General features: G+C 43.3%; 4 protein-coding genes across 8 annotated transcripts; 1 reads left to right on the forward strand and 3 right to left on the reverse strand.

Moving 5' to 3' along the window:
- Nucleotides 1–53,703: 53,703 nt before the first annotated feature.
- Nucleotides 53,704–82,836, reverse strand: HAT1 (histone acetyltransferase 1). 2 transcript variants are annotated; one of them, XM_048486239.1, is made up of 11 exons: nucleotides 82,705–82,836; nucleotides 79,726–79,797; nucleotides 78,784–78,859; nucleotides 76,936–77,056; nucleotides 65,660–65,839; nucleotides 65,341–65,462; nucleotides 64,729–64,833; nucleotides 64,285–64,391; nucleotides 58,191–58,342; nucleotides 56,334–56,450; nucleotides 53,704–54,101 (listed from the first exon to the last, which is right to left on the reverse strand). In XM_048486239.1, the coding sequence occupies exons 1-11, from the start codon at nucleotides 82,709–82,711 to the stop codon at nucleotides 53,934–53,936; spliced, it is 1,227 nt and encodes a 408-aa protein (XP_048342196.1). In that variant the 5' UTR covers nucleotides 82,712–82,836; the 3' UTR covers nucleotides 53,704–53,933. The 2 variants fall into 2 exon arrangements, with proteins under 2 accessions (XP_048342196.1, XP_048342197.1); XM_048486240.1 differs by lacking the exon at nucleotides 56,334–56,450.
- Nucleotides 82,837–91,598: 8,762 nt separating this feature from the next.
- SLC25A12 (solute carrier family 25 member 12) lies at nucleotides 91,599–169,436 on the forward strand. The gene is made up of 19 exons (XM_048485961.1): nucleotides 91,599–91,896; nucleotides 94,421–94,474; nucleotides 112,618–112,760; nucleotides 117,603–117,718; nucleotides 123,235–123,374; nucleotides 127,619–127,765; nucleotides 129,406–129,542; nucleotides 132,914–133,009; nucleotides 133,765–133,853; nucleotides 137,863–137,873; nucleotides 140,169–140,253; nucleotides 141,810–141,968; nucleotides 144,592–144,644; nucleotides 144,879–144,959; nucleotides 162,995–163,135; nucleotides 165,858–165,996; nucleotides 166,802–166,960; nucleotides 167,140–167,230; nucleotides 168,806–169,436. Exons 1-19 carry the CDS (start codon nucleotides 91,885–91,887, stop codon nucleotides 168,999–169,001), a joined length of 2,049 nt encoding a protein of 682 aa, XP_048341918.1. The 5' UTR covers nucleotides 91,599–91,884; the 3' UTR covers nucleotides 169,002–169,436.
- Nucleotides 169,437–175,718: 6,282 nt separating this feature from the next.
- Nucleotides 175,719–227,313, reverse strand: DYNC1I2 (dynein cytoplasmic 1 intermediate chain 2). 4 transcript variants are annotated; one of them, XM_048484415.1, is made up of 17 exons: nucleotides 227,113–227,313; nucleotides 223,735–223,852; nucleotides 208,841–208,955; nucleotides 202,276–202,420; nucleotides 195,735–195,794; nucleotides 193,570–193,685; nucleotides 187,142–187,231; nucleotides 186,658–186,820; nucleotides 186,461–186,560; nucleotides 185,362–185,487; nucleotides 184,414–184,560; nucleotides 183,411–183,524; nucleotides 182,110–182,243; nucleotides 180,632–180,776; nucleotides 178,975–179,115; nucleotides 177,743–177,868; nucleotides 175,719–176,474 (listed from the first exon to the last, which is right to left on the reverse strand). In XM_048484415.1, the coding sequence occupies exons 2-17, from the start codon at nucleotides 223,840–223,842 to the stop codon at nucleotides 176,361–176,363; spliced, it is 1,944 nt and encodes a 647-aa protein (XP_048340372.1). In that variant the 5' UTR covers nucleotides 223,843–223,852; nucleotides 227,113–227,313; the 3' UTR covers nucleotides 175,719–176,360. The 4 variants fall into 4 exon arrangements, with proteins under 4 accessions (XP_048340372.1, XP_048340373.1, XP_048340374.1 ...); XM_048484416.1 differs by having other exon boundaries at nucleotides 202,276–202,366; nucleotides 227,113–227,310; XM_048484417.1 differs by lacking the exon at nucleotides 195,735–195,794 and having other exon boundaries at nucleotides 227,113–227,311.
- Nucleotides 227,314–260,890: 33,577 nt separating this feature from the next.
- On the reverse strand, nucleotides 260,891–278,023 carry LOC125426800 (plasma membrane ascorbate-dependent reductase CYBRD1). Its single transcript, XM_048485540.1, has 4 exons — nucleotides 277,779–278,023; nucleotides 265,556–265,764; nucleotides 261,715–261,869; nucleotides 260,891–261,626 (listed from the first exon to the last, which is right to left on the reverse strand). The coding sequence occupies exons 1-4, from the start codon at nucleotides 277,963–277,965 to the stop codon at nucleotides 261,329–261,331; spliced, it is 849 nt and encodes a 282-aa protein (XP_048341497.1). The 5' UTR covers nucleotides 277,966–278,023; the 3' UTR covers nucleotides 260,891–261,328.
- Between the last annotated feature and the right edge of the window lie 10,335 nt (nucleotides 278,024–288,358).

The raw sequence follows: 288,358 nt of genomic DNA on the forward strand, positions 1-288,358 counted from the left end.
CAGTCAATGTGCCATAAACAAGGATTTGGATGACTTAAGACTCTTTATTTAGGATTAAGGTGCCCCCAAGTCTTAATTTGCTAGAAGGAGATGTCATGAAAAGATACACTCTTTTCATATCATGTGCTTTCAGAAGTACCGACTCCATTTGTGGGTGCCATGGCTCCTACCAACATCTTTCCTGATGCCTAAAAAGACTTTTAAAGAATGTAGATAGGTCCCAGGGCCAGAGGGAGGTGTAACGGTGCCCGGGGCATGCCTGAGCCCTTGCCACACCCATACACCGGCGCTTGCCCGGGGCATCACTCCCCCGGCTCCATTGGCGCTACGCCACTGGCAGACCCTGATAGGGCTCCTCCCTAGTATGGCTTCTGATTGGTCACTGGAGATCTGATTGGCTCTGCAGATTAAAATAGTATCATTTGGGCAGCCATTTTGTAGTTATGCCCATCAAGGCGTGACATAAGTCCAAAGCTGCCCTCAGACTCACAACGGTGGAGGACCCTGATTCTAGATTAATTAAAATTCTGTTGATTCCCTTTGCATCTTTATCATAAGCTGAGAATAATAATGCCACATTCAATAAATGAAAATAATATTTTCTTGTTATTTAATTTGTTCAGTCCATTTTTGTGCCAATCTTCCTTCAACAAGCCCGGAGAGGCAAATCTTGCTCTGTGCATCTCTATTTTATTCTCACACCCCGACTCTCTGAGGTAGGCTACTTTACTTTTACCACATTTACAGCCTGCCCTACCCAAGCCAAAGGCCCGGCTCAGGGCTGCTTACACATAACCAACATATAACACATACAATCAACATATAATACTCAGAGAAAGCGAGTGACTGATCCAAAGCCGCTCAAGAACCTTTGTGACAGAGTGGGGATTTAAACCTGGGTCTCCCAGATCCTATTCTAACATTCTATCCCTTGCAGTACAATGGTTTTTATTTCTGCTTGCAATACCTATAACATCTTAATTTCTTCCATTGTGTGCCTGTAGTTTCACCCATGGCAGCTGATGCAGATCAAAACACTCACATCGTCTACCCTGGAATGCAAGAAGTATCACTCAGTCAATGAGCTTTTAAGCAGTTCCAGAGAATTTCCTCTAAAAGTGCAGGCCCACACTCTCACCCACAAGGTATTGTGGAACCAGGTGCCCCAGGAATTTTGATTCCCTATGTGACGGCTTAGTTTACCATGGCTCCCAGGTAGGGCACCTACCTACTTTCCATGCAGAAAGTCCCAGCTTCAATCTCTGGCATTTCCAGTTAAAAGGAACAGATGATGTGGAAGTCCTCCATCTGAGACCCTAAAAAGCAGCTGCTGCTTACTGACCTTGACTCTGTACAGGGCAAATTCACGTGTCTGTGCAGCCTATCTTTCTACGTACATTTCTTCAAAAAGGTTATATGACCTCTAGAGGAGACAAGATAATGGGTTAGTCAAGGGGCGGGCAATCTTCTCAGCAAGTGGTAGTGCCAGCCTAATACATGCTACAATATCCAGGCACAAAATATTTTCTAGAGGCCTGCAACCTAACCTTTCAAAACTAAAGAGACAAACCATGTCAAAATTTGAACAAGAGATCAATGAACAACCACAATAAGAAAGCTGATTTGCACAACTGAAAGTGTGCAACTTAACGTTACGGATAATTGACATGTTAATTAATAATCCATATCACTTTTGCAGCCCAAACACTGCCTGTTGTGAGTTCTTTATTAGGATGAGGCCCTCCATGAGATCTCATAACAAGTAACAAATACAAACAGGAGGACCCTGTGTGATTGTTCTAGGACACTGACCTAAACCTTAAACAAACCAGTCCCACTGGACACAGTGTGTAACAGACTTCCCTCTGTGATACACCTCTGAAGATGCCACAGATGAAGGCGAAACATTAGGAACAAGATCCACCAGACCACGGCCACACAGTTGGAAAACCCACCACAACCAGTCCCATACAAATCTTAGCTTCCCATTCTCTTTGCATACTCGTTTTTCTAGCAGCCCCCTGCCCCTCTGACATCTTAACTCACAGATTTGATTTTCATTTTTAAAGAACCACATTCAATTCTATATTGAATCACATTTGGCTCCAGAGCCATAGGGTGCGGAGTCCTACTCTGAACTGTGGAGTGAGTGGCTCTGACGCTATCACACTGCCCAAGAAGCTGAAAGCAGAGCAGAGAACAGGTGGGCTTGCTGCTGTCTAGAAGAAACACAAATCCTTGCTGCCTGTACCACTGACCACCCATGGAGCAGGATGGAACCACTGAGCTCAGTCAACAGGAATAGTCTCATGGACCACACAAGAAGATGCAGCTATCAGGGAAGGTTTAATATCAGAAATTATCAGGACTAGTGGACAAGCGTAAATTCCACAGGGCACTTGTTAGAGAATACAAAGTTCCGCTAGCGGCTCCAGTAGCAACTGGGCTAGGTGTTATCTTAACAGTAATATGAGGATTTTAAAAAGTTATTGCGACTAGGCAAACAGCAATATTAAATTCAGCTGCCGTTTTCACTAGTACCAACACAGCTAATGTTAATTTCTCAACTGGATATCCAAAGTACACACAGAGATCACACCATCTTTGTAATAAGGTCACTCTTGTGACTCAGAAAGCCAAACACGCTACTTTTATAGACAGACAGGAAGATATAGATAGATATATTTAGATATACATCTTCTGCCCGAGAAGAAGGTAAGCTGGAAAACAGAACTTCTACTCTGTACAGGAAGGATGACAGCCTAAGGGTACTCTAGTCCAATAATAACAACATTCAAGTAATAGTCCCTGGGTCATGACAAACCGTGACCCTTCCCCAGAGCATTTTCAGGAAGTAGCTTGGAGCCACCTTTTATCAATAGCAATTGATATTGTGAAACTTTAACAAGCACAGAGAAAGATGGAAAAGGTCTCATTTTACACCCTTAAAAATAAATCCCAAAATCTTCCACTGATGACTGCCGCAGCAGCGGCTGCATCAGAAAAAGAGAGAGGGAGAGATCAGTTAATTCAGTGCTCCACCGAGCAAAATGTTAGAACAGTTGAGGAGTACATATGAGATATAACCATAGAAAAATATTCTATGCCTATTCCATTCATTCATCCATCAAAGGGATTTCATTGTCTATTAATAAAAGTGTGACTAGATCTAATGTGCTTCTATTTTTAAAGGATTCTTAACATTTTTTAAACCATCAGAGGCATTGCTTTGATGAAATATTTTTGTCTTTACATTCATTATAGCAAAAAAAAAAGCATTACTAAGAAAGCAAAAATTCAGTGTTGGTATCTCAGTGTCCATTTTGGTAACATTTCCTACTGCCAATGTCAAGTCGTGAAAGAGAAAGCATTATTAGTTAAGTATGGTGTAGAACAGTTAGTTGGCTTAATGAAACATATCAGACTTAAATGCTGGACAGAACAATTAAAAAAAATCACACATGGTTAACACCACGGGATTGCTGGCTCAAAATAGCCTATAACATCTGGCAAATTTCAACTTTTAAAAAGAAACATTCCTATTAACTTGCTTACACTCCTGTTAAGGGGAGAGGCATCGTTTTAAAATATCTAAAACTATAACCAGAACTTGCAGCTTTGCTCAAAGCTTTTATGAATTAACAGAGCTTACTCTAATTTGAAGGAAAAGCTAAAAACCACTTGATTTGGACAGGAAACTGATCAACTGATTTAGTATTTAAGTTTTAACCGATTTAGTATTTAAGCGCACACATCACACACACACACCCCACACACACCCTACACACAAACCTTACCTACTAGCGAACTGGCATAAAGATAAGAAATTGCACAAATCCTGGTCACAATTTAAATTTAAACACAAGCTTATGCAACTCTAGCTAATGTCAATGGGGCCTGCATAGGTGAGCCTCCTCATGCCATGTTCCTATGATGCGCAATGTACGATCCTACAAAATAACTTGTAACAGGAAAGGAACTGCGACTGCCTTGCAAACAGAGTTGTATAATGTAACAAAATTTTAAATCCATAAAATCTGTATTCTCCCAAAATGCTTTTGAAAGAAGACATTCTTGCCTTTCCAGGAAACCCTACAAAGAGTGTGCATAAATTGAGATCATGGGTAATTTTGCCCAGAAATGGAACTGAACTGTCATAGTACGTGTGTGAAAATTGTTCAGTATCCAAGTTACTGTTAGCAACTCAAAGAATATACCATCTGCCACAGTAATTTTTCACAATCCTAATTTCAGTTTCACATTTCTAATGTCGTCCCTCTCAGGAGCTGCAACAGCCACTCGTGTCATAAGCCAGCTTTATTTTAACAAGGAAGTAAATCATAAATTATGTTAGCAATTTATTCCAAGAGAAATCTTTTAATAAAATACATCTTGTTGGAAAATGACACGAACACTGAGTGTTTCCTCCTCTGTGTCAGGTTTGGTTAATTACCTGCATTATCTTGTTTTATAAGCAGCAGTAGCAGGTATCTGAAAACACAATTTTATATATTATGAGAGTTAGCCTCCTATTGAGAGAGAATTTACAAATGTAGGTTATAGATTTAAAGTCCTCAGCATGCCCGTGAAAAGGATACTTTAAAAGGAATCTTTCATTCCACAACAAAATCTAATATTAATTTGCTAAGAAGGAAGGAAGGAGGAAGGAAGGAAGGAAGGAAGGAAGGAAGGAAGGAAGGAAGGAAGGAAGGAAGGAAGGAAGGAAGGAAGGAAGGAATTGCTTGCAGTTACATTGGCAACAGAAAAGCTGAATGGTTCCTATTTATGCAACATTTATTCAAACAATCACAAAAGCAGATAAAACATTGTCTGGCTTTGATAAGACATTGATGTAGGTTTGGAAAAATATTTTATATATTAGAAACCCCATACTGTGTAATAAAGATGCGCTCGAAAAAAAAGCCCAATTGCCAAGTTTGGTGGATTTATCAGTTGTGTTTGTTTTCATGCCAGAAAGCTGTATCCCTGCATAGCTCGCATATTCAGCCACAAGCGTGTGGCACTTGATTTGATGAATAAATTTAACTGAAAGGGATTGCAGAATCTGCTTGAAGGGAGTTCCAAGTTAAAAGAGTGGTCTCCCTTGTTTAAAATACATACATTCTCCTCTTTAGCATAAGAGCACCCTATTCATCAAAATAGTAATACAAGGAAAATGTTTTTATTTTCAACACAATCAACATACATCGTTCTACAGTTGTTGTTGTTTTAAAAAACCTCTCTAAGAAATGCTCAATCACTGTCAAGTCCACACACTAAAATACACATAAAGCCAAATGTGTAACCTAGCTGTATTAGGCAGAAGTTTACTAGCATAACAAACAAAACCCCCACAAATAATTATAAATCACTCATAGACCTATTTACACATCATGCAAAACTGTTGGAAGATGGGTAACCATAGAAACCCTGTAGACTAACTTCAGTGTCTTAAAGTTTGCATTTATTCTAAAATGCTGCAAATTACGTTTCTATTTGGGAAATGTTTAGGTTTCTTTAAAAAAAAATTAAAGCCCAGATTGTTTCTTTTGTTTCCTAGCCGCTGCTCAAAATAATTTTTCCATCTCAATTACCAATCATTTGCCTTTTATTCAAGTAAAAAAAAAAGATAGTGGGATATGAAAACATATCAATACAGTTTACCCTTTAAATTAATACTGCTAACTTAAGATGAAGAACAAAGCAATACAACAAAACAATACTCAAGATTTATTATGTTGCGTTTTGACAGACTTTTCCTACAGTGCAGGCTTGCAAAAAAACAATAACAGAAAAAAGCAGACTAGGCAAAGTAATTGTTACAGCTGAATCACCAACAATGCTTTCCCATTGACGGTTCCCTTTAAAAATTACAATTTAGGCAACTTAACATTTAATATGATGATTAGATTTAAATGTCCTAAATTTCACATCATAATTTAAACAAGCCAAATATTAGTCGTTCACAGCCTCCTTCCCTTAAAGGTATAATATTCGGTGTGTATTTCATTATGCATATGAGCGATAGATGTCGTCCAACATAATTTCAGTGGGTCAACAGTATTTTCCTATTCACATTAATCATTCAGACAGCTAAAAGAAAAAAAGATGTCTTAGAAAACTGAACTAGAAGATCTTTAAAACCAGTGACACCAAGCTCTGGCTGTTCTTTGCATCTCTGAAGATGCAGCCGAGAACTGAGCAAACAAAATTTAGAATTACGGTAGAAAGAAGACAATCGTGTTATACTGGGGGGGGATCTCCACCTTTATGACAAGTTGACTGCTGGCATGAAAGTCCACAGAGCATTCAAAGGGTACTTGTATCAGTGGAAAATCTGGCAGAGGGGAAAAATGAATGGAGGAGTTTATTTGGTTAAGAATTCAGATTGTCGGGCAGAACTATCAAAGCAAATGGGAATAGGTTCAAAGCTATTTATTACCAGTTGTTCACAGAACGTGTCAAGATCAGCAGGATCCGTTCTCAAATGAAGCAGCCGTTCCATGCGAGGGCCACTTTTAAATTGTCAGGCACATGGTAATTTGTAAATGAAGAAGTATTGCTGTGTGAAAGGGGAAGCTTTTTCAGCTATGTGCTAGGGGAGTACAATCAGATGCAAAACAAACTAAGAAGAGCCGAAGGAGAAACATCCAGCACTTGTAAACACATTCCATTTCACAATATTATTGACTGCAGATATCTTCTGCTCTTCCTCAAGTTTGCTCAGGATAACTTGCAGCTCCTAGACAGTTTCCCATGCAGGCAAACCTACAGGGCCAGATCTGTTTAGCTTCAGCTGGAGAGCCAGCGCAGTGTAGTGGTTACAGTGATGGACTAGGATCTAGGACAGGGGTAGGGAACCTGCGGCTCTCCAGATGCCAATTGGCCATGCTGGTAGGGGCTGATGGGAATTGTAGTTCCTGAACATCTGGAGAGCCGCAGGTTCCCTACCCCTGATCTAGGAGATTCAGGGTTGATACAGCATTCTGCCACAGAGATTCTTTGGGTAAGCTGAAGTCAGTCATTCTCCGTCAGAATGGTTTTTGTGAGAACAAAATAAAAGGTGGTGAAAATAATATTGTAAGCTGTTTTGGGTCCACAATGGGAAGAAAAGTGAGGTTTAAGTACATAAATAAATTCATGTTCCCAATAAGTCACATTCATAATGTCACACATGTGCAAACTTGCATTTATTTCTATGTGTGTGCAGTAGCTTTTAAACGTGTGAATGCAATAAAATAAAGACTTGGGTTTTATTTTCATACCAGGTCACACCATTTTTGCCAACTTGGGGGTTGGGCTTGCACACCGTCTCCTGCAAAGTGCCACGTGAGCATTTGATGAAGAGTGTGAAGGCTGGATAGATTATCTAACTCAGGATGATTTTCCTACACCGAAGAAACACTGAAATGCCACAGAAGAGTCATAAAAAAATAAATTGTATCAAATCACTGGGTGCAGTGGTCTGGAATGATCACATTTGATCACAACCCCTGCTAGGTTAAACTGGTGATGAACTAGCTGTTAAACGACAGTTTGCTTGGCTAAAAATGAGACAGAATAGAAGGCCAGGAACAACCACTGATGGTTGATTTTTAACACTGCAACTGAAATAGTGAAGTCGCCATGAGAGGGAGCAGGAAGGCGACTGGCAACTTTTCACTTTGCTCTATGTTTATTATGTGCTGAATTCAGCCTGAACCCTGCCAAGAGCACTACTCCCTCGAGGAACTTCGCTGCATCTGTAAACATGGCAAACTGTTCACCTGAATCTATAGATGTGGATCAGTTTTTGTGGAACAAAAAAGGAGGTATGTCTGCAGTAGGATGACGAACTCGATTAACTTTGGTGGTGGAAAGTGCCGTTAGGTTGCAGCCAACTTCTGGCAACCCTGCAGGGTTTTCAAGGTAAAACACATTCAGAGGTGGTTTGCCATTGCCTGCCTCTGCATAACAACCTGGTCTTTCTTGGTGGTCTCTCATCCAAGTATTAATCAGGCCTGACTCCAAGAACTGAAACCTAGGGAAACAGGGCTAATATTTGCCTCTTCAATATTTTCCTTGGAGAGCACTGAAGCAAAATAGGAATAGCCACACAATCAGAACTGAGGTGCAGTTTTGACAATGTATGTTTTAGTAATAACAGTCTAATAACTGCCCGATGCAAATAACACTTAATTTTAGGTAACCAGATGCTACCCCTCTGCCCAGATATGCAATAAACACAATAAAGTCCTTAAATAAACCTTCCCAGAAAGGAAGATGGCACCTCTACAGTCTGGAGGCTGCAATAATACATAGCATTTCACAGCAAAAAGCCACCAGTCTCAATCTGTTTCACAATCTAAAGCCAGAAGAGAATGTGGAAGACAAAAGCTCTCTCTTGATGCTGTTTCTGTGGTTCTACTATTCAACAGTGAGGCCCTTGCCCATCCTAGTTTTCTTGGGGGAACTGTGAAGCATGCAGAGAAGGAGCAGAGCAGGCAGTAGCCAAATAATGCCTACGGCCTGAATTTCCTTCTTGTAAACTGGATGCCACAGATTCAAAAAGACTCATTATTACTAGGACAAGAACTTGTTGTGCTTTTCAACACAGAAAGCTGTAAGCTTTCCTGACACATGCAATCAGTGGGGATAGATGGTGAAAGCATCTGTAACGGAACTGGAGAGCCAGTGTGGGGTAGTGTTATGTCAGGATGCTCTTGTTGGGAGGGGGGAGATGTCTGGGAGTGCTTTTGCTTTTGCAGGTGCAATGCTATCAACAGTGCTGGCCTTGGAGTTCCGCGGCTGGGATGGGCCTCCAGGCTGGACACTTCTGACTCTTTCTGTTTCCATGTGGGGGTTATGCTATCCATATTATCAACGGCTTGGCGCCTTTTCGCCAGAACTGTCTTCTTCTGTCTCTCATATGTCCTCAATGAAATCCTTGAAAACCTACAAGCGTTTTATTGTCTGAGCAGGGGACTGACAGGTTAAGAGCAGTGGACTCTAATCTGGAGAATCAGGTTCATTTCCTCACTCCTCCACATGAAGTCTGTTGGGTGACCCTGGGTCAGTCACAGTTGCCTCAGAGCTCTTTCAGCCTGTACAGAGGCAGGCAATGGCAAACCACCTCTGAGCGTCTCTTTCCTTGCAAACCCTACAGTTGCGATAAGTGAGCTTTGACTAGTCAACCCCCCCCCCCCCACACACACACACACACAACAGAGTCATGGGATGGTGAAAGGACAGGCACCCACTGCTTGGGCCCCTTCCGCACACGCAAAATAATGTGTTTTCAAACCACTTTCACAACTGTTTGCAAGTGGATTTTGCTATTCTGCACAGCTTCAAAGAGCACTGAAAGCAGTTTGAAAGTGCATTATTCTGCATGTGCGGAATGAGCCTTGGACTGACTTGTTTAAAGTGGGCATTTTTTGATACATTGAGGCAGTGATGGAAACTGTCTTGGAGATATTCGGCAGCACAGATCTTTTTAAGCAGCAGATGGGCTCTTGGAGCCCTGTTCTGTGATCCTTTTCTGTTCCAAACATATGAAAAATAGGGGGGAAACACTTCAGCTGCCATATCATCAACACGTATTTTGCATGCAGTACAGCATTCCCTTCCTCCCTCTTCATAGAGGAAGCCCCCTTTTTTGCCGGGAAGAGGCTGAGGTTGCATATTAGAGAATTCATTACCACTCCATCCAAACAGCACAGAACTAATTTTGGTACATCAGAAGACGCAACCGGGAAACATTCTGGCTACCAAACGTGCTTTGTCAGTCTGGCTACGAGTCAGTTTGTTGTTTCTGCTTTAATTTGCTGCTGCTCGCAAAGTCTCTCAATACATCTGCACCTGCCATTTGGCACATAATTTGCACTTGAATGTACTGTGCATCGTTTGTGCGACTTCTGATTGGTCTCATGGCTTGTTTTCGGGACACTCCACTTTTAGTTACTAACCCAGAATTACACAGATTCACAAGGGAAAAGCCAGTCACTACAAGCTGTGATAGCTAAGTGAAACCTTCATGTATGGACCCAGTATACCTCTGAATAATATACATCTGGGGACAAAGAAAATGGAAGATAGGTGGGATATAGATGTAATAAATGAACTTCAGCAACAACAGTTTTCACCTGCAATATCTGTACAAATCTATACTAAATAAGAGATAGTTTCTTTTGCGTGTACATACCAAGCACATACAGAGTGTGCCAAAAATTGCTTTATTTGCACATTGGTACAAAGCAGAGGTGGGATCCAGCAGGTTCTCACAGGTTCCCGAGAGTAGGTTACTAATTATTTGTGTGTGCCGAGAGAGGGTTACTAATTGGTGACTTTGCCACGTGATTTTTGCCTTAGTTACGCCCCTCCTCTCAGCAGTAGAGTGCAGAACTTGAAGAAGTCTAGCAGGAGGTGCACCGGCATGCGTGGCAGCCTGCGCCTGCATACATTCGTTTCCCACCCAAGGACCGGTGCAGCGGCTGCGTACTAGCCACAGCCCCCGGAATAACTGGCCACACCCCCATCGTGCCCCGCCCAGCCCCATTGGCGCTACGCCACAGTTTGAATCGCACCACCATGGGAACCTGTTACTAAAATTTTTGGATCCCACCACTGGTACAAAGGTAAAACAAAATAAAAGAATTTATTTAAGACCTCATCTAGAATCTCCCGTACTGAACACTTATATTTAAATGTATAGTGAACAGTGCATCTTTCAAACACATATACTTCTATTTCTTGCCTTAAAGAAGTAATCGGTCACTTTTCTTCAAGGCAGCGGTAAAGAAGAAAGAGGTGACCATTTTCAGATTTCACAAAGAATCTCCTCCCTTCCCCTCAACCTCCCTTTTCCAACTGTCAAAAGAAAGAGAAGAGAGCAAAACTGAAGAAGGAATCCTTGAAGTCCACACTGCACAATGCAATTATCCTTCAGACCTATGAAGAAAGTCTTCAAATAGTGGTCAGTGTGATAAACTAGGATCTGAGAGACCCAGTTTTAGATCCCCGCTCTGCCATGGAAGTTCAGTGGGTGACCTTAAGCCAGCCACTTTCTCTCTGACTAACCTACCTCACAGACTTGTTGTGAGGATAAAAACATAAGGAAAGGAGAATGATGTTGTAAGCCACTTTGGGTTTCCATTGGGAAGAAATGGAGGACATAAAATATCCAAGTAAACATAATTAGTCTCCTGACAGGGGGCAAAAGTTGGTGTTCTAGTCAAATTTATGACCCACACATCAAACTAAAACATGGGTTGGTATTATATGAGTAAATCTTGCACTGACACACTTTGCACCTCTCTCTTCTTCAGCTCTGACTCCTTCCCACCCCTCCTGCTTCGCTTCTAGCCTTAGTTCATTACTACATCCAAACTGGATAAATTTAATGGTTTTTTTGCAAGCTAAATTATGCTTGGAAAACAGAACTGGCAACCAGCGTTTGCGCATATCCTTATTGACAAAGATCAGGAGGTCTTTCAAAATTCAGAAGAGATATCACAATTATCTAGCAACAGGTAATTAAAATCAGTAAATTATTGGCTCAGTCAGTAGCCCAGAAGGACTGAATAAACCCTTGCAATTTGAGATAAAAATTGGTTTGGGAATAAACCCCACTGACAAAAATTCACAATACTGACACACTGCTTGAATGGTATGCAAGTGTGTATGGAAGGAGTACAGAAAGAATACAATGATGTCATCTGGATAAGTCGCCATCTGTAAATTGTAAATTGTTTAAATTCTATTAATTTAAAATTGTTATAGATTGTTTTATATTTGTATTATGATGTTGATGTACACCGCCCTGAGCCCTTCGGGGGAGGGCGGTTTAAAAATGAAATAAATAAATAAATAAATAAATAAATAAATAAATAAATAAATAAATAAATAAATAAATAAATAAGAACATAAGAACAAGCCGGCTGGATCAGATCAGAGTCCATCTAGTCCAGCACTCTGCTACTTGCAGTGGCCTACCAGATACCTTTGGGAGTTCACATGTAGGATGTGAAAGCAATGGCCTTCTGCTGCTGCTGCTGCTCCCGAACACCTGGTCTGCTAAGGCATTTGCAATTTCAGATCAATGAGGAGCAAGATTGGTAGCCATAGATCGACTTCTCCTCCATAAATCTGTCCAAGCCCCCTTTAAAGCTATCCAGGTTAGCATCCATCACCACCTCCTGTGGCAGCATATTCCAAACACCAATCACACGTTGCGTGAAGAAATGTTTCCCTTTATTAGTCCTAATTCTTTCCCCCAGCATTTTCAATGGATGCCCCCTGGTTTTAGTATTGTGAGAACATTTTCTACCCCATGCATAATTTTATAGACTTCAATCATATCCCCCCTCAGACGTCTCCTCTCCAAACTAAAGCGTTCCAAACGCTGCAGCCTCTCCTCATAAGGAAGCCTGTCTCTATGATTTCTTAAAACGGCAATGCTCCAAAGATTGCTTAAGCATTGCCCTCTAAGTCATAGAGACAGGCTGCCCAAGCAGCAGCTTTCCTGAAGCCGAACCTCAGAGCCTTCAGGGAAAGTAAAGAGTGAGTGAGGGGGCCGGCCGGCCAGCGGGCAGTGGCAGCAGCAGCAGCAGCGGTGGTGGTGGGGAGGGGGGCAGGAGTCTGTTGGGCGCCCCACAGGCATGCGCCCGGCAACATGGGTGGCCCCATGTCTCCATAGGCGGTACGCCTCTGATGTACAGAAACAAGTTATTCTGTCTTAACTGTGTTTTTCTTCTTTTACAGCACCTTTGCATATACACGGCCCTTCAAGAATAGAACAAAAACCATGTCCAACTGATGTGTAAATCAGCAACCCAGGACTTGGAGGCTTAATGCAGTTTGTATTGAGCTCCAACCACATCACAGCAATATGGTAGACATGGTTTGACGGTGCTAGAAGATAATCTATGAACTCAATTCAATTTCCCCACAAGAGTACACATTCAAGGATTGAGTCAGTAGTTGAAGTGAACTGAAAACATATTAGCAATCCCTCATGAGAGTCAACTAGTTCTAACCATGAAGAAAACTCAACTGGAAAACCATCACAGATGGTCCTCTTGTTAGTGGAACTCAGAATTCCATACTGACTTTGTGTTTACAGACCTGTAAAGTCTGTAATGGCATGAGTGGAACACCCACCAGTTCTCTCAGGATAACTATCCCAATATAGTATCTTCCCCCAAGCATTTCTGTTCTGCCCTAATCAAGCTGATTACAGTGTGCCTGGCACCTTTGCATTCTGAGTTTCTTCCTTGCAATACCCCACCCACATTCCGACTAGGATATTGGGACCCAGGAATCTCCACTCCAACTTCGATCTGGAAAGGGAGCTTTGACTTTTGAAAGCTTATGCCCCAAAATCATGTCGGTCTCTAGGGTGCTACTGGGCTTGAATCTAACTATCCCAATATGTATGCGTGTGTAAAGTGCTGTCAAGTTAAGTTGCAGCTGACTTATGATGCAGCTGACTTAGCCTGACCTCACCAGATCAGTAGGGTTTTCAAGGCAAGAGACAGAAAATGGTTTGCTTTTAGTGGTCTCCCATCCAAGTACTAGCTAGAGCAGACCCTGCTTGGCTTCTGAGATTTGACAACATCAGATTAGCCTGGGGCATCTCAATATCTTTATCTTGATGGCATAAGCAGTTTCCATAAACTCCCATAACGGAGTTGTTGTGCACTGAGTTACCCAGATATTTCCCAGGAGAAGCTGGGCCCAAAGCGGCTTATGAAATACAATTTCAATAAGGAAATGGAACCAAACAAACATGCTCCGGATCTTGGGCAGATCCACTGGTTCAATTCACCACAAAGCCTGAGGTTGAGTGCCACAGGCTAAACGTCAAGGTGAAAGAGTCCCCTGGTCTTTACCATTTGGCTCATGCCTCTGATGATGCCCAGGTTAAATACCTGCAAGCAGAGAAGAAACAAATTCAACCCAGACACTATTCAGCTGATACCAGCAAGATGCTCCTCTGTCCTGCCCCCTGAATGGCTGGCGCGCCATTCCCAGAAGCTGATTCACCCTGCCCCCTTTGGATGAGGCTCCTACTCTCCCAGGGGCATCAACTCACATTCTGTCCAATTAACTGACTATCCAGACCAGGGGTTTGCAACCTGCGGCTCTCCAGATGTTCATGGACTACAAATCCCATCAGCCCCTGATCCAGACAATTTTCTCCTAACAGGTATACTTGGCAGTTTTAGTATAGTGTCAAGCATCATGTCTGTTTGTTTTACCAGCTCAGATATGCAAGTGTGACACTGGTTCTTTTATTTAAATACATTATTTTATCTGGTGGTTTGCTTGATCTTATGTTTGTTTCATATGTAAAGCGACACCTTCTGATGACAGGACTGCAAAGCACAAGGAGATGCTATGACAATCCAGAAAGACAAGATTTTTTTAACTCCAGAAACTCAAAAAAATCTGCAGATTTTAGGGGCTCATAGAACATTTTCTGATTTACTAAGGATATAGCTCAATGGGAATTAAGACTGTGTCAAACTGATGTCTCTGTGGAAGATGTCCACTTATATCAGTCCTTAAATCATCCTTAAGGAGTTATTGGCGATTCCTGTTCAGAGAATGTGCATCCTTGTACTATGGAAGTAGGTACAGATCACAGACAAAACCTTCATTTGTGCAGACTGCATCAGACATGAGGGCAGTAAGTCACAGACAGCATTATTAATATTATTAAGAATTCACTAGAACAGGTGAGAAGCTGAAAGAGATACATCTTGCCTCTTCAGCAAATTAAACTGATTGAATTCACAGGAACTTGGGTGAAAAATTTCTCAGTTACCTAGTGCCAGAGATACTAGACAAGCAGACATTAACTTCAATGCAAATCTCTCAGAATTTTAGTTGGAGCACATGGCCACAGTGCCCTAACCCAGATGGCCCTCACTAGCATGACCTCACCAGATCTCAATTGCTAAGTAGGGTCAGTCCTGGTTAGATTTGGATGGGAGACCACCAAGAAACTTCAGGTCACTATGTTGGGGCAGGCAATGGCAAACCACCTGTTCTGTCTCTCCTCACAAAAAGATGACCAAGGTAGGCAGGTTTTATTCAAACACTTAATTTAGAAACTTTATAAGCTATTATAACATTTATAACTTTATAACAGAACCCAAATAAATGCAACAAAAACACAAGAGAAACAACAAATGAAGGGTGTTCTTCACTAACCCTACTATCCTAAAACCCCTAACCTTTTCCCAGTCCACCAAATTTCTCCTCAGACAGAGCACCTGCCTCAGCTAGAACTCACTGATGCTAGCCTCCCCCTGATTGGTGGAGAGCCATCAGTGGAAGAATTCTAATTGGATGCTGTAAATTCATCACTGGATAAAAGGTAGGGTAAACAGGACCCATAGACAGACAATTACTGACTGCCTCCCTAAATCTGACCATCTGCACAAATTTTCTTGGCACAAAACGCTACGCATTTGGATGAGTTCAATCACTACTTCATGACAGGATGGAAATATTGGATTTCATGGCTCCTTTTAAATAATACAAGTTTGAACTATTTCCCCTTGCTCATTAATAAGAACTCTAAGAACATAAGAACATAAGAACAAGCCAGCTGGATCAGACCAAAGTCCATCTAGTCCAGCTCTCTGCTACTCGCAGTGGCCCACCAGGTGCCTTTGGGAGCTCACATGTAGGATGTGAACGCAATGGCCTTCTGCGGCTGTTGCTCCCAATCACCTGGTCTGCTAAGGCATTTGCAATCTCAGATCAAGGAGGATCAAGATTGGTAGCCATAAATCGACTTCTCCTCCATAAATCTGCCCAAGCCCCTTTTAAAGCTATCCAGGTTAGTGGCCATCACCACCTCCTGTGGCAGCATATTCCAAACACCAATCACACGTTGCGTGAAGAAGTGTTTCCTTTTATTAGTCCTAATTCTTCCCCCCAGCATTTTCAATGAATGCCCCTTGGTTCTAGTATTGTGAGAAAGAGAGAACAATTTCTCTCTGTCCACATTTTCTACCCCATGCATAATTTTGTAGACTTCAATCATATCCCCCCTCAGCCGCCTCCTCTCCAAACTAAAGAGTCCCAAACGCTGCAGCCTCTCCTCATAGGGAAGGTGCTCCAGTCCCTCAATCATCCTTGTTGCCCTTCTCTGCACTTTTTCGATCTCCTCAATATCCTTTTTGAGATGCGGCGACCAGAACTGGACACAGTACTCCAAGTGCGGTCGCACCACTGCTTTATATAAGGGCATGACAATCTTTGCAGTTTTATTCTCAATTCCTTTTCTAATGATCCCCAGCATAGAGTTTGCCTTTTTTACAGCTGCCATGCATTGAGTTGACATTCCCATGGAACTATCAACTAAGATGCCTAAATCCCTTTCCTGGTCTGTGACTGATAGCACTGACCCCTGTAGCGTGTATGTGAAGTTTGGATTTTTTTGCCCCTATGTGCATCACTTTACATTTTGCTACATTGAACTGCATTTGCCATTTCTGAGCCCACTCACCTAATTTATCAAGGTCCGCTTGGAGCTCTTCGCAATCCTTTGTGGTTCTCACCACCCTACATAATTTGGTATCATCTGCAAACTTGGCCACCACGCTACCCACCCCTGCTTCCAGGTCATTTATGAATAGGTTAAAGAGCACTGGTCCCAAAACGGATCCTTGGGGGACACCACTCCCGACATCTCTCCATTGTGAGAACTTCCCATTTACACCCACTCTTCGTTTCCTGTCTCTCCAACCAGTTTTTTTAATCCATGGGAGGACTTCCCCTCTTATTCCTTCATTGCTGAGTTTCCTCAACAGTCTCTGGTGAGGAACTTTGTCAAAAGCCTTTTGGAAATCCAAGTAAACAATGTCCACTGGTTCCCCCTTATCCACATGCCTGTTTACACCCTCAAACAACTCTAGTAAGTTTGTAAGACAGGATTTGCCTCTGCAAAAGCCATGCTGACTCTTTCTCAGCAGGTCTTGCTTTCTACATGTTTTATAATTTTATCTTTAATGATAGATTCTACTAATTTACCAGATGTCAAACTGACTGGCCTGTAATTTCCTGGGTCCCCCCTAGATCCTTTCTTAAAGATTGGTGTGACATTGGCCATCTTCCAGTCTTCAGGGATGGAGGCCAATTTCAGGGATAAGTTGCATATTAAAGTGAGAAGATCAGCAATTTCATACTTGAGCTCTTTAAGAACCCTTCGGTGAATACAATCTGGGCCAGGGGATTTGGTAACATTTAGTTTATCAATGGCTGCCAGGACTTCTTCCTTGTCTACCACTATCTTTGCTAGTTCCTCGGATTCGCCTCCTAAGAAGCTTGGTTCAGGTGCAGGAATGTTCCTCACCTCCTCTTGGGTGAAGACAGATGCAAAGAATTCATTCAGCTTCTCTGCAATCTCCCTGCCATCTTTTAGCACACCCTTTGTTCCTTTGTCATCCAACGGGCCTACAGCTTCCCTAGCTGGCTTCCTGCTTTTGATGTACTTGTTTGTTGCTAGTCTTGATGTTCGCAGCCATGCGTTCCTCATAATCCTTTTTTGCCTCCCTTACAGCTAACTTGCTTCTCTTTTGCCACCATTTGTGTTCCCTCTCATATTCTTCATCAGCCAAACTGGACTTCCATTTTCTAAAAGACATTTTCTTTTTTCTGATAATTTCCTCAACCTCTCTTGTTAACCATGGTGGCTTTCTTTTGGACTGGGTGCTGCCTTTTCTAACCTGTGGAACACATTCCAGCTGAGCTTTTATTACTGTGTTTTTAAATAACCTCCAAGCATCCTGGACAGTTTTGACTCTCTTGATTTTCCCTTTCAGCTTCCTGCGCACTATCCCCCTCATATTTGAGAAATTTCCCTTTCTGAAGGCAAATGTAACTACATTAGTAGTTGCCACTTGTTCGCATGCTGAGATACTGAATCTGACAGCATTGTGGTCGCTGTTCCCTATCGGCTCAACAACACTGACTTCCTGCACCAGGTCCTGGGTCCCACATAGAATTAGATCTAGGATCACCTCTCCCCTGGTTGGTTCCACAACCATCTGCTCTAAGCCACAGTCATTTAGCATATCCAGGAATGCTCTCTCCTTACTATGACCTGAACATGCATTTTCCAGGTTATATGAGGATAGTTAAAATCACCATTACCACTACATTTTTGTTTTTGTTGGCCTCTCTAATTTCTTTTTCCATCTCAGAATCCTCTTGTGCACTTTGGTCAGGGGGACGATAATATATTCCTAATATTAAACTGTCCTTCACACCTGGTATTGATATCCACAGTGATTCTGTAGGGCAGGGGTAGGGAACCTGCGGCTCTCCAGATGTTCAGGAACTACAATTCCCATCAGCCCCTACCAGCATGGCCAATTGGCCATGCTGACAGAGGCTGATGGGAATTGTAGTTCCTAATTTATCTGAAAGCTCCTACCTGCTATATCAGGGGAACAACTCAGCTCCCTTGCATTGTCTATTTTATGTGATACTATGCTCTCTTTGATGTAAAGGGCAACTCCACCCCACAATGCCCCCTGTCCTATCCTTCCTATAGAGCCTGTAGCCTGGTATAACAGCATCCCACTGGTTCTCCTCATTCCACCATGTCTCTGCAATGCCCACTATATCAAAGTCCTCCTTCAAAACTCTGTACTCTAGCTCCCCCATTTTAGGTCGAATGCTTCTACTATTAGCACAGAGACACCTGTATACCCTGTCTCTGTCCTTAACCTGGGATTTATGTGCTTTACCCTCAAGTCTTTTGTAGACACTATCCCTTGTCACATGCACATTGCTATGTTCCTCGCTTGTATGTGGTTGATTTAGAAAAACCTCCCTCTCTGTCTGCATCCCCATAGATACTGTATTCCGAACCGAAGTCACCTCAGCTCCTGTCGGCTTCCCCCACCGATCAGTTTAAAAGCTGTTCTGCCACCTTTTTAATGTTGAGCGCCAGCAGCCTGGTTCCTCTTTGGTTAAGATGAAGCCCGTCCCGTTTGTACAGGCCTGCCTTGTCCCAAAAGGTTCCCCAGTTCCTGACAAATCTGAAACCCTCTGCCTTACACCACCTTCTCATTCACGCATTGAGACCCTGTATCTCCGCTTGCCTAGCTCGCCCTGCGCGTGGAACGGGTAGCATTTCTGAGAATGCCACCTTGGAGGTCCTGGACTTCAACCTGTTCCCTAGCAGCCTAAATTTAGCTTCCAGAACCTCCCGGCTACATATCCCAATGTCGTTGGTGCCAATGTGGACCACAACTGCTGACTCCACCCCAGCACTGTCTAAAAGCCTATCTAGACGAAGCGTGACATCCGCAACCTTCGCACCAGGCAGGCAAGTCACCATGCGGTCATCACGCCTCTCACAAACCCAACTCTCTACATTTCTAATGATCGAATCACCCACTACAAGGAGCTCCCCACCTCCCCGAGGGGTATCCTCAGTGCGAGAGGATAGCTGATCACCAGTTAAGGAAGGGATCCCATCTAAGGGAGCATCTTCCACCACCTCAGACTGGCACCCTCCGTCCCCAAGACCTTCATTCTCCATGACATCTGAAGAGATGTCACCTTGGGAGTGGGACCCGGCTGTTAGGTCCCTGAAAGCCTCGTCTGTCACCCTCTCTGCCTCTTTCAGCTTCTCCAGGTCTGCCACCTTGGCTTCAAGAGAACGCACACGTTCCTTGAGTGCCAGGAGCTCACTGCAGCGAGGGCACACCCACGACTTCTGTCCTAGTGGCAGATAGTCATACATGTGACACTCAGTGCAAAACACTGGAAAGCCCCCATCCCCCTGCTGGCTTTCTGCCTTCATATCTGATTTGTTTAGATATTTAAACATTAAGCTTTTAGTCAGTGCCCCCCTGGAGCTATCTGCACGTACTATCTGTCAAATATGTCCTTATTAATTTAAAAAACAAAAAAAATTAAAAAATTAAATTAAAATTGCTGGTTCCAGAGACTGAACTAAAGCCCCACCTCTCAGGACAAAAGCCCCACCTCTCAGGACAAAGAGGAACAAGAGATGAACTCTGTTAACCCCTGTTAAGCCCCACCTTCCAGATTCAGTAGCCTTAGCTCACAGGAGCCTTACAAGGAGAAAAAGATATAACCCCTGTTAAAATACACTGTTTTAAAAGCTGTGGCTTTGAGAAAAGCCCTCCAAAATGAACACCAGCAGGTCACTCTGCTCTTCCTGGCCAAGTCTTCTTCTGCTGCTACTCCTCTCTGCTGGTTCCAGAGACTCTCTCCATTGTGAGACTCTCTTCATTGGAGACTCTCTCCAATGAAGGAATAAGAGGGGAAGTCCTCCTATGGATTAAAAACTGGTTGAGAAACAGGAAACAAAGAGTGGGTGTAAATGGGAAGTTCTCACAATGGAGAGAGTCTCTGGATGGTTTCTGTTATGTTTTGTCTCAGTTGCTAATTACAGTTCAAATCTCAGTCTTATCCCCAAAGCTATGTGCAACCCACAATTTTAAAAAAAGAAGAGCCATGCTGGATTGGCAACCAAAGTTGAGAGCAGACTTAAAAGAACAAGTGTGCAGAGCACATGAAAAAAATTGTTCTAGGAAGCCAGAAACATTGGAGAGCTTTGCCTTGTCCAAACTGGGCAGCTGAGAATGAGGCCCTGAAGCCTTCTCAAGTGCTTCCAGAGATGATGTGAAAATCTAATCTAAATGCTAGTTACTACAGCTCATCGCAAGCGCAGCTTTCCCCATGTTCACCAACACACAGGAAAAAAATGAGCATACAGAATGTCCCTCTGTAGGGGTGAGCCCGCGAACCCAGCAGAACCGTAGAAAGAGCGCCTGGCATGCCAGTGCCGGCTACGGCCTTCTGGGCGCACAAGCTCCCCCACCCCCCAGTCCCCCGTGAGTCACAGGTCATGAGATGCCTGACTCACGGTCACCAGATGTCCCAGACAAAGGGACAAAGGGGCTCTTGCCCTCCAGGTGTGGATTAGACCCAGACGTGGATGCTTCCTCCTGCACATAGCAGCCCTATGAGATCATGCATCACATGATGATCTCCCGCTCTCCCGCTCTTCTGCCTCCCGGTCCGCCCACATTGCCCCCCCTCTTGTAAACCCTAATAAAAGGAGCCCGAGCCTAGCACAAGGCAGAGTTGCCAGGATCACGGGATCCCGCGCTTCCTGCTACTGGCTCTCTCCACCAGATGGAATCTCCGCGTGTCGTCTCTTCCTTGGGGCCTCGTGGGCAAGACTACACCCTCATTTACCAGGGTAAAAAACAAAACATGCATTTAATTTGTTGCTGTGTTTTTATCCTATTTTCTTATTTGGTATGACTTGGAAATACAGAACTGTGAGCAGAAAAAAGGGATTTTGGACCTTCCCCCCCAAAGCATCCCCATCTCTCTAAAAAGCTGTTCCTGGCGGTTAAGAAGACCCTTGGGAATGATGCTGGACCCAAGCAGAGTGCAGCTGCAGGTGAACCTGTCAACACCTGTAATCCTGGAATTACAGCTGCTCAACAGACTACAAAGATTAATCCCTCTGGGGAAAAAAATGAGTTTCAGAAGGTAGATTCTACAGCATCTCATCCCTGCTAGGCTCCGCCCTATTCACAAACTCCACCCTCCCCAGGCTCCTCCCCCAAATTGCCAGGAATTTTCCAGCTCAGCATTGGCAACCCTAGCAGCAAGAGAAATATTAATCATTCTTGCAGGATCTTTTGTTTTGTCCACATGCAAGAGTAGAGGGTAATTTCCACTGAGTCAAGGATTGCTAACTCCAGATGGTGGCTGGAGATCTCTTAGGATTACAGGTGATAGAGATCAGTTCATCTGGAGTCAATGGCCTCTTTGGAAAGTGAACTCTATGGCATTACATCCCATTGAGGTCCCTCCACTCCCCAAACCCTGACAAACCCTCCCCAAACCCAGGCTCTGCCGCAAAATCTCCTGGTATTTCTCAAGATGGAGCTATCAAACTTCCCCTGCTACAGCTCCATGTGCCATACCCAATGCCATGCCAAAGTGTCCCCCAACCCTCCACAGTTTTTGATGCTGGCCAGGGGGCTACAGAGGGAAGGGCAGGGGGTTGTGTTAGCTCAGGCAGAGCTCCAGGGTCAGGTTTCAGTGCTTGGAGTTGAGCCCAGGAAGTAGCTGCACACAGGCAGAGCACTGCAGACAGAAAGCCTGTTCCAGTCCATTCATCAGGAGGCCAGGGACTCCAAGACCGGTCGTCACTCAGTCAATGGCAAGCCGAGTAGCAAGGTCTCGCAGGTCCAGGGGCCAAGGGTCAGGATTTCAGGAAGAGCACTCCGAGAAGTGTCAGCATGACAGCAAGGAATTCACACTGTTGCACCCACAATTTGCTTGCTGAACCTGCATCTCTTTTGTAGCTGACTGGGCAGACTAGCTCTCATCCTGCGATGACGAATTGTTCTCAAGAAAGTGTTGTTTCTGCAACAGCCTAGCACTACATCTTTTAATTTGTGATCAACTCCTCAGGTGCTGCCAGCATCTTTATGCAGGTGAGTCCGGGAACTAAAGGCCTGAGTTCCCTCAGCTGGTGCCTAACTGTGAGGCAGGGATGGCCTGAAAGGCTGAAGAGCTTCTGTCACACTTCCTGTCACTCCTTGCTGGGTTTCTGGTATAACTGCTGCCTTCTTAATTGGCTCTTCCTCAGATGCATCCCCCTTGTCCTCAGACTGACTCATGACAGGGCAGAGATTTCTAGGAACATCGCTTCTAACAAAGCAAGAATAAATATTTTCAGATTGGAGCCTAAACTTTGTTTTCCGCCAGCATAAGACGCTGTTGCCAGTGGAAGGGTGGGTGGAAGGGTGGGTGGGCAATTTTGCCAGTTCTTCACCCACTACCAATCCCCACTTTGTCTTACACTCTTCCTGAGCCATCCCCCCCCACCCATCCCAAGGATGTTGTGTTGAGACAGAAACAGAAAGAGGGAAGGGGGTAAGGTAAGCTCTTGTAAGCCAAGCTCTCATGACAGCACCGTGAATCCGATCCCTCATTTTTATCAAGGTTTTATTCAGCTACCTTTTAAATAATTTTATAGGTCATGCTTTATACTTGTAAACGCATAATGCAATTAAAGGAGTTGTTAGTGAAAGCTCTACTGCATTTGGTATTATGAACTGCATTTAGTATTATGCGCCAAAAATACAAGTGTACTTTTAATATAAAAGATGCACCACTGCTATACAGTCCGTACAGCTGAGATTTCAAACAATCCCAGATGAGTTGCGACAGAACAAATGAATGGAATGTGGCAACGACAGCTGATGGACTATGCCCTAAATTCACAAATGCACCAAATTCACAACTGATTTTCTTAATGGAAGAAAAATGACTGCAAATACTGGAACTAGATTCAATCCATTAATATAAATAATGGCATTCTGTGATTTATTTGGGGGGGGGGGAATCGGTGAGGGAACACTATAAATAAGCTTTCTTTTCTTTAGTCTCTGTTGTGAGACCATCGACAAGCAGCAATCAAGACATGAGAAAGAAACATCACAATGCACCTTTAATGGCCTGTATCCCTTCAACTTAAAGAGGGTCTTTTCTACCTTACTTATCAATAGGACCGAAAAAAAGATTGCTCGGAGAGCGATTTGCTCATAAGACCGTGTGCTGCAAAAGCACAAAGAGAATGATTAAGGGGGGGGGGGGGGGTTGCACAAGAGCCAAGCCTCAAACACAGTTTTCTTTCAAGTCCCTTGGGAATCCCTGTACTATACATTGGATTCTTTAGCACAAGGGATCACGTTCTCTGCTTACGAAGGCACATCTGGGCCTATGTCCAGGTAGACTATTTGTCTAACGTTGATGAAATATCGGCGCCACCAGGTAACAGTAGTGGGGAGAAAGCCTGCCAGAAGCTTGTAACTGAAGACTAAAAATGAAATTAAACACACTGCTTTAGCCAAGGGGCTTCTTTCTGCAGCATGCAATAAATGTAAGATATAGACCGTGTAAATCCAAAGGCAAATCGTTCTACAGGTTTCCATACAGTAATGCAATTGTCAAATACAAAAAAAGGATATTACATTAATATGCAGAAATTCTTCCACGCCAGTTACGGAAAATTCCATTCTTTGATCCCGTGAGGTAGAAACAATCAAGAGAAAAGAAAAATTCAGAACATATCTAGTCTTCCTTGAGGTTTTGTGAAACACTGTATATTTATGTTATATATGGTGATGTCAGATGGTGAATATCTTTGTCTAATTTGCAGCTAACTTGTGCCCTCAACAAATTCAAATGCAAGGGATAGAAAGACACCAAAACACAAACAATATAACTCATATTTGTTCAAAAGTGAATAAAACATTAACACGGACTTATTAAAAGGTCATAGTGTCTCTGTAAAGTCACCATCTTCAGGATATAAAGGAACACCCTTCCCTCTAAAACAAACTTCACCTTTGATTGGGCTGCTGGAATACCTAATCAGGAGTGTTGGGAGATAAGTAGTCTTTTAAAAAGACTGGTGAAAAGTAACTCTTTGGGATGAAGGAGGAAGAGGGAAGGTTACGGAAAAGCTATAGCAGCAGAAACTCATTGGTAGAAGTCTGTTTCCATGTAGAAGGTCTAAGATTCAAGTTACCCCCAGCATCTCCATTTGGAAAGGAACAGGCAGTAGACGATGTGAAATACCTCCATCCAAAACCCTGGAGAGGACAGCTACCAGTCAAATTAGATAATACTGGCCGCAATACACCAGTGGTCTTATTCAGTGTAGTGCTTTGGTTTTTTTTACAAAGTGTGTTCACAAAGTATGTGTTCACATGGAAAAAATAGCAGTGACTAGTGGCTGAAAAAAGGAATGGATAGAAAAGGGAAGATGCAAAAGATTGAGAGCAGCAGCAGAGGCAAGCAGAGAAGGTGCTGTGGTCATAAGAAACTACTATTAAAAAGAAAAGATCTTGCCATGTTTAGATATTTGAAGGGATGTCATGTTGGTGAGGGAGCAAGCTTGTTTTCTGCTGCTCCAGAGACTAGGACCAGGAGTAATGGGTTCAAGGTGAAGGAAAAGAGATTTCATCTAAACATTAGGAAAAACTTCCTGACAGTAAGGGATGTTTGACAGTGGAATGCACTACCTCGGAGTCTGGTGGAGTCTCCTCCTACATGATCTCTAATTTTTGTTATTAGCAACAGGAGTGTTACTCCAATGCAATTATCATTAACACTTAAGAATAGTTCATATGCATAATTAGAACATTTATAATCTATTACAATAGTATAATCAATTGAGTCAATGTAGAAAGATCATGTCAGTGGTTAGGCGGACAACAACTGCATTGCTTTTTAAAGTTCTACTCAAGTCTTACTATTCTTTTAAGAGGGGAATAAAACCAGCAAATATCTTATCTATCCTGGGTTCAAAACTGCCTCTAAAACATTCAGAGAAAGCTAGTTATGCTAAAACCTGTTGACATCACAAGAACAAAGTCATCTGCAACTAATTTAAATCTCATTGGCTTCAACGGCATCTAAGGGGGTTCAATGCTGTATGGAATGGGACACAGAGTTTCTAATATGCCAGAAAAATAGATCCAAAAATATAAGAAGTGGCACTGATTTTCAGTGGTGTGTGCAGAAAACAGCATTTAATTAAAACTTAATGGATTGCATCTAATCTAATTAGTTAAATCTAGTTACATCTAATTACAACTGGATTGCAGATCAAGCAAGGTAAAGTAAATTTTCCCCTTCAGTTGTGTCCAACCCTGGGGTACCACTGCAAGCAGTGATTTCATAGGCAAGCCATTTTTGTGGGGTAGTTTGCCATTGCTTTCCCCAGAAATTCTTTACCCCCTAGCTATGTGCTAGGTACTCATTTACTGACCAAGGAATGGATGGATGGTTGAGTTGACCATGAGCCAGCTGCCAGGATATCTGACCCACAGGAGGCTCGAACTCCTGACCGTGTGAATGGCAGTGCAAGCACTTAACCACTATGCCACGCGGCTCTCTTCTGAACAGCGATGATTCTTTCACTCTGGAGAAGATTGCTCAGTTTTTGTTACAGGTCCTGGCCTTATGAGATTTATGTGTCTATCGTATGATCAATATATGCCAATAAAGGTTTTGTTTGTTGTTATTAACTAAAACACACAACACCACAAGGAGGGCCAGTAAATGTTACTAGGGGTATGCTAGAGGAAACAAAAAAAATGCTGGCAAAATACACCTATAAAGGGAGAGAGTTGCAAAGTTTTGGTGCCATGACCAAGAAGGTCCTTTCTCAGGTTGCCACTCATCTTGATACAGATAGTGGGAGCAACTGCAGCAGGTCCTCCAAAGAAGACATGAGTGTAATGGTATATGGGCCATCCTTAAACTGTGCTGTCCCCCAGCTGCTGTGTTACTGATAAGTGCTGTCAAGTCACAGCTGATTTATGGTGACTCTGCAAGCTATTCAAAGCAAGGGATGTTTGAAGGTTTGCCATTGCCTGTCTCTGAATGGGCTGAGAGAATTCTGAGAGAACTATGTCTGGCCCAGGCAGGCTTCACATGGAGGATTGGAGAATCAAACCCAGTTCTTCAGATTATAATCTGCTGTTCTTAATCTTAATCATTACACCATACACCATGCAGGTGTAAAGGATTCAATGGTGTTGATGGTGAAGTAACCTTGAGTGCATTCCACAGCCCGGGCGATGGGCCAGATGCATCGGCGGAGACTTTATCTTTGCGCGGGAGATGAAGACTCCGTTCCCATGGGAAGCAGGAAGGGGGGGGATGGGGTGAATGGTGTTATAACCTGTGCTCCTGGCGGGAAGTGCCATTTCCACTGCCACTCGTGTACTTGAGCTTTCTAAGATGTCCATAATAAATGGACTTTTTTACTCCCCAAAAAGCCTTTATTTCTGCTTCTATGGAATTCCTTACATTGTGGCAGGAATCCTAATTCATCTATATTCCTGTGTAGTGGACCTCTTGTCTTGCGATGGAGAGGTTGAATGTTACTGCGGAAGGTGGTAGCCCCCCAAAGGGGCTCCGACCTTTCCCTTCTGGATCTGGAGAACCCGGCAGGAAGCGGGCCTGCAGCTGGTGGCTCTTTCCGTACCGTATCAGCATGAGTCTTCCTTTACTCGTTGGGTGCCGAGGGGCGTGGCGGCGACCATGGGGACTTCCATGAGTCGTTTGGAAGCTGTCTATGGATCGGCGCCTATGGATGGATCTCTACCGTTTTCGTGTGGATTACAAACCTCAGATGCAACCTGTCATGGAGGAGGCGGGCTTGACCACCTTTCATCGCGGCAGCAGGAATCCATTGAGCGATTCCTGGACTTCGTATTTTTGGTGATGCTCCCAAGGAACCCACCGTGGCACAGCACTGGGGCCGATCCAGGACACGGGGACTAAACACCTGGAATTGGGAGGGTATCCGTGCAGCTTCCCAATCGGACCCTAATCCCATTGCTTGACCGCACCAGAGGTGCCTTTCGAGGAGCCACCGGTGGCCTCTGATTGTCTCCGATGTCACCGGCTTCCAGGCGGCGAAGAGTCGAAGAAAGCCTGCATTCCCAGCAGGACGGTTCCCTCTCCCATCGGCGAGAGGTTGGGATGAGGAAGTGGGGCGACTACGAGATGCCAGCGGCATGGAACCGTGAAGCGCCAGCTATGGGAGGAGGAGCAGGCACAGTTTTTTTAACAAGGCGAAACCTGCAGAGGGACGGGAACAGCAGCGCCAAAAGTCAACGAGTTGGTTGCGTGCCAAAGATCGCTCCAGCGACAATATGCCCAGAATCCTGTCAGTCCATGATAAAGTCCTGGAACATTCCAGACTGGATTTGTAACCTTGTGGCGTTCAGGCTCTCGCCGCATAGCGAGCTCACTGAAGCCTTAAGCGGGATGAGCTGGCTGGTGGAGCGAAAAGCTGCTTTGCATGCGCGCCGGATGCGATGACTGCGCCAGGAGAGGGGAGCTGGCTGCGTTAGAGAGGGAACTAAGGAGGCAGCAGACCAGGAAGCCCAAGAAAAATTGGAATCTATGCTGTTACTGATCAGGCGGTGCCAGGGGCCGCGTGCCTAGGTCCTGCCACCCAAAGCGCCAGCCCGCCAGCGCCCGATTCCGCCCCGTTACAGCAGCTGCCTGCCCAACCTACCTGCTCAGCAGCGCAACCACCTCCCCAGCGAAGCCAAGAGCGTCGAGCAGGGGCTACTACGGCCCCGATACCAGCCGTTTTGATGGGACGCTTCCAAACTTCCCTACTTCATCTTGCAACTCAATGCCTACTTGGGGAGACTATGATGATTTACTTACGGTCTGGCTAGCGAAAAAATCACGGAGTTGCTCAGCTCCAGTCCTGGATGGGAACAGCAACCCGACTGATTCGTGACTCTTTTGGATTTGCAGGATGAGACTCTTTCGCACAGTGCCCGCCATTCCTCAAGCCTTAGGCGCTTTCAAGATCGAAACGAGAATGAAGCTATCCGCACCATCAAAACCATCCAGCAGGCAACCGCCGGTTTGCAGAATTTGCCGTGAATTTCGTCTTGTGACTGCTTCGACTTCCCTGGTGGCCTGAGCGCTGAAATCTGAATGCTACCGGATGCTGTGGGGCGGCAAGCTGAAAGCGGTGTTTTTAATTGGGGTTCCTCATTACTGTGCAGATTGGATCAGTTGGGGTCTGGGAAGTGGCGTCGTTTGGAATCGCGGCGCTTCGTCAAGGAGGCGCCCGCCCCAAAACCACTACTGTGTCCACCAAAGTCAAGCCCAGCCGCCCTACGGTACCTCTGAGCATGCGTCGCCCGACTAGGATTGTGTCTTTACTGGGAGGGCCAGATCATCTAGCCAACTGTCCCAGAAACAAAACCAACGCTCCAGCTCCGGCCTCCGTCTGCCAAACCACGCGGGTCAGGACCGCCTCCCACTGAAAGCTCGTCTAGCGGTTACCCGGCGACAGAGGAGGGGGGAAGCAACTGTTGCCTTTCTTCAGCCCCATGGACATGGGCCCGACTCCTGGCGGTGAGTGAGAGGCAGTGCTCATTACTGTTCAAGCATTTCTGGCCAACCCAGCTAAACACACTTTCGCATTATAGCCCGGCCCTTGTGGATTCCGACCACTGCTTAATCTCTTTAGGTGGCAGAGGAGCTAGGTCTGGATCGAATTCCCCTGGCTAAGCCCGTACCATTCACCCAAATGGGCGGCAACCCTGGGAGCGAAGGACGGCCCAGTACAAAGCACAGCCGGTTCTCCTCCGTTCGCCGACCATTGGGGAAAATTAGTTTTATTTTGCAGAAGCCAGTGGCTGAGCTTACTCCATAGTTTTGGGCATGCGCCCGAAGTTATTGTTACATGAATTAAAGTTCATTTTGGAAAGAAAGGATCCTAGGTACGGCCCTCCCTGCGGTGAACATGAATTGGGAAGAAAACCCAGCGATCTCCTGACTTTTACACCCCTCCACAGCTTACTCAGTGATTGCTCGATTCTATTGGCATCCACCTGCATATCATGATCTAGCCAGAGTTTTTTCAAGGAGCAGGAATGCGATCAGTTGCCACCCACAGAGACACTGACTGTAAAATTGTCATACAACCAGGCACAACTACCCAAGGGTAGAATCTACGCATGAGTCAATGAGGAGAAAGGAACTCCGTGCCTTAGACAAGAACCTTGCTTTCAGCGGAGTTCATGCAGTGACTACCAAACACACACCGCTGCTCAGTTTGTTTGTCAAAAGAAGATGGGTCTTCTGACTTTGCACAGATTATCGAGGGTCTCAATCACGGTCTCTGTCAATAAATATCCTTTGCCTTTGATCAAGGACCTTTTAGTTTTCGGCAAGGGCGCGTACTAAATTGGACTTGAGAGAAGCTTACTACAGAGTCAAGAATTGCTGAAGGATATGAACACCTGACTGCGTTTAACACAAAGTTTGGACAGTTTGAATATTTAATAATGCCATTCGGGTTAAGTGGGGCCCCGGGCTTTCGCTGGCCCTTATCAGCGAAGTTCTCCATGATTTACTGTACAAGGGAGTTGTTGTATACTTAGATGGCCCGTTTTAATTTACTCACAAACTATAGAAAGGCATGAAATATTGGATTCGAGAGGTATTGAAGCGGCTTGCTTGACAACTCTCTTTGCCAAACTCTCCAAATGCTGTTTTCATCAGACCTCCATTGACTATTTGGGTTACGGATCTCGCCGAGGGCTTAAAATGGATCCTGCTACGGAAATTAGTAGCAGTCCTCAATGGCATACCCCACCAACCCGCCAAGAACTCCAATTCGTTTCTTGGTTTTGCTAATTTCTGCTCGTGATTTTTATACCCCAATTTGCTGAACTGACTCTCCCTCTCACAGACCTCTCTTACACTAAGGGTAAAGATCCACTGTCCGCCAAGCCGGGGCCCCAGCACCCTGGTCTGAGGAATGTCAAACAGCCACTCAACTGTAAAATCTGCGTTTACCACCGAACTATCCTAAAGCACCTAACCCAGATCTCCCGTTTGTGGTTCCGCGTGGGCCTTTCGGACAAAGCACTTTGGGGCAGCCTGTTGCAGAAAAAATAAAAGGTAGTAGACTGGTTCCGTGTGCTTATTTGTCCTAAAAAAATTCTCTGGTGCAGTCAACTGGACTGTAGGAGACAAAGAGACTAGGCATCAAAGTAGCCTCTCCACTTGGCCACTGGCTGGAGGGCTAAAGCACCTTTCAAGATTTTAGTGGGATCATAAAAACCACAGCAGCTCTTTCCACCCCTCAAGATGTCCGCCAAAACAACCGTTGGGCGATTTCTTTCGTTTCTCTTTACAGTCCATTTTCAGGAAAACCAACAAACTGGCTGTGGCGGCTCACCGGCGCCTACCGAGGGTGGGGCTGCCTTCTGAGACATTACGCACTGTTCTTTCCCCTCCAGTTGGGGTTGGCTGTCACCCGATCTCAAGCGTCCACTTCTCCTCCACCCCGTTCCCGATCTGATCTCTCCTTTCCCTGCGGGAACTGGAGGAAGCCCGAGGGCTGCACCACGAGCCTCAGCTGACGAGACTCCCAATTGCGTTTGGAGAATGGAGTTTGGCGGAGGAATGTTGAGTAGTGCCTCCCCTCCGCCAAGCAGGTTCTTGAAACTTGCCCACGATACCCGTTCGGCTGAACATTTTGGCTTTTTTGAAAACTCTACTGCATTTTAGCCGCGGCAGTTCTGGTGGCGCAATGTATAAAGGCTGATGAGCGCTCGTTAAAGGCTGCTTCGGTTTGTGCAGAAGCCAAAACCATCGGAAAGCCCATGGACTATTGAAACCTCTCCCGGTAGCTTCTCCATGCCCAGGAAGTCATCTCCATGGATTTTATTACAGATTTGCCCGAAAGTCCTTGGCAACGGTTTTATGGGTGGTGGTAGACTTATTCTCTAAACACGCCCGTTTTATTCCATGTGCTTCCATCCCCTCGGCTCCTAAGTTAGCGCGGCTGTTTTATTCAACATGTTTACGTCTCCATTCGCCCGTTAAGGTGATCTCCGACCCTTTGACCCCAATTCATCTCAAAGTTCTGGAAGCGTTTTGGGGTTGTTGGGGGGCAGCCCTCGCCGCCCTACGTTCAGAAGTGGCGAGGCGGGAAGAGCGAACAGAACCCTAGAGCGAGTCTTTACGTAGTTACACCAACTACCACCAAGACAACTAGTGCGAGCTTATTCCGTTCGCGAATGCGCCTACAATAATCGCAGTTCATAGTAGTACAAAGCCCCTTTGGGGGAGTTGTGTCTGAATTCGCTCCCTTCCGCCCGTTGCCACAACTACCGCGGCAACTTTGGACCCCAGAATTTCAACAATAGTTTCATCCTAGCCGAGGGATGGAAGTCGGTCCAGACATGCCCCACAGCAAACAAGGACTCCCAAAAAAAACTGCAAAGCCCGGATAAACACCTTCCGGATTTTCCTCGCGTGTGGGCTCCTGGGTGTATTTATCTACAAAACCTCAGAGGCGTGCATAAATATTCCAAACTTGGCAAGAGATTTGTGGGACCTTTTCAGATTACTAAAGTGATTAATGATGTCTGCGGCAGATTTTGCTAACTCTCTTGGTAACATCCATCCTGTCTTCCATTCCAGCTTGCTCAGGAGGCTCCCGCTTCCGATGCCTGGCGACCAGCCGGAGAGGCCCCACCGACTATTGATAGCACTTTCACGGAAATTGGCTATCCTGGACTCTGGCTTTGTCGCAAAGCGCTTGCAATATTTAGTCTCTTGGGTGGGATATTCCTCTGGGTATAATCAATGGGTTTATTCCGAAAATATTGAAGCCCCCACCCTTATTTCTGCTTTCCACAGCACTCGCGCGCGCATAAACCTGGGGAAAGGTCTTCTTCGAGGGAGGCAGAGTGTAAAGGATTCAATGGTGTTGATGGTGAAGTAACCTTGAGTGCATTCCACAGCCGGGCGATGGGCAGATGCATCGGCGGAGACTTCTATCTTTTCGCCCGGAGTAGAACTCGTTCCAGGAAGCAGAGGAAGGGGATGGGGTGAATGGTGTTATAACCTGTGCTCCTGGCGGGAAGTGCCATTCCTGCCACTGCGTGTACTTGAGCTTTCTAAGATGTCTTAATAAATGGACTTTTACTCCCAAAAGCCTTTTATTTCTGCTTCTATGGAATTCCTTACATTGTACAAGAACAAGAGTTGGCAAGAACAAAAGTCCAGCACTATCACTTCCTCGGTGTAATATAATACAAGGGGAGCCATAGATAATTTAACATACATAAGCCTTTATTGGCATAGTCAGAAACAAATACATAAATCAGGAGCAAATGCATGAATACATGATAGATAAAAAGGCCCCACGGGGAGCACAACAAGTACGTTCTACTGAGAACTCTCAACTATCTCCACAATGAAATTGGCGACCTCTTCACAAAGACCAGGGTTCGAGTTGTTTAACAATAGAGATAACCAAGTCAGATCAGGCAGCCCAGATTGGAAGAAAAAATGTAAGTTGGTATATTTGGATCTGATGTTATCAAATCTGGTGCAGTGCAAGAGTTGGTGAGTCAGGGTTTCAACCACATTAAGTTTGCAACTGCATAGCCTTGCAGATTTTTCTAAATTGCTGAACCTACCCTTTAATAGGGCAGAGGGCATAATGTTAAATCGCACAATGGTAAGGGCTCTCCTTGCGCATGGGTTTGTTAAAGTATGGAGGTAGTAGGCCATACGTCTCTGCTCAAATGGAATTAAGAGTTGTGTTGGAAAGCAGGTTCGTTTGGATGCTAGATGTAAATTTGCAAATTCTAGAGCCATAGATAATTGTTGGCCTTCAATTGGTCTAGTTTAGTTGAGCCACATGAAAACTGCCTGGGTTCACAGTCTGTCACTTCTCCTTAGAAATCAAAATACATACCAAGAGCCATCTGCTTCAAGAATCAAGTGGCAGTGATTGGACAAAAATTTATATTAAACTCATTAAAAAGTATCTGCTCTGACTCTGATAGAAGTATCACTCTGTAGGCTCTGACTCTGACAGAAATATCACTCTGACAGAAGTATCACTCTACAGATATCCATCATATTTGATGCTGTAATGTTTTGATTAAGAAATTTTAATTAGAGAAACTAGCCTTAACTCTTTGAGACAAAACTGTAAGTGTGGATGAGTAGTCAGTGTGTTGGATCTGGGAGACCAAGGTTTGAATCTCCTACTGCAGAGGTGGTGAACCTATGGCAAGGATGCCAGAGGTGGCACTCAGAGCCCTCTCTGTGGGCACGCATGCACAGAGTTCATCATGTGGGAGGGAATCGTCCCCCCATCTAGGCTGGCCTGGGCCGCTGGACTTGATGTGCGTGCACCTCAAGGAACAGGGAGGACTCGGCTGGCAGGCCTGGTGCCTGTGCTCCAGATGGCTGCTGCCCGGGGGGTGGGGGCAGAGGAGGCAGAGATAATAGAGAGGCGCAGAGCGACACATGTGGGACTTGCTGGAGGCTACAGCAGGCTGGCCCCTGCTCGAGGGGGTTACTCAGGTTAAACTGCTGCATTGGCAATTTGCGATAAATCAGTGAGTTTTGGGTTGCAATTTGGGCACTCAATCTCGAAAAGGTTCGCCATCACTGTCCTACTGTCATACACTCTCAGCTTAACCTACTTCACAGGATTGTTGTGAAGAAAAATGGAGAGGACAACATAAGTCACTTCGGGTCATCACTGGGGAGAAAGCTGGGTTATAAATGAAGAAAACAAAATCAAAGTGAAATAAAGTGAAAAAAGCAAAGTATTTTAAAAAACTAATTATCAACATCGCATATGTCCAGTACCGAATTAGGAGAGAGGAGAAGGGAATAAAAACTATAGCCACACACTGTGACAGTCAATACAGCAAGTTTCCTATATCCAAGACTTTGCGCACCTATTCACTCCCACAAAGATGTGCGTTTTGTGTGTGACAGTGACAAACACAGTTCGCCTTCATCTCAACCCTCCTCGCTAATTAATCTGTGAGTTTCCCACGTTCCTCACGTTCAAAATCACTCCTAGAGCAGCACAGAAAATTTCCTCACCTCTGAATAGCATGCCAATAACACTCCTGGGCGCCGCCATCTTGGACAGCCGTGTTGGGTCACGTGGGCGCGACGACTCCGTCCTCTTCGTAAGGGCTAGGGAGGAGACGCGGGCGGGAGGTTGGTAACGGCGAATTGTGGTGAATTATCCCCAGTGCTCTGCCTTTGCCTGAGCTGCAGATGAGCACCCCTAAGCAGGACAGGCGATTCAAATCATGCCCCGTTTAAAAGAGAAACGTCTTAAGCTTGCTGCAAACCCGGAACGGTTTCAAGTATGTTGCAAAACCTGACGTTTGTTCCCTTCTCAACGCCGAAGCCGTAAAAAATAAAATAAGCCGAAATAGGAGCCAGCACCGCAGGATGCTGAGCCTTAGGCAGCAGAAGGGAAGGATATGTTAAGAGTAACGACCAGCATCTCTTACGTGCTTCAGTAAAAGCGGTAGAATCATTCAGCTGGGCAGTGTGGTCCTCCCCCCCCCCGCCCACCTTGAAAGAAATGCTTATATTTTGGGGTTTTTAATTTTTTTGGCTTGTTTTTAGAATTAGCAGAATGAAAACTCAGGGAATTGAAGCAGGATCTGCTGAACGAGGAGAGATTCACTTGCTTTTCGCAAAGAAAATGGTTTGGTAGGTCAAGACTGAGTATTTCACATGCCAAGTCCAACTGCTTGGTGGGAGTGGATTTTCACAATCCTGATGCAGCTGTCCAGATCCAAATACAGGTTAGCTGCCTCTGGCAAACAGTCTTTCCCCGGGGATCCCTATGACCCCCTCTCCTCAGTTGAAGCCCTGCATGATCTGGGACCTTTGTACTTACAGGACTGTTTCTCCCCCATACCCACCAAAGAGCATGATGCTCTGTAGGTAATAATCTGCTGGTGGCCCTTGACCCTAGAAATATGCATCTGTCCTCACAAAGCCACAGCTTTTTCGGTCCTGGCCCTGCCTGGTGGAACGCTCTGCCCCCTTCCACACATGCAGAATAATTCACTTTCAATCCACTTTCAGTGCACTCTGCAGCTGGATTTTACTGTGGGAAACAGCAAAATCCACTTGCTAACCATTGTGAAAGTGGATTGAAAGAGCATTGTTCTGCATGTGCAGAAGGTCTGTCGAACCGGACCTGGGACTTGTGGGACTTGGTCCAGTTCTTCAGGACCTGCAAGACAGAGATGTTGCGCCAGGCATATGGCTCAGGAAGCGCTGGTTCTATCATACTGGTCTCCCTGCCCTGATTTTGGTTGCTGTTTTCAGTTATTTGTTAATTATTCTGGTTAAATGTTTCCTTGAGTTCTTTTTCTACTTTCCCTCCTTCTCTGGCTATTTCCTGTTAGAGTTTTGATTTTATTAAGAGCGCCGCCGCCAGGGAGATTCAAAGTTAGAATTTTAATGATAGTTTAAATCATTACTGATTCACTTGTACTGTTTTAACCATGATGCGACTCACTTAAGCTTGACTGTAGTTGGGAAAGGATGGGCTGTAAATCTAAAAAAATCTTTTAAAAATCATAATTCCAAACAGTTTGAATGTGGTTTTCTCGTCGGTTGTGGAGAAGTTCCCTCATTTGTGTCACGACTTTGGCCTGTCGGTGCAGGCTAAGTGTTTAACTGTGGTTGGTTAGTCTCTAACCCTGGTACTTAAACCATGCTTTGATATAGGGTTTCTAACTTCCTGGAGGAAAAAAATACTCTGCCCTTTTAATTACCTCAGTGCCTTGAAAAGCTTCCTCTGCCCTTTCTACACATTATGTCTCTACTAAAGAAACAGGACATTTTGTTTCCAGCTCTGTTGCTAGCCTTCTTTGCCCAAAGACTGCTGCGTAAAACCATGGTTTTAACTGGAGATGTATTAACCAAATAAAATGCAGATATTGAAGTTGTTCCACGTCTCTCTGCTTGCAATGTTTTATTACTGAAGTCGCTATCCCTGCCTCCAGGGGTAGCATTAAGCTCAACTATTTAAGCTGTTCTGTCGCTGTAAATTTGGGATATTACCTGCAGTTATTTCTGCAACCCATGTTGAGTACTAACTATGATTAAATATTATGGGCACACTTTGGGGCACATCAAGACATTAGACTTGCCTAATATGATGGTGATAAGTCTGCTCTGACATTTGTTGAAAATTAATAAATGGTTATAAATCTTACAATGTCAGCTTAATAATTATTTGTCACAGACTATGCTAAGCTCCTGCGCTTCATTGTTAGGGTTATGATATAGTGACCATTCATCCCGCTTTTGGCGGGACCGTCCCGATTTCTACCACTTTCTCCCGCGTCCCGCGGCATTTTAAAAAAGTCCCGATTGTTGCCCAATCTCCCCCTCCTCCCTTGCCCTGCCAGGGAGTCCGAGACAGGGCGTCCGAGAACTCCTCTGCCGTCTGGGACGTTCTCCTTCTAGCCGCTGCCACCACCAATGCTGAGAGCCGAGAAAGAACGAACAGGGGTGAGGAAAAGCAACAGGGGAACCGCCCAGAAGGCAGTGCAGCGGCAGAAGCGGAGGCTGTACCGCAGCCCTGCGGCTAAAGGCGTTCCGCCTGTACTCTTCAACCAAGGCAGGGCAGCCCCTCCACGACTAACTTGCACTAGAAGCAGGGGCATAGGGCCAATGAGGACATCTGGGGACAAATGTCCCGGGCGGGACCCCATCATGGCATGTGAGGGGCGGAAAATCGCCCCTCGCCCCCCTCTTCTAGCCTGTGTTGGTCTCGGTGAAAGCGCCGTGCATGTCTGAGGGGTGTGTCCAGGCTGCTGCCCGAGTGACGGGGAGGCAGAGGGGGCGGGCGTTCAGCAGATGCAGCCCAGCCCAGGAGAAGAGCAGTTGAAGACTGAAACCGAGAGAGCCTCTGACCTGTAACGACTGAGAGACAGAGCAAAGCCTGCAGCCAGGGAGGAAGGAAGCTGGTAAGCAGGCTGGCCGCGCAGGCAGGTGGGCAGTGGTGGCAGACTTGGTTTCCCCTCCTGTGGCTGCTCTCAGCATTTGAACCGGCTCAGACGGTCCAGGCTGTTAAGCAGCTTTTGTGCTTTCTCTTCTCCTCCTCCGGCTGGTGGATAGGGGCAGAAATCAGCTGGATCCTAAAACTGCCAAGTTGGAAGGGAATCCCCCTTGCATTCAGATTTACTCCCAAGTATTTGCGCCAGAAACGATGGCAGCTGCTGGGAGGGGGGGTGGGTGGGTGGAATTGAGAGAGGATGCAGAGGGAAGCCCCAGGGGCTTGCATTGTGTTGATTGATTTGACTAAAGACTTCCCCCTTCCCCGTCTTGCCTTGCTGGGCATTGTTTTTTTTTATTGCATGTATGCTACTTGCAAAATGCCCATTTTTGTGCCTTCAACTTCCAAAACATCAAGTTACATTGGGTATACGCGTGCAAAAAATTCCAGGGTTGCACCATGTTGCATGGTGGGGGCCCCTCCCTCCTTGCAGATTTACATTATGTTTTTGCATTTTGTTGCAGTTTGCAGAAAGGTTCCCGGTTTACATTACTGCGGTGCACATTCGAGAAAAGACCAGCTTTTTTTGCCTGGGAAAAAAACAGGGAAGGATGAGTGCAATGGACTTCTTGCATGTGGTGATGCAAAATGAAGCAAAGACTAATTTGGAACCACGGTTGTTACCCTTGGCTCTCCTCCTTCGCTTTTTTGCAATAAGTTATCCTTTTCTCAGCTGCCTGCCCTCCAGCTCCTCCCCTCCCCTCTGGTGCCTCTGCGATAGCTTGGATCCTTTTTTGGGCAGAGACTGGAACTCAAAAAGCATGAAACTCGGGGCAAAAAAGCAAAGGCTAGGTGAGGGGCAAAGGGCTTCAAAAGGCACACCACTTTCTCATTGGAGGCATGTGTGCGTAAGGTTTTGGCACGTTAACTCATTTGAATGCTTAACTCAAAGAAGGGGCTCTGTGCGCGAGAAGCTGCCAGAGTTCTACCAGATCTGGAGTAACGCTTTCGGGGCAGGAAGCCTCCCAAAGCTGACCCACAGCATGCCAGCAAAGCGGTTTCCAGGTGGAGGACTGGAAACAGCCCGGAGCCTGCCAACAGCCGTCACTGGAGCAGCGGATGGAACTCTCATTTTTTCTCCAACAGGCAAGAATCTAGTCCAACGCTGCATTGGGAGGGCGAGCAGGGGAAAACCTCTGTGTGCATCTGCCCAGCCTCGCCTTACTCGCGAGTAATCTCGCTACCTGGCAAAAGTGCCTCCCGTGCTGATCTTGTGGAGCTGCTTGGGGAAGGTGATGAGGGACGAGATTCAAAACTACCACCATTTGGGCATGGGGTGTTCAGCTGCCCATCCCCCCCAGATCTTGATGTAAAATCCTCCCCAGGCTTTCCAGAGATCGTACAGGGATCCCTTATGTCTCTCCCTGAGGAGGAGGGCAGCTGCAGTGAGGGGAGAGAGAGATCCAAGACCTCACTCAGCAACCGGCAGAGCTTTTATGGAGGGTAAGCAGTTGGTCCCACATCCCCCCTCCCTTTATTCTTTCACTCTATTCATCTGGCAAAAAGTTGATCAAGGATACTGGTCTCCATTGCGGATTGCTATTTCTTCTGCAAAGAGTGTAAGGGGGGGGGGGGAGTTGCATTAGCCCACCCACCAGAATATTCCATAGTGTGCCTGGGGCAGAAATAACGCTGTCCTCGCTGTGCATCTTTTGAGTGTGTGGTGTGTGCGCATGCCTCCTCCCTCTTTTCCCTACTGTGGGCAGCAGTAGTGTCCTGCCTTCCTCCTCCTCATCCTTGCACACACAGCCAGAACCAGTAAAATGGCCTTTGAAAGCCTGTTCTCCAAGCCTCCAAACCCAATTCTTGAACAAATCATGCCTGACTCTGACATGAGGGGATGAAAGGTTGAGTAACGTTAAGAACATAAGAAAGAGCCTTGCTGGATCAGACCAGAGTCCATCTAGTCCAGCACTCTGCTACTTGCAGTGGCCCACCAGGTGCCTTTGGGAGCTCACATGCAAGATGTGAAAGCAATGGCCTTCTGCTGCTGCTGCTGCTCCCGAGCACCTGGTCTGCTAAGGCATTTGCGATCTCAGCAGACGTCTCCTCTCCAAACCAAAGAGTCCCAAACGCTGCAGCGCCTCATATTCTCATGCTGTCTCTCTCTGTCTCTCTTTTCTCTGTGCTACTCAATGATGACGATTATCCGTGATAACTAAGAATGATGTAATGTGGGATGATGGGAGTGATAATGATGTGTGTGTAAAAATGATGCCCTAGTTTGGTTTTAAAAAAAGAAAATGGAAAAATATTTCTGTAGCATTGTATGGGTAAGTCACCTTCAGGCTTATGATGGGAAAGCATTTTTAGCTATTTTGGGAGGGTGATCTTTTAGAGGTGCATTTTGCATTTTAGTTTTGTGAACCTCTTTTATTGTTCTTATTTAAATATTAACTTTATGAAATAATAAACTACTGCACTTCGGTACATGTCATTTTTTAATATTTAAAATGGTCATTTAGGGCAGCGAACCAGTTGTTATATTATTTGAATCCGACCACCAGAACTGGTTGTTACCAATTATTTGAATCCCACCACTGCTGCCGGTCTCTGTGTCTGGCAGCTGGGGCTAGGAGAGTGGCTCTCCTCTCAGAAGACCAGAGAAGCAGGAAGCAGAGGCAGAGGGGGTGGCAGGCTAGGCTTCCTTGTTGCCCCAGCTGCTCTGTTTGTTTTTTCTCTCTGCTGCACCCGTCCTGGCAGTGGATCCTGCCAGCAGAGTCCCCATCCTGACTTGCCTCTCAGCCCAGTAGGATGGGGGGGGGGGAGATCCCCTCCTCCCTGCTGTTTCCAGTCTGTAACTCATCAAGAGATGGAGGAGGAGTTTTCCCCTGAGCTCCAGCTGTATCACTGGCAAACTCTTTTAAAAAACACTTCATGTAGGAAAACCTATTTTCAGCAAGACTGGGAAGGAAAGCACACTGTACATGTTCAATAGTTCCCTCTCTGATACTTCACCCCCCCTTCCCACCATCCCCCACCGCAAGCCACCCTTCTCATCTCCCCACACTTCCTACCTATCCCTTGCCACCTTCTCCCAGCATCCCTACCAACCCTTGCCTCCCTCTCCCCACCCTAGGTGAGCTATGGCATCGTTAACATGCCAGGGGTGAGGTGATTTTTCAGGTGACAGTGCAAAAATCATGAGGGATTCATATTTTCCAACGCAGGTTTTTGTGCCACTGTGGGTCGCCACAGAACATGGAATGCAGGATTATTGTGTTCAAACATGTGGCTAGGAGTTTCAGCTGTGCCGAATGTACTAGTGATTTTTGGGGGGGTGACCAAGAGTGCAAAATAATCATCAGGATCCCATAAGGATCCATATCTTTTCAAAGCAAAGGTTTTGTGTTTGAATGCAGATAGATATTGTAATATATTTTTTTTAACAATTTCAACATAATTACCAATTTACAAATGATATAATACATTAAGAATATGTAATAAGTATTATTTTATTCTTTTGGCATATTTCTCATTTGAGTGAATTTTTTTGGTAGTAGATTTTCATGTCGATTCGTTTAAAAGGTCATGAAATTTTTCACAAGAATTTGTTAAATTATATTTCACACATAAAATGGCTTTCAAAGTCTCAACACTTAATTGTGATTTTTCTGATGTCCCACCATTTATTTCCTGCATTACATAATCCACTTTACTGAGCTTCAACTATTTTTTTGCATTTCTATTAAAATTTTTGTTGCTCCATATAGACCAAATTTTTTTGAGAAAATCCAAAGACCCCTTCGGTCAATGAAGATTGTCCCTCTTTACCAATGTTAAAATCTGGTCACCTTAGGTTATGAAGATGATTTTTAATAATAACCAGAGGTGGGATCCAGCAGGTTCTCACCAGTTCCCGAGAGTGGGTTACTAATTATTTGTGTGTGCCGAGAGGGGGTTACTAATTGGGTCTGCTTTTCCGTTAGAAATTCCATTAAGGATCCAGAAATGCACAAAAAAAGGAATCCTGTTGTTGTTTCCTATATGTGGCTGGTTAAGCGAAGGTAGAAAAGCCGGGATAATTCTCCCTGTTAGAGAGAAGCTGTTTTAAAAAACATGTTTAGAAATATATGGTAAGAGTTCTTTGTTTTATCAGGAAAGTAGCCTTCTTTTTGATTTCTAGAAACAAAATTAAGTATTGTGAAAGTATTAAAGTATTTGACAGGCAATCAATTAGAGGAGAAGTAGTTGTTTCTGTTGGCAGTAGACGATAGGACTTGCAATAATGAGTTTAAATTATGGACAGAAAGATACCAGCTGGAAATTAGGAACTTTTTTTTTACAGTAAGAGTTTTTTACAGTAACAGAGAAATTATTAATGCCCTGCCCCTGGAATGCCCAGCCACGCCCCCGTCGTGCCCCGCCCAGCCGCATTGGCGCTACGCCACTGTTTGAATCCCACCACCATGGGAACCTGTTACTAAAATTTTTGGATCCCACCACTGATAATAACCCCTCAGAAACGTATTGCTATAGAATATGTTGGTGTTTACCAACACACTGCTGTGAAGTTTTTAAAAAATTATTTATTAAAACAGAAGTCCAGTGGCATCTTAAAAGATAACGATTATCCCAGCAGAAGCTTTGGTGAGCCAGCCTCACTTCATTCTGATACAATGAAGTTTCTGATGGAATAAATATTAAATCTTTAAAAGCCACTAGGGTGTCATCATGCGTAGAGTGCCAGACTAGGATCTGGGAGATCCAAGCCGGAATCTTCTTGCTACGGAAGCTTGAAGTGTGATTTTGGGCAAATCACCCATTTGCCTCACAGGGCTGTTGTAAAGATGAAATGGAGGGACAAAGTAAATTACTTTGGGTTCCTGCTGGGGAGAAAAAATGGCACAAATACCTAAGTAATCTTTTATTTTACTAACATAGCTAGCTGTCTGGAATTATTTATAGTTATACATACATTATGTATGTTTAAATTCTATTCTAGATCTTTTTACAACCCATCTTCCGATTGTTCTTGTTTTTCACTTGTCTCTGATTTCTCCAAGTGAAATATGAGGATTAATATATTTGAAAACATGCAGGAAACCAAGGGAAAATGTACCCATGGAAGTTGTTCTAATTCATACAGATTATCCATTTTTTAAGTTTCCAAAGCTCAAAATCAGAAGCTATCAGGGTCTTTCAGACCAGGCACCAATGAAGAAAAAATAAACATGAATTATGCTTATATTTTAAAGGCTACATCAGTGTGATGAAGCACAGTATAGTTGAGCAGATAAAAATTATTTTAGGATAGCAACATTTATCTCCTGTTTGTATATTGTCAGTCTGAACCTATATTTATTTACTTCGAAGTAAGGCCCACTAGGCTTAATGGGAATAATAGTACAATGTCAAAGATTTCAGTGCTGCTATAAAGTTTAACTGAATGTGCAAACACCTATTTGATTAACTTCTCTAAAAATGTGAGTTTTTTCTGTTTCTACACAACATAACATTAAGGCCTATGTTATGCCAAGAATCTAAGAAGCTATTCTGGGCATATTCAGTTGCACCTCCCCCTCCCCTTTTTAACCATAGATTTCCGTGCTGCACCACAAAATAATTTTAAATTGATTCCCTTCATTTAAAAATGTGGGGAGGGGATATTGCTGTTTGAGCAGAGACTTGTGGTTGTGGCCTACTTTGCTATATGGAACAATTCAGGCGTTTCTTTGGATCTTTGGGAATTCCTTCCTGGGCCCAGATACTAAAACTTTCCCTTAGTTTACTATGATGTTATGCTTTCCACTTTGTAATTAATTTCTATTTTGCCAGCTGAAAATAAGAGAGTATATCTAGGCTCCTTAGAGACAAACTAGAGAGAGGTTGTTACCGCCAGGAAAATAGGAAAAATATTTTCCTGAGCCTATCGCTGAACTACACTGGCTAAGGATCAGAGCAAAGAGACTAGTATTGTCCGAAAGCCTCCATAAGGCCTGGAAAGGACGTGTATATGTGATTGAGCCAATGTTTGACATGGTTTCCCTCTTGCTTTATCCCTTTCAGGATTTAAATGTAAGCCCCTCAGTGTTAGATTTATTATTTGCCCAATGTTTAAGCTTATACCTTAGCTAGGTTCTCCAGTTGACTTAAGGTTTATTACTGTTAATTTAGGATACCCCTGCTTATATATGTGCTTGTACTGTATTGGAAGTTCTTTAAGATTGCCTCTAATGTTTAAGTTTAGATATGTTATTTTAGATATCTGTATCTGTTGGTAAAAGCAAGAGCTTGTAGCAGCTGATATTAAGAGCCAAGGAAGCTAGCCTTGGAATTCAGTTTGGGCCAACACCTGGTAGATCTCTTTAGCAAAAACAAAGACCCCTTTGGAATTCTACAAATTGAATCTGATAGGCGGCACTCCAGAGTGTTCCCAGCCGTTGAAGGAAATATTGCCAAGATCACCAGCTTTGGACCATTTGAACTTTTCTTTTGTTAGCGGGACTTCGGGGTGGTGGGAGCCTTCAGGAAGGAAACTCAAGGAAACAGCCCATCTGATAACCAGATACTTGGGTGCTTTAACAGCCTCACCCAGCTTTATGAATGGACACTCTCCGCTCTCCGTTTCAGCACTATCGTAAAGTCTTGCAGGAAGATGCCTGACAGCGAGATCTCATGGTCCCCATTCACAAGAGTTGTAATTGTACCTTTTCTTTTATGTGTTGATGTTTCCTTATTGTTGCAAGGTAAGGGACCTGCCCCCTTGCCCTTTTTGATATTATTGTGTGCCATAAAAGTTCTTAGCGGCAGCTCTGGCTACACAATGCTTTGATTCCCCTATACCTGAGCTGTAGCCACCACTTTCGAATAAAATACTTTGCTTTTGAAGAACACCGGCTTCCTGTGCCTCACTACGTTGCCTGAGCTGAAATTGCTTAATGTTACCCGAGCAGCAGCGGTAACAAGGTGAAAGTAGGAGTAGTGAAGCATATATACCAGGGCCCGCAATGTGGAGACCATGGTGTCAGCCAGCACTTTTTCTGGTGCCAAATGTTTTTTAGAACGTGGGTGGGGCTCTTGCCCAGCAAAGTTGCTGACTGGTTGTGCAGGGGTTTTTTTAGCATTGTTCTAGCTGTATGGCTGACACCATAGGGCAAGGATTCTTACTCTGTGCTTGAATGTAAGCTGTGTGGCAGTTATTTTGTGGTTTGCGCCGTCTCTCTTGGCAGCCATTTTATGGTTGCACCTGTCAGAATTCCAAAGGTCATTGCAGTCTCTAAAAGTTGGAAAGCCCTGATATATACAGTGGGTTGATCCAATCCTTCAACAGATTGCATTGACAGAAGAGGTTTTTGCCACATTCCCCTTCCCACGACGACTTCCGTGGACTCCCTTAAAAATCGCTCATGAGGATCCCCTCTGACTTCATCCACACACACATGGAAAGACTGGATCTAACCCAACATGTGTCAGATTATTAAAAGCGGTAACAAATTTAGAACTGGTGTTGCATATTTTTCATTTTTCCACTGAATTTCTCCTTCCTGCTGTGGTGAACAATACTGGCTTATTCTTTCCATATCTTCAGTCTCTCCCTCCCCCACCCCCAAGTCAGGTTGAATTGCCAGGATAAAAACTGAAGTAGATAAAACTTCTTACAAGTAATTTCCATAAACCCAATTCAGCCAATGGCTGTGGGAAACTGCATGCTCTCTGTTTACTGCGGTGTTATTTCTCTGTTCTCTTGCACAGTGTCTAAATCAAATTCTCAAAAGGCCCAGAGAGCCTTCCCTAAATCAAGAAATAAAATTGTTTCAATTTCCCCAGAGTGTAACAAAGATGCTCCAGCTGATTGTGAGCTTCTTTGCACAGCAGCACAGATATAAACTGATCGCAGGTGGAATGCTTTTTAACCAGGTGGCACAAAAACAATTGCAATTTAAATTGTCTCTCTCCAGGATGATTTTGTAACCCCCCTGGTTGCAAATATTCACATTCTAGCGCCTCCTAGTTCCTACTTCTGCCATCTTTTTAGACCCGGAGAGGCCATGCTGTCAGGGAGAGGATTTATGGGGCTCTTTTTTTTCTGGAAAGCACTAATGATCTTGTTAAAGACTACATCCATTCATAAGAAAGAAAAAGAGTGAATTATGATGGTAAATTAACCTTCCAGCTAGGTCCTCAATCAATGTAGAACCAGTCCCTTTCAGATAATAAGATGACAGCAACAGATATATGGCCCGTATCCTGCAAAGCTGCTTCGATTTCCTGCATTCGTCCCTTGCAATCCCTTTTGACTCCTGGGAAGATTCTTCCCCCAAGGGTTACAGGAAAGTCATGTGAGTTGGCTGCAGTGAGGACAGGAAAGGAAGTAAAATCTTCTACCTTTTTTTCCTGCTTCCTTTGCAGAGGCCAGAGCAGCTCACGTGGATTCTTCCTTCTTCCAGTTTGTCCTTTGGCTGAGATAGAATGAATGGCCCAAGGTCACACTTACAGTGGTGTTTGGAAACTTCTATGACACTATAACCTCTATTCCACACTGTCTGCTTTGGCCCTTAAGTATCAATTCTATACAGGTGTTGAGATAGGCTACAGCACTAAGCACAAGGGAGAAAGCAGCACCAGTGACTTACTCCCATAAACATGCGTACAACTGGGCATTCTTCTTACATCCTGAGTCACTTCTGTCTCATCTGACAATTCAGTTGAATAGGTATACTTATATAATATTGTATATCCAGCCTCCAAGGAAGTCATCCATATGGTTCCTCCTTGCATCTTCATACACACACATCATAAACTAAGTTTATGATACTATTTTCTTACTGTACAGGAATCTATTCTGTTTGCTAGTTTGGTCTTGTCTGCTAAGCATTCTGGTGTAGGAAACATTGTCAAAAATAAGAGCTAACAATTGGTTTCCCCTTCACTGTTCATGGCAGCTAAGCCTTGTTTTCAAGGGAGCTATCTGGCAGGGCTACCATGAATAAAGGGTCTTCCCTTATGTTGATTCTGACAGGAGGCATAAGAAGAGTCCTGAAGGTCCAGGGGTCTGCAATCTGCAGCCAATTGGCCATGCTGGCAGGGGCTGATGGGAATTGTAGTCCATGAACATCTGGAGAACTGCAGGTTGCAGACCCGATTCTACTCCATTATCTCATTTCCCAGAGTGGCCAACCAGATGTTCTGAGGAAACCCACCAGCAGAACCAGAAAGCAACATTCTCCCTTTCTATTACTCTCCAAATACTCCAAAATACTCCCTTTCTATTACTCTCCAAATAGTAATTGTTTTAATTCAGAGATGGGATCCAAGCGGCGGTTCTTACAGGGTCCCGAGAGTGGGTTACTAATTATTTGTGTGTGCCGAGAGGGGGTTACTAATTGGGTCTGCTCAGAGGCAGTGGCATATTTGCCTAGGGACAAGGGGTACCCCAGGTCCCCGGGCGCATCCATTGCAGTCACGTGGGGGTGCCAAAATGTCCCCCCCCCCCAACTGCTTTTGCAAGCCCCAGCAAGCCCGGAATTGAGGAAGCCGGCTGCTGCAAGAATTAAGGAAACCTGACATAGCCCCGCCCACTCTCTACGGTGGCCCTGAGTGTCCAGAGGGCAAGGGAGAAATACCACTGTGCTCCCAGGATGAGGACTGGGGAGCTCCGCCTCCCCTCCCTCTCACCCAGAGTGCAGTGCCTTATTCTCCATTAAGTCGTTGCCACTGCTCTCAGTCTCAAGCCTTCTCCCCAGCAGACAGGCGCCGGCCAGCACAGGAGAAGTCCATAGGCCGGCTAGGGAGGCAATCTCTGCCCCACCTGCAAGGTGTTTATAGTGGGGAGAGGAAAAGGGGGGGCGTTTGTTAGCTGTTTGGAGACTCCTTAAAGCAAACTGCACCTGGTGTGCACGTGCCCTGCATCCTTGCCACAGCCCCGCCCCATAATCCCCCGCCCCATCATGCCCCCCCCAGTCCCATTGGGGCTACGCCACTGTTTGAATCCCACCACCATGGGAACCTGTTACTAAAATTTTTGAATCCCACCACTGATAAAAAGGATTGGCCAGGAAAGGATCAACAACCAGCTATAAACAAAACGGGGGGCGGGGGGGGGATTGAGCGGGCAAACATGGGCTTCCCTAATTGCCTTGTGTTTTATTAAAAAAAAAACCCTAAGGCATAATCACAAATAAGGACAAATACTGGATTTGTGTCTCTGTCTCTTCCACCCCCAATGCCAGAGGGACTCCCTGCAGGTTTGGCTAATGTGGTTCACCCCCATGATGTGGCAGGAGGGCTTGAGGCTGGAGTCTTTTCTGCTAATATCCATTTGAGGACTTTCCTACCTGCCATGATGAGCTCAAATGAACAGTAAGACCAGTCCTAACCAGACCATATGGCCAGTGAGGATGACCCAACAGAATATTGTGATTGTTCACTGTCATCGTTATGGTAACTGTCATCGTTATGGCCTAGACTTGGATAGCCTCAGGTTAGCTTGATACCCCCCCAATCACATCCAGCCATCTCTGAAGCCAAGCAGGGCCGGTCCTGGCTAGTACTTGGATGAAAGGCTTTCAAAGAATACCAGGGCAGTGTCAGAGAGGCAGGCAATGGCAAACCACCTCCAAATGTCTCTTACCTTGAAAACTCAACCAGGGTTTGCCATAAGTCAAATGTAATTGACAGCAAAAGTTGCGAGGGGGAATGGGTGCAAGCCTCCCAAGCCAGCTGACAGTTTTTTGTGCCACCCTAGATTGTTTGGAGGAGGGATTAGGCCAGTGGTTCTCAACCTTCCTAATGCCGCGACCCTTTAATACAGTTCCTCATGTTGTGGTGACCGCCCACCCTAACATTTATCCATTTTACAGATGGAGAACACTGATGCAGAGAGTCTTAGGCGACCCCTGTGAAAGGGTCGTTCGACCCCCAAAGGGGTCCCAACCCACAGGTTGAGAACCACTGGGTTAGGCCCTCTTCCTGGGGTGGTCTTGAAAGTCCTGTCTGTAAGATGCGCTTCATCTATAAAGGGAAAAGAAAATGGATTGGTGGGACATTGAAGTGGTAAACCTTCAAAGGACCCTCAGCAACACTCGGCTGACAGATAAATACCAAGCCGCCTTAATCTCTTGAAGCTGGGAGGGCTCTCACTCTTGACCTCCACACTTCACACAACAGTAGATTTGGCTAATGTGGTTCACCCCCCCCCCCAAATGATGTGGCAGGAGGGCCTGAGGCTGGAGCCTCAGGGAGGAATACTGGATTTCTGTCTCTGGCTTCCACCCCCAACGGCAGAGGGACTGTCTGCATGAAGGGCAGAGAAGTCTATGAACTTCTCCTTGGAGGACTTTCCTACCTGCCATAATGAGCTCAAATGAACAGTATGGAAAGTCCTAACCAGACCAAATGGCCAGTGAGGATGACCCAACAGAGGTGTTGTGATGCAAGATTGTTTACTGCCATCGCTATGGGACAGACTTCAGTAGCCCCGGGCTAGCCTGATCTCCTCTGGAGCTAAGCAGGGCCAGTCCTGGCAAGTACTTGGATGGACAATGTCAAGTGTGCTAAAGGTGTGAAGTTGCGAGGGGGAATGGGTGCAAGCCTCCCAAGCCAGCTGACAGCTTTTTGCGCCACCCTAGATAGGCTGGAGGAGGGGTTAGGCCTTCTTCCTGATATGGTCTTGAAAGTCCTGTCTGTAAGATGCACCTCATCTATAAAGAGAAAAGAAAATGGATGGATGGGACATTGAGGTGGTTAACCTTCAAAGGACCCTAAGCAACACTCAGCTGACAAATAAAGACCAAGCCGCCTGAATCCCTTGCAGCTGGGAGGGCTCTCACTCTTGACCTCCACACTTCACACAACAGCAGATTTGGCTAATGTGGTGCCCCCCCTCCCCCCGATGTGGCAGGAGGGCCTGAGGCTGGAGTCTTTGCTGCTGATATCCATTTGAGGACTTTCCTACCTCTCATGGTGAGCTCAAATGAACAGTAAGAACAGACCAAATGGCCAGTGAGGATGACCCAACAGAAGTATTATGATGCAAGATTATTTACTGTCATCACCATGGTAACACCTAGACTTGGATAGCCTCAGGCTAGCCTGATTACCCCCCCGCCCCCACCACCCCTAGTCATCTCTGAAGCCAAGCAAGGCCAGTCCTGGCTATTACATGGATAAAAGGCCTTCAAGGAATACCAGTGTCGTGCTGGAGAGGCAGGCGATGGCAAACCACCTCCGAATGTCTCTTACCTTGAAAACTGGACCAGGGTTGGCATAAGTCAAATGTGATTTGGCAGCAAAAGAAACATTTTTAAAACTATGAAGAAAACATAACTATGCCATTTGCCACAAGCATGTGGAATTTTTTGCACTAAACTAGAAGAGCGAAGTCAGGTAGATCTAATGCTCTAGGGGCACATAGTGGTATGACAAACTAATTTACAGAAGACCAGAAGCCACTGGGAAATACCAGCCCACAACAAGGTCCCACCGTAGAGGGGAGGAGGCATCTGAGATAGCACCAGCTTCCAAAAGGAGGCTCAGATTCCAAAGGGGCACCCTAAGAAAAATGCAGCACTTAGAGTACTGGAATGATGCACATTCGCTCTGTCTCAGGAAGAAATAAAAACTAATCCGGACACCCCCAAAGGGTGACATGGACACCTAAAATGAAATTCTCTTATGGTGTCACCTATACGCATGTAAAATACCAGAAATGGCAACCGTGGAAGCCAAAAAAGCTAACAGTTTTGAGAAATAAGGACTCACTCAAGAAGGCCAAGGAAAACTCCATCCAGTATAAAAAGGGTCGGCCTGGAAGCAGAGGAAAACAACAGAGCAGGTAAACATGGGCCTCTTTAATCGCTTTGCATTCTGTAAGAAAGCCAAGGCATAATCCCATACAAGGAGGAATACTGGATTTCTGTCTCTGACTTCCACCCCCAATGGCAGAGGGACTCTCTGAGGGAGGGCAGAGAAGTCCATGAACCTTTCCTTGGAGGACTTTCCTACCTGCCAAGATGAGCTCAAATGAACAGTATGGAAAGTCCTATCCAGACCAAATGGCCAGTGAGGATGACCCAACAGAGGTGTTGTGATGCAAGATTGTTTACTGCCATCGCTATGGAAACGCCCAGACTTCAGTAGCCCCGGGCTAGCCTGATTTCCTCTGTTCTCTGGAGCCAAGCAGGGCCAGTACTGACAAGTACTTGGATGGAGAATGTCAAGTGTGCTAAAGGTGTGAAGTTGCGAGGGGGAATGGGTGCAAGCCTCCCAAGCCAGCTGACAGTTTTTTGCGCCACCCTGGATAGGTTGGAGGAGGGGTTAGGCCCTCTTCCTGGGGTGGTCTTGAAAGTCCTGTCTGTAAGATGCACTTTATCTATAAAGGGAAAAGAAAATGGATGGGTGGGACATTGATGTGGTGAACCTCCAAAGGACCCTGAGCAACACTCAGCTGACAAATAAAGACCAAGCCGCCTGAATCCCTTGCAGCTGGGAGGGCTCTCACCCTTGACCTCCACACTTCACACAACAGCAGATTTGTCTAATGTGGTTTACCGCCCCATGATGTGGCAAGAGCAGAGGTGGGATCCAGCCGGTTCTCACAGGTTCCCAAGAGTGGGTTACTAATTATTTGTGTGTGCCGAGAGGGGGTTACTAATTGGGTCCGCTCAGAGGCAGTGGCATATTTGCCTAGGGACAAGGGGTACCCCATGTCCCCAGGCGCATCCATTGCAGTCACGTGGAGGGGGCACCAAAATGTCTTCCCACACAGACAGTTTTTGCAAGCCCGGAATTGAGGAAGCTGGCTGCTGCAAGAATTAAGGAAGCCTGACATAGCCCCGCCCACTCTCTACGGTGGCCCTGAATGTCCAGAGGGCAAGGGAGAAATACCACTGTGCTCCCAGGATGAGGACTGGGGAGCTCCCTCTCACCCAGAGTGCAGTGCCTTATTCTCCATTAAGTCGTAGCCATTGCTCTCAGTCTCAAGCCTTCTCCCCAGCAGACAGGCACAGGCCAGCACAGGAGAAGTCCATAGGCCGGCTAGGGAGGCAATCTCTGCCCCACCTGCAAGGTGTTTGTTGTGGGGAGAGGAAAAGGGGGTGCGCGTTCGTTAGCTATTTGGAGACTCCTTAAAGATAATGTGCAAATCCAAACTGCACTTCTTTCCCTAAAATCTTGTTTGCAATTGTGAACGGCCTTAATGGGGGGCGGGGGGATGGAGCACCTGACTTCTTAACTTTTGCTGTGGGGCTGGGCTGTAATCTGGAGAGCTGAGTTTGATTCTCCACTTTCTCTGCCCCACCTGCTGCCCCACATGTTTTTTGTTGTGGGGAGAGAAAAGGGGGGCGGTGGCGTTTGTTAGCCGTTTGGAGACTCCTTAAAGCGAACTGCACCTGGGGTGCATGTGCCCTGCGTCCTTGCCACAGCCCCGCCCAGGAATGCCCCGCCCCATTATGCCCGGCCACGTCCCCGTCATGCCCCGCCCAGTCCCATTGGGGCTACGCCACTGTTTGAATCCCACCACCATGGGAACCTGTTACTAAAATTTTTTGATCCCACCACTGTTTTAATTGCTGTTCTTTTCTGACCCTGTGATACTTTTGTTGGCAATAACAGAGACCAAAACTGTACACAACATTCCCAAGAATGGCTATGTCATGCTATAAGGCATTACGATGCTGCCAGTTTTATCTTCAAATCCCTTCAAATTAAATTGGCACTTTTCCCAACCACTGTGCACCGAGTCAGTGTTTTAACAAAGCTATTAGTCACTATGACTTCAGACTATCAACATACACATGAAAGCAGACTGTTGGGATCCCCAAAAGTATTTTAGTTACATTGAACCTCATTTGCTGTTCCTGCTAGTTGCCTTCTGGACGAGCTTGAAGAGATCATTTTGGAGTTATTTAATGTAGTATTAACTGCAAACTTGGCCACCTCACCTCTGACTCCAAATTACTAATGACTACATTAAATAGCACCATTCTTAATGAGCCTTAGCAGACTACTTTACTTACTTCCCTCTATTGCAAGAGCTCCTCTTTTTCTTCTTTAAAGCCATCTTCTTTAAAATGGATTTGAAAGGGAATTAGATAAATTCATACAGGATAGGTCAATCAGTGGCTAGTAGCCATGGTAACTAGAGGCAATGGACTACTGAATACCAGTGCTAGAGCCATTGACTTCTATGCTGTTGCTGGCCTTCCAGAATAACTGCAATACAGACCACTGATCTGATCTGATCCAGCAAGATTCTTCTTATGTTCTTTGCTTTCCCTTATGTTAGGTCAGTGATCTAGAAAGGCAGGGGTGAAAAATATCTTACCAATACACTGTTGGGAAATCTCAAAGCAGAAGATTTGTGATACTGGCTTTTACAGCATTCTTACTGATACTGTGTAGTAGTTTGCACCAGCTTACTTTCACCCCTGCTGGGAGACCCCAGCAAGCAAGAGGGAAGGAAATGCTTCTTTATTAAAGCAATGGAGATGTCACCATCACCAACAAAAGGGCAGCTGAGGACAGCGGAGGAAACTGGTAATTCCAATGACAGCTGCAGCACAAGTAAGTGATCATACTCCACGTCTCTACCTAACTCCGCTCTGTCTCTTAGCCATGTTGCAGCCCGACCAAGAGATGCTCATACATAAACACGTTATACACAAAGATAAATACATAAAGATAAAAAGAACACAACAGCAGTTTCTTCACTGCTCTGGTAACAACTGACTGAATTTGTTGCAGCAACATGCTGTTTTCTCAAAACGAATTGCAAGCTGCCAGAAGATGGCAACACTGCATGCCATCAGGATAGTAACTGTGTGCTAAAATAGCATCACATAAATGTCATAATTTTCTGAAACAAGTTCAGGTTAGTAAATCGGCCCAGGATCTCTCCTACATTATTTACTGATCCATCTCAAAGACTCTGATGGAATACACTATCTGACAACCACCTCACTCTTCTCTCAACATGAGATGGCAACAATATAATGGGCTAAGTTTCAGCGACTCAGAATCCCGAAACTGATCTGCAGGTGTGCATTAAAACTACACTTATTGCTGTCTTAGCTAGAAAACTAAACATGTCAAGAACTCTACAAAATGCCAGATCTTTTTATGTAAGATGCTAGGTTATGTACTGCGGTTTTAATAGTTTTAATTTATGTTAGTCTATATGTTGTTGTGTGTCAATTTGAGTCCTGCTAGACAGGAAGATGGGATATACATATAAGCAAATAATAATAATATAAAAAACTCAGATAATATTACTGTGAAGTGCATCTCAGTCTACTTTTATTTCAGCAGAGTGCCCCGGAATCTAAGCAATTTTTAAATCTACAACACAAAAATAGAAAATATTCAGAACGCACAGAAAACCAGTCAACTTGAAAGTGATCAAAAATGTCACGTGAAATTCTGCAGTAAAAGCTGTGATCATGGATGTATTTCACAACACTATGTGGAGAAATCTGCAAGTTTGCTTGTAGGGGAGGCAGAATCCTCAGACTTGAGCGAGCCGTTCTAGGACTCTTCGATAATCTGAAACAAGCTGCTGGAAAGTCTCGTCTAGTTGTTTGTGCTGCAGATTTAGATCTATTTGGTTCAACTGGTTGGTTAACTCTTCTGGTCTCAAGCATCTTCTCATCTTCGCAATCTCTCTCTGCTTTTTCTAAGACAAAACACAAAATTTAAACAGATGAAGCATGTTTCACTGTTAAGACTGAATTGCTATTTTTATATATTTATATTAAGCTCAGAAATCCAGAAAGCCCAAGAATGGATCTTTGTCATTTCTTTTTACACACAATTGGCACCCTATAACCAAAGACAGCCACAATTAAATCCTACTGTGCTGTGTTCAATTAAAGTAATTGGTCCAGGAGGATTTACAATGTATTGATTCAATACCTTACTTTAATAGAAAAAAACACAATGCACAAAGATTAGAATCTATGGCAGCCAAGCCAAAATGCTTGGAAGAAACAGATGATGGCATAGACATGCCCACTCTTTGTCAGTTGCTGTTGGCACTCCTTTGATATTATATTTAAGTGAGTGCCTTCCATTTTACTGGAGTCCCCAGTCCCAATTGGTTGTGGTGGGTTTTCCGGGCTGTGTGGCCATGGTCTGGTGGATCTTGTTCCTAATGTTTCGCCTGCAACTGTGGCTGGCATCTTCAATGTGATACACCAATGTGATACACGATCCCCAGGCGTGAAAGCCTTCGACAATACATTCCCCAGTCCCAGTTTCTTCAATCAAGGACATTATTTGATTGCCTTCCACCACACTCTGGACCTTTCAAGGTGCCCTCCACTTATACCATTAAGTATGAGGTACTTTAACAACTATCAAACTTTACGTTGTTCCTCTCTGGTATAAAAGTACAATCCGGCAATAAGAAATCTCTCTATTTCCCTCTCCATTATCAAGCAACAGTTTGAGAATGAAGGCCACTGTTGACAATTTACAGGTACTTCGAGGTCTCCTGCCATTTTTGAACAGAAAAGCTGCAGCAGAGGTTGCAATTGGGAATCAAACAGAAAGGAAGCAGATGCTTAATCCTTTCCCTCATTGCAGTTTTTCTGTTTGTTTTTAAACTACTACTACCATGCTGTTTTTCCACCTGTACGCCAAAAAACCCCTCTACTTCTTTCCACCCCCCAAAAAACAGCTTAAGAGCAGTAATGGTAAAGAGAGGATGAAAGGATTAAGATGCTCCCTTTCTCCCCACCGCTAGGACCACTTGTCTGCTTAAATCAGCAGGTCATAATGGCCCCTTTTCAGTTTAAAAAATATATAAGGCACACAATATGAGTCACTCCCTTATTTTGAAACTGTCTAGTGTTTTTGGGACAGCCAGGAGCACAATTGATTTCTTCCTGTAAGGAAGGAAATGTACTTGCTTCAAACATCAGTGGCAGCTACCAAGTACTGCAAAACATTCAGTGTAATGACTGCTCCAGCTCCAGGCTTAATCCTAATAAACTGTGGAGCTCTCCTCTACACCTTTTGGCCCTTCCTCCTTTTTACTCTGGCCCCTTGCCCCTTCTCTGCTGCTAATCAACAGCTTTTGAGTGTCATTTTCTAGGACAAATCTGCTTTTGAACTCAGTTACTGGTTGGGAACCAAAGTACTGCATAGAATATCCCGTATATGCATTGGGATTGTGAGCGTCCCTTTTCCAACAACAGCTCCCCATCCCCTGGCCTAAACTCCACAGAAGTGCCTGGTGAGGCACTTGAGCCAGACAGGGAAAATGGTAGTCTCTTTCATGACCCCGCTGTGGGAGTACATATGCCTCTCTGCATCATGGCTACTGAATACTTTTTCCTCTGAATAAATGCAATACACTCCATGGCAAGATAAATTTCCCTGCTAAAAAGCAGTCCTTCCATCCTTTTACAGAGCTTTCAACATGAGCTCTGCTAGAAGGATGGTGTCTTTCTAAATGCTCACTCTGTATCACACTGCTGTTAATACTCAGATTTTAGTGCCACAAGGAGCAGAAGACCAGAAACTGGGCCATGATTCTATGCAGACCAAGTGCTCATGCTTTAGACCTCCAGTTTGTCATAAAGGTCAGAACATCGGTTGGCTGGTATTTCAACCCAAACTCAAAAACAGAACAATGGGCTAGTTCCAGACTGAAGTTCCCATAAGAACAACTGAACTTTCTTGTCTTGCCTTTCCTGCTGATCTCCACAAAACGTTGCCAGGAGACCCTGCAGCAGGAAAAGGGAATTGGAGGAAATTAATAATTTAGTCTGGATCCAACCGAACAAATGTAAAGGTAATAAATATGAACCTGAAATATAAATAGAGGTGTAGCAAAACAAACTGCACAAAATATTGAACATCTTAAGAAACTTTTTAAAAGTACACCAGAGTAAAAAGACACCTTGTAAGGACCCATTAGTCTTCTTTTTATATCCAGTCTGTAACTTCTAGACTGCTCTGCATTAGCCATGTCTGTTGCACGTAACCGGAGAATTTCATAAACTCGTCTTGTATGTTGCTAGCAAACAAGAGAAACACATTATCCAAAGGCTTACAATTATTTTCCACTCTTTACATATTAAGAAAACTCCCTCTCAACTCTACCTTGTAACTCCAGCATATATTTCTCTTATGCTAATATTATTTCATAGTTGCATGAGCACTAGCATGCTATGGTAGTTAAGAGTGGGAGACATTAATCTGGAGGTTTGTTTCCCCACTCCTACACATGAAGCCTTGGGCTCATCACAGTTCTCTCAGAACTCTCTCAGCCTCACCAAACTCACAAGGTGACTTTTGTGGGGAGAGGAAGAGAAGGAGTTTGTAAGCTGCCTTGAGCCTCCTCAAGGGAAGTGATATATAAATCCAAACTCTTCTTCTCTTTTTAAAAACTGTTTTCTCAATATTGATCCCATTGGCCCTTATTCAAAAATTCCCAAACACTAAAAAAATTAGCTGATCTGTTTTCATGTCTGGGGGCAAAAGAGACTTGGTGGTGAAAGAACACATTTCCCAGTGTGGCGAAAACTGACCAAAGGAGATTCAGTTCCTCTTGCAAACTAGGTTTTCCACCCCCAATGGTACAATGTTCTGTGGAGATTTGGTAGCACATTTTAGCCAACAGAGCCAGTGGGCCAAACAGAGAGGAAGAACACATGCCATTTTGTTGATCTAACTTATGGATTCTGAGAGTCACTGTGCAAAAGTCCTTCAAAGCACCAAAATGTCACTCAGTTCCACAGCAGATATCCTTCAGCTGCTGTGACAGGTACAGAAGCCTATTGCCAAACATGAAACATTTTTTCCTATGAACAAAAGTACTACACTACTAAGAAGCAACAAAAAATTTTTTATACTCAAACAGTAGTTCCTAGATGAGGACAGCTGTAATTCCCTTTTACTGTTTACTTTCACACTTTAAACCTCAGTACTCATTATGAACAAATGCACTCTGAACACAGCAGCTTCAATCTCTTTAAGAACATACATTTGTCCTTCGTTTCCCTTTTTAGGAATGCAATGCATTTACAGGTTTCTCACTGACTGGCGGTTCTGGTCTCATCTCTTTCCAGTTCTATATCCTACTTTTGACGCACAACTGGAAAAAAAAAAAACCCACTAACCATAACCTCACACTGCAAAGCTACATGCTTCACTTTCTGAAATCCACTGTCAGTTCTTTGCGTTGATTCAATGCAATATTCAGACCCCTTTCTTGTTTTCTTACACATCACCCAGATATCCTCTTTAATGTTTTCAAAACATTCTAACCAAGTTATCCGTGAGACAGTCAAAGGGCAACACCTCAATATACTGCCATAATGTAAAAGGTGACCCTTTCCCCCGTCCTTCCTATAATGTTTTTGCTGTCCACATATTCTCGAATAATCTTGACAATTATTTTTCTAGAAAACTGATGCCCTAGATTCTAAAATGCTTTACTGAATTAATCACCCATCAGTGGCGTCTTGACACAGTGGATTATGAATACAACGCAGTGGATTATGTGTACTACCTACACTCAGCCCTTCTAGACAACTGACATCAAAGCTCAAAGACAGGCTGAACTTGTCTAGTCGTGGATCAAGATATGGTGGTGGGCATGTACTAAAACCAAGTGGTGTCTTCTAGGAACACTGTCTGGAATCCAAAGAAATAGTGACGGTCTTTTGGGATTCTGCCCACCTAGAATAAATGTGTTGTTTATGGGTACTTTTAAATGCTTATTCCTTAAACAGAAAATGTGCATTTCATGTACCTTATTCACTTTCAACTTCTGCTGAGCCTCGGTCACCATCTCTTGGCTGAAACCTTGCTTCAGCTTCTCTGGGGAAAAGCAAGGCAGGTCTTGGCAAAGCTTCACTAGGACAAAGTCTCGTAGTTTCACGTAATTTTCAGATGGGTCTTCCGCTAGAAGAAAAAAAGTGTTCGCATCTTGAAGACTGATCCTTTTTCCCTTTACAAACAGTGTGAGGCTCCAGAAGTCTCTTAAAATGCCAGTGTTTCATTGTGGATAACCCAGTAAATATTTTTAAAAGTTCAGACAAGAACAGAATGTGCTTTAAGACAATATAATGTAGTTACTCAAATCTAAACCCATCGAAATCTACATAGGGTTTGCCAAGTATGTTGCTGGGAGACTGGTTTACCCCTTGGCTGTTTAGCCATCGGGCCTCTAGAAGCTAACTTCGGTGAGGCTGTTTTTCATTTTCTAGCTGCAGCATTCACATTGATAGTGCCTTCTGCCTTCCCAAGTTTTGCTCATTCTGACCCCATACAACACAAACCTGAACATTAATTTCCACAGTGAGATTTAAGCATTCTTCCCTGTTCCTTTCAGTCCAACATAAAGAAGTCAAACTAAAGAGCCGTTTGCTATAGTAAAACCAGAGGCTTTCCACTGACTCAATAGGCTTTAAGCATTGCAGCCTTTAACAACCATACTTCAGCTCAGAAAGTGGGAGTCTTCTGCAGGTTGCATACTAATGAACGATCCCTGCCAACGTTTATAGTCTGCAGCGTTCTTGTTTCCATTTCCCTCTGACACTTGGAAACACAAAAACTTCTTTTAATAAAATGAGATAGTTTTAAAACACACGAATAAACATTCAATCACAGGTTACAGGACTGGGATTTCAGCATAAGCTTAACTTAAAAAAAAATTCAAGTAAGCCATTACTAGAAAAATTATTCCAGACGCTGATTCTACATCTATATATGTAGTCACCTCATACTGAGTCAGGCCACTGGTATTGTCTACTCTGACTGGCAGCAGCTCCCTGAAGCTTAAGGAAGAGGTCTTTTTCATCACCTGATACCTGATCCTTTTTTTTCCACTGGAGATGCCAGGGAGTGGACCTGGGACTGTCTGCATGCCAAACAGATACTCGGCTACAGAGCCCACCCCCCCTCTCTCTTATCTGTCTAGCTTTGTTATCTGGCAATCATGGGGAAAGAATTGCAGGGTAATACAGCATGATGCTGGCAGGGGATGATGGGAACTGTAGTCCACAACATCTGGAGGGCCACGAGTCTGACACCTATGCCTAGCTTATTGCTCAGACCTGCCTCCACCCAGAAGAATCCACAGCAACCAAGACCTACTTCATTGAGAACACCATGCAGACAGTTCTCACATCTGGCAGGACCTTTCACTGAAATCATCCTATGCAGCAGGCAGGTGAGAGAGCCCAGGACCCTGCCAGCACAGCTGAGGAGAAATGAGGCACCTGAGGATGACATTAGCTGGCAGCACCAGTTGTCAGAAGCTCAGCAATGGGCAGAGACATCAAGCTGGCCAGCACGGAGGTGGAAGTGGGTTGTACATGTGCCCCACGATACATGAGCATGGCAACAGAGGGGGAGAAGCTTGCCTTCTTGGCAATGCCAGTTAACTGAGTATTCTGGATAATCAGGCTTTTACTGTACCACTTTGTAGACAAGAAGTTCACAATGTGGCTCCTACTGAGGACAAGGCTTACAAAGACATAAGAGAAGGGATAGTTTTAGAAGATAGCCATGTTGGCCTGCAGTGCAATGGTTAAAGAGCAGCAGTGGCATAATGGTTAAGAGCGAGTGCACTCTAATCTGGAGAACCGGGTTTGATTCCCTGCTCTGCCACTTGAGCTGCGGAGGCTTATCTGGGGAAATAGATTAGCCTGATCACTCAAACACACGCCAGCTGGGTGACCTTGGGCCAGTCAAAGATCTTCGGAGCTCTCTCAGCCACACCCACCTCACAGGGTGTTTGTTGTGGGGGGGGGGGGCGGAGGGAGGGAAAGGAGATTGTAAGCCTCTCTGAGTCTCCTTACAGGAGAAAAATGAGGGATATAAATCCAAACTCTTCTTTTTCTAAGTGCAGTAGCACCTTGAGACCAATAAGAAAGGGGAAGTAAAGTGGATAAAAGGTAAATCAAGATTATAATCCCGCTTATTTAATAGCTGTTTACGAACCCAAATAAAAGTTCCATAGCTATATTTGCATGAAAGTTTCCACACAGTAGCTATTTTAATAAATGACAGCAACGTTTAATGCAGTAACGTGAAGAGATCTGTTCATAAAGTTTTAAACATTGTTTGGTGCTTGCCCTCCTACAGTTGAGGGGGTGCTTCTATTTTTCCTAATCACAAGTGTACACTGGGGATTGAGGTAACCCTCAAATTGCTGACTGAACATACTGCATTATCGTATTGTGTAATAACAACTATGAACATATCAGTAATCAGACTATGTCCCCTTACAGAATGTTCTTCACTGGCAGAGCTAAGTCAGTACAACCGGTAACCATTACCAAAACTAGTTTTTTTACAACAGCCCCTTCTTTACTTTGCAGTAGCCCAAGCACATTACTCTGAATGAGGGCTTATCAGTTCTGAAGCTATGAACGTGTTGAATTGCTTACACAGATGCAGCAAACTTGCTTGTTATGACAGGGACTGAGCATCTCCCATGGCAAACATGCCATTATCTGGAGCAGGAAACAAGGAGACACCATAGTAAACCTGAAGACCCACCTGAGTAGCGAAGGAACAGGCATGCTAGGGGAAATTTTCTCTGCACACTCACTGGATTCCTTTCCACTAAGCTAGATCACATAACTCTCTTCCTCTAACTCTTCTTTCAACAAGAGAAAGACATCTTTCACTAAAAAATGACCTTTTCTGATGGAGAAAAAGGGCTGGAAAGGAGTCATAGGATCCAACCATACATAGTTATTCTTTCTTATGTATGGTTGGATCCTATGACTCCTTTCCACAGATCTGAACACGGCCACAAAAAGAATAAATATGTATGGTTGGATCTTGTGACTCCTTTCCACAGATCTTTCCACGGATCTGAACACGGCCAATAGTTAAATGCATTTTATCTCACTTATTCAGAAGGAAGCGTGTCTGGAGCAGTTTACAGGAAGTGCCTCCAGTTGGAATCAGTGGGTTGAACCCAACTGTTCATGAATTGTTGTTCCACATGTTTTCCGCAGCAAGGATAGTGATTGCACAACAATGGAAGTCCGTGAAGATACCGAACTTAGAGGACTGGAGAAATAAAGTCCAGCAATTATATATCATGGACAGAATTTCTTTTAACCTAAAAGACCGGCCAGCGGAGGAGTATTACAGAATCTGGCAGCCATGGATTAATTACGTAGCAATAGTTAATAAAATATCGACTAAAGTGTTAAGGTTTAAACAATTTTTTTTCAGATGAATCCAATCTGTATTCTTACATATTTTATTATTACAATGTTTACTATATAATGGTAGAGGGGAAGTCAGTAGGGGATATAAGTTGGGTGTGGGGAGGATGGGGTGGTGGTAAGGGAAAATGAATACATATTAAACTGAGAAGCAATGTCTAGATAATGAGTATTATAACTTTATTATGTAATCTGTTATTTTTGAATGGACAAACTTGCTCTCATTTGTAAATGAACGAATTAACGATTTTTTCCTTACAATTGTGGAAAATGCAATAAATATACTTATTAAAATAAAAATGAATTGAATGAATGAATGTATAAAACACGCTTTGCCACCTTTCCGTTCCCGACATAGCCGTCTGCATCCTCCACAAAGCTGTTCTGGAACCCTCAGGAATGGAGTGAGAAATCAGCAATAATAGCCTTGTGCCAGAGTTCAGGGTGTGAAGGCAGAGTTACTGCCAACGCAGGGACAACTTTTTGGGGAATGCAGAGGAAAGAAAAATCCACCCCTTTGTTGAAAGAGTAATAGAAATGTATGTGAATCAGAATTGCAAATTAGTAGTAAGTTTCCCTTTCGTGAAAAGAGACAGGATTGGTCCCGTTCACAACCGTCACCGAGATTAACCACTTCGGGCTAACTCTAAACCAACAACTATTTTATAAATCCAATTATCTTGCAGCTCTGACTCAGTTTGATGCACCGTTTACGTAGCTAACGTCACTTTCAATGCCATCTCACTCTCATAATTTCCTATCTCCCTTGTATCTGCCCAGCACAATTTCCCCTAACAGCAGCAATGAGAAATGGATGAAAGAGGAATTCATCTCTTCTTACCCTGCCTTTCAAGCTCCCTGTTGAAAACAGCATGTTCCCTGGCAGATTATTCTACAGGGCAATTTAAAATCTGTTTTAGAGTACTTCTGCTGAAACACACACGCGCACACCACACTCTGCACACTGATGCAGAGAGGCCTGCTGTCCATCACTGTATGGCCTAGCTCCATTTCAATGTGCTATAAAGGGGGAGATGATGTAATGCGTGCCCTTGCTGTAAAATGCAGACAGAATATTCTGCTTACAGAGTTGTATGTTTAAACAGACTTTTGTCCTTAGTCACTATGGCCCCTTCCACACATGCAGAATAATGCACTTTCAATCCACTTTCAAGCTGGATTTTACTGTGCAGAATAGCAAAATCCACTTGCAAACAGTTGTGAAAGTGGATTGAATGTGCATTATTCTGCATGTGCGGAAGGGGCCTATTTCTCATCAAAATGCTTACATTACTTGTTCTGCAGATGCTGGAAACAGTCTGGAAATTCCATGGGACTTTGCTGGACTCAGCCTTGAGTAGCAGATGCAGTAGTATCGAGCTTGCAAAAGATGTATAAACAAGCTGTGTTACTTTGCAGCAAAACCGGGGCTTTATGTACCCACACAACTCCAAACTGCAAGCAGTGTTTGCAAGTCAGAGGATTGCTTCAGACAGTTTGAGAGACAATGGGAAGTGCTGTTGCTAAAAGAAAACTACTCCTGGCCACACATACAGACCTTGTTGGTTGCACAACGGAGCTCAGTAGATTGTGGTGATTAAGTTTTTATTGGTAATGAAACTTATTGTATGTATCCTTGTAGCACATTTAGCATCTTATTGTTCCCACTAGTTCAGACTGCCTTTCTCTGAAATGCAGCCTCTTTCCCATGGTTTCTTAATAAGAAATGAAATGGATTTCCCACACCCACTGTTCAAAATTTTGCTGGAATAGACCTACATACTGTAATTCCAGAACGCCTCAAAACACACAGCTAGTTCCATGTACTTAAAGAGCTGCCAGAGACAGTTTGTACTGCGCAGGGATAGCGTTCAATGAAATGTTTCAGTAGGTGGGAAAGCTGACATCAGAGACGCCTAACTCAAGCCTGTGACTCATTTCCAACTTGATAGAATATCGCAGTGGTGGCGAACCTATGCCACTCCAGATGCTCATGGACTACAACTCCCATCAGCCCCAAATTGGCCATGCTGGCAGGGCTGATGGGAATTGTAGTCCATGAATATCTGGAGTGCCATAGGTTCACCCCCACTGGTATACCTCCTCTCCTTCAACTGCCCACACTGTATTGTTCTAGAGTAGCCTTCTACCATCTCAGTGCTGATTCTGATAATTGTTTCTAAACAGACTTGCCAGTGCTATGTGGAGTTTCATACATTTCATTCGTCGAGTCAAGAATGCTGCATACAGTCCTGGTGTTTATAAAAAAAACTATCTCCCCCCCTCCCCACATATTCAGTATGTGTTCTGATTTAGTGCTTTGTAGAAGCAAAGAATTTCAGAAACCTAATCTCTTGTCAAGTCAGCTGCGCAAGAAAAAAAATGGGCTAATTAACTGGTAATCCTTTCACGCCAGAGATTGAATTTCCATAGCGTCCTGTTCTCAGTAAGGAAAGGATTTGAAGAATTACATGATACACAGTCCTGCTATAAAGAAGGATAGTATTTAACCTTGCCCTCTTCTTAAGTCAGTCTTTGAAAGATCATTTAATTCTGACAGATGAATTCAGAAAGTTATGGCACCAGCAGCCAGCAAAAGAACAAAGTTTCACATACACGAATTCCCGTCTCCCAACAAAAGCCTCATTCCCGTACCTGTTATATCAAGCACTGTAGGGGACAACATATAGTATCTATGAACTGTTTCTAAAAGCTGAGCTCCATGACCTTCTCCTTGGAATGGAGGCAATATCAACATTTGGCTGCGGAAAGAACAAGGGGGTGGGGAGAAGAGAAATGTTTACCGAAAAAGGACTACAGCCACTTTGAAAGCAAAGCTTTTTACTAATACTTATTTACAACGGCTTACAAGTTGCAGCAATATATTACAAACCACAAAAAAGCCAATATATTCCAGTCTGGGTTTGAGCTCTTTTCCGTGTTTTTTTTTAATGCAAACAAACAAATAAATTCAAAGTCAAACAAGAGACTTTTGCATTTTTTTTTAAAAAAACAAACATTATCAAACAAGGATTGGGAACTTCCAACAGTTCTCTCGCCCGAAATAAAAGGCAAGGCACATGTTACGTTGTCAATTACCTTACACGTGGCCGGGTTTTGTCTGGGTACACATAGTAATTATAGACTGTCATATAGCCTACGGTCGCAAAGAGCGTCGCTCCATCCTTATTATACTTCTCAAATCTGCAGATAAAACAGAAAGCCAAGCAGGTCAATTACAGTCGCGCTCCCATGCAGTGTCCATTTTCTTTTCCATTCTCTGACTGAATTTTCAGTGTCAGCAAGCTACTCTGTGAGGGCCCAATGGGTACACCTGCTATGTTCTGAATGTACAATTCACTTAATTGGTGTGCAGCAACTTGGATAAATCAGACCTCTTTACAGCACTTCAGCGCACTTGCCTATTATAAAGATGAATAGGTGGCAAGTAAAAGAAAACACAGGCAAAGCTCATTTTACTGTTTAAGCCCCACATTCAGGGATCCATTGGACAACAGTATTTAATTTGGCTCTATTCTCAAAGGCCTCAAAAAGCATAATGGGTGCAAACTCCAGCCTGATAAACAATAGTTTTCCTTTTCCTGGGAAAAAATATCGTTATACTGTCCCAAATAATTGGCCAGCCACAATTAAAAATGCAGCCCTTTGTAGAGGTAATAAGGTCCGCTGCCGCTTTAGGACTGTACTTACACTAGAAAGTAGTTCCATCGCTCGTCGTCCACGTCAATAAAGCTAGCAGTTTCAATAAACCACATCAAGAAGGTCTGAAGCCTTTCATGATACTCTCGAAAGCCTGGGCATGTCATGTCAGCCTAGGGAAAAAGTCAGGTGAAACCCTTCACAGAAAGGAAGGCAGTGGAACATCATGTTTCTGTAGGGAAGGACTTAAAAGTTAAGCGACTTTTGCAAACATAAACATTTTTCAAATATTGCAAGAAAACTGCATAAAAGCCACGAAAACTGAAGTACAACAACTATATCATTTGGTGTCAATGAGCCTTTTTTTTACCTTGTATATCTGATAAGTGATATCTTCACCAGCTTCTCTGTTGTGCACAGAATATGTATGCAATAATATTCCAAATGGCTTGAAGTTCACATCCTTTTCCAGCAGACACGCAAAGTCATCTATACTTCTGTTAAAACCTGGTGGAATAATTTCTCTGATTTTATTCTCTATGTCATCTGCCTGGAAGTCAAGAGGAGAAAATCACAGTGATTTTTTTTAACAAGTCCACAGAAAATGTATATATACACCTTCATTCCTCTGGGATAACAAGAGGATCTTTATTCACATATGACATAGTTAAACCTTTGGTTTGTTGACTCTAGGTGATCTTAACTTCCCATAGTTCTGCAGAAAAAGTTGCTGTGTAGATCCAGAAACAAAAAGCTGTAGACCTTACAGACATGAGTCTCAGTGCTAGATGCTCCACTGTGGTCCTCACCAGAGTTCAGAGCACAGCCCGCCCTTCAAAGCCATCCACCAGAAACACAAATGGTACGAAGGCATTCTAGTTTCCCCAATTTTCAACGTTGTGCTGAAGGAAGCTATTTGCCTCATTCCCAACGGAGGGGGGTGGAAACAAGGAAGTGCCTGACCATTCAAATAATCACAGTTACTTAGGAGGACCACACATATATGAACTACAGCTGTTAGCTGTTCCTTAGCTGGCTTCCACAAATAACATACTGTATATACTCATGTATAAGTCGACCCGCATATAAGTCGAGGCACCTAATTTTACCACAAAAAACTGGGAAAACTTATTGACTCGCGTATAAGTTGAGGGTGGGAAATGCAGCAGCTACTGGTAAATTTCAAAAATAAAAATAGATACCAATAAAATTACATTAATTGAGGCATCAGTAGGTTAAATGTTTTTAAATATTTATTTCAAAGAAAAATAGTAAATTAGCTCTGTAAGTGGAAAAGGGAGTCAACAAAAACAATATGGTCTCAACAATAACTTTAAAAGTACAAAAACCTTAGCTCAACCAGCAACCAAGCTAAAACACAAGAGTTAAAATCCTTCAAAACTAAGTTTTTTGTCAGGGGGCAATGTTTTATAAGAGGCATAGTGCACTCAACATTTCAGACTATCTTTAGGAGACTCTCCTGATGATACCAGCCAGGTTTGGTGAAGTTTGGTTCAGGGGGTCCAAAGTTATGGACCCCCTAAACCAAACATCACCAAACCTGGCTGGTATCAGCAACGGATTATCCTGATGATACCAACCAGGTTTGGTGAAGTTTGGTTCAAGGGGTCCAAAGTTATGGACCCTCAAAATGTAGCCCCATCTACTGTTAGCTCCCATTGGAAACAATAGGGGATGATGCACCCTCTTTGGGGGTCCATAACTTTGGACCCCCTGAACCAATCTTTACCAAACTTGGGTGGGATCATCAGGAGTGTCACCTGATGATATCCTGAAATTTTGGTGCTGCTAGACCAGGGGTAGGGAGCCTGCGGCTCTCCAGATGTTCAGGTACTACAATTCCCATCAGCCCCTACCAGCATGGCCAATTGGCCATGCTGACAGAGGCTGATGGGAATTGTAGTTCCCGAACATCTGGAGAGCCGCAGGTTCCCTACCCCTGTGCTAGACTAATAACTGCACTCCCTGGCGGCCAACAAAGTAAAAACCCAAAAATATTTTTTAAAATACAACTGACTCGTGTATAAGTCAAGGGGGGCTTTTTCAGCACAAAAAATGTGCTGAAAAACTCGACTTATACACGAGTATACACGGTACATGGCCAGGCAGAAAATATTAGTTCAATGAGTTAAATGTAATGCGATTAGGGAGATGCTAAATTTTCTGATTCACTAATGCCGCTTTCCCTTTAACTGAAGATTCCCGTTCACACTTATTCAAAAATGGTATTTTATCAGAAATCAACTAATCACCTCCCATCAATTAAGAGAAAAATTCAAGACAATGGTTGGATCATAAACATGTGTTTTGGAAGCTGTGGTGTGGGATCATGGAACCCCCTTCTCATTTCACCAATCCCAACACTGTTCCTGAGAATCCTCAACCCTCAAAGCCAAGACTTCATGGGATGAAGGTGACAGAAGAGTGGGAACGTTTCCTTTTATGATCCAAACTCCACTCATGCTAGAAGGGATCCAACCCAATCTCCCCCCAAACCTGCCCTCTCCTACCAACAGTGCCCAATGTCTCTATGGTGACAAACCACGGGGGGGGGGGGGGGGGGATGGGGATACCAATTCAATTCTTCCATCTCAAAGGCTCATTTGTAGCCTTTCCTTGATGCCAATATGACCTGGTCAGATACCTCACCATCCTTACTAAATGCAACTTTGACTCACATACCATTCTGCTAGGAGGGTGCAAAGAGTCTTGAAAGCTAGGAGCATTTTAACCACACTTCATACCTATCACTCAATATGGAGTTCTGTAGTGAATAAACTTCTTGCTTTTTCTGAGCATGCTGGACACAATCTCACATTCTGAGCCAAGCAACAGCACCCTCTCAAAACGAGGGCACTTAGGTAACTAATTGGCAGTGCCAGAATAAAGACCAACTCTTTTCCCACCTGTACGTGCAAGCCAGAATACAAGAATCCAAACATGCAAGTGCCAAGGAAACACAGAACAAGGATTCTGAGCCAAAAATACTCTTAACCATTAAGGAGGAAAAAAAACCCCACATTAAGATGCAAGAAAAAAGGCCCACACGACTGATTGTTCAATCTTAATTTAACCAAAGGGTCGAGAAATGAAACACGTGCATGTCCCCACCAAAACTGAATCAAGATTAAAATTAGACTTGTTAAAGAGCTGAAGTGAACATTACAGACTATCAGCTGAGCAGACAGCATAATCCTTTTCAGGCCCCCGAAAAAACCACTTGATTGAATACATTTACTACTTCTCCTTAACCATGAATATTTGATGAAGTTTCACAATAACGTATTGCTGCTTCTCACCAGGCAATAAAACTTAATGAATTGGTCTCAACTTAACAAAACCCCTAAAACCCCCTTAAAAAGCCTGACATTACATTCAACAAAATGAGCTTACGTCCTATTCAAGCCTCGGGCTTAACAAAGAGCCCAGGTTTGCACTTAATGGAGTTTGCCGTGAGTTCAGCTGTAATGTTTGTATTGTATCTATTTCCATAAGGACTGACACAAGAACACTTTGTGTTAACTTGCTAAGCAGCTCTTTCACACCGTTTACATGCATGAGTAGTATTAATTCTAAACAAGACCCTTGCTACTTAGCATTCAAAACAGGGAAATTAAGACGCTTAGGACAAAATACACTACAAAAGGCTAATGCAACATACTACCAATTCTGTCCTTTCAACTGTTCTCCCTCCCCCTCCCCCACCCAGTAGAAGCAATGCACCTGCAAATGAATAATACTTTACCATTAGCTATATTTTGGGGATGTAGAATATGGATGGCATTCAGCCCAAGCGCACTTCATCCTTAAATGCTTTGCAGCTACCCATGTTCATATTTAATCAGCTTTATTTTCCTAGAGACATTACGTAGTTTTGGGATATGCCTCTACAATGCTTGTTTTAGAGCCCGTTTTCAAGAACTTTAAATTCTCAAGGAAGTGCATTTGGAATGTTTTCTCTTTTTCCCCAATACATTTAGCACACACACTTTGGCACTCTACTATTGAGTAAGCTGATTTGAACAATAATTGATATATTTTCTTAAACTAGAAGCATCCTGATTAAAAGTGTAATAAATATGTGCCTGCAGCCATATCACACTGCCAAGCTTAACTTATAAATCATCTCCAGTTGGGGATCCCCAGGTGGTTTTGCACAGTTAAGAACAATAAAAAGACACTTAGCTACAATAAAAATTCAACTAAAAACAAAGTCTATAAAATACAACAGAAATCAATATTTACTCATTTAAATTTATAGGTTGTCCTTCCTTTTATGGGCTCAATACAATACAATAAGAATGTAAGAACGAGTCTGCTGGATCAGACCAGAGTCCATCTAGTCCAGCACTCTGCTACTCGCTGGTCCACCAGATACCTTTGGGAGCTCACATGCAGGATGTGAAAGCAATGGCTTTCTGCTGCTATTGCTCCTGAGCACCTGGTCTGCTAAGGCATTTGCAATTTCAGATCAAAGAGGATCAACATTGGTAGCCATACATCAACTTCTCCTCCATAAATCTGTCCAAACCCCTTTTAAAGCTATCCAGGTTAGTGGCCATCACCACCTCCAAACACCAATCACGCGTTGCGTGAAGAAATGTTTCCTTTTATTAGTCTAATTCTTCCCCCCAGGATTTTCAATGGATGCCCCCTGGTTCTAGTATTGTGAGAAAGAGAGAAAAAATTCTCTCTGTAAACATTTTCTATCCCATGCATAATTTTATAGACTTCAATCATATCCCCCCTCAGACGTCTCCTCTTCAAAGTAAAGAGTCCCAAATGCTGCAGCCTCTCCTCATAAGGAAGGTGCTCCAATCCCTCAATCATCCTCATTGCCCTTCTCTGCACTTTTTCTATCTCTTCGATATCCTTTTTACTCCATCACTGCCACCACTCTTGATGTACCATATCTTGCAGTTCTAATTCAGAGGCCCTTTGGAAAAGGCAGACCTTCAAACCAACCTGGAAGGCCTTTAGGGAATCAGCTGCTCTCAACTCCAAAGGTAGAGAATTCAAGAGACAGAGGAAACAGTCAAAAAAATTCATCCACCAAGTTCCCAAGCCTCTATGGTTGGTTTCTTACAAAGAGTAACAATTTGTAAGTTTACACAGGAATACTGGAAAATAACAACTGTGAGCAGAAACTGGAAAGAAGTCAGTCATATTTTTTTTGTTTATTGTATTTCCTCTGTATTACATATCCCAATATGTAGTAGGCTGAAGTAAGCCAGAGCAATTAAAGGAGCTTCATGCTGTCAAGAGGCAGTTAATTAAGATGTGTGCTCTGACTTGGATGGCCCTGGCTACCCCAATCTTGTCAAATGGACCATGGTTAGTACTTGGATGGGAGACCACCATGGAAGTCCATGGCTACAACACAGAGGCTACCTACACTATCTGTGAACGTCTCCTGCTCTGACAACCCTATGGAATGGCCACAAGTTTGCTGTGACTTGGCAGAACATTCTACCACCGACAACTGAGATGTCGTTATTTGTCCTTGTGGTGAACGACCACTGCCTATTGCAATAATCATAAAGAGGGCTTTTAGGTGCTTATAGGAGATGGTAGAGATCTACTCTATGGATGGGTAAATATAATTTTTGCAAAGTTTTGAAGAGTCAACAAGATTATTTAAGAGCTAGACTGGAGAGCAGAACCCACAGAGACCCAAGTGTGCTAGTGGCAATCCTATTTTCATCAGTGTATTCTGGTCTGTCTCCACTTCACTCCTTTAAGTAGTTCTCATTTGAACCGTGGCACAGTTTACATGGAAACTATAAACTCTGGATTAGGAGACTTTCCTCTAATAAGTTTCTGCTGGACACAATTCACAATAGTCACAGAAAGACATTCTGCTTCATGCTCAGTCACTCATTACCAGGGCCAAGCCCTGGCACATAAAAGAGGTTCTCAAGAAGTGCTCAAGGTTCAACTCATTAAATCCAGTTACCAGAACTGGGCGTGAAGGGAATAAAATAAGGAAATCTTCTCTGAGATAGCTGAAAAATAATGGGACAGGGAAGTAAATATGGACTGAAATAGAAAAGAGGAGAACCAAGTGTTTGGATCTAAAATAGGCATAAAGCAGGAGTCACTGGGGGGGAGGGAAGGGAGAACTGTGAATTTCCTGCATTGTGCAGGGGGATGGACTAGATGACATTTGGGATCCCTTCAAGCCGTATGTTTCTATGATATATGAAGAGAACAAAAACAGAGAAAAACAGGAATGGCAATGTAGGGATGGAAGAGACAACAATGGAAAAGGTTGGGTTGGGGTGGAAGAATGGAGAGGAACGCATGGGAAGAAGAACAAGAATAAATGGCACACCATCATCACCTGATCTCCAACAGAGGCAGCTAATTACATCCAGACTAAGAGGGAAAGGAGGCCATTAATTCTAGTGCAGTTCAATCAGTGGTGTAGCGCCAATGGAGCAAGGGGCGCTGCGGCAGGGCGCACACGTGCCCCGGGTGCAGGTCCCCCTTGCTCCGCCCCTGAGTTCAATGCTCAACTGCACGAACAGGACAATGCAGATGAGAGAGCTACTTGAGCCAGTAAGGAACGAAGCCAGAATCAATGAAGTGAGAGGATCCCAACAATTAGGTCCTGCGAACAATAGCATACAGAAAAGAAGCCCATTTCCTGGGGTCTGTAGCAATTCACAAGCTAACTGGTGGAAATAACCTTTTAAAGCTGATGGACGCCTGACATTTCAGATCCTGGGCTTCACATTTTTTCTTCTTTATAAACAAGTTACCAAACTTATTGCAAAGAAGCTACATAAAACACTTTCACACATAAGTAGCTTAAGTCTTTGGAACAAAGCCTCTTTGAAAACAGAACTAACAGCAGCTAGTGAGGCTGGCTTCAAAGTCTGACTCCTACTCTGGAGTTCATTTAAGAGAACCCAACTCTACCACCATGTAACATGTTTTGACAGTTATGCCAGCTGCTCCTTTGCTGGACTCATACCTATTTTGTCAATTCCTTCTTTTGCATCCTTATGACTTATCAGCCCAAGAATAATCATTTATACTATTTAAGAAGATAACCAGAACCGTATCACTGGACATATGACATTTCTGAAATGAGAGCAAGCAATTTAGAATTGCATGGAGTGTTTTCACAAAAGTTTATGGAACAGCTAAGCACCACCAGATACACCATACTGGTTTACTTGACCATTTATTCAGCTTCAAGAAAATTGGAAGATGTCTGTGCAATGTGGCACTGCTCTTGTAACATGTACTTCTAAAACAATACCAGGGTGGGGAAAAAAATCAATGATTTTTTTAAAAATCAATTTTTAATTTTTTGAATAAATACTTTTGGTGGGGGGAAAAATCTGTCTAAATATACTGGTTGTGGTGGGTTTTCCAGGCTGTGTGGCCATGGTCTGGTAGATCTTGTTCCTAACATTTCGCCTGGATGTGTGGCTGGCATCTTCAGAGGTGTATCACTGTGATACACCTCTGAAGATGCCAGCCACAGAAGCAGGCGAAACGTGAGGAACAAGATCTACCAGACCACGGCCACACAGCCCAGAAAACCCATCACAACCAATTGAATCTGGCCGTGAAAGCCTTCGACAATATCTAAATATAGTTTAAATGGTTTTCTATATAAGATACGTTATAGTCCAAAGGTTATTTATTATATGATTAGGATTAGTATTTAATTATGTAACATGAGTCTGTATGTTTGTGCAATGTTTACATTGGGGGGGGGGGGGTAAATGAAACCCATTAATCCATTCACAATGTCATGCTCTTCCAGAGGTTTTTGAATTACTGTTTTGGGCAGTTTTTCTATTTATAAGTTATTATCAGAGATACTTGGTTTTGCAGTTCTCAAAACTGTCAACTTGCAGAGATAGCATGCCTTTTTTTCATAGTAAAAATGTTATAAAATACATATGCAGAGTTGAGAAAAATACTTCAATCCCATTGTTCCTTTCCAGATCACTCCCTTACCTAAAGCGCCAAGTTTCAAGAAGCTGAATGAACAGAAGCTTGTTTGGGGTGGATCTGAACAAGCAGATGGGTGTAAGGAGGGAGGAGCAAGCAGTACAAATGAAAGTGAAACCTCTTGAACAGAATACAAGTATTGGCATCTAGGTTTATATAGAATGGGGTTTTTCTCTTTAAGAGAGAATCTATTGTAGTATACTCTTTCTCACCAAAAGATGACAGGAGATTTAATCCAGTGAATTAATCCACTAGGTAAGCACTAGGACCCAAGCAGAGCATTCTAGAACAAAGAAGGTCCAGGAAATGGTGGATTAATTCACAAATCTCCTGTCATCTTTCGGTGAGAAAGAGTATGGCAGGCTGTAAAAGAGTCCCAGTTTGGGAATATTTGAATGAAGTTCCTCTACCTATGGGAAAGGAAAACAGGCATGCAAAAGGCAAACATTGCAACAAAGAAATGCAAGGCCTTGTGGCCCGAATAAAACCAAAGATAGTCGTCTACACCAACGTGGTTAACATCTATTTAATGAAGAACACTTACTTAAAGAAACTTATTTGGGCATTAATTATAATGGCACCACCCATTTACAAAACATTCATACATACAGAAGAAAAGTGATGGTGCTGCTTTATGTCTAGACACAAAAAGACAAATACAAGCCCAAAGTGTACCTGCAGCAAATAATCTGATGCAGGAAGCCAGCACTGCAATCTTCGGCAAAGCTACTCTAATCTGAGCCCAAGAATGTTTGGTTCTATATGAACTGTTAAACTTGCAGGTGATCCCATCTGTGTATTTAGCAGTAGACTGTATTCAAATGCATCTTTGCTGGCCTTCCGCCCCCAAACCCATGCCTTTTCTCAATTGTTGTGCCCTGCTATCCTATAAATACAATTGAACCAGTGAAGGCAGAAGCAATAGATGACGGGAGGATACCGTCTGTATCACATGGATAAAAATGAAAGCTTAACACCCCTTTTCCTCTCCCCACTTGAAAAGTACAAGTATTCATTCGGCTGAACAAGCAGCCTCACATTCAGGCAGACACTTGAGATGTTTCAGGGGGCTAGTCTTAATTTTGAATGGGACAGTAGAATGGTTAATTCAGGACACAGCTGTAAGCAAAGGAATTTGACCACAAAACACAAGACACAAATAAGAGCACTGTGTTATGCAAACGCAAATGTACAACCTTTGCATCTGTATCACATAAGCAAAGCTTCCTTCATGATGGAGTTCACCCTGTATAAAGGGCACCAATGACTAATATACGCAGCACTTTAAAGACAGTCTTAAATATATACATGAACATTTGTACTGAGAAAACACTTTTCCGATTCAAGTCTAGAGCTGTATGTTAATTCATAGATACTTAAGAGAAACAAGGAGGGAAGGATGTGGTGACTCAGCCGTCTCAACCTACCCCACCAAATGTAAATGTGTTTCTAAAAAATCATGTAGCATGAATGGAAGGTTCACTCGGCACTTCTGGGTAACATATTATTTCCAGGTGTCCCCTTTCACACATGGAAGCTGCTTGGGAATCCATTTATAAAACATAAAAATTTCCTTGAATCACGAGGAAAGGTGGATTATCAATATTTCAATAATGTTCTTTTCCATTCTCCATAACAAAATACTGCTTTAATTGTTTTTATGTCTTTGTATGTATTTTAGGTCTGGTTTTAATTGTTTTAATATTGTGCTTGTTTTAAAATATTTATTACATATGTTTTTATTTGATTGGCTACTTTGGTAACCCTTGTGAGGGCAGAAAGGTGGAATATAAATTTTGTAAAGTAAAATAATAAAGGTATTATAGTCACAACAGCAACATCTAAGATTTCCAAGGGTTGCCAAAAACAGAGAGCTGTACCCAACACCTATGAATAATCCATTTGCTCAGGGCAAGCAAATCTGAACTACCTGCTCAGATGAACGGCTAACGTTGTTTACATTGCAGTTTCTACACACATCATACAGCATTAAGTTAGAGTGAAACATTTGTTTAAACTTCTATTGTCTCTGCTCATTACATACTGAAACTGGGTTTTACTCTGTGCATGGGGAGGAAGAGAACCACACTTTTGCTCAATCTTTACATATGATTAATTCCAAGTAGCAATTTTTGAAAAAGTTTGATCTATTTAAGGTAGGGGTGGGACTCTGGAGCTGCACTGGAAGTGGCTGAAGAGTTGCTCTGGCATCTGTGCCACCAGTGTGTGCAAACTGGCATGGACACTGGTGCTGAGGTACTTGCCACAGTGCCCAAACCTGGAAGTTGGTCCCTGCGGTGGCTAGCTGCTGCTGCAAACATCCACGTCGATCTGAAGGGGGTGTTCGAGGGGCAGACCAACTTTAGTCAGCTCTCAAAGGTCTTTTGGCCCAGGAACATCCTCCTTCAGAGGTGTAAATTTATGCCACCAAAGAAAGGTGGCATAAGTATTTTTCACTATGGCTTTCCTAGGGGGAAAAGGAGTTTCTCATTCTCCTCCAACATCTGTGTCACCAATTGCCTCTTTGGAAGCAGCACGGCAGCACCCTCACCCCCAGATTGGGCTGCCTGTGTTTTCTAGGTGAAAGTTGTTCTGAATGTCTTGAGATGTCTCACATAACAGAACAGCAATACAGGTTCTTTCCTGGTACCCTTTTGGGAGAAGGAATTTAAAGGGGAAGAGTACATGCAGTAAAATTCAGAAGAGGCTTTACCAAATGCTTTCGAAGCACTAGACAAGGCACCTTGATTGTAAGAACAGTTGAAGGTGATGGGAAGAGAGAGGGGACCAGAATCACTCTCTCTCAACCTAACCTATTTCACAAAGTTGTTGTGAAGATAAAACAAGAGAAGGAAGAATGGTGTTGTGAGTCGCTTTGGGTATCATTAAGGAGAAAGCAGAGGAACAGCAGAGGAACAGATGTAAATATATCTGAATGGAGCAGGTTCAATCATTTATTTGTTTAAAATAGTAATACCCAACACTTTGCATAAAGGTATCTTCAAGGCAACTAGAACATCAGTGTTAAATGCTGAACACTAAACCTGATGTCAGTTTTGATTAACACAATCGTGCAACTTTGTGGAGAGGTGGTCTGTCACCTCTAGCCTTGCAATAAGAAGAAATCACACCATTAACTATTTTCATTCACAGAATTTGCATCCTGCCTTTCTTCCCGCACAAGGGCCACTCACACAGCTAAACATTTAAAATGAACATGACAAAATAAAATTTAAAATCCATTAAAACCAAATCCCCTAAACAAACATCATTAAAACAATTTAAAATAGGGTTACAAAACATAAAAAACATAAAAAACATTGACTAGGAAGCAGAGATTATTATTATATCCCCACAACTGCTCATTGGGAGCCAATAACTGGGGTTCAACAGTGGAATACACAAGACCTTCCCTGAATATGCAGTTTTATTTGTACAAAAATAACAGAACTTTCCAACCTAGAAATCTGAGTGTAGCAAAGTGGAAGGGCCATCAAATGTCATTTGGTTTCAAGAAGTAATTAATCAGTTCTTATCTAAGCTGTAAATTGTAGTAAGAGTAGCGAGAACAAACACGAACTTATCAAAAGAAATAGGGAAGAGTTCATATAAGGTCACAAACTAAGATGACATCTGAGCCTTTGACTTTACCTCCACGCAGTCGAAGTTCTCATTAACTTTAGATGAGTAATCAATGCGAAACAATGTTGACAGGTTACCAGCAATATAGTACAAGAGGATCTTCAGTCCCTTGTAACCAAATGCAACCTCACTACAAAAGAAAAGGAGATTAAAGACACACTTTTATATTTTAATTACTAAATCAGTTTCACTAAAACAACGGTGTTGACACAAAAAGAGCAAAGATATTACTCCTCTCAGATATATGAAGCTTTTACCATGTATGCCTAAAGATACAGTTTCCTATTTGTTAGAAATTCTGTCAAAACACAGAATTTACCTAATTATATATTTTGCTTCAACAGTGTCACATGAGATAAAAAAGGATGATCCTACACACTTAGCAAAGGCAGACAGCATATATAATTTGTATTGTTACACAGGTATTATAAAACTGTGGAAATCTAACACAGCGAAGTAAACATTTTTATATCATTCTACAACAAGTCTTACACGGTTATTTTGGGCATTTTAATCCCATTAAAACCATCCTTTAAATACCCAACTGCATAGAAAACTGCAACAAACTATAACCAGGAGTACTGCTTGCAACACTTCTGGAAACTGCACACATTACATAACTTGTCGCAAACTGTATCTGTACACTTCTAATTCGAATGATACCTTCACTACATATACAATCCTTATTTGGAAAAAAGTCAGCAGCAAAATTCTCTACCATGGTAAAAATGGTAAATACATATGTAAGCCAAGATGTACTACAAGTTAAATCCTGTCTGTAACCCGCGGCTCCGGAGCCACATGCGGCACTTTCAGCCTTATACTGCGGCTCCACACGGCCTGGAGGTTGGAGGGTAGCATGGGCGTGTCCCTCCAGCCCTCCAGAGCAGTGCTGGAAGGAGAGGTGAGCGGAGGGGCCAAACCAGAGGTGGCTCCATGTGGAGCCGCCTCTCCGGATCAGTAGATCTTTGGGGCTGTGGAAAAAGGGTCCAAAAGGCTCTTTGGGTGGTAAAGGTTGCCGACCCCTGGGTTAGACAAAGGGGACCAAGAATACTGGCAAACTACTGGAACACGATATGTGAATATATACTCAAACAGACATGTCTTTCTGTGCTGAGCACCCCCTCTCAAAGACATTCAACTTTATTGCAAATGAATTCCTGTTCTCCAATAGGTCGTTATTTAAGTATACCAACCCTGAAGTCAGACAGCTGTGCACGCACGTAGCCAAGGAATTTTACAATTCTTGATTTTAACATCTATTTCTCTCTTATGTTTGGGGAATCTTGATTGGCAATACCAGACGCTGATGAGTATTGGTAGCAAATTATGTACACAAGATATGAACCCAGAGCCCTTCGGGGATAGAGTGAGATATAAATCCAACAGAAATAAATAAAAACTGATGTGCAACTACATTCTGTCTTAATAGTAGAGCTAATTTTAAGTTCAGTAACAATGCTGTCAAAGGAACGAAAACGAAGAATAGGATGGGAGTTTTTTGCTAGCTTGGTTCTTGGGTTATGGACTGAGATGCCAGATAAGCTCATAGTGGCACAGAAAATCCTGACATCCCCTGGCAACAACAACAGGCCACATTTAAGCCTAGTAGTCTACTGACATCTTTATCACTAATATCAGAATAATTGTATTAAAGCCCTGTTAGTTTTAAACAAACATTGCGTACCACTAAAAGTTATGCAAGTAATGGATACAGATATTTTATAAGGCCAAACTTATGCATGCCTTTCCATAAGTGTTTATTTTGTTTTTATACAGAAATTTTTAAAAGACACCAGTATAAAATCCAACCTCTAAAAATTCAGCTTATTTTTTACATTTTCTTGCATCACTTACTCATCTCCAAAAACCTGATGACTGAACTCTGGATGAAACGTCATGCTGTCATCTTCCAAATCCTCTTGAAAACGGACTGATGATAAAACAGCTGAGTGTAAGTCAACAGCTACCATTAATTTACAAACATATTAGCTCACTGGCAGCCGGGGCAGAGAGAGGGGGAACGGCGCCTGGGGCAAGCGTGCACCCCATGCCCCTGCCACATCTACACTCTGGCGCATGTCCAGGGTGTCCCACCCCCCCCACTTCCCGTTGGTGCTATGCCACTGCTGGAAGTCCAAAACAGCCAATGCATTCTTACACTTTTAATCTACAGCGAGTCCTGCTTTTAAAACAATTAGTCTGTTGTTGCCCAACTCAGGAAACAAACCACAATTCAGATACTTGCCAAACAGACCTGCAGCTTACCTCATTTCAGAATTTTAAAAGAAAATTCTGACTACTTTATGCACTATGTGATCGTAACACTTATTTCCTGATTTCTCATTAAATTTTCCAAGACATTTCCTGTACTTTTATGAAGGAAATGCATCTTGGATAAGGCAGTAATTAGCACAAGATAAAATACTTTAGGATAATTACTTTCTCAAAACCTGCAAACTGAACACTGAACAGAGATCTGCCCAAGAGACTCCTTATGCTAGTTTAGTCATTATAAGAGCCATGATATTTACTTAGATAACACTGCAAAGCACTCAGCAACAAATTGGGATGCTGAAGGGTGTACACTGTTCTGTGCGCAGTCCCTGTTCTCATTCATGTCTGCTCCATTGCAAGGAACTAAGCTGCAGGAGCAGTTATATACTGATGTGTTCAGGTTATAAATTGCATAGGAACCAAAAGAAACAACACAGTTTAACAGTGCTGTACTAACTTCAGTACTCCAAAACAAGAACTCAAAACACTATTAAGTCTCAAAGCCACATTACAAAATCTTACCTAATTTTAAGTGAATTGCTTCATTTGTATTACATTTGTACTCAGCCAGTTTCTTCTCCATAGCAGAGAGACCTAGGGAAATAAGTTAGGGAATAAAGTTCTCCAGCTACAATTCAAAACACATCTAAGTGAAAGGTCCTGCTGGCTTATCTGACATGCACTAATTTACTTCTCTCCAAATGACTCAGTAGTTTTCAAACCAAGCCACATAGATGCAGAATGAGGAAACAGTGCCTTGCATCATGGTCTGATTTAAGAATGTATACAAATACAGCAGGATCTCGCAGTAGAGCCAAAAAATTTACATAAGGCGACAGCCACTCAAAGGGAAGAGAAACTGTTTCCATGTGACCAAGCAGAGAAGATTTATGCAAGATGGGGGTTTTTGGTCACAAATTACTAACATGAGTTAAAGCTAGTAACTGTCATAGACCAGATAACAAAGCTAATATAAGTACAACTGATCTCTTCTGCCAGACACTAAGATCTGACCCCTTGACCTAAGAATTCAATCAATAAAAGCATCAGTGATGGTTTCTCTTGCATGGTTCATGCCCAGACCTTTGCAGAAGGATGCCAGGGATAGTCAGAACAGCAGTGCGATTTTAAGCAGAATTACGCCCTTGTAAGCCACTGACTTCAGTGGACTCAGAATAATGCAATTCTGAGTAAGCTCACGCTGTAAATTGACTCTCTGTAGTTTCACTGTTTGGTGGTGGGTTGTTTTTTTTACAAATACACATGAAGGAACATTAGTCAACTTCAGCGGGAAATAAGACTGTTGCTAAAGGAATTTCTGAGAACCCACCCTATTTTGGCAACATGACAACTCAAATTACTTTAACACAGATAAAAGACAGCAAGTTATAAATGTTCAGCTAACAGGTAAATTAAGAATTGACAACACTAAATCAAGCTACAAGACATTTGATGACCTCAAAGGGAAATAGTAGCTATTGCATTTCTCTCTCTCTTTTTTAATCAGTGACCTCCTGAGTCATCCTCTTTCACTTTCCATCTAGGAGAAATAATCTGCAATTGCATCTTGGAGTCATAATGAAAAGCGAACCTGGACCAGCAGACTTTAATGGCTGCTACTATGCACTCCACTGTTATTACTCCTCCCTGTCAGATGTGGAATACTGTAGTTGATTGTTTCTTCTACAGCTTATATTATTTCATTATCATCCTCTCCTGTACACAGTATACCAAAGTAGAATAACACACACTGCTTCTGAGAATGCTAGTTATGGCACTTCTATGTGGATCACATATTATTTTGGCCTTGTCAAAACTGTCTAGTGTCCAATAGGTTTCTGGAATCATGCAGTGATTTCAATTTATTTACTTAATGGTTATTTTATTTGCTGCCTAAATTGTTTGATTTCTTGTTTATTGTAGTTCTAGTGCCTCGTCCTGTAGTGGCATGGGGACATTTGATGCTGTATCAGGAAAGAGGATCAAAAGATAATCATGCTCCACAGATGGGAATTCCTTTCCATCTCCAAAGCTCCTCCACAGAACCCATCCCAATAAGCCTTAAGTGGTCACCAAATCTCAATATTTTAGTACTAACAGTCCTCATGTTTAGAGCTAGTGAACTTTTCAACAAGTCTGAAGTATGAAAATGTACTTCTCCAAGATATACTGCAACGCAGTATGCATATCCAAGAATCACAGGAAGGAAGTTCTGATTTCACCTCTCAGCCCATCCTGTGAGATCCTGCCTGTATGTGCCAGGTATGCCTGAACTCACACTCTACAAGCTGGCCATCTACCTTTTAAAGCATCTCACCTGCAAGATGCACTATTAACTTCTGGCATATTAACCTGTACAGTCAAGCCAATTCCATGGGTAGGACTAAAGCATAAATAAGTTAATTTTTCCAAGCCAACTCACTCAAGAAAGTGTTACATGTTCTCAAATGTAAAAAATTCAAGAAGGTACAGATTTTATCAGGATTCACAAAGTGTTAGCAGGTAGAATTGTCACATATAATGACTATACTCTGCTAAATAATTGAACAAAAGACAAATACACCTTGGAAGACCTCATGGATTAGTATATGTTGACAGGAAACTCCCCAACTCAACAGCCACAAAACCCATGAAAATTCCACTAAGATACTACTCTACAATTTTTAAACAACAAATTTATCTCAGTTTAGTTGAGAGCCAGCATGGTGTAGTGGTTAAGAGCAGGTACACTCTAATCTGGAGAACCGGGTTTGATTCCCTGCTCTGCAACCTGAGTGGCAGAGGCTTATCTGGTGAACCAGATGTGTTTCTGCACTCCTACATTCCAGCTGGGTGGCCTTGGGCTAGTCACAGTTCTTTGGAGGTCTCTCAGCCCCACCCTCCTCACAGGGTGTTTGTTCTGAGGGGGGAAGGGAAAGAAGTTTGTAAGCCCCTTTGAGTCTCCTTACAGGAGAGAAAGGGGGATATAAATCCAACTCTTCTTCTTCTAACTATCCTTAAAGTGTGAACTTGTCTCCCCGGTTTGTTGCCATGGGATTAAAAAAGATAACCATCAGACCAAGCTCACATTATTCTGCTACATGGCATCCCCCCCACCCACATGACATTCAAAGGGTCGGGTCACATGTCATAGGTAACTTGCCTAATAATGAAGAAGAATTCTCTATGAATGCAAGAGAAGCCTCTTTGGTAGGGCTTTTACCAGCCTTCTCTGGCAGAGTTAAGGGAGCCTCTTCCCCTTTTCCCCCTCCCCCAACTCCAACATAAACCAAACCCAAGAAGTCTGACAAGCAAAACCCACTTTCCTGGAATAGAGGCAAAAGTGTGAGGCCGGGGAGGAGGTCGCCACCTGGGCTGCTTCTGAACCGGCAACCCCCCAGAGCCAGCTAGCCTATCACCTACACACAACCTAGGCCAGAGAAAAGACGAAGGAAATGGAAAAGAGCCGGCCAAGCTGGACACGACAGCGCCACTTTCCCACCGTCACCCCGAACCGCTTACCCGCCATTTCTGAGCAGCGGCGGCCTCGGCGCCAAAGACGCCCGCCGAGTCAGAGCGAATCAAGCCCCGCGCGCACACGCCGGAAATGACGAAGGGCTGCTCTCCCGGACGCACTTCCGTCCGCTCTAGGATTTATGAGTGGGGAAGCGAGAGAAACGTTAGGCGACTTTAAAGCCACGCACGCACGCGCACTGGTCTCCAAAAGTTTGCTCTTCCTTTTCCGCGTTCAAACGCAACGCCAATTCCTGCTGATAAATTTGCATAACCCCGCCCACCCCTTTCCCTTCCTGCCTCCTCTATGAGGTCGCAAGACCCAAACACAGCAACGGATTCAGCAAAGACTCGAGGATTGTACTATGGAAACTAACAAGGGAATTTTATTCTAGCAGAAACCTTCTTAAATTTGGGCGAGCCTAAAATGTTCATGGTCTTTAGACTGTATGAACAGTTCCTGTTACATATTTTTATTAGGGAAAACAGTCCCATTCAATAAAGTGGGATTTCTGAGTCAACATTCTGTGAGGTTGCGACTCTTAAGGTTGCAGTACGCTTACTAAAGGGAGTTCCTAAGCTGGTCCACTCAGTGGCAAGAGTAAGGACTTCCAGGTAGACTTTGCTCCCTATATATCTTAGCTCAGGCATTCAAGCTTCAGGCTTCTTAAAGACTTAATGAGCTCCATTGTTCATTTACTCTTCGGGGGTAGGGCGTTCTACTAAATAATAATAATAATAATAATAATAATAATAATAATAATAATAATAATACTTCCATGCAAGTGGCTTGCAACATTCTCCCTTTGTCCATTTTATTCTCAGCTGGGCTCACAGTGTATGACTGTCCCAAAGTCACCCAGTCAGCTTACGTGGCAAAGTGGGGGAATCAAACTTTGGTTGCCCAGATGTTAGTTTGACCCTAAGAACTGCACAATGCTGGCTGTTCTTCTGTGTAAATATGTTTAAGATTGCCTTGAGAAGAGCAAGTATTGGTTAGGTCAGAGTAGGATTTGTGAAACCTAAGTTAAATGCCTCTGCCTGCCAAAAAAATCTCAAGCTATATCACAGGGTTGTGAGGTAAGAGTGATTCAGGTACAATGTCTTGAGTTCCTTCGAGGTAGGGAAGGATAGAATATACTACTTATATATAAAATATAAACGTACTTGAAAGTTCCTACTTGAAGGAAAGTTTTTCCTTCCCAATGCATCAAGGGCTGAGGAGAATGGTGTCCAGGTGCATGGCTATAACAAAGTCCTAAAGCAGCCCCCTGCCTTTTTGAACTCTGTATTTATTCTTCCTTTATGGCTCAGTTTTAATGAGACAAACTTCATGACAGGTATTTTACAGATTTCCCACACACGGACACACGAAGCTGCTTTATACTGAATCAGGACATCATTCCCTCAAGCTCAATACTGTCTACTCTGATTGGCAATAGCTAACCAGGGTGCCTCAGGATAAAGTGTTTCACATCACCTGTTTCCTGGTCCTTTCTACGGAAGATCTGGCATCTTTTACAAGCCAAGCAAATGTGTGATTCTGCCATCAAATCACAGCTGATTTATAGTGATCCCATACAGTTTTTAAGATAAGAGATATCCTGTAGTAGTTTGCCATTGCCTGGCTCTGTGCAGGTTGGGAGTTCTGAGAAAACTGTGACTGGCCCAAGATCACTCAGCAGGCTTCATGTGGAGGAGTAAGGAATCGAACCCAATTCTCCAGATTGAAGTCCTATGCTTTTAATCAATACCCCTCCCTGACTCACAAGCAGATACTCTGCCACAGCTCATTCCCAAATGTGCTTTAGCACCAAAGCAATCATTTGAACTTAATGTTAATCCGATGAATTTTTACAGGGACTTACTTGGATCACAGAACACATGCTTAAAATACCACTTGAAAAAACCCTCAGCCACTAGATGTGCCCCTTTAATAGAAGTTTTATGGGATGTTATTTACCAGTTGCTGTTATTTCCTATATGTCATAAAAAGCTTCAGCTCCTAGCTTGACATATTAATCCTATATTAAAGGGGCAGGACATTTTTCTCTAGGCCAGGTGGCAACTTTAGCCTGTGCCTTTAGGTGCCAGGGGAGGTGGTGTTGTTCTCTGAACCTTATAATGGGTTGCCACTTCTATTTTGCCAGTTACTTGCTGTTTTCATTATTCTTTATTTTTAATGGGGTTTATATTTTAATATTTTAGTGTCCTAGATCAGACCTGGAAAAACGAGTTACCTGACATCCAAAACTCAATAAATTTAGCAGCAAGCAAATATTCATAGGGTTGCCATTGCAGAAACACGGTGCCATAGTACAAAAGACCCTGTCACATGAGCCATGTGGACAACTTCCTGGTCTCAAGTAAAGGAGACACACACAGAGCAAGCTCCTGAAGACGAACTCAGATGACAGCAGATTGATAAGAAGAGAAGGTGGTTGGAATATCATTCTATTGGACATATTGGGGCAGGATGAAGCTTAATCATACCATTGATTAGTTACATACCGTATATTAAACAGCGTTGTCAACAATCCTGAAGAAAAATGTCCCTTCCCTTTAATATTTATTTATTTATTTATTATTTGATTTAATATACCGCCCTATCCCCAAAGGGCTCAGGGCGGTGAACAATATAAAAGCATATATAAACATAAGCATATAAAAGTTTAAAATTTTCATTCTAAAACAGTATCCCACGAACCCATATGCAACCCTCCCAAGAAGAATGATGGGTCCCGATGATGTTAGGGACCCTATACAGCAGGGGGGGAGGATGAAAGCAGGGCACCCTCAGCGGCTGGTCTCTCCGAAGGCCCGGTGGAACAATTCGGTCTTGCAGGCCCTACGGAACTCTCCAAGGTCCCGCAGGGCCCGGACAGCTGGTGGTAGAGTGTTCCACCAGGCAGGGGCCAGAGCCATAAAGGCCCTGGCCCGAGTGGAGGCCAGCCGCATCATTGAGGGGCCAGGGATCTCCAGTAAATTGGCCTCTGCTGAGCGCAGAGGTCGACTCGGGACATATAGGGTAATGCGGTCCCGAAGGTACGAGGGTCCCAGGCCGCGTAAGGCCTTAAAGGTCAACACCAACACCTTGAAGATGATTCGGAACTCCACTGGGAGCCAATGCAGCTGGTGCAACACAGGCTGGATATGATCCCAGATGGCACTGCCTGTGAGCAGACGTGCAGCTGCATTTTGGACCAGTTTTAGCTTCCGAATCGTTTTTCCAGGTCTATCCCACACCTGGTTTTGTATAAATATTGTTAATCTGGACCTTCACTTATTGTCCTTTTGTTATTTTAATACTATTCAATAATATCTGAGGATTATCCCAACTGAATTTATGGGCAATTTTGAATACTGCTTGTTTGTTACTCCTTTTAGTGCATAATGAGTCTTACTTATCTACTTTAAATGGGTATATATTGTCTTTATAAAATGGCATTTGTTGTACCCTTCAAGTACATTCTGACAACTTTGCTCATGTCAGCAGCAGCTTCTGCAGGTGCCAACCTGCATATGGGCAAAAACAATGTTCTTATATGCACTTCCTGTACTGTGGCTCTTGCATTGTGGAATGGCCTTCTTTTAAAAAAAAAAAGGTCAAGAAAGCTCCTATTCTCTTGGCCTTCCACAAACTTTTCAAAAGTGAACTATTCAAGAGGGCTTTTCTGGTCAGATAATATGGTTGCTCTGTATAAACTGGTTCACAAACTTACCTGCATAAATGATTGGAATTGTGGTCTATACTCCTGCATACAGTGTATTGTATGTAAGATACTATTATGTAATGCCTGTACCACATACAGCCCAATCCACAGCCTTGGGGAGGCCAGGGCAAGAACTGCTGTGGCGGTGCCCTCCCACCTCCAGATGGCTTTTCGGTGGCACAGGGAGGCAAAACAAAAAAACCCCCTCTCCGCTGCCGAATACCTCTCCATTGGGCTCAAAGGGTGGCATAAGTCCAAGTCCTGGGTACCAACATCCCAGGAAGCAAAGCCAGGGGTGAGGCCGACTGATATTGGGTCCACCCTTGGTGAGGCCTCTGGAATGCCCCTGCTACACTAGCAGAGCAAGTGGCGGTGCAAGAGTGCTCTATGCTGTGTCTGGCTATCATGGAGAGGAGGGTAAATCCACCAATGTAGGGCCCTGCTGCCTCCACAACTCCCTTTGTGCCCTCCCACCCGCCCTGGATTGGGCTAATGTGTCATGTTAATATTTGTACTAACCTTCAGTTCTTTCTGGTGGTTCTAGAATCCTAAAGCATTTGTTACTGAATATCTCATTTTGTACTGACTTAACTATGAGTAATCCATTTTGAGTCCCTATGAGAAAGGAGGGCTATAAATAACAAATAAATACTGTGCTTTTGTGAATTAACTAGGGAATCTATGAAACAGAAGTAGGGGACAACATCAGAAAATAATAAAATTAAACAAGAAACATATGTGGAAAATTGAATGTGGCCTATTTCAACAGCAAGTTAATGTGGAATAAATGGCTTTTTAAAAAAGTATGTGAATAATATTTACTAAACTGGAAAATGGAGTATAAAATGTTTTTTATATTTCTTAGTTGCATAAACTCTCAATGAAACATGTCCTGCGTGGTCCTAAAGACTCGAACAGTGAGATTCTTTTTCTTTTTTTAAAGTACGGTATGACTCAAGTCAGTGCTTTTACTTGGAATTGTATATTACTTGGAGGAAAATCCATATTCTCAAATTACGATTTCACTCCCACAGAAACAGGTTTTGTTCCCTTGTAGGTATATCTGGGATTGTATGCTAGGAGAATGTCTCTACATTCAGTCTACAATCCTTATTTGACAGTAAGTTTCATTTAGTTCTGTGAGACCTCCTTCTGAGTAAACATATATAATGGTCTGTCAATCTTTCCTCTGATCCTGTAACAAACTGATGGTTGTTAAACCCTACTTGCGAAATAGGGAGTTAAACCACTTGGCAAATGTTACATGATTGAAATGATTCAGCTTGTTCAGGTCAAGAAGCCCACCATAGGTGCTTAGTGTCCTGCAGTGCAATCCTAAACTGAGTTAATACTATCCTAACTCCACTGAAGTTAATGGTATTAGAAAGGTATAACGCTGCTCAGGACTGCATTGCAAGGTTCATTGCTTCATAAGAACGGCCCTGTGAATAGAATTCTCAGCAGTCTCGTCCAAAGAAGGATGCACACACCGTTACCGTACTGGGGGGAAAAAACCATTTGAAAAGAACATCAGCCATAATCACAAACTTATTTACCACATATGGATATATATTTTCCCCAAATGTATTTGATTCTCCATCTAGCCAATAAAGAGAATGCTAAAAGTATGTGTTTGTTTTAAAGCTGTGAGAAATAGCTTGGAAGTGGCAAAGAAGGGCTGATCTCGTTTTACAGTTCAGAAGTTTCCATTCATTAGCTACTCACTCTAGCCAGTGATCTGGCAAACTTAATGAACTGTGATAACAAAAGGAGACAGCTTTGGCGAGTTGAGTTTTTGCCAAATACAAGGGAAAGCTTGGGCAGTAGAAACATTTATAAGGCGGGAAACATTAATGGTATGTATATGGTAAATAGACACCATACACACTTAAAATTAGTATTCCTGTACTGAGTTCAGACTTGAAAACTTCACTTTCAGTCTTCAGCAGGCAGTTGAAGATAGTTTTATTTAGGACTGCCCAGGGTTCCTGATGAAGCCTGGAGAGCTCCCGGAATTACAACAGATCTCCAGACAACAGTGATCAGTTCCCCCCCCCCCCCCCCCCCCCGAGAAAATGATGGCTTTCAAGCTTGGATTTTCAGGCATTAGATCCCGTTGAGATCCCAGTCTCCCCATATCCCACCTACCCCAAGCGCCAATCCCAAATTCTCTAGGAATTTCCCACCCTGGAGTTCGCAACTCTACCGATTCAGTTTTTATTTATTAGCCCAGGGTGGTGTTATTAATAGATAATGTTATTTATCTCCATGCTGCAACCCTACTAACTTAGTTTTGATTTATTAGCAGTCCTAATTGATATTTTAAATTGTGTTTTAGGTGTTTTTCTTAATAATCATTTTATTTACATTGTACGCTGCTGTGAGCTCCACAAGGTAGAAAGGCAGCTAATAAATGTTTTAAATAAAACGAACAATGCTCTGGGATGATTAAATCCATTTCCATGTTATGGAATACACAAGTTGTATTTGAGATCCTCACTCTGCATTAGATGTGGCAGTCTCAGACATGAATTGTGGGTTCTTTCCGTTTCCCTGCAATAAGTGCCTAATTCAAAATAATGAATGTGGTGCATGTAGAGAACTGTACAAGCTTCATCAGAGTTCAGGGATCAGAGTTCCTATTTGTTGACTCTCTCAATAGCAACTGAGTTGCATTTCAGCCTTCCTTCTTCCCTGGGGTACCTGTTTCCCAAAATGCAATGGTCCCAGTAGTGCACTATTTGGTCTGTTGGCAATATCCACGTCTATCCTAGGGAATTAGATGATTCCCTTAAATAGTTCCTCTTGGAAATGTTTCAGGCTGTGAAAATTACTCACAGGAAGGCTGAAGACCTTTCTTCATCTGTGCCATGATCATGATTTGAATCGGCACCACACGTGCAAATTAGGAAGAATCCACAACTAATGTCATATCTGGCATAGGGTGAAGACCCCAGTTCATTTCAGTAATGTTTGAATCAGCCTAAAGCAGTGGTTCTCCAAGCAATGGTTGTCCAGGATTTAAGCCAAAATTCTCCAATTCTTGTGAGATTTTAAAAAAATAAATTGCTCCATTTATTTATTTAGTGCATTTTTATTCTGCCCTTCCTCAATGGAGCTCAAAAAAGGCATTCACAATTATCTCCCTTTTATTTTCCCCTCACAACCATCTTGAGCGGTAGTCTAGGTCGAAAGAAAATTATTCACCTAAGAATACCCAGCATGTTCCATGACGAGTGGGGATTTGAGCCTGGGTCTCTGGAGGCGTTACCCTGACCTTGATGTCCCAGGCTAGCCTGATCTTCTTCTTGGTAAATATTTGGATGGGAGACCACCAAGAAAATCCAGTGTTGCCACACAGAGTCTGGCAATGGCAAACCACCTCTGAATGTCTCTTGCCTTGAAAACCCTACGGCAGTGGTGTATTCTTATATCTCCAGAGGCTATATGGACTTCATATTTCATTAGCCCCTGCCAACATGGCCAATTGGCCATGCTGGCAGGGGCTGATGGGGATTGTAGTCCAAAACATCTGGAGTGCCAAAGGTTCGCCACCACGGCCCTACGGGGTCACGGCAAGTCAGCTGCAACTTGATAGCACTTCTGGAGGCATACTTTAACCAGTACATCAAACTGGTTCAGTCACCCATTATATACTAGCCAAGTATGGCCCCTTCATGTGTTCCTATCTCTCTCTCTAACTAAACTCTGTTTCCAGCAGTGTGGCCAGTCTGGGAAGCTTATAAGAAGGTGGCCACAGTCTTTCACTGTAGATTGACTGCAGCATCTAATGATGTGGAAAGAGCAAGGCTGCCTTTAAGCCAATTGGACCAATTGCTCCTAATTGGGCTCTGCACCCAAGGGGGTCCCACACTAGGGTCTTGTCAAGTATACAACACATTGCAACATATGCCTAACACCACATGGCAGGTTGGCTTTTATAGAGAACAGCAACTATTATAATTTATTTTGAATTCTTAAAAAAAATCAAAAGTGTTTGTTTATACTGTTTATATTTTCAATTTTTTTCTGCACTTGAATTAAATAATATGTTGATCACAAAGGGACAGCTACTTTCACATGTAAAATGGTCAGCCGGGTCTGGTCCCAAGTAACCTTTATATATTTAATGTATTTTTGCATCTGCTCATTTCATAAACATAGTGTTACATTTAAGATGTTTTAAAACTGCATTTGGAGGAACACGTGATATAGAAATGAAATTCACCCAGTCCTTAAAGTAGATGTACATTTGTTTGGTCCATGTTTGGTCACATGCACTTTTAAGCACACATTTTGACTGCTTTCCATTCTATCATAGATATATAAAGTTTTAAATGTACTTTATTCATATCTCTATGATTCTACAGACCTTGGCTGTGAACCTAGGGCCCCACCAAAAAAATTCCCAATTGGACCCCGCAGCAACTAAGGCCAGCCCTAATAAAAAGGATGACAATTGGGATGCACCGGTTCCTTCTGAGTGACAGGTGGACATAACTGAAGCAAAAGGGACAGTATGGTGATTCCCCCCCCCCCCCAAATGTTAGATCTTGATGAAAAATTTGAAGGATTATGCATATGTACAACTCTGTCATTCTTAGAGGATTTAAACATTACAATAAATAAATACATGCATTCAACACATTTATTCTGATTTAATCACCGTGCATGGGTAACAAGCTCAGTTTGCTTAAATATTTTCCTGCAAGTCCTTAATCAATGTACCAGAATATTTAATGTCATCATCCCCCATTACGCGGTTGGATAGTGGATCAGAAAATGGTTTGCTTTTATTTACATATTTACTTCCTTTTTAACCGGCTTTTCTCTCCCATGTGGACCCAAAGTGGCTTCTCTCACCTTCGTTTTACACTCACAACAACCCTGTGAGGTAGGTTAGACCGAAAGTGCATGAGTGGTCCAAAGTCCCCTAGCAAGCTTCCATGACAGCGTGGGGGTTCAAACCTGGATCTCCTCATTCCTAAACCCACACTCTTACACACTGGTTCAGTTTCAGCTGCTCCCAGGAGGGCGGAGCTGGGTGGCCAAATCTAAGGGAAGGTGGGCTGAGAGGGGCTTGGCAGGGGACTTCTGTAGCACCCCTAATTGAGGGTCAGGCCCTTCCCCACCCTGATGGGAGTCTTCTACCTTCATATTTGTTTGCGGTGTGAAGTTTCCAATTTCTCTACGCGGTGGAGGAAGGGCGCTGGCGCTTTTTTACGCGCTGCGCTTGGGGGAAAGGCCTGCTCTGCACCGCGCCTGTGGATCCTCAACCTGGGGAACGACCTTCCGGCGGGTCACGGCGGGACAAGCGGCGAACTTGGCAGGGGCTGTGCATTCCCCTAAGGGCCGGGCAAGCGTCGCGGCGGAGGCGCGGCTGGCTGGCCGGCTGGCTGGCTAGCGGGCATCGGTTCTAACGCGGCGAGGCTCCTCCTCCTCCTCCGCCTCCTCCATCCACTTCCCCGAAGTCAGCATGGCGGTCAAGGTGACTCTCCTCCTCCTCTGCTATACGCTTGTTGCATAAGAAGCCGGGCGGTTGGACGGGTGGCTCTTGGCAGCGGCCGGGCAAAAGCGCTGCTCCAGGAGCCGGGCGGCTGCGCGCAATGTGGGGCAGGGCGCACGAGGGCAGCTGCGCGCAGTGTGGGGCGCACGAGGGCTGCTGCAGCTGTTACTACCGCGCCCGGGCAGGCTTCGTCCCCGCTGGCGGCCCAGAGGGGGCAACGGGGAGGGCGAGAGCTCGGAGGTTGCCAACCTCCTGGAAGCAACAAAATGTTGTGTTCCTTGACTAGAGAGAGGTTCAGGGCGTTGTAATGTTGTCTGTCCCCATACTCTTGAGAAGCTTCAGCTGCCTGTTTCCAGACATGAAGCGTGCCTTAAAAGGACGGGACGGTTTTTTTTCTCCAGGCCTCTTAGCAACCTTAGGGAGGCAGTTAACAATACTAGACGCCTCAGAGTGTAAAGGTGCCCCTCGTGGGCGGCGCACTTAATAAGGTTGCTAACCTCCAGATGATTGTTGGAGATCTCGTGGGAAAAATGGCCACATTGAAAGATGGGCTGGATGGCATTATACTTCTCTGAAGTCCCTGCCCTTCCTCCGACTCCATCTCTAAAAATCTCCAGGAATTTCCCAACCTGGAGCTGGCAACCCTACATAAAGTAAATAAAGCTAGGAAAGGAGGGTTTGGTAGAGAGTGAGTCTATGCACAACTCTGGGCTCCCTTCATTTGGATTACCATTTGCCTTGATCTGCCTGGTTGTGTTTATGCTCGGGGTGAAACATGGGTTGCAGTCTGCATGCTAATAATTGTAGCTGTGTGTGCGCCTGTTGTAGCAGAACATAAGCAAGAGTCTTGTGGCACCTTAAAGCCTTAACTCAGTTTGCGTCTTGTTAGTTATTCCAGACTGGTTAAAGTGAAGTACCTAGTATTGTGTGGGATCGGTAAGAGAAAAGCCAGTAGGCCTAGATCGGCTGGTGAATTCACTGAAAGTAAGACCAGACATTTCCACTCTGAATAAATTTAGCTGAGAGCTCATACTTGGCATAAATTAATGAATTATTTCCAAAGACTCTTTAATTCACCTGTCATACTGGCAGAGATGGTTGAGGGGAGGGGGAGACTCATATTTTTGGTAGGGATTATGAATGGAGCATGAGTTCGAATCTACATTAGAGATTTATGAAGTGATAAGGCTGCCTAGATGTACTCCCAAGGCAAACACTCGAAGTTTAAGATGGGAGGGGGGCAAGGTGAATAGGAAAAATTCTTGCTTATGTTCTGCTTATAAGCCTGGGTGTTTTCAAACGATCATTAAAAATGGGAATTGATTAGTTGTCTCAACATTTAATTGCTTCCTGTGTTGCATTTCCTGAGACTTGTGGAACAGGAAAGGTAACCATTTATATTCCAGCTTAATGCAGACCTATAGAAAACTTAGAAGAAAGGACGTTCAGAGTTTGAAAGATCCTTGGCTGGGTGCTGCCTGCTGTGTTTCTTGTGGAGGATGCCTTCAGTTTTGAGGATTCTATACAGAGATGAGCAAAGCAGTCACTTAAGCAAAGATGCACCTAATTGGATTTCTTTGTGAAGGAAATATACTTGCAGAGGAGCTCCTGGGTGTGCCATTGCTAGGTTATGAAATTCTTGGAGATTTATTTATGTATTTATTTATAACCTTTAATAGCATAGGTAGAAAAAAGAACAAAAGAAATTGAATAAATTCCTGGAGAATTGAAGGTGGGATCTGGGCAGGGAAGGGATTGCAGCAGGATCTGATGCCATACAGTCTACCATCCAAAACAGTGATTTTTCCTCTGGAGAACTGATCTCTGCTGTCTGGAGATCAGTTGCAATTCCAGGAGACTGGCAGACTTCACCTGGAGGCTGACAAACCTGGCTCCTTCCCACACGTCGTCATTTGGATAATAGGCAGCACAACAGACAGTTGTGTGAGATAAGAGGCCCTTTTGTGGGTTTGCAGAGTTGTAATTCATCTGGGAAAAATAAACTTGTACAGTAATATACAGTAGTTGTACCGTGCATATAAAACTGCAGTCACCACCTGATCTTGTTTGCACAGAGAGGAGGAGGGAGATAGTTTATTTGTAGATGCCTACTTGAACTTATTGGCATCCACAATATGTCCTTACCCTTGTTTGTAGCTTGCGGTGACTTCTGGGGACACGGACGGAAGTGTCTTCTGGAACACTTTGACTTCTACTGCTTTACCCTTGGCATAATGCCATGTTTCTCTTCTACCAGCAATGGGTTTAGTAGTAGTATCTGTACTGTTTTAAAGTTAAGCAACACAAACATGCTTCTAGTAGAATTTATTTTATCAGTTAGATAAGAGGTTTGATGCTTATTACCCTTATCAGTGCTGATGTTTATTACTCTTATCAGCATAGATTGCCTTCTCAGATTTCCCTGCTTGGTAGGTAGATGAGTAACTCAGTGAATTAAACACCAACTCTTTCTCTCTTGCTCTCTTTTTCCCTCCTGGCTTTATAGGTTCAGACAACCAAAAGAGCTGATCCAATCGAACTACGTAACATTTTTTTGCAGGTAAGAAAGCTGTGCTTATGGTTGTTGTGAGAGTTCAATATTTTTAACAATTTTGTCACTTCCTGTCATCTGGTGTCATGCTGGAGAAACAGGCCGTTTGTTTCTGCAAACTAATGACTCAGAAAGTGCTCTAATTGTATTGAGTTAAACTGGGGTGCTGTTTTGTGCAGTAGTTACTTACCACGGTAGTGTTATTAAGGTTTCTCAATGTTGGGAGAAACAACACCTCGTGTGTGTTTTCCCTTTTGCACATCGAGCAGAGCGCACAGAGGCTAAACACAGCGGAGCTTACCTGGGCAACCTCGTGGGTGAGCTTGGGAAAGAGAGAGAGCTTAGGCACAAAAGAAAGTCGGAGTCGTTTGTAGTTTCTAATCTATTAAAAAGAGTATTTATTAGTGAACTCCATTCTGGATAGAAAGGTGGAGAGATAGGTTCACTAACTATCCTATTCTAGCTGGATAAAGACAGATGCGCAGGAGACACATCCTCTCCCTAGGCATGGTGAAAGTAAGATGGAGAGTTCTGAGAAGGAGGCGGAAGCAAGGGAGGAAGTCCCTAAGAGTATCAGTCTACATCAAAGGATAGGACCAGCATGATAGAATAAAGGTGACAAATTCCTAGGTCCCTTTCTACTCACTGGCTATCTAGTTTTAAAAAAACCCTCTATAGGTTGAGGCAGGAAACAGCGTAAAATCCCTTTCTTCCAACACTCAATAGATGTATGCCAATCAACTATAATAATATTTGACTGAAGAAATACCAGTGGTTCAAGATCCATGTGAAATTTCCATGTGTGCTAGGGTCCTTGCAGACACATGAAAAAAACACACCCTCATGCTGGTTCCTGGAGCCAAGTTAAGCATGGGGATTTTTGAGTCATTTGTCTACATACACTAGACATTGTGCAGGTAATTTCTGGGTGCAATAAGATATAAAGGGGAAAGCTCTGGTTGTTTCAGGAAACCTTGCACAAGCAGAAAAATGCCAAGTCTGTATTTGTTTTTTCATTCTTGTTTTGCTGGATTTGGTCCATGGATTGGTAGATCACATGAGTGGAGCCATGCTACTGTTACTGCCTTAGTTCATGGAATTGGCAGCGCTGATAGGGTTGCTTCGTACATAATCTACTTGTCTCATGTGACTAATTCATCAGGCACTACTGGTATAATATGATATCTAACCACAGAGAGGCAGATGCCTTTCTACCAGAGTTACTTATCATATAGGCCTAAAGTTTCATAATTTGTGCTGTTATGTCTTAAGACTCTTGTGGATTGTGGTACCACAGGTCAAGTTGATTGCCATGATTCCAATCCTACAGCTTATGGTTTAGAACGGGGTGTCAAGAATGTGGGCCAGGGGCCGAATCTGGCCCCTTGAGAGTGCTTATGAGACCCACGAGTCAGTTGAGGCAACTCGAGCAGGCCACATTGGGAGTAAGTGTGGGCCTCAGCAGACACACACCTGATAAGCCCTCTCAGGGGGTTCTGATCTGAGCTGGTGAGCTTGCTGTGAGGTTTCTAGCTGAAGTAGTCACCCCACCTCCCAGTACTGATCTGGTTTGGTGAGCCTGCTGAGGTAGACACACCCTCTGAGCCTGGCCTGTCCAAGTCACAATTATGTCATATCAAGCCCTTGTAACAAATCCTCATTTAGAGCAGTGATGGCGAACCTTTTCGAGACCGAGTGCCCAAATTGCAACCCAAAACCCACTTATTTATCGCAAAGTGCCAACATGGCAATTTAACCTGAATACTGAGATTTCGTTTAGAAAAAACGGTTGGCTCTGAGACACATGTTACTCGGGAGTAAGCTTGGTGAAGCAACCGTGCAATGCTTCGAATGGGTGAATCATGACCCTAGGAGGGTTTACTCAGAAGCAAGCCTCATTGCCAGCAATCGAGCTTACTCCTAGGTAAAGGATCGTGCCCAGGTTAGCCTAGATATGCGTGTGTGTGGGGGTGATTTTCCGCCCCCCCCCCCACATGATGAACTCTGTGCACGTGTGCCCACAGAAAGGGCTCTGAGTGCCACCTCTGGCACCCATGCCATAGGTTCGCCACTGCTGATTTAGAGGATTGGAACCATGTTTGACCTATCCCATTTCTGATTTCACCTCTGTTTTCCTTGTCCCTTTCAACACACATTCCAAACATATATTTAAATCTGCTGTATTCCTAGGGTTTGAAAATAGGTTACAGTGTTACAAAAAATAAGCATAAAATAAAAAATAAATAGTGTAACTCTGGCTGTTAAAAAAAGTCAACGCAAACAGAAAGGACATGCTGCATTTTTCAAGAAGAGAATGGATTTATTTGCCATCACCCTGCATTATTTCTGTTCTTTTTCTATTGAACTCAATAGTGACAGAACACGAAGCAGTCATACTCCCGAGCAATTCGCAGTTCACACATGTTGAAAATTCCCAGGGCAGGTAGACCATGCAGTCTGGATTTTGCTGGCTGGGGAATCAGTCGCCAGTTTTAAACATGCCTCTGAATTCAGGGAGAGGAGAAGCAATATTTTACAACTGCTTATAGGCCATCTGCTTATAGGCCAAAAAATCTTCCACAAAGAGGAAAGAATGTTTGGGAATTCCTCCAGAAATAGTCCGGGAGAGCATTGTAATCAGCCTGCGGGCCTGTCGTGCTTGCTTTCTCCTATGTTTCTGCTGACTGCCCATCTTCCTACTCTAAGTCTACCTCTCAAATATTTATTTACTAAATTTATATCTCCTCACAAAGGCCAAAAAGACGGCTGACAAATTAAAACATGCATAGCAAAAGTCACATGCCAATCTGCAATCTGCAGAGGCAAATTTGTTGGTGGTCCCCAGCCCCTCAATGATGCGGCTGGTCTCTAGCCAGGCCAGGGCCTTTACAGCCCTGGCCCCCGCCTGGTGGAACACTCTCTGTCAGGGCTCTGTGGGACATTGGACAGTTCCGCAGGTCCTGTAAAACGGAGTTATTCCACCAGGCCTTTGGGGAGGCCGGCCTCGGATTGCCATCCACCCAGCCATCCGCTTGCCCACGTATACCATCTCTGCGGGCTGCAATTTATCGTGCCTGGTCCTTTCCCAGAGTGTCTTTTATGGGTTTGCTGTCCAACATTAGATTTTGAATTGTATTGCCTCTGTTTTTTACATCATGCTGTTTTAAGTGTTTTTATATTTTGTTAAAGTGTTCTATTGTACATCGCCCAGAGCCCTTCGGGGGTGGGCGGTATAAAAAATTAAATAAATAAATAATAGTGCTAAACCCCTTAAAAGTACCGTTAAAACAATTACAAGCAGAACTAAAATATTCACAAAGACATTAAAAAGTTAAAACATTTTGTGAGGAAGGGAGGGATCATTGAGGGAATGCCAAACCGAACAAAAACGTTTTCGCTCGTTGGTGGAACACGGCAACAAAAAGGGCTGACAAATCTGCCTGGAGAGAGAATTCCAGAGGGAGCTGGCGCCTCACTCATCTAATCTCAGAGGGAAGGGGCACCCAAAGCCAGTCCTCCAAAGAGGACCGTAGCAGTCAGTCTTTCAGATATGCTGGTCCCAAGCCATGCAGGGCTTTAAAGGTCAAACACCGGCACCTTGAATTAGATTGGAAGCCTGTGTAGATGGGTCAAGAAGACTAGAGCGATACTATCCCTATGACTCACTCCAGTCAATATCCTGGCTGCAACCTTCCACACCAGTTGAATTTTCCAAGCAGTTTTCAAGGGCAGCCCCACATATTGCAGTAGTCTAATCTAGATGTAACTAGGGCATGTATCACAGTGGCCAGAACTTCCCTGCCTAGGAAAAACTGCAGCTGGCTAACCTGTCGTAGTTCGTAAAAGGTACTCTTGGTCACAGCTGCCAGCTTCTTATCCAGCAGTAAATCCAGATTTACAGTGCACTCCTAAGCAGAGTGAATCCTGCTGACTTCCATGGATCTAGAACAGTGTAACTTTATCCAGAGTTGGGGTGTTGTGTGGTTTCCGGGCTGTATGGCCGTGTTCTAGTATGGCCGTGTCCTAGTAGCCATGCAGCCTGGAAACCACACAACACCCCAGTGATTCCGGCCATGAAAGCCTTTGACAACACATTTATCCAGAGTTGCTCTGCTAAGCACATGTTTAGTTCTCCATTTGAACATGAGAGGACTTAAAGTTGATGGTTGCCCTGATATATTTGTGTTTTGTTCATAGAATTTAATTCATCACTGGGTATAGTGGGCACAATAGCAGTCTCTTGTAAATTTCTTTAAGTTAAAATACATAGCACCTTGGACTGAAATGCTGTTACTGTAGCAGCAGGTTTAACGGGTCAGGTGTCTTATGCTTTTTTAATTAGGCAAAGCTGTGATGCATAAAGGGTGCACATTCCTGCCTAAAGTTGGCTACCCTTGGAAATGGAGACCAGGGAAGGTGAAGATCATTGAGCGAAATAGGACTCAGTGCTACCTTCTCCTTGCGGAACCAAGATGGCTATGTCCTTTCCTCTCTTTCTGTGATGTGTTGTACAGTTTATGATACTTTTTGTCTGTGTGTGCCTGGTTAGATTATACATTGCAATCTTGATAAGGAGCGCATGCATTTTGGGATGGAAATTCCTACAAAAAGAACAGAGAAATGACAAAGGAAAAAGTGATATTATTAAAAGTGTTTATTTATTTATTTATATTTATAATCATTTTTATATACCGCCCCTTCCCCAAAGGGCTCTGGGCGGTGAACGACACAATAATAGCAATTCAGCAATTCACATTAAAACCCCAGTTAAAACAGCGGATTAAAGAAATTTATTGGCATCCAGCATAAAACTTCATAAAACTTCATAGGCCCACCCTGAAAAGAACAAACCCAGAGAGTTGGGCCCATTTCTTGACTGGACTGCATAAATTAAAGTCAGTGGGATTGTGCCTCCATGACTGAGGATTTTGTTTATAAACTGCTGAAACAAATACCCTTTTCTGGGCATTCATGTAGTTGTTAGATAGATGTAGGTTCCGTTGAGTCTACACTGCAGGGGGGAGAATTTTACCACTGATGGAGTGAATTCCACTTATAATGCTTCTCTGTAGTTCCTTTATCAAGTTATTTCTGGTTGACCTTAGCAGCCATGGTAGAACATTGGGATAGAAGCAGTCCATGAGGGTCATTTTCTTGTGCTGCCATGAGAGTCATTTTCTTGTGCAAATTAAGACCAATTTTGTTGTTGTAGATTTTGCCAACTCTTCCAGGGAAGATAACATTGTTGTCCAATTAGAGGGAAGCCCAAAGACCTCATAATGTTTCATTTTTTAATTACACTAACCCTCAGGATTTTTTTTTCTTACCTCTACATTAAATCCCCCAAGACCTATTCTAAACAAATTATTTGTAGATTTAAATAATTTTGAAGAATCTCTCTTGAAGTACTTATACTTCTGTGACATTGTATTCATTCTACTGATGTGAGTATGCATAGTAGAGCCAGTGTGGATGAAGTGGTTAACAATGTCCGATTAGTATCTGGGAGACACAGGTTTGAATCCCCGCTTGTGCCATGGCAGCTCACTGTGTGACCTTGGTCCAGTCTCTCACCCTAACCTACCTTACAGGGTTGTTGTGATGATAAAATGGAGGAGAGGAGAATGATGTCAGCTTTTTGGGTCCCCATGGGGGAGAAAGGATGGGTTTAAATGAATTAAATAAATAAATAGTACTGTTTAACTTTAAGCAAACTTTACATTAATTTGTATGTTAAGTTTTTTTACCTGTGTTTGTTAATAAGGTGTTCTATATGTCATAGTGAGACTTTTGCTATAATTGTGTAATCCTTCTGTATGAAATATTGAAGTGAAATAAATAATTTCTTCTAAGCAGTTCAGACTGGGGGCTTGCATCACAGAAGGTATGCAGTGGAATTCATCTGCTTGTTGCTTTGTCATATCTTCATTGCCATTAAATCAACATCTGGCGTTTGCTTGCATAGTTCCATACATTTTTAAGACTGTCATGTTCAGTAAATTAGATCTTTTAGACAGGTAGGTTTCTAATAAACCAGTTTAGAAAGTTGCATTCTTCTCTGTCCTCCAGAGGGTTCTGGGTGACATACACAGCTCTCCCTTCCCAATTCTATCCTGACAGCAATACCATAGAACCCTCAGAGGGCTTAACTGGCCCAGAGTATCCCAGCTAACTTTATGTCAGGGTGGAAATTTGAACCTGGATTTCCCTATTCTCAACCAGCACTCTGTCCATCCCACTTTCCTGGTAATTCTGTCATATCCTGATTATATTAAACGTTTTCATTGTATTTTGAAGAATTATTTTTATGTAACTTGTTAATGAGATGATTTAAAGGCTGACTGAGTTGAAATCTGTGCAAAGCGTGTCACGGACAAAAGGCTTAAGTATTTTCTTAAGCTCTGGTCATTTGTCTTGCTGCCAATACTACTCTAAATATCATGACCTTCTTAACTGTTTTGTTGCTTAACGGTTCAAAGTTTTGTTGGGGCAAACAGAAAAGGACTTGCTTTTCAGCGAGGACTCTGCAAATGCCCCTGCAGGCCTGGTTAAGTATCCTTAGAACTGCTGCCATCCAGACTTCCCAGTAGTAAGAATGTCTGTCTCTTTCTGCTTGAGCAGACTTGAGCAGACTTAAGAGCCTGGCCTGCCATCAGAATCTTTCAGTAAAGCCTTTCATTAAACAGATTCCAGTGCTCTTTTCTTCAGTCAAAGTGGCTCATGGAAACTTGGAATGTAAAATCAAAGGTTTCCGACTGTTCCAAAGCTTCCTGGGATGCAACTTGAGACTTGCTGTGATATCAGAGCAGCTGAGCCAATATTGGACATTGGACTTCTCAAATTTTAAGCAAGATACTTTCCTTTAAGGGAAACCATTACTCTTGGCCCAGGAGCTGTTTACATCTTCCGGACATGAAATGTGAAATTTATCGTGGAAGCGGTGTGGTTTGTCAAGCCACCCATAGCAATTACTTTAATTACTTATTGGTATTTACAGTTCCAATCTTGTCCTGATTTGGATAGCCCAGACTAGCTTGATCTTCTCAGAATTCCGAAGCAGGGTCAGCTCTGGTCAGTATTTGTATGGGAGACACCCAAGAAATTCCAGAGTTGCTACACAGAGGCAGGCAATGGAAAAACACCTCTGTTCATCTCTTACCTTGAAACCCTATGCAGTGGTGGCGAACCTATGGCACTCCAGATGTTCATGATGGGAATTGTAGTCCATGAACATCTGGAGTGCCATAGGTTCGCCACCACAGCCCTATGGGGTTGCCATAGATTGGCTGCATTTTGATGGTTGTTCCCAACACTACCATATGTTTAAAATTCACCACATTTCTGAATGGCCGTTGGTAAGACCTTGTCAGATCTCAGAAGCTAAGCAGAGTTGACCCTGGTTAGCACTTGGATGGGAGAGTGCCATGGAAATCCAGTCCTGTTGTGCAGAGGGAGAAAATGGCAAACCACCTATGAATGCCACTTATTCTGAAACCCCTATGGTGGTGGTGTCATACAGCCCAGGGATCAAATTCGCCCCCTTGAGAGGGCTTATCAGGCCTGTAAGCCAGTTGAGGCAATACTCCTCCTCCCCCTTTGCTCCTGATATGGCCTGATAATGCCGGGCAGCCACCCAGCTGCTCCCAATCTGGCCTGGTGAGCCCACTGTGGGCTGGCCAGTCCAGGCACCCATCCCATCCCCAATCAGTCCTCTTGAGCCCCCCCCCCCCCCATGCCAATCTGGGCCATCAAGCCTGCTGCAGGTTTGCCAGCCAAGGTAGTTTCCCAACCCTCCCCCACCTGACCAAGGCTCATTTATATCATATCTCGATGTACGATCAAGTCTTGATTCACCCTTTTTTACTGGCAAGGAAAATACAGCTCTACTTATGCTGTACATTTTCTTTTACAGGGCCATTCTTTTGATGTTACTTGTGCAGTTGCTTCCTTCCTGGCCATTATTTTAAAACGATAGCTATTGTCTTTATTTGACTGTTGCTGCTGATCTATATCTAACCAGTCATTTAAACTATTTATATATGTTGTTGTTATACTATGCTAATAAAAGGCATTGAATTGAATATCATATCTGACCCTCTTAACAAATGAGCTACTGTGTCCAGTTCTGGTCGCCACATCTCAAAAAGGATATTGAAGAGATAGAAAAAGTGCAGAGAAGGGCAACGAGGGTGATTGAGGGACTGCAGCACCTTCCCTATGAGGAAAGGCTGCAACGTTTGGGACTCTTTAGTTTGGAGAGGAGGCGGCTGAGGGGGGATATGATTGAAGTCTATAAAATTATGCATGGGGTAGAAAATGTTGACAGAGAGAAATTTTTCTCTCTTTCTCACAATACTATAGAACCAGGGGGCATTCATTGAAAATGCTGGGGGGAAGAATTAGAACTAATAAAAGGAAACACTTCTTCACGCAACGTGTGATTGGTGTTTGGAATATGCTGCCACAGGAGGTGGTGATGGCCACTAACCTGGATAGCTTTAAAAGGGGCTTGGACAGATTTATGGAGGAGAAGTCGATTTATGGCTACCAATCTTGATCCTCCTTGATCTGAGATTGCAAATGCCTTAACAGACCAGGTGCTCAGGAGCAACAGCCGCAGAAGGCCATTGCGTTCACATCCTACATGTGAACTCCCAAAGGCACCTGGTGGGCCACTGCGAGTAGCAGAGAGCTGGACTAGATGGACTCTGGTCTGATCCAGCTGTCTTGTTCTTATGTTCTTATGTTCTTATGAGCTTGACACCCCTGCCCTACAGGGTCACTGTAAGTCAGCTAACACTTGGTGGCATATTACACAAACACACACATAAACTCCCAGGGTTCCAATTGCTGGCATCTCCAGTTCAAACTGAATCTTTGTGCAGACTATTTGGCCACAGGGTTGAAGGTTCTTCTTAGAAGCTGTGGGTATGATCACTTCATTCACTATATGTGAGAGCTTCCTGTGGATTTCCCTACTTAGGAGGCCTAGTACACAGGGGGAGATGATGGTAATGCAGGAAGGATATTTAGGGGCAAGGTTTTCCTACTTCCAAACTAGTGTTCTAGCTACTATAGGTAGAATAAACAGAGGGGACTTGCTTTTACAAGACTCAGGCTTGGAGATTTACTGCCTATTTTGTATCTGTAACTGCTTGCCAGCTGCTGAAATCCCGTATGTTGAAAAGACAGAATTGCCTGCCACAGATTTTGAAAAGAAATGAATCATTCTCCAGGCATGAAGGCTGTTTCTAAACGTCTGCATTAATTTAATGTTTAAATTGGTTGTTTAGTCAACATACCACAAGTTACTGAGAGGCAGCAGCTCTATCTGTATCTAAACCTATAGAGTTGCTTATGCAAGCAACCCTAAACGGTTGTATTGACATTTTAAAGAGTGGTGCTGATCAACTTAAGACAGAATGGTACCAGTGGAGTAATATCTGCCATAATGCATTAAATGCAAACATGGATGAAAATGAGATCTTATAATATAAATGGAAAGAAGGCTGCACCATGGCAGCTGGTTTAGCAACTTTTAGGGATTGGATGTGTGTGTGGGTTTTTATTTTTAAATGGGCTGCTATCATGGAATCATAGAGCTGGTAGGGACCACATAGGCCATCTAGTCCAACCCCCTGCTCAATATAGGATCAGCTCAGAGCATCCCAGACAAGTGTTTGTCCAGCTGCTGCTTAAAGTGCCATCGAAGGGTAGCTCACCCCCCCAGCATCTGATTCCACTGTTGCACAACTCTTACTGTAATTTTTCCCCTAATATTCAATCAGAACCATTCTCCCCATAATTTATACTCATTATTGTAAGTCCTATCCTCTGCTGCCAACAGGAACAGCTCCCTGCCCTCCTCTAAGTGACAGCCTTTCAAATTCTTAAAGAGAGCAATCATGTCCCCCCTCACCAGACTAAACATTCCCAAATCTTGCAACCTCTCCTCATATGGTTTGGTCTCCAGGCCCCAGCAGTGGTGTAGCGCCCAAGGGGAAGGGTGAGCGACATCCTGGATGGAGCTGCGTCAGAGGTGTGGCCGTGGCAAGGGCGGGGCGTTCCAGGGGCAGGCAGTGTTGCAGCAGGGGCGTAGGGTGCATGTGCGCCCAAGGCGCAGTTTCCCCTCGCTTCGCCTCTGGGCCCCAGTCATCCTCGTCGTTCTCCTCTGCACCCACTCCGTTGTGCCCATATCCTTTTTGAAGTGAGGACTGACTGGCCTATGGTTTCTTGGGTCATTCCAGCTTTGGGATCCAGTCTTCAATATCTTTAATTTTTGCCCCTGGCAAGCAACTCTTGGACCAGGGAGTCAATCCTAGACACATGACGTTTCCTACTCCTCAGCAGGGAGTCACCCATGACAAACACTTTTCTATTCCTCTCAGAGACATTTCCTCTCTGTATTTCTTGAATTTGTGATTCTTCTACCTATATTTAAGCTGCACTGTAAGTCTGTCACAGTTGGCATCACATGCTTTGAGTGGAAGCCCCTCTCCAGATACTCAGGTGAAACAGGTGATGTCTTTCACATCCCCTGCTATCTGTATCCTTTAACTGGAGATGTCAGAGATTGAACCTGGGACCTTCTGCATGCTACGCTAATACTGTACTATCGAGCCATCGCCCCCCTCATCTTGCACTTTTATTTCCTTATCTTACTAACCATTGTGGTGTCGTGGTTAAGAGCAGGTGAATTCTAATCTGGAGAACCGGGTTTGATTCCCCACTCCTCCACATGAGTGGCAGAGGCTTATCTGGAGAACCAGATGTGTTTCCACACTCCTACATTCCTGCTGGGTGACCTTGGGCTAGTCACAGTTCTTTGGAACTCTCTCAGCCCCCCCTACCTTACAAGGTGTCTGTTGTGGGGAGAGGAAGGGAAAGGAGGTTGTACGCCACCTTGAGTCTCCTTACAGGAGAGAAAGGTAGGGTATAAATCCAAACTCCTCCTCCTCCTCCTCCTCTATCCTGTACTGGAGTATCTAAATGGGAATTGTTATCACAATGGTATATGCAGAGACTGAAATTCATGTTCTGAAAAGGCTCTCATCTTGCATGGCATCTTCTGTATGGCGTTTTGATGGGGAAAGCCACACCTGTTGATCTTTTGACTTTTGTGCAGCTGTTAAAAGGCTTGGAAGTTGTGATGGATTGAAGTAATTTTCATAGTCATGCGAGTGAAATGCAAGCAAATTAGTGCCTGCAAAGGCACTTTGATGGCAGGAGAAGTATTCAGGAAGGGAGGATGAAAGCCAAAGGTTGGTAAGAATGGCGTATGCAAGCTTCCTGCGCAAAGACTAAATAGAAGTTATTTGCTGTGCTGTTTTAAGAAAAGTAACACTTTCCTAAATCCACTGACTGGGCTAACTGGATCTCATGAGATCTTGAAAAGCTGAGCAGCGTCTGCCCTGGTTAGTGCTTGGATGGGAGATTTCCAAGGAAGTCCAGGTTTGCTACTTAGAAGCATATGATGGCAAACTGAGCATCTGTTGTCTTGAAAACCCTATGGAGTTGCCATAAATCAGCTGTGACTTAATGACAGAAAAAATATTCATTGAAGTGGGCTTAGAAGGGGTCAGACTATACAGATTTATAGTGTTTTATTAATTAGAACATTTATATCCCACCTTTCTTGTGGCTGAAGGCAGCACACAACCCACAATTTAAAACAGACAAAATAAAGCCCCAAATAACTCCCTTTCCCTCCAAAAGATGCCTGTAGTTTAGATAGCATGAAAAGCCCTGACGAACAGAAAGGCCTAGCAGCACACACTGGCAGTTTCTAGAGATGGTGCCTCCCTTATCTTGTAAGGATGCCCATCCCACCAAGTGGGAACTGTAATAAAAAAGGCACCAGCTCTAGTTGATGGCAGGTGGGCCACTTACAGCGGGGGACCAGCCAGTAGGAGGCAGTCTGAGGGCCATAGTTTGTGCATGGAAGACGTATGAGGAGAGATAGTCCTTTAGATACGCAAGTGCTGGTGGAATTCCTGACAGTGGGAGATGCTGAAAATCACCTCAGAAACGTGAGTGCTGTCGGTGCTTCCTAGCGCTGTGACATCCTACTGATAGAAGCTCTCTCTTTAGGCCTGAGAAACCTATGACCAAACTACACATTGTAGGGTGTGTGTGTGTGTGTGTGGGGTGTGTGATAAGTTGATAAGCAGCAGCAGAAGTGTGATCAGCAGCAGAAGACCATTGCTTTCACATCCTGCATGTGAGCTCCCAAAGGTATCTGGTGGGCCACTGCGAGTAGCAGAGTCCTGGAATAGATGGACTCTGGTCTGATCCAGCAGGCTCTTTCTTATGTTCTTAAGTTCGATCCAGATTCCCCTGCCTTGGCTCACTCTCCCTGCAGTCACATGGCAGCTGCCGGGAAAGGCATTTTTAAAGTCCCTAGGAACCTGACTGGGCTCAGTGCAGGGAGGAGGGCTTGCATGACTGAAAGCTCCTCTGTACAAAAAACAAAACAACCGCTCCTAGCAACAATTCTCCATGTAGAATGGTAGAAGTATTTTTCTGTAAGGATAGTCAGGTGAGCCCACACCAGCAGGTCTGAAGCAAGGTACCTGGTCATGGGTTTGCTATCTCAGTGGAGCCTAAGTGTTATACATTTTTTTTCCACTTTCACCTTTGCATAAGGTACAATTTTAATGTCAGGTAATCCAAAGCAACTTTGAAGAAGCTGTCTTAAAACCTGCATTTCTACTTTGTTCCTTCACAGTATATGTATCTACATACTGATTGTGGATTAGACAATCGGAGCTAATTAGTGGAAGGAACCTGCAAGATTACTGTGGCCTCCTCCAGTTCCTTCTGACCCCAGGAAAGGTGATTGTCAAAGATGTGAACAAATGGCCATAAAGTTCTAGGGGCTGCAGTGGAGAGCGGAGGTGAAATTGCTCCCTTTCCTCTCCTGCAAGCACAGTTCGAATGACTGAAGAGCAGAGGCGTAGCTGGGCCAAATTGTGCCCTCGGTGTGCAAGCAGGAGTGTTTTTCTCCTTACTTCCATGACGCCCTCCCACAGCTTCAATCTCATTCTTTTCTCCCTAATATCTTGCATTTCATGTTCCTTTTCTATTTTCTAGTATGAGGGTTGAAAAGCAGCTTTTCACATTAGGGCTCAGGGGAAAACTGCCTGATGAACTATAGCTTCCCAGGAGACCTTTGTAGGGAGCCCTCCCAAGGTCTCCTGGGAATCCTCGTAGTTCTTCAGGCAGTTTTTAGCCTGAACTGTAAATAGGCCGCTTTTTTCAGCCTCAAAAAAGCAAGTAAAAACTCAAAAAAAGAAAAAGGAATCTAGGGTAAGTGTGGGAAGGAGAGGCGTGGTGTGTGCTTGCCATCGGGCGCTACCAGTGGCGGGTGTGGGGAAAAGGGGGAGGGGCCGGGGCGATTTTCACTTCTGTCTGCAGTGCTTCGTGCCTCGGTGCAATCTACACACCCTTCTGTCCCTCTTTGGCACTCCGCCACTGCTGAAGAGGCAGTAGGGTGGATGAGCAACCAACAAAGGTACTTATCAGTAATGCCTCTCACTTCCAATGTATCAGTTGTCGGTTGCCTCCAGGAAGAAAGGTATCAAGATAGAGATGACTGCACAGCCTGATTCCTGTGCATGGAAGTGGGTAGGGGTTTTTCTCACTCATTAATATTTTTTAATTTTTTTTACTTAATCTCAGGGTTAGAAGGGTCCCATAGTATAACTTTGAGCTGGCTACCTGCAGTCAACCCAAACAGAGCTTTGACTGCAGTACTGCAGTTTACCACTCTGCACCACAGAACTCTAACACAGGGACTACAACTATAATATTAGCTGGCAGAGATAAAAATCACTTAACAATATTGTCTCTTACGAAAAATAAGTGACTTCTCAGGTTTGGAGCCAGATGAGCAGTTTTCCTGCTGAACTGCTGATACGGTGTAGCAGTGAAAGTTCTGTACTAGAATTTTGGAGTCAGAGGTTCAAATCCCCACTTTGCTATGGAAACTTGCTTGGGAGTCTCACAAGTATTGTACTGTTTATATGTGTCTTGAGGATAGAATGATAGCACCCTGAATTCCAGGAAGGAACACACATAAAGCTTCTTTATCCTGACACAGACCTTTGGTCCATCAGTTGTCTACTCTGACTGGCAGTGGCTCTCAAGGGTTTCAAAGACAGGTTTTTCCATCACCTACCACCTGATCTTTTTAGTTGGAAATGCTGGAGTGGAAACTGGAACTTTCTTCATTCCGAGCCGATGGCCACTGAGCTGTGGCCGCCTTTCGTACTCCGCCTTTTTCTACAGGATTCTCAAGGCGGCTTACAAATTCCTTTCCCTTCCTCTCCTCACAACAGCACCTTGTGAGGTAGATGGCGCTGAGAGAGTTCTGAGAGAACTGTGACTCACCCAAGGTCACCCAGCAGGCATGTAGGAGCGGGGAAACAAATCTGGTTCACCAGATAAAAGTCCGCTGCTCATGTGGAGGAATGGGAAATCAAACCTGGTTCTCCAGATTAGAGTCCACCTTCTCTTAACCACTACACCATGTTAAATAAATAGAAGTCTAGTACAATTGCATAATGATACTAGTTGTTTAAAGTTATATGGTCAAGAAGTTTCACATCTAGCCTTGAAGTTCCCCAGACTCACACTTTTGTGTTGAGGCAAAATTCCATTGATTGTTGCCTGCTTCCACCAAATACCCCGGAGGATTTTTATTTAATTTACTTGGCTGGGTTGTGTTGACCTGGGGTTTGCGATAAGAGAAGTGCATGTGCTGAGAACACATAAAATAATGGGACTGGTACACTATAAATAGTAAATCCCCAGATCTTTAACAGCCAGAGGTTTGGCAGCACAATAAAAAGTGTAACATATACTTACTGTGCTGTGTAACCTGATTTTTTTCCCCTGAATGTATGGTCTGGATGTTATTGATGCACTGTTTAGATTACTTTTGTTCAGAGTATTAATACCCTGAGTACATTACAATTTTCTCAAAGCATTCCAGAGCTCATATATTATTATCTGCTTGCAGGGAATCTTCAGCTTGTTTGGGTGTAATTATCTTCAAACTGTCAAAAGACAGGTTTGTCAGAGCCTCTAAGAAAATGTGAAAAAAATGCCATGGTCTATCTAGAGCAACATTTACATATAAGCACTATGCACTCTTAATAGCTGGAAATGCATTTAAATGGATTGAATAATGCTGTCTCCCCTTGGGGAGGGGGCCATCGCTTTGTGGTACAGCATATGGTTTGCATACAGAGACGTCCTAAATCAAATCCTTGACATCTCCTGTTAAGAGAATCTCTGGAAGTCCGACTGGGAAAGCCAAGACCTCTGAATTCACAGAGCTGTTGCCGGTCGGACCAGAAATAGCGAACTACATAGTCCCTGATAGCCTAAAGCCTGCTGGGCTGCCCTGAGTCCTTCGGGAGATTGGCGGGGTAAAAATGCTATAAATAAGCTAAATAAATAAATAAGCCAAACAAACAAACAAATAGATAAATAAATAAATAAAGCAGGTACATATGTGAAAGACACTTGCAGTGGCCCTGATCCAAGTCAATTCAGACTTCATTGTGCACAACCCCTGTGGCAAGATTGAGGTGAACGTCCCTGCAGATGTGTAGCAAGGTGGAAAAGCGCCCAGTGCACCAGTGCGTCCTCCGCCCCTGTCCTGCCCTCGGAACGCCCCTGGAACACCCTCACCACACCCCCACAGGGGTGCGCACCCAGTGCATCGCACCCCCCGTCCCCTTGGAACTATGCCTCTACATCCCTGTCGGTATCACATACATCTGTTATGATAGACAGGAGTTGGGTGAGCATGTGTGGCTTTGCCTCGGCTATTAGGGCTTATATATAAATGATTGAGAATCAGTTCTAGAATCAGTCAGCAAAGCAATATTTCTGCAGGCTGCAAGAACATCTCTTTCTAAATGTAGTAATTATTCAAATGTTCAACTGCCGTAACCTGAAATTTTTCATTGTGTCACCTAGTTATGTGCACTAAAAGACACAAAATAGAATACCTGTTTGTTGTTGAGTTACTCTTGATTATTTATTAGATGTTTTCAGTTACTTCAAGTCAGGGTCCATACATTTTGGCTCTGCAGTTTGCCAACTATTGTTTGTGGCTGCCATCAGACTCAATGTAATTTCTCTCCCTCAAGATGAGTCTTTGCAGGAGGGACCAGCAGGGCCTCATTGTTGGTGGCCACATCTTGTAAAATCCCAGCAGGAAGAGCATTTTGTGCTGGTTGCGAGAGATGAGTTATCAGTGTGCTTGCTTGGATGGCCAAGCAAGTGGGTTTATGGAATCTAGCCATGAGTAGATCATAATCTCATAAAATGTAATAGAATTTGGCTCAGAATCACTTGATTGAATAGTCAGAAGTGACTAGATCAAGGCAAGATCCATGGGCACATTTCTGTGGATGGAAAAATGTTCACCCCAGAGAATGACACAATGTCCTTCACGCTGTAGTCCAAAAGTGCACCTGAAATACTGACTCTGGGGGACAAGGGAGCCTTTAAGACCAACGTTTAGTGGGGTATTTTTGGCTACAGAAGATGATGCTCTGATGTAACCCCCCCCCTCGCCCCCCAAAAAGCATTATGCTCAGCTGGGAACAACTTGCCAGTGGTCCCTGGCCCTGGAAGCATACAGCTGACCTCAACCAGAGCCAGATATTTTTTAGCTTTGGCACCAGCCTGATGAAACACTCTATTGATGGAGACACAGCTGCAGAATCTTGCTCAGTTCTTCAGGGCCTGTATGACAGAGGGGTTCCACCAGGCCTGTGGTTGAGTCATGATGGTTACTTTGCTGCTGGCCCCCATCCCTATTTCTGTGTTATCCTTATTGTATTATATTTATATCGGTTTAGACATGGATTGGATTTGGTTGATGTTTTGTATTAGGTTCTTCCTTCCTTAGTTAGTCACCACTTGGTGAATGAGGTGTTTCTAAAGTGCCCGGTGATATTGTTATATTGTAGTTTTAATGGGAGAGCCAGCGTGGCATAGTGGTTAAGAACAGGTGCACTCTAATCTGGAGAACTGGGTTGATTCCCCACTCTGCCACTGGAGCTGTGGAGGCTTATCTGGTGAACCAGATTAGCTTGTGCACTCCAACACATGCCAGCTGGGGGACCTTGGGCTAGTCACCGTTCTTTGGAACTCTCTCAGCCCCACCTACCTCATAGGGTGTTTGTTGTGGGGTGGGGGGAAGGGAAAGGAGATTGTAAGCCCCTTTAAGTCTCCTTACAGGAGAGGAAGGGGGGAAATAATTTAAACTCCTCCTCCTCCTCCTCCTCCTCCTCCTCCTCCTCCTCCTCCTCCTTCTTCTTCTTCTTCATATGAACTTTGATTGTTTTAATATTTTAAGTTGTTAGCCATCTTGAGCTAACACCATTCAGGAAAAGGTGGAATAGAAGTCTAACAAATAATAATAAATAAATAATGTTCTGCAGGTGGAAATCCTTTCACCTTTGGAAATTTTTCAAGGGATCCAAGCCGGAGGCTGTCAGGTTTTAGTTTAAACGAGAATTAACTGTGTGCATAACTGTGTGCAGTCCTGTAGCCAGTTCTGGAGAAACATGGCCTCTGAAAGGTGATGTCCTGAGAATATGAAGGGCAAATAAAACATCTATATTTTAAACACACAATCAAAACATTTGCTGAAAAGGTGTTAGGCTATATGTGTAAAGTGTGGTGTCCTTTTAAACAATACACATGTCATGTCTTGTAGTGTTTTCACTAGAGAATGTCAACTTGTATTGTCTTTTTCCAACATTTTTTCCCTCCATATAAAAACAGTGCCATGAGACAGTAGATATTATAATGTTATATCTCTAATAATAAATTGTTTTGACGTATCTAAACTTTACAGAAGTCCATAGGGCAGGATCCATTGGGCTGTGCATTGAAATCCATGAGTGTTAAGCTGACATTATGGTCCTCCAGCTCTCTGCACCCTCTGAAACAGTGTCCTTATGGGTTGGGAGGTCCTCTGGACTGTCTTGTCACTGCTACTGGAAAAGAAAGTTGGTATACACATAACGTATAACCCTGTATGCGTGTGGAAGCACTTTGTGTGCATCCCAGCCTTGTTGCATTAACTCATGCATAATATGTAATTTTTTAAATCTTTCCTCTAGTATGCCAGTGTTGAACACGAAGGCGAACGTTACATGACACCAGGAGATTTTGTGCAGCGATATCTGGGACTGTACACGGACCCTCATTATAACCCTAAGACTGTGCAGCTGTTGGCAGGAGTAGCTGATCAGACAAAGGATGGGTAAGGACTTTGCCTGCTTGTGGCCTTTGGTTGGGAATGATGACTTTCTTCCTATAGCATTGAGATATTTTGTAACATAAACCTTAAAGGCAGCTAAAGAGGCTAGCCGCCATTGGATTTGAAAAAAGTGGCTTGTGTCTTCAGCTAACAGAACTACTACAACCAAAAATTATAAACTTGAGAGCTCCTTGGGTGTGCAGTTCACACCCACGGACCTGAAACTTCAGACTGTTGCCTCAGTTTTCATTCCAACGTGTCTGTTTTTATTAATACATTACTTCGAGACCAGGGAAAATATAAGTTTGTCAGAAGCATTTTGTACTGGCCTTTAAGATGACGTTGAGGGTTTGATTTGTTGCACTTACAGGAAGCTGAATTGCAAGTAAGTAATGGATATATTTTTAGTTGTAATATGTTTACCTGTTCCTTTACTATCGCTGAGAAGAAATCCTATTCTCTGTGTGTGCAAAGTGAAAGACTCTGGGGGTTTTGGTGCCGGTGGTCAAATGCACCTTTTTAAGCAATGGAGAAAAGACATGTGACCTTTGTGGCGTGAGGTCTATCTAAGTCTCCCGTATGACACCACCTAGAGCCCCTCAAAAATTCAATCTATTAGATGCTAATGGCTATTTGTGGCAAGCGCACTGTTTGCCTAATCAACATAAGGTCATAATATGCAGAGCTTTTAAAACATATGAACAATAAATATTCTTTTTGTGAAATCGCTTTCTGAAACTAATTTACACAATGTCCAGTTGCCTCAAATGTAGCCTTTTAACCCACTCTGTGAGCCGCTGCAAGTGCCTACTCTTGTCTTCTCTTTATGTAGGTCTCCCAATTTATTAGGAGGGGGAGTTCAGATGCTGTTGGACAGTAGCCAAGAAGTTGACATTATATTGGGGCAGAGGTTAAAGATGCCATCAGAGAACAGTGATAAAGAGGTGGTGAAAGGTGACAGTTAAAATACAAAGCAATATTTTGGGGGAAAAGCCATTTTTGGGCAAATGTCTTCATTCATTTCAAATTAAAAAGCCCTTAAATCCTCAAGGGTCATTATGTGTGCAGATATGACCTTTGATATTCTAAATGCTTTTATTTTCCCTGTCACGCTACTTTAGTTTTTTTTTTTTCCATTTGGTGTACTTTCTAAATGAAATTCCAGTTAGTGTTACGGCAACAAGAGCCAGCATGGTGTAGTAGTTAAGAGTGGTGGACTGTAATCTGAAGAGCCAGGTCCAATTCCCTACTCCTACACATGAATCCTGCTGGGTCACCTTGGGCCAGTCACAGTTCTCTCAGAACTCGCTCAGCCCATGTGGCGGCAGGCAATGGCAAACCACCTCAGAAAGTCTCTTGCCCTGAAAACCCTGTGGGGTCACAGCAGAGGTGGGATCCAACCAGTTCTCACCACTTCTCTAGAAGTGGTTACTAATTTTTTCTGAGTGCCAAGAAGGGGTTACTAAAGCAACCTCCCTGCCCAGTAGGGACTGGAGGTGCGTGTGTGCAGCGGCCCCACTGTTTGAATCCCACCACCATCGGAACCTGTTATTAAAATTTTTGGATCCCACCACTGGGTCACAGTGAGGCACTTTCTACCCCCATAACAGCAAATTACATTCTTACTTCTCATAACTAGTCACACTGCTTTCCCAGAGACTCTATCAGAAAAACCAATAATTATTTCTGAAGGCATAAAAATACGTGCCGAAATCAGGAGATGAAGTGAAACAGTATGCAGCCAGAACTAACAAGAAAACCCCATGCAGAAAAGCCCAAGGATGGGAACAAAATCAGTCCTGGTGGTGCCCAGCATATGTTGCCCATACCCTAGCAGCCCCACTGGACACCAGCCACCCATGCAACCAAGCATTACAAATTTCAGACTTTGCTTGGTATTGTATATGTTCAAGGCCCTATGTTGCCTGCTTCCTCACTCTCTGCTCTTTTGGAGAACAGTGATTGGTTGATTTGTGGCATCAGAGAAAATATGAAATAGACACTGTTCATCTCTAGTTAAAGTCATCAGTGTTAGGCAGCTAATGTTTGAATGGACCTGTTTGTCTGCAGATAAGTACACTTCAAAACTAACGTATTAATTAAGTTAAAAGAACAGTTGTAAAATATGGCCATACCTGATGTAGCTTAATTTAGTATTTTTAAAAAAATAGTACACTGAATACTTACATATTGATTGTGGATTCAGATCTCATTACTAAAATAAACATTATGTTGTTATTCTTGTTATGTATTTAACTTTTTACCCAAAATAACTATTATGGAATTGTAAAGGGGCACAATTTTTTAATTCTTGCATCAGGCGCAAAGTTAAGTAGTTACAGCTCTGCAATTGCTTTCCAAATCAGTGGGGTGTTGTTGTTGTGAGAATGGCTTGGTTTATAGAGTGAGAGACAGACAGACGGAAACTCTTCTAATTCTTCTGTCTCCTAGCATGGGGTGCTGTTGTACCAGAGGCCTTTTCCTTGCCTAGGTTAAGGGTTCTTTCTAATAAATGTAGGTGGTCAAAAAAAGCTCAACACAAATATACTTTAACTGCAGACAAGAAAACAAACCACAATATACATAGAAGAGGTTTCTCACATCGCCTTAGTTGCAGCGGGCTTCTTACAGCAATAATGGTTTTCAGCAGATTCAGGTTTGCAAGCTGGCTTTCAACTATTGACTCTTCTTCTTTATATCCAGCTTAGGTGCAGCCTCCTAGCATGGATATCACCTGGCATTCCCTTATTAAAAAGGGAACTGATTCTGCTGCCACTTGATAGTGTACTGAAAGCTCAGATAAGGTTCCCTGTCAACACTATTTCCTACTCCTCCTTAAGGGGTTCTTCTGTAATGGTTCTATAGGTGCAAAAATCAAGGATGAACTTGGTTTTCTTCACCAGTTGCCTTTCTGCCCTTCTTTTGCTGGTTCTGAGAAAGATTTTGCTGCTTTATTCAGAAGCAATCCTTGCCAACAGCCAGAATAGGCAGTGCAGCGACTAATTTTTTAAAAATCTGCATTCACTGATTAGGAGAAGGATGTATAAATTGGCTTATTGTGAAATTTTTGCACACAGCTCTGATTACTCATCGTAGTTGTTCCTTTGGCTTCTGGTGATTTGTTAAAAAACCTATCCATGTTCTTTACAAGTATATTTTTATGTAAAGAAGGAATTACTGCATTTATTCCTTGCAAACTTGATAGAATCAGAATTATTGGTTTCCTGGGCCATCAGACTGTGCGTAGATAAAAACTGCACGTCCCTCATGTATTTCTGTCTTATCCCCTCCACCCATGTTAACTGGGGAAGAAAGACTCTTTGCTTATACCTACTTTCTTCCCGTTCTATGTAGGAACTAAACATGAGGGAATGGAAGGAATTAAAAAAGCTTCTTTAGTATTGTCAATGGCCAAAAAAAACCCCCCTACCTGGACTGCAGGTTTGGAAAAATCCAATTGATTGATTAAATTCGTAGATTTGATTTTGGCACATGGGAATTTTAAATTTTTGCATGGTGTTGTACAGAACCCAATACATTTACTAATTTATTTCCTTTAGACTATTGTATTGTATATTTAATTTATGTACTGCCCTTCCCTGAAAGGCACAGGGCGGTGCACAACAATATAATAACAACACCAGTAATCGTAACATCATATAACAAACACCAATAAGCATAGCATCAATAAAAATACAATCATAAGCATCACAAGCATAACATCAGAAACATAGCATCATAAACATAACATTGTAAGCAACAATAACATAGCATTATAAAACAATATCATTGTTGCATTATGAGCCACAATAAACATAACATTATAAACAACAAACGTCAGTAGCAACATATAAGTAAAAAACAATACAGCAATGAATAAGCAATCAAACATATGAAATCAGCTAGACATTGCATCTCAGATGGCAGCTACACACAAACTTCTAAACATTATTAAATTTCTAGACATATTAAACCTAATGGTAACCTTAGCAATAATAGCAGCAATTAACTGACACTAAGGCCCCTTCCTCACACGCAAAATAATGCGTTTTCACAACTGTTTGCAAGTGGATTTTGCCATTCCGCACAGCTTCAAAGAGCACTGAAAGCAGTTTGAAAGTGCATTATTCTGCATGTGTGGAATGAGCCTAAGAAACTTTACTAATTTAATAACAGCTGCTATCCTAAACAGTATACCCCAACAATATACAAATCCCCAACAATATACACAAAAGGAGTTAACTAACTTAACCCTCCTTCTACATTCCTAATACCTATCTACCTGTTCCTGATGCTGATCACAGGGCAACAGATCTTCTGGGGCAGTCTGCTTTCCTTTGGTCTCCCTCTCTGGGACTGATCACCAGCACCCCTTGCAGTGGCCCAGGCTATCATTTTCCAGTAGTCCCAGCTTAACGACAGCTCGCACCTCTATCTCGGCTTGCACCTCTATCTCTATCTATGCTAATGATTGGATTTCCACAGCTTGGAAGTAAATTGAGTTTGGATGCAAACATCTAAAGTCTTGTTTTTGTGTGTGTCTGTGTGTATCTGTGTGCGCGCGCATGCCTGTGCACGTGTTAGTGGAACCTTCCTAACAAACCTAGTAATCTCTTACACATCTTGATTTTTAAAAATTCATTGCATCATCTCTTTTCTCTTACTGTTTTTTTCAGTGACACATAATTTCCAATTCCTTTTGCTGATGGGCACTTAGAAGGACTGTGTCAACACATGGCAGAATTTTCTTTCACTGCTGTGCGTGCAAGCACATGACAAACAGTTTCTTATATTTTGCTTCGTGTGCCTGAAACTTGTCTTTTTGTCTTTTTGTTTTATTTGTAGATTGATCTCCTATCAAGAGTTTCTGGCATTTGAGTCAGTTTTATGCACACCGGATGCGATGTTCATTGTTGCTTTTCAATTGTTTGACAAGAGCGGCAATGGAGAAGTGACCTTTGGTAAGAACGGTGCTAGTGTTGTGGTAAAGATATCTCACCAATGAAGAAAAGGCAGGGAGAACAGTTCCAGTCTATTTCAGAACTCTCCTTTAAAATGCGGGTAATGTGTCAAAGTGTGAGTTCTTCATAGATACTAGTCATTTACCTTGAAAACTGCTTTGCTTTTTCTTCAGGAAGTTGGCCATTGCATGCATGCCCGCACATAAAGATGTGTGTAGTCAAACAGTTTGGTTACTGTAGCTTAGATAAAATTTGTGGTTCCAATAGGGTTGCAGTGCCTGCAAACACTGTTTTCTAGGGGGTTGAAATAGCATTTCTTAGAGCCGGGAAAGGATCAGCGTGTTTTGCTTCTTTGATGTCATTTTGTATCTTCTTATCTTCAGGAAATGATCCCAGCAGTCAGGGGGCCATGTGGGCCAATCCAAGCTGGTTAAGGGGCCTTCATGCAAATATAGCTGGCATTAACGCAAGGTCATTGGTTGTTAGGGTGGAGTTCTGTTGCTATATTTAATTATTTTTTAAATCCACACAGTAACAAGATAGATTAGGTTGAGAAATGGTAACTTCTGTGAGACCACCCAGGGGAGACATGAGGGCCATGTAGGGATTTTAAACCAAGCGTCTGAGTTCCAAGGCCAACATTTGATTCTGCTACATGACATTTGTTTAGTGTACATCGTGCTGAACCCTGTGCGTGGGTGCAATGTGCCTTTGCAGAAGTCTCAGCCGTTTTCTCTGCATTTCATTAGGCTACAAGGAGCTTAGGGGCGGGAAATGGCAAGGCTGAGACATCAGGTTTCCAAAAGCAGGGTTGTTCTCCGACTACTCTGGCAACAGTCCCCTGCAATATTCCCTGTAGGCCACCCAACCACTGTGTTGTTGCTGCACAGGTTGGGCAGCCACCCAGCAGGGAAAGCTCTCGCTGGTGGCTTAGTTTCGCTCAGTGAGAGCGAACTTCTGCACAGTGGCAAGGAAGCCTTAGGCCCCTTCCGTACATGCCAAATAATGCACTTTCAATCCACTTTTAGCACTTTGCAGCAGGATTTTACTGTCTGGAATAGCAAAATCCACTTGCAAACAATTGTGAAAGTGATTGGAAGTGCATTATTCTGCGTGGGTTGAAGAGGCCTTAGATGGACTATCTGTTTCATTTTTAATCCCCCCCCCCAAAAAAAGATTGCCCTAGGGTAATTTGTAGGGTAGATCATTTGTAGGGTAGAGCAGGCTCTCTTTGCCGAAAACTATTGCCTGAGTTTATACTGAGATAAATAGCTTCTTATTAGCTATTAGCTAAGTGTTTTTACTCCCACAACCAATAAGTTAACTTCTGAGAACACTTTGTGCCAATAGTTAGAGGAAGGCCTTGAAATGCAAAATTAAACTGTTTCGACTATAAAAAAAGTACATCAGAAAACATAATCTCATCTCACTGTACAACACCCACACATGGAAGATTCTCATACAGCTTTATTGAACCCTATTTCCTTTGTCTGGATAACACACCAAGATGCTGTAACAATCAGAAAGTGTGCGAGAAAAGGAAGTGTGTGAGAACTTCCTATCTGCTCCCAGCCCTCCCTGTGAAATTTTAGTTATGTCAGTCAAGGAAAAATATTACATCACAGTTCTGACATTGAACACACTGACTTGACTGCATTCACCCTTTTTTCAATTAAGTTGCCTGGAGAAAAATACTCAACTTATTACTTGATATACTTTTTGAAAGTTTTCTTCACGTCACACATTCTGATTTCCTTGGCTGATCATCTGGTGCTGAATTACTTCCCCTATGACTGGCTAAAGTCTTTTGCCTGAGACACATAAAAGTCCCCATTATGTGTAAAATTTAGAATTCATAGTGGAACTATCTTTATTCTTTTCAGGGGGTGCACATTGTTGTAATAAAAGCCAGTATAAGAATGTAATTTGTCTTTATACATTGGAACTTCTCACAAAGTCCAAGTACTCCCTAAATCCATATTGCACTGTGAAATTCTGCATTTCTGCAGGTCTTGGTAACACATTGAAAAGCAATATACTTCCTTCCTTAAATTACTACATCATTTGCCTTGATGGAAGGCACCTTCTACCCTGCTGCAATATAGAGGCAATGAATATCTGGAAGTATTAACTGCTATCAAAATAGGAAAGGTACCTTTGCAAGAAACATTTTATGTATGCTAGCAAGTAATATGGTAGAATTTTTTTCATTATGCAAAAAAAAGCGTAGCTTTGTTTCACAAATCCATTGGAATTACAGCAGCATTACTATGAATGCAATGGACTATTGGGCGAAGGCTATAGACCAGGGGTCTGCAACCCGCGGCTCCGGAGCCACAATGCGGCTCTTTTGTTCTTGTACTGCGGCTCCGCATGGCTTGGGTCCTCTCAGCCTCCTTCGGAGAGTCGTCCTAAGGGTTAATGGGAAAGAGTCCCCGTTCCTAGAGAGGCACAGCCCGAGACTCCCACACTCCCAAGAGACTCCCAAGCCACTTCCAGCTTTCATGTCCCAGCTGCCTGGTTGGCTGATGATGGCGATGTAGCACTTCATGGATTTCATAACACACTATAATTGTTTATACAAAGCGTAAAGGTAAAAAAACGATATATACAGTGTTATCTCCTTTTTAAATGTCAAAAAGTATTTGCGGCTCCAAGTGTTTTCTTTTCCGTAGAAAACGGGTCCAAATGGCTCTTTGGGTGTTAAAGGTTGCTAACCCCTGCTATAGACCTAAGCATATTTACTTGGGAGTAAGTCCTAGCTAATTCACCTGATAAACATGCATTGGGTAAGCTTGTTATTTTGGGGAGGAGATCCAGAGAAGTGAGGATACAGAGCAAGATTTGTCAGTACCCAAATGAGGAATTCCAAAATATTGTTCATCTGTATGCAGTTTTCAGGTCTCTTGGATTATTTGTAAGCTAATAGGAATCTCTGGAGACCATGTATACCTCTACCAGTGTAAGAACTTTAAGAAGGGAGGGGCAGGCAGTAAAAATGAAAGTGAAAAATTTGGAACAAAATACTGCACGAGTCTTGGGATCTTCTTGTGTATAGCCTGAGGTTTATCATATTATTCTCTTGTTGGAGGAGAAACCCCATAATGGCAGCAGGCTGTAAAAGAGACCAAGTTTGGGACTATTTAATGAAGTTCCTTAACCTATGGGTAAGGCTGGCATGTATGCAAAATGCATGTGTACAAAATGGCCCAAATTATATTTGGGTTATATTACAGGGCAGTTATATTAATTTTTGTCCAAAAAATGCATTAGGGCTTATTTTCAGGGGATGTCTTATTTTTTCCATGATTTTGCACCACTCATGTGACCAGATCAGCTGCGCTGGGGAATCTGTAACTAGGACTTATTTTTGGAGTAGGGCTTATATTTCAAGCATCCTCCAAAAATCATGAAAAATCATGCTAGGGCTTATTTTCGGGATAGGTCTTATTTTCGGGGAAAGGCAGAGGTGGGATGCAGCCTATTCGCACCTATTCAGTAGAACTGGTTACAAAAATTTTCCTAAGTTCGGAGAACCGGTTATTAATGATTAACTCCACTAGGGACAAGGAGGTAATCTCTGTCCCTGGGTACAACAAATCTCGTCAAGTGGGGGATGCAAAATCGCCCCCCAGGGCCCCCTGCAGCCCCCCTACCCCCCATGGCACCCTTCCACATGTGTATGAACTGTATGAAATAATACAATATATAGTAATTCTGTTTTTTTTGTTCATTGGTATAAAGGTTGGGAAAGTATTATAGGTAAAGATTTTTCATTTTCTTTTTTTCCCTTGAAATTTATATTGGAAAGAGAGGACTTTAACTACTCTTTTAGATTAAGGATTTTGGATCTGTTAGTTTTATTTCAAGTGGAATAGATAAAGTAGTTATAGGAATCTGAAGGAGAAGTAAAAAGTAGGAAGGGAGGGAAATATGGGAAGGAGGGAGGCAATATAGGATGTTTTAGTTTGGAGGTTGAGAGAGATAGACAATTAGATATGTTTGTAATACGTTAACAATTGTGAACAGTTTTTGGTTTCTCTCCTTACTTATGTTATTATTTAAAATCAATCAATATAATTATATAAAAAAGAAATAATACACTACCTTCGGTATATTGCTTTTTTAATACTTTAAACAGTCATTATTTGAATCTAGAGGCGGGGCGAAGGGGAAATGCGGCACCTTGGGCGACGCCTCTGCGCCCTGCCACAGCCCTCACTTCCAGGAATGCCCGCCACCAGGAATGCTCTCGGCCATCGCCTGTCGTCCTCACTTCAGCCTACCATTGGTGCTACTCCACTGTTTGAATCCCATCACCATTGGAACCTGTTACTAAAATTTTTGAATCCACTGGAAATAGGGGTATGTGGTACAGCTTGGAATAGATGCTATTATATATGTACAAACACTCTCCTATTTAAAAGAAACGGTTTAAGTGCCCCTGAAGCAGCCATCTTGATTAAACTAAGAAGTACTGGGTCTGGTTACTATCTAGATGAGGGACCATGTGGTATCTCTTGGTAGACCAGCTTAAGTTCACCAGAAGACAGTACCTTGAACTGTATGTACTACAATTATGTTACAAGTATATTTTTAACCAAAGCAGCAAATGATGGAGTATACACAATTAAAGAATAACTGAATGTAGCCTACCAACTAGAACTTCCAGCAGTGTGAAAGAAAGGCATTGTTAACAATGGGGTTCTACAAATGAGCCTTGTTATGACATGACAATCATGTCCCCATTTTCATTTGTGAAATGCTGTAGGGTATATGTTGTTTCCCCCCACTCTTGGTAGGCAGCAGATAAAAGAAATGCACTCTTAGCACACTTACCAGGTCACTGTTATCTATTGTCTGAATATGCCCAAAACGGCATCCTTGACATTATTTTAAACATTACTATAATTGGACACTTTACGTGGTTAAAATGTTCTCCATGAGGGTCATGTTTTTGGTCATGATCTTGAAATAGTTAATGTATTTTTCTGTGATGATAATGACACTGCTTGGATGGTATGTCGTATACCTGCCTTTAATAGTTGCATTCAGACCAGAGTGAATGTAATAATCAAGTCTCAATCACACTGTGCGTAGTCTGAGGAATATTGTGTTATACTGAAATGTAGGCATTCATTGCCTTTCAATAAGGCCTTAATTTGAAATGTTGTAGAATCAAGAAACACACCACTGATTTTATATCAGCATGCAAAGTATCAGGTATTTGTAATGAAAGAAAGAAATTGCTTCTTAATTAAAACTGAATAAGGCAAAATCATGGATCCTGAAGACCTACATAGTATTAATACAAAAGTAGAATTAAAATCTATTCTATATAGAGTGCGTGTGTGTGGGGAAGGGGGGTTGCGAAACGAACGGGACTCTAACGTAAAGGTTTATCTGTTGGATGGGCTTTTCTTCAAGTATATGTTTTCCTGTTAGAAGAATTTGAAGCAGGACAAAAATATTTTCATTTTCTAATAAACTTTAATTTTTTTTGTTTCATTCCAAAGAAAATGTAAAAGAAATATTTGGGCAGACCATTATTCATCATCACATACCTTTTAATTGGGACTGTGAGTTTATCCGCTTGCACTTTGGACATAACAGAAAGAAACACCTGACATATTCAGAATTCACTCAGTTTTTGCAGGTCAGTTATTCATATTTTTTGTTATGATAATGATTCTCTTTCTTGTTCTGCCTTAATGCTGTTGAACCCGTTATAAATCGATTTATGTTTAGCTAAGGAACTTGCTGAACTGATGATTGGCCAATTAAAATACAGCTGCAGTTGCTTTCCCTGTGTGTCTTCAAACCACACATTGTATAGCTTAATGTATGTATTTATGAAGAGTTATTGTGTGGATAATGTGGTCTATTCCGCAAGGCCGTGGCCGGGATTGCTTTCTGACACCCTAACCCTAAAAATAAAGATTTGCATGCCTGAATCTATGTCAGAAGATCAGGTTTGTTCTTGTGGTGACCAGCTTTACAAGATTTGCTTGCCGGGTACTTTTACAGCGTATTCAAGAACAAGAGGCCACATGAAAGAAAAAGAATTGCCCAAAGCCATTTTCCGTTCCTCGCTGACTGGGTAAACGCGTTCAGTTCATGCAAGATAAATGACCTGGAAGTAGGGGTAGGTAGCGTGGTGGCCAAGTTTGCAGATGATACCAAATTATGTAGGATGGTGAGAACCACAAAGGATTGCGAAGAGCTCCAAGCGGACCTTGATAAATTAGGTGAGTGGGCTCAGAAATGGCAAATGCAGTTCAATGTAGCAAAATGTAAAGTGATGCACATAGGGGCAAAAAATCCAAACTTCACATACACGCTACAGGGGTCAGTGCTATCAGTCACAGACCAGGAAAGGGATTTGGGCGTCTTAGTTGATAGTTCCATGGGAATGTCCACTCAATGCATGGCAGCTGTGAAAAAGGCAAACTCTATGCTGGGGATAATTAGGAAAGGAGTTGATAATAAAACTGCAAGGATTGTCATGCCCTTAGCCATAAAGCGGCGATCATCAATTTGAGTACTTTCGTGTTCATAGTTCTGGTCAGCCACATCCTCAAAAAAGGATATTGAAGAGAGATAGAAAAAGTACAGAGAAGGGCAACGAGGGAGGTGATTGAGGGGCTGGAGCACCTTCCTTATGAGGAGAGGCTGCATGCGCTGGGGACTCCTTTAGCTCTGGGATGAGAAGACGTCTGAGGGGGGATATGATTGGAAGTCTATAAAATTATGCATGGGGTAGAAAATGTAAGCTGACAGAGAGAAATTTTTCTTTCTCACAATACCAGAACCAGAGGGCAGTGATTGATTATGCTGGGGGGAAGGATTAGGACTAATAAAAAAGGAAAACACCCTTTTTTTCACGCAACGCAGATTGGTGTTTGGAATATGCTGCCACAGGAGGTGGTGATGGCCACTAACCTGGATAGCTTTAAAAGGGGCTTGGACAGATTTATGGAGGAGAAGTCGATCTATGGCTACCAATCTTGATTCGCCTTGATCTGAGATTGCAAATGCCTTAGCAGACCAGGTGCTCGGGAGCAGCAGCAGCAGAAGGCCATTGCTTTCACCTCCTGCATGTGAGCTCCCAAAGGCACCTGGTGGGCCACTGCGAGTAGCAGAGTGCTGGACTAGATGGACTCTGGTCTGATCCAGCAGGCTAGTTCTTAAGAGAAACAAAATTCTCATCTGCTGCAAATGATTATGCCTGTGAGCATTTGGTCGTAATGCCAGTAGAGGAGAGAGGATTCTTAACTTGAACTTGGTCTTGGTGTGAGATTTATATGTTGTTATTCCAACTGGGAACAGTGATCTCATGCTATTGGGTTTGGCATTTATGTATATGGAGTTCTGTGTCCAGTTCTGGTCGCCGCATCTCAAAAAGGATATCGAAGAGATAGAAAAAGTGCAGAGAAGGGCAACGAGGATGATTGAAGGATTGGAGCACCTTCCCTATGAGGAGAGGCTGCAGCGTTTGGGACTCTTTAGTTTAGGCCAATTATTTACAGTGGATCACCAACCCTAAATTAAGAAGAGCTTTAACACTGGCCAGATTCAATCTAATGCCTTCTATGCTGCTCTATGGCAGATATCAACAAATTGATAAACAGAGGAGGCTATGTCCATGCAATATGGGTCAGGTGGAGACACTCGATCATACCCTCTTTCATTGTGTAAGGTTTGCAAAAATCAGAATGTCACAATCTGCACTTATCCCATTTCTGTATAACAATCTAACTGATGCTCTTAAGATACCTATGCTTTTGAACAACATGGACCCCACAGTGTGTGAGAATGTAGCAAAATTTCTGCTAACAATAATAGATCTAGTGAAAGCCCAGATCAGAATTGTGTTTTCCTTAGATGTTCAGGATCTTGTTCTATTTAGTTTTTCTTATTAGCATGGCCACAAATGGCTACATGCTGAGTAGGGGCTGATGGGAATTGTAGTTCCTGAACATCTGGAGAGCCAGAGGTTCCCCTACCCCTGGTCTAGATGAATACTCAACCAATGTCTATGCATTAATGACCACATACATAGCCAGCAGTAATTTCCGGCTAGCTTCGTCAAGTATCCCATGATCGCTTAAGTGAGTTAACTTATTTTCGAAGGAATGTCCTATAGTTACAGAAGGACCATGTATATATTTTTCTTAGTGCATTTAGTATTTTAGTACCAGTGTCTATAATTGTGAGCAATAATGGGCAAAATTTGTAGGCTGATTTTGTATGTTTTATTTTATGCCAATAAAGGCTTGCTTAGACTGACTGACTCTTTAGTTTGGAGAGGAGACGCCTGAGGGGGGGGATATGATTGAAGTCTATAAAATTATGCATGGGGTAGAAAATGTTGACAGAGAGACATTTTTCTCTCTTTCTCACAATACTAGAACCAGGGGGCATTCGTTGAAAATGCTGGGGGGAAGAATTAAGACTAATAAAAGGAAACACTTCTTCACGCAACGTGTGATTGGTGCTCTTTCTAGGAATATGCTGCCACAGGAGGTGGTGATGGCCACTAACCTGGATAGCTTTAAAAAGGGCTTGGACAGATTTATGGAGGAGAAGTCGATCTATGGCTACCAATCTCGATCCTCCTTGATCTGAGATTGCAAATGCCTTAGCAGACCAGGTGCTCAGGAGCAGCAGCAGCAGCAGGCCATTGCTTTCACCTCCTGCATGTGAGCTCCCAAAGGCACCTGGTGGGCCACTGCGAGTAGCAGAGTGCTGGACTAGATGGACTCTGGTCTGATCCAGCAGGCTAGTTCTTATGTCCTTATGTTCTTATGAAAAGCAGCCCCAAAATTCCAGCACAACCATACTTGGTTTCCAAAGATACCTTTTCAGACATGAGGATATTAGTCAAAAGGAAGCTGATAAGGCGGGTAAAGCTATTTGTCTCTTTTCAGGATGGTTGGAAATGTTTTAAATCTACTCTAATTGACACTCAGATAAATTATAAGACTCAGATAGGGAGTATGCTATTGAATTTAAGAGGATGCCAGCAAGGTTAACTATAACAGTCAAGAAATCCATAGAAGGCAAGAAGGCTTTCTTTTAAAAGGAGAAGAAAGAGGACCGTTTCTGGCAAATCCAATGTAAGATGACAAGAAGACAGGCAAAAGTAGAATGTAAGTAGCGTATTGCTAAAAAAAAGTTAAGCAATAATAACAGAAACAAGAAACTGCCTGGACAGTAGTTGAAGTTGAAATGCTTTGATGACCAGAAGCGTAGCTGGAGAAGGATTGTTGTCTGACAAAGGGCACTTTGACTCTTGAAGGTTTATAGCTCCAAAATCTTGTTGTGCTCTGAAGTACTACTGGCCCTATATCTAGCTCTTCTACTCCAGACAAATATGGCTATCCTCTGAAAATAGGGGACAGTTGCCCATGTCAGAGAAGCTGTTTTCAAGAACATTGAAGAACTAAAACAAATACAGGTACTGAGAGCTGAAGTTCTAAGGTTCCAAGTTGCTGGATCTGGAAGGCATATACTTGATGGTTCTTAAGGAACTCGAATGCAAATATATACAATTTGTTGCTAATGTCAACCTGCCTTTCAGAAGAGTGGAAGGTGGTGAATATAATGTTGATTTAAAAAAAAAAGATCCAGAGGAGATTCAGGAAATTACAGGGCAGTTAGTGTAATGGCTACCAGGTAAATTGGAAACATTAAAGACAGAATGATTAACCCCATGGAGGAACTATCAGTACTGAGGAAGAATCACCATTGTTTCTTTACAGGATAGTACTGACTAACCAGCCGTTGGACTTCTTTGAAGGGGTTAACAAGCATGTGGACAAGAGTTATCTGGAAGAAGTTTATACACCTGGACTTTGGAAAACAAAAACATTTTAACCAAGTCCTTTCCCCCCACAGGAGCTGCAGTTAGAGCACGCACGGCAAGCATTTGCACTGAAAGATAAAAACAAAACCGGCATGATTACCGGTTTGGATTTCAGCGACATCATGGTCACTATTCGCTCTCACATGCTCACTCCTTTTGTGGAAGAAAACCTAGTCTCAGTAAGTGACAAGAAACATGTCTCAAGTTGCCTATGGCTGTTGTTCAATTGGAAATGTACGTCCTCCAATTTTGGGAGTTTAGGATTGTCTGTTGTATGGGGATGATTTTGCTGTACTTCTAGGAATTTCCCAAGGGGACCCATGTAAATTATTAACAATTATAAGCCAACAGGGAGAAGCAAGGTTATTTTCCCATATTTAGTGAGAACTTTACTTTCAGTAATTTTATCCGTTCATTAAAACTGCACTTAACCAAAGTTTCAATTCTGTTTTGTCCACTACAGAATGAAATAAGATCTGTTGCTTGCTCTCTTCTGAGTATAATGATGCCCCAGTTCAGGGATGCTTTAAGGCCCTTGAAAAATGTTGAAAAAGTCCAGTATTGCTGGACATATTTACGATGACAAATGTTTTATACATGTACACTCTTTAAGAGATGCAGATATATCCTCTGCTACTAAGGAAAAAAATGTGAGCAATTGGAGTCTCACTGGATTTTTTTAGACAGTATTCCAGAGCAGAATATTTGAGGGTCTCTTCCAACCTCAGAAAACTTGTCCCCTTTTTTGAAATCCTTTGTGAGAAGCAGATCAATTAAAGCGCGTGTGAAATTATTTGAGTGTGTGAAATTATTTGAGACTGACTGTACCTGATATGCACTAATTCAGAGTTGAGGAACCCAGTTGATTCCTCATTATCCTAGATCAGTGGTGGCGAACCTTTGGCACTCCAGATATTATGGACTACAATTCCCACCAACCCCTGCCAGCATGGCCAATTAGCCATGCTGGCAGGGGTTGATGGGAATTGTAGTCCATAACATCTGGAGTGCCAAAGGTTCGCCACCATGGTCCTAGATGCTTAGTTATTCAATAATTCTGGTCATCTCCTGTCACTGCTATTCTGTATGCATCTCCTGTCTGTGATACTTGCCTTTAATCCCAACCTGTGCTGAAAAAATCTGCCCTACCTGGTCATCTGTTTCTGGGCACAATCTGAAGTGGTGATTCTTACCTTTCAGACTCTTAGTGTCTTGGGGATTAGAGTACATAAACAACCACCTCTCTAATGCTGTCCAGCCCACCAGCTAAGGTCTTCCTCAGAAGCCCCTCCTCTCTGTGCCCCACCTTCTGGGATGTGTTAGGTAGTAACCAGAGAGAGGCTTTTTTAGACTTAATGCCTGTATGGAATGCCCTCCCCTTGAGACCTGCCTGATATCCTTTCTACTCTCCTTTAGGAACCGGGTCAAACTTTGTCTTTTCACTCAGGCTTGATCTTTTAACATTTTTATTGTTTGATTCTTGCCTGAGGACTATTTCTTGAGCTCTGGCTGAGTTTTAGCAGTGAACAACTTTTGGGTTTGTTTTTTAATTGTATTTTGCTTTTTAATATATGCTACATATGGATTTTCTAAATGAGTAAATACATCCCTTGTCTAAATGTCTTGATGCTCTGCTGGCCAGTCAAATAAAGGAACCAGGGTAGAACAGAGCAGGTTGTCTTTATTGTACTGCTAACTATACTTTTCTTCTTGTAGTGGAACTGAGTGAACCTTATAACAAATTCTAACTCTGTAATGAAGCCTGTATAAAAGCTCTTCCTATTTCCGTTTTGTTTTTCTCCTCCTCCCCAGGCTGCAGAGTATGATCTATTTCACGCCACCCAATGTCAGCTTTTCCTATTTCAATGCTTTTAATGCCTTGTTGAACAACATGGAGCTTGTTCAAAAGATATACAGCCTTATAGGAGGTGCTAGGAAAGATGTAGAAGTTACAAAAGCAAAGTGAAAAGTAGTGCGCCTTATTTACTTTGTGATCACTAAAGTTGATGATAGTGGAGTGGGTTCAACCTTTTTGTATGTTCTGTATGCCAATAAAGTCTTATTGAAATTGAAATTGGATTCAACCTTTCTCCCAGAGACCTGCCTCCCATCTAGGGTTACCGACTCCAGGTTGGGAAATACCTGAAGATTTTGGGGATGGAGCCCTAGAAGGGCAAGGCTTGGGGAGGGAAGGGAAGGGACTTCAATCAGTGCAATGCCATAGAGTCCACCTCCTCCAGCAAGCAATAGCCATGTCCCTCCAGGGAAAGAAGTGCTATATGTTCTCCAGATCTCTGATCTGATCTCTTTCACCTGGAGATCAGTTGAAGTAGTGAGAGATCTCTAGCCACCACCTGGAGGTCGGCCACCCTGCTCCCACCTGAGTGGTTTTTCCTCTAATGCCAACTTAAGTGGTTCTTCCTATAATTTCTTCTCCCCCAGGGGTCCTTTGGAGCTATTAGGGGTTCGGCCCTCATGGTTCTCCAGATACCATAGACTACAGATTCCTGCATAGAACTCTACCACACTTAGGCCATGCTGGCAGGAGGCTACCGATGGGGAATTGTAGTCCATGAACATCTGGAGGGCCATAGTTTGAAGACCCCTGTTCTCCCCAATGGAGCTACCTGTTCACTCTGGTCATCTTTTTTGAGGCTCTGCTTTGGGTGTCCCTGCCATCGGAGGTTAGACAGGTGGTTCTTGGTCATCGCACCAAAAATATGAAGTTTGTTCATCAGGGAGATTCACTTGCCTCTCCCTATACGTGTCTTCTGCCAGCAGACGTTTTTGTTTTGTTTGGCATACCCTCAGTAAGAGCTGTTAGCCCTTCTCCCTGGTTCTTGTGTTTGCTTACATGTTTTCATTGAATTATTTTATAATTTAATTTTAAATGTTTTTAATTTTTCAAAAGTTTTACTGTTTTTATAGGTGCTGCCTTGGAGACGCTGATCAGGTGATAGGCAGCATAAACATGTTTTAAATGAATTAAAAGTTGGAGAAAAGTTTCAAACTTTGCTCAGTGGAGTAGGATAGGGGATGGATGAGATTTGGACTTATTGTCAAGCCAAAAGCACTGGTGTGAGCAGTTTTCCCATTCACTTTCATGGTAGAGGCAACCCTTCACACATGTTCCCATGATATGCTGACTATAGCAGTAGTTGTGGAAAACTTACAGACAGAAGATATGTGCACGATAATTTCCACATAGTCCAAGGCTGAAGACTGACCTTCCACAATTCAGATTTCAGAAACATTTAATAGGCATTAGAAAAACCCCCAAAACAGTTAAAACTAAATAAAGTTACAGTTAAAAGAACATTATTACAAGGCATGGAAAACACTTATTAAGAATGTGGCTACAGCTTCGGATCCTTCCACAATTCAGAAAGGCCATTGATGTAAAAACAAACAAGGGGTTATCTTCTTGCTGTAGTCATTTTACTTCCTATTTAAAATAGCAGCACCCACTGCCTGGTTGGAACCTGGCTGATTGCCATATACAGACCTCTATTGGATCATGCCTGTGACATTGCTGAGAACAATTGACAGAGTGCCTTCTCCTACCCATCACTAGATGTTCTGGTTGTATAGTGACCTCACCACTACCGGTAGTACTTAACTGTTAAAAGTTGCAACTCTTGTAACAGACTCCAATTTCGGCTATTGCTATCTTAGGAGAAGTAAGGGAAAATACCCCTTGCCAGTGAACATTTTAAGAGTGTAATGTGTCACTCTTTTTGTTATTGTACAATATACATTCTGTACATGATCACAAAAATAACAATTCAGTTTAACTGTAGTTGTACCAGCTTGTTTTGGTTTGTTAATATAACTATAGGTACTCTCCATAGGAGTTCAAATATTACACAAATTACGATGTTTTAATTTATGTAGGGCTGTATAACAGGAGCTGCCTTTGAAATAAGAGATGTACGAATCTAATCTTTTTTAAAAGGTACTGAAAATTAATATTGTGGGCCAATAACCCTAGCTAATCAAGCTTGATATGTATTTTAAAAACTGTTCCATTCATCTTTACATTTTTTTCTACTAGGCTTAGTTTGAATCTGTGTTCAGTCTCTTTTTTTCTGAGGAGAGGGTTCAGTTCTGAATCTTTTGGATTACAAGTGCCTCTGACCATGTGTAGAAGGCTTTTGCTCATTGCTGAAGAGCTGCAGTCACCTTCTGTCCACCCAGGGGGATGTAATTGAAGATCCAAAGTCCTCCTTTTTAGAGCATAGTTATTCTGGCTCTTTTAGTAAACAGTGGACTAAATACATTTGGAGCTTTTTATTTATTTATTCAAACACTAGCAGAATACCCGTGCTTCGCTATGCATACTTCATCACAGCCACTCTATGAATTTCAGGGTGACATTCAGCATACCTTCTTTTACAGCCTGTTTTGTGGAACTTCTTTGGGGTGACATGCAGCATATTTCCTCACAGCCTGTCTGTGGACTGATGGGTTGGTTTTCGATATTTTGCAAGCTAACCTTCCTGTAGCTGTCTTTTTCTAATGCAATTTCTAATGCTAAATTCCTCTTCTCCTTTAGTGAATGTTTCAGCAGAAGGAACAGGTTCATATGCGTTGAGGAGGGTTGTGTTAGAATGCAGTTGGTGCACCATTGGATCAATCATGCTTGTTGTTTGGTGGGCATTAGCAGAACTTGTCGATGCAACAAATGGAGTTAGATCTTCAAAGTGCCCTCTTCATTAAAATGAAGTTCCTGTGAAACGGGTTTTCATATATAAACGCCGAAATACACTCTCACTGAATGAATGAATGAATGACTTAACAAAAAGAACTCAAAACCATCTAAAATACCATATGCTGGAAGGACACATGAAATTCGGTGTGTGTAACTGTCACCCTAGAATGTCTATGCAGATGGCCAGAGTTGAACAGTAATTATCTAATAAGTCGAAAGGGAAGGAATATTTTGAAAAATCCTTTCTTGAAGCGAAAGCACCTGAAGCACATAACGGTAACCAGTGTGCCAAATTCCTCAACTTTAGTAGTTTCGTGGTTTTGAGCTCTTTGATAGAGTCAGTCAGTCAGTCAGTCAGTCAGTCAGTCGTATTTCGCGTTTATAGATATAGATTTGTATCCTGCTTTCCCTCTTGGTTCAAGGCAGCTTTGATGATAGTTGTTCATTGCTTAGCTAAAAACCAAAGATAAAACTTTCTTCTCCCGAAGCATACCTTGTTCTTTTCACCTCTAAGGGTCTGACTTTTGCTTCCTTAATGCTTTACCTATGATGAATTGTGTATTAAAAATGTACAAATCTTTATGCGAAGTCCTTTTCTATCCTTTTCATTAAAAACAGAGGAATTCTCCCAATCTGCTATCAAATTTGGGCAAATTACACCTTTGGAAATTGATATCCTCTATCAGCTGGCTGATTTATACAATGCTACCGGGTAAGGATAACCTCCCTTTTATATTAATATTGCTCAGTTATTCTTCCTATATGGATTTTTTTTAAAAAATGCTGACAACTCTGAGACTGGAAATGTGAATATGTGACTCCAGGAGTTTATATATATTCCTAAAGCGCTGGGTCTACTGGAGCATTTCCCTGTGGTGGCAGTATCTTCCCTTCCATAGGACCGTGGACTTTCGCGGAACTCCTTCCCTCTAGTGGCATCCCAAAAATGCCTCCAGCCAAATCCCCATCACTTCTGAGGAAATAAATTGCTCGGAAATGTGGGATTTGTGGGAGCATTTTGGGATGTGGCAGGAAGAACCGTGGAAGTCTTTGTGCCTGTGGAAAAGCTATGCGGGGGTCCAGCCCTGGCAACCAGCATAAGGCTGTTGAAATGGGGACCGGATGAAACAGCGTTGTGCAGTGCCACAACTTGACTTTCAACTGTGTAACGGAAGTGATATAACCATGTCACCTGCAGCTCTAAGGTTTCCCACAACAGTGGTAACACATTAGAGATTGTAAATTTCCCAGAGTGTCACTCTGATGTCCCCCCCTGTTGCTCGCTAACTGAATACTTGGTGCGGAATGGCTGGTGAAAGTACAGCCATAAGTATTCTGGATCCTAGCAGGCATTTGGCAACCTTGAATCCCACCCTATATGTCTGTACTTGTTCATCAGCTTTGCGCAATCATTTGCCCTGCGTATTACATCTAACAAAGCTTTCTTTTCCGTGATCTTGCATACAGACGCTTAACGCTGGCTGACATTGAGAGAATAGCACCCTTGGCTAAGGGGTACGTTGCTTACACCTTAGCAGAGAACTTTCCAGAGGCAGGTAGGTCTTTTCAGCAAAAATTAAAAACAACTCGAGCAGTTCTAATCTAGAAAAGGTGCAATAGATGCTGAAAATCAGGTCTCCTGAAATAAGAAAAATTGCAATTTTCCGCAGAATGCACATTTATAGTTGTTTTGATCCACAGATAGGATTGCCAGCACCTGGAGATTTTGTGGGTGGAGTCTGGGAAGGTAAAGTTTGGGAAGGGAAGATCTTTGCAAGCGGTCCAGTGTCAGAGATTCTGCCTCTAAAGTTGCAGCCTTTTCTCCCAGGAACTGATGTTCCAGATCATCGGAAATCGGTCGTACTTTGGGAGACTTTGGTGTCTTCCTGGAGGGAGGTAATTCCCTATTCACTGGCCTGTACGGCTCGTGCTTTGCTATGCAAACTTCCTTTCAAAAAAATCTGCTGCCTTCAAACCTCTTAAATTTTATTTTCTCGCTGGCTTCAAATAACAAAAATTGGTGTTTTTTGGCTTCTTGAGAGTTGGTGAAAGGAAACTAAGTTTGTTTTTATAGAACCATACAGCTGGAAGAGACCACAAGGGTCATTTCAAGTCCAACCCCCCTGCAATGTAGGAACACACAATCAATAAAGCATCTCCTGACAGATGGCAATATGCAGCCTCTGCTTAAAGCTCTCCAAAGAAGGAGACTCCACCACACTTCTAAGGTAGTGCATCTCCACTGGTTACAACACCCCTTACTCGTCAGGAAGCTTTTTCCTGGATAAGCTTAGGTGGGAATCTCTTTTTCCTCTCATTACTCCTGGTTCCACTCTGGTGAGCTATAAGCAGAACACAAGCTTGCTCTCTCACCAACATGACATTCCTTCAAATATCCAAACACATGGCTATCATGTCACCTCTTAACCTTCTCACCAAACTAAACATGTACCTGTTAACTCCTAAGTCTCTCCTTGTAGGGTATGGATTCCAGACCTTTTACCATTTTGGTTGCCCCTTTCTGGATCCGTTCCAGCTTATCCTTCTTGAATTGTGGTACCCAGAACTGAACAGAATATTCCAGGTGAGGTCTAACCAATGCAGAATAAAGAGGTACAATTACATCCCTCGATCTAGACACTATACTCCTATTGATACAGCCCAGAATCATTTACATACATTCCTACCCCCTGCCATGACCAAAAGTCTTTAAGATAGAAGACTGTAAAAAAAGGTGTTTCAAGGATTTGGTAGGAACAGCTGCCTAAAGGGAAGATCAGAAGACATTTTGGTGCACATCTGGATGATGGAGAGCAGGTCTCTCGGACTGCAGCCGGAGCAGTCAAAAGGTCACTCCTGATCATCAGAAAAAGAGTTCGGTCACTCCCCGACATTAAAAATGGCTGTGCTTGTTTGCATTGCTGGTGCTATAATCAACAACAGTTTTAAAGAGTTTCCATTAGAATCCTGCGCGCCCAGATAAATTATTCATATTTCATCAAAGCCTTCAGCATGGCCAATTGGCCATGCTGAAAGGGGCTGATGGGAATTGTAGTTTCTGAACATCTGGAGAGCCGCAGGTTCCCTACCCCTGGTCTACCTGAAGCAAATCTAGGCATCTGCAGCATTTAAATCAACCTGCCAGAGATTGATGGTTGTGGAAGAAAAAACGCAGCCTTCTGTCAAATTATTTTATGCGTCTGTGTATTCAGATGTCAGTATTTTGCAAATGATGACATTATCTGGATCGTTTTGTATTGAAGCTCCTCTTCAGAATTAGCTTGTCTGGGATTTCAATATGTCCTTTCTGTTGCCTGATAACAGTCTTTCTTTGTTACTTTTTTTTTTTTTTAAACAATCAGCACATGAAAGATTTGTTAAGACTAATTATTGTTCATGGAGATTGACCAGGACGGTTTGGCTAGACTGATTATTGAATTTTGCCTCTTTTGTTCGATTGTTGGTAGGCCTTGTTTCCATGGTAGCCGGAGGGTGATAACCCCGTCCCCACCCCCATTTTGATGTTGGCTGTTGGAAAATATTGCATTAAAGTAGTCCTGTTAAAGCAAATGGAACTTCTGTGGCAAATTCGTTTTCAGGGAGTAGTACCCGCCCCCACCCCCCGCCCAACAATTGTAAATTGCTGTCTACTGAGAAGCTCTTCCTGGAAACTCTTGTTCTTTGAGGAATGATTAAACATTTAACATGACTTGGGCCTGACTCAGCTTTCCCACATAGGATGATGTCAGTCACATGGAATAGGAAAAGACATGTCCAGCAAACATTTAAATTAGAAACTCAGCAGAAGCTCAAGGAAAGAGGTCCTTCCTTTGATGCTACATTAACAAAGGGGGGGAGGGGAGGATTTGTTTTCTGCAACCTATAATGACCTAAAGATATTCTCCGCTAAAAGATGTGGAGACGGCTATTTGTTTGTGTGTGTGTGTGTGGGTCTGTACACACACCTACATATATTAGAGAGAGAGTGTGTATCTCTAACTATATCTATATTATTATTATTATTATTATTATTATTATTATTATTATTATTATTATTATTATTATTATTATTATTATTATTATTATTATTATTTATTTACGCACGCACGCACGCACGCACGCACGCACATGTTAGTTTGGAGTTGGTTTGTCATTTCATGGCTTCATGGTCACAAGCCTGGTATTCCTGAGAGCCAGTGTGGTGTAGTGGTTAAAAGCAGGTGGATTCTAATCTGAAGAACTGGATCTGATTCCCCACTCCTTCACCTGAGTGGCAGAGGCTTATCTCCCCTCCCTTGCATGCCACCCCTCCCCCTCCCTCCCTTCCCTCTGCTAGGGTGGGTGGGCCATGTCCAGATGTCGGGCTTCCTCCCCTCCCCTCCCCTCCCTTTCATGCCACCCCTTCCTCCCTCCCCCTCCCTCCACTCCCCCTCCCTCTCCCTCCACTATGGTGGGTGTTCCCACACTGTGTTCCCACACTGCTACATTCCTGCTGGGTGAACTCTCTCAGCCCCACCTACCTCAGAAGGTGTCTGTTGTGGGGAGAGGAAGGGAAAGAAGTTTGTAGGCCACCTTGAGTCTCCTTACAGGAGAGAAAGGTGGGATATAAATCCAAACTCTTCTTCTCTTCTTCTTTCTGGGAGGTCCCCCATTCAAATACTACTCAAGGTCAGGGTTGAGAGTGTGTGGCTGCCCAAAGTCACCCAGCAAGCTTTCTCGGGGCGAGTGCAGATTTCAACCTGGATTTCCCAGGTCCTAGTCTGATACTTTAACCACTAAATCTCTCTCTCTCTCTCTCTCTCTCTCTCTCTCTCTCTCTCTCTCTCTCTCACACACACACACACACACACACACACACACACACACACACACACACACACACACAAACAATACTCCCCGGTCTACTCGTAAGATCCTGCTGTTCACATCGCATTGGAAGCCCTGTAAACAGACACTTTTGCAGCATCGTTTGAAGATCTCCAATAAGGGGGCGATATTAGTTGGGAAGGGGAATCTGAGGTGGTTGCCCCCCCCCCCCCCCCACTTTGCAGGCCTGCTGTGCTGCTGAGCAGGAGGAAACGGAAGCCTCTAGGAATTCCTGTGCCAATGTGAGGAAGCAACTAATTGCTACCATGGTCTGTGCCATCAGAGGGTGCTCAGCCCCTTGGAACAGAAGAGCAGGCCGTCCGCCTGATGGAAGGCGGGGGTCTCTGCCTGATGGAAAGTGGACATACATTAATTTTTAACTTTTTATTAGCACCTTACTTTTGACCGTTTTAGCATTAAAAAAAAAGCCAGCCTTTCAATCACATTTGCTGCTGGTATTTAACACAGGAAGATTTCCTTTGTCTGGTACCCAAATGTCTGTGTTCATTGGCTTCATGGAGAGATGCCAGTGACAGTAATTTTCTATTTATAAATATTCATGCTCTGAAAGCCATAGCATTAATTATGCTAATTTACATATCCGAACTCAACACAGGCATGCTACCAGCTGTAGGAGGCACCTTCGTAAATAGGCTGAAAGTTATATTTCCATTACTGGGAAAGAGAAAACAGACATAGAGCGACAAACTGTTGGGACATACAGCAGCATGCAGTTTGGGACTGGGATTACTTGAGGATTATAAAGAACTGAACAAACATAGAAGGATTAAGGGAAGAAGGCATATGGAATGCAGTAAAAACTTTAATGGAGAAAAACTTTGACTTTCTTCCATTTCTTTATTCTGTATATTTTTTATTGAGCCACAAAACTCAACAATAGTTTTAAATACTGGGGTTACTTTTGGACACAGCTGGAATGTTCCCCAGGAAATAAATGAAAGGCCACACAGACAGAATGCCTGGAAGATTATGGTATAGGTTTGTCACATCAATCAGTAAAATAAAATAAACTGTAGAACAGTGATTCCCAACCAAGGTTCTGTGGTACCCTGAGGTACCATGAGCATGTCTCAGGGGTACCATGACAATGCTACCGCCTGCCCCCCCCCCCCACACACCAGAATCAAATGTTTAAATGTTTAAACAACATTGAAAAACGGCATTGTTTTATTTGCCTAAATTTGGTGTGGATTGGGGAGGGTAGATTTAAAGGGAGCTCTCCCTTTAAATCCCCCCAATCCATGCCGAATTTAGGCAAACAAACAACACGGCTGTCAACGCTGCTTTCCCTCCCCTTTCCTTCTTGCCACTCCCCCCACCTACAAGCCAAAAACGGGAAAAAACCTTAAAAATGCAAAAATCAAATGAACCTCAAGGGTACACTGCGATATGAAGAGCGAGGTCAAGGGTACTGCAACGTTGAAAAGGTTGGGAAACACTGCTGTAGAAGTATGTCCCAGTGCAGGAATTTGCTGTGAGTGTGGGATTGTGGATGAACACACAGAACTCTTCCACATGAAAGCACCACCCCGTTTGCTTTTTTTGAATACATGACACAGCTTAGTATGCACATTTTTGGTGCAGGTGGTTGAAGTGAATGGGGTAGGAACTTTGAGTGTGCATCAGAACATACCTGGAGCAGAAGACTGAGGTAGTGCTGTTGGTCTGGTCATGAACTTCCAAGCATCCTTTCTGAGGCCCCTTCCGCACATGCAGAATAATGCACTTTCAGTGCACTTTGAAGCTGGATTTTGCTGTGCAGAATAGCAAAATCCACTTACAAACAGTTGTGAAAGTGTATTGAAAGTGTATTATTCTGCATGTGCGGAAGGGGCCTGAGGAGCAGCAAGACACTTATGTTGTAACTTTTTTCAGACGTTACATCCATGCGTACCGTGCGGGAACCTCTTAACCAAACGTAGACCTCCATGGATCAGAGTTTCACATAGCATGTACCAAAGATATATGTGCATACAAAATTAATCTGTTACCCTCTTCACACAAAATAGGAACTGTGAATATCAGGATTACCTCAGAGAGCACATACACCTATTGGGTGAGAATGCTTTGCACCAGGTATAGGTAAATGTAACATCTGAGAAAATGCTTATGTGTAATGTAAAAGTAGGTTGAGTGGTCAGTACCTGCTAGGAAAAAAATACACTGTACATGTATTAAAAAACCAACCAACCACAAAGTCAAGGTTTTCCCTGTGTACCTTGACAAAATAATTTGTTTTTCATTCATAATGTCTTCAAAATATCGGAGATCTAAATTTTCACTTTAAACATCAAACATATTATTATTATTATTATTATTAATCAATTAATCAATCAATCAATCAATCAATTAATTAATTAACTGTTTAAACAATGACAGTAGCCATCTGTATGAAATATGATACATTATACATCAGAGATACTTTTAAAAAATACCAAGCAAGTACAAAAGCAAACAGATACCCATGGAAATACCCTAAATACATGTGTACAGCTGCTGTCATGTGGTACAAAATGGATTTTCCTGATCCCAATAGTTAATAAAATGTAATCAACAATTTCTGCATTGATGATAATATCTGTGTCCACATTGTAATATTATTCATAATCATTATAAACCAAACATTATTCAGATACTGCCTCAACACTGGAATCTTTTGCTGCTCCTACATTTGAGCCAGTCATTCTGGTTGCAGTAATTAAACGCTTGAGGAAAGCACTGTGCTGTTTTCCCATTCCATGCAGTACCTGACCCATTAGAGGTGTTATTGGGGACAAATCCAAAGAATGTCCCAGAATCGTCACGATTTCCAAATGAACCATATTCCGAGATTTCTATGCCAGTATATTGTCTGATGTATTTTTATTTTCAGTTTTACAAAAGCACAGCTGCGTTCAGTTCTTGTACAGCTTTTTTCCACATTTGTGTGTGTCTGTGTGTGTGTCTGATTCTTTCTCTTTTCTTCCCTTCGTCTTGGCTCACAGCAATCTTACAGCAATCTGGGCAGACCCATCTGGCTCCAGGCAGCTGAGTCTGCTTACAGGTTCACTCTGGGCTCAATTGCTGGAGGTGAGTGACATGTCTGTATGCCGTTTTCAAGCTTGGGCTGAGGTAACATTATCTTGCTGTGCTGGCGCAGATCAGCCTAAGATGCTGTTCATTGTTCCCCAAGGTAAGGATGTGAGGGGGTCTGAAGAGAGCTCTGTATTGTTAAGGGTTTCCCCCCCTCTTCCTTCAACCCTTGATCAGAAGTCCTGACAGAATACAGCCCTGGCGCTGCTGGCTCCAGACGGGCTTCAGAGCAAAACTTGCAGAATGATATAGACAGTCTTCTCGGATACAGTAGTTGACTCCCTTTTAATTATATTCGACAGGACTGATACCAAGAACAAAACAGAAGTGAAAGAAGGGATGGGGGGAAAACATGAGATCTCTGCCTTCTAAAATCACAGTTATTAGTGATCGTTCAATTACTAACTTGCTCCTTAAACAGGAGGTAGTAACACATCCGCTCATGCTACAATCTCTCTTCCTTTTCTACTGGAGCTTAATGTGAGCCGTTGACTTTGGAGGTGAATCGTTCTTATTCTGGCTGTTTGGGCTGAAGGTGAATAGGGAATTCAGTTTTGTTCTGACCCAGCTCACATCCAGTTAAAGGGACTTTGGTGAAAGCCAGAAGGCCAGAATCCATCTGTTTCCTGATCTTTTGAGACATTAAGAATGATGTGATCCAGGCACCCTTCTATCTTCAGCAAGAAAAAAAGTAATCAAGTGGTGTTTCCAGAAAACAGAGCACCTGCTTTGGCATGCAGAAAGCCTTCCATTCAGTCTCCAGCACCTCCACTTAAATGGATTGGGCAGTAGGTTGTATGAAAGGGAACCTGGCGATCCACTGCCACTAAGGCCCCTTCCACACATCCAGAATAATCCACTTTCAGGCCACTTTCACAACTGTTTGCAAGTGGATTTGGCTGTTCTGCACAGCTGCAAAGTGGATTGAAAGTGCATTATTCTGCATGTGTGGAAGGGGCCTTAGTATTGACCAGCCCCGCCCCCCACCTTTTTAGACAATCGATCCCTTCATGGAATCCTTGATCCCTCATTGACCCCCAGGCATGTGAAATAGATAAATAAATAACATCAATAATAAATTGTAACTTAAATGTATTGTGTCATTGTACGTATTTTTAGTCCTTATACAAATGTCAGCCTTTGACTTCAAGAAGTTCATAGTTGACCCCGGTGTTGATGGACCCCCTTTTGACCTTTAGGCATTTACTGGCCCCTTGGATAGTCCCAGAGACCCCCAGGGATCAATATCAACTACTGGTATAGACAATACTGGCCTTGATAGACCAGGGTCTGATTAGGTAGAAGGAAGTTTTACTTGTCCGCACTTTTGGGATTTGAGGTAAGAATGTCCTGGGCTTGTCTTGTATCTTTTTGTATTTCTTTTGCCCAAGGTAATAAGGTTCACTTCCCCCTCCTGGTCTCCATTGGACCTCTTGTGTATGCAGCACTTGGTGCTGCGTCTGCAGGAAGAGTCAGCATTATCCACAGTGACATATTTTCATGTGCGTCCCTAACAAACTGGAGTTTAAGATTTGATGCCATTTCTTTTACAGCTGTTGGGGCTACTGCTGTGTACCCCATTGATCTGGTGAAGACCCGTATGCAGAACCAACGCACCTCTGGGTCAGTCGTCGGAGAGCTGATGTACAAAAACAGCTTCGATTGTTTTAAGAAAGTGTTGCGCTATGAAGGCTTTTTTGGACTTTACAGAGGTAAGTGAACTTAAGTCACATGTCAATTAAATTCAATATTACCGTATATATTCGAGTATAAGCCGACTTTTTCATCACATTTTTAATGCTAAAAAGGCCCCCCCCCCCCGGCTTATACTCGAGTATATACGGTAATTCCAAGATGGCAGCCGGAGCTGGGTCTGCTGTGGGAATCTGGTAAGCATGTTGCTGCTTTTTTTCTCACTCACCAGAGAGCTGTAAAAACAAGCTGTAAGGAGAGCCTGCATAGCATTACAACTAGGGTGTGTGTGTGTGTGTGTGTGTGTGTGTGTGTGTGTGTGAGAGAGAGAGAGAGAGAGAGAGAGAGAGAGAGAGAGAGAGAGAGAGAAAAGAAACTGAGGCATTTCTCTCCTAAGGGTTTGGGAAGCCTTTTCTTCTAAAGGCCGACTATCTGCCATGCCTTTAAAGAATTAATAGGGACTGCTGAGGAAAGCAGAATACAGGAAAAGATCTGTTCCAATCTTGTTCTTGTGGTCAATCATGAATGGCCTAACTTAGCCTGAGCTCATGAGAACTTGGAAGTTAAGCAGGGTTGCACCAAGGATGTCCAGGGTTGCTGTGTGGAAGAAGGCAATGATGAACCAACTCTGCTCATCTCGTGCCTGGAACGCTCTGTGGATGGGGTCACCATGAACTGGTTGTGACTCAACTGCACTTCCTTTTCCTTCTCTTCCTTTTCTTCTTCCTCTTCCTCTTCCACTTCCTCCTCTTCTTCCTCTTCCTCTTTTTCCTGGTTTCCTTTGTTGCTTTGGCATATTGAAATGCCAATTTTAAGATTGCATGAAGTTCAGGCTTACTGTCTGCGTGCACGCATGCGCAGAGTATTTAACTGCGTTAATGGCTGTGGGAAGTGGGCCTCCAGGTGTGTTTGTCTATTAGTTCTTTTAACTTGCAGGCACTACTGTGCATAAATGTTCTCCTCGCAGTAGATCAGGGGCTCGGGCTGGGTGAGCAGCATCTCTCTTTGTTGTTGTCAGCCACCCTTTGTGTTTTAATCACTACCTTTCCCCAGCATAATAAGTCTGTTAAGCCTCCGACAAAAAAAAAAGAGAGACTATGCTGAAAGAAACTAATCAATGGCGTGCATTAGCTGCTGATTTGTGCGTGCGTGCGTGTGTAGATGCATGCCTGGTTTGGGTTTGATAAGAGGGTGGAACGGAGTATGGAAAGCCAATCCTGCCTTTCTTTTAAGAATGACTGAAAATGGTATGCTGTCTTTTCACAGAGTGGCAATGGCTCTGTCGCGTAAGACCTGGTCTCCTTCTGGCAGTCGGCTAATAGACCGGTTGACAGATTAACTTCATCGCCATTAAAATCACAGGGCGGGCGGGGGCGGGGGGAGGGGTGGAGGAGAAAATATTCATGGGAATGAATCAGCACTTTATAACAGTTCTGTAAGCTTTTGTGGAAGTTGGAGGGCTTGGGGAAGAAAGAGGCAACCCCTGAACATAATGTGCCGTGGTGGAAAGAGTGGGATCAAAAGTGGCCGTGTCTTGTGTTAGAAAAAGCAAGCAAGTTAAGGCTGCCCTCTGCTGATCTGTTTGCTGAAATCAGTCTGCTGCTAGGAAGGTGTCTCTAAATTACTGTATGGCTAGAAGAGAGCTTGCAGGTTATTAATTCCAGACTGCTGCTAGAGGCAGGAGTCTTATCTAGAGCAGAGGTCTAAAACTGGGTATTAAGCTGGAATAGGTGGTCCTCTGGTCAGTCCTCCTTCCAGGAAAGTTGATGCCTTTTGCCTAATATAGACCAACTGGTTGCAATTCATCTGCCTGCGCTGTTGATTCGTATGACTTCAAAGATAAAAAACAGGAACAGCTTCCGGCTTTCAGTGATGCAGGAGAAGAAGGATCAGTTTCTTCTGTTTCTTGGCTCCTCCAGAACACCTGACATGGAAAACCTCTGCTCTCCTTCATCGTGAAATCTGCAAGCTGGTGGTGGAAATGCACACCTTGTTAGAGAGAGTATGAGGTTCCAGGCTGTTGCTCTTATTGTTCCTGTTGCATCGCTGAAAGCCACAAGCGATTCTGTTAAATGGAGGCAAGGACAAGGAAATGGGGAAACAGGATTCTACAAGAGGAGCAGCAGAGGCATAGTGGTTAAGAGCAGGTGTAATCTAATCTGGAGGAACCGGGTTTGGTTCCCCGCTCTGCTGCCTGAGCTGTGGAGGCTTATCTGGGGTATTCAGATTAGCCTGTGCACTCCAACACACACCAGCTGGGTGACCTTGGGCTAGTCACAGTACTTCTGAGCTCTCTCAGCCCCACCACTTACCTCAGACCCACCTACCTCACAGGGTGTTTGTTGTGAGGGGGGAAGGGAAAGGAGTAAGCCCCTTTGAGTCTCCTATAGGAGAGAAAGGGGGGATATAAATCCAAACACTTCTTTTTCTTCCTGTGTCCTCTTCCTGTCACATGATTCTGATGTCACTGGATTTCCTGTCACAACGGTCAGTGGATTCCATGTTTATTGGATCCTGGGTCTAGAAAGTTGAAGATTAGTGTATTTTAAGACCAAACTATAGCTTGTATTTATTTTCTTTTAGGTAAATATCTTCTGGTTTTTTTTTAATGGTGGTAAATCTACTTTGTTTTTTTAAACACAGGGTTACTTCCACAACTTATTGGCGTTGCTCCCGAAAAAGCTATTAAGCTTACAGTAAGTTTACCATTTTAAAACAATAATTGAAATAACTTGTCACCTTTCATTCCTTTCTATTGAAAATTTTACATTAGCGAAATGCGTGTTTCTCAAGTAATCTGTATACTTTAAAAACTGCCAAGCTCTGTTTTTTTGTTTTTTGCCTTCAGATGTTTTAAACATGTTGCCAGAAGTGCGTGTGAGGAGAAAATGGAAAGTACCTGGAGGGTATTAATTATGTTTTTATATTAGGTTAACGACTTTGTCAGAGACAAATTCACACAGAAAGATGGTTCCATTCCCCTGTTTTCAGAGGTCCTGGCCGGTGGCTGCGTAAGTACTGCCCTTGTGGAAAGCAAAGAGCACTTCAGTGCATATCGGTGTTGGAGCGACAGGCCAAGTATAGCAATTTACAGCTGTGTCGTGGGAAGGTCTGCCTCAATTTGAAGACGAGGTTGCCAGTCATCCCTTTCTGTTTACACACTGGAGGGGTGGAAGGGTTGAAGTTGGCTGCTGCTCAGATGTGTCTACAGCAAAGCAGATCATACCTTTGTGTTACCAATGTCTGTTGTTAGAAACACCAGCCGTTCTGATTATAAATACTGGCTGACCAATACCTGGGGGGAGAAATAAACCTTTCCTGCTTACTTTCCAAGACCCCGGACCACTTAGCGCTTTAAAGCGCTTTAGAATCAGAACTTCGAACCTGACTCAGTGCTCCACTGGTAGCCAATGCAGTCAGCTGTGTCAGCTACCTAACAAAAGAGCAGAATGGCCTCAGTGGGTGGTGGTGCCCTCCCCTTTCTCCAAGATTAGTTTGTTGTCCTCCAAGAGCCCTGGCTTTCCTCATGCTCTCGTCTGAGCTGCTATGCCCCATGCTGAGGAGAGAACTAGAAGGCTGAGTGGGAAGTCCTCCTCCTCCCTCTGGATGCGTAAGGGTTGGTTGAGGTTCACCAGTGGTGTGGAACGGCAACCCTACATCCTCAGAGGTACTCTGGCAATCGAAAAGGTTACACTTATATATTTAATGACTTTATGTTATATTATTTTTTTGTCTGTGTGATTGAATGGAGTTCAGGGCACAGAATATTCAGCAGGATCTTTTGGTTCATGACCGTTGTGAATGTGCCCTGACTTGAAGGCCCAGCTAGCTGGATCTCACCAAATATTTCAAGCTAAGTCCTGGTTGGTACTTGAATGGGAGACCCTCAGGATGTCCAAGGTTGCTGCACTTAGGCCCCTTCTGCGCATACAGAATGATGCACTTCCAATCCACTTTCAGTGCACTTTGCAGCTGAGTGGAATAGCCAAATCCACTTGCAAACAATTGTGGAAGTGGATTGAAAGTGCGTTATTCTGCATGTGCAGAAGGGGCCAGCGGCAGGCAATGGCAAACCGCCTGTTTATCTCTTGCCTAGATTACCTTGCAGGGTTCCCATAAGTTGGCTGTAACATGACAATGCTTTCCACCATCACCAGTTTTGAATGTGGCTCTCTGCAAGCTGCAGAGTGAATGCCACGGCTCTAGGGCCCCTTTCGCACGTGCAGAATAATCCACTTTCAATCCACTTCCACAATAACTTGCAAGTGGATTTTGCTATTCTGCACAGTAAAATCCAGCTGCCAAGTGCATTGAAAGTGGTTTGAAAGTGCATTATTCTGCATGTGCGGAAGGGGCTAGGGGAAAGAAAACAGCAGAGGGTAAAAGCAGCTAATGTGGCTTTTTCCACTGCAAAACCAGCAACAGAGGAAGGGATTTAAGTCCCCACTTCCCAATAATATTCTCCTCCTTGACCAAATAGTACTGGAGTCAGAGGTGGGATCCAGCAGGTTCTCACAGGTTCCCGAGAGTAGGTTACTAATTATTTGTGTGTGCCGAGAGGGGGTTACTAATTGGTGATTTTGCCACTTGATTTTTGCCTTAGTTACGCCCTCCTCTCAGCAGTAGCGCTCAGAACTTGAAGCAGTCTAGCAGGAGGTGCACTGGCGTGCGTGGCAGCCTTCATTCGTCAAGTGCAGCATTCAAGTCGTTCCCACCAAGGACTGGTGCAGCAGCTGCGTCCTTACCGCAGCTTCGCCCAGGAATGCCCTGCCCCCAGAATGCCCGGCCACGCCCCTGTCGTGCCCTGCCCAGCCCCATTGGCGCTACACCACAGTTTGAATCCCACCATCATGGGAACCTGTTACTAAAATTTTTGGATCCCACCACTGACTGGAGTCTATATTTGCTGAAGGAAGATGTTATTTAAAATAGACATGAGGGGGAGGGGGGACATGTATTTGAGCCTCCAGTAAATAGCATCGTAATACTCCTGCATCCAGATCCTGGGAGAGTTTCTTTATCTGTAAGACTTTGATCAAAGAGGCTGTTGGATATGTTTTCTCACATCATGGCAACCAAGTGACGGGCCAGATTATGCCTGGCAGCATCTCCCTCCAGAGCCCCTCACTGGGGGGCAGGGCCCAGGAGCCTCCATTGCTTTCCATTGAGAAGGGCTGGACTCCAATTTCTTTAGCCTTATCACAAAACCTTGGGCCGGAAGGCTGTTGACCTCTTCAGTTTCTGCGAATGGAGAGGCAGCTCCGGAGCAATCTACTTTCAGCTTTGTCTGATTAAGAGTGGCAGGGTGGCAGAAGCTAGAGTTCACTCCTGTCAGAGGAAGGGTTTACATCTGGGAAGACAGTAAGTTGGGTATTGAACAAGTAAGCAAGTTCTGTTCCCAACTCAAAGAAAACCTAATCTTGTTCTTCAAGGTCTATTAGAAACAGCTTCAGATATATCTGAGAAACCCTTCAGTGCTGGGAATGAATGCAGCTTAAAGGTTTGACACTTCGGGTCACTTTTTTCCCTGCCTTCTAAAGACTTCTGGGATCTGTTGTGGCTTTATGGGGAATTCAGTGCAGCCTGGAACAGTATAATTCTTTATGAAAATATATGCACATTTCAATTAGACTGGGTACCCTTTAAAATTGCTTGAGGATGTTTTCAGGTATGCATTCATTAGGATATTTCCCCCCCTGCTGTGACATTTGTTCAGGCAGGAATGTTTGTAATTTCTGTTTGGTAATGAAATCTAAATAATCAATGTTTCAATATAGTTTTGTACCAAAATATATTTCATGAGCTGCAAAGCCAGTGTTAAATACTACCTCCTTTTTTTTTCCAAGTTGCTGGAGACCCAAATGTTGCAATTGCTACACTGAGCATTTTTGGGTTACAGTCTAAGCCAGCGGTGGCGAACCTATGGCACGGGTGCCAGAGGTGGCACTCAGAGCCCTTTCTGTGGGCACACATGCACAGAGTTCGTCATGTGGGGGGGGGGCAGAAAATCACCCCCCCACACACACACACATCTAGGCTGGCCTGGGCACGATCCTTTACCTGGGAGTAAGCTCAGTTGCTGGCAATGGGGCTTGCTTCTGAGTAAACCCTTCTAGGGTCATGATTCACCCATTTGAAGCAGTGCACGGTTGCTTCACAAAGCTTACTCCTGAGTAATGTGTGCCTCTGAGCCAACCGTTTTTTCTAAACTAAAACCTCAGCATTCAGGTTAAATGGCCGTGTTGGTACTTTGCGATAAATAAGTGGGTTTTGGGTTGCAGTTTGGGCACTCGGTCTTGAAAAGGTTCGCCATCACTGGTCTAAGCCTTTCCTCATGGGGACTCCTGCTCTCCCCCCACCTTCCTTGAGCATACAGGACTGAGGCCCCTTCTGCACATGCAAAATAACACACTTTCAGTCCACTTTCACAATTTTTTGCAAGTGGATTTTGCTTTTCCACGCAGTAAAATCCTGCTGCAAAGTAGATTGAAAGTGCATTATTCTGCAGGTGTGGAAGGGGCTTCATGGAATGTAGAGGCCACAAAAAGCCTTCCTCAATAACTGGGCCAGACAATTGCCTGTATAGTGAGTAAAGGGAATTCTGGCCAGGAAGGATCCCACGCTACCTGTTCTATGCTATCTGCTTTGTTCACAGTTGCAATAGGGAAAGGGAGATTAGGAAAGTTTCTGGCTAATATCTGTTTTATTAAGTAGAAACACCTAGCCATGAATTCGACTCTTGTTATTTACATCTAAATGTTCCAAGTGGCCAGCATTGTGGCTTTGATTAAAATCCTTCATAGCTTTAAATATGGTTTCATTTTATAGCTTTTTGACGCAGGCACCTGAAAGTTGAATGACTTTAATATATAATTGTGTGAGAAAAATTCCCAAAGCTAATGTGTGTAGTGACTTAAAAAAAAAAAACTAGGGCCAACCTAGTTTTTTGAATTAGGGCCAAAATATGATCAAATGGCAAACAGGTTTTTGAGTCTCCAGAACTCTTCACCAGGCAGAGCTGTTCAACACAACCCCCACCCACTCAAATTTCAGGTCATTATGGAGTAAGCTCCTTTGCTCTGCAGTTGTTTGAGCTTTCCAATGGGATGCAGGATATGTGGAGTTGTTTTTTGTGATGTTGGGAGCAGAACAGGGTTTAAGATGCATCAGAAGGTATTTGGGTGCAGAGGCAAAAAAGCCTGGCTTGTGTTTTCTCGCTCTGGGAAGCGTCTTCAACACATCTTGGGTACTTCCCAGTCTGCAGACTGGGAGCTCCTTAATCACATCCCTGAAATAGCTTTCTCTCTCCTTTCCCTACTATCCTTATGTTCGTGTTTTGAACATCCAGCCTGATAAATTCTGAGAAACTAGAATGCTGAATGGGCTTTGTGTGTGTGTGTAAGATCTGTCTGTCTCTCTCTGTCTCTCTCTCTGTCTCTGTCTCTCTCTGTCTCTGTCTCTGTCTCTTTCTCTCTCTCTCTCTCTCTCTCTCTCTCTCTCTCTCTATCTATCTCTCTATCTATCTATCTATCTATCTATCTATCTATCTATCTATCTATCTATCTATCTATCTATCTATCTATCTATCTATCTTATCTATCTTACCTATCGTCTCAGACACACATATGTGTCTCACACATATATATACACATACACACACACATATACATAGATAGAGAGATAGAGATAGAGATTAATAGATATAGATATTTTGGTTGCCCCCAATAGAAAAGAGTTTATATTACTGTCATGTTCTGAATTTTTTTTTCAATGAATCAGGAATTTTTTCCCATTGAATTGCAATATGCTGAGGAAGTATAAATGCAGGTACGATGAAAGTCATTTTGTTTCTTATTCTTTTCTTTTAAAAAGTGATGTTTTTTTATCTTTTTAAAAGTGAAGTGTTTTTCTTGCAGTCACATGTGTGTAAGCAAGAAGTTTTGGTTCAGGACGTCTCTGTTCCAAGCAAGTGAAAGCAGAACAGGGGCTGGCAGTTGGTGCCCCCTCCCCCCCTCCCCCAAACCGGTGGCCTCTGCCTCACGGGTGGAATTGGAAAGGGCAAGAGGTTTCCTGTTGTGGGGTCACTGGTGCATTTCCTCCTGCCTCTGGCGTGTCAAGAGGTGTTTGCTGTGGGATCTCCAACCGCATCTCTTCTCTCATAACCTTTGCTGTCAGCTTCAGGTTTTTTTAATATTTGTTCCTCGTGGAGACTTTATTTTACATGACGTTAAGGTTAAACAGGAGCTCAAATAGTTCATACTCCTGAACTTGTATGAATAACCTCCATTCAGATTCAAATTTGTCTGTGTTGCTGTAAAGATGTCCGTTACAATTTAGGAACGTGTTTTGCCATGTATGACAAATAGCTGAGGGTTTTTTTTTTAAAGGATGCATTGTTGTGCAGGTAGTTGTGTATTTATATGGCAGCAGCTGCTGTTTCCCCCCCCACCACCACCACCACCAAAAAACCTAATATTTTTGTTCTCCTCTTTGACAACAACTAAAATCCCTTCTCCCTTTTCCTCTCTTAAATATTTTTCAATCCCTAATGTTGTGCTGCTGTTGCTCACCTCTGCAGTGTGGGCATTCATGAGGTGCCACTGTTGTGTTGGTATGCTGTGGAACCCAAGAGCTTCATGGGAAATCCCCAGAAGCTTATAATGACACCTTAACAAAAATATGTTTGATAGTCGAGCTTGAAATAATGTTAAACAACCAAGCCTTCAGGAAATATTTGGTCCAACTGATTTTGTGATCACCTTTTAGGGGGAGTAGGATAAATCTATACCCTCCTTGATAAATTGACTGGTATTTTCAGAGTAGATAGCAGTTCCCCATGTTAGACGGTCCTGCTAGCGCAGATCCTCACAGCATGCTGCTATATGCAAGACATATTTAGAGATGTATATATACAAGTGCATTGGAAGTTTTCCGAAGGGAGTCTGCAGAGTTCCTGCCAGTCATAGCAGTCTGCAATGATCTCAATAGACTAATAGTCTGACTCGGTATAGGTCAACCTGCTGTGTTTCCCCTGATTAAATAAGCAAGCAATTTTTTCCATTCAACAGGCTGACTTAATTGAGTGACTTACTGTAGTAAATAAACTTTCAAAGTCTGCCCAGACTCGCATTGACTTCCCTTTGCCTATGCATGTAGCTGGAGCTGTATGTGCATCTTTATTTCATTTCTACCTCACCCTTCTTCCAAGGAACTCGACCAGCATACACAATTCCCGTCTCTTTTATCCTCATTCGACTCTGTGAAATAGATTCCGCTCAGAGGGGGAGGGAGAGACTGGCACTGGCCCAGGGCCCCTCAGAGAGCTTCAGAGATGAATTTGAGCTTTGGTTGTTGTATAATGATTGTACAAGATGTCTGGTATAAAATATGAGCTACATTAAGACCTCCTTGAGATGGCATGAAATGAAGACGTGCACAGACCTGGAAACGAACCACAACCTTTTGGGAACTCAGTTTCCAAGTGCATGGAACCCAGTTCCATTTGAGTCCACAGTTCATATGGGGATGGGACTTAAACCCTCCTTCAGTGCCATTTCCTGACCTGAAACACTCCTGTTGGGAAAACACACTCCATCAATAAATACAGAGCCCTCTGCCGGCCAGTTCTCTGTCTATAGAGGGAGTCTGCAGCTAACCCAGCCTTCCGCTAGTCATCAGTTTGTACCTGGGCTGATCAGTCCCAACACAGCTGGGGTAAGGGAACCTATTCCTTCTCTTGCAGAACAGATAGAAATCTCATTCCAGTCTTGGAGGCTAACAAGATTTATTGCCCACAAAGTCTATTGTCAAGACAGTGACTGTGTCACAGCTTGTCACAGAGAACTCCTGTTGTGGCTTTCACGCTTTTCCCAGAGGACACACAACCCAAAGGGCCCACTCACCCTCCTGAGATTTTACATCAGGATTCTATTCATGCTGACACCAAACACACACAAAACATAGAAATCTCACCCATATGTCAGCTGGTTTGTGAGGGGATCACGCAGGCGCGAGAGCTTCCCTTTTTGGGCCCTGTGCCAGGTTATATATTGCCAATTATAGTTTTCTACACCTTCCTGGTCATCAGTTGAAGTTGTTTAGGAGAGGGCTGTTCTACCCTTTAAGGCAGGGGTGTCCAACTCTGTTGCTTCAAATGTTCATGGACTACAGTTCCCATCAGCCCCTGTTGGCATGGCCAATTGGCCATACCAGCAGGGGCTGATGGGAATTGTAGTCCACGAACATCTGAAGCGACAGAGTTGGACACCCCTGCTTTAAGGCATTTCTCAGGAGTGGTCTGCTCCCAGAATTTCCCCCTGATGTCTACTGTAGCTCCATCTTATAGGACAAACTGCCTTGTTGCTTCCGTCTTCCCCCCTGGTACTGACTGACCACAAGGAAAGAGGGCTCATCAAAACTATGTGTAGCTGCATCTTCTCCCTATGTCCCTATGTGTAGCTGAGGGCACTGTGTCTTTTAACATTGAAACAAGCCTAACACAGAGAGAAAACAGAACAAGTAAATCAAAGGATCGAAAATGGCTGTGAACCAAAGATGGTTTGTTGATCTAACTCAGTTCACAAAACCCAAGTCGGGGCTGTTGCTAACACCAGTCCCAGTCTGAATTGGCGTCTCATTCGCTTGGGAAACTTGCAGGGTATATCTGGTAGAAGTCCTTGCGGTGGACCTGGATATAGACATGAAGACTGTGTAATGTGTAGTTAGGCCTTTGAATTCACATTTATTTATCATCTTGAAACATTTGAGGTACATTCCCTCTGCCAGAGCTACATTTCCCCACTATTCTGTTCCTTTTAAAGAGCTTACTATTGATGGAGTACAAAACATACAAAAACATTTCAACCACTTCTCCACAAAGAAATGGGGAAATTAAGTGGACCGAAATTGGCTTCTGTTTAGAAAATAAATATATGTTTATGAATTAGTCTACTTGATTTTCCATACTGTGTTATTTTTGCCAGCCCCACAGGAATTCTAATTTCTAAATGATTAAAAATAAAACCTAAACAAATCATACGATCAAAGCAAAATTTCCCTGGATATGTAAGCACAACAGTCATCTTGTCTTGGAGAACTGAATTTCTCTCCCTGTTAAGGATTTTTTTTTCCAAGCAATTATTGAAAGAAAGTAATGGCAAGGTCTATGCACGCCTAATCAATTTCGTTTTCAAATAGGATGGGAAGAAAAATCACTGACTACTATTTTTCTAAAACTTGCAGTGACAATACATTATCTGACTCTAATTGAACCCCTGACAATCATTTACCTCCCCCATTTTTGCAGAGTAATAGAAGTTTCAGAGGGGGAGGGGGCTTAGGGTCGGATCCAAACCATCTGCCACTGATGGAAGGCACTTCATTCAAGAGCAGAGGTGTGTGAAGTCTCTGCTGACTCCCCCCTCCCACATTGTCCCCCAGTGTTCCTGAGGGCCCCCTGTCCCCACAGAAGCTGTAGTTCAATATTCTGGTACTTGCCTAGGAAACTATTCCTCCAAGGGCTCAAATTCTTTCACATGTTCAGCCCTTCCTCTTGATGACTCATGCTTGATTAGGAACTGTTACCAGGTGTTATCTGCTCTGTTGCTTGCTAATGGAGACTGTTCCACTTTGGGCCAAGATCTTTACCTGCTCAGCCCCCTACCCTTTGACTGCTTGGGACTGAAATGAAGCTGCTACCTGTTGCTATCTGTCGTGCTCCTTGCCAAGGGAGACCGGTCCACCATGGGAGGCCATTTAACCAAGGGTTATGTTCTTCCATCTTCTCCACCCCTCTGTTGGTTGTTGTTTCTGTTTTATTAGTCTACTGGGGGGTGGGGGTGGGGGGGTTGTAAGCTGCTTTGAGTCCTGCTTTGCAGGAGAAAAGCTGAAGAAAAGTATTTAAATAGATAAATAAAATGTGTCACTGGTGGAGACAGGATTACTACCAGTACTGTGGATCCAGCCCATTATTTATTAGACTACGACTTTGTCATGTTACACTGCATTAACGTTCCATTGGGTATGGGTGTGTCCCTTACATTTTTATCCTGTCTTCCAAAAAGCCGAGGGCAGCATCCATGACTCTCCCCTCCCCTCCTGTATCTTCATAGCAATCCTGTGAGATGGACCAACCACGTTATTTCAACCTAATCTAAGGTCACCCAGCAAGTTTCTGTGGCAGAATCGAGATCTGAGCATTGCTGATCCTAGTCCAACACTATATCTCAGGGGCGTACCGCCCAGGGGACATATGGGGTCAAATGTCCCCGGGTTGCAGCCATTTAGTCACGTGGGGGGGGCGGAAAATCACCCCACCCCCCTCTTCCTTCCCCTCGGGTCCATACACTGACTTCAAGACCTGGTGCAAAAAAATTGTAGTTTGGTCATGGTGGGGGAGGGGGGCTGCCCGTATGGGGGTGCCCCTCAGATTTTGCACCGGGCTACATTTTCCCTAGCTACGCCTCTGCTATAACCACCCTGGTTCCAAGTACAAGTCTCTCACTCTTTTAAGAGTTTTGCAGCCGTTCCCCAACTGTAGGTTTTCCCTACTGCTGTCTCTTCTCTGATAGTCAGACCTGCACAGATTGAATGTTCCTTTTCCATGAAGTGTGGCTCAGTGGAAGAAACTTCGCCTGGCATGCAGAAGGCCCCAGGTTCAACCCTCAGCATCTCTAGTCAAAATGACCAGGTAACAGGTGATGTGAAAGACTTGACCGCCTGCGACCCTAAGGAACTGCTGCCAGTCTGAATAGGCAATATCGATTTTGATGGACCAAGGTTCTGATCCAGTATTACACAGCATCATGTGATCTGCTAGTGCCCAAAGCAAATCCCACTTCCTCATAAAGAAGCAAGTAGAACCCAAATACTTCCTTTGCCCTCTTGGAAGGCATGGGATTACTTTGTACCTCATATCTTCATCTTCAGACACTCCTGTCTTAACAGGAAGTCTTCCTCTTCCAAATGGCATTGTGTTATAAGGGAATGGGGTAGTGCAGACTCCAGCTAGGGATAGCTTGCCCCTAAAAATAAAATATCTTTTTAAAATATCTTTTTCTTGTGGTCTGCAAAGGCTCCAGGAAGGCTTATTGGCACCTGGGATCGCCTTTAATAGCCCTGGCAATCTTCTTCCTTTACCAAGAGAGCAACGTAAGAGTATCTGACATTCAGGTTGTTGTAATTATACTGCCGAGTTTAACGTTCTGGCTTTGCTGAGGCAGCTCATGTCTTCGGACTGTCGAGGGCCTTTGTGTCAAAGTAAAGATGCTTCTCTGATGCACAGAGGAACAAGAAGTCTGCGGGTAGAAGGGTTTGATGCTTGCCGAGCCCTCAAGGGTGAGGACGATGTTGATTCACACCATCATTTATGCCACATCTTGCGAGATGACATTGTGGAACAGGTCTTGCAGATAGCAGTACACCCAGAGTGTGTTTGGAGCATTTCTGTGGTGTGTATAAAGCACTCAATTTGACCTTATAGCTTTCTTCAACACATTCTGGCAGCAGTTTGGCAGTCCTAACCAAGTAGATTTTCAATTTGCGAAGTTCTTAATGTTCCTCTCTTCCCTCCCTCCCCTTATTGTTAATCTACAGCAGGGGTTTGCAACCTGCTGCTCTCCAGATGTTCATGGACTATACAATTCCCATCAGCTGATGGGAATTGTAGTTCATGAACACCTGGAGAGCCGCAGGTTGCAGACCCCTGATCGACAGTTTCTGATACCTTGACGCTTTTGTAAGTTCTTTATTAGGAAGTAGCCCACACAAATTCTCACAATAAAAATATACATAGGAATAACCTATGCAAATACCGTAGGCTTTTGACATAACTTGCATGGGTTGCTCTTGGGTTACCGGTCACCTCCCTCATTTTCCTTTCTGTAAAGCCGCCCATTAGTCCTAGTGAAAATCATTGCCTGTCATCTCTTTTATGCCCTGCCTCAATAATTGGCCCTTTCAAGTAGACTTTAACCCTTCATATCACCAGTTGAAAGGAGCAGTAGTGGCGTAGTGGTTAAGAGCCGGTGCACTCTAATCTGGAGGAACCAGGTTTGATTCCCCGCTCTGATGCTTGAGATGTGAAGGCTTATCTGGGGAATTCAGATTAGCCTGCCTATTCCAGCACATGCCAGCTGGGTGACCTTGGGCTAGTCACAGTTCTTTGGAGCTCTCTCAGCCCCACCCACCTCACAGGGTGTTTGTTGTGAGGGGGAAGGGAAAAGAGACTGTCAGCCCCTTTGAGTCTCCTATAGGAGAGAAAGGGGGGATATAAATCCAACTCTTCTTCTTCTTCATTCTTGTGGCTGTTGTGGTTTTTCTGGGCTGTGTGGCCGTGGTCTGGTAATGTTTGCCCCTAATGTTTAACCCACACCTGTGACTGGCATCTACAGAGGCATGGCAAGGATGTACTATAGTGTGCAACGAACTATATGAAACATGTGCAACGCCTACAGTTATCCAGGAGTTATAGTATTTGAAGTGTTTCTTTACTCTTCTTGTCCCTTTGGGAGATTCCACTCTTAACGTGACTAGCCGGAAGGGTTACATTTTCCAGCAGCATTGGATTATCGTAACAGCAGGTGCGGCTCATTACGCAAGACACGTTTCCCATGTTTGGAGGATTACAGCCGCCTAAAAACCTCCGATACAACCACGGAATGTTTGAATGAGATATTTCCAGTTTGGGACAATATGTAAGATTGACAATTGTGTAGTATCACATTCACGTGTGTAAACAGTTGCTTGTATATATTGCACCCGGGGTGATGGTTGTGGGTTTATAGAGAATCTTACACATTGTTATTGTTCTTGATAAATAGCCAATAGCAGCTTAGTTTGCAACGTTTTTTTCCTTCAAGCCTCTATGTTTCATCCGCAGAGGCATGTCATGGGAAGAGAAACACATCTTACAGAGCCATGCCTCTGAAGTTGACAGTCATGGGTATGGGCGAAACGTTAGGTGCAAAACCTGCCAGAGCTCGGCCGCACAGTTCGGAAAAATGTAGTTGACCGGCCGTGAAAGCCTTTGACAATACACTTTATTCTCATTTTTGGTTGTTTTCTGAGCTATGTCAGACTTTAAATCCATAGGTTACAGGCCCCAATCTCAATAATACTTCTATCTATGCAAATACCACAGCATTCTTCAGCTTTTAGTTGAAGGATTCCAGCATCTTCAACGTTTATGGACTAGGGCTGAGTTGATTTGTGCTTTTGAAGATGGAAAGAAGGGCAGTGCCCTCAATGGGACAACCCTTGCTTTTCTCCACATCTACTCCACAATTAACCCTTCTTATCACCAGTTGAAAGATTTGTGGGAGCATCATCTTCCTAAGGTTGTTTTGCTAGTTCTGACGTAGACTATTGGGATGACCTACAAGAACAGAGGAAGTTTGAAAGGACAAAGACTTGGAGTCGGTCTACAAAAACAGTAGATCACTTGTGCTAAAGGAGAATCTGCACTGTGCAGATTACAATTTTGGAGGTTGCATACTTCAGAGTTTCCTATGGTGAATCCTTGTGGTTTGCAGGAGCAAGGAGGAGAGAGGGGGGCAAAACCTCTCAACATAGAAAATTGTCATGAAGATAGCTAAGCTATAATCCTTTTTGCTGGCTATTCGTTTTTAAAAATGAGCAGAATTTTGGCCACGGAGTCTCCCCCACTTCCAGTATGATGTGATTTGCTGTTTCTTCTTCACGCAACGTGTGATTGGTGTTTGGAATATGCTGCCACATATTGGTGTTTGGAATATGCTGCCACTTCGTCACGCAACATGTGATTGAAGTTTGGAATATGCTGCCACAGGAGGTGGTGATGGCCACTAACCTGGATAGCTTTAAAAGGGGCTTGGACAGATTTATGGAGGAGAAGTCGATTTATGGCTACCAATCTTGATCCTCTTTGATCTGAGATTGCAAATGCCTTAACAGACCAGGTGATCGGGAGCAACAGCCGCAGAAGGCCATTGCTTTCACCTCCTGCATGTGAGCTCCCAAAGGCACCTGGTGGGCCACTGCAAGTAGCAGAGAGCTGGACTAGATGGACTCTGGTCTGATCCAGCTGGCTTGTTCTTATGTTCTGTAAACCAGCCTTGAAATTCTAGGGGTGATGCAGGAAGGGGAGTGTTCTCCACGGCTTTATTTCTCTCCCATTGAGACAAATTAGTGTGGGAGAAACTGACACATTTTGAACTGCTTCAGAAGAGGGTTAACAAAACCCAGCCATATTTTTTTTGTACATCTTTGCACATGGGTTGAGTTTTAGCCGAAACAGGCAAGCACTTCTAAGTCGTTGGCAGAAGTCAAAAGCGATTTGTTCTGTGATGACCCCTGCACTTTGCCATAAGTGAGGGGTGGTACCCGTAGCACACCAAGGGAAAGTCTAAACATGTCACTTCCCGGTACGATTACATGCTCCTGGAACTAAACTGTCACGTTAAATCTCTCAGTGAAATGTTGAAATGCGGCTCTTTCTTTTGGTTGAATGTCTTAGGTTAAAATGCACAACTCGGAGCGAGAAGCTTATGCAGCCGTATCCTGTGTGGGGTGACTCTTCTGCTCTGCTAATGAAATATAAAACAGCTTGACAGCTGTTAAATTTGTGTCATGCCCAGGCTGGAAAAATGGGTAATGTCAGTCTGTTTGTTTCCGTCTCTCCCCCCCCCCCCCAGCACTGTAACAGATGTGGTAATGGAGGTTGCGTCCATTATTCACTCTTAAACAATGAATTTCCAGTTAAAATGGTAAAAAGCTCTCCTAGGCAAGCCTAAGAGCTCTGCCAATTATTTAAAATCGCTAAAACTAATTTTCATTCAGCTCACCTTTCCACCACCCCAGCAGAAGCGTTAAAACACTGACAAACGCTGGCACGGTACCTTGATCGCTTTCCGCTTCTTCCGACAGCCGTTTGGAGAAACCAAGCACGGCTGCACATTTTAAGGGATCGTCTGTGTCTTAAACTGCGGTGTGCGGTGAAGGAGATGGGAAGGTGCCAGCGTGGTGTGTCCTACAAACATTTAGCCGTTGACCCAGATGTCAGTGTGTGTTTTTTTGCATCAAACTGGAAAATGTGCTTGGGATCCTGGTACCTGCAGGATTGCATTTTTACGGAGCCTGATACTGGGCTGCGCTGGGACTGGTCAGCCTTACACCCAGGGGAAGCTGCTCGATCTACGCTTTATTTTCCCGTATGCCAAGCAGTGGGGCGTGCTAAGAGTGGTCGTGGATCATTAAGAAAATTATTTCTGGACTTCCAAGTTCTCACTGCCCAAACAGCTTCTGCTGAGAAGCTGTTATGGAAAAGAAAATAAATAATAACACAAATAAAGAACTTTTCTGGCTTCTGCCGGGTCGTCATGAATAACTAGCCAATCAACATTTCTCCAGGCCGAAGGTGCAGGGGTGGCCAAATTGTGGCTTGTGAGCCACATCTTTCCAACATAATGTGCGGCTTGCATCCAAGGGACAGTTTACTTCCACATCCGGGTACCTCTGTTTTCTTTTTCTGTCTGTGATGTGTGTACCTGTGCATGGGTATCTTCCAGGGATGTAGCCTGGTTTCTTGAGGAACACAATGGGGAGGAGGACAAGGAGAGGGAGGAGGGAAGAGCCAGAGGGCAGGATGCTGTCCAGGCAGGGAGTTCCAACCAGGCAGCCGCAGCTATGGCTCTGGGCCAGACTGCCCAGGAAACTAATGTTCATTTTGCACCTTGTCTCCCCAGGGGAAGGCTGCAGCGTTTGGGACTCTAGTTTGGAGAGGAGACGTCTGAGGGAGGATATGATTGAAGTCTATAAAATTATGCATGGGGTAGAAAATGTTGACAGAGAGAAATTTCTCTCTCTTTCTCACAATACTAGAACCAGGGGGCATTCATTGAAAATGCTGGGGGGAAGAATTAGGACTAATAAAAGGAAACATTTCTTCACACAACACATGATTGGTGTTTGGAATATGCTGCCACAGGAGGTGGTGATGGATGCTAACCTGGATAGCTTTAAAAGGGGCTTGGACAGATTTATGGAGGAGAAGTCGATTTATGGCTACCAATCTTGATCCTCTTTGATCTGAGATTGCAAATGCCTTAGCAGTCCAGGTGCTCGGGAGCAACAGCCGCAGAAGGCCATTGCTTTCACCTCCTGCATGTGATCTCCCAAAGGCACCTGGTGGGCCACTGCGAGTGGCAGAGAGCTGGACTAGATGGACTCTGGTCTAATCCAGCTGGCTTGTTCTTATGTTCAAGGCATCAGAACAATCCCAGCTTAGGGATTGTGTGGGCAGCTGGTCAGGATCGGTTCTGCTCAACCTCACTGGTTATTGCTGCTCCAGTCTGGGATGGCAGAGAAGATGCTCCCCCCGCCAGTCAACTCTGAGAGGCAGAGAGTGTGGGATTGTGTTAATGGAGCTTCTGAGGGAGGCATAAGAACTGTCTGGTAGGGGCAGTCGCAGTTTCTCTCTCTCTGCTCTTGCCGTTACCTGCCTCAAGCCTGTTTTGGCCAGGAAAAGAGGTCTCCCTTGGCCAGAGCCGTAGCAAGGGGGAACTGTGCTTATGACACGCATGCGTCCCGCGCCCCTGCCCGCCCCCCACGCCCTGGAACACTCCTGCTGCGCCCCCGCCACGCCCCACCCAACCACCTTGGCGCTATGCCACTGCCCTTGGCTCTCTCCTCACACTTGGAACTGACTGCAGAACCCTCACAATATATAAGATTGGGGGAGCGGTGTGTGCTGCTGTTGTCGCTGAGTCCTGCATTCAGTTTTCCACCACCTGAATTTAATCGCAATGACCCATGTCTTCCTCCTCCTCCTTTCTTTTTCCTGCACGGTCCATCAAATTTCCTCTCTGCTGGTGGTGATGCAGCCCTTTGTAGGGGGGCTGTTCCTTTCTTGTGATGGCATCCTTGGGTGCTTGTCCTAGCTCAGGGATAAAGGCTCAGAAACTGAAAGTCTTGAGAGATCTTCCTTAAATTTCTGTTTTTGCATGTTGGTAGATCATGTGGCTTATGTGGGAATGGAAGAAGGATGCAGAACTCTTAATTTGGATCTGGGCACAGTCTGGGCCCCTGAACAAGTAAAAAGCATCTATCATTGCCAGGCAGAGGCGTATGGCCTATAGGGACATGGGGTCACCCATGTACTTGGGCGCACGCCTTTTGGTCAAATGGGGGGCCCATGTGACACCCAGCTGCATGTCACCAAACCCCGCCCCCCACGTCCATGCAGTGAGGCAAGGGGGGTGGGGCTCGGCAGCGGGTGGCTGTGGCACCCGCCTGGGCCACCCGCCACAGCCGAGCCCATCCCACTCCCCCTGGCCTCCATGCAGGCTGCCTTTTGGGCAAGCCTGCCTGCACTGAGGCTGGGGGCAGGGCTCAGGGGTGGGGCCACACCTCTGAGCCCCACCCCTGATTGGGTTGGTGCAGGGGGCACCTGGAAAAGGAGTTGTCTCTGGATGCCATTTCCCCCAATACACCTCTGTTGCCAGGAGCTGCAATCAGCTCATACATATTATTATTATTATTATTATTATTATTATTATTATTATTATTATTATTGTTATTGTTATTGTTATTGTTATTGTTATTGTTATTGTTATATATGTAGATTTCACAGCTGCCAGATCTTTAGCTGGTTGTTGGCCTTCATTACAATCTGAGCCTCACCCAGAGGTCTAGGAAGTTGAAATGTATCGGCTTAGTATTCGTGAGGATCCCAGCAGGGCTGCCTTCTGAATTTGACAGATGTTAATTTTGTCAATTCGGAGATGTTTCAAGTGCTGCCCTAGTGTTTTCGGGATGGCGCCCAGCGTGCCGATTACCACTGGGACAACCTCAGCTGGTTTGTGCCATAGACGCTGAAGCTCGATTTTCAAATTGCGGTATCTAGTGACCTTCTCGTGTTCTTTTTCAATGACCCTGCTGTCACCAGGGACTGCTATGTTGTTGTTGTTGTTGTTGTTGTTGTTGTTGTTGTTGTTGTTGTTGTTGTTGTTGTTGTTGTTGTTGTTGTTGTTGTTGTTGTTGTTGTTTACATTTGATAGACCGCCCAATCCCCAAGGGGCTCTGGGGATTAAATATATGGGTGAAGGGACAAGGGCATTCAAGTCATCCTTGAGTTATATCAGATATGTTTTGGAAATAGGTTTTCAAACCATGTGGTATTTGGGGGAAAATGTTTCTTAATATTTATATGAAAAGTCTGTAACAAAATGTGCACGTTGTGATCAAGATGTGGGTGTGATATTTGTCAGGTCTTGTGTATCTCAAAGATCTGAAGTTTATTCTTTGTGGTTCTTATATTAAGCAAGTTCGGCCACCGCCGCTGGTATAGGTGCTGGTAAGCTGATCCCTGGATTTTCATCTGTCATCTTGAAAATATCCTAAAGTATTCCATAAGGCAAATTAAAATGCATAGTATTTTGAAAGTTACTAAAATAACGTCAAAGTGTATAGTGACGTTTGACATTGATTTTTGCAATGACTGAACATGCTACATCACCCTACCCAGATTACTGTGCTGACTTTGGGGCCAGCCTGGGGCTGCTAATGGGTGGTGAATCCAACTATCTAAGGAGACTCCAAAATAAATCCATCCCAGGTATCGTTGTGTGTGTATTTTAAGTGCCATCAAGTCACAGCTAACACCAAATAAATAAGGCTTTCAAGACCAGAGATCAACAGAGGTGGTTTGCCATTGCTTTACTTGAATAGCAGCCCTGGTATTCTTGATGGTCTCCCATCCAAGGACCAACCAGGGCCGACCCTGCTTAACTTCAGAGAGCCGACGAGATTGGGCTAGTCTGAACCATCCAGGTCATGGCCCTGGTGTCCTTATTCTCTTGATTTTTGGTGAATTATCATAGTTCTGATTTATCTAGCACTTCAAACTGTTTGAAATCTGTAGCCACTGCCTCTGGAGGTATTTTGCCTGGAACTGAATGTGAATATAGGTTCATTATGATTTAAAAAAAACGACACAAGCCTAGTCTATAGGCTGGTGGTAGTATGCCCGGGGGAAATGCCTTGATTTTTCCCTCCTTCGTGGTCTTTGTAGGCTGGAGCTTCACAGGTCATCTTCACGAATCCCCTGGAGATTGTCAAGATTCGGTTGCAAGTAGCAGGAGAAATCACAACAGGGCCCAGGGTTAGCGCCCTCACTGTCCTGAAGGACTTGGGAATCTTCGGTCTGTACAAGGTATGTTTCCACTTTTCAGCACATACACCTGCCAGTCTGTTTTGTGTTATGTGGGTAGAAATCTGTTCAATTTTGAAAACAATCTCTTCCTGCAGAGTAGCTGTACAAGTCAAAATGGAGAAACACCCACATTTCCCGTACTGGCAGCAGGAACACGAAAAATCGCTCCCTCGCTTTCTTCCCTCAGGCTTTTATAACAAGCTGCAGGGATTCCAGTGCTGCTGGTTTGTTTCATTTGTGGGGAGTTAAGGGAGAATTCCCCACTCACCCCCCTTTTTTTTGCTTTCCTCCTGTATTTGTATAGGGGGTCCAGCTTATCTTGTGGTTTTATTCCATGTCTCTCGTTATCTCTATTTTTACGCTCACAGTGAGCTGCTCTCCTTCCCTCAATAATTTGACGACCAGGAAACAGTAACAGGGTCTAGTGGGAATCGGATCTTTAAATAATGAAGCATTGGTGTTTGTCAATAATGAATTCAGTTTAAAAAGAAACCAAACCAACCTGTACCTTGCCTGAATACGCTTGCTTCCGTCATTAAGCGATTAGTTTTCTGAAAACTGGGAAGAGTGTTTCTTCCCACACCCTTTAGATTTTATGCGAGGGGCTCATTTGTACATTCGGTGTATTCAGGCAGCGTATTGGCTTGGGGGCCCAGGCCAGCTCCTCAAGAAGTAGTTTCATCTGGAATTCAGTTGTTTCAGAATTCCACTGCTGTGCGCAAAATGAGAAAAATCTTGTGGCATCGTGAAGATGAACACTTAAGTCGTAGTGGGCTTCGGCTCACTTCGGCAGGTGCAAGAAATGAATCTTTGGTCAGCAGAGAGAGAGAGAAGAGGGGAACAGAATTGCAAACGGTGTGTTAACAGGTCTGGTTTGTGACATTTTTATGCCAGATTCTAAATTCATAACAGCTGAAGCTGAGGGTGATAATACAAGCTCATTCATTAGACTGAGCAATTTAATATTTGCAGCAGCTGAGCAGATAGTTTGTCAGATCTGCTGAGTTCTTAGCTAATACCATCAAACTATAAATGTATTCTGTCAGCAGTTTCCCATTGGAGAGTCTTCTTAAAGTTCCACTGCCGAAGAAGGCAGACTTCCAGGTCCGCTGCATTGTGTCCTGGAAGACTGAAATGTTCTGCTTGTGTTTCAACGCTGCCATTGCCCTGTGTCAAAGCTGTGTGTGGCTGTTCTTTTGTCACTGTAACAGGTTGTTCTTTGGCACTGTTCTCTGCAAGCCACAGAAAGGCATTGCTGACTTTTTTCTTCCACTTTCCCCTGCTGCTTTCCTGGCAGCAGGTAATATTCATGCACCCCCTAGCATAAGATGAGGAAGAGGTAAATGAGCCCATGGTAGTACGGCTGACCTGGTCAGGTCCTGCAATTAATGCTGCCCAGGTGGAGACAGGAACAGTTAGGGTTGTGGCCAGAGCTGACTGCTGTGCCAAGGTTTTTGTTGAGCGTTACCTTTAGCAGTGGTGTAGTAGGTTAAGAGCAGGTGTACTCTAATCTGGAGGAACCGGGTTTGATTCCCCGCTCTGCCGCCTGAGCTGTGGAGGCTTATCTGGGGAATTCAGATTAGCCTGTACACTCCCATACACGCCAGCTGGGTGACCTTGGGCTAGTCACAGCTTCTCGGAGCTCTCTCAGCCCCACCTACCTCACAGGGTGTTTGTTGTGAGGGGGGAAGGGCAAGGAGATTGTAAGCCCCTTTGAGTCTCCTTGCAGGAGAGAAAGGGGGGATATAAATCCAAACTCTTCTTCTTCTTCTTCTTCTTCTTTAGGTTTAGTGTCAGTGGCCAACTGGTTGAGATTCAGAGGTGGTTGTTAGATGCAGCTACTGGAACGATGACAATATTTCCCCAAAAGCATTCTTGTGCACAGAGAAAGATTTCAGCACAGAGAAAGATTGAGGGGAGATTGAGGATGCCACAAATTACAAGATGTAAAGTGAGACGAATAAGCCATGCTGCCATCTTAAAACAGGCTAATGTAAATTGATAAAAAGACAGCCTAAGCTAACTTAAATGGATTGGGGCGGGGGTACTGCTTATAAACCCCTCCCCCATTGTAGGCTTCCACTGATGTAGAACTCCCCTTTTGATTTCCTTCCCCATATCTGAGGAAGTGAGCTGAGACTTAGAAAGCCCCCTACTTTACATGTTGCTAGTCTTGTTAGTGCAACTGGACTTCCTTTTTAAATTGTATAAAGGTTTTGGCCATTGGAAACCCTCCTCCTCCCAAAAGAAACACCATAAAGTCTCCAGTAATTGCATCTTTTAGACACACGTGCCATTCACTGCACAAGCAACGCCGTTGAATTAACAATAGGAAGGGAATATTGGGAGAAGTGTAGCGATTAAGGAAATCTGCACTGGTGTCTGTTCTCAGACAAAGAACTGAGAAAGGCTACTGGACAGGACTGGAGCCCAGAAGCTGTGACACTGTGTGACACCCTCTTCTGCTGTCCACCTGGTGCCACAACACAACATGATCTTGGATGGTTGTTGCTGTTTCTCCCTCTCCCTTATTTTGGTCCAGCCAAGCATTGTAAATGTTGATATTTGGATGGCTTCAACAGCCACTCAACCAAGACCCCCAAATATGCATCAAGAATATGCGTCAAGGACATGCATCCTTGTATCTCTGCTCAACCGCCAAGAGCCACCTTGAATTTCTCCCGTGTCAGTGACTTTTCTTGCCTCGCGTCTTCTTTTGCAGGGTGCCAAAGCGTGTTTCCTCCGAGACATTCCCTTTTCTGCAATCTATTTCCCTGTTTATGCTCATTGCAAACTGATGCTTGCAGATGAAAATGGCCACGTGGGAGGGCTTAATCTCCTGACGGCTGGTGCTATTGCAGGTAACTTTTTAAAAAATAATAATTTGTAAAAGATTTCTTCCCCCCTCACTTTTTCTTGGCAGTAGTTAATATTCATTAGATTCATATATAGGAAGCTTAATATACTATTGTACCTAACTTAATCTAAATTTGATCACTTTTTTCCATGGTGGGAGGTGGTGTAATTTTGATGAGAACTAATTACATTTGCATAATGTGGATAAACAGCTTAATGCAGCTCAGCAACTTGTAGTCAAATTTGACTCTTGGTTTCTGTAGGGAGGGTGCAGCTGTTTCAAAGTCCCCCAACTTGAGGCTAACTTTACATGTCACAGAAACACACTGAGGAAAGTCTAATCTGTGAGTTTCTCCCCAACTGAAGGAAAATATTAGTCTTGGAGAGTTAGGATTGAAACAAGCTTCTAGAAGATTAAGATGCAAGCTATTAATGTTGGAGAGCTGTCCAGAGAGCAGCGGCATCCTGAAACGGTGCGTTTACATCCTGGGTGCCTGAAGATGTGTGTGTGACATCCAGACCAGAGAGAGACTGAAAACTGGCCCTAGTGTTTCTTCTGCATGTCAGGGCTGCAAAATGTTTCATCACACATCCAGTTAGTGAATCTGTGGTTTCCTGCAGCCTGTTGCCGTGCTTCAAAATGGATCTTTAGCACAAAAGGCAAAGCTGCAGAGTAGCCGAAAACTTACTTTTTGGGGCAAGTTACTTTTTAGAAGCCTAATGGTTGTAGATGGATTATTTGAAGGCCAAGATGTGTCTGCCTTTCTGGGGTGTTTGTCCTTAACTTAAACTGTTCATTTCTCTCAAAAGGTGTGCCTGCAGCTTCCTTGGTAACCCCCGCTGATGTCATCAAGACAAGACTGCAAGTGGCCGCTCGTGCAGGTCAGACCACGTACAACGGCGTTATCGACTGTTTCGGGAAGATTCTTAGAGAAGAAGGCCCCATTGCTTTTTGGAAGGGAGCTGGAGGTAAGGAAAAGGATACCACGAACAGTGTTTGTGCATTGGGGCATGGAACTACCTTGCATGTATTATTTTTAGTGAACTACAGAGAGGACCACATAGCGCATAAAGGACCAAGTGTTACAACTGTGGGCTGTTTTAGTTAGCTTCCTGTGATAAACAGTTTTGTTCATTTTATTCAACAGCACGAGTGTTCCGATCTTCGCCCCAGTTTGGTGTTACTCTGCTGACCTACGAACTTCTGCAGCGATGGTTCTACATTGATTTTGGAGGAATGTAAGTGCAGTTCATCCCCCAATTCTGTCTGACTTTAAATTTCCGTTCCATAAGAAATTGGATATAAATGTATTTGAAGAAGGCAAGGTTGCTCCAAGTCGATACACTAGCATTCTTGTATTGACGTGTTGCTAAATAGAAAAGTACTGCAACAGAGCATTTCAATAACCTGGTTTTAAGTAGCAGCATATAATATTGTTACACAGCATCAGCTAAGGACTATACTCAGTGGTGGGATTCAGTAGGTTTGCACCACTTTGGCAGAACCGGTTGTTAAAATGGTGCTTGTAAACAACCAGTTGTTAAATTATTGGAATTCCACCACTGGAACCGATTGTTAAATTATTGGAATCCCACCACTGACTATTACATGGTTACTGCTTCAGGAAGACTTGGCTTCAGATAGTGATATAGAAATCAAGGGCCACCCTAAAAACAAAGTTCATTCCAGCATAACCAAAATCACAGGAAGGATAGCAGGGGAAAGGTTATAAATGCTATTGTAAAATCATTCAAGGTAGCTACAGATCCATCCTGTTTGCTTTTCTCCACATTCAAGCATCAGGAACTAAACATTTCTTGTTTAACTGCCAGTTAATCTCCTTTTCTGAATGTATTATGAAATTTTAGTTTAATGGTTCTGAGCTTATGTCTGAAGAAGTACTAAACAATGCTTTCTGGGACAATGTTCCCATCTTGATCCAAATAACATTTTGAAAATGTATTAGAATTCTAAATAAGGATCATAGTTCAGCATGGACAGGTACAAACTGATTTCAGTGTGTTCTTAACCCTTGTATTGAGCTGTGGAAAAGACGTATATGGCATTCTAGAGATACTAAATGACTGTCAAGCAGATGTGAACCTGCTTCTGTACACAAAGATGTTTCCAAGCGTTTTTTTTTTAAACCCTAAACAATCCTGCTCCTAACAGGGTTCTGGCTAGAGCAGATCTTTAATGAGTAACTGGCTCTGATCAGCTGACCTGGGATATGGGTTCATTCCTACCCTTCCAAACAGGTGATCAATATTGCTGAAACTAAAGATCCTGGTGCTTTCTGTTCAGGTGTTCAAATTCTTATATGCGGCAGTTGATTCTCTTCAGCCAGAGGCATAGCAAGGGGGAAAAGTCCCCAATGCACTGGGACGTTCTCCACCCTCGTCCCGCCCCGGAATGCCCCTACCATGCCGCCCACAGGGGCGCGTGCCGAGTGCGTCGCCGCCCCCTTGGAGCTACGCCTCTGTCTGCAGCTTTTAATCCATCTTGAGCTACCAAAGCTACCCCAACAATAAGAAATAAACTGTTAGTTTTAATCACCTTTGAAACAATGCACTTAAAATGTACTTTCGCTGTAGTTAGCCAATGGGATCTTCCCGTTTTCACACTGCATGTGATTCTTTAACTGTCGTTATCCAACATATGTGAAAACAACCAATCAAAACCAATAAAAACTAGAGGAGGTGGCAAGGGGTAAATGTGTTTGGAAGCTGCAGCCTGTCAGAGCTATTGCCTGTGAACCTTTGATGCTGCTGGTGACATTCAGACTTTTCCCTTTTATGTTTGCCCCCAACCAGCAAACCTTCCGGGTCAGAACCTACACCCAAGTCTCGGATCTCGGACCTTCCTCCTGTTAATCCAAATCATATAGGTGGCTACCGACTTGCTACAGCTACCTTCGCTGGTATAGAGAACAAGTTTGGCCTCTCTCTTCCAAAGTTTCGATCAGCTGGTACCGCTTCAGTACAACCCAAAGCAGCAACTGAATCCTGAGCTGGTCTTTCAAGCCAAATCCAAATGGTGCAATGGACATCTATATAGGTAGTCCTTTCCCCTTCCTCCTCTGGCCAGTTGCATGATACTCTAGCTGGACAGAGAGTTTGACATCAAATCACTCCTTTCTATACAAAACGTGATTAATTATTTGCACATGGGAGACTGATTCAAGCTTTTAAGTTCTATGCATAGACCCTCTGCCCAGTGGCATGAATTAGTAACCCAAGGCTTGGCTTTGCACAGCTGTTTTGTTTTTTTTTGCACTCCATGAGACTGTACATATTGTACATCTTTGTACAGAGACATCATCATGGCATTGAAATGCAGTGGCATTTATCAAAGGCATTGCGGTTCCAAATGGTTTGAAATGTACAGAATGTTTTGAAAGTGTTTTATTAAAAATCATGTGGAAATAAACTTTATTTAAAACCACTGTGCAGTAGCTTCATTGCCTTAGTTTTCTCCCTGTTGGGCAGCAGTCGTTTATACAAGAGATTGATAGGCCTTTTGGCACCCACCATTGGAGGTAAAAAATGCAAAAGCATAAAAACTGTGAGACAGCAGGAAAACCTATGCCAACTAGACAGTCCCTTTCTTACTGTAGTATGACATTAATGTATTTAAAAATGTATATGCTACTTTTGTACCCGAATGGGGTTCCCAAAGTGGCAAACATCAAGGCGTTTGGCCAAAGAGAGGCCAAAGAGACATTAGGAGGTGGTTTGTCATTACCAGCTTGGTGTTTGGGCCGGGGGGGACCCTAGGTACTATGATCCAATGGGAGTATTCTGCAGCAAAGAGGTCCAGGAAGTGGCGGCAGATGAATTCAAAAACCTCCTGAGATCTTTTGGTGAGGCAGAGTATTGCCAGCAAAAGCTGCCTCAGCTACAAAGAAAAGAGATTGGGCTTCAAAGAAGTACAGAGTTACACTTACCTGTAACTGTAATTCATCAAGTGGGCTTCTGTGCAGGCACACATTGGGTCTGGACATGTGTTGGGCCAGCCACGGTAGATTAGCAAGCTTTAAACATCATTAGTTGCTGTTGCCATGCAGAAAAAGGGACTCCCACCCTTCCCCCATAGCTGTGAGGGAGTTTTCCTGGCCAAACAGTCACATAATGGGAAGGAGAGGAGTGCCATCCCCTCAGTTCTCCTAACGTTGCCATGACTGAGATAATAAATGTGCCCAAGCCAGAGAGCAAATAAAGAGACACAGCGAGGTTGTGGGGAGGGGGGATGTGTGCCTGCACAGAAGCCCACTCAATGAATTACAGTTACAAGTAAGTGCAACCCTGTATTTGATCATTGTGGTCATTCTGTGCAGTCCCACACTGGAAAGACTAGCAAGACACTACAGGATGGTGGGTAAGGATGTTTATTTGAACTTGCAAAAGAGCCTTTCCAGCAGTTGTCTCCCTGTGGGAGTCTACATCAACAGCATAATGTCTGATAAAAGTAGTAGGAGAGGACCAAGTGGTTGCTCTGCAAATGTCCACAATGTCCACTCTGGATGCCCAGACCGCCACTGAGACCATCGCTCTGCTTGAGTGAGCACGGAGTTCTACAGGGCAGTCCACACTGGCAGTTCAGTAAGCCATCCAGATTGCCTTTCATATCCAATGGGGCAAGGTTTGTGTAGAAACTAGATGTCCTTTGTGAGGCCCGTTGAAAGCCATGGACAGGTCATTGCTCTTACAGATGCCTGCTGATCTGTTAAGGTAATACAATAAAACCCTACAAATTTATAGGGTGTGAAGTGCTTCCACTGGTGAGGTGGGTTTGGAAAGAAGACTAGCAACAAAATATCTTGGTTAACATAAAACTGGGAGACGACTTTCAGGAGATGGGATAGACTAGGCCTCAGAACCACTTTGTCTGGGTGAAATTTCAGGAAGGGGGATCAGGCCTGAGGGTCTCCTACCCTCCTAGCGGATGTGATGGCTACCAAAAAGACGGCCTTGTAAGACAGGTAGCCAAATCACATGAAAAAAGAGGCTCAAAGAAGACCTCCACAAGGGATGTAAGCACAAGACCAAGGCTCCATTGGGGCAGCGGGTGTTTCAAACAGGGATGCATGTTCTGCAGCCCCTTGAGATATCGTTTCAACGTGGGATGGAAAAACAGGGAAAAGGAAGGAAAGCCCACAAGGAATGCTGACATTAATTAATTGATTAAACTAGTTATACCGCCCACCCCCGAAGGGCTCTGGGCAGTGTACAAATTAAAAACCATATAATCCTAAAAATTACAAACAAAAAAAATGAAAACAAAACCATCCATCAAGCACAGCACAATTAAAACCTAAGAGATGCCGACTCAGACGTAACCTCCTTCGCTCCCCTGCAAGGGGTTCGGACACAATGATGGTAACGGTCAATGGTATGCAGGGGATGGCAGAGAAGTGAATTCTAGTGGAGGAAAAGGATAAAGCAGAATCTAACTGCCACATATACTCACATTCAACCAACAAAGAACATGAGTCAGGCATGATAAACCGGCAAGTAGCCCAAATACAGAACCTCTTCCATTTATTCAGATAAGCATAGGTGTCAAACTCAGGCCCTCCAGGTGTTCATGGACTACGATTCCCATCAGCCCATGCCAGCAGGGCCAATTGGGCATGCTAGCAGGGGCTGCTGGGAATTGTAGTCCATGAACATCTGGAGGGCCTGAGTTTGACACCTAAGGAGTAGAGGGATTCCAGAGGCCAATAAAACACACACACACACACACACACACACTGGCAGATTTGGGGCTGAAGGAAACTGATGAACTATTCCCCCTGGACATGTGCTAAAGGATGGGAAACTGCACTAAAGAGGAAAGGAGCAAAGGCAAGCGAGAACTTTGGGTGGCTCTCTTACCCATGGTTGAGAAAGCAGCAGCATTACTGGGCCCAGACTACACAGCCTATTGTTACACTGAGGAAAGGAAATATGTTAACAAAAGCTCCTTGCAGTTGTGGGGCAGGTGGTTTGGAAATAAAGCATCTTACAATCATAATAAGTGGGTATCCTGGAGAGGGGGATAGGCTAGCTGCCAAAATAAACCAAAGGAAAGAGTTGCAATGGATACTTGAGGGGAGGATCTTGAAAGGAAGCTGTAAGATAATGGGGCTGTTTTTGACAAAAGCTCTTTGACTGAAGTATTTTTCCTGGTTTCCACCACCTAGCTTCAATAGCCAAAGGGAGACAGTGAGTGAGAGAGAGAGAGAGAGAGAGAGAGAGAGACTGAACATAATGCAAGTCAACTGAGCATTCTGCTCAGCATCAATTTCTATGTGGGCAATGAACAAACGTGGGCAAGTGACATTTGAACTGTATCTGAATCGGTCACTGTTCTCAACTGCTGTAGTGACAGAAACACAGGAAGCTGCCTTATACCGAATCAGACCATTGGCCCATCAATGTCAGTAAGTGGCAACAACAACACAAGTTTCATATCACCTACTGCGTGGTCGTTGCCAGGTCTTACCTACGCCAAGCTCCGGATCTGTAGCAATATTCAACTCAGTGATTTCAATCAAAAGACTTTATGGACAGACGACAGCATGACCTCAGAAGAAGCCAGATCTAAAGAATGGCTTCCCAAGCACCCTTTCTTATGCCCATCAAGATGCCCCCTTCCCTTCACCCCCCCAGAGATATCAAAGCAAAGCATTACAGAACAGGCATGTGAAATCCAGTAATTCTCAAGACCATAAAAAGTATCAGCCCAACTGGCACTTGGGCGCAATCTACAGTACTATAGGTTATAAAGTATGAAGGTAGCAGGAAATCAACAACAGAGGAGACCCATTACCATGACTGAAACCAGAGCCCCATTTCAGAGGCATAGCTCCAAGGGGGGGGGGGTGACACACCAGGCGCGCACCCCTATGGGGTGTGGTGAGGGCATTCCGGGGGCGTGGCAGGGGCAGAGTGGGGGCGTTCTAGGGCAGGATGGGGGCAGAGGGGGCACCGGGCACTTTTCCCCCTTGCTACGCCTCTGCCCCATTTGATGTCAGGTATGCTGCCTGACAACCTGGGATCTTCTCTATGCTCCCAAGCAGGTGCTCTACAGCTGAGTAATGATCCTCTCTCCCCATACAGATACAGCTTTAAAAAAATGAAGATGACCACAGCAATAAGAAAACTATTAAACACTCTAAGCTTTCTGTAGCTGTGGAAAGGTCTACATAGGAACCACAAAACCCAGCATTCAGACCTGTATTAAGGAACACGAAAGACACTGTCGGCTTAACCATCCTGAAAAATTTGCAGTTGCAGAACATGTGTTAAACAAAACTGGACATAATATTTTATTTGAGAGCACTGAAATTCTGTACAATTCAGAAGCTTACTATGTCAGACTGCACAGGGAGGCCATTGAAATTCACAAACACCAGGACAACTTCAATAAGAAAAAAGAGACGTTAAAGATTAGCAAAGCCTGGCTCCCAGTACTTAAAAAATGGACTGATAACCCCACCCGCAATACAATGTACTCAACCACACCTTTGCATAGCAAGTTATTTATTTATTCATTCATTCATTCTTTCTATTTTTATACCCCCATATCCCCGGAGGGCTCCGGGGATTTTTATACCGCCATATCCCTGGAGTTCTACCCAAACACTTAATGATTGGTTCCCCACCCTGGGACATGGACAATATACCACTCTAAACTTTCCCTTCTCACTTAGACACAGTGTGAAACAGACTTTTCTCTGTGATACACCTCTGAAGATGCCAGCCACAGATGCAGGCGAAACGTTAGGAACAAAATCCACCAGACCACGGCCACACAGCCCGGAAAACCCACCAGAACCAGTTGAATCCGGCTGTGAAAGCCTTCGACAATACTCCCAAGCTTGGTTCATCAAGCTAATGTCTCAACCATTAGATTAATGACCCAACACCTCAGGTTGATGTCTGTCTCTTGTCTCTCCCTGGAAAGGCAGGATTCCCCTTTGTTCTGGGAGATTACGTTTTCTTAGCATGGTTAGAGGGCCCAATCTCCCTTATAAAATAGGCCCTTGTCCAACAATTAGTGTTCAGTTTGTCTGGACAGCTGATCTAGCCACACTGTTCTGCCCAGTACTTCTGAGCTGGCAAATGCTTCAGTTGCTGCTGCGTGCCACTGGCTTTCTACCCTGCTTCCTTAAAGCCCAGTGCAGAATAAGGCACTTTCAATCCACTTTCACAATTGTTTGAAAGTGGATTTTGCTATTCTGCACAGTAAAATCCAGCTGCAAATTGCATTGAAAGTGGATTGCAAGTGCCTTATTCTGCATGTGTGGAAGGGACCTGACTTTGTCAGGTTCAATAGATATCAGACACAGCCTCATATTCAGTTGAAAGGTGAGATGTGGAGGTGGTAGGTTTGTTTACAGTAGACCAAGACTGCTTCCTAGGAGCCGTGTTGCCTGTGTTGCCACTCTGCAGACGATGACAGTGTGTCCTATTGATCACAGTGAGGCATATGCATTTCAGAACGACAGCCTCAAGGATTCTGCCACAAGCACCTTGCACAAAGTCCTGGTGAAATGAAGAAGTCGCACAAGATCTTTCAGTGTGCAGGGGCACCTCAAAGACATCCTATCCTAGGAATGTGATAAAAACAATCTTCTCCTAAATAGTGAAGGAGTCCTGGGGCAATTGAAATGATGTGGGCTGAAATGATGTACAAATGGGCTTCTGTCAGAGAAAGACACTGAAGGCTGGGTAGGTCCAGTAAGAATGTGTTGTTCCAGCACTGAAGATCAACTCCACTGAGATTTCGATGCTTGGTGCTGAAGTAGGCGTTCCTGGCATCAAGGTGAAGATTGGTATTGAGACTATGTTGTCTCTTGACACTGAGGGGATCTCAATTGATGCCGAGATGTACCTCGATCTCAAGTGCACTGTGGTGAACAGTGTCGAGATGGAACAAGAGGGGCTTGATGGAGAGGCATTTGGCACTGAAGTGATACTGAGATGGTAGCGAATTGTTCCTAATATCCAGGAGACTTTAATGTTATGGTCAACAGTGCCCCCAGATTCTTAGCCTTTTTGTGAATCTTTATTTGTGAAAGATGCTGCCCTTTCAACTACAGTCAGTTCCCAAGTGTGTTTGGGGAAATCTGAAAACATGCAGGAGTGCTTTGGATTCAAGGTTTTGAGGGATTTTTCTCACAGGGAGCCCTTAAGGCACGTTGGCCTTTCTTGCCTGGCCTTAGGAATGAGCAGGCAAGAAGAATGGCAAGTCCCCATGTGGCCCTCATCCAAACAGAAGAGGCACTCACTATGTCTGTAGTTTTGTACCCCTAAAAATTCCTCTCCACAGGAACTGAAATAGAAGCCAGTAGAAAATGGGGAGGGGGCATTTTCAATAGGGTAATAGCCTGGAAGCCCTGACCTGGATAGTCTAGGCCGGGTAGCAATGGCAAACCACCTCTGAACATCTCTTCCCAGAAAACTCTCTAGGGTCACCACAAGTCAGCTATGATTGGATGGCACTTTCCACCACCACCAATAGCAGGGAGTGATAATCCTACCTTCCCTGTCCTGGATCATTAACTGCTTATGTAGTTAGAGCTATGCGTACATTACACCCACTAGAATTACCTTAGGTATACAGGCTAAAGGCAGCAGATAGTCCAGATCCTACAAACCATGCAACATGGTTCCTTACCTGTGGCAATAGGTGATTGGATAAAAATCTCGTATAAAAATAAGTCTTGAAGACAAGTGCTCGTGAGAAAAAGGTCATGTAATGTTTATTTATAAAGAAGTTTTATGTAGACTGCACAGGTTTAACAAAAAAAAAAATCCAAAGTACTTAGCAGTGTTGTAGAAAGTTTCTATAGCTAAACAATTTTGAAAAGAGACACATATTTTTATTCACATACATGACCTACCACGGTAGCCTGGAGCCTATTGTATAATAATTAGGATAAAGGTTACTGTGAACAGATGCATGCATAACTTAAGCAGTTTGAGTACTATAACGCTAACTTGTTTTCAAAGTTCACTGAACAGCCTGCCAAGTTTAACTGAGGACGGCTCTTGTGTAGAAATGAACATAAATTAATTTTTCAGAAATAGTTGTACGCTGCTGAAAACTGGGACAACTCCAGTAATTTTAAATATACAATGTTGTTAGTGTTCCTTGCCAAGTTAAGATTAAGTAATAAGTTATACCAGGCAGATTAAGGCTGAATGATTTTGCGAGTAAAAAGCAAATTGGCAAGATCTATTTCAGCAGTCTTGGTATATGCATGTCAAACCCACTGTTTATTTGCCATGTTAATTTTCATTTTTCTCTGCAGGCTAACACATGCTACTACCCTGAAGCCCGCTCTTGTCTACTCCCCGATTCGCTCCTAGATAGTATCTAAGAAGGAATTCGAGTTGCTGCCTCCTCTTCTGCATCAGCCCTATTGGCATTGATTTCTGCTAAGGTTCGGCCAAAACGGGTCCATTCATCATTTCGGGGAACAGCAATTTGCTGTGGAGAAAACAAAGTTATAGAGGAATGTTAGCAAACATAAGCCTATTAAGCCGTAACCTCACTTGGCCACGTGATGTGAAAAAGTCAGTACAACGGGACTGGGTGCAAGAAAACCAGTCTCAAATTCTCAAAGCCGACAAATGACTCATGGACCTTGGGCAAGTCAGTCTTGCTCTAACCCAAACTTATCCTGTGCCCTGAAATACCCCTCTGAATTCCTTGAAGGTAACAGTATTGTCATAGGGGTGTCGTGTGGTTTCTGGTCTATATGGCCGTGTTCTAGTAGTATTTTCTCTTGATCCTCTGAAGATGCCAGCCACAAATGCAGGCGAAACGTCAGGAGAAAATGCTACTAGAACATGGCCGTACAGCCCGGAAACTACACAACACTCCAGTGATTCTGGCTGTGAAAGCCTTCGACAACACAGTATTGTCATAATTGGGGTTAGTTCACTTCTCCTTTTCAAATGAGTTCTGCGTCACCTCATATTATGATGTAAGCAGAGGGAAGTGTTGTAAGGAGATCCAACATGGGCTCAACACTGCTCCAAAGAAACTGTGCACCCCATGATTTATTGCATCATGTATCTCAAGGCAGGACTGCACACTAAGCTTATTTTCAAGATCACCCGCTATTTGGATCTCAACAAAAGCTGATGACAGAGGAAAGTTCCCTAGTCCTAAAACAAAAACTTTGCAACAGCAAGGAACAAAAACAGAAGAGCAAAAGCCTCAAAAATTATAAACCCATTGAAGTAACAAATGTTCTCTGGATTTCAAACAGAGTCCTTTGTACAGGGCACTGACTTGCTCACCCACTACCAATGGATGACTAGATTTGACCGCTATTACACAGGAATCCATTCCAACAAAATTGGGCAACTGGTCATCCTGGGCTAGTCTGGTCTTTTGATTACTACCATTAGTCTCTCACCAATTTGCTGACCAGAGGAAAAGTGGCAGTGTGGATGAGCAACACTGCTGTCAGCAAGCTTTAGCTGCAAGGCAATGGGCCACGGGGCTACAGGCATTCCTTTGTTGAACTGATCCTCCAGTAAAACTAGTTTTTGACCAGGTTGCTCGCCACTACACTGCAAACGGCATCCATGATAATAAACAGCTCTCTTCAAACGCCAAATGTGATGTATTTGGATACATAATCACACATTCCCAAATAGCAAAAAGTTGACCCAGAATGTGCCTTTTGCCTGAATGAAGTAAAATGATTCTTGTTGTACGTGGCTAGAATTTCAAAAGTAACCTACCTCTCCCACGTCATAGATCACTATTTGTCCGTCAGAATCTCCAACGGCAATTTCTCGTCCTGAATTAGTCCATCTCACACGATTCAGAGCAGGATTCCCTTCCACGGTGATGCTCGCTGTTGGCACCTGCACCAGTTTCAAAACAAACATTATAGCTGCATTCAGGAATTCTACCACCTTCACAGCTTACCCTGATTTTTAAAAATCACACGGACAACGTTGGTCAGTTGTCTCTTGTGCTAAAGTAACGAATGGGGGGTGGGGAGGAAATATTCAACCTTTTAAGAATGAGAAATTGCAGTGAAACACCCAACACAAGATTTATGCTGATAATGACAGGAACAAGAGCTCCAAGCCCTCAAAGATGACAACCCCAGTTATGTTTCCTTCTCCCTTCCTTTAGATAAAATCTTGTCTGTGTATATTTAACTTGAAATACATTGACAGGAATTACTTCCTTTATAAGTCGCTCACATCCTCACACATGCATCATTTGTGAGAGTGGATGTTCCGCATGAAAGCAATATGAAGCATATCAAGAGCGTGGTGCTCTGGAGTCCTAGGTGAAAGTGCCATTTCTGGGTTTTGTTTAGTAACCAGGATGCCCTTGGTGATCTACTGCTGTGCAGCAGGAATGGATTCCAGTACAGATTCATGAAGCAGCAATCTGATATTGCAAAGGTCTGCTTTGGATGGTGTGAGGAGCCCACGGTTGTCAAGAGCCCAGAGTGGGGGAGAGCAACTACAAGAAGCTGAATGTGGCTGTTTCTGGGGCCAGGGTAAAGGAACTCGAGCAGGAAGAAAGGAGGAAACAGCACACCAGTTTAAGCAAGGAGGGTATATGTTGCCATTCCTTTGTCTTGCCCTTTAGAAAGACCTCTGACCTCCTCATAGGAACAGGGGCCAGCTGCTCTCTGTGCTTAATTTGAGAGCAAAAGACTTTCCATGCACTGACTTTCAAATTTGCTCTTTTCTGTAAACCAAGCAGTGAGGCAGGGAACATATACTACATCTGCACTCCTCTAAGGAAATAAAGCACAAAATCTTTAATGATTCTGGTATGAGATGGCTACCACTCTCTCTCTCTCTCTCACACACACACACACACACACACACACGCACACACACACACACACTTACTTTTTTCTATTTAAAACATCTCTTTCAAAATAATTTAGGGTTCCCAAGTCACTCTTACTAGCTTTGGAGTACTGAACAAAACCTGGCCTTACCTCTGTGTCGTTGTTGAGATTCCATAGGTCCAGCCTGCCCATTCCATCCACACAAGCAAAGAGGGAAGGGTGGGTAGGCGACCACATCACATCGTAAACATAGTCCGAGTTGTCTTCAAATGAGTACAGGGGCTTGTTATTCTGAAAGCCAAAGGGAGTGGGGAACCTTTACAGACCGTATTTTTCATGATCCTCCAATCAAAGTTTTAAGATTACCGAATAAGAAGTATAAACGTCATACTTCTATACATTACTATATCACTGACACATACCATGTAATTTTGAACAAAGCAACACAAAAGGAATTTCAGAGGTTAACTGTGTCGGTCGGCAGTTGAACAGCTAGATTAGATAACAAAATTTTGGGGTTATGAGATTTCCAGAGTCAGTGCTCCCTTCATCAGACACCTTTACAGATACCTGATGAAGGGAGCTTTGATTCTCAAAAGCTCTTTCCTGAACATCTTGATGGTCTCAAAGGTGGACTTGAACTTAGCAAAAAAGTGTTGCCGTGTTTATTCCTAACATTATGCAAGGCTTCCAGTTCAAGTGAAAAAACACCCTCCCAAACCAAGATAACCTGGTGGTAATAAAAGGAATCTCAGTTGATTACTTTCTTGCTTTCACTGCTATGGATAAAATCTTGGAAGCAACATGGCTCACAAACCATAAGAGCAAATAAAATCCCTGAAAGGTCTGCCACGCGGGAGGACAACATTCAGTCATTAGAACACCCAAGTGCTGGAAATCACGGAACAGGAAATTTCATCATGCCCTTAGAGGCCTTAAGATGACCTTAACTGACAACTATGTTGATTTTCAAGCCTTATTTCGAAAAAAGAATAATGGACCAATTAATAATCGCTAGGTTTCCTCAATAACTGTGCATGCCAAATTGTAAGACTTGGACAATTCTTAATTTTTAAAAATTTTATCTTCATATATTTGGTGTTCTGGAGAAACATGCAGCAAACAAAAGTAAAAACAGTTTTTAAAAAATCATTAAAGATCCAAAGGTACCCTTTTATGAATGGAAACAGCCCTTCAGTGGATTCAACCCAATGTATTTTATGATGCCCAAAATGACAATGTGCCAGAAAGCACATTTGCAAACTCTGCAAGGGGAGGGAAGGGGAGGCAGCCGGGCATCTGGACCTGGCCCACCCACCCTAGGAGAGAGGGAGGGGGGGCATGGGAGGAGAGGGGAGGGGGCCCGGCACCTGGACCTGGCCCACCCACCCTAGCGGAGGGAGGGGGAGGGAGGGGTGACATGCAAGGGAAGGGGAGGGAGGCATGGCATGCAAGGGAGGGGCGGGAGGCAGGGGTGGCATGCAAGCTGACTGGATGGCTATAAGAGACAGTATGGAGACTCAGTGTTACATACATTTCTCAGCCCACTAAGAGAAGAATAAAGGAAAATGCAGAAATATTTAACATTTGACATGTGGCACTTAGATGTAACTGCACTGCTGCATTTGAAAAATGTGTTACAGAAGTGATGCTAAGAAGTATAAAGTATACAGAGAACATTTTGTATCATGGTACTGGATTAAATATTTAATCGTTGGCTTTCATGAAGTAGCTTTTCAGACAAACTAACACGTTCACTGATCCAGTCTCTGGAGAAAATAAATAGACATCTGACCCATTTCGATACCTTAGTTGTCCAAAGCTTTACAGTCCAGTCAAAAGAAGATGTGACAAACAGATGGGAGAAATCCACAGGCCCGACCGCAGCATGGCAATGGATGCCTGTAATTGGTCCCTGATGACCTTCAAACATCTCACTGATTCCAGCCTTGCTGTTTTAAAGACAGACACAATGGAATTTAGTTCCCCCTTCCCTACTCACAAACAAGAAGAAGAAGAGTTGGATTTATATCTCCCCTTTCTCTCCTGTAAGGAGACTCAAAGGGGCTTACAATTTCCTTTCCCTTCCCCCCTCACAACAAACACCCTGTGAGGTAGGTGGGGCTGAGAGAGCTCAGAAGAACTGTGACTAGCCCAAGGTCACCCAGCTGGTGTGTGTTGGAGTGCACAGGCTAATCTGAATTCCCCAGATCAAGCAGCAGAGCAGGGAATCAAACCCGGTTTTTCCAGATTAGACTACACCTGCTCTTAACCCTTATGCCACTACCAAAGCACATAGTACTATGCGTCTACAGAAGTCCAGGCAAAGTGGATGTCATAAAACTGTCTCTTAGAGTTAAAAGATGAGCTAGATACAGAGGACCAATTGGATTTTGGCTTCATCTCCTTTTTTTGCTATAGTATCTTGTGCTCTTGTGCCTTTCTTGAATAAGGAAAGACTCAAAACTGGCATGGGACGCAGCAAGGGGGAGAAAGGTGAATAATGAAATTATTCTCCTTGGGCACAAGTGTTAGCGTCCTTTTACTTACACGAATGTTCAGGGATTGGTGGTACTGGATGCAGCTCTATATATTAAGCATATCCCAACCAAAGACATGCCAATCCCAATAAAAAGCGATACCATTTGATTAACTGGGTAATTTCTCTAACTAAATAGCTGAATCATTAAGAGTAACATGTTGTCTTCTGTGGGGAATGAAGCTTCCAGAGGATGTATTCCTGGGTCAGTTTTCAAGTCTAAAACCAGGGACAATGCATCCCCAGTAGCATCAGAACAGATTAAATGGAAGAACTACCAATTTGGGTTAGTTTTAAACCAAAGTGCTATAGAACACAGGTTGATGTCTGTTTGAGCTGAAACCTGGACCTCAATTTCATTTAAGAAAGCAATTGATAAGATTCAGCCAGACAATTTCAAAACAGATTGAACAGCAGGAGACACACTGCCCAATTTAAGATTGGTGCGTGATGCTACTGTACAATTATCTATAGAACTGAGAAAGTTCAGGATGGGATGTTCCGCCACAATTCAAATGACCAAAATGATGGCTAATCTTTTATTTCAACACTCAAAACTCAGTCTTGCCCAAAGGAAAAGAAATTTGGAATAATCTTTTAACGGTTCATACGATGCCTTTTAAACGCAGTGCAGTTTCCCCCATAGTATCGTCTGCAAGCAGTTTCGAGAGCAAACCTTCCTGAATTGATGTTATGTTACAGAACAAGATGGGGGACCTTCTGTTTTAAAATGGAATTCCACTCACCTGCCATGACGACATGCTGTGTACACAGAGCCTTCTTCGCTTCCAACAACAAAGTTATTGACGTCTCCAACAGGGAAAGACATGCAAGTTACAGCGACAGCTTTGGATTGCTTATGGACTAGCTCCATGCTATCCTGGGGAGAAAGAGGCAAAGATACATTTTTCCCCAGTTTTTCTTCTTGCCGAGAATCAAGAATGATTTCTGGAACTAGTTTTATAGAAACAGTTTAAAGCACGGCCCTCGTGGGGTTGCTTCCCTGGAATATCCGGGAGAAATAGGAAACTATGCTTTTCTTGAATTTCACAGACAATGCTCTTTCCTTAAAGCTACCTCAGTAAATATGTGAACACATTTACACACTGTTCATCACTTAAGGAAGTCCAGATGGCATATGTGGTTTATATTAACTTATCTACCCTATGAGATAAATTACACTGGCAGTGGGTGATTCAACAAAAGCGACTCAGTCTTTCTGAAGGTGTTCCTAGTCAAAGTCCAGCACTATCCATGATGCTTCCAATTCTGACTAGACATACAATTTAATTTTGCCTTTCTTCCAACGAGGCTCAGAGAAGCATTTTTTCCCCATCATAACAACTCTCTGGCCTCTTCCGCACTTGCAGAATAATGCACTTTCAATCCCCCTTCACAATTGTTTGCAAGTGGATTCTGCTATTCCGCACAGTAAAATCCACCTGCAAAAAGCATTGACAGTGGATTGAAAGTGCATTATTCTGCGTGTGCGGAAAGTGCATTATTCTGCATTATTCCATTTAATTCTGCATATGATGTAGGTTAAGCTGAGGAAGAGCAAGCTTTACGGCAGAGTGGGAATTTGATCAAGGTCACCAAGATTCTAATCTAACCCACTGTAAGATATCGGAACTCTGACAGAGTTCTGGATACCAGAAAGCTAAACACTAGAGCACCTAAACCTCAGTAGCAGACACATAGCTGGAGGTGGAAAGGGCCATTGTAGAACAGCTGACATGGCGACTCCATAGTTTTCCAGGCAAGAGATGTTTGGAGGTGGTTTGCAGCTGCCTGCTTTTGTGTAGCAATCCTGGATTTCCTTGGGAGTCTCCAAACCAAGTACTAACCAAGGCCAACATAGCTAAGATTGGGTTAGCCTGGGCCATCCCGGTCAGGAGAATAAAAAGCATTCACCTAACAAGATATTAATTGGTAAATATGACAATTCTACTGTACAATCATAATCACAACTGAATGCCCAAGCTTTCTCACGATAGTTTAAACTGATGGCACTGCAGTGTCTGGTACTAACTTTCACTTATTGTACCTGAGGCTGGGAAAGCATGTCCAGGCTCCATGAGCAGATCTTCCCATCCGTTGAGATGCTGATGAGGTTATGAGCATTCTGAGTCCCAACCACATTCACACAGTACACAGGATGCTGAAACAAAAAAAGCGAGCAACAGAGATTGACAATTCTCAGAATAATTTACAGGCGCTTCAATGCAAGTGAAAAAAATAATAATTTAGCACGCTGCTTTTTGAAACTACCATTCCTGTTAAGAATGAGAGAAAAGAGATTTTTGGGTTCTTTAAACCCACTGCTCTCCTGTGTGGTGTGCCTGATCCCTGACTGAAGGGCATAAGAAATCTGCTAGACAGGAGGTATAAATGCAAATTGCCTCTGGTAAGGGATCACTGATGAAGTATGCTATGAATGGGAGAGAGGAACATTGTGACCAAGGAGGGATTGGGCATTAATTAACATGGAGCAATAAGGAGGCTAACACACAACACACTTTATCAACAGTCTCCCAACGTGCTGGTGAGGGAGCTGCTTGGCCAGACAGGCTACCAGAGAAAAGCAGAGGTTGCAACCTCTGTGTATTCTGACACTACCCCAGCACAATGGTGCTCTTGACAGGGGTGTGGGGGGATGACTGATGGCACGATCCCCTGCAAAGGGCAGATAATGTACAGCGCTTTAACTCTGGAAAGAGCATTCATGGCTATGAGTGGAAATACTGCAGAACTGAGAAGGGGTGATCTGCTCAAAAGGCAAGAAGGATGGCTAGATCGGGACAAATCTCTGGAGAGGAGCTTAATACAAACAAGGTTGTGGGTCCCTGGTTTAGACAAAAGATGCAGGTTACACATTGGCTGCTATGAGAGGTCTCTCAACACAGAACATTTTTAAGAGAAGCAGCCTCCAACGAGCTAGCTCCAAGCCACAGATTACCAGTTCTCACCCCAAGCTGACAAAGACCTACGTTAATGGGATAATTTCTGAATAAGCAAGTGCTTTTTGTGGAAGATCTTCCACCCCCTACCGTGTGAGCAGCAGCTGAAAGGGGAGTTCTCTGAACTGGAGTTCGCTTATTGCTGCGGTTGTCCCACAGCACAATTTGCCCTGAATATGTGCCACCAACCACCAAATTGGGATGAAATTTTGCAAACGTAGCAGACATCACAGCCGACTATAAGGAAAACAAAGAATACGTGTTATTTTTAGTACGACTATCCCCTATATTCCAAGTGACATTCAGACCTGGATGGAGAGAAAAAAATAACTTAGCTAATGAAGGAGTCATTAAAATCCTAACCGAAACTTTTGAAACTATGTAACAAGTACAATATTATACGACACACATTTCACAAACTCACATTATCGGTTGGATCCAGTCTAAATTTTTCATCACCTGCCTCCCTCCGCCCACTACAGCCCACAGATCTGCACGAAATGCTGCTCCTGCGGAATGTAGTTGAGTGAACTTTCAGAATTGTGACATTTGGCAAAACTGCCTCCATTTCAGGCGTGAGATAGTAAATCAGACATGCGCAGTTTTGCTTCCCACTAATACCTTTGATTCTTTCACATGTTTCTGCTTGAAACATGTGTTTCAACTTACTTTGCTTTACATCCTCAGGCCATGCACATTTTGGTCAGAGGTGTAAGGTCTACTTGTACAATGTCATAATTCCTGTAAAGATCTCCACAGTCTCACCGCATGCAAGACTTTATTTTAATGTCATCAGGAGAAGGACTCCGGAGCAGCATACATGTTTCAATAACCAAATGTATGTTAAAAAGGCTGCGGTACATGAACTTAAAAAAAAAAAAGGATTCTTCAGCCGTCGACTTATGTTTGCAAGCACGTGCATTTTAAAAGTTCATGGCTGCCCAGAAAAATCATTATGTTGACAAGCAGAAGGCGGCTCTTGTCAACATTCATCAGCATAAAACTCCGGGCCCAGCAAGACAGGAACTCACATCATACCTGGCAGTGGAAGACATACTCGGGAGTTGTTTTTTTATATTTCATATTCCAAACAAGGGCCACCCCATCAGGCTCATGAGGAGCATCTTCGTTGTTGTTATAGGAGGCAACCAGCAACTCTGGGTACTACATACAAAAAGAAACCAGTTATCAAAACACTAGCAGTAGAGTCCATTATATGAACAAATACAATGGGCTCTAGAAAATGGTTGGTGGATTAACAGCACCCACCAAGGGGGCCAACGTCTCCTGCCTTTCTTCTGTCCTTGGTTCCACATAACCAGCTCCCTCCTTATCCTCATCCCAGACATCGGCATCAGAACACAAAGGTTAACGGCAGCCATCAAGGGGGGCAACCCCTCCTGCTTTTCCAAACCCCTCTGCCCTGTGTCACTAAGCTCTCTTCTCCTTCTCCTTCTCTTTCTGAATGCCTTTATTGCCACGCAACAGTTAGACCAGTTGTAGCACCCAGAAGACAAGACCCATCCATGGGGAGCAGCTAATGCCTGTACCTGCTTCTCTTCAGGAAGCTGCAGCCGGTACAAGTGACTATAATTATTTAGCAGTGCAAGCACCACAACATTCTGGTGCTTTGTGTTCTTTCTTAAACATTCTGTGTAAGCCCTGCCCTCAAGCCGTGTGTGCATGGCGATTGTCTGGAAGTGAGTTCCGCATGGTGATTGGCTGGAAGTGAGTCGTTGCAACCATGGCCAGACTTTTATATAATAGGATAAACTCAATTCAATTAAGTTTAAGTTGGGGAAGTCAGCTTCCTTATCAGGGTATACGAGACCACTATTCTTATAACTGACACTTAAATACTGAAAGAACATCTGTGTACAACAGCACATGTTCAAAAGATTGTGCTTTGTACTTTGATACATTTGGGGCCTCATCAAGTTTTTGCGGTTCACAATACTCTAGGACAATGTTCCTTGAAGTTGCCTGCTGCAAAGTCTTTTCTTTCCGCACACCGAATCAGGCTCTGGGCGTTCAATTTACACAACCACCACAGAAATCTAGCACAGCAAGTAAGGGAGGGGAGACCTCTGCGAAGGGGCTTCTACTGGAAAGATTTTCAACAAGGTGTTTTCATTACCTGAGATGACCAGTCCAAGCAACTCACAACCCGATGCTTTGACCAGCGTTCGTCAAAAAATTGCCTGTTTAAGGACAGCTTAGCACCTGCCTGAATTTCCCTGCAAAGTACAAGAAATGGAAGTGGGCGGACTTAGGATCACTTGCAGTTAAAATCAAAACAACACACAGCAATACATTTAGAGACTTCCATATTACCCCTCTTTGTCTTCTAAGTCTCGCCCACTGTAGTCAAAGAAAATGTTAATTTGCTCAGAGAGAGCTCTTTCTACAATCCTAGTAGACTGGTCAAAGAAGCTCAAAAATTCTTCAGTATGCAAAATTTGTTGCTTTTCTTCTTCTGTCAGTTCATGAGGGGCAGCTGGGGAAGGGGAAAAAACAGATTTAAGATTTCATCTTTAACTGCCAGAATAAAGTCTAACTTCATTGGAAAAGGGTGGGATATAAATAAAATTAATTAAACAGTTGTTACAACGGCTTGTAAATTTTTAGTTATTTTTGAGTTTAGTCTTAGTTATTACAATGGCTTTTATAGGCAAGTGTGGATTACAGGTATTTTAGATAATGACTGGAGTTAAATATTCCTTTAAAAACTGTAAGGTAAGAAGAATTCTGTTCATTTTCACAAGGTGGCCTTGCATTTAAGAAGAGAGATCTGCATTCAAAGCCAAGGGTTTTGTACCTTCTTCCTCCTCCTCTTTTTTGAAGGTTTTTTCCTCTTCAGGCTCGACTGGCAGTTTTTGTACCACTGCATCCTCTTCATCGTCCTCATCTGAAGAAAGCAAAGTTGTCAGGAGTGTTCCGACCACTATGCAGAGGTGCTCCAAGTCAAATAAACACTGTTTATAAATGACACCCCCCCCCTTTATTTAATTCAGCTCTGATTATTTTCTAGAATGGTGTGGTAAGAACAAGGACTACACTGATCAAGTGGCAGAGCAGGCCAGGCAGTTTTGGCTGCATTTTCACAACAGACCCCTCCGCCTCATGAATTCCTGTGAAATCTAAAGCAAAGACCCCAAGCAGCAAATGTTCAGACCCTCCTATTTTGAATTCCTAACCTCTTCCCATGATTTGTCATTCCAGACAGAACATGCAACCGCCCCACAGTTTTATGTAACATGTTGACATATTAATGCTGCCAATTAGAGAAAACGAAGCATCTTAAATAGCCCACAGAACAGCTACTTCCTTGTGATATGAAACCATATGCGCCTAATTTTTTCCCCCACACAGGAAAGATGGCTTTCATTAGTTGTCAGGATGCTAGTCAGAAAGGCAAATTTTTGCAAAAGATAATAGCGGACAGATTACATTTTCTTGTTCTGTCATTTTAAATGCAAGTCTCATTATCGGGATCATGTTTGCCAATGAGCATTTTTAAAGCAGAAAGTGCTTTCCTTAATTGCAACAAATATTGAGAAGCGCTAGTGTTGCGGAATACTGAGAAGGTGCATGACTTTTTTTGGCATTACTGCTACGCTCTGGCCTGTAAACAATGCAGCCCAGAACATAACTCCCAATTACTTAAGTGTTCCAGAATATGCATTTCCTCTGCCTTTCCATCCTCCACTTCCTAGGGTAAGTTTCTCAACAGACTTCTTCTTTTTTTTAATTGGTTCAATAGCCCTGTCATCTGCCTGTGAGAGGACGGCAGCAGGAGCCTGCGGCACGCCTCGTCCCAAGTAATGAGGCCGGATTCAACAGGGGCCTGTTTGTTGCTGCCGTCCCCGTGACCCACGTTCAAAGTCACCTATGGGAAAAAAAGACATCCGAGCGGTCAGGGGATGGGAACCAGCTGCCAAGCCATGGTCCCAGCAGCTAGGCCAGCTGACTAGACAGCAGCAACCAGATGGCACTGCTGGGATTGTCTCTCCCGCTCTGAGGTGGCAATGGGATGGCACAGCATTTTTCTGCTTGACTGCTTCCAATCATGTTTTTTCCCCCTCTCTCCAATGGCAAGCCTGTGCAATTACTCGCTCTCCAGGAGGTCTTCAGACAAGCCTTTACCCGGCAAACAAAAATACAGCTTGTAGGGCCTACCAGCTGCCAAACCACACACATAGTGATAGGCTGAAGCAGGGAAGCTGGGAGGTGGGGGTGAGGGGACGGTGACAAAAATCCAACTTCATAGTGTGGGCAATAAAAATATACCTGAAGGAACAAATGCCTTAAATGACACTATATAATGCACACAATAATACAAACTACAACTTAATTAAAATGATAATGACGTATGCCAATCCGACAAAATACACAAAATTGAGCGATTTTTTTACGTTCTGACAAGTTTACAGAACTAGGATAAATGGCATGAATGATTTCAATATATGCTCATACTTCTGAACCAAATGGTGAAGGTTAAAATCTTTCCTTTCAAGGGCCTCAATCAGCCACAAAGGAAAACAGTAATCACTGTCTTTTCAGCCAGCCCAACCGCATTTGTCAGCCCTTTCTCCGTCAATGCAGCCAGAGCAATCAACCTGCCAAACATTCAGAATGGAAAAACAATCTGAAAATACAGGGTATAATGCACCTGCCAGTGAAAATGGCCATTTCAAGAAAAGCTAGTGATCTCAGTGACCCTGCTGAGGAGGCGGTGGTGCAAAGGGGAAAGAACGCGTAAAAGAATTCTTAGTGATCTCCACTCTCTTGCACACTGACATTTCCTTACAAAGCATGCCAATTACAGCTTTTGTGCTACTTAAAAAAAAAGAAAGAAAAGAAACCTTTTTTTGGGGGGGGCAAAATAATCACACAGAGAAACAGAAAGACACTGCTCCTTTTAAGATGAATTTGTACATACAATGGACTATTAATAAAAAAAAACCACTGGAGAACGGCGAGATTCTATGCTGTGTGTCTCAAACAAAACTGGATTTTCCCCTCTAGCGCCGGGGTGGAGAAAATTGACAAACGCTTAATTTTCATTTAATGGATGCAACATTGTAAATAGCAAATTACAAAGCAATGACTAGATTAAAGAATTTGGCTGAATTAAGCGTGGACTTTTTCCCCTTCCCTACACAGGCTTGCTACAGCAGACGACAACACGGACTTGCAAGCACGAATTCTCCTTGGTCTTAGCTGTTTTGGGCTTTAACGCCATCAATTAAAAAAAATATTAAATTCCAGTCTCCCAACCCTGCCACACCATCCTGATTCTAAATACCATTTTCAGTGACAGGACTCAAATTCTTGTCAAATGTGGATAGCCAGCCCTTTATGTGATGAAGTGACCTCTTCATTTACATATATTACGGAGAAAAGATCTCGTCGCCAGTTGTTCCTCCCTTGTCACATTTTTCAACAGTGATGGCACATATTATGTAAATGAGATCCAAATTCCTTCTCATGTGAGACTCCATGTTTGCTGTCAGTCCCTAGGAATTACTATTGTTGCATCTGAGTTCTGGATATGTTATAATAGCAATTACTTAAATATACATTAGATGTTCGGGGCAGTTTCTCATCCATTTAAGATACCTTGTTTCCAGATGTACGTATGTGCCACAGTACAGATGACAGGGAACTTTAACCCTATTATGGTTACATTAGATCACATAATAGCATGCTGGCAATGGAATCACACTCCAGATAAAAAAAAAAGGATACCTGTAAGATTGAATTGCTCCACAGTAATATACACCACACCTTGTATTTATCTACAAACTAAAGGGAAGGAACTTCAAGTCAACAGGCCATATCCTTGCCACATTCTACCGCTGAGGCACAAAACCTTGTCTCCCTCCAATTTCCCCCTTCAGGGTCCACAAATGTTGGCAGGTCTTGGTAACCAGTCAAAATTAGTAGTTGCCAGCACTGCTGTTCCTCACCTGACATGGCAAGGGATATGGGTCTCATCTGGATCTCCTCACACAACTTTGTCAGGAATCTGAAGTAGCAAAAGGTCCAGTGAGTGCATATGTCAACCTCCATCTTCCCTATTTTCTTTTCTGTGTCCATCATCAAGTTGCAGCAAAATCACCCCCTTTCCCCAAACTCTTAATGAAAACTCTGGATCATGCTTTGCTCATCACTTCTCTGGCCTTTCATTGGCACCCTTCAGCCTTCTCGAACTCTACTTAGTGTTCTACCACCAAAACCATCTATCTCTCTCAATTACCTCTCTCTGTCCTTAAATGCACACACTGGCCTCCCTTCTCCACCACGATCCAGCTCAAGCTCCTGGTCCGAACCTTTAAAGCCCTCCATGGCCTCCAGCCTTCCTTCTCATTTCTGTCCAACACCGATTTCTTTGGTTCTTGTGCATTCAGCCGTCCAAGCTGCTCTGCGCTCTTAAATTCTCTGCCTTGCTACCTTTGATGCCTACGCACCCCCCCTTCCTAAACATCTATACAATACTTCCCTCTTGATCTTTCATCGAAACTCACTTCTGTAAAGTCTTTTCACACAATCCCTTAGTCTTCACCTCCTTATAAACTGTCTATGGAAGGCCCAAACTAGCCTGATCTTGTCAGATCTTGGAAGCTAAGAAGGTTAGTACAAAGATGGGAGACCACCAAGGAATACCAGGTTTGTTACGCAGAGAAGGCAACAGAAACCACCTCTGAATATCTCTTGCCTTGAAAACCCTACTGGGTTGCCTACGTCAGCTGTGACTTGACGACGCATTATGCACACATGTATGTATAACTGAATTCATGGTGTTGTATGACGGAAGGAAGGGAGGATTTTAAAACAGCGAACAGCTCCCATGCCCTGGCTTTTAACTTGCAGACAAAAAGATCCTGATCATGACACTCCTATGTTACATACAGTTTGATTCAAGCCCAGTTTTAAATTGTGAATGTGTTGGAATAGGATTTATCCTTTTTAAAATTTTAAACCACTACATACATTGACTGGAGTACATAAAAATAAACAACGGCCACTACAGGAAAGCCCAGTGATCACTCATTATATGGGACTCTTTCTTCACTCCAAAATACAGGTTCCCCAAACCAGTTCCCTACCAATGACCAAAGCTCTTCCCGCTCCACATAATCTATAACCAATATTATACCACTGCACTGTTTGTTTTGATTTCTTTCAAATGCAATACTAAAAACTTTTAATAGCCACACAAGAACATTAACAATGAGAAGTGGAGCTGTCTTAGCAGATCATTTGATGGATGAATATTCATTACAATACGCTAAGTGGTTAACTCCATGGGTTTTTTTCCTGGCAGAAGATCTAAGCTTACGAGCTAAGCAATAAAAAATGCATAAAAGTAGCAGTTACTTCCCCAATGCCAAATCCCTTGTCAATGAATGGCAAATCAGGTTTAATGAACCAGTAGATTTTTACTTCGTGTTAACATCAAAATTGTGATGTATTTTGGTGAGACGGAAAGAAAAGCAGGGCTGTAAATTAGTCATCTCCCAGCAGAAACACTGGAGAGTGAAGTTCCTGATGCCTGTGTAAACTGTTGCTGCGGAGTAGGTTAATCAAAGTTAAATCATCTGTGAAATGGGTGGCTTTTGTTAAGCTGACGGTGTCTTCCGATCACATTTGCTATCTGTATTTCATTTGATAGGTTAGGCAGGTACAGAATTAAAAATATTTCTTAAAAAAACGACACTGCTCTAAGAAATACTGCGCTGCTCGAAACCTTTTAAAAAGTTACACAACTACCACGGGGACTCCTTAAAAGAAGAAAACAAGAGCAGGAAAACAGAATTTAATCTTTGAAGAGCTGATTTTTTAAAAAAAGCAGTGGTGGAAGCTGCTCAGACTCACCAGCTGACTTTTGTTTACAATGTGTATAAAAAAACCCAGCACTCCTTGCCTTACTGTTGTGAGTTCTGCATATCACAGCGCTTATAGTGACATCTGTCAGTAACATTTCAAGACAGCTTTGGTCTTCCATTCAACAGAAACCTAGTTGCCTGTTACTGATATCAGTGAATAACTGGCTGGCAATCTGAAGTCACTCTGAATTCCCCAAATGTACACATCAACTTACAAACCTTCAGCAAAGGTTAACCTTGACGTTCCCTGTGCTTTTCAATTCACATGGATACAGCAGAAATAAAGACGATGACAAAACTCACACAGTGAACACTGCTGTATTATGGGCTAGTGGATATCATAGACTCATTCTTACAACACAACTCTACAAAACAGCCTGGCACAAGTTATTAAGAGACAACAAGCACCTAAACTGTATTTTAGTCACCCAATCCCTTGGGGCTGCTGATCTGCATTCTGGGATAATAACATTTCATTTCAGAATGCAGGACCGACAAGAATATATGCAAGGTTCTGTTAGCACGGAATTCTGTCCAGAAATGCTGTATTGCTGTGGGAGCAGACTACAACGAATTAGATGGACAGGCTGTGGTTAAGAACATAAGTATTGTCATACTGGGCTAGACCAACAGCCTATCTGCCCAATATCTGTCTCCAACCGTGTCCAGAAATGGATGCTTGAGACAGTCTATGGAACACAGCAATTACGGAGTGATAGCCCTCTGGTTCTTCATTTCTGACATCCAACAGTCCAGACTTAGGGACACTGAACATGAGATGGCAACTAATGACTTCAGGACTTTTCTAATCATTTTTTTTTATCCCAGAAAGAAATAGACTAGTTTTTTTTGCAGCCAATGTCATCATTCACTGCACCTGTAAGAAGCATTATACTCTCTTTCGCTTCAAGCCTGCATCCTGGTGCATCTGCAGAGATGCTAACCAAATTAAGCATGTGTAGATTCAGAGGACATCCCTGAGGACAGGCATTCCTTTTGAGCTTGAATCTATAGTATACTAACAGTAGAACATTCTTATCAAAGTAGCATTTTGGTGCTTTTTCTGACCAATTCGGAAACAAATTTCTTATCCTGCAAACTTTTTTGTGTGTTTGTTTGTGCAACAGAGGGGATGAATCCAGCTCAGCATTTCCATGAGTGCATCATCTAGGGATCGTGACTTTCATACCTCTTTCCACTCAAAGCAGTCCTAAATATCACCCCAAAGCCTGTTCCTGAACTCTCTGCACACTGGATCCAATATAAAGTCTCAAATGCACTTCTTGTTGTATAAAATTTCATCCTGATTTTGTATTTTTTTTAAATTACGAATAGAAGTCAAATAGATATTCACCTTCCTTTGGTTGAGTCAAAACTGGTGTCTGCGTCTCCTTTGTATATGAGACTGTTTCTCGAGGAGGAAAGTCAACTTGGGTAATTTTTGACATGGCAAGTTTAATGGGCCCACGTCTAAAGAAAGTGAATAAAGAAATCAGAAGTCATATTAATGAAATCACAATTTGCTTTACTTATACAAAATTCCAGACATTGCAAAGATAATCCATGATTCACTGTATATACAAGCATCAAGCCAAAATATCAGGGAAATGTGCATAATTCTGTTTTTCAAAACAATGGCAGGTATGTAGAAAAATTAGATTAAAAAAATCTGTGCTAAGTTTTGATTATCTATGTGACTGTTGGTCAGTTTGCAGAAACATTAGCTTTCATGACCAATGATTGCTTAAAACCAATCGTTTGCTATCATAAACAAAGCCAATGCAAAATCTATGAATTCTGGGTTAACATTATACAGTTGCACCTCACAATTTAACTTTTAAGAATTTCAGTGACTGTGATTTTTCCATATTGGAAAAAATCTACTACAGTTACGAACAGAACAGGAAAGCAAATTCTTTGCACTACACTGTAGACTGTGGAATCAATAGGTTTTGAGATTCAAGTGAAATTACTTGATCCAGATTCATGCACAGTCTTGTTATCTCAACAAATAGTCCCAAGAAAAATACATTTTACTGTGGTTGTGTAAAGGGAACTGAAGACAAATCTATCACCTGTTGAACCCTTCCTAGTTTCAAGGAATACGAATGCTCATTTACCACTTTCAAACTGCTCAAAGCATTTCAAGTATGCTTATCTGAGTGCAGTAGGCCAGTATTATGCCACATTACAGACGTGTGACCTTAGGCAAACCATTCAGGGCTAAACTGAGATTTGAATCCACATATACCTCATTGATGAGGCTGTTGACTACAATGCTGCACTGTTGCTTCCAACAAATATATCAATTGCAAGTCAGTCTAATCAGTCGGTGCTTTAGTGGACTTGGAATGTTGCACAAATCCATACAAAAGGAAAAATACTGCTAGGGGACAGAATCTGTCCTTATAGAAATTAGTGGGATTTAGTGAAAATGTATAACCAAAGGTTTTAGGTTTAGTAATCCTGCAGCAGTGAGTTTTAAATGTTTTATTTTTTGCTTAATTGGAACATACATAAAATATAAATGTTAAAGAATATAAAAGAAAACCAAAAATACAAAGTGACCCTTTAAGTCCATAATATAAATTCCAATATGGCCATCCAACAGTGCGCACCAGAGGCGTATAGAGTCCAAATGGCACCTGGAGACAAAATCTCCTCCGGGCTCATGGGTATGTTGAAATGATCACCATAACTTGAAAACATAGTCCAAGGCACTGACCTTGGAGATTAGGAATGTGGCCCCGTCCCCCTGCTTTTAGCAGACCAAGTCCTGCCTTGAACTATCTTTTCAAGTCATGGTGATCATTTCAACATATCCATGAGCCTTTACTAAATATGTAAATTAGTAATTTGCATATTTAGCAAAGGTTCATGGGTATGTTGTTGAAATGCTCACCATAGCTTGAAAGGATAGTCCAAGGCAGGACTGGGCCTGCTAAAAGCAGGGGTCTCCATAAAGACCAGGTGGTGCGGCTGAGGGAGGCCCAACTCCGCATGCTGTGCACGTAGGCAGCGAGAGGGGGGTGGGGTCAGTGCCTTTGACTATGTTTTCAAGTTATGGTGATCATTTCAACATACCCATGAGCCTTTGCTGAATATGCAAATTACTAATTTGCATTTAGTAAAGGCTCATGGGTATGTTATTGAAATGATCACCATAACTTGAAAACATAGTCCAAGGTACTGACCCATCCCCCACTTATTTTAATTCAGCCGGCTGAAAAAACAGCCTGCTCAGGCTAGGCTGTTGCCTCCTTTGGGTTACCCCATATGCCTGGGCAGATATGCCACTGGTGCACACACAAACATAATTTTGAACTGCCTTTAAAATATGGGTTTGTGATTCAGCATTGAAGCTACTGATAAACTGAATAACATACTCTGATAGAATAAACATGGCTTTAGTGGATCATAGCAAAAGCCGTTTTAAACTGTCAATAATACATTTCAAAAGTGTCTTATAAAAACATTTATCATTACACAAAGATGGAAGATAATAAATCTCTGCTATACCCCAGATCGGAATCAGAATGGAGCTGAAGAACTGATGGATCAGTATCCCAATGCAGCGTCCTGATAACACAGGTTGAAGGAACAACCATGCAGCATTAGCAAAAAAGGCCATAGATTAGTAAAGCAAGAACATTCTACGCAGTGTTAAAGCAACTGTAAGTTTACAATCACATCATGGCATCAGAAATTAAACAATACCAGTTAGTGGAAACTGACTGAACGTTCAGAGCTACAATAATACATGCAATAAATATAACAGTTAAAGCACACAATTCAGAACAATTAGTAGGACTGCAACATTTAGTTAATCAATCAGATTGATTACAGACTTCGCAATCAATTAAAAAGGGGGAACCTTTTTAATTGGACAGAAAGCTTTCGAATTATTCTAATTTCTAATGCAAGAACTTACAAAATTCACATACTGCAGGTGCTACCTTGGAAAAGGATTCCCCATTCTTTCACATGTAAGAGGGGATGCCTCTTCTAAGATGGGACTGGACAGAAGAACAACACAGGCTCTTTTCTACTCCAAGTATTGTTATTCATACTCAAATGTTTACAGATCAAAATTAATCAACTAATTGAGCAAAAGTTATAGTGAATGAATGAAGATTCTTTTAATCAGGTGATAGCCCCAGTGGTTAAAAGAATGTGTTTGTTCAACAATGGAAATTTGCGTGGCAGGACAGCACATGTATGAAATCACACAAAACAATCACAGAGGAGATTAACAACACATACACAATTTTATTTAAAGCTACACTGATTTTTGTAGAGTCATCTGAAATTGTGTGTGTAAACAATGCTGCAGTCTTGCCCCAAGCATTAAATATGTTCAGGAAATTGTCATATTGGTAGAGGAAATGAGTCAACACATAAACCTTTGGGTACAGGAAAAAATGCTTGTCCACTGGGATATACTACTGCTAGTGTTTCCAAGATGTGACATTGCTATAATTATGGGTTAAGCACTGCCTTGGGCTTATAAATGTCATTTATTTTAAAGCCAACTCAAGACAGTCAATGTCATAGAAAACAGCTTGCTAAAAAGATCAATTTTAAGTCTGCTTGCTCAGAAGTGAGGTCCAAGGAGTTGGAGATTTATATCCCAATAAGTATGCTTAGAATGGCAAACTTATATTAACAAAGGGTCTCATGTAGTGAACATCAGCGTACCATGCATTCAATTTAATATATCTATTAAATTTAAATTAAATTGTTGTGTAATTTTATCTAGTCAAAATATTTTTACCCTGCCCTTCCATCTTACACAGGATCCCCAGTTACAGTTTTTATATTATTCTTTAGACTTGCGGTCTAATGGAAACACTAGGAGGATTAAACAAAGCCATTTTAAATAGTTAAATAAGAAGTCCTAATGACAAAATAACTTTTACAACACTATCAGTAATTTACCAAAGAGGGAAAACACAATCCTGCACACAGATACCCTGTTACAAGCACAGAATCCTGCAGAATCATATTTGTGAGAATATACACACCCTGAACAAAGAGACCACATGCTAATATTAAGAAGGTAATCAAATTACTTATATACATCTAGAAAGTCAATTGGGACACACTGTTGAGAAATAAAAACATCTGGTGACATGCTGCTTTGAACCATCACTGTTACCTCAGACAAAGTTAAAAGAATTAATTATGCTAAGCATAGGTGGATTCCGCATAGACCAAAAACAGTGGTGTGAAAACAGTGCAAACCCTTTCACACTGTTTTAAACCATTTCACACCGTTTTCACACCATTTTCACACGGTTGTTTTTGGGCCATGTGGAATCTGCTATAAATTCATGCACAGATATATGCAAACGCCGTGCTATCCTCAAAACATTTTGTCTGGGAAGAAGCCTCACTGAATAGACCTGAGACGGATTAAGTTAAGATTGCTCCCATATTCTCTCATGTACACAGGCAAGAACAAGAAGCCCCTCCGCTTCCCTCTGGCTTGGTTAAGTCCTGAGAAGTTTTAGGGAACAAATGTTACTGCAGAGACTAAATCGGTGTGCCCAACAATCAGAGCCAGAGGGCACTGCAAAATGACCAAAGGGAAAAGGGAAAGGGTATGAGATGGCCTCTGAACCCAAAATTCTTTATCCTTGTGTATGTTCTCAAAATTCTTCATCCAAAGACAGCTCTTGTAAGAACATAAGAACAGCTTTTCCAGCTTACAGTTATAGTCTTATCTGATTCCTCATCCTGCTTCTAAAATTTGTCAGAGGCCTTGAGGAGTGGTTAAGATGGTATTGAAATAACAATACACAGAAATTTTGCTACGGCCTCCAACATCGCATTGTTCTCATTATTAAGGAGAAATACATTTTTTTGTGCGTCGCTTGCCTCGACTTGGTCTACTAACAAGGGAGGTCGCCATTTTTCTGGTATATTGCTGCTGTTTTAATTATGCCATTAAAGGTTTATATATATATACTAACAAGGGGGCTAGGTACTTGGCTCTGATAGACGCATACAAGGGACACTGTAACAAGACATGCCAAACAGTCTCTTCACAAGCGAGATCACAAATACATTTCCTCTCATGGTGCGGGAGCCCCAATCTTCTTCCTTGTCGAAGAGCAGAAGGTAGAGCATTGCAACGAGCTAGTGATATAGCCCGTCGCCATTTAGGCTCTATTAACAGTTGCAGATATCCTGCCACAGTTGAATTATTCAATGGGATGCCCAAAAGGGAGGGAGAACAAAATTTATTGGCCTCGTTTAACAATTCCCTGTAATCCAAATCAAGGAGTCTTTTTTTGATTGTGGCAAATGCCTCCCTTTCAGTAAACATAGCTATATCATCAGTTGTTATCGCCAGGTTGCTCAACTTGTTTCAATCCTATGCCACCATTTTGTGGAATGTATAACTGAAAGTGCATGGTAAGAGAGACCATTCAGGTTGGGATAGAAACAAGTACGCACCCAAAATTTGAAGATGGTGCACCAGGCTCTCATCACCAATTGAGGTTGGCCAGTTTCTAAACAAAGAATGGCATAGGGAACCGAGTGGGGAAGGCCCAGGATTTTATAAAGGAACCGTGACTGCACACGTTCCACTTCACCGTTCCAAGCACCAATCCAAATTGGGATGCCGTATAATAATCGCTGAATGACCTTGGCATTGAAGGCCCGGATTGCTGCTGGGACATATCCATGGCCTTTCCCGTAAAAAAACCTGGCAATGGCCATAGCGCTTAATTTACCAGCTGAAATAGCTCGACTTCTATGGGTAGCCCAAGAAGCTTGATGGTGGAAGTTAAGGCCAAGATACCTAAAACTTTTTACTTGTTTGACAAGATTATTGTTCAACTCCCATCTACCAGGCCTCCACCTGTGGGTGAGAGGCCTTGAGGAATATGGCATGAAAGTAACACTACCTCACTGATTATAAGCTCCCAGCAGCTGATATTCAAAGTATATGTGAATCTGTACTACACTGAATCAGAGCTTTGGTCTATCAAGATTTAATCTGGAGGACAGTAACTCTCAAGCAAGTCTTTCACATCACTGGTAACCCGGCCCTTATAAACAGAGGTGCTTGGAGCCTTCTGCAGGGCAAAAAAAATTGCCATGGTCTCCTCCCCTTTACTGGCTCTACAAGTACCATGCAACTACCATAACTACCACTAAACCTGTTCTCAATAAAGTTGTCTAAAGCACCCTTAAAGCTGTCTTAGCTAAATGGCCACGTGAATTCCGTATTTTGATCATGCCGTGAAACAGTACTCTTGTCCACTCTGAACCTTCTGCCTCAGTTTAACTGGGTGACTCTAGATTTCTAGTATTACAAACATCTATCTTCTTCCCACCCTGAATAGTTCTAAAATCATGACCATGTCTAAACTTTGCAATCATCTTTTATATAAGTTAAAAAACAAACACCCAAATTCTTGAGAATTCCCTCACAGGGAAAGTACTTCAACCTCATTTGTTGATTTTCTCTTCATAGGTGACATGATGTCTTTCATGGCATGCAGTGACTCAGACTGCACATGACACTCAAAATGTGGCTCTATCATTACCTTTACACATAGGCGTGATGACACTTCCAGGGTTTTTCGGTCTGCTTCCGAATTCCTAACACTGGGTCTGTCTTTTTCACTGCTGCCCCACACTGAGTGTTCATTTACATGTAACATGGGAAGATCTGTGACCAGGATCTCTGCTGTTTTGGTTTGTTTAAGGTAAATGCAGCTACGGCAGAACCACAGCTGGACCATGGCTGCAGTGTGGGGAGCAGGTGTACTGCATCAAACCACTGTCCTGATCTCAATCACCCTCCTAAGAGCTGATATTTGTCCTGCAGGGGCCAGTGGTCCGTTTATTCTTCCCCCATGGGGCAAACACCCCCCCAGAGGATTTTCATCAAGAAAACAGCTCAGGGAAAAAGGATTACACACCTCTTCTTCCTCTTCTCACACTGTGACCCTAAACTGAATTAACTGTTGTCAGTTTTAATACAAAATACATCAGATCCTAATTGTGAAGATTCCACAATGTGTGGACGTAGTACAGTGGATATGGTGAGAATGTGGTAGAGTGGTTAAGAGTGGCAGACTCTAATTTGCAGAACAGGGTGTGATTCCCTTGCTCTTCCACATGAAGGCTGCTGAGGGACCTTGGGCAAGTCGCAATTTGCTCAGAACTCCCACCTGCCTATTTCAGGGGGAGGGAGAAGTGATAGCAATCTGCTTTGAGACTCCTTAAAAGTAGAGAAAAATTGGGCATAAAAACCCTCTTCTTCTCCTCTAATCCATTTTATCCTCCCAATCACTACAGAGCCGTTACCCTTAAGAAAACTGTCCTTACACTATCTGCTCTAAATTAAGCCCACAAGCATAGAATAAGTACTTAACGGCTTTCACTAGACCTGCACATGACTGCATCCAGTCCAAAGTCTCTGTATTGACCAACGAGTCTGTGCGAATCCATAAAGATTGACATACAGATTCTCCAGTTACACTTTCTGCTGGCATATAAGACAGACCCAAACTTTCATGTATGACAAAAGAATTGGATACCTATCCACATGTCCTGAGTATCTATTTCTAGACACCAGGAAGCTACATACATTCCTCTCAATATGTACACACTGTGGAAACACAGCTTCGGGAAAGGACCCAGAGCTGTCAAGTGTAAAATAGAGTGGTACTTATAGAGTATATTTTTAACATATTAACTCATATGACCGCACGTCTGGTTTATTGTTAATAAAAAGAAAAAGGGTCTTCTTACATGGCAGCTGGTAGCTGGCAGTCAACAACCTATCCCCTAACTAGGCCAACTGGTGTCAACCCACATCCAGCAAGTCTTTAAGTGGGTTCTGTACAAGGTTTTACAGACAGCCCATTCCCACTTAACCCCCAACATACATGCTAACCCCAAAGTGAAAGCACAGGCTGTGACAATGAAAATGAAGAACCATCTCCAACTATATAAAATACAGCATATTCCTGTTACAAGGCCAAATTGGGAACACAGTAAGCATTGTTAGTGGTTTGTGATAACAGCTGAAAGGTTTGATGATAGGTCCATTTAAAAAGCAAAGCCCAGTAGTGCACAGTAGCCAAAAGAGGAAAGTTCAAGAATCAACTTACTAAGCCAATGTGCCAACAAGGAACCTTCTTAAACAGGTTAGGGCTATTAGACCAGAATGAAGCAGTCTTCATTACAGTCAGTCAACCTCAAACACAGAGCTGACTGGCTGATATGTGGGGCAATGAAGGATACAACACGGACACTGGCCAACCACTGTGTGGAAGACCAGTGGCCATGCTAACCACCTACCTAAGGTTCTGGTCCCCAGCCCATCAGAAAAGTACCAATATGTGTAGGAACAGCATGTTTTTATGCTGCAAAATTAACCATCAGTTGCAACATGATGGCACTTTACACACCCACAAAATTTAACCAGAGACAGATTTCTGAGACATAATAGAAACAAATATATAACAGATACAAATTGTGGGGCTGTAAGTTTTATAGACTTCTTTTTCCTCTCGAAGTCTCAGGTACAGAAAGCAAGAATCTAAATTAAAGCACCCTTCATATGAGCTGCACCCCAGAATTACTGCCAGACATACATCATTAAATGAACCATGTGAATCATCAGGCTGCTTTACATTGAAAAATAGATGGCATGGTACCTCCCACTTCCTCTGTTCGTGCACACCTACCATTACTGAAATGGAAAGACAGCACATTTTGACTTTCCCAATCTAGCCCCCCAGCCCCACCCCACAGCTACAGCAAAAATCTTGCTTTCAATGTTTGTACATTCCTGGATGGGCCTCTGAGCTGGGAAGCACAGGTTGGATAGGTTAATAGGAAGATTACTGAACTCACGTTCTGGGTAATGACCAGTGTGTGCCAAGCAAAGGAGGGATACACTGGGAGGGATCATGCCCATACATTTTTGAAGAACATACTTATTCAATCACGTAGCACTGTCCATATTAATATTATACGACACTCACGACATGACACAATATTTAGCACTGAAATCATGAAGACGGCATACCTGGAACCAACAGCACCATCCCCGGAATCTTGGCTTCCAGCCTCACTTGGCGTGCTCACGGATTTGGAAGATGGAGACATTGGTGGAGGGACTAAATAGTGAAACAGACAGGTATCCGCTGTTACTAGTCGCAGAGGTTGCACAGCTTAGGATGTTTCCAAATTAATGTAACATGGAAGCATTAAAAAGTGATGGCAAAACAAAAACAACAAATGGATGGAAATGAATAATAGAAAAAAAGGGGAAAAGACAATGTTAACATTTCATGCTGGTCTCTCATGCAGCTCTTGGCATTTAATGCATTTGGGGTTATACAAAATCTAATTTGCACAAAATGCTGGAAATAAAAAAGATGCCATTAAAACTTCTTCATGCTCAGATATTAATCAGAAACTCAAACAAGTTGAAAAAGACATTGGCTTTGGATTTGTTACATCTTGTAATTCCAGTGAGGGGGAAGGAAGTAAGAAATGCGAGCCACGAAAAAAGCCCCCTCCAACAGCATTAAAAATCTGTAACCACTCACTGAAGACAGTTTGGTCGTATTCTCAATATCTAAAACTCTCGTCTTGAAAGGGAAGCTTGGTTTTCATCATTTGGTGTTGTACGTATGAATGAAAAATACAAGTGGCAGCATGCCACCTAAAGCAATACTGTCTGTCCACAGTCAACAAATTGAGATTTATAAAACATCCAATTTAAAATGCACACTTTTTACACCATTTTAAAGCCTTGCTGTGATAACTGCAGCTTTGCATAAAAACAAAACACACCTACAATTCGCTGCAAATTTTCTTAGGATGAAAGGGAAAATACGTGATTATCTACCACGCTGAAGTAAGGGAAAATGTAATAGAATTCAGCTTCAGCTTTGTTGTCTGAACTGTATAACAGAATTAAAACTTCTTTAAAATTTCAGCCATCTTTTCTAATTATGATCCACGTTTTCCAACAAAGAATTCCCTGTGAAGCTTTTATTGTCATCAGACCAAATATGAATGGTAGACAATTACTTGCCTATGCATGCACCTCTATTCGATATTTTCAGAATTCTAAAAGATAGGTTTAAGCTACATGGAAGTGCGGTTAAGCAAACACCTAATCCTACGGCAGAGCTCAAAGCACTGGCAAAAGTTGAAAATTGGTTTTGATGTGCTGTTGTGCCATGTTACAAGATGGAAAAATAAGTACTGACAAGCAACGCTGGATACCAACTCAACTCATTATTTGGGGATTTTAAAACAGCATATTTGATTTGTGTTGAATGAGGTTCTTTGTTATAATTTCAACTGGTTACTACTGCCATCTATTGGTTAAATAATTGTGCAGTGCTCAGCAGGATTTCGGTTGGGAAAGTTGGTTTCCTCAAAAAAAGACACCTTGCTTAGCTGCAGAAAGTTGTAATGGGCTGCAGGGGAATCCATACTTAGAGGAGGAGGAGGTTGTTTTTGAATTATCAGTGTTGTTATGAAAAAAACTAGCACCATTAGTGAATGAACTGGACTATAACTCCTCCCACTGTGCTTTTTTAAAAACAACAACTACTACTACAGGATACTATCACCTCGTATGTGTGCCAGGTCTTCATAAATACGTTCAAGATTGGGCTGTTAGTGAAGCTAATCAGAACATATTTGCTTTAACTAAATTAGCCCTTCATTAATAAAAGTTATTTTATTTATTTTTATTTATTGGATTTTATAGACTGCCTTATCCTCGAAGGGCTCTAGGCGGTTCACAATACAATATCAATACAATATACAATAAGTTAGTTTGTACTGTTTTGAAGAACTGATAAGTATTTGTTAATTTAAACTAGGGATTCCCAAAGTGGGTGGTACCGCTCCTCCTGGGGCCGATTGAAACATCAAGGGGGGGGGGGGGTGCAGTGAAAGATTTTGGGGAAGAGGGGGGTGAGGAATTCTGGGGCAGTGAGGGGCAGTAGAGGGACAGTGAGCCTGGCCCAGGCCTCTATGGAGACAGAAGCACAGAAGGCCTGGCCCAGGAGCAGCAAGCGGCAGGCTGGCCGTCTTTGCCTACCACCAGCTGCAGCTGTATCCCCTCCCCTCCCCTCTTATTCTTCCCTCTCTCCCTCCCTTCCTTCACTGTCCATGATGTGGGAGGGGGGGCAGTGAGAGCAGAGGAAGGCAGGAAGTGTTGGGCAGCCAGCCAGCCTCTACCAGGCGTGCTGGCACCAGAGCGCACTGTGGGGAACACCCTGGTTCCACTGCAAGACCTGGAAAGATGGTATTGAAGCTCAAATCATTCTGATACTTGTGCCCCCAATCCTGAATGAATCTGTACTGGTGGCAGATGGTCACCCATGAGCAACTCTTCACATGCTCAGGGGTAGCTTTCAGTCAATTTGGAGAGGGAGAAATGCAGTAGAGGCTGATGCCAGAGAAGAAAGCTCTATTACTTAAAAGGCTCAACCCTGTATTCAACTCTGTATTGATGCCAGATGTGGTGAGAGGGTGCTGCCTAGATCTGGAACCATATTGATATCCTTGAACATGTAGGGAAGTGAGAGCCAAAAAGAAGGGCATGGCATGTCTGTGGGGTCCATAACATTATTAAGGATCATGCTGTCTTTTTATCTCTCCCTCCCTCACCCCCAGTGTAACTTAACTTGGTAAGGAGTGCTAATCTCTCTTGACAACCTCCCTGGCCTTGCCAGGCAGGGATGCCATTTTTATGCTCTGCCAGGGGGCGGGGTGGGGACGAGGGGGCGGGGGAACGGCGGGACAACAGACACAGGGGACACAATTTCACTGCTTGCTCAGGGCACCATATTCTACCAATATACCTTTGGGTAGGGGGGCAATGCAGAGATTCCTGGCCCAGCTGGCAGGAATAAGGAAAAGGGCAGAAAAACAGCAGCATTCTCCTTGCTGGGTAGCCTGGGGTGGGGTGGAGAGAAACAAAGGCAAAGCGTCCCATTGGCAAGATTTTTTTTGTAACAGCACTCTCCTCCCTGTATAGCCCAGAGTGGGGGAGGGGGAGGCAAGGAGAGTCAAGGCAAAGAGCCCCACCACTGCTGTTTTGCAAGGCAAGATTTTGTTAAAGGAAAAGCAGCAGCATTTTCCTCGCTGTGTAGCAGTGGGGGTGGGGGGAAACACACATACACACAAAGAGCCAGCAAATGCATCTTTATTATTCAATTTCTATGCCTCATTTACATGGTTCTCTCAAAAAGACTTTCCTGACCACTATCCTGCACTGCGGGACAAAGTCAAAATGTACTCCACTGCCTTCACAACATCATATTTAGTAAAGCAGGACTTCAGGGCAGTCACCCAGCTTCTTCCAAAGCAGAAAAACAGACTAATTAAAAATTACTGAATGTGGGAATCTAAGTCTTCTTCTTAGTGCCTTGCAGCCTGATGTTGAGAAGCTGATATCCCTGCACCAAGAACATCCATCCCATTAAAACTGTGAAGACATAATGGGTGAAATGCAAACATACTCTTTCAAATGGCTAAAAGGGCCCGATAAATTGGTTAACTTTTACAAGGTCATGTTTTATTTGTGAAATACATAAGTGTATTTACAGTGGCCCTTTCTGCACAACACAAATAAAATACTTTCAGGAAGGAAATAAAATGTTTCCTCCATGGATTTCTTTATGGTTTTTAGTCTATTTCTAGTCTGAAAAAGTTTTATTTGCATGCTGATCCCTAGCGATTCTTTTTGTGAAAATGTTTTCACTTGTTATGTGATCTCTTTGAAACGTTTCCCACACCTCTCTGCAGTCTCCGGACTTCCTCGTTGGCACCATTTTCTGAGATTGCGCCAGGTGTCTCATGCTGTATTTGTCAGTTTTTAAAACAAATTGGGGGGTCATGTCTATGAAGCTTTGTAGACACTACCCCTAGAGAGTCACAGCACGAGGTTTTGAAGCTTCGGAACTCAAATCCGAGAAGGAGTTTAGAAAAAATGGAACAGCCACAAAATGGCAATCGGGAAGCATTTTTGAGGGGAAAGTGCAGACAAATGGGAGGGTTTTTTGAAAATCTTTGCAAAACCTTTTCAGGAGCTTGTGTGGAAACAGCTAATGATAAAAGTTCTTCTGAATTTGCAGCAGACCTAATACCAAGAAGGAGATGTATGTTCATATGTGTGCAGGGGGGCGGGGGAGTAGGGGCACTAGGAATGTGGCCTGGGAGCCAAGGGGCCAGCAACCCAGAAAAGTTTGGGAACCACTGATTTAAACGTTACAAATCACTTATCGATGAACATTTTTGTTCGAATTACATTATGTGCAGCTCTCCAAATTCTTACTACAATTACATAAACATGATGCTAGCTACTCTATCATTAACACAGCTATTACAAGATCCAGAAATCCAGAGGAGTGCCACAAACACAGTGAACTCCAATGTGCCTAAACTGTCCTATTAATTTCAATGCCAGGGCAGCTCCCCATAAAAAATAAAATGTAGGCAAGGAACTGCTTTGATACTAAGGTGAGTAAGAATCCACACTGTAGTTAAGTGGACTACCAGACCAGATAATGATGTCTAAAAATAAAGCACAGTATTTCACACACGAAAAACCTTCAACTTTTTGGTCCATCATGTAATCATGATCCAGAGGCCTAGCCACAATGACCTCCACAAGAGACCAGAGACTGAAATCCCTCCTTCTGCTCCTTCTGAATTTAGCCCCTGGTGCCACAAACATACCTAAACTGGGCCTTTGCACTGGAATTGACTTTTAAACCCTTTCACACATTCTCTCCATCCTTCCCAACCTGAAAACTGTTGGAAAGTCTCTGGAGCCTAATTCAAATGAAAGAAACCTCTATGGCAGGGGTCCCCAAACTTTTTAAACAGGGGGCCAGTTCACTGTCCCTCAGACTGTTGGAGGGCCGGACTAAAAAAAACTATGAACAAATTCCTATGCACAAATGATTGTAAAATGTTTGATTTCACCTTTCAGCCTTTCTGTCATGGTCTATTTTTAGAACAGTGACCAAAGTATGTCAAGTACAGGGTGGGCTCCAAATATTGTTGGGGAGGCTGTGGAATACCTTCCCCTGTAAAAAAAAAAAAGCAGAACTTTCCCAGTGAAACATTCCATCCAACCCAGGATCAGGTATCTTCCTGGGTTCTTTCCTCCCTAACAGCCAGCGAGCAATTCGCCAGCCTGGCTGATGCCAATGGGAGTGAGGCGGAACAGAAAGCCTGAGAGGAACACATGGAGTTGCTGAGAGGGAAGGGCGGAGCAGGCATTGCCACATGTAAGGTTTCCAACTCTGGGTCAGAAAATTCATGAAGATTTGGGGGTGCCATCATGTAACTGTAATCAACAGCTGTTGGGGCCGGTTCCTCCTCTCCCTCGAGCCCCCACTGAACATGAATGAAGCCATCGCCGCCATGCCTGGCGGGCCAGATAAATGCCTTCAGGGGGCCACATCTGGCCCCCAGGCCGTAGTTTGGGGACCCCTGCTCTATGGTTTCAGAAGTGTGTGTGTGTGTGTTGATGCACTGTACTGCTTCTTCCTTTCTTCCTGAATCAGCCCCTCCCTTCTCATTTCTTTACAATTAATGGAGTTGACCGCCACTGCCTCTTTCTGCCTCTCTCATTTTTACCATTTTGTAACACTGAGGTCAAGTTGTAACTGCTGAATTCTATCTGTGTTCTTTACCCTTCACCAGTCTATCAGTATGGTATCCTCATGTATTTATGTATTTATGTATTTAATTTCTATACCGCCCCATCCCCGAAGGGCTCTGTTTTATCCCAGGGCTAGTTTTAAAAGTTACAAAGTAGATTACCATTTATGTAACCTACTTAAAGACATACATTTAATTTTGCTAGTAAAAAAAGATGTTCAAGCCTAAAAAGACAGAAAAAGTAGGTGTTGGGAAGCATTTTGGTAGTCACTTGCAATGCTGTGATGCCCCCTAGTGGCAGCATTGGCTTTTAAAAATAAGACTACAGTTCTTACAAGAAACCATCTAAAATTTCAGGAATTTAATTGTTAACAGGAGGCCTATAAGTAGAATTTAACAAACAAATGAAAGTTACTTCAGTTGTTTTGGAAATATTATCTTTCATGCAGTATAGCATACAGAACACTAAGTCTGGATTAATATTTGAACCAAAGTATATTTTCAGTTCAGAAAGAATTTCTTTGCTAGTCCTGCTCCAATACTTTTTAAGGTACTCACTGACTAGTCAGGAAGATACTTAGTATAGAAAAAGAGATGTCACCAGTGATCTGCCAACCCTGAGATTCACTTGCGATGCTGCATGAAAATACAGCATCAGTTTACTAAAACTGAAGGGCTTTATGTTTTCTAAAGAAACATCCTTAAAACTCTGACTACATGATTTGTTAAATAACCTAACAATATCACAATTGGAGATCAACTGTATGATTCATGTATTTAAGGTCTGAAGCAGCAGTAAATTCAGAAAAGCTATGGAGGGCAATTTGAGGCAATAATGAACAAACAACAAATACATGCATGAGTCAACAACCCAAATTTCATGCTACACTTGTGCAGGGGGTTAGGGTAGGGGACATTTCTATTGTTGTTTCCATCATAATTCTTACCCATAGGAGCCTCAGGGGTTAAACCCATGCTTTGAAGCAAGGCTTCGGCTTCCCTTCTCTTCTTTTCAAGGTCAGACTCTTCTTGTACAGGAAGTGCTTCTTTCTTCTGATCTGTCTAGAAGGTTTTAAACAACAACACTTATGTGGCAGTAGATAGTTTTATACCTCACATGTACTCACATGCAAGCAAAAAAGTCTTCACAAAATAGATACCCAGATAAGAGCTTCATCTGTATTTCATTGAGCAAGAGCCTGATTTTGTGGCTCGAATAACACAAGGGGAAAAGGGGAGGAGTAGGAGACAGTAGACAAATGGTCTGTCCTAGACTGTTCTTGATTTTACTGCAGGGCAAGGGAATTGAGTATAAACACAAGACCTTAAATAGCACCCAACCATAGTAAGGATCTTAAAGATACAGAGGAGGGAGCCACATTCTTTACTATGCTTCTCAGCCATCTTGCTTTCCCTGTTAGCCTTTAAGGCAACTGTAAAACTGAGTCAATACTATGGACAGCACTCCAATCTGCCCAATGGTTTCAGGCAACAATTACTCCTTAAAGCTTTTCCCAAAGTCATTTTTTAATGGTACACCATAAAGTAACTGTGAGCAACGCTGAAGAACTGGAAATTATGCTTTAAAAAAATACAATATAAGGATATCAATATAGTAGCATTACTTATATAGATCTCTCCCTCTGCTCTTAGGTTAGGCTAACTACATTCCTTAGCAAATTACCCAGACAAGGAGCCCCTCAGTCTATAGGGCTAATTTACTGTTAGATATTGGGAAGATAACCCTTTCCAATATGCAGAGATAGCCATAAACAACCTGAATGTCTAAACACCCCGTCCTTGCCTTCCTGGCCTCTCAGGAACTTGATGACCTTACTGTTGTTACAAGAAGTACCATAAACAAGGTGATAGCCGGAGCAGCCAGGATGCAATAGATAACTGTTCTCACATTCACTTGGTTTAGAAATGCGCTGCTTGGGAACTTGTACCAAATGTTTGACGTGGGATAATTTGTTGCAACCCTAAATCTTTTGCAATGTATGTGACTCTGCTTTGATGTACCCTAAAGAGACCCTTTAAAACCACGGACCTTTCGCCAGTTCGGGGCAGCTCTCATTTTAGGTGGGACCTGTGCTGGCTTAGAAATAAACTTTGTTTTTATTCTGAGCAAGACTTTTGTCTTTGATTGGGAACCATTGCCTCTCTTTCTTCCCTCTGGCTTGAGGGGAGAAGAGTCCCTTGCCCCTTGGCTTAGGTGGCTGTAACAGAGACTCTAGATAGAGAGGCAGCTCAATTTCTATTTTAATAATAATAATTATAATTCTAATCTGAATCTTGCCCACAAAATTGGTGCCGTGACTCAGATTTAAATACAGCCCCTCTGGCTCTGCCTCCCCTTCCTGGCCTGGTGGGAGCCTCCGCCTCCTTTGGCTCAGGGCTCACTCAGGTCCCAGGCCTGGGTGTCCTTGCCCTTTGTGCTGTAATTGATCCGGAAAGCAGCCAGCTGAGTTCCAGGAGGCTGCCGCCAAGCCTTCCTATTTTTTTCCTCTCCTTTTTCTTCGACCACGCCCAGTTTTTTTTCTGCAGAAAACCTCTGGACGCATATAGAAGCCAGGTGCAGTAGAGTTCTGTGTTTGTTTTGTTTCTGTCTGGTCTGAATAAAGCTTACGCCTTGTTTTTGTGCGTTGGGGTACTCCTAGGTCAGCCTTTTGAGATAAAAGCCCAGATCGCCTGGAGGTCCCGCTAGTTTGTTTTACAGACGGTTAAGTATTGGTACCTGATTACTTTGTAGCAGGCTGATAGAACTGTGTGGAAAAAAAAACCCCTTTTCTCTGATTCCGTCATGGTTTGGCCTAGCAAACTGCGAAAGGATGAGAAGGAGGGCCCCCAGTCGAAAGACTCAGCTCTTGCCTGCATTTTGCATAATTGGAAACTTCTCAAATGCAAGAACAAGGGAAAGAGGGAGAAACTGATTGATTGGTGTGTGAAAGAATGGCCTCTCTTTTATTTGGACGAAGGTGCCCGTGGTCCTCTCGGAGGGGACCCTGGATCTCGCCACCATTCAATCTCTACCAGGTCCTTATGACCTCGGACGCTCCCAGCAAGGGGCAGCCTTGAAAGCCACTTTTATGGAAATCAGCTTATGCCCCGGCAATTATACCATTCCCGATGGCTCATCCCTGGTGGTTTACAGACTCTCCACCGGGCCAGGGACTGGCCTCCTTTCAGCTAAGCCCGGGTTCTCGTCTTGCCTCCCGGATGAGCTATACCCCCCCATTCCTCGCCCGTATGCCCCGTTGATTCCCACTCCGCCGCCTACCCCAGCTCAGGACCAAGTCCAGGATCTGGCCCCGGCGCCCCCTTTGGGCGACCAGGGGGGGCAGGGGGAGGCGCTTCAACTAGTAGCCGCACAAGAGCAGGAGGACAGGACAGCCAGGGAAGCGACGCTTGCGGCAGCCGCGGCGGAAACTCAAGCTGAAATTGAGAAGTTAGCTAGAATTATTAGGGCAGCTGAGGGACTGGCGGACACTCCCACTGGCACTCTCCGGCGCTCAGAGCGCAATAAGCACTTGCCTGACTGGTATGTGCCGGGAACTTTCCCTCTGAGGGACCAGGTTGTGCTGGATCAACAAGCCGCACCTCGCACCCTGCAAGTTTACGCTCCATTTTTGACCTCAGATCTCTATAATTGGAGAAACCAACAGCCTCCTTACTCTACTGACCCCCTAGGTATGACCAATCTTGTCCGTTCCATTTTCAGCACGCACTCCCCTACTTGGGCAGATGTGCAACAACTTCTTCAGGTTCTCCTGACCCATGAGGAGATTAGTCTAAGTTGGCGCGTATGCCACCACAGCTGCAAACACCGCCTCCCAGCGATAGGGTCCGAGATGCCACTACTACTCTTGCCCGTGATTTTTTTTTTCCCATCGAAGCTGACTCCTCGGTGGGATGCTAATAATGATGCCGAATCGAGATGGCTAGCTACCTACCGGGATTCATCCTCACTGGTTTAGAAAACGGCATCCCGCCAAAACAATCTGTCAGCTCTTCATAGCCTGATGCAGAAAAGGATGAGTCCCTCTCTGCCTTCATGGAAAGGATTAGGCCACTCTGCCGCAAACACACTACCCTGGACCCTATGCAGGGACAAACCGAACTACCTTTAATGGGATCTTTATAGGAGGTTCCTGCCCGGACATACGGAAACGTTTGAATAGATTGGAGGTGGACTTCCATGATCCCAATTACTGGCCGTGGCCACAGAGTTTACCAGGAAAGGGAAATGAAGGAAAGCAAGAGGAGAAGAGACTTGCAGCCCTGAGACATGGGGAACAGCTGGCCGTGCAAGTAACGGAACTTCAACGCAGAGCCTCGCCCTCTAGAGGGTTCCTACAGCCAGAACAGGCAAGGTGGAAGGGGTGGGGCCGGGAAGCCCCGCCATGATGAATGTGTTCGGTGTGTTTCCAAACCGGCCATTGGAGAAAATTCTGCCCGCAGCGGCAGGAAAGGGGGGGGGGATTGAGCCACCCTGCCTACTCGCACCCCACGGACCAACTTTGGACAGACGGGTGGCAGCTTCCCTCGGATTCTATGCAGGGTTCATCCGCGCAGGGACGAGGGGGAGGTTATGTGAACGCACAGAGCCGCTATGTTCCAAGAGGCGGTTTGTCTGCCCAATCCCCCAGTTTTCAACCTGCGCATCAGTGATGTGGCCGACAGGTCCGGTGACTCCTGGCCCAAGTCACCGCTGTTGCCCCTCCTAATTTAATCCAGAGAGGAGCCTGTCGCCTCGGTTACTGTTAAAGGCCGAAGATCCCAATGCTTGTTGACACTGGAGCAGCCTATTCTGTGCTCAACGGAAACCCTCAATCCCTGGCAACTGGCAATACTGTTCGGGTGGTGGGGCTAGTGGGCATACCCAGACTGTTCCTACCCTAGTCCCCACCCGCTGTCTTCTGGGGACCACTCGTCACTTTCACTCTTTCTGAGCATTGAGGGACTGTCCCATTTCTCTGTTGGGCCGGATCTGTTGGGCAGACTAAATGTAACTATCTCCTTCGTGGAATGGGGACTGCCGCCTTTGAGGTGTCCCTCAGAAGTAGATGGAATTTTTTCTACTAGCCGATGCCCCCGAGACTCCCATTCCCCGCGAGGTCCCTTCCTCAGCTGTAAACTCCTGTGGTATGGGACATAGCCCATATCCAGCATGCTGCTTCTTTTGTTCCCCCTGTTTTGTTGCCTTGAAGCCCGGCCTTCCGGTCCGGCTCCCATACAGTATCCCATTGCACAACATAGCGGATTGGCCTACAGCCGCATTGATCAGCCTCCCGCTAAATGGTGGTGGCATCTTGAGGAGTGCCTCTCCCTTTAACACTCCAATCATTGGAGTCCCAAAGAAGGACGGCACTTTTCAGATGGTCCATGACCTCCAGCATCAACCAAATTACGGTGGACTTAATCCAGTCGCCCAAAAATCCCTACACTTTGCCTTCACCTTAATCCCCTCACGATCATGCATATTTTACCTGCCTTGGATTTGAAGGGACGATTTTTCTGTGCCTCTGGATCCTGCTTGTAGGGATATTTTTGCTTTTGAGTGGTCTTTACCCGATGGTCGAAGACACAAATCATGGGACCAGCCTGGCCCCAGGGTTTCCAAGAATAGCCCCACTCTTTTGGGTCTGCTCTGAACACAGGCTTCTGGTTTGGGATCCTCGAGGGGCTTTAACCTTCTCCAGTATGTTGATGATCTTCTCCTTCTGCAGCTGATGCCCTTACATGGCACGCATGCCACTGTTTCTCTCCTCTTAATTTTTTTGGCACAGGAGGGGTTCCGGTCTCGCGAGGCAAAAGTTTTCTCCAAATCAAGCCTCAGGAAACGGTGCCTCTATCTTGGTTATCAATTAAAAGGGGAAAAAGAGCTTTGACAAGCATCTAGGGAAAGATGCGACATAACCAAGATAAAGCAACCCAAACCAGGAAGGATTTAAGGAAGTTCTTTGGGAATTGCAGGTTACACCAGAAACTGGATCCCAGACTATGCTACCTTAACAAAACCTCTGTAATGAGATGCTGCCGGGCCTGAACTTGCAAAAAAATAGAATGGGAAACCCTGGAGATTAACGCTTTTCAGGCAGTAAAGCAGGCTCTTATCAGGGTGCCCCGGCACTGGGCCTCCTCTGACTCCACGAAAGAATTTTTTTCTGTTCCTGCATGAACAGAAGGAATAAAGCAAAGGGAGTCCTGACTCCAGGAGTTTGCTGACACTCAGAGACCTGTAGCATACTTATCCAAACAACTTGACCTTCAGAAGCTAAGGGATGGCTCCACTGCCACGCAATAAGCCGTAGCTGCTGCTTGTCTATTAGTAGAGGATGCTTTGAAATTCTACTGGGGATCTGACTGTCTGTGTGTTCCTATGCAGTTTTAGCCGCGGTTAGGAACTAGTGCAAGGGGCCACTGGTTAACTCCAGCAACGCATGGCAAAAAATACCAGGCCATCCTAATTGACAGCCCAGGGGTAAGGGCGCAGTCTCCACCAGGCTAAACTCCAGCTACGCTTTTTGCCTGATGAGAGTCCTCTTCTGCATGATTGCATTGAAACCATAGACATGACTTCTGATGCTGCCCGGGTGCAGACTTACAGGATCAGCCATTAGAAAACCCAGATGGTAGAATTTCCTGGACAGATGGGAGCAGCCATGGTGGAGGGGAAGCGTTGCCCTTCTGGCTTTGCAGTTGTCACCCAGAACTCAGTCATAGAAGCCAGAGCACTGCCCCCAACATATTCTGCACGGCCAAGTGGAACTCATGCATATGATGCGAAGCTGGTCCTGGCAACAGGCCAGACGTGGCAAATATATACACAGATTCCAGATATGCCTTTGGGGTTGCACATGCTGGTAGGGAACTTCTTTGGAAACAAAGGGCTTTACTAACCTCTAAATGGATCAAAAATCAAACATGCCTCGGCTTTGTTAGCCTTCTGAGGCTATAGACGGACTCCAGAAGGACTTGTAATTGTACACCGTGCAAGGGATTACGGTATGCAGGACTCCATCCTGGGTCTGGGGTAACAATAGGGCAGACACCAAGGCAAAAGCAGCAGCAGGGGGGAAAGCAGGTTTTGCACTACACTACCAAGGGAAAGCTGTTGCACAAGCCCTCATTGAAAGGTTACAAAGACCTAGAAAAACTTTTTGGGAGGAAATGGAGGAAAGGGACGAGGGAGGATTTAGGAAAGGCAGCTCAAGGCACAAGAGGTGACTGGGGAAACAAGAACAATCTGCCATAACAGGAAAGCCCCTCATCCCAGCAGTACAGGACTTAGACCCAATATACACACAAAGAAAAAAACAAATTGGGCTGGAAGGGAGTGGACTACACCCCAGGAGGACGGATGGTGGTGGAAACAGAGCAGGGAAAAAATCCCTTGTGCCTGAAGGGCTGGTATTTCAGATCTTGAAGAACCTCCACACAGGCACCTGCACATTGGGTGTCAGGGTCTGATAAATTGGTTTTGATCTATATTTTATTGGAGCCAAAGTCAGAGCACAGGCAGAAGCAATTACAAAACTGTGTTATCTTCGCCAACGGACAAATGTTTCTCCAAACCGTCCTCCTAGTGCTTCAGGGAAAGTATTTAGGGGACAACACCCTGGCTCCAGCTGGCAGTGTGACTTCACTGAACTGCTCTCTGAGCTGTGCAGGGATACAGGTACCTCACTTGTGTTCAGTGGATTACCCATGTCCAGGCTGGCCCCTTGCCTACCCTTCTGCAGGACGTGCTGCAAACAAAAGAGGTGGCCAAGGCACTCCTAAAGGACATTCTCCCGCCTATGGGTTCCCGTGGGAGGGTAAGTAGGGTCCGGCAAATGGAGCCGCGATTCATGGCTCCAGGTAGTAGCAGGAGGTTAGCAGGACCCTCCAGGATCCCTGGAAGCTTCCACAGCTCCTGGCGGCCCCAACTCTCTGGGATGGTCGAGAGAATGAACAGGTTCCTTTGAAGGTGTCTCTCTGACCAAGATTATGCAGGAGACCCCTCTTAAAATGGACTCAAGCTCTTCCCCTGGCCCTCCCAAGTAGTAAGAACCAAACCCCAGGGGAAAAAAATGGAAACTCAGCCCTTTTGAAATCATGTATGGGAGACCCTACTCCTCATTTTCCGACCCATCCTGGGCTGGATCTAAGCTGTAGGTGCGTGATGCTTTAACTGTCGAGTAATATATTTACGTTGGCCTAGTTGCCTCAGTCTCACAGCTCGCAATCAGTGGACCTGAGAGCGAAATCCCACCAGAAGGACTGGACTGCCCCGGCCGTACTCCTTTTCGCCGAGGAGACTGGGTCTACATCAAAGGCTTTACAAGAAGGGAGCCTCTCATTCCCGGTGTGGAAGGGTCCCTTTCAAGTCCCTCCCTTGCCACTCAAGCTTTCGTGAAAGTCGGAGGGGTAAAGACCTGGGTCCATCACACACCGCTTCTAGAAGCACGCGTGGATTTAATTCACCACCTGCCTTGTGGAAGCTTGGGGAGAAACAGCGTCGTCTTGACGGTGGACATCTGGTCGGCTGAATTGGGATCTGATTTTATGCGCATGCTTTTCCCGCATGAAAGCCAGCCCATCTGTGAAACACCCTCCGACACGTGAATCTGGAGGAGAGGACGCAACAGACGCAGTTCCTGAGCCTTGCCGGAGAAAGCTAACACATCTAAAACTACCTTGTTGGAAATATTTTCCAGATACAGTCTTCAGTCTTCAGTGTAGAGGCATAAGTCCGGGTTCTTCCACTTTCCAAGGGACCCTCGTGTCCTGTGACGCTTGAACTATATATTTTGTGTTCGAATCAACAGCCCGCCAAGTAGAACTCTCTCCCGGTTGAAGATTATCACGCTGGAGTGACCGGGCCATAGCGCAGGCTGAGAGGCAGAACTGTGCCTAACACCTCCAAAGTTTCTTTCTGTGTTTTAACTTTTGTGTTTTGATCTAGTTTCTTAGCTGCCCTTGTATATGTATATGCTCCTTACCCCTTCTGAAACTCCCGCTTTCACAGTTATTGGATTGCACCTCACTTAGCTCTTTGCCTGTCAGCCTCTGTCCCCACTTGCTATTCCTCTTTAAGCAAGTATATATGGTATTGCTGTAGAAAACATTACATTGTAGAATACTTAACAATCTTTGAGCTGCCTCCCCTGTAGCCTTCCACAGTGGGGCTAATCCTAAGATTGTCTCTACCCTATACCTGAGGGAATTAGACCTTTACTGGGATCAGCTTCGAGATAGAGTGGACGCAGCCAACGTGATAAATACATAACCCTTTGGTTCCTCCGAAAGCTATACTCCCTGTGGGTTTGTGCAAAATTCCTGGTAACTGCCCCAACACCTTTTTCTGTCCCTAAAAGACCCTATCCTCCACCGTGCCACAATGCAGCCCTGGACACCTTTGGAGTATCCCCAAGACCCCCTATTGTCTCTTAGGTTTGCTCCCTTTGACTCCCTTTATACATGGAGCTAGGCCTCTGTAACACTTGATGGAATTAGAACCTGCAGAGCCTCAAATGTTCCGGGAATCTGAACTCCCATCAGCCTCTGTCAGCATGGGCCAGTAATAATACCTGGCCATGCTGGCAGGGGCTGGGATAAGTATCAGGGTTCCTGAACATTGAGAGTCAGCAGGTCTCCCTACTCCCTGCTCCTATCGGAACCTTCTCTCTGCAGAGCTTGGCTGATTTTTTGGAAATCTCTCAGACTGTTGGTTGTGCTATAAAAAACCCAGATGGCCTACTCAGGTACCTTGGGCACATTACACTCGCCACATATGCCAAGACCCTATTATGGTGGTTTTGATTTTTCAGAAGGGCTGTAGCTGATGTATATTTATCATCGTGGATGGCCCCTGAAGATCCCCATAAACAGGTGGAATGGGTCAATGTTCCCGAGGAGTGGAAGCTTGACACCATCTGACTCACCGCTTCGGGGTCTGACGGCAGAGAGGTCTATATCACACTACTCCATCCGGGACTGACAAGGTCCGGCTTCTGCTTCCCTATCTACTTGCGAGAGACAGGGAGGCAGATTTGACTATGGCTCTCTGTCACACCACCTATGTGATACCATTTCTTACATTTACTAACTCTCGAAAGGGATCCTGTGAGAAAGGGGAAATCTCTGGTCATAGCTCTCACTCCAGGGGAAACCACAAACAGGGTAATCTCACAGGTGGTTCAGACCCCTCACTATAATGCCCAATCACATTTCTGTAAAATTTCTGAGGCTCTACGGCCAAGTTATATCGTGACTAATCAGAAAGATAATGTTACCTGTCTGGGAAGGTACAGCCACCTCCATCCTACTCCTGGATGGCCGCCAGCTTCAGACATGTGTGTAGCCCCTACTGCCACACAAATTGTCCAGTCTCCCACCCGCCCTCATTACAAATTCCACGGACCGCATCACCCCATAACCCACGTGAGCCACCACACCAAAGCGGTGGCTGGACCAAGTTGCACCCTCGGCCCCGCTGCGATCTACGCGCGGCTGGAAGTCTTCTTCGACCAGGCCAGGACGCTCCTACTGCCTGGTCTCCTGCCCGGTGGAATGCTCTACCTCCATCAGTCGCGGGTTCTGCGGGACCTTGGTGAGAGTTCCGCGTAGGCCGCACAAGGAGCTATTCAACCGAGGGCACACTGGAGAGGTTACGGCGAATTGCCCCCCACTGAAACATCGAAATTCAAAACTGAGGCTGCCATTCATCCCTGTTAATTCGGTCGGCCCACCCGTTGATTCTATCTGGGGCGCGCTCACTTTTCCCTCTTCTATTATTTAATTCTCCCTTTTAGCCAGGATTGGATTACCGCTTTTACCGCTTTATTGTGGTTTTATTGTTTAAAATTGTATATGATTGTTTGCTTGATTTTAAATGTGTTAATTTATGCCTGGATTTTAAAATGTTAATGCATGTTGTTGGAGCTGCTGTCAGAGAACAGCCATGTTAAAGTCGAGTCCTCGGTATGGGGAAAGAGGCGTCTACAAATTTGAAACACATAAATACAAATAAATAAAAATAAGCAGATAGATCCAACTCTGCCAAACAGCTAGTTCTCAAAGTTTCCTAGGAGATAAGAAGAGCCTCATTGCTGAGCCGAGAAAGTTTTGCTTGTTTTTTTTATCTGTGGAAAAATTTTGTGGGGCTAAAAATTGATACAATTATGATTGGTCTGGTCTCTGTTCTTTTGGCACTGCTGTCCCTAGATTTAGAAAAAACGAGGAGACTATCTCGCACCTAGGAGGGTGTTGAACCTAGGTGGACTGATACCCCAGAGAAGTAGTATACAAACCCACTGGTGGGCTTAAACTCATCCCTTGAGGGTGGAGGCACCTTTTTCCGTGACTTTTGTTTCCACGCTTTGGGGTATTAGGAATTGAAATGGCAGTGAGGAAATATGTCTGCCATCATTGATACCGGGATTCCAGGCCACAGCCCAGGCCCTTCCGTGGCTCCAAAGCGGAACTGCATTCCCTATAAGCTGATATGGTTTTGCAAAATCACCGTGGCTTTTAGATGTTCTTAGTGCTCAAACAAGGGGAACACATGTGTGCAATCTTCGTTGGGGGAAACAATGTTGCCTCGTACATAAATAATGGAGGGAATGTTACAATCTAATATTAATGGCTATTTACAGGACATTGCAGTGCATCCCTTGAGCTGCAGGTGAAGCCCAGACAGATCTTCTGGAAATCATGCCCTGGATTGGCTGCCAAACTTCTTGCCTGGTTGAGGGGACTGCTTTGTAACAATAACTACTAATTACACCTATTGTATTGGGGTTGTTTGTTTGTTGTTGCATCCAAATGTGCTTCCCCACTTGCTGCCTCTTGCAATGCATCATCCTCCTCAGACAACTGCATTAATGTCAGTTCCACCTGGAGCCCAAATGAATTAAGGTCGCCCCTGATTGCAGTAATAATATCCACCAGGCCAGCAGCCTCAAGCTCTCCTATACCCAATCGCTCCTCCACCACCTCCATATGCTCCTGGCCGTAGCACCTTACCCCTACTCCTCACAGTTTCGCAACACTGAACCTGGTTCAGTTAGTGTGCCCCTCAGGTTCCTTCCAGAAGACAATTAAAAGGGGGATTTTGTGAGCAACGCTGAAGAACTGGAAATTATGCTTTAAAAAAATACAATATAAGGATATCAATATAGTAGTATTACTTATATAGATCTCTCTCCCTCTGCTCTTAGGTTAGGGCTACATTCCTTAGCAAATTACCCAGACAAGGAGCCACTCAGTCTATAGGGCTAGTTTACTGTTAGATATTGGGAAGATAAACCTTTCCAATATGCAGAGATAGCCATAAAACAACCTTGAATGTCTAAACACTGCCCTGCCTTCCTGGCCTCTACAGGAACTTGATGACCTTACTGTTGTTACAAGTACCATAAACAAGGTGATAGCCGAGCAGCCAGGATGCAATAGATAACTGTTCTCACATTCACTTGGTTTAGAACAAGGCCAGTTGGGAACTTGTACCAAATGTTTGACGGGATAATTTGTTGCAACCCTAAATCTTTGCAATGTATGTGACTCTGCTTTGATGTACCCTAAAGAGACCCTTTAAAACCACGGACCTTTCGCCAGTTCGGGGCAGCTCTCATTTTAGGTGGGACCTGTGCTGGCTTAGAAATAAACTCTGCTTTTATTCTGAGCAAGACTTTTGTCTGTGATTGGGAACCTTTGCCTCTCTTTCTTCCCTCTGGCTTGAGGGGAGAAGAGTTCCCTTGCCCCTTGGCCTAGGTGGCTGTAACGGAAACTCTAGATAGAGAGGCAGCTCTATTATAATAATAATAATAATAATTCTAATCTGAATCTTGCCCACAAAATCACCTTAATAAACCTATACCAAAAGAAGAAGAGTTTGGAAGTATTCGCCACTTTTCTCAACTGTAAGGAGTCTCAAAGATGCTTACAAATTCCTTCCCTTCCTTTCCCCACAACAGACACTTTGTGAAGTTGGTGAGACTGAGTGAGTTCTGAGAGAACTGTGACTAGTCCAAAGTCACCCAGCAGGCTGCATGTGTAGCAGAGGGGAATCAAACCAGGTCTCCAGACTAGAGTCTGTCACTCTTAACCACTACTATACCATACTGGCTCTCCAAATCAGAAATTTATTAGTACAGTGGAAAGGGGGTAAAAATCAAGTCTATTAATAGAAAATCAGACAAGTAACTGTGGCAAGAAAGAATCCCCCAGGTAACTGCGCAGAGCTACTTATACAAAACCATTAAAGACGAATTCTTCCCTTCCTCCTGTATTCTCAGGTCTTCAGAGAGCTACAGCTGGTGAACAGAGATACATGTGGGTAGGCAAGCTATTAAAATATTATAGCACCTTTAACAGACTTAAATACAAGATGGGAAGTACTTTACACGAGCCACATAGGAAATCTTTATATAACTGATTCCATAAAGACACTACCCTCACCAAGAGGAACTTCTTTTATGTAGAAGGTTATTACCGATTCTGGAAATGGTACCAAATTGTAGGTGACATTTGTAAGAAGTCTGAGTACATGATACTCATACAGGAGGTTCATTTTAGGCTATCATGATCAGAATAGGTTAATAACCACTTCCTCTAGATCATACTTTGTAAAGATTTTCCTGCATTTACTGTGGCATAGAATTCTGCCAGCTAGACCTTTTGTAATCAAGTGCATAAAGTGATATGGTAAGATGTACCACCTGCTGTAGTCAGAAAGTAAGTTGACTCCCACTCAGATAAATGATATCTAGAGACACCTATTTTGGGTCAAGCAGTTCAGTTTACATGAGTTACAAGCCTTATAAAGGACAACTAGTTTTATGAAGTGAAATAACTGCTCGTTGTCTTAATTCACACTGAGTGAAATAGTGTCAAGCTTGCTAGTGATCTCATTTCAGTCACAGAACCAGCACTGTGTTGAATATTCAGGACTGGTTCAAATACCTGTTTTGCTGCAAACCTTGCTAAATGACCTGAGGTCAGTAGTTATTTTAGCCTAAACTCCTTTACGGGGATATTGTGAAGATAAAATAAGGAAGGAAGAACCTTGTACTTAGCTCTGAATTTCTTGGAAGAATCCTGGACAAAAATGGAATGGACAGATAGGCTGATGACGCATGGGACACTTACCCTGAGCCTCTTCTCTGCACCGTGGGCTCATAGTGGGCTCTCCCCATGTGTTTGCTTACATGCGAGGAGGCAGCCCAGAGCCTGCAGCGCACTTTGTTTGCCCAGCCCCTGGTTCAATTCTCCACATTTGAATTGTGCGTAGGAAGCAAAAGGGGGGGAGCATGGACCCAAAGCCTTGAGTTCAACGAACAAACGAAACCCCCAAATTGGGAAGACCGTCTGGCACGAAACTCTTTCCCTTTGTGAGGAATGAATGAAAACTGGGAAAGATCAGTCCAAGCCAAGGAGGACTGCGGGCATCTGGAGGTCTGAGCACTGGAGTTGGCAAAACCCAGCTTGGGAAAAAGTTTTGGCACATTGAGAGGGGTAGACTGAGAAAGCACTTCGTTTCTCAAATAGCTCTCGCTGTTGGGCAAAGCATAACCGGAGAGTTTGCTGACATTTATTTTAATGGTCCTTTGTTGTCCTTCCTCTTTCAGCGCACCAACAAACCAACGTGCTTTCCAGAACAGAAGTTCGCCAGTCGAGAGAGAGAAGCTTGCACAGTTGTTAGTGTCCTCTCTGTGGTTAGTATATCGAGAGATTGAATCAAGGGCAATTCAGCATTTCAGTCTTTTGGAAATTCTGAATATCCACTGCCTAGGAAGTGATAGCACAGGTCCCTTAGCACATGTACACAATACTACACAATATGCCTAAGGAAACAGCCTTCTCCCCAGAAAAAGCTCATCTTGTACTGAAAGTCCAGTCCTGCTCACCCTTCATTCAACAAGATCAGCAGTCAGCAAAGATGGGAACAGCAAAAGAGCAGGAAAGGCTCTGGGGTAAGATCAGCGCAGTGGTTGGACAGGCTGGTCCTCCAGACCATATCCTGTTCTTTCATTGCTCCAGTCACTAGGCTGAACTTATGCCCACAGCTTCTTTACTTCCAAAGGCAAGCTAAGTAATGAAAAGGAGTGTAATAAGAGAAGCTGTAGCACTGTGCAGCAGGGAGGAAGGTGGGAGAAAGGAATGAGTTCAGGTTTGTCATTCCACTCTTCATCTACTGCCACCAAACCTGAAGAATGCTCCCTATTCATGAATGAAGGTGCTTCTGTCAAGTAGATTGGACTCCATTACATCACCTTTTAACCTCTGCCGAAGTTTAGTTTTTCCTCAGCTTCAGAACAGGATCTTTTTCAAATTACTTAATCCATTTAGCTTTTAGAATTTTAAGAGAATCCATTCTAGCTAATAAAACTACCTCAAAGATTTTTTGTGTTGCAATATATTCCACTAGTTTTGCTAATTTATTAGGGGAATAAACACTGATATTTCAGTTTTCCCACCTTTAGCAAAAATAAAACAAGATGCCTATGACTCCACTTCCTGCACAACATACCAGTATTGTTTTACAAGTTCAGCCATTTTCTTGGCAACAGATGTGCAATATTTTCTAACTTATGTATAAGCAATACATTTGCGTCTCCCATAATACAACACGTTATATAGACATGGTCTTTAGCATGAAATATCTTAATTCTTCCTATTTATGGTAAAGACACAAAGTAATTCACAGTATGTAAAACAAAATATATATCCTTGGTTTTAAATTTAAGATCTTTCAGTATGCTCATAAACTATAAATTTGTGCTATCAGTATAATTATCACAGTCACAATAGATGATGGAATCTTCTGATGGATATAAATTGGCAAAGTTCTTACTTCCTTTTTCTTTCTTTCTTCCTCTTTTCTCTTTTTCTCCTCTCTGATTTGAGCCAAGCGTTGCTTCTTGCGCTCCAATTCCGCCTTCAGTTCACTTTTATCAGACATGATTAAAATCCTGCCAAGAAAATCATATGCAGAATTAAATACAAAGAAACAAAATGTATTTGTGATGCTATCCTACTATTCCTTCCTTCCTTCCTCCCTCCCTCCCTCTTATAGGTCGCTCTTGCCCAGATTAGCTAAGCGCAGCTCACAACAAACAGATAAAATAAGAAGATCAATATTCTAGCACTATTAATGTCAACTGATGGGGAATGAAACACCATCAAAAATTCAAGCTATAACAGTAATCCCTCATAAAACCAGAATGGTTCATACCACACACTGAAAGGGAAGGGGATGGGAAAGAAAAACAGGGAAAGGAGAAGAAAAGGGGAAAACAGCTGGTTGGACACCTCAGCCATAGGCCTGGTGGAACAGCTCAGTGCAGGTCCTGTGAAATTGTACTTCGTTCTGCAGTGTTCGGATCTCACTTGACAAAGCATTCTGCCAGGCCAGGGCCAGAGCTGAAAAAAGCTCTGGCCCTGGTTAAAGACAGCTGGGCAGTTTTCAGGCCAGGAACATCATGATTACTTAGCATAAGCAATTGTACCAAAACATGGAAAAAACCCTAAAGCAAGGCATGCTAACTCATGGAGACAACCTTCTCACTAGCGTCACAGTTTTGCACAAAATATCAGTCCTCCTTTCTGCATTACTATGTGCACTAGTCAACAAAAAAATATTTTTAATGAAATGTTCATCTGTAATTTACTGTTCAGTTTTGATGCACAGAAGCAGCTGATGCTGGCAGAACTCCTAAAATATTTTTTGGGAGAGAAGAACAGTTTCTAAATCAGCTCAAAAATGCCTTCTAAGAGGTCCTGTAAAAGGCCTTGAGTGCATGCAGGTTAAAACTAAAATAAAATATTATTTCAAAATCAAGGGGGGGGGGGGTGGCATTGAAGTTCCCAACTACAAAGTGATGAATTTATCAAGATGATGTTCGGACAGGCTAATTCAAAAGCAAAACCACAATACTGACACTCTTCTACTAATTATATAACCAAGAGTGAAAAAAACTATATGAAAATGCCAGCAGATTGTTCTTCTGCAGTTATATCCTTTGAACATCTGCACACAGAGCTTTATCATACACGATGTGACGTTGCAAGAAATAGGCAAGATGTCTAGCATTCCAGATTCAATTATTTCCTAAAGGGAAAAGTGTGTGCTCAAGCACACCTGAAATTAATTTATTGATCAGCAAACTTTTTAGCCTCGACTCTAGAATTACAGGATGGGATGGGGGAAGGGTTGTGGTTACTGGTTAGAGTGAATAATTCAGTCTGTTGAACTTTGCAACTTTAAATAGCTTTCAGGCCAAACCCTAATCAGCCCTGATTCAGAGTAAGGCTATAATCCAGAACACTCTATAGTAGTGATCCCAAAGGTGATGATGGATGAAGGGTTTCCTGGCACTCACTAACTTCTTCCATAAAGCAAAGAGCTGGTTCTGGCTTTCCTTCATCTGAGCACAATAGGAAGGTTCAGAAGAACCAGATGGCATCATTTTGGGGTCTGTCTGTAAAATGCATTCAAAAACAGCTGCCTCCACAATAGAAGGCCATTTGTCACGGAACCTCCCAAACTTTGTGACTGGTTCTAGCCTCTGTGGCAGCCATTTTTGATAGTATCTGCTACCTGTTTTCAAAGTTTTGAAAGGATCTGCAATTTCAACAAGGCTGGGGACCCTTGCTTTAGGATATTGATAATATCGTTAACTCACTGAATCTTATTTCTGAGTAATCATGCTAAGAATTGCAATCTTGGAGAAGTATAGAACGGTCAGAACAGGATCTGTGTTCGAATTCCCATTCTGCCACAGAAGCTTACTGGGCAACCTTGAGCCAACCGCATGCATTCAGCCTAATCCCCTCCACAAAGTTGTTGTGATGATAAAATGGACTAAGGGAGAACAGTGAAAGCTACTTACAATTCCCACTGAGCAGAAAGGCAAAGTATAAATAAGGTAAATATATAAATGACCAGAACTATTTTCTTTGTTTTCCATCCTGGAAAACAAAAAAACCACAACAGCCTGATCTTCATAGCCTGCTTCTATGCACGTTTATTCAGAAATGTGTTTAAACTTGGGTGACAAGAGTGGCTAGATTGGAGAGTTTGCAGCCTTGCAAGTCTATCCTATGATCGTGGAAAGTGCTATCAAGTCACAACAGATTTACAGCAACCCCATTAGGTTTTCACGACAGGAGACAGAGTTTTTTTGCTACTGCTTGCCTCTGCATAGCAACCCTGGACATCCTTGGTGGCTTCCGATCACAGTCCTAATCCGTGCCAGCCCTGCTTAGCTTCCAAGATCCTGGCCCATCCTGATCTATCCAGCACAGAACTTAAAAGAAGCTTCAAGTAGGATTCAGGAAAGACAGCAAACCAGTTCCAGAGGTGGGATCCAGCAGGTTCTCACAGGTTCCCGAGAGTAGGTTACTAATTATTTGTGTGTGCCGAGAGGGGGTTACTAATTGGTGATTTTGCCACGTGATTTTTGCCTTAGTTACACCCCTCCGCTCCTCAGCAGTAGCGTGCAGAACTTGAAGCAGTCTAGCAGGAGGTGCACCGGCATGCGTGACAGCCTGCGCCTGCATGCATTCGTTTTCCACCCAAGGACCGGCGCAGCGGCTGCGTCCTTGCCACAGACCAGCCCAGCAATGCCCTGCCCCCGGAATGCCCGGCCATGTCCCCGTTGTGCCCCACCCAGCCCCATTGGCGCTATGCCACTGTTTGAGTCCCACCACCATGGGAACCTGTTACAAAAATTTTTGGATCCCACCACTGACCAGTTCCCTAAATCATTGAACACAAAAGCCCCAGAATGCCTTCCCCTAGAAAAACATGCATGCATGTGGGTTGGTCCTAACAAAAAAGCGCAACATGGCTTCTGTTTTTTTAATGTTTACTGGCTACCTGCAGCCTCTTAATCCAGAGCTGGACACGCCTAAACTTTTAATAGGGCTGGGTTTAGGCACGCTGAGTTATGCATAAATTCAGGGGGTTTGGAAGGAAAGAGAAAAACTGAGGGTTTTTTAAAAAAATGGGGGCCGCCTAAAGGTTAGACCTGCACGGACTGCCGGAAAATGCCACGCGCGAGGCACACTCAGTTTCCGGGCGCGGCCCCCAGCATGAACAACCCCCCCACCCACAAGCTAACGCCCTTCCTCCCCAACGGACATGGACGGTGGTGACAGTTACTCCATCAGCATCCCCCTATTGCCACCTCAGCGGCTCTTTCGCGGCTGGGAAAACAGCAAAGCTCACCCTGTCGGAAGTCTCAAAGGCCGCAATAAAGCTGAGCCGGGACCCGCCTACGGTCAGGCCGCCGCCCCGGTACTTTGTTCCGGCTCCGTGACAAAGCAGGCGCCTCGGAAGACGGAGCCCTATAGCAAAGCCCACAGGAGGCAGCTGTGCGTCACCTGACAGGACACGCATGCGTAAAAAACAACAACCACAAGCGGCAGCCGCAAAAGAGACCGGTCAGTCTTCTGTATCGGCCGAGTGACGTTTGGAACAAAGCGCATGCGCACAGCACGAGCCCTGTTTTTGTCTCCGCCAACTCGTGTCGGTTCTCTGAATGGATATCGAATGTATGGAATAGAAACATGGAGCAACAAAACAAAACGAGGGACCGCGTTGTTATATCGATCAAAGCCTCTCTGAGTTCGCTACTGAGTTCGCTAAGGGACACAAACTACAATTCCCAGCATGCCTTGCGTCAAGAGAAAGCACCTTCCCCACTTTCGCTATCAACGAAACTTCAGTTTCTGGGGGAAGGTGCCCGCTATGAGGGACGGACTTGAGCGGTGCAGATTGGGAAATGTAGTCGTGCTTCTGTTGAGGGCATGGGTAGAAGAGAAGGATTGGGATGGTGGAGAGTTGCCCCCTGCTCCCCAAGTTCAAAGACTGTTGGAAGTAGATTTCTTGATAATTTTACTGCTGGTAGGACTTTCTGCTTGCTTTTCCTCAGTATATACTCACCTTTTTCTGCGGAGTGCTAGAAACCTGGTTAACAAGAAGACACAGCTGCTGCGACCAAAATATTTGATTTCTCTTATATTTGTTTTGGCCCTGAAATCTATCAGCTACCCTGTTCTCGACATCGCCTTTGGTTGGAAGCAGTTTTCAACTGGGCCTACTCCTGAGCAAGTGTGTGTAGGGCTGCAGCTTCCATTGTATTTAAATTCAGGAGAAGAAAAGTCGCAAAAGTTAAAGAATTAATAAAGCTGGGGGGGAAATACAGTAAGGATAATCAACAATATGAGGGCATTTGAGGGTATTTAAAATAGATTGTAATAGAATTAAAATGAGAGTAAAGGCCTGAAGCTGTATTTTTCTGCTTCAGCGACTTCTAACAGAAGCTGAATGTTAAAACTGCAATCCTGTACGTATGTACTTTGTGGAGAACTGAATGGAGACAGGACCTTTCCTCACTTTTCCCTCTACCACTGTCGCTGTGCGCTATTCACTGTGCGCGTCATTTCTGGCGCGCGCCCTGGCTTCCCCACGACCCCGCGCTCTGCATGGGGTCGTCAAAAGGCTCCGTTTTCTCCAGCACCAGGAATGATGCGCGTTGAGGGGGCGCGACAGCGGCAGCGTCGGGGTGGCTGCGTTGTTGCCGCCCCTGTAGTGGGGAGTGCCCCGGGACCCCGCGCTACTTGGCCCGAGTAGTGCGCAGCAGAAGGTAAGTGGGGAAAGGCCCTCAAAGCGGTTGACAACCAAAAAATTAAACCCAATAGCGAATGAAAAGGATGGGAGGGAGCTTCTAATTGCACAGCAGGCCCTCTTTTTGAATCAGGAAACCTTCCTGTCTGCTCTAGCCTACAATCTTTAAACCATGTCCAAACCTTAAATGCCTACGATACTGCACCTGTACCTGATACTCTGTGTGTATGCTAAAAGCTGACAGCCATCTTCCCACAGTCCCCTTCCCAACAACCAGTTCATCCAAAGAAGGAGCTGTGTGCAGAAATTAAGTTTGAACAAACATATTCCATCACAAACTGTGGAGAGCCAGCATGGCGTAGTTGTCAAGAGTAGTTGGACTCTAATCTGGAAAACTAGATCAGACAGGAGTGCACCACCCTGTCTCATACAAAGTGGCCCTTTTACAGCAGAAATGGCAAAGAAATAGCAAATGTGAGGAAGTTCTGTTGATTTCTCCTAACCACGTGCAAGTATTATTTAGAAAAATGATATGCCAGTTCTCAAACTAGCTCACAAAGTAAAACCTAATAACATCAGAAAACAACACAGAATTATTAAAATTAACAAATCATGGAAACCCAGTTAGAAAATAAAAGGCTTCCCAACACTTCTCATGTACTACATGTTTTTCTTTGTGAAAAAGAAATTATCACATTTTTAAAAAATCATCACATTTTTATTTTATGTCCCTTCATTCTCACTAGGGAAAGATTTATGAAGTGACTCTGTGTCAGCACAGCTTTATTTATTTATTTATTATTTCATTTTTATACCGCCCTCCCCCGAAGCTTCTCAGCTTGGAGAACAAATAGGTACATATCAAGAAGACTGAGTGAATAGCTGACCACCATTTGCTATGTGAGGAGGCAGTCCAGCCCACATTGCTTAAAAGCAGGTTGACAGCAGAACTTATCAAGGCATTCTCAGGGTGACTGTCTACTGCTGGTTGAGGTGGTGCAACATGACACCATAATATCAGTGTCAGTTGTACAGATATCTTTAACTGCTTTCTGTCACTCACTCTCTGTCACAGACTTCAGAAGCTTTAATAGCAATGCTCACATAAAGGAATGCAATTCCAATCACTGGTTGAATCATGATATTCAGTTTATTAATTTAAAAATTTGGGTAGGACATTCAACTGAACTATACTAATTAAGTACAGAAATAAAAGAAGAGAATGGGGGGATCTCTATATTACAAGGAACCTTGGAAGGGAGTTACAGGGAGTGTTATGAACTCTGTTATGACCTGCAGTCTGGTCACCCGATATAGTACATGGAGATTAGGCTTTTGACCATTTACGAGTCCCTGGATGAATGAAGAGAGGCAGAAAGCAAATTAATGCAACAGGATTGCCCATTGGGGTTGGGAATTACACGTGTTCCTCACCTTGGTGAGCTCACTGTCTATGCCAGGGGTAGGGAACCTTTAACACTCAAAGAGCCATTTGGACCCATTTTCCACGGGAAAAGAAAACACTTGGAGCCGCAAATAATTTTTGACATTTAAAATAAAGATAACACTATATATATTGGGTTTTTTTTACGTTTTACTCCGCTCATTCTGAGAAGCGCATGGATGCGTCCACCCTGCTGCCTGCAGGGCGGGCAAGGATGGGGCCAGCGGCTCGACCTCGCCGACCACTGGGAAAGTGCTTGCCCTGCTCAAATGAGGCGGGCGAGAGGGGAAGCCCGTGGCGTACCCGGCCGCGGACCATTGGTGCGCCTGCCCTGCTGCCTGCAGGGTGGGTAAGGATGAAACCGGTGGCTCGGCGTCACCGGCCGCCGGGAAAGCGCCCACCCCGCTCCAATGGGGCGGGCGAGAGGGGAAGCCCGCGGTGCAGCCCAGCCGATCGCGGGCAGTTGGTGCACCCGCCCTGCTGCCTGCAGGGCGGGCAAGGATGGGGCCGGCGGCTCGCCTCGTGGAGCCGCAGTGCAAGGGCAGAAGAGCCGCATGCTGCTCTCGAGCCGCAGGTTCCCTACCCCTGGTCTATGCAAAGCAGAGGTTTGGGGTTTTCCCAACACTCCCTGGTTGTAGCCTGCTTATTTACTCTTACACCAGACAAGATAAGAGATCTATAAGTGTATCTTCTCAATTTAAAAAATCAAAACAAAATTGCAACTTCTTGTGGCTCCAGTTTTGATCAGGGCTACACTGGGCATGGAGAGGTGATGTTTCAACTCCTGTATAGTTTCACCAGTTGAAACTCTTCCCCCAAACAATATTGTTGGCTAAAGACATCAGTATGTCCCAGCTGGGATCACAGATTGATGCCAGTTATGTGAGACCCATCACCTCTGTATGAGGTGTCAAGCTTCTGCAACTTGTGTGACTATTGAAGCCCTTTTTTGAGCTTTTGAGCTACACTGTAGCAAACGCATGTCCTTCCCTTTACAAGGGCCGTATGATCTCTGATCACTGCATCCTTCAAGGTGAAGGTCGTCCCCTGTGCAAGTACTGGGTCATTACTGACCTGTGAGGTAATGTCAGTCATGGCATTCAAATAATTTAACAACTGGTTCCGGTGGTGGGATTCAAATAATATAAAAACTGGTTGTTTGCAAGCACCATTTTCACAACTGGTTCTGCTGAAGTAGTGTGAACCTGTTGAATCCCACCACTGGGTAATGTCACATCACAACTTGTACTAGGCAGATTATATTTATAGGGTAGTTTGCCATTGCCCTCCACAGTCATCTACTCTTTACCCCCAGCAAGCTGGGTATCTTAACAAAAGCTTGTAAATAGCCAGAATCTTCTTCACCTATGACCAAAGGAAGGATTGCCACAAGATGGTTCGTTTTTGTAGCTATAAAAGTACTGGGTCTCTTAAGCCTATGGTGAGGTCAAGAGAGTATCCATCTTGAAGGAATTTTCCAGCCATAGCTAGTTTGTCGCCTTTGAAGGATGTGTTCCCAAGCAAGCTTAATTGGATCATGCATCATAGCTGAGAATCTCTGTTGAGAGCGGACCATTTGGTCATTCCCTGGAACATTCTGTGAAGACTGCCCCATGATTGGTTGTTAGGGGTCAGCAGGTAATGGTCAGCCTTTTCCATAAAAGTATCATATTGCAAAGAATTGTCTTGTCCCTTTGTTTTTAAATTTCTTTCTAATGTTTTGTAATAAAGCTCTATTTTGCTTATAATTGGCGTGAGTTTCCTGATCAAATCCAGAAGTACTTGCGCTACTCTAAAGTGGTTGGCCTGTCGTGACAGGTGTGCCATGTACAACTAGCATGAACGTTCTTGGCAAGGCAAGTTGGGAATTTTTTGTGGACATTTCCAAGATGGTCTTAAGAGTTTCTTTAGGGAATAATATCAGTTGTGCACAAGCATTCGTAAAATAGTAATTAGGAACAAAACAGGTCTAAACTGTTCCAATTTTGTTTCTGCTAGTCTCTCAAAAAAGGATTTCAAATATATACCGTATATACTCGTGTATAAGTTGACCCGCTTATAAGTTGAGGCACCTAATTTTACAACAAAAAACTGGGAAAACTTATTGACTCGAGTATAAGTTTAGGGTGGGAAATGCAGCAGCTACTGGTAAATTAAAAAAATAAACATAGATATGGTTGGGCGCTATTTGGGGATCTCTGCCACTCACCAATCCCAAGGTCTCTGCCACCGACCTCTCCATCCCACAGCTTGTCCAGCTCACCCAGGTTGACTGACTGTTACCTGTCGAGAGCCAGGGGCTGGCTGCCGCTGAGAAAAAGGCAGAGGCAGAGAAAGTGGCTGAAAGGGGGGAGGCAGAAAAGAAGACGGGAGAGGAGGAACGCCACACAAGAATTAAGTGGGACCCTCACTTGCATATAAGTCGAGGGGGGCTTTTTCAGCACAAAAAAATGTGCTGAAAAAGTTGACTCATATGTGAGTATATAAGGTAGTTAATATCTAGTTTAAAATAATAAATCTAGTTAAATAAGCATTCCTATGCATGTTTTTTGGCCAAAAGGTTCACTATGTTCAATGGAAGTGAATAATAAGTGTGCCTTGGGTTGCATCCTATCAGTGTAATCCTAAACAGTGTTGCTCTCCTCTAAGACCATTCATATCAATGGATATATACCTGGATGTTACTCTCTTTAGGATTGCAGTGTATATCAATGATCCAGGCTAGCCTAATTTCATCAGATCTCAGAAGCTAAGCAGGGTCGACCCTCAGCAAGTATTAGAATGGGATGTCTCCAAGGAATACCGTGTTTTCCTGAAAATAAGACAAGATCTTATATTAATTTTTGCTCCAAAAGATGCGTTAGGGCTTATTTTCAAGGGATGTCTTATTTTTTTTTCCATGATTTTGCGCCCCCCACGTGACCAGATCAGCTGCGCCGGGAAATCTGTAACAAGGGCTCATTTTTGGAGTAGAGCTTATATTTCAAGCATCCTCCAAAAATCCCAAAAAATCATGCTAGGGTCTTATTTTCGGGATAGGTCTTATTTTTGGGGAAACAGGGTACCAAAATCATGATGTGGAAGCAGGCAATGGCAAACCACCTCTTGCTTTGAAAACCCCACCAGGGATTGCCATGAGTCACATGTGACTTGATGGCAAAAAAACACCAACAAAAAACTAGGGAATCCCATTACACAAAGTATGCTTTACTTCTCAGTAAATGCGCTTAGTATTGGACTCAGTGGCAGCAGAGAGTAGCAGTGGTGTAGTGGGTAAGAGCTGGTGCACTCTAATCTGGAGAACTGGGCTTGATTCCCTGCTCTCCACTTGAGCTGTGGAGGCTTATCTGGGGAACTGGATTAGCCAATGCACTCCAGCACATGCCAACTGGGTGACCTTGGGCTAGTTACAGCTCTTCAGAGCTCTCTCAGCCCCACCCATTTCACAGGGTGTTTGTTTTGGGGGTGGGGTGGGGAGGGAAAGGAGATTGTAAACTCCTTTGAGTCTCCTTACAGGAGAGAAAAGGGGATATAAATCCAAACTCCTCCTCTTTCTCCTATAATCCTAACGGCACGTTCTTGGGAGTAAGCTCCATTGAATAACATGGGAGTGGACCTGCCCTCACATCCCATTAGACTCTTCCCCAAAAAATCATATCACACAGATGGAGCAATCCTAGGCATGGCTACTCAGAAGTAAGTCCCATGTTATTCAATGGAGTTTAATCCCGTTCTTGTGAAAGTGTCCTCAGGTCTGCAGCTATAGTTTGTATCAGAGCAATTCCTAGCCGCCAGCTGCCGCCTTCCTGGAAGGTGCACAAAGGAGGTTTTGCTGCCTGCCTGCAAAGTCGACAGATCTGTTGTTACTTACATGTCCTTTCAAGTCAGGATAAATTCCGCATACCTTTTTGGTGAACTGTTGTATCTTTCTCCAGATTCTAATAGTGTGAGTGGCTGTCATTGTATTTCAGGAATCCACTGAAGTGCATTAACTGGCAGGCAAGCCTCCTCTTATCAGGCAGACACTGTTCTTTCCCATTATTGTTCCAGCCCCTGCTTTTCCCTTTATATTTGTTACACGGTTAATACTTTTTTTGTCTATTATTCCCTTTGCTCAATGTGCATTTCCTCCTTCAGTGTCAAAATAAGGTGATTGTGAATTATGAGTCCCTCCTGAGAAGAGTACTCCTGCAATCTCGTCACCTTTGCCATGAAAAACATACACTCATGAATGGGTGAGCACTTAAGAGCAGTGCACTGCTGCACATTACAGAAAATAGGCCCCCCGGTTCAAAAATACAAGACAAGTTCCCTTTTCCTTGGTTTGGTCTCGGTACAGTACTCTCATTTTCTCCCTATTATGTGGTTAGGAGTAGAGAAAATGAAAGCTTCTTTAAAAGCCCCCACATTTCTGCTGTTGCAACGGCTTCTAAGAGCAAATTGAAAACACCCCAAAAGGAACTATTTTAAGCCATATGGTTGACAAAGTGTATATTATTTTCTGTACACCTCCCATTAGTTCATATTTGTGGTGTGCACTCTGATTGGAGGGGAGGGGGGAGAAACATGTCAAATTTTACAGTAGATTTTTTTTTAAAAAAACACCACTTTCTATTTGCCCAAGAAGTGATGTAAGAATCCCTCTTCCTGTTAAGAAAAATAAATGGCTGCGAACTTTCTGCTGGAAATATCCCACAAGCAACAGTATGTAGGAATCAACTTAATTTGTTATATGTTACAAGTTTGTATTTTGATGCGATTTAGATGTGATTTTATACTTTTTATGCTGTTTATGCCAAATAAAGGCTAGATGAATGAATGTTAAGAAAAATCACAAGAAGTTTTGCAGAGGATGAACTGCTAGCAAGTGCCCCCTCATCTGAGTAAGAAATCCTTTTGAAATCTTGCATGAAAACCTGTACCAATAAATACAGAGAGTATTAGAAATCTGAATTAAACATTTTAAAATGCAAAGTTTTATGCTGAAAAAAGACTGTCCTTCCGTCTTCGACTATCTGTTTTCATTGTAGATATGAAAGTAAATTATATTTGTCCTACAACATTTAAACCTTGCTTCTCCCACTCCCAGTCTGTCGGGACAATTAGCAAGCAGAATAGCCACACAATTATCAAGTTCTCCTAAGCATTCTCTGCTTATGTCCTGGAGAGCCTTCAGAATTCTCAACGGGCAGTTTATTAGAGGCCCCAGATAAAACCCTTGCCAATGTAGGTGTGAAGAAAATGGTTAACTTGGCCTAAGAGCAGCCATCTTTGAAAGGTTTTTGCCTCTCAAAAAATAAAATGTTGTTTTCTGGCTTCTTCTAGCCTTCTCAAACTATAGCTGATTGAGTTCGTTAGCTGAAAGTCAGCAAGGCCCAGCTGCAACTGTTGATCTAACAGCCACATTCCACCGGCCCTTTGAAACCATCTCTACCTGATAACTGTAATGAGATAACAGTAACGATGGCTGCTAATTGGCAACATAATACGATTGGTTTGTATATGTCATCTGACCCCAAAATCCCTCCTATAATTGTTGTCCAATATTCATACTAACAACTTTTTTCTCCCCCTGCTTTTGATATGTGATGATGCCATCATGCTAGCCTGCTTGCACCAGGTAGGCTGGCCATGGGTGGAGGGAAGATGTCTGGAGCAAAGCTGTGCTCACTGGGAAATCTCCCCCACTCTGCCCACAAAGCAATTTAAAAGTTGTGCTGGAAATGGTGTCACTTGCTATGGAGAGAATGGAAAGTGAAAGTGGGGCTCAAAACACATTCATGCATGAAATCTTGCTTCAGTGGACATGCACCCCCATCGTACACCAGACCCCCTTACGCACAGTCGTCCCAGGATCCAATAATCCGATAATGAAAAAGCACATATGAGATAATGTAGGAGATTCAAGCCTTTACTGCATACTGGTGGTTCAAGGTTTAAAGAAAAGAGCTAGTAAATATGTGCAGAACAGTTAGTATTCCCTTGCTGGCAATTTTTTTTATCCAGTAAATGCTTTTTAACCATAGGTGCCATCTCCACAGGTCACCATGGCTCTTAGTGTTCAATTTCCTGTGGAGTCAATCGGTCCCATCTGTCAGTCTGATGGAAGATGTGCAGCCTTTTTTTGCAACAGGGGAAAAAATGTGTATTGTCGTGGTTTTTTGAGGGGAAAATCATTCCAGCTCAAATGTTGATATCAAAGTTCCAGTGGCAACAGACACCAGCTCCTTTGAGCGTAAGGACTTCCGGCTACAGCAGGCAACGCCTCTGTGCATGCATTCAGTTGTGCGTCTAGGTTTATTGTTCCTTTGTAAAGGCCCTTGAAAATATTGTTGTGATCCTTATTATATAAATCTAAATTGGGCACATGCAAATGTGTGTGTGTAGGGCTGGTTCCAGGTTTGCTTGAGCCCTGGACGATAGAGTACAACCAGGCTACCTCTCCCCTATGATGCAACCCTTTTTGCCTCTAACCATACCCCTTCCATTTGCCCCCTCCCCTTTGGCTCTACCTTTTCTTCTTCAACCACTCACTTTTCCATTTCAATTTGCTTACTTTGGTACAGAGGTGGTACAAAATTTTGCTTTCTTAGTTATTTGTATTGGTGATGGTAGGGGAAAGTGCCATAAAGTTTTCAAGGCAAGAGAAATTTGTAGATGCTTTGCCATTGTCTGCCTCCATGTGGGCTGAGAGAATTCTGAGAGAACTGTGACTGACCCAAGGTCACTCAGCAGACTTCATGGGGAGGAGTGGGGAATCGAACCCAGTTCTCAAGATTAGTGTCTACCGCTGTTATGCCACCCTGGCTTTCTGGTTATTTTTATTACTTTGTTATTTTTATTGCTTTGTATAAAACCAGACACAAGAAAATATGCCTTCCATGTTTTTATTTGGAGTACTATTTAGTACATTGCTACAATTTGGGTAAAATCAATACAAATATTATTCTGCAGGAGCCTCGGTCCAAGGGTTTACAGAAAAAATTCTCCATTCTCATCTCTGTCAATGAGGAGTCATTCCACATCTCTCCAAAATGCCTTGAACCTGAAAGGAGAATGGAACTCAATTTTATCACTCATCATTGGATCAAAGGAAACCATACCTAAGACAAGAAAAAACTTATTTTTAATATTGAGAACATGTGTGGTGCTGTAATTTAAACCTTCAAAAATATCAGAGTCCAACTTTTTACTTGTTGGTTTTATACATTTAAGCTTGTACATACTACCAAAAGGAGATGAAGGGTTTGGGGTTTTTTTAGAATCCATATTCCTGGTGGCAGCTACCATACAGGGAAGAATTAAGGAAACAAATATTGGTTGGCTTGGCACCTATTATATATTTATTTATAAAGAAAAAAGAGTGGACATCGCATTTGCTGGCCGCAGGTGGAATGGTCATCGCAGTGCTGATTTTATTAAAAAAAAATCTTTTTCATGTCCCTGATTTGCTATTAACAATTAGGTTTCCCCCCATAATTTAAGTAGCTCACCCGATAGTGAAACTGAATAATTGCCTTCACTGAGAGTTTTCAATAACCAGGGGGCTAGGGAGAAGAGGAAGTCAGTGGGATGGACAGAAGTCTGTCCTGCCCTGACAGGTAAAATAGCCAACCAGCTGTTTCACACTTGAGGTGCACCATCCAATCACCTTTCAAAGGGGTGAAGAAAAAAACATGGGATTGGGCAGTTTAAGGCCACCTGAGGGAGAATGCAGACAGAGGAACAAGGGGGCAGACAATTTCATGCGTAGGTCTGCTAGTAGAGTGGTTTAACTCAGCCTCTTGGAGAGGACAGAGTTGTGAGGCCTGTCTCTGGCAATAAGCAGACCAGTAGCTTTAGAGAGAAATCACCACATAGTCTGCACATAAATAAACTTTCTTTGTCATTTTATTAAACCTCCTGCTTGAGGAATCTCTGTATTCTTCAGACTCGAGACAAATCTACCTCACAGCACTGACCCAAAGCCTTTACACATTACCATAAGAACATCTTGTGCCTGAGAGAAAGGATTATAACTCAGAATCAACTAGGTCCCCTCAAATTCATCAGTTAGTCAGTGTGGGTCACGTGGGTTTAAAGAAAATGCCTGTCTAAGATTTTGGGTTCACGGGTGAGAACGAAATGGAAAGACTCCTCAAAGTGTTTCATAATTTCATTGCTACGAGTTTGTTCCCAATATTTCTGTTTGTTCATATGGGCCTTTGTCTTTCAGCCTCCACAATACAGTCATACATACCACATGATTGCACTGAACAACGATTAATTTTTCTTCCCTCAACATGGTCTGAGGGAAACAAATCTTTTACATGTGCCAGCCATAATGTATTCTGCGCTAAGTGACACTTCAAAACAAAACCCTTTTTAAAAATGCCCAAATTGTGCATTTTCACATGAAAAAGGAATTTATGAAACGTTTAGAAGACCTTTAGTTTAAGCCCATAAAATCTGGTAGGCGCATTTCATCCATTTCCATTAAGGAGACAAATTACTTCTTGCGGACAAGGATCAAACACATCACGGAATCGGGAATGCCATAGTGATGATAGGAGGTGGGCTGTGGAGGGTGGGAGAATTGATGGGACACTTCCAGTTCAAAGAATTCAGTGCTTTTCATTTATGCTGGAAATAATGTAAATGATGTAACCCTCGCCTCCCTGTAGCAAAGTTATCAGGCAAGGCGACATCACTGAATACATCACAAGTCTGACGATAAAATGACTAGAAGGTTTTCCTTTTTTCCTCCCGAAAATCATCCAAGATTTTATTCTAATACGCTGGCGGGGGAAGTGAGGAGAGTCAGCATAATACTGCAGACGGCAAAGCTTTCGGCCAGCACCTTGCTATGGGATTATTACTATTCTATCTTCGTGCTGATTGAAATCCAGGATGTTTATATCAAAGCCATAATGAGACACTGGCAAATACCTTTCTGCCCCACTGGAAATGTAATCTTTCTATTGAGCATTTTATCCTGGTGAATTTCATCTGCAAGGGGAAAGGGCATTTTGCATTTGAATTGAGTAAGGTCACTGCTTTGAATAAGACGTTGTGGAATATATTCCTTTTGCCTTTAGATGAAATTGATCCTTTGCTAAGCTAAATGGAATACACAGCAGTAAATATTCATGGACAATTATGGTTTAAACAAATGTTTTAGTGAATGTAGGGGAACGGTGATATGCTATGCTTTCCCGTCTCATACCTTCTCTGTAAAAATCCCAGCTAATTTCTGTGTAATTATTCTATTTCTCTCCTGATAATTTTCTGTAGAATGTATTCTGTTGAGTATTTTACTATAAAGATGTAACTCTGCTTATCTGAAATAAGTTCGGGGTGCTTGGCAGTGGGTGACAGTGACTAGGAAAAAGCCATTTCTTTTGTCAACACTAGCTCTGTTCAGGACCAGTTATTCTTTATCGAATCCCATGCAATTGTACACAATATACACAAAGACAAGCCAGCACCTCAGAAGGAATGGAAGCCCTCTGCCAAAGCACTCTTGCTGCTGGCATTATTTTAAAGAAAGCAGTACATCCGGTATCCCTCCTCCTTCCAACTTTTTAATTGGATTTCTCCCAAGACCATCAGAGGTGAAAAGAAAGCCTGGTCAATTTCCTTCAGTTTCATTTTTAAACAAAACATTGTCTATGATTAAGTATAGTTGACAGGTGGCATTCTTAATTAAATTCTTTTTTAGTTTCATCAATAAACAGTCACTATTTAATGTATTGTCGAAGGCTTTCTCGGCCGGATTGAACTGGTTGTGGTGGGTTTTCTGGGCTGTGTGGCCGTGGTCTGGTGGATCTTGTTCCTAATGTTTCGCCCGCATCTGCGGCTGGCATCTTCAGAGGTGTATAACAGACTTCCCTCTGTGATACACCTCTGAAGATGCCAGCCACAGATGTGGGCGAAACGTTAGGAACAAGATCCACCAGACCACAGCCACACAGCCCGGAAAACCCATCACAACCAGTCACTATTTACTTGAGGTTTATATGTGTGTGTGTGTGTGTGTGTGTGGCAGCTGAGCATCCCTGATGAAATTGACAAGGCCTTCCTTCCTCACCTCTGCAAGCAGAAGCTTCAAACTTAATAAAACTTGCCTGTTTCTCCAAGCTCGTTCAGCAATCCAGCAGGCTTCTTATCAGATCCAATGTGAAATGTTAGCAGGAGGGCACATGCCGCTGATGTTGGACAGAGTGACCAATAACATCACCAACTGCTCCTCTGGCCTGTAGAGCCAACAGAGCAAGTTAGCATGTGCTTGTAAGGACTGTGTTGCAATAGTAGAAGTTGTAAAAAATCTCAGCATTTGGCAAAAAATAAATAAATGAAATGTTAGCGGGGAAAACATGAAACAGTCTGCAGTGGCTTTGAGTGAATGTCATCTAGTGACCATACCAGAGAAAAACAGCTGGTATAGAAGCACCCGGACAGCCTGAAGCAGTTTGCTGTTCTTGGCAGAGTGAATACGCCCTGTCAATCACACAGAGCATCGTGGACCAAAGCAGCCGATTTAGGAACTAACAATACCACAGAGAGAGAGAGGTACTAGCTTTGTGACTGATGGAAGGGAGAGAGTTCCCAGAAGAAGCTGGAAGTGGCTTGAAAATAGAATTGGGGAACACATGAAGAAATGGCACTTAGCAGAGAGGGAAAGGTAGAGGCCCTGGATTCCTGTAACTAGTTGTGATTCTGTGATGTTCAGAAGATTGGTTTGCACCATTTATTTTCTGTGGGCAATCTGCTGAGTTTGATAGGTTGGATATTTGGTCAGGGCAAAGGTAATGGTAGTTCCCCATGCAAACATTGGGTCAATACTGACCCATGGGAGTGACAATACTGACCCATGGGAGTACTTTACAAACAACTGGGGACACCAATGGCAAACCACCCTGTAATGTACTTTACAGACAACTATCATATTTGTTTATATTGTGATTTATTGTCTGCTGGATAGTATTTTGTTGGCAAAGTTGTCCTACAGTTTTTAGGAGCAAAGAATGTGATGAAATGACACAAGAAAATTATATTGTGAAGAAGCTTCACTGAAACCCACAGCAAAGGCCAGTGGTAACTGTTCAGACACTGAAGCATTTTTTTCCAGCTAATTACCCACTGAAAGGAGGGTGACTTATTTGGTCGAATATTTCAGAATATACTGCTCAATTATATTTGCAATTATACCTCATGGATACAGTTTGCCAAAAGTTAGTTAGGACCCATTCAAGGAAATGGAATGGACTTAGGGTCCATGCTGAATAATTCTGTTGATTTCAGTGGGATTTACACTGCAATCATTCTCAAATTATGCCGGCTGTTGTCTGACAATAGAATGCAATTGAATTCTCTCTCCTGGAAGAAGTATAAGTAGTGATATCATTTGGATGCATGATTTTTGACTGGAGTTATTTGCTATAGGGCATCACAAATGTACAGCTTTGGGGAACATGGTATACAGCAGCCATCTAGTGGCAGAAACTGGGCAGTGCTTATCAAACTATCCCCAAGGTGTTTAATTTTGCAAACTTGGCTGGTTACCTGCTTTAAGTTACCTTCTTTAATACAGTGCCTGTACTGCTGATAAAGAATTTGTTCTTAGCATTTATGGACATGCTTTGGCTAACTGATAAAGAGTCCATGCCACTGTTCTGGCCTAAGATGGATGAGGGATTGGTGCACACCCCAGGAATGGAAGAATAAAGCTGGGGAGGTTTCATTTTATAGAGCCTTTGAGGAACACAGTTGGCCACAAGCAAGCTTTTTCACTTGTTCCAGCACAAGGGTACATGCTGTCTCTCTGAGGAAAGGTGAAAAGAGCAAACTGTATTATATTTCCGCCGGGATGAAATCTCTATTATTTGCTGATCTACTGAAATCACTGCTATTACTGGCTGACATTACTGCTGAGCTGAAAGTGCATCTACTCTGGGGTGGGCACTCTTCTGAGGCAACTGTACTGAAATCTTTCACTGGAGAACAGAAAAGGTCCCCAGAATAATGCTGAAGAATAACAGCATCGCTGAGGATAGCCACAACAGTTTCATCTTCCGCAGACTGCTAGGAGCAACAGTTCAGACCTTCAGAACACCATGCCCAGGTCAGCAGCTAAAGTACTTTATTCCCAGGCTCTCTTTTCATAGATGTGTTACCCAGGTGGCATCTTTGGGCACTTAGGCGCTAACTGATGTGTTTTCTGGTGCCTGCTTTCTTCTCCCCCAAAGCACATCTTCTCCAAATTGCAAAGTCAAGAAAAGCCAATATAGCAAGATGTTTACTTGGAACATCCCAGTGTTTTTTTATTGCCTTCCATGGCAGTAATTTTGTCATTGATTTCACTTTCCATGATGTTTTATGGTGATACCCTTTCCAAAAATGCTGATAGCCTTAACAGAATTAGAGATTTCTAGCATAGATGATTACTCAGCTCTAGCATTCAAAACAAATTCTGGGACTAACAGGCTGGGACAAATTAAGGGGAGAAGACAGATGGACTGAGATCTATCTGCTGGGCACTGTTCACAAAATTAAATATTATAAATGTCAATTCTCTGTTTACTTGGAAGAAAGTCTCGCTGAGTTAAATGGGTCTTAATCCCAGGTATTGTTAGTGTAGGACTATAACCACACTTCACTGCTATGCTCACTTACCACAAGGAAGGAAGGTAGGAAAGTTTTTTGAAAATAATGGGACAAACTTTGGAGTAAATATGTATAAGTCTAAACTGTAATTTGTACTTCTAACAATTTAATGCTCATGAGCCAATCCTGGCCCCATTTCAAGGGCCTTTTAAAATTCAAATAAATGGGTTTACTGGTTAAAATGTTGTGGGCTAATTTGCTAGATGCAACATATAACATTGTGGTGGACAAATTGATAAACTTCAAGGCTAAAGAAGCACTTTAATCTGTAAGTTTAATTCACATGCTGTGAAGTGTCTCTATGGCGAAATTGTGGATTGCCTCCTGGGAAACCTCTTTCTAGAGACAGTTGATCTAGTTCCAACTCAAAGCATACACATGCCTCATGGTTTCAATATACTGCTGTGAAATTCTCATTTGCATTAGCTGACTGACATTTACCGTGCCTAAAATACATTATAGAAAACACAAGGTTGCTTCTAAAACAGTTAGGTTAGTTTAGAAGTTGTATGTTCTGCTCCCACTTAAAATAATTGGATGCCACTGGGTGGGGATTGGTATAATGATAAAAGCACATCCATGATGCCATATGGCAAGAGGTACTTGGCATGGGATTGTTATTTGGCACTACCGTTCAATGACCACAACCTAGGTGTTGTACAAAGTTTCTGTGAGCAGGAGGAAAATGGTTAAGACATGGTCTTCTTCTTCGCCCAGTAGCATTACACTTTTCAATTTCCAGTCTCCTGCATCTTCAGGTTGATGGGCTGAGAGAGTCAAGGGCGGAGCTCAAGTGCCTTTTGTCTGATCACTTAGAAAGCTGTACTGGGAATTAGAGCAGATGTGTCCAAATTCTCTTCCATGTGTTTTCCACTTGGTGGCTAGTGGAAAAGTGTTTAAAAGTAGCTTGTAAATTAGCAAAGGGACTTTCAAAGCGAAGCCACCAGGGGAAAATTCAGGTGCCATGTCTCATGCATGAATTCAAATCATGTTTCTTAGATCTCATTCACAATACTGCTGACTTTTGCTCTGCAACTGAAAAGATAACAAGCAAAGAATAAAATAAAATCAAAAACAGAATTCACTGTAATAGGAAATACAATAGTCCAATCATCATCCACTCAGTAAAGACAAGCAAGCCTATATTTGTCAACTGAAAGAGAGCTACTAGGAATCAATAAAAATATCAGACTAAAATCAGTTAATTATTTGAGAAAGATGTTATTTGTTTCTTTAATAAGCTTCTTTTAGGAGCAGCAGTGGCGTAGTGGTTAAGAGCAGACGTACTCTAATCTGGAGGAACCGGGTTTGATTCCCCGCTCTGCTGAGCTGTGGAGACTTATCTGGGGAATTCAGATTAGCCTGTGCACTCCCACACATGCCATCTGGGTGACCTTAGGCTAGTCACGGTTCTTCTGAGCTCTCTCAGCCCCACCTACCTCACAAGGTGTTTGTTGTGAGGGGGGAAGGATTGTAAGCCCCTATGAGTCTCCTTACAGGAGAGAAAGGGGGGATATAAATCCAACTCTTCTTCTTATTTAAACAGAGCCTCAGACTGAAGGCATATGTCCTTAGTGAAATTAAAAAATAAAAAGTGCATAGTGCAAGATTATATAAAGATTGCAATGCTTGATATGCAAACGGTGTATAGAAAGAGTGGAATGGGTTGCTCAACAAGAAGGCTAATTTCTTATCTAATGTTTAGTCACTTCAATATCTTTCTAGGTATTGTTTGCACATCAAGCACTGCAATCTTTTTGCAATCTTGCATCATGCAATTTTTCATTTTTGATTTAACTGGTGACACATACTGTCAGTCTAAGGCCCTTACTGCACATGCAAAATAATGCACTTTCAATCCACTTCAATGCACTTTGCAGCTGAATTTTACTGTGCGGAATTGTACTATGCGGAATAGCAAAATGCACTTTCAAAAAGTGGATTGAAAGTGTGTTATCCTGCATGTTCAGAAGGGGCCTAAGGCTGGAATGCTCCTGTACTCCAGCAATATATGGAGCTGGGTCCCTTTGGCATCTGAAATCAGTAGGACGACTCCCTGTTGATCACAGAGAAAACTGGAAATTTCTGACCAGGAATGACCCTTTGGAATGTTTTGGGTGACAGTTCTTCATCAGACCAGATCCTCCAGTCCATTCTACAGAGTTTTTAAAACTCATAAACCAGATCCTGTAGAGTACTGTGGAGCAGCAGTGGCGTAGGAGGTTAAGAGCTCGTGTATCTAATCTGGAGGAACCGGGTTTGATTCTCCGCTCTGCCGCCTGAGCTGTGGAGGCTTATCTGGGGAATTCAGATTAGCCTGTACACTCCCACACATGCCAGCTGGGTGACCTTGGGCTAGTCACAGCTTTTTGGAGCTCTCTCAGCCCCACCTACCTCACAGGGTGTTTGTTGTGAGGGGGGGAAGGGCAAGGAGATTGTAAGCCCCTTTGAGTCTCCTACAGGAGAGAAAGGGGGGATATAAATCCACACTCCTCCTCCTCCTCCTCCTCATTCTACTGCTACTACTACTACTACAACTGGAGGTGAGGAAGAATGTGCGTTTATCTGAGTTTCATCACATTTTAATTCTCAAAAATTTCCAAGCAAAAATGGATTTTGAAAGTTGTGAGACGTTTTCTTAAAAGACCCTAAATAGTGCCTTTCCTGCCACTGCTTGTTATACTACTCTGTTCCTCTTTTGCTGTTTTAGTACCACTTTTTTCCATACCTGAGTTAGCTACCTGAGCGATCCCAGGCATTCAGGGATTGCATAATAAATGTCCTGATGTGGCAGTAGCCAGTTAGATTTGGGTGTAAAGTCACCGAGGCTAAATAAAGTCTTTTTTCCCTTGCTTGGAGATGGAGAGTAAACGTGCTTAATTTTGCCTGGATCATGTCCATGCTATGAACTTGGCCTTACAGGAGATATATCATTAACAATCCCTCTGATTTTATACTTCCTGATCTAATTTTTTTTAAGTCACTGTGATTTCAATGGAACCTGGTATATGCAAAAGACTTTAGCTTTTATTGTTTGTTACTTGCTGGTATTTTAAATGCAAGCCACTGCCAATATTTCATTTTAAGTCCAAGCTAATTTGTTTAGCTAACAATCACAATCTGAACATTTGTTTTTCATCAAATGAAGTTGATCTGTCGTAATCTAATTAACATGTCAGAGAACTGACAAGCAATTTAACCAACAATGAAAATACACTGTAAATAACACACAGATGGAATACGTCCAGGATGTTTCATATCTGATCAGTAATCCCTGCCCTGTTAACACTTGATCAAATAATATTTGAAACTGGACATCTATGGTAACCTTAAAAAGCAGGGGACTTGACTTGGACGTGGCAGAAGCCAAGAGGGAGTGCCAGTCACTTCCTGTGCTGCTTTTGGCTGGGAGCAGAACCTTGCAGAGGATCAGGGCATCAGGCCTGTGAATCTTGTATCTTGATCTAGTGGTTTTACTCTTTTAATACAACCTTGTACAGCTGGTTCTAAGACATGTTGCACCAGGATATATGCAGTATATATGTATGTAGTGTATTGGTGGTGGAAAATTCTATCCAGTTGCAGCTGACTTATGGGGACCCCTTAAGGTTTTCAAGACAAAAGGCAGTGAGAAGTGGTTTGCCATTGCCTGCCTCTTTGTTACAACTCTGGACTTCCTTGGTGGTCTCCCATCCAAATACTAACTAGGGCCAAGCCTGCTTAGCTTCTGAGATATGGCTAGAACCTGTGCCATCCAGGTCAGGACAGTACATATTTACAAACAAAAATAAATCTGGAAAGTTCTGTCATCACTTGCCTTAGTTGTCCTGAAACAGACTTTTTGGATGAGGAGTGCCTGTCAGGTCCAGAGATTTCTGAGACACAGGTATCTCTGAGTGCTCTATAGATGGATCTCTTGATCCCCACCCAGCAGTCAGGTCTGGAATCCATCACCAGAGAGCCAACAGAACCACGCGAGGAGGCCTACAACCCCATCTGTCCCTCCCAACCACTTGGAGTCTTGCCAAGGTCCTGCCAGCACATAATGCTCCCCAGAGCAGTGGGATCAGAAATGGAAAAAGAGCAGGGGCAGGGCAGATACAATTTGCCAACGAAGGAACCTATTGCAAGCAGCTCAGAGTTGGTCTCATTCCAGCCTCTCCCATAAAGGAGATGAAGTGTAGTAGTTCTTAACAGGAGCCCACTGTTTAATCGGGCCATCCCAGACTCTCATATAAACCTGGAGAAGTGTTGCAGCTTTGCTGGTTCAGCAGGTTCCGTAAGACTGGTGGTTGGTGCCTCGGCTCTTGCCTGTTTGCTTGACTTCCGTCACTTCGCTGGCAGCTGTAAAGCGAGGCAGTTTCACTGCCGTGGAAAAAGAGACAGACCCTCCGTACGCAAACATCAACACCAGATATATCTGCACAAGAATTATGGGGTGGATTCCATATATCATCTGTACCTTTTAGCCTTCTTAATAATTAGCCAGTAGTGGCGTAGGAGGTTAAGAGCTCATGTATCTAATCTGGAGGAACCGGGTTTGATTCCCAGCTCTGCCGCCTGAGCTGTGGAGGCTTATCTGGGGAATTCAGGTTAGCCTGTATACTCCCACACACGCCAGCTGGGTGACTTTGGGCTAGTCACAGCTTCTCGGAGCTCTTTCAGCCCCACCTACCTCACAGGGTGTTTGTTGTGAGGGGGGAAGGGCAAGGAGATTGTAAGCCCCTTTGAGTCTCCTCCAGGAGAGAAAGGGGGGATATAAATCCAAACTCTTCTTCTTCTTCCTCTTCCTCTTCTTCCTCTTCTTCTCCTTCTCCTTCTCCTTCTCCTTCTCCTTCTCCTTCTCCTTCCCCTTCCCCTTCCCCTTCCCCTTCTCCTCCTCCTCCTCCTCCTCCTCCTCCTCCTCCTCCTCCTCCTCCTCCTCCTCCTCCTCCTCCTCTTTGCCTTGGCTTGGCTTGTAAAGGAACTAGATGAGACAACATCATTGAGTTTGCTGCAAGGGCCCAGTTCTGGTCAAAATCACCATGGTGTGGAGGGAAGAAGGGCCTCCTGCCCCATCTCCTCCGTCCCCCAGCACTATTCTTCTTATCCAAAATGATACCAGGAGGCATGCTGACTAATAACACCCTTGGCACGGTTTGGGGTTAGAATACCATGCAACAGCTCCTCTTTTCCCTGTGCTGTTGTGGTGCTGACCAGAATTGGGCCCTCAAGGTGCTGTTAAAAGGAATTCCTTGGTGGGAACAGACTCTTCAAAATCAGTGTCTGAGACCTGCTCTCTCATAGATGATTCTCTTAGAGGACATTGAGAGCTATGCTGTGTCTTTTGCAGATCTGCCCCTTTTGACTTTGCATGCTGTTTGTTTGATAAATACACACTTGTTGCTTGGATAGATGTTTGCCTTGTATGTTGTTGGAGCATAGGTATAGGGTTCTGCCATTTATTTTAACTTCGTGTGTTCCTGACATGTGAGCATTAAAATTAAGCTTCTTTCGTGCTATATTGACATTCTAACATTTTGCTATGTTAAGAAGGGTTTGAAAGTATTACTTTGAATAATATTTTCAATTATACTGATAGAAAGTGCAACTGTGTAAATCAAGACTTTTAATCTACTTATCTCTACATCAAGACTAGTTAATACTAAATACATAATTATACCTGTGATAATGGTAGTGGGTAAAACCAAGACAAAAGCTAAGGGGAAGCTCCAAAAGCATGTAGAAATAAAAGGGAAACAGAAAATAAAATGCCTGGACTGGAAAGTTGCACAAGAAAACAAGTCAAGCAGAAGGATAGCTGGGTCAGTGTGGTCCGGTGGAGGGTTTTCAACTGTCGAGATCAGGCAATGCAGCATTATATCCAGTCGCATCTGTAAAAAGGCTGGGTGTGACTTTTGAGTCCTCCCTCTCTATGGAGGCCCAAGTTACCAATATGGCAAGGATTGCCTTTTACCATCTTTGACAGGCAAGGCTGTTGGCCCCCTACTTATCCTGCCCTGACTTAGCCACAGTGATCCATGCAATGGTCACCTCCAGGCTAGAATACTGTAACTTGCGATATGCTGGCCTGCCCTCAAGACTGACTCACAAACTAACACTGGTTCAGAATGCTGCTGCTAGACTCCTCACCGGTGTATCGGTGAGAGCGCATTCAACACCTGTGCTTCAGCAGCTGCACAGGCTGCCAGTGGAATTCTGGACCAGGTTCAAGATTTTGGTTATAACCTTCAAGGCCCTGAGCGGTCTGGCACCCATGCATCTGGGGAACTGCCTCAGCCCATGTTGTCTGTGGAGGACACTTAGATCCAACAAAAATCTACTGGTGGTCCTTAGCCCCAGGGACGCTCGACTAGCCTCAACCAGAGCCAATGCTCCAGCCTGGTGGAACTCTCTGTCAGCTGACACCAGGGCCCTTCAGCATCTTAAACAGTTCTGCAGGGCCTGCAAGACAGAGATATTCCACCGGGCCTCTGGTTGAGGCCATTCATGCATCCCAAATGTCACCTGCCACCCTCCCTGTAACCATAACTACAATTATATCATCCACACGTTCTCATTCAACCTTGCCCCCACCCCCACCCCTTAACTCTGCCCATACTTAGACAGTACCTAATGAAGGTTTATTTCTGAATTGGGCTTGGGTGACCTTTCATAGGCTATTTTGTGCTTGCCATTTTGGGGTTTTTAACGATATCTGCCTATCGAACGTATGAGTTTTGTTCTGTTTATTGAACGTATGAAACAAATTGTTTTAAACATGTTTGTGCATTTCCCTGAGCCTGGCTTTGATGGGGAGGGTGGGATATTAAACAAACAAACAAATAAATAATTTGCAGAGGTATGCTATGTTGCAGTGGGAGTTGTGTAACCTGACTGCACAGGATTGCAGCCATGACATTTACTGTGATTTGTGGTATGTGCATGTGCTACAGACAATAGGATCAATCTGGCCTGCACTGGGAACATGGATCCAAGGCCAGAACATAGACTTTTCCCCCTGAGGTTTCTAGCCAAGATAGGGTTAACTACTTTTGTCAAACTCAGCTGAAAAAGACTGGTATGAGATTTACAACCGCAACTAGGCAATGTAAACATAAGCTGACGATGATGAAAACTAATTAGCTAAGTCTTCTGGAATCAAACCTTAACATGATGTGATTATGCATCAAGAGGAGAAACACAATGTTTAGACTATGTGCAATTCCAGTAATATGGTAATGAAGCACAGTGCGTAATTTCTGACCCAACTAATCTCAGGGGCTTTGAACATTTTCTTAACAACAAACCATTGGTAGCATTTCAGTAATAGGTGACAGTATTGTTATGGATATCAGGAGACCAGCTAAGAACTGAAACTTGAGTGAAAGGCTATAGCATTTTGCGGAGTGGCAGGGGAGCTTGCTATATGATCAATGAACAGAGTAAGTGTGCCCCCAACAGCATTCACCAAATACGGACCGAAAAATCACGTGACACGCGTGTGCTGCACAGTGGCTTATGTATATTACAATATTTTTTCAGTGTATAAACATACATAAAATGCAATTGCTATTACTAAATCTATACTCTCATTACAAATATCTCCAATGGGAGAACTTCAGTAACACCGATGCAGTCAAACAACCTCCTTCAATGTTATCAACACAGTTCACCTCAATAAAGGCTTATAACCTCATCTGTTGTCTCTTGTCATAGATGTTATACTTCAAATCGGTGACTGAATAATTGTCTTTAAATTCATGAATTATTTTCTTTCAGATGTAAACACGATCACCATTTTCATGAATGGATGCAATATTGTTATGATTGCATCTCCCTCCGGAGTAAGGTTAAGCAGGCTGGTTAAAGGAGCCATACAGGTGGATTGAGCAGAGTCAGAAATTATAAACAGATGGACAAAGCCATTGCCAAAAAACAACCATGCAGTGAGACATGTCTTTCCTGTGCTTTTCCCATGGGGCAAATAGCTGTTCTGAAGGGGCCGACTGAAGCCTCAGAAATGGCATGAGAAAAATGTGGGGTTTTTTTTAAACAAGCCTTCCCCAATGTCATGGCCCCAATTTAAACCAGTCCCTACCTTCCCTGCAACTGCTATTTAACCTTTTAAAAGAGAGATGATCTCCCTGATGTCATGTCAAGTTTGACCTTTGTATTACAGCTGTAGATAAAAGAATTTGTGGGCCCAGCTAACACTTTTGTTTGGCTGTTCTCGCTGTCTAAAAAAATGCCAAGTGCAGGAATTGCCCCTGGTGATCAGAAAAATGTATCAAGGTCTGAAGCCCACATGCTGCCTATTACATAAGACTGATGGTTGCTGCTAGTCAGCTTGGCTGGTGCTTGCCATCTCGTCTAGTGGCTAGGCTATTGCTCATGTACACATATATGGAAAACAGATAACCAATCACAGATAGACTGGCAGCAGTTACAGTGAATTGTATAATCAGAAGCAGGTTCTGAAAAAAATTGGGAGGATGCAGTCTGTAAATCACCAGATAAAGACTGAGCTAGCCATGGGGATTATGGAGGCCAACAGGAACCTGTTTTCACATTCATAAGCGTGACATACAGGAAACAATCCAGGTTGTTGGTGCGCCTTCGCATGGAGACATGTCTTTTTAAAATTACTTACTAGCCATTCCTGTGGCTACCTACCTAGTTGTATCATTTTTAAAATCCTACCAAGAATCTCAAGGGGGCCTAAACCAGTCCTTCTTTCTTTTTATCCTTACTACAGCCCTGCAAGGTACGTGAAGCTGAGAATGCCTCAGAGAGTGTCACGGCCCAGTGGGGGATCCAGCACAATACTCATTTGCAGTCTGTATTACAGTAATGTTTCAGTACGGTGACATCTGCCCCACCAATGCAGGACTGTTACATTCGACATTATTTTTTTTTAAACTGATTCACTCATTTTCTGCTTATGTGGGCCAATGCATTTTGATTTAACAGGAAAATAATGTGCAACTTTATACAGACTTTTTTTCTTTGGTATTGTAATTCTTTCCTGACAATTGATTTAAGCAATTACATTACTTCATCGACTATATGAACTTATAATGTATCAGAAATGTTCAGTGCCAGGAAACAGTGCTGTAAAGCACAAAAAGTGATTGTGGCAGACACTGGTATGGTGTCTGGGATTCCATTAATTGAATTGTCCATACTGAAATGTGGTTATTGCTCTGGATCATAGGTGTCAAACTCGCGGCCTTCCAGATGTTATGGACTACAGTTCCCATCATCTCCTGCCAGCATGATGCTGGCAGGGGTTGGTGGGAACTGTAGTTCATAACATCTGGAGGGTCGCAAGTTTGACACCTGTGCTCTGGATCTTCAAGTCATAAAAATGTATAGCGTAATCATGAAAAGCCCTGATATTAATCAGAGAGCCAATATGGTCTAGTGTTTATTCTAGGACCTATATGGTCCATTTAAATCTTCACTCTGCCATAAAACTCACTGGGTGATCTCGGGCCAGCCTATCTCAGTCTAACCTACCTCACAGGCTTGTTGTGCGTATAATACGGAGGAGAAGAATCATATGCACCATCCAGAACTCTTGGGAGAAGGGTGAAGTGAAAATGCACTAAATAACAAAAAATGTAATCTTACTTCATGCTAGTGGCAGGAAACACACAATCCTCTTTTGGTCACCTGGGATATACTTAGTGCAAAATAAATCCAGTTGTTTCCATAGTGCCTAATACTCAGTTAATTTTTCCCCCTGTATTACAGAGAAGCATTTTTAACCTGTTTGAATTGCAGCTGGGAAGATAAACACAAGGACTGGGTAGAAAACAGCAGGTTAAGAAACTTTTCTCCTGACAGTTTAATTATGTTTGTGTGGTCCACAGATACCAACCGCTGCCTGTGGGATGAAAATTAGTTGTAGCTGCTTATTGCGATGTTGAATTGTTATGTTCCCTTCTTTCTTGATTTCGTGCTGCGTGATGGCCAGCGCTCATTTCAGTATATGGAAAAAATCCAGCGTGTAGGGAATCGCAGACAGGGTAGGGAACTGCAGGGAAAGCAATCAATAAGAGAATTATACATTGGCCCATATGTTGCACCTCTGTGCTTGTTTTCTCCCTCGCTTCAAAATAAAAAATTGGCTCTTTCAGTTAATAATGGGATCATAACTGAAAATGCCTTTCACATTTGGCTATCATTTGTTACAGCGCAATTCTCAGATGGTTAAAGCTGAATATATGTCGGGTTTGTTACTGTGCATTACACTCCACTGTACACCATATATCTTAGAGACATAGACTTTTCATTAGCCATAATAAATCAATGTATTGCTAAAGGCTTTCATGGCTGGAATCACTAGGATGTTGTGAGTTTTCTGGGTTGGATGGCAAGGTTCCAGTAGTGTTTTCTCCTGATGTTTCTCTTGCATCTGTGGCTGGCATCTTCAGAGGATCCTCTGATGTTGCCAGCTACAGATGCAGGCGAAACGTCAGGAGAAAATACTACTGGAACATGGCCAACCCAGAAAACCCAAAACATCCTCATAATAAATCACCTTTTTGGGGAGAGGGAAAGGCAGTGTCGCTAGTATTTTAGGCTCTCACCATTTATACTCCAGTGGACCCCAACTTGGCTAATGCTTGGCTAATAACTGATCTTTGCAGAGTTCTTCTTCTGTGCTATTTATTGTCTGCATGGTATCTTAGCCTGACACATCTTAGCTTCCTGTGTCCACAGGCAGCATTTCTTATAATCTGGGGTGTGGTATTGAATGGATGCTCAAGTCTCATGCCTGAATTGTTGGGGGGCTAAACTGTGAGCTCTTTATCCTACACATATCCCCTCTGATGCCAGTGGTTCTCAATCTTCCTAGTGCCGCAACCCTTTAATACAGTTCCTCATGTTGTGGTGACCCCCAACCATAAAATTGGTATATATAAAATATAAAAAGACTGTTTTCTGATGGTCTTAGGCGACCCCTGTGAAAGGGTTGTTCGACACCCAAAGGGGTCACGACCCCCTGGTTGAGAACCACTAAGCACAGCCCAAACATTTAATGCAAATTAAATACAGCATTTCTATGGTGCTGGGAAGCAACTCTAGTCCTATTCAATGACAACTTAGCTTACAGGAAGATCTTGGCTTCCTTACATTTTGTAGATTGTTGAGCCTTGGGGTTCTCTAGCTCAATTTAGACATCACACCAAACTGCAGTTAAGCATGTTTGTACTACCAAAGGTTATTAGTATTTGAGAATAGTTATCAGTTTTCCACAAATTGGTTTTAAAGTTTTAATGGACTGTTATATTTATTTCCCAGTTCTTAAGTCTCTGTTGTATGTAAACAAGAAATCCTTGGAACACAAAATGTTTGTTATACACTGGAATTTGTATTGGCTTATTAGAAATTTCATGGATGGTCCATGACTGCAGAAAATAAAACTTCTTCTTCAGTTAAGCATGTTAAAGAGTCTAAAGTTTTCCCTCCTGCGTTTATTATGATGCAAGTATTTATTACAAGGAGACTAATATTCTTAGTAAGCGAATCTGTTTCCTTTTAGCTTATAGACGTGTGCAGGATAAATTATTCTTAATGTTGATTTAATAGCCCATTACTATTTTATATTGCTTTAATAGCTTATTTATTAATAATAATCATTGCATCATATAAGCAGCAGAAAGCTTCTTGGATTATTCTTGTTTTATTTCATAGCTGATGTTTTTTCTAGTGTTTAGAATGTCTTCTGAGATGATGCAGTGTATTTCTACATGTGATTAATAATCTCTGTGAAGAAATGGCTTTCCCCTCCGTGCGGTTTGAAGGGAATTTTAACCATATTTCTCTTCTTTGAGTGGATTGCCAGTCCAGCCCAGCCACCCTTTAGAGATGGTAATATAGCTAGAGACAATTGGATGGGTTAAGCCTCCCTCCTTCTCCAAGCAGGTATCACAGGTCTGGAGGACTTAGGGCGATTCCGCACACGAGTAAAATAGGTTTGACCCAGTTCCCTGAGAAGGGTACTAAACTAAGTCGAAGCCATTGTTGTTCCCCACTGCAACCAGCTTGATCCTAGCTTGGAGGGCAGAATCATCCTGTGCCTCTTCGCCGCTCCGTTCCAATTGGCTACTGTTCTACGGCCATGTTCTGTCTATCCCCACACACATTATAAAAAAAACTGTCACAGGAATGGAGGGACGAAGGTGGAGTTTTCTGATTGGCCAGCCTGTACGCATGCCCGAAACACTCAGCTGTGATTGGCTGAATGGGGGACTCCTGGCACCAGAGATTCTGCACTTTACTGGAATCGAGGTGAGTTCGAGCATGGTTCCATGAAAAAGTAGTAGTTCCCAACTGGAGTCGGAAATTTGACCGTTACACGGGGCGAAGCTGGTACAAAACCACGTCTATCCCAGTGGTTGTGCGGAGCACTTAGGTCGAACACAGCTCGAACTTAGGTCAATAACCCAAGTGCGGAATCGACCTTAAAAGAGGATACCTGGATCCAGCAGGAAAAGATTCCTTGACCCAGACTGACCAGGTCAAGGGGATGGGGACTGAGAACTGATAAAAATCTTGGGAGCAGAGAGGGAGGAGCTCTTTTGGTTGAGATCAAGGAAGGAGGCGGAGCTCGTAGATTTTTCCTGCCTGTGTTGAGAGACCTTAGTTTTCTGCTCAAACTCGGGCTCCTGACATTGTATTCACAGGCAGCAGAAACACAGCTTGGTGAATCTTGGTTCCAGTTTCTGCATGCCTACATCTCATTGGCTGGTTTACCAAGTTCTTTGGTGAATACCAAAGAAATTATGTCTCCCCCTTCTATCAGAAAAGAAAGCAGATGGTGATTGATTTGCTTAGAAATCATGAGTCTGATCCAATGACTGATGTGGAGAAAGGAATGATGTACAGCTGCAAGTCTGTTATTCTACTTCCTGTCTCCTTTAAATAAATAAATATCAGTGCATCAGGTAAAACAGAACTGATGACTTACAACGATGTATATAAATGTGCTTCATGGAAGTCCAACAGGTGTTTTTCTCCCTCACCAAGCCTAGTTGGCATTCGGTATTAGAGCTAAGAGCAGTAAATGCCCGAGGGCTGTAAGTGCATATTTTTACTCAAGCAGCCTCAGGTGCTGGGATCTGCTCCTCACACACCCAGCAAGCCACTGGGCTGATGGATGAGCAAGTCTATTAGAAACCTGTTTCTATACCTGAACTGGCTAGATTTGAGTTCACTAACACCATAGAGACCAACAAGATTTTCAGGATATGAGATTTTGAGAGTCAAAGCTAAGTATTGTCGAAGACTCACAGCTCAACTGGCTGTTGTTGATTTTCTGGGCTCTGTGGCCATGATCTGGTAGATTTTTCTCCTAACATTTCACCTGCATCTATGGCTGGCATCCTCAGAGGCATGTCATGGTGATATGCCTCTGAAGATGCCAACCACAGATGTGGATAATATGTTGGGAGAAAAATCTACCAGATCATGGCAACACAGCCCAGAAAACCCACAACAGCCAGTCAAAGTTTACTTCATCACTTAATCTACCCCGTTTCTCCGAAAATAAGACATCCCCTGAGAATAAGACGTAGTAGAGGTTTTGCTGAAGTGCTAAATATAAAGCATCCCCCAAAAGTAAGACATAGCAAAGTTTTTGTTTGGAAGCATGCCCGTCGAACAGAACACCAGAGCATGCAGCTGTGGAGCGGAAAAATAAGACATCCCCTGAAAATAAGACATAGCACATCTTTGGGAGCAAAAATTAATATAAGACACTGTCTTATTTTCGGAGAAACACGGTAGCTGTGCTACTGCAGATCTCCACAGCTGTTCCTGGAAGCTACACATGGATTAGTTTCGAACGAGATGCCAGATTCCATTGAATCAATGCGGCAAACAAAGAGGTTTTCCAAAAACTATGCTGGCCTCAAAAATGGCCAGCAGAAGAAAAGTTTTGAGAGAAATGCTACTGTGTAATTTGCAGATCTGAAATATTAATCAAATGAATTCAGCAGACTAGGACACCAAGCATGCTTCAGCATCTTTTATTGCAATATAAAAATACGTTATGACAAAAAAAAAGATTGTACCCTTTTGCTCTGCAAAATAAGCACTACAAATGTTACAATATTCAAATGGATTTCTAACTCAAACAAGGAATCTTTTGTCATAAAAAAGTTTGTGATATGCATCTTCCTATAAAAAGGTTATAGTTACCACATACAGCATTTTGCTCTTATTTACAATAGTATACGCAATCATCTTAGATAGGTTTAATGAATAACATTGCATATTCATTCAACTATTTCAACTTATAAACAAGGCAACCATGATTATAAACCTGTTACTATGGCCACTTCAATGTTTTCAAATAAAAAGGACAAATAATATTCATTTTACCATATGCATTCAGTCAGAACGAGGCCTTACCAGGACCTTGGGATAGTCCCCTAAGCCAGTGGTTCTCAACCTTCCTAATGCCGCGACCCTTTAATACAGTTCCTCACATTGTGGTGACCCCCAACCATAAAATTGGTATATATAAAACATAAAAAGACTGTTTTCTGATGGTCTTAGGCGGCCCCTGTGAAAGGGTCATTCGACCCCCAGGTTGAGAACCACTGCCCTAAGCGGCCACAACATGGTCTTGGATCTGACTCCCACAAAACATCAGTCATCTGCTTAGGACAGTGTTACTTGTGAAAATTCCGTGCCATGGAAGTTTACCATGAGGCATGTTCTGGGTATATATTCCATACTCAAAGATTTCCCACATGCCGACTCACCATGCAAGTCACCAGCAAAATTAGTTTCCCAGCAAGATAGGTTTACAGGCCTGTTCATTATTTCTTCTTTGTTATTAGGTCTGGTTTTTCAAAATTGCCATCTGGAGTTCAGAATACATTTAGAAACTCAAATACTGGTTTTCGTTACGCTGCGACAGAGCACGGGAATGCTTATTAATAATCCAATTACTACTAAAAATAAAAATATTCCATTTTGGGAATCTGCCTAGAGGCGGGCCTCAAAATGCATGCTACAAAGACAAATGGCAGATGGTTCCCTCCCCCAGTTTCCATTTGCAGTTTTGATTTTTTTTCTGCAAATCACATTTTCTTCAGGTAACACATGTGGGGGATTCAGAATAAATATAACATTTTGACAGGCTTTTCTGAATTTTCCAGAACTGGGCTTCTTGGCAGGTTGCCCTTGCAAATATTTTTAGCAGAGATCTTTCTTCCAGAAAAGTTTAACAGAATACTCTCAGAAATGAAGCCTGCTTGTGACCTTAAACAAGAAGGGGTTGCTTAATAGACTATTTAACAATGGTTAGAACTTAGAAACTGCTTTACCTTTTACACAATTGTATGACATTCCTAGAAATACTGTGACTCTCTTTTCACAGCATTTAAAAGTGTTTAGAAGAAAAGCCTCCCTTACAAACCTACTTTTAAGGTGCTTTATGCAGAATGGGGTCAATATAAAATATATTACCAGCCAAGTGCTGGCAACCCACAAGAGAAGGGTGGGGGGGGCAAAGGCAATGAAACAAACAGCATGCCAATGCTGTGACATCACTTCTAGCACAAATCTGAAAGTGGCATCACTGCACTAAGCAACACTCTAGGACTCACCCAAGTTTCTATGGTTTTACCAGTCGGAACAGTGAGGCCCAGGGTAGAATGAACAGGTCAAAATAGTACTTATATGTCAGGTGCTGCAAAAGAAGTTCCCTAACATATAATCTTAATGTGCGTAGCAAGCCAGATAATTAAAGGCACTATAGTTTGTTTTACTTAAAGAATTTCTGATAGAGCATACAAAACACTCCGTCTCCAAACTTCTGCTAGGAGTGTAAACAGAAATCGTTTCTCCTCTTCTTCATTCAGTTAATATATATCTATATGTTTCTTTTATGTGAACAATACACTACATAGTAAATTTGGAATATTGAAGAAACTGCACACAAATATAATGGTGCCAATGTAAGAAAATAAATGCATATGTATGTAAATGCATGCTTTTTGGCTGTAACCAAAATGCACATCAGATCACACCAAGGAATGAGTGCATCTCATGATTTTCACATTGAGATAAGGATTTTTTCCCTTTATTTCTAAAGGCATTTCTATGTTTCCGAAATAAACCACCAACGGTATGACTCTTATTACAATTTTCTCCTCTTTCTTAAAAGTTTGATTCATACCTGAAGCAAGGAGAATGGGAAACAGAAAAGTTTTGAGATTTTGGAAACAGTATCTATTTTAGTGGAGTAAATCAGAGTGCCATCCTAAGCAGAGTTATGCATCCATAGAAATCAATGCACTTAGAAGAGTCCAATTCCGCTTACAATGGAACTGACATTGATACAGTATAATTTCACCCTCTGAAATATTAGTAATAATCTCTGAAAAAATGTAGTTATGACAAAGATTATTACTAAGGTCTGGATCACTTGCACTCAGAAAAGTCACTACAGACAGCGTAGATAGACAGTATAGGCCATAAATGGCTTAAGACAAAATGTTTTCACTTAAACAGTTCTCTGTGATGGTAGTGTAAGCGATCCAGCTCTGGTTTGTAGGCTGCTTCTATTTCCCTTTATGTAATTCTCAAAAGTTCTCATTACCCACCTAAATAGCTTTATTCACTGAGTTTGACTTTAGGATATCATTCTTGAAGACGCATTCAACCACTTACATTTTCTGGATCCTCTGGAATCTCAACGATTCAGAAAACATTTAATTCAAACGTAGCACGGCTATATTAATTTAGACTGTGCAGAAACATTATTAGCTGTTTTCTAGCAGCAGGCTAGACATAACAGTGATGGCGAACCTATGGCACGGGTGCCAGAGGTGGCACTCGGAGCCCTCTCTGTGGGCACGCGCAACCAGAGTTCGTCTCGTGGGAAGCGGAAAATCATCCCCCCCCACACACAAACACACATCTAGGCTAGACTGGGCAGGGACGACTCGGCTGGCGGGCCTGGTGCCTGTGCTCTGGGTGGCTACTGCCCGAGGGGGGGGGGCGCAGAGGAGGCAGAGATGGTAGAGAGGCACAGAGCGGTGCACGTGGGACTTGCTGGAGGCTAGAGCAGGCTGGTCCCTGCTCGGGTGGGTGGGGCGGAGGAAGAGGGAGCCAACTGGTTTTTTCTAAATTAAAACCTCAGCATTCAGGTTAAATTGCCTGGTTGGCACTTTGCGATAAGTGGGGTTTGGGTTACAGTTTGGGCACTTGGTCTCAAAAAGGTTCGCCATCACTGACATAGGATGATTGTTTAAACTGGTGGCGGAAAACTGGAAAACTCTTGTTGTATTATGGCTCAGAAAACAAACAAAAAACGTGTGCAGTTCCTTAATAGGAAGTGTAGGTATCCATGACAACCAACTTGGCTACCACCAGTTAAGAGACTCCACTGAGGTTCAAATTTGTGTCTACAAGATTAGATTGGAGCAAGTCTGGAACACATTTTAAACATTTTGGCAAACCTTTATGCAGTGGTTACTCTGGAAAACCTAACATCAGCTAGGATGTTAGGAACAAGTTTTATGCATGCCAGATAGATTCTGTGGAACAGCACGTTTTCTCTTCAGCTCTTTTGCTAAAACAGCGGTTTTCAATGGGCCCTTGAACAAACTGAAGTTGTGCACGCTCTGATGACAGGATCCAAGCCACTGTGCTATTCTAAATTTTCAAAAGCTATCAGTTTACACCCCTGCATTCCTTAGAGATCTATTCAGCAATCACAAAACTCCTTCAAATCAATCATCACACAGATGTTTTAAACAAATTCTGTCCCTAGAGAGACATATAGAAAAAACTGGCATCACACTGCCTAAATGTAAAAATATGAATTAAGATGTGGTACTGAAGAAGATTGTGGAAAACGCTTATTATGCACGATGCGTTTTACCTACTATTTTGTGAATGGATCTTGGAGAAGCATAATTTGTGAATGGAGGATGTCTACCATACATCTGGTTTATATTACGTGTTTCTGTGAACTATATTAAATGGACTATTGTTGAAGACTATACAAATTAGGAGACTTGGATCCCGCACTTATATAAGATATGATGTTATGTTTCTTTAAATGATAGTTGAACTGTATATGTTGAAAAAAGAACGGTTTGGTTAATAATATGTAAATATTATGATACTTATTGGATTGAATAACTAAATGAGATATAGAGCCTGAGTGCGGCGCGTTTTGCGCTTTATACAGCTGGAACCACTCCTTTAAGAAGCCTGCTACTAGTCTGCCATGACCTGGATGATATTGTAAAGATTTACACACACAATGCATAGTTAAAGACAACAGGGTTTGTGTCACTGGAAATCTGACACACCTCTTTTCAATCTCACATTTTATTGAAATAAAAAAGTTACAATAAGAAGAATTATAGCTTAGGATATGTCCTTCTAGTATCACAGTGTTCACTAACTCCTATCAATTTTTCTAAAAGTTATGTTATATGGAATGAAGAAGTGAGAGCTCTTTGGTCACTGTGAGCTGAACAACTACTGAATTGGATCCCTGGGCTGGATCCAGCCAGCTTTTTCACTCCATCTTGTTTAATGCCCTTTCTTACTACAACCCTTTTCTTACTACAACCCCCACCCCACATGGCCTTTGTCCATGCAAGTCCCATAATCCCAGCATAGCCTTTTTGGTGGTGGTCAAAGGGAATCCCTCTCCGCCTTTTTCCACCAATGGAGAAACTGGTTGGATCGAACCCAGTGCTTTTACATGGTTGATCGTTGTCCAGCATCATCAAGGCTGAGATGTTGTTTTCTGGCCTCACTGCTGAGCTCTACATCAGAGTTCTCTCTATCGTTGCAGTCCGTCTTAGTTAGACCCTCTTGGTTACCTTCATACTTTCCTCCAATTTTTTCTTGGACTTTTGAATTCGGTTCAAGCGGACGCTTCCAATGGGGTCTTGTTGCCATCCATAAAATGATACCGCCAAAGACCACAACCAGAAGGCCAAGAGTATTGACAAACAGAGCTTCTTCTGGAGAATCTCTGTAGGGAGGAGCTTTCCTTTGGAGAAAGAAATCACTGTTAAAAACACAAGCTAATTGAAAAAACACACACACTCTTATTCTTCAAAAGAGCAAAGCATACTTACAAGGCAAAAATAAGTTTTTCTGTAATTCCCATTAGTACAGTTGCAATCACGGTTCCGAAGATAAGAAGACCAGAGTAAACATGGATCGGCATCAGCGCTGCCCGAAGGGAAATGGGAGCGAAGGGAAGTAGGAAGACTACAAAACCTAGAACAAGCTGAGAAGAAACAGTATAGAGTTATTTCATTGGTAAATTTTACTTTGGAATGTTAAAGACACATCAAGAGCTTGTCCTTGTGGTCTGGCTATTGAAGCCATTCTTTCAGCGCTGTTGCTAGCAAAACAAAGAGATGGACAGGACAAATGGCAAATCAAGCCATCTTTTTAAAAAAAAAAACTTGCAAAAATGACTTTTCACCCATGGTGGGATTGTTCTAAGGCTGACAACTATTAGATTATTTGAAGGCTATGCACAAAGGAAGGAGCTGTGGCTCAGCTGTAGAACATCTGCTCAAAAGGTCCCAGGTTCAATCCCCAGCATCATCAGTTAAAAAAGGCCCAGGTAATAGGTGATGTAAAAGACCCTGACCTGGCATCCTGGAGAGTCACTGCAGACAATACTGAAATTGAAGGACCAGTGGCCTCATTCAGTATAGGTCAGCTTTATGTCAGAATGCAAATCTCAAGATTCAGTTTGCAATTTCCTCCATTATATTTTTCTTCTTAATCACGTTAAAGGGGGGGGGGGTAACAGTGAGTGATTATCAAAATATAGTTAGGCCAATAAGATTTGCACGTGAATATGCTGGAAATCTCTCCAACTTGTGAACATGTACAGAAATATATTCAGCTTGTTTAAACAGGGAAATGAGAATTAGTTAGGGAGGCAAAAGGATGCCTTGAAACAGGAAAGCTTGAAATGAACATCTCAATCGTAAGCCTTGTTAATAAGCTATTTGCAGTGGTGGCGAACCTTTGGCACTCCAGATGTTATGGACTACAATTCCCATCAGCCCCTGCCAGCATGGCCAATTGCCCATGCTGGCAGGGGCTGATGGGAACTGTAGTCCATAACATCTGGAGTGCCAAAGGTTCGCCACCATGGAGCTATAGCAATGACCCCGTGAGCTAAGAAGCACTCAGAAGATATTGGACCATTAAGATTTAGAACAGGGATCTGCAACTGCGGCTCTCCAGATGTTCATGGACTACAATTCCTATCAGGCAGGGGCTGATGGGAATTGTAGTCCATGAACATCTGGAGAGCTGCAGATCTCTGGTTTAGAAGCTTACATATGAGCTACCCTACAAAAACAAGAATAAGAATGCTCACTTGAAACTTTTAGTCATAGCCACATAAATGCTCATTGTTGTGCAAGATAAAATTGTTTTCATTCTAACATCTTAAACAGGGACTAAGTCCCCTTCCGCACATGCCGAATAATGCACTTTCAATGCACTTTGCAGCTGAGCGGAATAACAAACTCCACTTGCAAACAATTGTGAAAGAGGACTGAAAGTGCATTATTCGGCATGTGCAGGCCTAAAACAGTGCAGGATTATTTCAGTTTAGATGACATAAAGATAATTTCCTTTGTAATTTATTATCCTGATATGCTGCTTAACCAGCTTGAAGAAATACTGGTTGATATATATTTTTCTGCACCACTGAATAATGTTAAAACGGTCTCCTGGCAGAATAAACATTCCTTGTGCACGCCTTCAAATTTAACAGTCAGCTACAACACTCAGAAACTGGGCATGAATCCACAAAAACAGCCAACCTGGACACGAAGAGTCCATTCTTATTCCAACCAGGGCTGACGCTGCTTCTAAGATCGGACAAAATCACGCTAGCCTGGGCTATGCAGGTCAAAATATCTAGATCTTATTCTTTAGTGGTTTAAATACTGTATATCAAATAGAATGTTTTCCTCTTTTTCTTGAACACAAGGAAAAAGGGAGCCAATCCCCCCCCCCAAAAAATTACTTGCCAAATTGGCAAGGAAGCACGCAATGTGATCTTAAATTTCTGTTATATTAGTATTTAACCAGAGTAATACAATAATACATTCATAAACAACCATTAATTCTGTCATACAAAATGCGTACTTTGCATCAGATTCATTCATAAGTACCCGGAACCTTTCATGAATGATTTCAGTTAAACGTCACAAACGGCTAAGGAAAACACAGTTCGTCGGGGACAAAATATAAATGGCAGCTTATGTCCTCCGGTGTGTTAATATTTCTTAAGTGGACCGACACATAGTTCTTCTTCATAGTTACATCTAATGAAGGTTTTCTGTTATAGAGAGTGATCGACAAATGCACTTGCGTTAAATTATTGCATGTGAGCACTTTAGCACTGACGAAGAACCGAAAACGCTCGTAGCGCATAGCGTTTTGCATATCTTTGAAGAGTGCGGTTTTGCATATCATTGAAGATTGCTGTAATTTGCTGAAGACTGCGTGTTTTAGAAGAAGTGGTCGGACACCAAAAACAAGAGCGTTAAATGAGCTCTTGTAAAACATAGTGCATATTACTGTTCGTATGCGTTACTTTGCACAAGTTTACACGAATGTAACTGCTGGAACTATATACTCAAGCATTTCGGCAATTGCTGCGAAATTTTCCTGTGGGCGTGACATCTCCGTACTAGGTGTTACATTGGGATCATGACACCAAGTAGCATCTAACGAACAATTTGCTTGATGACCTGGATGTGAGGGCTAAGAACTATGTGTCGGTCCACTTAAGAAATATTAACACACCGGAGGACATAAGCTGCCATTTATATTTTGTCCCCGACGAACTGTGTTTTCCTTAGCCGTTTGTGACGTTTAACTGAAATCATTCATGAAAGGTTCCGGGTACTTATGAATGAATCTGATGCAAAGTACGCATTTTGTATGACAGAATTAATGGTTGTTTATGAATGTATTATTGTATTACTCTGGTTAAATACTAATATAACAGAAATTTAAGATCACATTGCGTTCTTCCTTGCCAATTTTGGCAAGTAATTTTTTTTGGGGGGGGGGGGATTGGCTCCCTTTTTCCTTGTGTTCCAGATTGTATCTTTTACTTGCCTTTCACTGTTATCTGCTGACTTTCCTCTTTTTCTTACCATATTTTAAAAAGTGGTTTTAAGTCCTAATACAATGGAGCCATCTTTATTATGGGAAATGTCCTTGCATTATTTTTAAGAGATGGGGGCAGCAGTAATATTAAATACTTATGTCGTTCTTTCTATTTTGTATACATTGGAGTATCTTCCAGGGACCTTTACCAACAGCAGGTGGCTCTCATGGAGAAATTACAAGCACAGCTGAAATGATGTGTTTTACTGATTCTGTTGCTATGAGCAGGATCACATAAAAAAACAGCAGAGATACAGGTCTGTGTCTAATTTATTTTTAATTTTCTCTTTGCTGCCAGGACAATAGAGAAGAAGCTATTTACTGGCACATCTCCTTGGTTTGGGAATTATTTCAAATGCGTTCTCTTTTCTATGTCTTTTGGAAAGGGAAAAAAAGGCTGATTTTAAATGTTGTCTTTACTTCCAAATTGGCTGTGATCGAGTGAAGCTAGCTCTAAGATGCTGGCAAACTTATGTTTCCTCTTTCAGCCCCATTACTAGAGCGGGAATAAAAAAATATATTTTTTCCAGTCCCAAAAAAGGAATGTGCTTGTTGGAATGCATAAAGACAATTTACAGATTTGTATAATAGGGTCTGCCAAGTCAGACTTACTTGAGTACAAAATTTCCTGTTTTGAACTGTGCTGAACAGAAGCCACTACTTAAACCAATTCAACATTGGCCACTCAGCCAGGAAAGCATATTGCTAATAAAAATAAAACAGAACACTTTTAAATACTGTTTATAAACAGCATCTAACCTGTAGAGAATACAGAATGACAGCCGTCAACCCAATCCAGCTGTGCAGACTGTACATGTTAGGAATCTTCGCGGTGTTATGGAAATCAAAAACAGCCACCAGTGAAATAATTGCCAGTGTCAGAGCAATGGTATTTAACCCAGCATGAATTAATTTCATCAGAACTTTGCTGCATTTCCAGGTCCATGGTAACCGGTACACAATAATGGCTAAAGATTGGGGGGAGGGGAAGAGGGAGAGGAGAAAGATAGAAAAAAAGAAAAGAAACATTTGCAAGTTTAGCGAACGTTTTGATGTTTACATTCAAAGTCTGTCAAAGCCCAGTATCAACTATTGGAAAGTTAGCGACAAGCCTGATTAATGTCTAACGAAAAAGCCACAACAACTGGGGTGGGTGGAAGGTGTTCCTGATTGTCTCAAACGAACACACAACATGAGACTTTCAGAGAATGTTGGTTACTCAATAAGCAGCAGCAACCAACAAATGGAACATGTTATCAAGCCAAGACATTCTTTCCCCTTTTACTTTTAACACAGAAGTCAAACTCGCGGCCCTCCAGATGTTAAGTTCCCATCATCCCCTGCCAGCATGATGCTGGCAGGGGATGATGGGAACTATAGTCCATAACATCTGGAGGGGCGTGAGTTTTGACACCTTTGCCTGAGCACATTCCATTAATGATGCAGCCTTTTCCCTTCCCATGCCCAGCTTGGTAGGCCATGGAATTTATTCCCCCAGCATGTGTGCATGTGAAGTACCATCAGGTTGCTTTGGTCTTGTGACGACCCTACGAATCAATTTCCTCCGAAGTGTCCTATCTTTCACAGCCTTGCTGAGGTCTTGTAAACTGAGAGCCATTGCATTTTTTACTTCTCCTGCTGCCTTCAATTTTTATTAGTGTTATTATCTTTTCCAGTGACTCTTGTCTTCTCATTACGTGAGCAAAGTAAGACAGTCTTGGTTGTTGTGGGTTTTCCGGGCTGCGTGGCCGTGGTCTGGTAGATCTTGCTCCACGGCCACACAGCCCGGAAAACCCACAACAACCAGTTGAATCCGGCCGTGAAAGCCTTTGACAATACATTAAGACAGCCTTGGTCTAGTCATTTTGATGGCAACTAACCTGGATAGCTTTAAAAGGGGCTTGGACAGTTTTATGGAGGAGAAGTCGATTTATGGCTACCAATCTTGATCCTCCTTGATCTGAGATTGCAAATGCCTTAACAGACCAGGTGATCGGGAGCAACAGCCGCAGAAGGCCATTGCGTTCACATCCTACATGTGAGCTCCCAAAGGCACCTGGTGGGCCACTGCGAGTAGCAGAGAGCTGGACTAGATGGACTTTGGTCTGATCCAGCTGGCTTGTTCTTATGTTCTTATGTTCTTATTTTAGCTTCCAGGGACAGTTCAGACTTGATTTGATCTAGAAATTCCCCGGCATACCTGTTTTAATTTAGATGAAGGTGATTTAAAACCGGCAAGTTAAGGAAATCAATAATTAAAGGCCACGATCCCATTTTCAAATTCAAACATTTCCTTGGCAAAAAATCTAAAAATGCTTTTATAAAAATGAAGTTAAAAAAATGCATTAGCTGCCTTTTTCCATTATGGAACTCAGTGGGGCTTACAATATAACCATTAGGAAAAAACATTAAAAACAATATAAACAAAACAACAATTATAAAAACACTCAAAAGGTCACAGTTTAAATTTTAACACTGTAATTAAGACAGTGAGGGAGCTAGGTACAACTCTCTGGACAGGTTGTTCCATGATGATCGGGATCGGGAGCAACAGCCGCAGAACAGCCGCATCATGGGGCTTCCAACAAAAAGACCCTCTCTTGTGTGCCCACCAGATTGGTGGGACAGTCAGGAGACCCTCTTACTGTTATCAATTCTTGAGCAAGAACATATGGGAGAAGATGGTCCCTCAGATACCTCATTCCCAAACGATGGCTGATTAGCCACAAAGCATCTGCCATGCAGCAGGAGCAAATGTCTGTCGCAGGCAGATATCTTGTACACACGTGTTTCCTTGAACCCCGGTTTCACTTTCCATTGTCTCCCCTGCAAATGACATCACTTCTAGAGCAACTATAATTTTCTTTGCCACCAGAGCAGGGCAGATTTGCCAGTAAGCACAGCTTTGCCCCAGATATCTTCCCTCCACCCACGGCCATCCCACCTTCCTTACTTCAGGACTCCCTGATGATCAGGCTTTTAAAAACTTGATTTCAACTTCAAGCATTTGTACCATATTTCAACTTCAAGCATTTGATTTCAACTTCAAGAATTTGTACCATATTAGATCAATTGAAATTATAGATCTAAAACAGGAATATCAAAATAAGAAGCCTCACTTTCCTCCCGTGGCAGCAGCAGCGGCAGGAAGTACGTGTGTGTGTATGGGGGACGGGAAGGGGAGAGAATAGCAACTATAGGTCATGGTTCCCTTCTTCAGCACCATGTGGTTCAGGGAACTGCTTTGCCTCTTTCATCTGACAGGGGGATTATTTCTGGAAAGGGGCCACAATATCGATATGACTGCAAGAATAGCAATATCAATATAACTGTGATTTGAAGGGCTTTAACAAATCCAGCAATCTTGAGACTGCTAGGTGTGATGAGCTCTGTGCCTTAAGAGTGAGTTGATGGGAGGAGTTAAGAGGAAAAGCAGAGACCGGGGAAAGTTCAGCACACAAACTGCACAGCAAGGAGTGAGTGCCTCCTGATGTGTAAAAAGAGTGTTCTAGGTAAGTATTCTATGCATAATGGGCCCCTGTAGGTATTTAAAGGACGAAACCTCTGTAATGTAACAAAATCTTTATATAATGCAAGAGCTTAAAGGAAAAGACCACAGCTCACAGGAAGTGGTCATGCCTGGCACATAAAGACCAGGTTCAATCCCATATCAGAACCCTGTACTACAGCAATTATTTGCAAGTAGATTACTTGCTCCACACAGGGAAATCCATTTCCAAATAATTGCTATAATGCCATGAATATTCAAAACCCATTAAGACGTGGGCGCAGCCTCCAGAAAGCTAGGTGGAAGATCACCTGATTCAAATATCAGAGAGCTGCTGCTAGTCAATTATTGGCTAGCTTAGTGGTTCTCAACCTTCCTAATGCCGCGACCCTTTAATACAGTTCCTCATGTTGTGGTGACCCCCAACCCTAACATTTATCCATTTTACAGATGGAGAACACTGATGCAGAGAGTCTTAGGCGACCCCTGTGAAAGGGTCGTTCGGCCCCTCAAAGGGGTCCCAACCCCCAGGTTGAGAACCACTGGGCTAGCTGAACATCACTGTGTTTTTAGAGGACACATTATTTATTTTTGTGTACCTGTAGAAGAAGGACACTAAGCTAGGTAACTTTCTTGAAGATAAGGACCTCAATCTAGTTTAAGGGTAGACAAGCTAGATTGTGGGTTAAACATCTAGAAGTCAAGATGGTAATTATCATAGAAAAATCACTGTTTTATCCAGTACTGAAAATAAATATCTACATTGTTTGAATAAGTCTAAAATATCCATGTTGTGAAGTAGAGGGCCAAGGCTAACCCAAAGCCGTCAGCTCTTGAAAGCTAAGAAGGCCCTGGTTGGTATTTGCCCTGAAAGACCACCAAGGAACTTCAGGGTTGTGACAAGAGGCAGACAGTGGTGATAAAGAGCTGGCAATAGCTGGTGGAAAAATCCAAATACAATTACAACCGTGATAACTTTGGTCAAAATGAAGTTGTAGTCAACTTAGTAAAGAGTTTATTGAAATGTAACGAATGCCTCAATGGACTTCCACTATCAGACACAAGACAACACACAATACACTGTGCTGAGCCATAAATTACAGCTTATGAGAACCCCACACAGGGTTAAGAGGAAAACAAAAAATTTGCTAATGAGTATATACAATTCCTTAGCTGGGGAACAAGTTCCCTGCAATGCACTTAGTGCAATTAAAATGAAACCTCTTGCAATTTTAAAGTACAAATCACAGTGCAATTAGAAGAAACCACAATTTGATCCTTTTCAGACTGTAACCCGGCATATTAACATGTTTTTACAAACAACAATGGTAAACATTAACACACAGTCACTCCTACAGCTCTTCCTGCCAAGTGGTCATCATCCCCTCTGAAAAAAAACGAGGTTGAGTTTGCAAACACCTGGATCTCAATGAATATTGTCTACTCAGTAGAGGTAGAGGCTTCATTATCAGAAGAAGTAATCTCAAGTGCACTAGAAATAGGATAGCCCGTGACACCTTTTTATACCTATTTGCACTCTGACACTATCTATTTACTCTATTTTCATTGTAATCCCAGGTATCTCAAGTGAACTTTTGTCTTTCGTACTCCCAAAAGTCTCACACAAAAACTTTTACGTCACCATCAAGGCACTTAATATTGGACTCAAAAGAGTCAGCCGAGGAACTACTCTGTATAGGTGGTTTTAGTTTGTTCAATCAGTGTTAAGTTTTTCAGCTTCTTGAATAGAAAAACCAATGATAAGCAACATTAACTCAAAAGTACAGATATTAAGAATGCACACCCATTTTTCCTGAAATCATTTTGCTATCCATAAAAAGAGTTGGAGGTTTTTGCAATCTCAAACCACGAGGGATCCTAGTGGCCCTGATGTAATCTTTTAAGAATGCTGTGTGCATACCAACCTTTAAAACAGTTACCGTAATTACTATGTCTTTTGATTTCAGCAAAACAGCCTGAGTTATCAGGAAAATTTTTCCAGGGAAGTAAGCCAAGCCTACATTTATTTGTCCTCCCCAATGAAGCTATTTTTTGCAAAACTTATGTCACATCTGTAGGAGTGACTGTATGTTACCAGTAATGTCTGTAAAAACAAGTTTCTGTGCAGGGTTAAAGTCTGAAAAGGATTCCATAGTGGTTTTGTACTTTTAAATTGCAACAGAATACCATCCCAATTGTAATTGCACTGTGATTTGTATTTTAAAATTGCAAGAGATTTCATCTCAATTGAAATAAGTGCATTGCAGGAAACTTGTTTCCCAGCTAAGGAATTAGTAAGGTTTTTGTTTTCCTCTTAGCTCTGTGTGGGGTTCTCATAAGTTGTAACTTACTTTCAGGCTCAACAGTCTGTTACCCGCAGGTTTTATTTCTGCGTGTTATCTTATTGAAAGTTTGAAAGTTGAAGCCCAGTGAGGCAACTGTTACCAGTGACATAGGTATAGATTTTTTATCGGGTGGGTTCAGGGGGCAGGGGAGGCGGGGAGGAGCCCATTCCCTCCTTTGCCAAAACTTGAGTCACCGATACCTTTATGGGGGATATCAGAGGAAGACGAGTTCAGTTAACATCAGGGAATTGAAACAAGATACAAAAGCTATGGTGGGGAGAGACAAGGCCTGGTATTATAATAATAATAATAATAATAATAATAATAATAATAATAATAATAATAATAATAATAATAATAATAATTTCAATTTAATAACCTGCCCACCCCCTAAGGCCAAGGTGGCGAACCTATAGCACTCCAGATGTTCATAGACTACAATTCCCATCAGCCCCTGCCAGCATGGGCAATTGGCCACGCTGGCAGAGGCTGATGGGAATTGTCCATGAACATCTGGAGTGCCATAGGTTCACCACCACTGCCCTAAGGGCTCTGGGCGGTGTACAACAAAACAGTGCATAGCTACAGTACATAATAAATAAAACAAAATATACACGTGATATTAAAACCTTAAAAAACATAGCAACATTAACACAACCACCATTGGTTGATCACAATTTATTGACGGTGCCTGATCCCAAGGCCCAGGGGGGGGGCAGGCAATGCCAGATGAGATCTTACATTGGCAGTGCCGAAGATGGCACAACAGAGGGCACGGGGGCAGGCAATCCGCAGCCGGCCTCCCCAAAAGCTCTTCGTGTTGACCTTGAGCATGAAAATTGGCATGGCTGCAAACTCTCTTTTTAAATTTTTTTTATTGTATAGAATGTTTATATAACTGTTACATACAATACATTTTTCTAACTATACATTTCCCCCTTTTTTCCCTCCCTCCCCCTCTTCTTTTTCTCTGTTGTTCAAGAAGATCCATTCTCCATATTCTCTTCTTCCAGATTTCTTCATTAAATCCAGCTTCTCTCATCCAGGTCACAAACATTGTCCATATCTTCGTAATATCTCTTAATTTCTCTTGCCATGGCATATTTTTTGCCATCGGCTGCAACTCTCTGTCCATCCGACAAGGAGTCATCAGCGGAAAGGCCCCTTCCCGGTTTCCATCTCTTGACCCCACCACAACTGCGTCCACTTTCCCCCCTTTCCTGACCTGCTTGGTTGCCCAAGGGGCAGCCCAATCCTGAAGCAATAATTTTAAACAGGCCGCCTCCCTGCCTGCTCTAGGCGCCTCTCTGTCCCGCCTCTCCCCAACCTCATTGGCCGCACCCTGCAAAGAGAAGCGGGTGCCACTTGCGGCTGTTCGTTTCTGGTTGTTGCACTCCAGAGCTTAATTTGATCCAATTTGTTTCTCCACTCTAGAAACGAGGGATGGATTAATAAACCAGCAGGAGGCTCCGAGTCCGACCATACGCAAAGTGCCTTCCCCTTGCACTACAGTAAATTGGAGTAATAACCTATAATAGTTATCGCTACCACTGCAAGGGCTCTTGTGCTTTTGACAACTGCATGATATGTAGAAATTGAACATACAGCTGCTTCCGGTTTTCTAGCTAGGGGGGCGGCTGAGCCCGGAAACAACAGACATGTAATGGGGGGGGGGGTTTGAACCCACGAACCCCCCCCTTACCTATGTCCCTGACTGTAACATTACATTAACTCTTTATTAAAGTCTTTTTGACTACAACTTAATTTTGACCAAGGTGACTCATCATGGTTATAATTGTATACAGAGGCAGACAGTGACAAACCACCTCTGTTTGTCTGTTGCCTTGAAAAGCCTACAAGGTCACCATAAGTGGCTGAGATTTGCTGGCACTTTCCACCACCAAAACAGCCACAAGGTTCTGCAGTATCAACCCATATTGTTTTGGAAATCAATATTGGACCCATGTTTTTTTTTCTTTTATACAGAAAATCAGCAGCACTCTGAAGGCTAACAGTATTTATTTCTTCATAATCTTTCTTGAGTCAGACTGAATTGGTACCAACATGGTTAAAGCTGAAGACAATTCCCCTGTAATTATGGTTCAAACAACCAGGCACTAGTTTTAAGATCCAGGACAGTCCTTGTTATCATTACTGTGCCTAGGAAGATGCAAAATAGAGGGGAGAGAATGTGTGAAGCAACATCCTAAATCTAACAAATCTAACTAAAAGATCAGGCATTAGGCTTTAGACCAGTGGTTCTCAACCTGTGGGTCGCGACCCCTTTGGGGGTCGAACGACCCTTTCACAGGGGTCGCCTAAGACTCTCTGCATCAGTGTTCTCCATCTGTAAAATGGATAAATGTTAGGGTTGGGGGTTACCACAACATGAGGAACTGTATTAAAGGGTCGCAGCATTAGGAAGGTTGAGAACTACTGCTTTAGACAAAGGGGGGAAAGTTAACACGCCATTGTACTGGAATTACACATTTTAAATCCCTTTCCACATATCCTGTTTGATGGACTACAGGTACCTTCACAGTTCAAAAAGACCCACAAGACGCCTCAGTTTAGGCTAGTGACTTGCTGGGTGATCTGTTAATTCAGCTCTATTGTCAGCTGATGATGGAAGCTGGGACTGTGCTAAGCAGTAGGAGGTGAATGATGTAGTTGACACAGTGGCTGGTAGTGTTGTTAAGATATTGAAAGCTTGTATACTCATGTCAATCTGCAGCAGTTCCTTAAGGGTACTGACTTATGTGCGGAAATCTCAGAGGCTTATATTAGCTATAAAGGAAATGTATCTTGCCAGTTTTCTTCCTCTGAACCTTTCAACAGTATTGCTTCCACCTGATCCCACTAAGTGGTTTAGGAGATAGATAAGTAGGGCACACAATTGTTCAGATATATGAACAGCACATAGGCAGAGGTTGGATTAGAATATCCCTAAAAATCCTAAGTAGGCATGCTTGGATGAATGGGAATGAACAATATTACCATCAAGACATTACATCCTCCTTACAGCTCTTCTAATATGTGTCCACCACATGCCAAGTTCTATATAGTTGAACTGTATAACTCACAAAGGAAACTCTGTTCCCAAATGGAATGTCCTGGAACATGAACCAAGGTATATTTCTGTCTTATAATAAGCACAATATTGACATTTGTAAAGCCTTCCCCCCCGACCCCCTGCTCCCAACTGCATATATACATTTTGGTAATTTCACAGACTTATTTTTAAAGAAAAGCATGTTCAAACATAGCAGTCTTGTGCCTAACGTTGTAGAGCTTACAAGAAGAAAGCCAGTTTAACCTTAGCTGGTACTGTAATAAGCAACCTTATGAATTTTGGTTTCACTGTGGCACATTCATTAGAGTTTATTCCCTTCCAAATTTGTACAATACCACAGCATATATATTCTAGTAATCTGTTACCACAAATCTTTTGTTGAACTAAAACCCAGGACCTTCTCCAGATGTTAAGACAATAATGCCAAAATAGAAAATCCAGTCTTAAACATGATAAAATAACAATGCTATTGCTTTCTCAAAGGGGGAGAGCTAAACAGTTATTTAAACTCAGTATTTTATGTTGTTGTTAGTGGATTTTATCTATTAAGATCTGACTCAAGATTTATTTTGGAAAGAGAAAGAGGTTTCCAGTACATGTTTTGGTTCTGGTGTGCGAACATGTGTAGCGCAGAGTGATTTTCGCAGACACCCATAAAATGTTGTACATTCCTCCCAAAGATGTTCTGTTTTAAGGGATTCTTAATTATCAATACAAGTAATACAAGCGAATAAACAGACATGGAGAACAGTTTAGTCTAAAGGTAGCAACTTGGCTGAAATCTTTTTCCATTCATTTCAACAAAACAGATGGTTGCAAAATAGCTTGCAGTTCAACTATTTCCATTTCACAACCTTCTGTTTCCCGAAAATCCAATACTGTCTTTTCTTTTGCACATTCTGACTGTGCATTTTTATTCTAGCAGTCGCACAAAGCATTGCCAATTTTACTTATGTCAAAACTCATTCACCCTTTAATAAAACTTCAAAGAAACTACTGACAAAGCCTCTCTTGCTCAAATCATGTATTTTTATGCTGCAGAATCATCACACCACAGCTTTGAAATACTTTATTCTTCTCAGTTAACTGCTTTCCTGAAACATACAGTGTAGTGATAAGACAGTAAAACAAGGATTAGCTCAATGTTAAGATGTCAACCACAGTTTAACTAACAGTGATGAGATCAAGATGGAATTCGATTGGCAGGTGGGGAAATCAAACAGTGGTATTTTACTGGTTGTGGTGGGTTTTCTGGGCTGTGTGGCCGTGGTCTGGTGGATCTTGTTCCTAACGTTTCGCCTGCATCTGTGGCTAGCATCTTCAGAGGTGTATCACAGAGAGAAGTCTTCCCTCTGTGATACACTTCTGAAGATGCCAGCCACAGATGCAGGCGAAATGTTAGGAACAAGATCCACCAGACCACCGCCATACAGCCTGGAAAGCCCACAACAACCACTTAAACAGTGCTCTTTTTCTCTTCAGGCAACTATAATTCTATGAGGAGGGGCTAGGGATCTTTAGCAGTAACTTCATTCAGACTTCAGTCTCAACAAGTCTTTCAAAGTCAGCATAGCCAAAATCAGATTACATCTAGTAAATTCACAGTATTCTATATCCAAACACAACCTCTGCCCTTAGTAACCTTCAATCAATTCAAAACTTGATACCTGAATGTGGGGAAAGAACAAAAGGATCTGGGCTGGAGCCCAACTATCAGGTTCAGTCTGAAAGCGAAAAATTTAGTTAAAACTTTTAGTGCATCTGTTTTACTTGTGTAATAGCCAGGGCCAAATTAAGACATGCTGAGGCTCCTGAGCTTTGTCACGTTTAAGGGGCCTAACAGTATTGCCAAAAACATTTGATAATTGGTAGGGTTGTTTTATTTATAGGCCTCTCATAACCTGAAGCTCTAAGTCAGGGGTCCCCAAATATTTTAAGACCGTGGTAATCTTTGGAATTCTGGCACAGGGTGGGTAGGCACAACCATATAATCACTGCCACAGGAGGCTACAGGAAGTAGAGACAGTAAGACAGAGAACTGCAGGAGAGAAGAGAATTTGGAACAAACCAATACTGTGTTCTCTCTCAAACAACTTGATAATCAGCATAGCCAATCAGATCTCCTGACAGGCAAGGGCCCTGCCTGTCCTCATCTATTAAAAAAAAAAAGTTGGACTCCAGAAAAGGCATTGAACGGTGCTATAGCACCCACTGGTACCATATTGTGGACCTCTGCCCCCGAGCTATAGCTTACTTAACCTGTGTCTAATCTGGCTATGGTAATATCCCTTGTTTCGAAGACTTCCAAATAACCAGACTGACCCATCCTCTATGCTTGACAGAACACTGGTTTTGCAGTTATACAAACACAGTTATACAAACACTTATGAAATTTTTGATCCAGGACTTTTCCCACAAGATGTTTTTCCAACCTTATCACTTCAGTGTCTATGGAAACAAACTGAGACACATTTGGGCACACAGCTCCTTCCTTAACCTACACTTGTCTTTATTTTCTCTGCCTGTCTTTCATATTTGCCATTTGTGTTTTTTTTTTAATTTGGAGGACCAGATTTGGAGAATTAGTTTAGGATCCCCAAGACACACAACTGATTTCATAATTTCTTATTTTTCTTCACATTCTCCTTTGGCAAATCTCTAGCAAAGCTTTGTGTAATTTTTAAATCTTTGATTCTTGTCTAATCTGCTCTGCTCTGGAGCTTTGCTGCTCCTGTTACCTAATGCAATGAAATCTAATCTATATCAAGGTGTGTACTCTTTGAATCTGTAGGCAAGGACTACTCAATTTTCTGATTACTCACTCTCTGTCTCTCTCTCACACACACACACCCTTAGTAATATGGAAAGAGAAAAATAATAGAGGTGTAGTTAGTCATATCTGCCTCTTGTAAGAAATAAAGTCTTCTTGCAGCCAAAATACTATAGAGTTACTGTGATATAAACTTTGGCCCACAGTTAACTGCATGAAGCTGATGCCAAATCAATTTTAAAGAATGAAACCGTATTCATCTGCACTAGTATTGCCTCACTAAATTCAATACGCCTTTTCTATTTGCTGCGTCTGAAGAACTAACTAATCTTCTCATCACAGATTTTGGATACAAAACACACAGCAAACCATTCTGGCAAGCCACAGGCTTATGAATTCATAAGCATAGCCATTTTCAACCTAAGATAAATTTCTTAGCGGGATTTTTTCAACTATAAATGCATAAGTACTTTCCTGGATTCAAGTCTAAATAAGATGCATGTCATTCTTTTCTCCACTAATGCACCAGTCATTCATCCTTGTCAAGGGTTTAACATTTACTCCTTCTGAATTTACAAAGTAAAATAATCCAAGTTATCAAATCAATCCCCCATTTACAAAGAACGTGCCAAGGATTACTGAAAAAAACAAAAACAAACCCAGGCAACTACAGTGTCAATAAGTGAACAAATAACTGTTTAAATGGAGGAGGGGGGGGGGGTCTGTACAAATTTTAATGTCGCATTTCTGCAGCCTCGTCCAACGTTTACGGAGAAGTTAAACTCCGCACTTTGGTACTCTAGGCTATGCGAGCATTCCTGATTGGTGCTTGCCCCTCGAACCAGAAACTAGATGGAAAAACAGAAAAACCAAGTCGGCTGCCTCCACCCGAGAGAAAGCGATGCTCCTGAAAAGCCAGATCAACAACCGTCCCCGGGAGCGATCTCTTTTCCCAGTTCCAGTTTCATGCATCGCAAAGCGGAATCTGAGGCTGCAGACGGAAGCTGCCGTTGCACGAGATCGCCTGCTTTCTAATCTTTTATTTTCCAAAAGGCTACAGTTGAGTCAGTGAGATGTGCAGGAGGGGAGTCCCATAAAAGACGAGACGGGGCTTCTCCCCAGCCTCACAACTTTCCAAAAGCGGCCAAAGTTTGGGAGCTCCCTCCCGAGCAGCCCTGCAACTACCCTCTCCCCCTCCCCAGCACAAGGCGCGGCTGCTGCAGGTCGGGGAAGATCTGCTTTGCAAGCGCCCACTCCTCTTGCACCCGCCGCCGCCTCCTACGCACCGATGCCTTGCACGAACACGAAGCCCGTGAGGATCAGGACCGGGTGCCAGTTAAACTCGGCCGCGCCGCCATCCCAGGCCAGCCCTTCGCGGTAGTGGAGGACCCAGACCAGAGTGAAGATGACGGAGAGGAAGCCGACCAGCAGCGCCGAGCCCAGGAGCGCCAGGAAGCGCCCGTAGTCCTCCATTCCCCTCGCAGTCCCAGGCGAGAATCGCCAGGCGGCTGCAGCAGACCCAAAACAAACTTCGGGGCCTGGGGAGGAGGAGGAGGAGGAGGAGGAGGTGGGCGGAGCCAGACGCCAGTCCTCTCCTCCCATAGGAGGGAGTAGCGGGTTCAGTCACCGCCTGTGATAAGAAACTTGGGGAGGAATGGAAGTAGACTCCGGCCATGCAAGCATCCTCTTCCGCGGGGCTTTTTGGACGGAATCCCTGCCCCTTCTGCACATGCAGAATAATCCATTTTCAGTGCACATTGCAGCTGGATTCTACTATATGGAATAGCAAAATCCACTTGCAAACAATTGTGAAAGTGGATTGAAAGTGTATTCTGCATGTGTGGAGTGGCCTGTCCCTGGCGGGGGGGGGGGGGGGGGCGGGATGGGCAGCAGACAATTAATTAATTGCATGTGAGGAACGGGCCCCATCCCTCCCAGGGAGGGCAGCAGACAATTAATTAACAATTAATTAATTGTCTTTCTGCGGTCCAGCATCAGTGCATTTAAAGAGATACTTAATTAGCAGAGATAAAGAGCACCAGAGATACTTTGAGTTGCTTTATATAAAAGTTTACTAACTGAACGGGAGGGTTATGTGGAATAAAGCAAATAATTGCCGTGCTGCTCTGTTACATATTGACAGTACTAACTATACACTTAAGACTATATCTTGCTCTTTCTTCCTACTTCTCTCTGTCCATGTGCTCTACTTCTCTGCTACAAAGAAAACAAGTTAAATTGTTAACTTTGATGTACACACTCACTAACATGTAAGCAATGGCTGTCTAACTGACCAATAACTAATCAACAGGTCAGCTCATTACAGAATCGTCTCAACATTCTGTTTATGTACAAACAGTTAACCTGGTTGCTGTGGGTTTTCCGGGCTGTGTGATTGTGATCTGGTAGCACAGCCTGGAAAACCCACAACAAGCAGTTGAATCTGGCTGTGAAATCCTTAGACAAAACGGTTGATTCTTTTATGACTGAGTTGTGACAGACACTTGCAAATACTAAGAGATGCAAAAAAAGGCTTTTGAGGACTGCTTCCTGTTTAAGGGTACCATGTCCATGCTAGGGAGAACTGGCTGAAAGTTGATACAGGGGCTGCCAGGCCTGGGGGCAGGGCGGGGCAGGGCGGGAGAGACACCTGGCAGCCTTGCAGCCTTTGAGGTAGGGTTACCAGGCCCCCAGCGAAAGCCCATAGCCGGGTGCGTGGGTTTAACTTTTGATTCATAGTCAAATTATTTTGTTTGTGTTGTTTATTGGTCTGCCTTTCTCCTTGGACTACACAGGGTGAGGGCGGGAGAGGGGTTTGTAAGCCGCCTTGAGGCTCCTTACAGGAGAGAAAGGTGGGGTATAAATTCAAACCCTTCTTCAATACAGGAAGGATGGTATATTCAGTAAACAATTCAATGGGATTCGGGTTGTAAAACCAATCTGAAGTTTAAAAACAGAACTGAAGGAAAGCACAAATCTTAACATGATATGTTAAATGATAGAAAAATTGTATAGAAGGATCCTAGTTGCAGCAAGCTAAGAACTGTAGTAAAGACCACAGTCCGTCCCTCCTGATTTTTCTAAATAGCTTTGTGAACTCTGCTAGTTGCAGGGAAAAGCCCTCTTGAACGATTCAGTTTCTATAGTTTGTGGAAAGCCAGGGGGGAGAGAGAGCCTTTCTGACTTCCTCAGGCAAGCCATTCCACCATGCAAGGGCCACAACAGAGGTGGTGTGTACAGGTGGTATTATTATTATTATTGATACAAAACAGTTACACACAGCAAGCAAGATCAATATGCTGGATTTTGTATTACATCACACGTCGGACACTTCCCAAGCATCTAGGACTGTGTGATGTATCGATGAATAATGCGTGCAGAGCCGAGTAGGGTGGCCTTTTGTAGCTGACATATGGTGATTTTGTCAGCGCCAATTGTTTTTAAGTGCCGTTCAAGATCTTTAGGCACTGCACCCAGTGTGCCGATCACCACTGGGACCACCTTTACTGGTTTGTGCCAGAGTCTTTGTAGTTCAATCCTTAAATCCTCGTATCGTGTAAGTTTTTCCAGTTGCTTCTCATCAATCCTGCTGTCACCAGGAATTGCAACATCAACTATCCACACTTTCTTTTTTTCCACAATCGGTGAAGGGTCAGGGAGTATTGTGTCTTCGTAAAACTTTGTCGAGTCTGAATTTGGAAGTCCCAGAGTAGTTTCCTTTATCGTGGTTCATTTTCAGTGACCTTTTCAGGTTTGTGGGATTCCACCAGTTCTTTGTCACAGGCAGATGGTAGCGTTGTGGCACAAGTTCCAGTGAATCATCTTGAGCTTAACCAGTATTATGCCTCATAGCTTGTAGATCCCGCCTCTCGCAGCCGATCTTCTTGCAGCAGCTAAGTATGTGATCTATTGTTTCGCTATTCTGCTTCCCTTGCAGAGTCTGCACTTGGGATCTGTAGGCTGACTTTTCAACCCTGGCTCTTTGATGGCGCTTTGTCTCGAATTGCTGTTTGTTCTTGGGCTGCAAGAATCAAGCTCTCAGGCTCCTTTTTTCAAAGTTCCATTTGTGAGCCACAACCAGGTTTTTTTTCCTTGTCAATTTTTTTTTTGTCCTCAACTTTTTTTCTAGGAGACTGTCCATGGAGAGCCTTCTTCTTTGCCATGTTTTCTCTTCTGCTTTGCAGTGTATTTTTACGGCATTCACTCTTTGTCTTTTGCACTTTGAGCAGTTTTCTGCTGTTCGAGCTTCCATCAATGTTGGTTCTTCTACTGTTTTTCACATAATCTGCCAGTGCATGTTGAGCTTTCTTCTCTCTTCCACCATTTGTTTGCTAATTTGCAGAAGCCCTCTACCTCCTGATTTTCTGGGTAGGTAAAGAGTCTGTCAACATTACCACGTGCGGTGTAATGAGTAGTGGATTGTCAGCCATCAGTTTTCTTTGTTTTTTCTCTGTCCAGATCATCCAGTCTCTGCTTTAAGCGCCCAGTTCCTACAATTCCAGCCAGTGTATCTGATGACGGGTATGGCCTCCAGGTGTTGATAGCCTTGGATGCGTATTCCCGCCGTTTAATTTGCTCTTCAAAATTTTTTCTGACCCTTTGGACATACTTCTCCTCTGCTGACCACATTTTCACATGTCCATGCTTGATGCTTGTCCAGCCTGTAGTATTCCCAAGGTATTTATAGGATTCAGGGTTGATTGCACTTTTATGGTTTTTTCCATTAGGCATCTCTATGCCCTTACTGTCAGTAATTTTCCCTTTCTTCAAATGCCACTGTGGCACATTTGTCCAAGCCGCAACTCCATACTTCAATGTCATTGCTGAAGATTCTGACTCCTGTGTTGGTCAGCGTGAGCTTCAGAATTTTCCAGTTTCTGATTTTTCCTTTCCATAAAGCTTTAATATCATCCATGTGCAACAGCAAAGTGGGAGAGATTTTTGGTGAATTTCTTGCAGTTTGATAGACCAGGTTTGTTTTTTTGTTAGAGATTGTTGACAGTGGGATCATTGCAATGATGAACAACAATGGTGACAGTGAGTCACCCTGGAAAAATTCTCCTCTCTTGATGTTGACAGTTCCAGTAGCTTTGCCGTTGCCCTACAAACAACTCAGTTTTCCAGTGTTTCATTGCATTTTGAGTAAACTTGCTAATATTTTCAACAAAACCCCAATGTGACATCCAGACATTTGATGATCCTTTTTTTTAACTGTGTGGCAGTGAGTCAATGCTTTTTTTGGTAATCAATCCAATGCGTTGTATACAGGTTTGTTTTATGCGTTTCTTTTGCAGTTCTCTCTCAGTGTCATTTTATCAATCAGAAGCTGATCTTTGGTGCCCCTACTTCTTCTTTTTTATTACCTTTTTTTGTCTCTACTGGCAAAATGTTATTTTGCCTCCAAGTAATCTTGGATTTGATCAGCAATTATGCCTTGTCAGCCAGTTTGAACATTGTAGGCAAACACGCTATTGGCCTGTAGTTTCCCTGGTATTGTCCCTTTTGCTGAATCTTTTCTGTTATCAAATATGTTTTTTTCCTAGTTACTTATTCCATCTCACTGATGTTTCCGAAAGTTTGCAGCATTCTCTTATTGAATTGTTAGAGGCCATTTTGAGTGAGGTGCAGGCTGGTCAGATATTTGAGCCAAAATTCATGCAACTGATCATTGCCAGGTGATGTCCAATTTTTTTGACTTTCTTCACTCTTTTAATACTGATCATTTCTATTGTTATTTCCGTAAGGTTTTCTCATCTTGTTGTTTGAAAATTTCTTTTTCAAAAGTCTCTTTATCCACCCAGCATTTTTTTGTTGCTTAGCCTTTTTCTGTTTCCCACAAATCTTTTCCAGAATGTATTTAGTAGCTGTTTCTTTTTTTCTGGTTTTTCATTCTGCACAGCTGCCTGCTGATTCAGACTCCCCTGGTAGAACCGCCTTTGATCAGATTGAAAAAGTTGGATTTTGTTTTGTACTTTGGATGACTCTTAGCTTCATATCGCTCAATTTTCTCTGGCTGTTGCTGTGATTTGTTGTTTCCACAATTCTCAAGTGCTTCTTCAATTTTTCTTGTGTTCAGCTTCAGTGCATTTTTAATCAGGTTATTCTTTATCTTTGACATTTTTTCAGTTTTTTGTTCCTTCATGTTCTCTCTAGATTGCTTGCATCCTGATTGTGAGGGAGTTCCGATTGATTTTTAACTCCAACCCGCTGATTTTCCATTTTGGTTTCTCCAGTCATTTTTTCCTTTACCCGGGCTTCCAGTTTTTTGTATCCCACAATTCTTGTGTTACAATCACTGCTGTACTGTATCTGCAAGCTGATTATTTCAGTTTCCTTCCATTGATGTTATCTGGATAGAAGTTCATGAGTGCAGCATTCACATCTTTCATTAGAGGTGCCAGATGTTTTTCTTGGTACTGTGTTTTCAATGTTGGCAGTCTTCGCCTCTCTTCCTTTGATGCATCATAGGTCATAGTTTTCTCTTTAAGTTCTTGTTGCCTTTGTGGTCCAATGTGCCAGGTGTACTGGAAAAAGGACCACAGGTTTTTCCATATGCAAAATTTCTGCATTTTCTTCTTGGCTCAAAATGTTCAGTGGACTCAGATATTGTTAGAACTCCTACAAATTGTCTCCACAGTTGCCTGTTCTACTGTTTCCATGATTTTTTTTTCCCGTATTTCTTCAAGTTCGACTTCACTCGGAATTTCCACCTTGTTCCTGGTTAAGTGAATCGCCTCTGGTCAGCAAGTCTCAGTTCAGTTACAGTTGAATCTGGATATTAGAGCTTTCCACAGCCGGGGTATACATCCGTTTTTGGTATGCGGCACGCTTTGGGGTTCCGATTTATGGTGTAGCAGTTCATGACAGTTCGATTCTCTCGGACATTGAAAATTTCTGCCGCTTTGGTAGTTGTTTTGCTTCCAGTTTGCCCTGCAGGCCTGTATGCCCTGGTTGCTCAGCACATGGGTCCTTGGTTCCTGTAGCCCACTCTTGTCGGACGGATGTCCAGGTTCACCAGCACCGGCCAGCGGTCCTTATTATCCTGGGCGTGAATCGAGGCCAGTATAGACTTCTTTTGAGTTTGTTTCACCATATTTTAAATGGGTTGGGTGCACTTTAGTCCTTTCCTCCCTCAATTGAGACCACTCTGGCATGGTTGAACCTGCCGGTAGTTTGCACTACCGCCAGCACAGCTCTCAACATCACAGAAGCAGTTAAGCCCCCCGCCAACGACAAGGCGGCACCCGGTGGGGGGATTATTATTATTATTATTATTATTATTATTATTATTATTATTATTATTATTATTATTATTATTATTATTACTGGTCTTGATAGACCACCCAACCCCCGAAGAGCTCTGGGTGGTGTACAATGAAACATAAAACAAATACAATACAAATATCATAAATACAATATACCAATAAAACATTAAAATACATTATAGCAGTAGTTATAGGTAGTTGCTGATTTTGCCCATTTGTAGGTTTGTGCTTGCAGAAGACCTTGCTCAGATGAAGGAATGTTAGAAACGTGGGTCCAAGGACCCTCAAAATAATGTGGACAAAGTTGGTGAAGCAGGTAACAAAGCTTTTATTGGGTTACGGTCTTGCAAGATCGGGTGTCCACCCAGTAGTAGGCACACACTTCCTTTGTTCTACAACAGTTTATATTACTTTTTCAGGACTACCCAATCCCTCCCTCACTTCTCCATTGGCTAGGAGATGAGGGCCATAGCCTATTACAATTCATCTAGTCATACTATGTCATATACCAGGTGGTATCTCCTCCAATTAATACATCTCTATATGGTCATTTCCTGTAATTAATATTTGGTTCTTTCTTAACTGTCAACCCTTTCTCGTTAGTGTCTTCAAGGATATATATCCATGTCGTGTCTTCATGAGTATATATCTTCATGATACTCTATCCTTCCTCTGGATGCCCCCTCTGGATGCACCTGCCGACGCCTTTGGTTCCCCTTATCTTACTGGCCAGAGACACCATCATATTTTACCCCTTCATCCAAAGGCCTTCTATCTTGGCACAGGATCTTAGCCTCCTATAAGCGGGTGCTTTTTGGCACAAGAACCTAGGTTTTCTTGACCCACTCCCCTGCTTTGAAGACACTATCTCAAGCTTGCTAGGGGCCCTCTTATCAGCAGGTGTCTGTTTGGCACAAGAATTCATGTTCCGTTACTGTTTATGACTATTGAAACCAGGCTTCAGAAGCATCTTAGAAAAAGACTTTAGCTAGAGGCCTTAAGAAGCTTCTGAATGGAGTTTCTGCTTAATAGCACCTACTGATTAGGATCTAGAGAAGCAAGCTGTTTTAGCTATTTTTATTAACTTTTAAACTGAGAGAATAACATTTATAGCAGGATTAATTCACACATGAAGCATTAGGGATGTTACATATATTGAACATGAGTGATTAACATATTCTTTACGTTTCATTATTTAGCTACAATATAAAAGCATTCAAATATACAAACATGATTATAAACTACTACATCACCACATCACCTATTATTCCCCTCTAACCCCTGACCTTTCTTCTTCTGCTAGCTCATTATTTTAAAGCAGGTGTGCTTTTAATTGGGATATGATAAGAAATACACAAGTCAAATGGAATATACTAAGCATCATACTCCCATCTCTCTTTGGATTCCATGCAACTTAACAGGCCTTCAACCTCATTATATTCAAGTGTAGATACTATACATGGACTTTATATTCAGAGTTCACCTACTAAATCTTGTGATTCTGTGAAGGGTATATGCTTTGTGACTTCTAAATCCCATATTTGTGCACTATAATATGTTTATGTGTGTAGATAACTCAATATAATCTTACACCTTATGAAAACACCTAAGGATACCTTCTTTTATAACTTATAAGGCAATCATTGTCATTGTCCCATGTATACTTATGTTTATAAAAGTAACACCTCTTTGGTATATGTAAAAGCAACAATTTCACTTCTCACAAGGAAGAAGTTGTGGTGGTCCATAGGAGATGAGGCAGACTCACAGATATGGGGGTCTAAGGCCATGGAGGTCTTTGTATGTTATAGGTAACGAAAAAGGTTGGAAAAATGCCTATCAATAAGATAAATACCAATGGAGTCCAATATGTTAAATTTACAAAGCTTTAATTGTTAGAATACTGAAGGTTTCAGTATTACATATGGTGGTCTTAGTCTCTGAGTCAGCAAGGTCACAGGATAAAGTGGACTGCTTCCCTAGGTGCTTTAGATTTGCATTGTCCAGATAGTGATTGGCTGGCTCAGAGTCTAGAAGTCCAATAAAAGGTGGAGGTGAAACAGTTGTGGTGTGGTGGTGGTGGTGGTGTAGAGAGACGTTTTGCTGAGCACTTTTGGAAGAAGGAGATAAACACCTTCCTGTTTATTTTGGAACCAGCTGTGTCCGTGTGATTATTTACTCCTGGTGGAAACTGGGCGTTCCAGTGCGTATTTTCTGCTAACATTAATACAATACAAATTATAAAAATTTCATTGAAACCAAAACCTTTTCAACCGCACAGCCTTCCTCAGTGGTACAAATTTTTAAAACACACACCCTGAAGGAAAATTATTCAAAATACAACATTTCTGACTGAAGCTTTTAGCCATGAAAAAAGAAGAAATGTGGGGCATGGAGAAGAAAAAGATCACATGGGTTAATTATTGTGTGAGTAATTTCATCAACACAGATAGAAACGTTCATTTTCAGGTAGGTTTATTCAGACTATTCCCGGCCTACTGTAATGAGCCTGACCTGAGGTGGAACGGAGGGGGAGAGAATGGTCTTTCTCCTGAAATGCTGCCCTGTCTGACCTGTTAGAACAGTGCCCTGAACAGAGAAGTCTGTTGAATGCAGAACTCCATATTGAGACTGTCTGACCTTTTGGGCAAGACTGAAAAATGACCCCTCCCCTCCCCAACCTCATGCCTTGCACGTACTCAGGAAACAGCATTTGATTATGAACAACAGCATCCCTGGACAAACCAGTTCTCTCTTGTCTGTGTCTCTTAACTTACTCTGACTCACCCTCCTTGTGACCATCTATGCTGTAACACCCATTAAGGGTCATTACCTGTTGTCCAACAGCAGGCAAAACCCATCAAGTTAATGGGTCAGCCATCAGGTCAACAGTCTGATACTCAAGACCATTACCTCACCTGGAACAGCAGGAAAAATCCTTTGTTCAAGGATTTCCTTTGCCCCAAGACATGTTTTTTTTCCTATAAAAGCATGCCTCAGACCCCAGTTAGGTGTTCAATATTATCACACACTACCATGCTGCTTGATAATATTGTTCCATCAGCGGTGATCATCCAGATTCTAGTGCTGGTCATTAGGACTCTGTCTTTTGGACGTCCACTATAAGACTGGTAAATATAATCTTTGATGCCCCATTTTATTCCATTTTCTTATTTTCTCAATAAAATCCTTTTAAAAAATACATTTATTTTCTCTGCTGGTTTCTTATGATGAGCTGAAATCTGTATACAAAGGATATATATTTCAAGGACGTCGGTAAGGGGGGGGTTCTCGGGTTCAACCCCCCCATTACATGTCCGAAGCTCTGTCCCCCGTTTGTGGGGGTTTTTGGTATTTTTTCAGTGTTTTTTCAATTTTTGGCCTGGAGGGGGCGCTGGTTTAGGCTAGCAGCACCAAAATTTCAGGGATTTGTTGGGAGATTCTCCTGATGAAAGCACCCAGGTTTGTGAGGTTTGGTTTAGGGGGTCCAAAGTTATGGACTCCCAAAGGGGGGTGCCCCTATCCCTCATTGTTTCCAGTGGGAGCTAATATGAGATGGGGGCTATTATTATTATTATTATTATTATTATTATTATTATTATTATTATTCCCCCCCCCACCCCCCCCGCCCCCCCACCCCCCCCCCCCCCCACCCCCCCCCCCCCCCACCCCCCCCCCCCCCCACCCCCCCCCCCCCCCACCCCCCCCCCCCCCCACCCCCCCCCCCCCCCACCCCCCCCCCCCCCCACCCCCCCCCCCCCCCACCCCCCCCCCCCCCCACCCCCCCCCCCCCCCACCCCCCCCCCCCCCCACCCCCCCCCCCCCCCACCCCCCCCCCCCCCCACCCCCCCCCCCCCCCACCCCCCCCCCCCCCCACCCCCCCCCCCCCCCACCCCCCCCCCCCCCCACCCCCCCCCCCCCCCACCCCCCCCCCCCCCCACCCCCCCCCCCCCCCACCCCCCCCCCCCCCCACCCCCCCCCCCCCCCACCCCCCCCCCCCCCCACCCCCCCCCCCCCCCACCCCCCCCCCCCCCCACCCCCCCCCCCCCCCACCCCCCCCCCCCCCCACCCCCCCCCCCCCCCACCCCCCCCCCCCCCCACCCCCCCCCCCCCCCACCCCCCCCCCCCCCCACCCCCCCCCCCCCCCACCCCCCCCCCCCCCCACCCCCCCCCCCCCCCACCCCCCCCCCCCCCCACCCCCCCCCCCCCCCACCCCCCCCCCCCCCCACCCCCCCCCCCCCCCACCCCCCCCCCCCCCCACCCCCCCCCCCCCCCACCCCCCCCCCCCCCCACCCCCCCCCCCCCCCACCCCCCCCCCCCCCCACCCCCCCCCCCCCCCACCCCCCCCCCCCCCCACCCCCCCCCCCCCCCACCCCCCCCCCCCCCCACCCCCCCCCCCCCCCACCCCCCCCCCCCCCCACCCCCCCCCCCCCCCACCCCCCCCCCCCCCCACCCCCCCCCCCCCCCACCCCCCCCCCCCCCCACCCCCCCCCCCCCCCACCCCCCCCCCCCCCCACCCCCCCCCCCCCCCACCCCCCCCCCCCCCCACCCCCCCCCCCCCCCACCCCCCCCCCCCCCCACCCCCCCCCCCCCCCACCCCC

This window comes from Sphaerodactylus townsendi, linkage group LG02 (assembly GCF_021028975.2).
Source record: "Sphaerodactylus townsendi isolate TG3544 linkage group LG02, MPM_Stown_v2.3, whole genome shotgun sequence".
Taxonomy (NCBI): Eukaryota; Metazoa; Chordata; class Lepidosauria; order Squamata; family Sphaerodactylidae; genus Sphaerodactylus; species Sphaerodactylus townsendi.

Coding starts and splice junctions, on each gene's coding strand:
- HAT1 (XM_048486239.1), bottom strand. Junction 56,451..58,190: donor AGAAGTTGAAAGTGAATAAG/GTACATGAAATG, acceptor CTTGTTTGCTAG/CAACATACAAGACGAGTTTA. Junction 54,102..56,333: donor GACTAATGGGTCCTTACAAG/GTGTCTTTTTAC, acceptor GTTTTGTCTTAG/AAAAAGCAGAGAGAGATTGC.
- SLC25A12 (XM_048485961.1), top strand. Junction 127,766..129,405: donor TGGAAGAAAACCTAGTCTCA/GTAAGTGACAAG, acceptor CCCAGGCTGCAG/AGTATGATCTATTTCACGCC. Junction 141,969..144,591: donor CTTTTTTGGACTTTACAGAG/GTAAGTGAACTT, acceptor TTTTAAACACAG/GGTTACTTCCACAACTTATT.
- DYNC1I2 (XM_048484415.1), bottom strand. CDS start 223,842: ATGTCTGATAAAAGTGAACTGAAGGCGGAATTGGAGCGCAAGAAGCAA. Junction 202,421..208,840: donor AACCCCTGAGGCTCCTATGG/GTAAGAATTATG, acceptor AAACATCCTAAG/CTGTGCAACCTCTGCGACTA. Junction 184,561..185,361: donor AGTATGTCTTCCACTGCCAG/GTATGATGTGAG, acceptor TTTTCCTTATAG/TCGGCTGTGATGTCTGCTAC.
- LOC125426800 (XM_048485540.1), bottom strand. CDS start 277,965: ATGGAGGACTACGGGCGCTTCCTGGCGCTCCTGGGCTCGGCGCTGCTG. Junction 265,765..277,778: donor CGTGTTCGTGCAAGGCATCG/GTGCGTAGGAGG, acceptor CCCAATCTTTAG/CCATTATTGTGTACCGGTTA. Junction 261,627..261,714: donor GAAAAACTTATTTTTGCCTT/GTAAGTATGCTT, acceptor CTTTCTCCAAAG/GAAAGCTCCTCCCTACAGAG.